The sequence below is a fragment of the Oncorhynchus mykiss genome, chromosome 10 (assembly GCF_013265735.2).
Source record: "Oncorhynchus mykiss isolate Arlee chromosome 10, USDA_OmykA_1.1, whole genome shotgun sequence".
NCBI classification, from domain to species: domain Eukaryota; kingdom Metazoa; phylum Chordata; class Actinopteri; order Salmoniformes; family Salmonidae; genus Oncorhynchus; species Oncorhynchus mykiss.
In genome coordinates this window covers 23,150,857-23,394,649 of record NC_048574.1, presented here as the reverse complement: position 1 = coordinate 23,394,649, position 243,793 = coordinate 23,150,857, and the positions used below count along the sequence as shown (strand labels likewise).

The 243,793-nt window shown below is 42.2% G+C and overlaps 6 protein-coding genes across 10 annotated transcripts; 3 read left to right on the top strand and 3 right to left on the bottom strand.

Annotated features, from left to right (window-relative positions):
* Positions 1-1,324: 1,324 nt before the first annotated feature.
* On the top strand, positions 1,325-46,300 carry LOC110533526 (junctional adhesion molecule 3B). Its single transcript, XM_021617819.2, has 9 exons — positions 1,325-1,472; positions 40,347-40,415; positions 40,565-40,678; positions 40,902-41,054; positions 41,786-41,988; positions 42,989-43,088; positions 43,620-43,749; positions 43,967-44,021; positions 44,100-46,300. The coding sequence occupies exons 1-9, from the start codon at positions 1,388-1,390 to the stop codon at positions 44,133-44,135; spliced, it is 945 nt and encodes a 314-aa protein (XP_021473494.1). The 5' UTR covers positions 1,325-1,387; the 3' UTR covers positions 44,136-46,300.
* ncapd3 (non-SMC condensin II complex, subunit D3) lies at positions 45,313-78,369 on the bottom strand. The gene is made up of 35 exons (XM_036989926.1): positions 78,217-78,369; positions 71,701-71,867; positions 70,834-70,996; positions 70,506-70,672; positions 70,209-70,373; positions 70,034-70,095; positions 69,845-69,932; positions 69,594-69,727; positions 65,727-65,799; positions 64,995-65,120; positions 64,666-64,918; positions 64,524-64,562; positions 64,348-64,440; positions 64,165-64,238; positions 61,823-61,957; positions 61,267-61,487; positions 60,816-61,007; positions 60,427-60,524; positions 59,517-59,626; positions 59,299-59,406; positions 59,026-59,140; positions 58,720-58,815; positions 58,219-58,457; positions 57,852-57,931; positions 57,601-57,738; positions 55,738-55,871; positions 55,389-55,594; positions 54,940-55,050; positions 52,869-53,030; positions 52,404-52,519; positions 48,563-48,651; positions 48,400-48,447; positions 46,716-46,778; positions 46,572-46,626; positions 45,313-46,485 (listed from the first exon to the last, which is right to left on the bottom strand). Exons 1-35 carry the CDS (start codon positions 78,266-78,268, stop codon positions 46,413-46,415), a joined length of 4,245 nt encoding a protein of 1,414 aa, XP_036845821.1. The 5' UTR covers positions 78,269-78,369; the 3' UTR covers positions 45,313-46,412.
* Positions 78,370-78,891: 522 nt separating this feature from the next.
* LOC110533524 (vacuolar protein sorting-associated protein 26B-like) lies at positions 78,892-86,219 on the top strand. The gene is made up of 6 exons (XM_021617817.2): positions 78,892-79,404; positions 80,139-80,295; positions 80,994-81,158; positions 82,487-82,662; positions 82,936-83,078; positions 84,226-86,219. Exons 1-6 carry the CDS (start codon positions 79,182-79,184, stop codon positions 84,364-84,366), a joined length of 1,005 nt encoding a protein of 334 aa, XP_021473492.1. The 5' UTR covers positions 78,892-79,181; the 3' UTR covers positions 84,367-86,219.
* Positions 86,220-101,769: 15,550 nt separating this feature from the next.
* Positions 101,770-124,727, top strand: LOC110533523 (fasciculation and elongation protein zeta-1). Of its 3 annotated transcripts, XM_036989925.1 has the most exons (11): positions 101,777-102,140; positions 105,329-105,435; positions 105,552-105,902; positions 108,170-108,269; positions 109,224-109,310; positions 110,005-110,173; positions 113,126-113,451; positions 121,320-121,400; positions 121,528-121,603; positions 122,002-122,067; positions 123,382-124,727. In XM_036989925.1, the coding sequence occupies exons 3-11, from the start codon at positions 105,595-105,597 to the stop codon at positions 123,396-123,398; spliced, it is 1,230 nt and encodes a 409-aa protein (XP_036845820.1). In that variant the 5' UTR covers positions 101,777-102,140; positions 105,329-105,435; positions 105,552-105,594; the 3' UTR covers positions 123,399-124,727. The 3 variants fall into 3 exon arrangements, with proteins under 3 accessions (XP_021473490.2, XP_021473491.2, XP_036845820.1); XM_021617815.2 differs by lacking the exon at positions 105,329-105,435 and having other exon boundaries at positions 101,770-102,140; XM_021617816.2 differs by lacking the exon at positions 105,329-105,435 and having other exon boundaries at positions 101,775-102,140; positions 108,218-108,269.
* Positions 124,728-126,381: 1,654 nt separating this feature from the next.
* On the bottom strand, positions 126,382-180,073 carry LOC110533522 (endothelial cell-selective adhesion molecule). Of its 2 annotated transcripts, XR_002474973.2 has the most exons (8): positions 179,569-180,073; positions 138,477-138,622; positions 136,806-137,007; positions 134,005-134,160; positions 130,463-130,585; positions 128,443-128,572; positions 127,565-128,231; positions 126,382-126,437 (listed from the first exon to the last, which is right to left on the bottom strand). XR_002474973.2 is itself a non-coding variant. In XM_021617814.2 (7 exons), exons 1-7 carry the CDS (start codon positions 179,633-179,635, stop codon positions 127,739-127,741), a joined length of 1,317 nt encoding a protein of 438 aa, XP_021473489.2. In that variant the 5' UTR covers positions 179,636-180,073; the 3' UTR covers positions 126,485-127,738. The 2 variants fall into 2 exon arrangements, 1 of the variants encoding a protein (XP_021473489.2); XM_021617814.2 differs by lacking the exon at positions 126,382-126,437 and having other exon boundaries at positions 126,485-128,231.
* Positions 180,074-206,970: 26,897 nt separating this feature from the next.
* Positions 206,971-221,003, bottom strand: LOC110533521 (myb/SANT-like DNA-binding domain-containing protein 2). 2 transcript variants are annotated; one of them, XM_021617812.2, is made up of 4 exons: positions 220,525-221,003; positions 210,639-210,894; positions 210,201-210,267; positions 206,971-209,963 (listed from the first exon to the last, which is right to left on the bottom strand). In XM_021617812.2, the coding sequence occupies exons 1-4, from the start codon at positions 220,978-220,980 to the stop codon at positions 209,018-209,020; spliced, it is 1,725 nt and encodes a 574-aa protein (XP_021473487.2). In that variant the 5' UTR covers positions 220,981-221,003; the 3' UTR covers positions 206,971-209,017. The 2 variants fall into 2 exon arrangements, with proteins under 2 accessions (XP_021473487.2, XP_021473488.2); XM_021617813.2 differs by having other exon boundaries at positions 220,540-221,003.
* Positions 221,004-243,793: the final 22,790 nt, after the last annotated feature.

The window sequence follows — 243,793 nt, the reverse complement described above, 5'->3', positions numbered from 1 at the left end:
CATTTTGAGATATCAGCTGATGTACGAAGGGCTATATAAATACATTTGATTTGATTTGATGGCCAAGGAGAAATTCTGTCGTCTTAAGTGCTGAAAGTAAATCTGAGAATTCAGGATGTCTCTAAAGCGCCTCAATCATTCAAAGGACAAGAGAAAAACAATGGAAACAAAAGAGGCTGTTACATATTGTTTGTGCATGTAAGGGGGAAGGGGCTATAAGGGTTACTTTCCTCCACTGTATGTCAAACTATATAGCCTGGTGCATCAGGTGCATATTGGGAATAAGTTTTATATTTGAGCTCTATTCACTGTCTGTGGACCTTGATAACATAGAACACATTTAAACTACTAGTAAAACGACCATTGTCCCCTTTTATGTATTAATACTTAGTACTTACATAGTTGTCTGATATTGAAAAACCATAAGAACTGTAAATTCATTAGGGAGAAGACACCATGACAACGCGAAAAGCGTAATGCAATGAATAGTCTTTTTTTCCCCTCCAGTTATCAATGCAAAGCACATTTAATAATATGTAATTGTCATAAAATTGCAAGCAACATATTTGGGCCACACACATTAGTGTGGACTTTCTAGTAGACACGATTCCAATGGTTGGCTTAGCTATATAAAAGCAATAACGATTGCGTGCATAATCAATTGAGATTGACTGAGATAAATAGCTGATTCTTTCAAGCCTGATCTGCCTGATGACACAGCTGTGGGGTTCTCTTTAAATGCAGTTACAACGGACAGGATTAGGCCAGTAAAAAAAGCCTCCAATCAATGCTAATTAATCCCCTGTTTACTCTACACAATTTGAATAGTCAACAAAACATTCCAAAGGCCATTTGTTTTAGGAAGGATGCTAATTGGGGCGGCAGGGTAGCCTAGTGGTTAGAGCGTTGGACTAGTAACCGGAAGGTTGTGAGTTCAAACCCCCGAGCTGACAAGGTCGTTCTGCCCCTGAACAGGCAGTTAACCCACTGTTCCCAGGCCGTCATTGAAAATAAGAATTTGTTCTTAACTGACTTGCCTGGTTAAATAAAGGTAAAATAAAATAAAAAATAAAAAATTGAGTGTTCTATTTTTAAGAATGGAATTTGTCTGGATCAAAGCCTACTCTGAAAATCAATTAAAAAAAAATAGATTTGTAAATGTTATCATAATTGCACAGCACAGAATGTTGTCTGATAGAATAGATCTCGAGCTGCCTGGTCCACGGTTGTAAAACGTCTGGTCCTCCCACATCTTGTCAAACATACGTTCTTGACTGTGTGAGTGATGCTTTCGGTAGCCATGGAAACCCGATACAATAGATTCATTCCCCCTGCCTCTCTCCCTGGCCAGTCCTCTCCATCCATTGAAAAGCTCTTGACTTTGCGCATGTACGGCCAAACTGAACATTGCATCGACTCCAAGATGGCGTTAACACGTCTGGCTTGCATTCTGGTCCTCCTCTCAACTCACTGTAAGTAAATACATGAGGACTGCGCTTTATTTCCCTAGCCTATTGCCGTTGCCGAGACATTCTGGACGAGACATTCTGGACGTGACACTCGCTTGTGTCATTTGAAATTAGCTACTTTGTTATTTGCGAGACGTGATCTGCGTAAGGATATAAGTGATCATTTCTGACCCAACTCTCTCAGTAAGCTAGCTATAGCCAGCCAGCTATTTTGTTATTAATAGATGATGTTCTGATTTAAATGGAGATATATTCAATTATAAAGTAGGCAATCGAAGATCAGAGTTAAGAAATGGTTTGGTAACACTAGAGCCTCAAGCCCTGTTGTGTTGGCTCGTTGGAATGTTTGATCTATCCGAAGCCGGACAGTGCAGTTTGGCATTTGGAAGTATGTCTAGTTTATCGAACTCTTCAGAGATAGAAACCTTTCGTAAACTGCTCTACATACAGTTAGCATGTTTTAATTGGCAACAAACTTTACATTATGAAATAACAAGAAGAGATACAATGTATCAGTTAATTTAGGGGCTTGTTTTTTAAAAGGGGATGAGTCGAGTCCCCCTTTAGTCTGTCTCCTTACTTTCAAAAGTGTTCGACTGTAAATACATCTATAAATGTGTTATTGTCTAAGAAATAAGTATTTGATCTAAATATACGTTTGCTTAAACGTTTTTAACGTGTTAGAATTGTGGTTGATAAAAGTTCAGACTCGCAGTATTCAGTGATGCGAGATAACGGTTTTTTCCATTGGGGAATAAAGACAGACAGTCCGCGGGAGGAGCCTATCTGAAAGCAGCAGGCAGCTCGCTTTGTCAGCGTTGAGAACTCTTTGAAGAGCGGTTCTAAAATGTAGATTTTGTAACTTTTTATTAGCCATTTCAGATTAAGCGATTTGTCTCGGCATGTAAACAGTTAGTGTTTTGGTTTGACCCTAATTAAAACATGAAATAACTATTAGAACTGTTTACAATTTGGCCAGATGCAGAGACAAATCATTAAGTTATGTTGCTGGAAGAGTATGATGCAATTTGTTCCCATGAAGCGCTCCCTCGTGTTTAACTCATGCATACTCAGATCCTTCTCAAAAATAATGTTTAATCATTATGTTGACATTTCAGAGATACATTTGTATCAACTTCCACAGTTGCTGATGTCATTGACATGCTAAATTAAACGAAATAGAACTCTGAATAAAAATAATTAAATAAAAACATTTTGAATTGTTCCCAAATGTTTCCTAATAGCCCATAGCAGGTGCTATAGCTTACCTCATATTAAAATTGTAATGAGAATTTGAATCACTAAAGTTATTGATAAATAAGTTAAGGCTACTGATATACACAACAAATAAGGCTAGATTATAGTAGGATCTTAAACAGTACCACACGATGGACTTGTGGTGGTCATTTGCTTTAGGGTTTAACTGTTTTTCCTGAAGTGCTAAGCATGTATTGAATCCTTCTTGTAGAGAGACACACAGAACAAAAGGAGGCACAGACCTGTGTGCCTTCAGCCCCTCTGGTCATCCAAGTGTGTGGACTGGCTTAATTATCTGTGTATTTAAATATGGATAGCAAGAAGGCTGCTTCCAAAGATGGTGCTGGTCTTTCAATGTCGCCCTGGATTTAGACCTACTGAGAATCTGATTTAGTGTGTTTGAAGCCATGTTGCCTATTATTTTACAGCTTACCCAGTTGTTATTGTCTGGAGGCTATATACTATAGTTAGAGCTGGTTAACGTTGATTGTTGTTGGAAAGATTGTTACCACTCAATTACAGTTCTGAAAGAAAAACATAATTCACAATTTGAGGAAAATAACTTGAATCAGCTTTGTACATTTAAACACCTGTTACTATGTAATTTGATTTTATTGCTTAAATGTACAAATCTATTTGACCTCTTTTGTTATGCACATTATTTTGTTGGTTTTAGGCTAATTCATCGTTGGCTTGTTTTTTGTCATAGTTTGAATGTATTTTGAATAGGTATGATAGAGACGTACAGGTCTTTTAATAAGACGTTGGGCCACCACGAGCCGCCAGAACAGCTTCAGTGCGCCTTGGCATAGATTCTACAAGTACACTATATATACAAAAGTATGTGGACACCCCTTCAAATTAGTGGATTCAGCTATTTCAGCCACACCGTTGCTGACATGTGTATAACACTGAGGACACAGCCATGCAATCTCCATAGACAAACATTGCAATAGAATGGCCTTACTGAAGAGTTCAGTGACTTTCAACTTGGCACCGTCATAGGATGCCACCTTTCCAACAAGTCAGTTCGGCCAAATTCTGCCCTGCTAGTGCTGCCCCAGTCAACTGTAAGTGCTGTTATTGTGAAGTGGAAACGTCTAGGAGCAACAATGGCTCAGCCGCAAAGTGGTAGGCCACACAAGCTCACAGAACGGGACCACCGAGTGCTGAAGCGCGTAGGGGGGACCAACTCCACATTAATGCCCATGAATTTGGAATGAGATGTTCAACGAGCAGGTGTCCACATACATTTGGTCATGTAGTGTATCTGGAGCTCTATTGGAGGGATGCGACGCCATTCTTCCACAATAATTTCCATCTTCTGGTGATTTGTCGATGGTGGCCGGAAACGCTGTCTCAGGCGCCGCTCCAGAATAAGTGTTCAATTGGGTTGAGATCCTGTCAAGACCTAGAAGTGCCAAGATATGTGGGAGTTTGACAGTGCTCAAAGTGGAACAGTACCAAGCCAATATAAACCAAGCCAATATTCTTTGATTTTTATTTGGACTCGCGTGTATTGTTTTGTATTGTTAGGTATTACTGCATTGTTGTAGCTAGGGACATCAGAATTTTGCTAAACCCACGACAACATCTGCAAAATATGTGTATGCAATCAATAAAATTTGATTGGATTAATATTAAGATATTTCCTTAATAGTCTTAGAAGAAGGACCTCCACAAATCTTAACCCTTCAGGTCCAGTCACCTCTATTTGAAGTTTGAGAATTATTGGCTTCTTTGACCTCAAGAAATGCACATTTATTCAGTGGCAGTAAAACTGGTTTCCAGTCTGAATAAAAGTGAAAGAAAGATCAATTACAATGGATGTGGCAAATGTAATTTCAGACTTGATAAATTACCCTTTAGCAAATGAGTGGGAAATTGATTAGGCTACTCACGGAGACATGACCAACTGAAATGTGAGAACTTGGTCTAGTTTTTTGCCCTATGGCAGCTCACAGTAAGTCTGCTTCAGACTCATACCTCTTTGGGTGAGAAGAGAAGTCCCTTATCTGAGGAGATATGGGAGAGAAAAGCAAGCTGCCTCCTTAAGCATGAAACACATCGAGTATCCCATTGCCGATAGACAGCCTAAAGGTACTTTTCACAGTGGGAGGCCGTTCCTTCTCTTACCAGAACAAAAGCGGTACCTGCTTCATACCGACCGGTTAGCAACGAACCTATCGATTCTACTTGTAGAATCACAATGCTCGTCAGCGGCCAACAACAACTTTGAGACAACCAGAGAGCATGACCCCCCCCCCCCCAAAAAAGGGGGGCATTTTCTCCATACATCCACGGATGAGCCAGTCACACTTCATATGCAATGTAGGCTATGGGATGGTAGCTAGCTAAGTGCACAGATGCAATGCACACAACACTAAATACTTATTCCAACTAGCTACCACTGTAGCTAATATTGACGTTATAATTAAATCACAATGGATTAGCTAGTTTCAATGAAACAGCTGCCTGTGTTAGCTGCCGAGTGTTGTGCAAGCCAGCGGATATGCTAACACCTTTGCTTAGCTAATGTTGGAGTATTTTCCCCTGATAAGTCTCTCCATCATGGCAAAATGTTTGGTCTCACACACGCGCACACACACACACACACACACACACACACACACACACACACACACACACACACACACACACACACACACACACACACACACACACACACACACACACACACACACACGATGGAGGATAAGACACCCGTCTTTGCTGACTTAATTTAAACAAGAGCCAGATGACAGGTGTTTTCTTCATTGTCTAAAATGTGTGGCATTGCTGGTGGGGACGACAGGAGTTGATGAGTCCCAGGGAAAGTGCTGATAGCGCTTCCCCCCAGGAGGTGCTTGTTGTCAGATGCTTCCCTTCCCATCCACAGCTTGTGAGCAAATGTTTGGAGCACTCCCTGAATGGCATGCTGGAACCCCTGGGCGAGTCACATACAGCTTGACATTTTAGTGTAGAGAGAGTAAATGGCAGGGAAAAAGAGAAAAACGAATAGCAAGCACAGAGAAGAGTGGCTGCCCAGCAAGCACAGAGAGTTAAGAGTTATTCCCAACAGACAAAGCAGTTGTGTGAGAATGGTAGACCCACTGTCTGTTTAAACTAGCACGGTAGCCCATGTCCTGTAATTAGGCTTGCAGCTCTAGCCTACATTTCCAGTTTGCTTGTAAAGCCGTCTGCAGTTAATCTATTCTGAGGTTAGGTTTTGACAACAGTTTGAATTGACATTTTGAATAATGTATTATGCACGATTAATGCAGATTCATCTTAGCATTTAGACGTTACACTGAAGTTAGAGCTAATCATTGGCCAACAACAAGCCCATAATACTAGTTATCTACAGTACCTTCTGAAAGTACTCAGACCCCTTGACCTTTTCCACATTTTGTTAGGTTGCAGGCTTATTCTAAAATTGATTAAATTGTTTTTCCCCCTCATCAATCTACACACACAATACACCATAATAACAAAGTAGAAACTGTTTTTTAGACATTTTTGCAAATTTATAAAAAATGACAAACGGAAATATCACATTTACATAAGTATTCATATCTATTACTAAGTACTTTGTTGAAGCACCTTTGGCAGAGATTACAGTCTTGAGTCTTCTTGGGTATGATGCTACAAGCTTGGCACACCTGTATTTGGGGAGTTTCTCTCATTCTTCTCTGCAGATCCTCTCAAGCTCTGTCAGGTTGGATGGGGAGCATTGCTGCACAGCTATTTTCAGGTCTCTCCAGAGATCGGGTTCAAATCCGGGCTCTGGCTGGGCCACTCAAGGAAATTAAGAGACTTGTCCTGAAGCCCCTCATGCGCTGTCTTGGTTGTGTGCTTAGGGTCGTTGTCCTATTGGGTCGTTGTCCTTCACCCCAGTCTGGAGCAGGTTTTCATCAAGGATCTCTTTGTACTTTGCTACGTTCATCTTTCCCTCGATCCTGACTAGTTTCCCAATCTCTGCCACTGAAAAACATCCCCACATTATGATGCTACCACCACCATGCTTCACCGTAGGGATGGTTCCAAGTTTACTCCAGACGTGACGATTGGCATTCAGGCCAATCTTGGTTTCATTAGACCAGAGAATCTTGTTTCTCATGGTCTGAGAGTCTTTAGGTGCCTTCTGGCAAACTCCAACCGGGCTGTCATGTGCCTTTTACTGAGGAGTGCCTTCCGCCTGGTCACTCTACCAAAACGGCGTAATTGGTGGAGTGCTTCAGAGATGGTTGTCTTTCTGGAAGGTTCTCCCATCTCCACAGAAGAACTGTAGAGCTCTGTTAGGACCATCAGGTTTTTGGTCACCTCCCTGACTAAGGCCCTTCTCCCACGATTGCTCAGTTTGGCCAGGCAGCCAGCTCTAGGAAGAGTCTTGGTGGTTCCAAACCTCTCCCATTTAAGAATGATGGAGGCCACTGTGTTCTTGGGGACCTTCAATGCTGCAGAAATGTTTTGGTATCCTTCCCCCAGATCTGTGTGTTGACACAATATTGTCTCTGAACTGTACAGACAATTCCTTTGACCTCATGGCTTGTTTTTTTCTCTGACATGCACTGTCAACGGTGGGACCTTATATAGACAGGTGTGTGCCTTTCCAAATCATGTCCAATCAATTGAATTTACCACAGGTCGACTCCAATCAAGTTGTAGAAACATCTCGAAGGTTGATCAATGGAAACAGGATGCACCTGAGCTCAATTTCGAGTCTCATAGCAAAGGGTCTGAATACTTATATAAATAAGCTATTTCTGTTTTGTATTTGTAATACATTTGCAAAAATGTCTAAAAATCAGTTTTTCCTTTGTCATTATGTGGTATTGTGTGTAAATTGATGAGGAAAAAAACATATTTAATAAATTTCAAGGCTGTAACGCAACATAATAAGACTGTAGCGTAACAACATATGGAAAAAGGGGTCTGAATACTTTCCAAATGCACTGTACCTTGGATAACCGCGCCACAAAGGACCATGCATGGGATAAAGGCAGTGAAGCACATGATTCCAACAATGGAATGGCCCGAAACAGCTGAGCAGAAGTGGGTGGATGGGTTTGGGGAGAAGGCACGAGTGACCAGAAATATCTATGGTGTCCCTCCCAAACCCCAGACACTGTTTGTTAGCAGCAAATGCGGCATTGTGAATAAAAAGCATACGGAGGAAAAAAACTTCTAATGTACTGTGAATTACTCCCACTCACCTGTTTTAAGTTGGTCTTAAAGAGAATGAAAGGGTAGTTGATTAAGAAATAAAGCATAACAGAAAAGCTGGATTTGAATGGTCTTTCATGAGATAGAAATCCACTTGAACTTCGCAGCAAGAACTTGAAAGGTTATTGAAGTAGGCACTACCCTGCTTTTATTTATTTTTTCTCCTTTTGGTAAGCAGTAGCAGATGCTGAGGGGAAAGTTGAAAATGGACATGCTTATGTTCCAGGAATGGCAAGCACGTGCATTCTTCAAATGGTAATAAGACTATTGTGTGGAAGAGGCATTGATAAAAAAATTAAAATAGGTTTAGAGCCTGGCTGCTAGGCTGAAGGTAGTTGGCCAAAACCCCCCATGAAAATATAACATCAGCTTTGGGTCGTCTCAGATTTGTTGTTGTTGTTGCATTAAGCCCATCTGTAGGCCTTGGTGGAATTTTGAGGAATTTTGATCGAGGACAACAATTATTTATATTTCTCACAGATCTCACTTTTTTCTGTTGTGAGATATGGCATAATAAGTCTGGAAGTGATATTTCACCTTGTCAGTAGCAGTTGAAATCTGCTGTTTGTAATGCCAAGACATTATCATAAGATGTTTTTTCTGTGTCTGCGGGATCATCTTTGAAATGCTCATCAGTTGGCTGTCTGAGTTTAGGGCAGTGTTTTGGTGATTTCCTGTTTGCCGATCTTTATCTGTAGTCACGTGATCCCTAGGGGAAGAACGCCGGAGTGGTTTTCCTCCCTGTGTTCATTCAATAGATTCAGACAGAGCCAGCATATCAATAGGTCAGGAGGAACCGCCATCAATCACACATTGGGATGCTGTCAATATAGGGTAATAATTACAGATTCATTAATGGCAGGGCACAGATAATAGAGTGAATGCTGCTGAAGCACTGCCTGTCTGAAAAAACAAGGGAAGTCTGGGCTACATTGCTAGGAGTCATAGCCAGATAATCGCTTTGGATTCTTCCTCTGTTTACCATACTGTCACAAAGGCAATTACTCTCTCTATAAATAGCCAGATGGCAGAATCATATGACAGCCTCAGGTGTTTGAACGCTGTTCATTCCAAAGCATTTGGCTTGTATTCAAGCAAATCTAAATATATGATTTGAGATTAAACATATTCATATCTAAAGCATAGTAAAATAGAAGCTATTGGCATTATCTGAAAATGCATTTGTTCATCTTAAATCAACTCTCCAATTTTTCAAAATCAAATACACATTGACGACAACTGGCTAGTTCCAGCACCATCATCGCCGCTTTTCTACCCTTCTAAAAAGGCAATTTGGCATTTTCAGCAAAAACACTTTTAGTTCCTAAAACAAGTCTATCACTAACAGCCCAACTGACAGTCAAAATACTCTCCTTCCTGTGATCTGCAGAACTGACAATGACTCCAATCCCTCATAGCAGCCAGCTGAGTTCTTAAGTGTCTTCTACAGTATGAAGGGCAGATGACACCAGCCTTGTGATAAAAAAAGACATCCCAATCATTTTGTTGACCATAACTAATCTCTTGATGTAGGGCCTTGCGAAAGAGACCGGTATGCAAGAGCCATGTATGTGGTTGTACGGCCTCCCGGTAGTGTTGTGCAATTCATGCGGTAAGACCTGACAAAAATGTTGGTGGTCATCCAAAGGAAGTTTTTATTTATTTATATTTTTTTATTTAACCTTTATTTAACTAGGCAAGTCAGTTAAGAACAAATTCTTATTTACAATGACGGCCTACCCCGGCAAAACCCTAACGCGAACAACGCTGGGCCAATTGTGCTCCACCCTATCCACCCTCCCAATCACGGTCGGTTGTGATACAGCCTGGAATCGAACCAGGGTCTATAGTGACGCCTGTAGCACCGAGATGCAGTGCCTTAGGCCGCTGCGCCACTCACAAGCCATTGAGTAGCATTGCGGTGTTAGGTTCTAAATGAACAGTGTAAAAACTCACGGACAATTTGTAAAGCTCAAACCAAGTTTATTCACCCAAAGGGTCAGACAGCTGAAGAGACAAAGACATGTTTCCACCAGCACAAGTATATATGCCCCAATTTGGATGAAGTCTCCTCCTTCCCTCTAAACATTACGTCTTTATTGCTAGGCAAGAAGTTAAGTGATGCAGGTAATTAACTGTTCCTTAATGTGACCTGACCTCGGCCCCCATTCCTCACTAATCCACAGCTCTCCACCCTTATCAGTGACTGCAACTATGTGATCGCCTTTCCTTTACTCAGTACATTCCAAGCTTAATTGACTCCACCATATACATTCCTCCTACAGATAACAATTATCTTTTGGTGTAGGAACCAGACTGTGGCATTCCTCATATTCATAGGATACCTGATGATTAACAATATTTGCAAGATGGCGCCAACAGAGATGGTCGCCTCGCTTCGAGTCCTTAGGAAACTATGCAGTATTTAGTTTTTTTTATGGATTATTTCTTACATTGTTACCCCAGGAAATCTTAAGTCTTATTACATACAGCCGGGAAGAACTATTAGATATAAGAGTGACGTCAATTTACCAACATTACGACCAGGAATACGACTTTCCCAAAGAGGATCCTCTGTTTGGACCACCACCCAGGACAATGGACCTAATCCCAGAAGCTGACCCAAAACAACGGCGCAGCAGAAGGGGCAGATGGAGCGGCCTCCTAGTCAGGCTTCGTAGACATGCACCTTGCCCACCGCTCCCGAGTATACTACTCGCCAATGTCCAGTCTCTTGACAACAAGGTAGATGAACTTTGAGCAAGGGTTGCCTTCCAGAGAGACATCAGAGATTGTAGCATCCTCTGTTTCACAGAAACATGGCTCTCTCGGGATATGTTGTCGGAATCGGTTCAGCCACCGGGCTTCTCCATGCATCGCGCCGACAGAGATAAACTCCTCTCTGGGAAAAGGAAGGGCGGGGGTGTATGCTTCATGATTAATGACTAATGGTGTAATCATAACAACATACAGGAACTTAAGTCCTTCTGCTCACCCAACCTAGAATTCCTTACAATCAAATGTCGGCCATATTATCTCCCAATTTTGGATAACTAGTCACTTTAACCTTTCTGATCTCCCCATCCCGGATCCGGGATCGTGAATACAGACTCAAGCTCATTACCATAACGCAACGTTAACTATTCATGAAAATCGCAAATGAAATGAAATAAATATGCTAGCTCTCAAGCTTAGCCTTTTGTTAACAACACTGTCATCTCAGATTTTCAAAATATGCTTCTCAACCATTGCAAAACAAGCATTTGTGTAACAGTATTGATGGCTAACGTAGCATTTAGCATTAGCATTCAGCTGGCAACATTTACACAAAAAAACAGAAAAGCATTCAAATAAAATCATTTACCTTTGAAGAACTTCAGATGTTTTCAATGAGGAGACTCTCAGATAGCAAATGTTCAGTTTTTCCTGAAAGATTATTTGTTTAGGACAAATCGCTCCGTTTTCTGCGTCACGTTTAGCTATGAAAAAACCCCTGTATCCAGGATTGTGTAAATCTATCAGCAAGCTCATTAGCATAACACAACGTTAACTATTTATGAAAATCGCAAATGAAATGAAATAAATATGCCATCTCTCAAGCTTAGCCTTTTGTAAACAACACTGTCATCTCAGATTTTCAAAATATGCTTCTCAACCATAGGAAAACAATCATTTGTGTAAAAGTAGCTAGCTAGCGTTAGCATTTCGCGTTAGCATTTAGCGTTAGCATTAGCGTTAGCATCCAGCACGCAACATTAACAAAAACATAAAAGCCTTCAAATAAAATCATTTACCTTTGAAGAACTTCTGATGTTTTCAATGAGGATACTCTCAGTTAGATAGCAGATGCTCAGTTTTTCCAAAAAGATTCCTTGTGTATTAGAAATAGCTCCGTTTTATACATCACATTTGGCTACCAAAAAAAATCTGAAAATTCAGTCCTCAAAACACGAACTTTTTTCCAAATTAACTCCATAATATCGACTGAAAACATGGCAAACGTTGTTTAGAATCAATCATCAAGGTGTTTTTCACATATCTCTTCATTGATACATCGTTCTTGGACACATGCTTTCTCCCCTGAATCAAATGGTAAAGTAGAAGCAGCTGGCAATTGCGCACCGAATTCGACGCAGGACACCAGGCGGACACTTGGAAAATGTAGTCTCTTATGGTCAATCTTCCAATGATATGCCTACAAATACGTCACAATGCTGCTAAGACCTTGGGCGAACGACAGAAAGTGTAGGCTCATTCGTTGCGCAATCACAGCCATATAAGGAGAGAATGGAAAACAGAGCTTCAGAAATTCTGCTAATTCCTGGGTGATGCATCATCTTGGTTTCGCCTGTAGAATGAGTTCTGGGGCACTTACAGACAAAATCTTTGCAGATTCTGAAACTTCAGAGTGTTTTCTTTCCAAAACTATAGTCGAGCATCTTCGTGACAAAATATCGCGCTTAAAACGGGAACGTTTTTTATCCAAAAATGAAATAGCGCCCCTAGAGCTCTAACAGGTTAAACAATGCCACTTTAAATAATGACTCTTTAATAATGTTTACATATCTTACATTACTCATACCATATGTATATACTGTATTTTATACCATCTATTGCACCTTGCCTATGCCGCTCGGCCATCGCTCATCCATATATTTATATGTACTTATTCTCATTCACTCCTTTAGATTTGTGTGTATTAGGTAGTTGTTGGGAAATTGTTAGATTACTTGTTAGATATTACTGCACTGTCAGAATTAAAAGCACAAGCATTTTGCTACACTCACATTAATCTACTCACCATGTGTGTGTGATCAATAAAATTTAATTTGATTTTGATTTGATTTATTTCTAGTTTAGATGTCAGCAGTGAGCAGTGAGTAAGGGGGGTGGAGTAGGGGTTTGGTGCACCCTAAAATTAACTATCTGACTATCTATGTGCCAAATAAATTATCACCAGCTCAGGGCTCCAGTTATGCATTTGGTTTGCTAACTTGCTAGTTAAGTGGCTAGCTTGCTCGATCAAGCTTCTTGGTTACAGCAGAGAATCAATCCCCTTCTGGATCAAGATCCCTGCTGACAACATTTTTTTCCATTCAGAAAGAAATAGTGGCCCTTGTGTGCACTGCCGGTAATACTGTATGGCACAGGAAAGATATGAAGGTATGAAAATCTGGAGTTCATCGTGACTTCTCAACTGTAGTGTTTCTCACATTTCTACCCAAGTTGATCGTCCCAGATGCTTTATCAGCCCAGTGTCCATATGCCAGAAATGATTCATCATCAGGCAGAATCTCAGCATCAAATCAAGCTAAATCATTCTTATAACTATCTCAAGCTCAGGAAATGTAGTTGGCCTCTGTGAAGGGATGTGCGAGTCTTGTGCTAAGGCCTGACAAAAATGTTGGCAGTCAGACAAAGGGAGTTTTTGTTGAGTAGCATTGCGGTGAGTAAGGGGGGTGGAGTAGGGGTGTTTGGGAGTTCTCTGTGACTTCTCACTGCAGTGTCTCTCACGTTTCTACCCGAGGTAATCGGCCCAGATGCTTTATCAGCCCAGTGACACAAATGCCACAAATGATTCATCATCATGCAGAAACTCGGCATCAAATCATGCTAAATCATTCTTATGACCATCTCAAGCTCAGGAAATGTAGTCCATTCAAGACTGCCATGCCATCCTAAATAATCCATCAAAGTATGACATGTTTGGTAATACAGTTTCAGTAATTTTGTCCAGAGGTTCTTATTTGGGTAGCTGATAGGTAGGCCTACAACCTACAACTACAGTTTCAAATTGAATGTATTTCACAATAAAGCCTCTCTCTTCAAACGAGGTATGTAGTCGTTAGCAAGTTCACTGAACGTCAGAATGATGGTGACTAGGCGATAGAGAACAGACAGAGCTACAATAAATTATTATTGATTTGTGTCAAACAAAGGAAGGCCTTAGTAGAATAAATATCCTGTTTACTTTTGAAAAGCCACCATTAGCATCCGACTTGCAATGTACATTTAGCTGACTGGTCAGATAGTGTTGGTAGATTGTAACCAGACCATCTGGTGACCTGGTGTTGGGGTTAACACTTGGGCTACAGTATTAGGCCTAACTGGTCAAAAGGATGATTTTATGCAGCAGAGATGCGACAGTGTAACATTAACTGAGCAAGTATAACCTCAGTAATTCCTTTGTCCCATTAATGCTCTTAATAAGGATACTCTTTATTTTACAGTATGCTATTTCCCTGGCACTTACTTAGAAATGACATGGTGAAATGGTAATCACTCAATAATTACTTAACTTAACTATTTGTTTAGTTTATTTGGGATTCATTGAAACAAGAAGCAGCATTAGTGTTGCTATATTTGAAGGACCAAAAAAGATCAATTGTTATCACATCATTTTACTAGTTCATACCAAGTAATTATAAGCAGAGACAAGACTAAGTATAGCTAGACATAAGAACATATCTTCATGATGGCTTTCAGCTGACCTAGTCTGGAGCACTTCCATTAAAACTTCATCATCAGTTAAGCCTGAGAAAGTGTCGGACCAAGCATGTATAAAATACTCAGTGAGCGCTGAAATGTTTGATATCGAGCGACATTAATGGCATTTCCTAATCCTGTCAGAATGTATCACAGGGACGTGGGCAACCCTAGGTTTTTGGTTTGCCATGAGTCGTGCCTGAGAACACGGTAGAAGCCCAGATACAGCATGTACACAGTACAGTTGCCACACGTGTGTGAGTGCATACCCTGGGTAAGTGCCTGAGATATTTGTCGGCATGCCAGACATTGGTGGCGAGTTTGTAACATGGTGGCCCTAGACTGAGCTTCGTAAGAGGGTGTACTGCCTGTAGTACTTGCTTGTCAACCATGTTACAGCAAGCTGTAGAAAAAGAAAAACAATTTGAGTCATTTTTCTTGTGACTCAGAGGTTTGGCGGGCATTTGTCATCACTGTAACCGGACGCTAGACAAGGCCGCAGCCTCAGAGCTGTAGAGAGAGTTTAGGCATCCGTGTGCTTAAGAGTCCATTTTAGTAGCAGAGTCTATCGGGGCTGATAAGGGTGCTTGCCTGAACTGGTGACGTTAGCAGGTAAAAAAGAAAAAGAAAAAGGCCAATGCGTGGAAGGTCACAGAAATTTGAATAGATTTTCAGTAACACTGCCGTGTCAGCCATTGGAAAGAAAAAGCGAATAGGACAGAAAAAAAGATGTGGAACAACTCATCAAATTTGTCACATCTATCTCATTTCTAAGGCAGGAAGGTTGTGATTAAACTAAATTGTCAGTTTCTCAACATTCTAGTCCTATTCTAATGTGAAATGCAGCAGAGACATCCCAAAATGACCGCACTATCTCATCTGCCATTTCCTCCTAGATAGTCCGACTTCCCGAGTTGAACATGTTTACACAATGGTCATTATCAGGTCTTACAAGATAACCTTAAAAGGAGCCAACAAGACCTTGGAGAGGTTTTACACAGGCAGAATAATCAGACATTATTATTGGGGATGATTGTGTGAGGCTTAAAAGAGATTATCACAATGTGGAAAGACACCACAACAAAGAGTAAAGTACATTCACCATAGCCATATATAAGAGGTTCATTGTAACGCTGGAATGAATTCAAGACCACTCTAGATGATATAGAGATATAGAAATTACGACTTGTGAACAAAGCAAATGTATCGTGGCAACATGGGAGATGAGAAAAAGACAGATTAAACTTGTCATTTTAAAACCTATTTAATCCCAATAGAAGCAACAATAATACGTTTGAAGTCAGGATTATAATAGATTGTGATAGAAAATGACATGTTTTCTTTGTTATTCATCCATTTTGTCATGGCAGAAGCTCAAAGGATGAATATGAAGCACTAGGCCTAGATGCAGAATTTGTGGCGTCTCCACTGGACTAACATTCCTTTCTAAAAACAGTGCTCTGTCATTGATTGATAGGACCCTCTATGCATATACATTTCACACACACACACACAGTCACAATTAACAGAAAGCTGTACAGCCTCATCCTTTCATATCCCCCCTCCCCCATTTACATTTTAAGGCCCTCACTGTAAAAACCCAGATCTTAAAACATAGGCTGCTTGCATACCCATGTAGAATGTTGAATACAAACCATGAAAATAAATTGTTTTGAGAGATATATCCAGACAGCCCTGCACATTTTAGATGAAAGTACAATGACCCTGGTGGAACAATCTGGTCAGGTGGCACCATAAGAAGATTTGCTACGCTTGACCTGTGTTCTTCATTTCCAGTATGCACTGCTGGTACGATGAAGACATGTCTTTATAGTCTTTCTGAAAGAACAATGAGAGCACAGATGTGCGGCTCTTGAAATATTGAACGCATAAAACAGCGGAGTAACAGAATAAAGCCAACAAATAATTTATTGAGAAAATAAATAAGAATGGTAGAAAACATAAGAACAAAAGCCTTTTAGTAGGCAGGACGAGTTATTTGACGGTGCTCACACAGGGTCTCGGAGTGTCCCCTTTGGGTGAGGAAAGGAAAAACACAAAAGTTTACCCCCAGCTTCCTCAGACCCATCCATTCCGGTTGTATCCGGTTTGAGCCAGAACAATGATCTTATGGGTTTGTGCATTTTCACCACACTTTCAGAGGGAATCTATATCTCTGGGCTGATGAGTCCCTCTAAATAGCCTCCGCCGATTCTCAGTGTAATTAATTCCCCGCTCTGAGGGTCATTCATGCGGAACTGGCCAACCATGCAGTTTTATTTCAGATCATCAACACTCAGGATCATCCTGCATTTGACTTTGGGCAGCATCCTGTGGTTTCAGGGCATAGGTTAGCCCAATGTTTCGAGACAGACCTGGGAATGACGGGGCTCGGAAGGTCTCGTGATCAAACAAACAGATCTACAAGTGGCCCCAGATGTGAGCAATGAAGGTAGCATAGAGTACTGTATGTAGGTTAAACCTACCGATGTCCACTCAATTTGACTGTTTCCCCCCAGAGTTTAGCTGGACGCTTGTTTAGACATCAGACAGCAGTTGGCCAATCGGTTGGAGACATCACTTATCAGGGGTGGGGTCACTATAATTGCTATGTGCAGCTGCAAAGATTCCATCGGAGTCTGGACATTCCATACTGGGAGCAATATGCAGACCAGTGACACTCCCCAGTAATTGACGGGATATTCTCCTTAGTGTGACTAATGAGTTTGGCCATAATTATTTCCCTTTTAAAGGGCCATTTAAAAAAAATCTTGGTTAGCTGAGTTATGCTAGAATTACTCAGCTAGGACTGTAATAATACTGTTAACCTGTATCATTAAAGTGCATCTTCCAATGAATTCTCCATTGCATGATATACAGAAGATGAGAACAAGCATAGCAAGAGACCATAAGACAGAGACTGGTGATCGTTCTCTTTGGTTTGGAGATGGGGTTATGAACACACCTCAGCGGTGCACTACACTTCTGTCTAGTGAAAAAAGAATAAGGATTACCCCCGGATCTGGAATTCTCTCTCTGGATCAAGATCCAGATGCGAACATGTTTATTTTTTGTGACTCCGTCTTGACATGTAAACAGTGTGTAATCTGCCATGTAAATCATTGTCTTTCAGAGCTTCAGAGAAAGGCAAACGGTATATTGAAAAAAGTCCTTGCCAATTTAATGTTTGTATGCAACTTTTTCCACCCTTAAATCTTTATGTGTCCCCCCGTTTTCCAATTTTAATTTTGAGGCAAAAAAATGGAGGGCAATCGAAGGTGGAGCACTTTTACTTTATCAAACAGAACACCACAGAGCACTTAGGTTTGACTTAAGGAAAAACAGGCAGGTGACAAAGGTCAACAGCTGTCCTCTATTTTTTGCCATGAACTCACTTCTGTGACTCACCATTGTGTCCAACCACCAGGTTGCGTTGTAACATTGAACAGTATGTCTTACTTCCTGTGATGGCATGAGTGTGACTACATTGCTAGCGTTAAATCCGGCCACGGAATGGGCTGCATGGAGCGCTCAGCAGTTTTGCTATGCGGCGCGTTTGTCCGGCATTTCCCATGGAAACCCGTGGGGGATTCCTCCCGAGCAGGTGATGGAAGCAGGGGTCCTTTGGGGTTGTCAGTGGTAGCATGAGGCTCAGATGGTTATCCCCTTTTCTCCCACCTGTTGCTCAGCAACATTCTTTGCCCTGCTCCTCAGACTGCCTATGCTAACTATTTGAGTCTGGAATATGCTTTTGTACACATGTTGTTCTAAAGGCCTGCTCACTGGGTCAGTCGCTGGGATTGCTCACCAGGGAACTGCACACTTTGATGTCGCAATCCTTCAAAGTACGTAATTTTTGATATAGGAGAGCAATCCTTTTCTGTATAGGAGAGCATTGTGTTAGTATCTAGTCTGGAAATGGTTATGAAATAGTCCTAATTTATTCCGTTATATATCCTAGGTTGTGGAATTTAGCAGTCTTTAGAGTTGGGATAGTGGGTGGTAAGAATGCGTCTTCCATCAGAAAAGTCAGAACACAGTCATTTTGTGATGCCAAACATTAAAATACAAACCATACTGTAGTAAACACTTTAATTGACATTTACTACATAGACTATATCTTAGCAGAACAATATAATTGCCTCTGAGCACGGCACTTTTTAAAATATAATTTGGACAAGGGTATTCACACTAACAAGCAAGGATTATCAAAATGGACAGTAAATAAATGAACAGGGAAAGTTATGACTGTTGTCGTTAGTTGACCTCAAATGTGGTTCCGCTTGGAAACGGACTCTTTTCCCTGTCCACGCTTATCAAACCTCTGCATCACCTGTGACCAGTTGTTAGTGCTGAGTGATTAACATAAATGTCAGTTATTTTTCATTTTTAAACAACTAATTGACCGATTATTTGAATTCCATTTAGTTCAGCTTTTTCTGGGCTGTGAGCTCAGTGCGCACATTGCACGTTTTCTCTAGAGATAAATCAGTTCAATCCCGAACTGTGCTATGTAGTAGCAATGGTAGTTTCCAACAGGCCAATATTCTACATAGTTTAGCGCAGAAAACGTGGTAATTAGCTACAATGACCATACATGCCTACAATCCATTGAGTGCCTACTTGTCCAGTCTGTGTTTCTTTTAGCATGCTCCTTAAAAGAGAGAAGACTGAAGAATGCGTTATCGAGAGGGATAGAGAGCAGTTGCTTCAGGTGGTATCTCTCTACCTGAAAATACATGATCTAAGTGATCGATAGTTGGTATTCAGCAGTCATAAAAGTATGTCTTATTTACTTAGAAGCTCTACTAAAATAATTGTCAGAGCATAGGCAGCAGCTCTATATAGATGAGATGTTGACTTAGAATGAAAATAAAGTAATCAAATAAAACTAATGTAATATACACAAAAACTGAAATATTTTATTAAAATAATGTGAATAAATGTTGGTTAATAAGTGAAGTATTGGGCAGTCACTACTATCATGGGACTTTTATCAATTGTTTCATTCGGATTATTAACAGAAACTGAACCAACCTCAAAAAGCACTAATCGCTCAGCACTACCGGTTGGTTGTCCCCACTATGTCAAAAGCTTTGGGTGACCTCACATTCTACACTCCCCCGCACTCACTCCACACTAACTGCTTACTAACTAACAATTAAACAGGCCAGAACTGCTGCCCACAGCATTTTTTATTTTTATTTTTATTTTTTTACCTTTATTTAACTAGGCAAGTCAGTTAAGAACAAATTCTTATTTTCAATGACGGCCTAGGAACAGTGGGTTAACTGCCTGTTCAGGGGCAGAACGACAGATTTGTACCTTGTCAGCTCGGGGATTTGAACTTGCGCTAGTCCAATGCTCTAACCACTAGGCTACCCTGCCGCCCCATTTAACAAAATATAGAGCCATATTTATTGAGTCTAGGTCTACTTCAAATCTGGTCAAAACTACTATTTTGTCAGTAAATAAGTACAAAATAAAACAAGTCTAGTTTGAATAGTCTGTATGAATGCCGCACACCATGTTTAGTTAGTCTACATGTTCAAACCTCACCCCATGTTATTTGTTTTCTGAATCCAGTCTTGCGTAACTGCCTATCATTTTCAAGAGTCTATTCATGGAGTAATGGCGGCCTTGATTTAAAGGCCCTACCCTGTTGACATTCATCATTGTTACCGAATCACAGTGAAAGAAAGTGGAGAGAGGACACGTTTTTCATTGGGTTGCCATAGTGCACTTCCTGCATGGCCAGTATATGCAAAATAATGACTTTTATGGAAAGAAAGACATAACTGAGGTTAATTTTACCTACAAATATATAGATGTCTAGAGGTGTGAACCTTCATCTTTGAGTCAGCAAAGATGCTAGTTAATTCTGCCTACAGTTTCTGTTAATGCCAGTAAGAATTACATTATTAAAGGAATACCTTGCAACAGAATCATGGGTGATAAAAAATGCATCACATCATATGCCTGTTAACAACCAGGAAGTCATGAAACCACAGTATGAAACCAGAGTATTTTATGTAAAAATAACCAGCTTCACAGAGCTTAAGTGTCCAGAATAGAGAGATGAATATGGGGATGTATAGGCTATTTATGCATTCAACTGGGCTAACTGTCCAGGCATTCGGAGTTGCTGCCCCACTGCACAAGATGCCTTTGTTCAGGAGTGCAAACAAAGGGCAATTAATGAGATCGGCTATGGGGGGCCACTGCTGGAGAGGAAAACAATGGGAGCACTGGGATTTGTGCTTGGCCTGCTGTTCTAGGGCCGATAGGATCTCAATGAGTGGTCTGAATGCTGCCGGGAGGCCCATGATGGAGACTTTATGAGCTCCCTGCTGCCTTCTCACACACTCTGCCCTGTGAACACCACAATTGTGTTGCTAAAGAGTAAGTGACCGTCTCTGGCTGTGCTACAATGTGTTTCAGCCATTATCACATTGCCCAATAGAAAATTGGCATGTTCCAATCAGTTCCAACAGGATCTAAGGCTATGTAGTAGATGACTCCCATAGGGAAACACAGACATGAAAAGATAAAGCCAAATCACTTTGTTAGATTTAGATATATAGGTTGTGAAAAGGCTCAGTTTTGTGAAACACTAGTGAAGGAAAGCTCAAGTGAGCCAATGAAGTCTGGCCAATGGCCTCGTCTCCAGAGGCAGTGTCACAGGGGACTCCCTTTCAACTCAGCTCTTTTCAGCACACAGCGAGCATCCTTTGGACCAGGAAGTGAGGCGGATTAAGGCTTTTGTCCTCATTAAGTCAACACGTCTCTGCTAGCAGTGTGACATTATTATTCAGCTGTCAGGCAAGCCTTAGCTCACCGGTATCTGCTACACACATTGGCCGGCACTAACAACAATGGCTGCTTATCAATGTAGCCCAGGCCAACGTGGCTGAGCCTAGTGTATCGGTTCAACGTGGCTGAGTCTAATCGAATCAAATTTCAAATAGAGTTGTATTTGTCACATGCGCCGAATACAACAGGTGAAATGCTTACTTATACAATCCCTTAACCAACAATGCAGTTCAAGAAAAAGAGTTAAGAAAATATTTACTAAATAAACTAAAGTATAGAATACAATAAAAAGTACCGAGGTTATACACAGGGGTTACTGATACCGAGTCAATGTACGGGGGTACAGGTTAGTCAAGGTAATTTGTACATGTAGGTAGGGGTAAAGTGACTATGCATAGATAATAAACAGCAAATAGCAGCAGTGTAAAAACAAAGGGGGGGGGGGTTCAATGTAAATAGTGTGGCTATTTGATTAATTGTTCAGCAGTCTTATGGCTTGGGGATAGAAGGTGTTAAGGAGCCTTTTGGACCTAGACTTGACGCTCCGGTACCGCTTGCTGTGTGGTAACAGAGAGAACAGTCTATGACTTGGGTGACTGGAGTCCTTGACAATGTTTTGGGCCTTCTTCTGACATCTATATAGGTCCTGGATGGCAGGAAACTTAACCCCAGTGATGTACTGGGCCGTATGCAGTACACTCTGTAGCGCCTTACATGCTGACCAAAAAAAATGTACACATACATGTTATTCAATCATTGCACCCACACTGCTCGCGCGCATCGAAGAGCGCCTAGAACTTGGTTCCCATCTCCTCATTGGTTTTTAGTAGCATATACCCACGTGCCATCTCCTCATTGGTTTTTAGGAGCATATACCCACGTGGGTGATTGAAAGATAAACTGAGGAACACACTCCAGTCCAGTTGATAGTGGTAATGCAAATTAATGTTGGTTGCCAACTGCCATATAAAGTCTTAAGAAGAAGAAGCCTGAAGGAGGAGAGATTACTAGAAACAAACTCGGTTTACCCTTTTATCTGTGGATAAATTGTTGGAGTTTACCTTGGGCATTTCAGGTAAAATAACAACCCAATGTTTTTTAGCTAGCAACAGCAAGCAAGCTAGCTAGCTAAATTGCCATAAATGTTTAATGCTTTCGACCTGTCACCAAATTAATATAGTTTGTTCAGAGTTCATTTTGATATTTCAACCTGCGTTTTCTGATTGTTCTGGTGTGGGTGTACAAAATCAACATGTGCACGATGGTGCACACGTACATACGGCTTTGGTCTGGTCAGCATGTTAAGGTCGGATGCCGAGCAGTTGCCATACCAGGCGGTGATGCAACCGGTCTGGATGCTCTCGATGGTGCAGCTTTAGAACTTTTTGAGGATCTAGGGACCAATGCCAAATCTTTTCAGTCTCCTGAGGGGGAAAAGGTATAGTCGTGCCCTCTTCACGACGGTCTTGGTGTATTTGGACCATAATGGTTGGTGATGTGGACACCAAGGAACTTGAAACTCTCTACCCACTCCACTACAGCTCCGTCGATGTGAATGGGGCCGTGTTCTGCCCTCCTTTGGACTGTAGTCCATGATCATCTCCTTTGTCTTGCTCACATTGAGGAAGAGGTTGTTGTCCTGTCACCATACTGACATCCTCCCTATAGGCTGTCTCATCGTTGCCGGTGATCAGGCCTACCACTGTTGTGTCGTCAGCAAACTTAATGATGGTCTTGGAGTTGTGCTTGGCCACCCAGTCGTGGGTGAACAGGGAGTACAGGAGGGGACTAAGCAACCACCCCTGAAGGGCCCCCGTGTTGAAGATCAGCGTGGCAGATGTGTTGTTGCCTACCCTTACCACCTGGGGGCGGCCCGTCAGGAAGTCCAGGATCCAGGTGCCAACAGAGGTGTTTAGTCCCAGTGTCCTTAGCTCAGTGATGAGCTTTGTTGGCACTATGGTGTTGAACACTGAGCTGTAGTTTAGTTTTTACTTGTAAGCAGGAATCCGGAGGATAGAAGTATGGTCAGATTTGCCAAATGGAGGGTGAGGGAGAGCTTTGTATGTGTCTCTGTGTGTGGATAAATGTGGTCTAGAGTTATGTTTTCCTCTGGTTGCACGTATGAGGATCTAGGTAGAAATAAGGTAAAACGGATGGATTTAAGTTTGCCTGCATTAAAGGCTCCGGCCACTAGGAGTGCCACTTCTGGATGAGCATTTACTTGTTTGCTTATGGCCTTATACAGCTCATTGAGTGCGGTTTTAGTGTCAGCATCGGTTTGTGGTGGTAAATAGACGGCTATGAAAAATATAGATGAAAACTCTCTTGGTAGATAGTGTGGTCTACAGTTTATCATGAGGTACTCTACCTCAGGCAAGCAATATCTCGAGACCTCTTTAATATTAGACATCGCGCACAAGCTGTTATTGACAAATAGACACACACCACCACCCCTAGTCTTACCAGACGTAGCTGTTCTGTCCTGCCGATGCATGGAAAACCCAGAAAACTGTATATTATCCGTGTCGTCATTCAGCCACGACTCGGTGAAACATAAGCTATTACAGTTATTAATGTCCCATTGGTAGGATAGTCTCGAGCAGAGATCATCCAGTTTATTTTCCAGTGATTGCACGTTGGCCAATAGAACGGATGGTAGAAGCGGGTTACCAACTCGCCGACAAATTCTCACAAGGAACCCTGATCTTTTTCTTCATGCGAATGACTGGGATTTGGGCCTGGTCTCGGGGAAGCAGTATATCCTTCACGTCGGACTCATTAAAGAAGAAATCTTTGTCCGGTTCGAGGTGAGTAATTGCTGTTCTGATATCCAGAAGCTCTTATCGGTCATAAGAGATGGTAGGAGCAAAATTATGTACAAAATAAGTTACAAACAATACATAGGAGCCCATAAAATGGCAGCCACCCCCTCCGGCGCCATTCTATGAATTCTAGCCTAGTGTATTGGGCCAACGTGGCTGAGTCTAGTCTAGTGTTTTGGGCCAACGTGGCCAAGCCTAGTGTATCGGGCCAAGATAAGGCATTACAAACTGAGGTAATCGCTGGGGTGCTGAAAAAAAAGGTCTGTGTTAAAGGCCCAGTGGTGTCAAAAAAGTGATTTACCTGTATATATACACCTTTCCACAGGTTGTAATAATACTTTGAAATTGTGAAAATAATGATAAAGCCCTTTAAGTGTAAATGGTGTTTGATGGGATAGAGCTCTGAGGTAAATCACCAGGCGGTAATTTAGTTAATAGACAAATAAAAAAACATGCGTTGCCAACTCTTTAAACTGTCCAGGGACTTAACCCCAATACCTCCATGTGTTATCGGAAGTTTACGTAAACCTTAGCCAAATACATTTAAACTCAGTTTTTCACTATTCCTGACATTTAATCCTAGTAAAAATTCCCTGTTTTAGGTCAGTTAGGATTACCACTTTGTTTTAAGAATGTGAAATGTCAGAATAATAGTAGATAGAATGACTTATTTCAGCTTTTATTTCTTTCATCACTGTCACGTTCTGACCATAGTGCTGTTATTTTATTCTTTATTTTAGTATGGTCAGGGCGTGAGTTGGGGTGGGCAGTCTATGTTTGTTTTTCTATGTTGGTTTTTGTGTTCGACCTAGTATGGTTCTCAATTAGAGACAGGTGTCATTAGTTGTCTCTGATTGAGAATCATACTTAGGTAGCCTGGGTTTCACTTTTGGTTGGTGGGTGTTTGTTTCCGTGTGAGTGTTTGGGCCACACGGTACTGTTTCGGTTTTGTAAATTCCCGTCATTGTTTTGATTCAGTGCTTTCTTTGATTAAAATCATCATGAACACTTACCACGCTGCGCTTTGGTCTGATCCTTACTCCTCAGACGAGGAGGAGGAAATCCGTTACATTCACATTCCCAGTGGGTCATTAGTTTACATACACTCAATTAGTATTTGGTAGCATTGCCTTTAAATTGTTTAACTTGGGTCAAACGTTTCAGGTAGCCTTCCACAAGCTTCCCACAATAAGTTGGGTGAATTTTGGCCCATTCCTCCTGACAGAGCTAGTGTAACTGAGTCAGGTTTGTAGACGACCTTGCTTGCACATGCTTTTTCAGTTCTGCCCACAGAGTTTCTATAGGATTGAGGTCAGGGCTTTGTAATGACCACTCCAATACCTTAAATCTGTTGTCCTTAAGGCATTTTGACAACTTTGGAAGTATGCTTGGGGTCATTGTCCATTTGGAAGACCCATTTGCGACCAAGCTTTAACTTCCTGACTGATGTCTTGAGATGTTGCTTCAATATATCCACGTAATTTTCTTCCCTCATGATGCCATCTATTTTGTGAAGTGCACCAGTCTCTGCTGCAGGAAAGCACACCCACAATGTTGATATAGGACATGTTTTACTGTGGATATAGATACTTTTGTACCTGTTCCCTCCAGCATCTTCACAAGGTCCTTTGCTGTTGTTCTGGGATTGATTTGAACTTTTCACACCAAAGTACGTTCAACTCTAGGAGACAGAATGTGTCTCCTTCCAGAGCGGTGTGACGGCTGCGTGGTCCCATGGTGTTTATACTTGCATACTATTGTTTGTACAGATGAACGTGGTACCTTCATGTGTTTGGAAATTGCTCCCAAGGATGAACCAGACTTGTGGAGGTCTACAATCTTTACTGATTGCTTTTGATTTTCCTATGATGTCAAGCAAAGAGGCACTGAGTTTGAAGGTAGGCCTTGAAATACATCCACAGGTACACCTCCAATTGACTCAAATGTGGTCAATTAGCCTATCAGAATCTTTTAAAGCCATGAAATTATTTTCTGGAATTTTCCAAGCTGTTCAAGGCAGTCATCTTACTGTATTTAAACTTCTGACCCACTGGAATTGTGATACATTGAATTATAAGTGAAATTATCTGTCTGTAAACAATTGTTGGGAAAATTACTTGTGTCATGCACAAAGTAAATGTCCTAACCGACTTGCCAAAACTATAGTTTGTCAACAAGAAATTTGTGGAGTGGTTGAAAAACAAGTTTCAATGATTCCAACCTAAGAGTATGTAAACTTCCGACCTCAACTGTATCTGTGTATTGTTATGAACACACTGGCAAGAGTTATGGAGTGCACAAGCAATGCCCATGTTTAAACCCCATTGCTTGAGTTTATACAGTGCCTTGCGAAAGTATTCGGCCCCCTTGAACTTTGCGACCTTTTGCCACATTTCAGGCTTCAAACATAAAGATATAAAACTGTATTTTTTTGTGAAGAATCAACAACAAGTGGGACACAATCATGAAGTGGAACGACATTTATTGGATATTTCAAACTTTTTTAACAAATCAAAAACTGAAAAATTGGGCGTGCAAAATTATTCAGCCCCCTAAAGTTAATACTTTGTAGCGCCACCTTTTGCTGCGATTTCAGCTGTAAGTCGCTTGGGGTATGTCTCTATCAGTTTTGCACATTGAGAGACTGACATTTTTTCCCATTCCTCCTTGCAAAACAGCTCGAGCTCAGTGAGGTTGGATGGAGAGCATTTGTGAACAGCAGTTTTCAGTTCTTTCCACAGATTCTCGATTGGATTCAGGTCTGGACTTTGACTTGGCCATTCTAACACCTGGATATGTTTATTTTGAACCATTCCATTGTATATTTTGCTTTATGTTTTGGATCATTGTCTTGTTGGAAGACAAATCTCCGTCCCAGTCTCAGGTCTTTTGCAGACTCCATCAGGTTTTCTTCCAGAATGGTCCTGTATTTGGCTCCATCCATCTTCCCATCAATTTTAACCATCTTCCCTGTCCCTGCTGAAGAAAAGCAGGCCCAAACCATGATGCTGCCACCACCATGTTTGACAGTGGGGATGGTGTGTTTAGGGTGTTGCTTTTACGCCAAACATAACGTTTTGCATTGTTGCCAAAAAGTTCAATTTTGGTTTCATCTGACCAGAGCACCTTCTTCCACATGTTTGGTGTGTCTCCCAGGTGGCTTGTGGAAAACTTTAAACAACACTTTTTATGGATATCTTTAAGAAATGGCTTTCTTCTTGCCACTCTTCCATAAAGGCCAGATGTGTGCAATATACGACTGATTGTTGTCCTATGGACAGAGTCTCCCACCTCAGCTGTAGATCTCTACAGTTCATCCAGAGTGATCATGGGCCTCTTGGCTGCATCTCTGATCAGTCTTCTCCTTGTATGAGCTGAAAGTTTAGAGGGACGGCCAGGTCTTGGTAGATTTGCAGTGGTCTGATACTCCTTCCATTTCAATATTATCGCTTGCACAGTGCTCCTTGGGATGTTTAAAGCTTGGGAAATCTATTTGTATCCAAATCCGGCTTTAAACTTCTTCACAACAGTATCTCGGACCTGCCTGGTGTGTTCCTTGTTCTTCATGATGCTCTCTGCGCTTTTAACGGACCTCTGAGACTATCACAGTGCAAGTGCATTTATACGGAGACTTGATTACACACAGGTGGATTGTATTTATCATCATTAGTCATTTAGTTCAACATTGGATCATTCAGAGATCCTCACTGAACTTCTGGAAAGAGTTTGCTGCACTGAAAGTAAAGGGGCTGAATAATTTTGCACGCCCAAGTTTTCAGTTTTTGATTTGTTAAAAAAGTTAATAAATGTCGTTCCACTTCATGATTGTGTCCCACTTGTTGTTGATTCTTCACAAAAAAATACAGTTTTATATCTTTATGTTTGAAGCCTGAAATGTGGCAAAAGGTCGCAAAGTTCAAGGGGGCCGAATACTTTCGCAAGGCACTGTATTTCAAAATGTCATCACAATCACAATTTCTTGCCCATCTCTTGACCATAATATTTCACACAGAAACCAATTAAAACCCACAAAAGGATATTTTCCCTTTCTCGACACAACACAAAGACATTTATTTTAATTGCACTTGGTAAGGCTGGGGTGGAAATTACATTCCTAATTAGGATTAAGGAAGAGGTCAGTCTGCTTGGACTAGAATGCGAGGTATTTGCAGCGAGAAGAGCCAATGCCATCTGTGCAGAGAGCAGCTAATTCTGGCACCCGATGTTACACAGATTTTCGTGGTAGGAGCTTCGCTACGAGCATAGGATTGACTCTGTCCCCTGCCCCAAAAACGCTGTGTTGGGCTGAATTAGGCCCCTGGATCTCTTAAGCCCCCACCACGGTCTCAGAGAGCTCCCCAATTTATTTTGTCGTCCCAAATGTGTGGCATGTCATATTGTTTGCACTGGAGTGCCATGTCAGGGGCACCATCCCCTCTGCTTTATGCCTCGATTTGCCTTGACAGGAGGCGTTTACAGCATCTCACTGGGGCCAGTCTGGGGTTGAAAAATGAGCCACCAATTGATGTTATAAAGGGATAATGGCCAAGGCTTCCCCAGCTGCCTATGAAATGGTAGGAGATGTAGTGCTGCTACACTTACCTGCAACCAATTAGAAAACTGTGGGGGCCCAGCCTGGCGTTGACAGCCACTATAAATAGCCGCAAGGCTTCTCAAACGCTAACCTATTCTTACTTACTGAGGAATAACTCACAGACCTGCTGCCTCCGATTATCCACTACATCATCACTAACATGCACTGACACTGGCTCATATTACAGAATTGACTCAAAAACTGGCTAAACACAACCCATAGCAGGGCAGCACCACTCCTCCCCACTCTCACTTTCATACCCCCTTATAATGCTTCCTGTGTAAATATTGTGCCTGGATATAAATATTTGTATTAGCAGCTCCAAGCTTAGATTATTTTACCTGTCGTCAGATCACGCTCTCATAGTTGTATTGATGTATAAATTACCTCGACTAACCTGTACCCCCGCATATTGATTTGGTACCGGTACCCCCTGTATATAGCCTCGTTATTGTTATTTTATTGTGTTACTTTTTAATAATTTTTTACTTGAGTTTATTTGGTAAATATTTTCTTAACTCTTTCTTGAACTGCACTGTTGGTTAAGGGCTTGTAAGTAATCATTTCACGGTAAGGTCTAAAAATTTTGTATTCAGCGCATGTGACAAATAAAGTTTGATTTGATGTTATCAGGATTCCCTGAATTTCACGTTGCCCTTGGCAATGATTAGGTAGGTGCTTACTTAGACTGAATACGGAGAGATTACCTAAGAGGCAGTTATATAAACAGTATGCTTGCCATTTAATACAAGACAGGCAATAGCCTACATACTGGAAATGTAGGCCTGTGTTTTTGAGTTTAGCTCAGCAGAATAGTTTATGGAGAAAAGTAACAATAAATGCTTGAAATTGTGAGGAGAGATGTCTAACTGTCAAGTCTATGTATACAGAGGGTCTGTTGAGTGAAGATACACTACCAAAAGTATGTGAACACCTGCTCGTCGAACATTTAATTCCAAAATCATGGGTATTAATATGGAGTTGGTCCCACCTTTGATGCTATAACAGCCACTCTCCTGGGAAGGCTTTCCACTAGATGTTGGAACATTGCTGCCGGGAATTGCTTCCATTCAGCCACAAGCATTAGTGAAGTTGGGCACTGATGTTGCACGATTAGGCGTTGCTATTCATCCCAAAGATGTTCAATGGGGTTGAAGTTAGGGGTCTGTACAGGCCAGTCAAGTTCTTCCACACCGATCTCGACAAACCATTTCTGTATGGAAATTGCTTTGTGCAAAGAGAGCATTGTCATACTGAAACAGGAAAGGGCGCATGACTCGAATGTGGGTGGCAATATTCTCCTCAAAGACCATTCAGAAAATGTTTGCACTCAATTGAATAGCACATTTTAGAGCACTTGACACATCTTATTCTAAAGTTAAGCAAGATTAGATCCCGTCCAAAGCTGGCAGAGCGAAAGTTCCATCCACCACTCCATGGACCAGTCTTGTGAGTTAGTAAATACTCCGCTGGAGGACAAAGTGAGAGCGGACCAGATGCAGACGTTAATGCTGAAACAAAGTGACAGCTTCCTAGGCATTCAGTGACACCGTCACCCCCACTACCCCCTTCACTCCCTCAGTGGTTCTAGTCAGGCCTAGTCTTTGACCTGTGTAGATCAAGAGGGCTCCATCCCTGCCATAAAGGGACAGGGGGCTGCCCTGGAATAGCAGGCATCACAGAGTGGGGCCTATTGCAGCCACACAAATTAAGAATAAATGAATACCCAAAGAGCCCTTCCCGGTAACACTGAACTGTGTCAGAGTCGACGGGGAAAAGATGGAATGCAAATGAGCTCACTCCAGATACACAGCCACAACTTCTAATCAGGTACCATTAGACACATACACAGTGCAGTTTCTCAGCAGTAGGTCTCTTACACAAGCATTTCACTACACTCGCATTAACATCTGCTAACCATGTGTATGTGACAAATACATTTGATTTGATATTGTTTGATTTCGCATGATATTTGACATACAATTGAAGTTTGTTGCTCTCTTGCACTGTCACTACACTCAGCCCTCCTCTCTAAGATCAAGCCTGGTGACATTTGCTCAGCAGCTGAAGTAGTATCTGAGACATTTTCTTTGAGGCTTGCGTTATCTTTGCTTGAACTGCACTATATTTAGTCACACTGGAATGAGGGAAGACTACAAAGCTCCTCCTGTACATTTGCAAACTTGAATTTGATTGCCTGTACGCATTTTCAGCAGACCTGTCAACAGTTGACAATCATCCAGAGACTGTTTCAATCATCATATAGATGCAGCCAATGTGACGGAATTCCAAGCTCTGGTATCCACTAGCAACACCAGCCTTCTGGATACAAAATGACTTTCTGCCGGTGCCATCTGTAGCCTGTTCAGCTATTATGCAATTATGATAAGAGAGAGAAAAACAGCAACGGCAAGGCAAGTCTAGCATCAAACTGTGATTCGGGATAATAAGGCACAAAGATATGAGAATCTTAGGGCACTATCAAAGCATATTGTGCTATCACAGCATAGCACTGCAATAGTCAAATTGTTTTAGTTGCCTAGGGTTACTTATTTGATTGCCGCCTCCTCAGATGCTGTTACTGCTCCTTGGGTTTCATATCTGTGACTGTCTGTGACAGCAGACAAACCTTTCATTTCAGAATATCTGGTCAGAGCTCAAGCTTGGTGGATGAACAGATGGATTCAGTGTTTTATTGAAACCAGAGGTTATTAGTGTCATTCAATAAGAACAGAAGTGGCACTTTTCGATAGGCCAAAGAAAAGAGATGAAAATTCAACGTAAGACTTCTGGTATGGTAATAGTGGGCCCACGGTGGTAATCTTCAGTGCTTATGTAAAGAGGCTTCAGTGTGCCCTCGCCACTATGTATCCCCCCATCCCATAATGTTAAACTGTGGGTGGAAGGGTAAAAATAGGGGTGAGGGGGGATAAGAAAGTTGACCAGACAAGTCAGCTGGCGAGAGTGACCGCCACTGCCGGATGACCACAGCTGTGACCACACAACCTGCGGTCACTTGGCCTGCGAGCTTAGCCCTAAAACCAGTCCCTCCTATTGTTGTTGTTAGAGGTTGTTATTTTCACAGAGGACTTGAGGTCAGTTCAGCCACTTTCTCCCCAGCTCACACAAACAGGTGGGTCACCACCAGAGCTTCTGGTTACTGGTGGGGTAAGGGAAGAAAGTCTAGGAATTTGGATGTTTAGATACAGAAACTGTGGAAACTGGAGCATGATTTGTTTGGAATCAGTGCAAAATCTTTTCTTAGCAAGGAGCTTATGCTGTATGGAATGTAAATGTCAATTTATTAATTCATTAGTCTGGCTTTGCATCCAGATAGAGATTAGCAACTAAGCTAAGTGACAATTGGCATCGCCCAGTTAAAAATGTTTAAAAAAAGTTTTTTTTGAAAACTATCCTGTCTGACAGTCTTGTGAAAGCATTTGGATTTTCTGGGATAAACGTAACTCAAACCACAATCTGGTTTAGCATGCACATTCATGAAGGGCCTGCCAGTTAATTTCTTGCAGCACCGACCAAAGAAAACTCTGTGTTCAAGTATGTGGTGACAAAAACTGTAACCTAGTTTTGCTTGCAAAGATAAATATTTACTCTCTTTGAAGGAATTCCAAGTGTTCACATAGACTCCCTCAGCTACAAGTAAAACACTCTCCAGGCCAAGATACTGTGGAGGTACAGGAGGGCAGTTACCCGGGTGGTTGAATTGGAGAATGTGTGACCCACTACACACCATGGACAACATGCAGCATTGCAGAGCCTTTTAGGGCAGCGGAGGGAGAAGAGTTCTTAAGTCTTGCGGAGTGTTATACTGGACTGAATATGTCTTAGCACTGGGATAGAGCCTAGTTTAACACAATCCACATACGGAGTGGAAGTTGCAGAGCACAAAAACACATCCCATCCAATTGCCATCGCTGACTGAGGAGGATAATGCATTGTTCCGTGGGCACCACTTGCTCAGCGAACAAACAGCCCTCCTCTTCTGGGAATTAAATCAATGCAGCAGTTAAAAAATAACAAGGAATATTATCTGCTTCATGCGCTGCAGAATGAACGGGATGTGTTCAATGTTCACTGACGAGACGTGTCAATGCAGATTCTGCCCATTTTCCAAGTCCCATGTGATTGCTAATCACGTGTGTGTTCCAAAGGGGTGTAACCTCACATGAACAAATCTTCGAAAAACAGCAACTAGCAGATAATTTGCAAAACGAGGTACTTTGATGTCTGGGTTTTTTAAAGGGACGTGGGTGTATCTCGCGGAGGTGCTAGGCAGAATTGTTACTTTGGGAATTTCACTGGGAAGCTTAATGAACCCCTCCATTTATGACATCACACTCCTCTATAACTTTCTTTTACTAGCAGAAGGGGAAATCTTGTTGATTTTTCCAATAGTAACACCACAGAAAGCTAGGAGCCAATTCACATGCAGGCATCCATTCTCTCGTCCTCAGTTCAATTACCATCGCTCCATGTCATCTGTGTATAATTCTAAACGAAGCCAAGGGATAGCTTTTGTCTCCAGTCCCTCATCTATTGTTTTATTCAGCATCGCAAAGCCTGGGGTTTTATCAGGGCATTACACTAAGATTACCAAGAAGAACCAGCCGTCCCTCTTGAGAAGGGCGAGGGAGATTAAAATACTTCCATGCAGATTGCCAGATCGCACACAGCTGTGCCCTGCCAGGAAGACGAGAAAGAGAGAAGGAAAGACAGGGTAATGTAGGTCATGGAGCACCTGCATGGTTTGAGGGCTTAAACTACACACACAGGCACACACACACCGCAAATACCTGGCCATCTACTGTATATGAAGACGGTGGGAAACACTACAGCAGCCTCTCAGACGCAGGTGTTAGGGGATGCATCATGGCACTGGGAAGCGGTCAAGACCTTAGAATCTTTCTCAGGGGAGGGCAGAGAGAGAGAGAGAGAGAACAGACAGGATGACAGAGGGGTCATAGGTCATAATGAGGCAGACAGGAGAAGGGAAAAGAGACAGGAGACATCTGTCCCACAGTGCACAGTCATCACTTCCTTATTGCCGCTTAGTCCTCGAACACTTTCCTCATCAGGAAAGCTCCATCTGTTGCCGTGCAAATGCTCAGGAGGATGTAATTGTTAAGAGGATGTATGTTCAACCAAGGTCCCGGCCTGCTGGATCTGCTCCATTTCTTGTTTTGTTCATCTAGCCTCACCTGCCAACCCTGGGAAATTATTAAGAATTCAGCCATCCTGCTTGCAGACAAGACTGTGTGTAAATTACCAAACATCGGGACTTGTCAGGGACAGTATATTTTCACAGTATTATTTAGTGTGTTGTTTAAAAAGCTGCCTTCTGCACTCACCAAGAGAGTTTTGACTTTAATATTGTGGTCTGGATGTAGGGACTTTAAAGTTATTCATTTTGACTAGGGTTTTTTTGTGCACCCTTTTTCCTGGACAGCTGCTTCTAAGGCAAACCTCACAACCTTTTATCGGAGTATCAAGCTCACTTAAGCACCAAACCTGCACCTAATACTGTCTTGAGTTATCAAGGAAGATGGAACAGGGGCTTGCCTAAGCTAGTCCATTAGCTGGTCAAAACAAAAAGAAAGCTGTTTGGTGAAATCAAAGACAAAATACTATTGTGCAAAGTGATATATTTAGGTAAGCTTTTGTGGCTTTGATTTAATGAGCACACAATCAACAGGTTTTTGTTTTATTTTATCATGCTGTACCATGAGATACTTGGCCTATATAATTATCTCATTAACATACACTCCTACATACATGCATAATTGAACTCTGAGGGGGGAAGAAATGTCTGCAGTTGTGCAAATAAGATTGAATATAGCTAGAAATATATAGGAAAGTGGTGATTGATATTCATCTTTATTCTGCACCAATTCTACTATAGAATTGATTTTCTCAGTTGAGAATCTCTCCCTCTGTGACTATTCCAATCAAGGAGTTGACATTTCAAAAATACATTTTGCCACATAACCATGGCTGCAAGGGCTTGTCAGAGGAATTAGTGAGTTACCAAACAAGCAAATGCGTTTTTTCTACGTGGAGCTATTCTATTATTTCTTCCTGAACACTTTCAACTTGTCCCTCAATATTGTGGAATATGTGAATGACATGCAGGCTTTGACAAAACTATTTGATGTTTCAGTTTACAAATACAGTAGCTAATTTGACAGCTAATTGTGCAATGCTGGTGCATACAATTTTTATATTTCTGTCTTTTAATCAGTGAATTTAATCAGTGAAGTATTGTTAGAGAATACTGTTTCATACTGCTTTTATGCCATGTCACTTTTAATGCTTTATATATATATATAAACTCAGCAAAAAAAGAAATTACCTCTCACTGTCAACTGCGTTTATTTTCAGCAAACTTAACATGTGTAAATATTTGTATGAACATAACAAGATTCAACAACTGAGACATAAACTGAACAAGTTCCACAGATATGTCACTAACAGAAATGAAATAATGTGTCCTTAAACAAAGGGGGGGGGGGGGGGGGGTCAAAATAACAGTCAGTATCTGGTGCGGCCACCAGCTGCATTAAGTACTGCAGTGCATTTCCTCCTCATGGACTACACCAGATTTGCCGGTTCTTGCTGTGAGATGTTACCCCACTCTTCCACCAAGGCACCTGCAAGTTCCTGGAAATTTCTGGGGGGGAATGACCCTATCCCTCACCCTCTGATCCAACAGGTCCCAGACGTGCTCAATGGAATTGAGATCCGGGCTCGTCACTGGCCATGGCAGAACACTGACATTCCTGTCTTGCAGGAAATCATGCACAGAACAAGCAGTATGGCTGGTGGCATTGTCATGCTGGAGGGTCATGTCAGGATTAGCCGGCAGGAAGGGTACCACATGAGGTAGGAGGATGTCTTCCCTGTAACGCACAGAGTTGAGATTGCCTGCAATGACAACAAGCTCAGTCTGATGATACTGTGACACACCGCCCCAGGCCATGACCGACCATCCACCTGCAAATTGATCTCGCTCCAGAGAACAGGCCTCGGTGTAACACTCATTCCTTCGATGATAAACGCGAATCCGACCATCACCCCTGGTGAGACAAAACCGCGACTCGTCAGTGAAGAGCACTTTTTGCCAGTCCTGTCTGGTCCAGCGACGGTGGTGGGTTTGTGCCCATAGGCGATGTTGTGATGTCTGGTGAGGACCTGCCTTACAACAGGCCTACAAGCCCTCAGTCCAGCCTCTCAGCCTATTGCGGACAGTCTGAGCACTGATTGAGGGATTGTGCATTCCTGGTGTAACTCAGGCAGTTGTTGTTGCCATCCTGTACCTATCCCTCAGGTGTGATGTTCGGATGTACCCGATCCTGTGCAGGTGTTGTTACACGTGGTCTGCCACTGCAAGGACGATCAGCTGTCCATCCTGTCTCCCTGTAGCGCTGCCTTAGGCATCTCACAGTATGGACATTGCAATTTATTGCCCTGGCCACATCTGCAGTCCTCATGCCTCCTTGCAGCATGCGTAAGGTATGTTCACGCAGATGAGCAGGGACCCTGGGCATCTTTCTTTTGGTGTTTTTCAGAGTCAGTAGAAATGCCTCTTTAGTGTCCTAAGTTTTCATAACTGTGACCTTAATTGCCTACCGTCTGTAAGCTGTTAGTGTCTTAATGACCATTCCACAGGTGCATGTTCATTGAACAAGCATGGGAAACAGTGTTTAAACCCTTTACAATGAAGATCTGTGAAGTTATTTGGATTTTTACTAATTATCGTTGAAAGACAGGGTCCTGAAAAAGGGACATTTTTTTTTTCCTGAGTTTGTATAGTGTCAAGAAAAAGTATGTGAACCATTTGGAAATACCTGGATTTCTGCATAAATTGGTCAAAAATGTGATTTGATCTTCATCTAGGTCACAACAACAGACAAACACAGTCTGCTTAAAGTAATAACACACAAACAATTATACGTTCACAATGCAGGGTGGAGAAAGTATGTGAACCCTTGGATTTAATAACTGGTTGACCCTCCTTTGGCAGCAATAACCTCAACCAAGCATTTTCTGTAGTTGCGGCTCAGACCTGCACAAATGTCAGGAGGAATTTTGGACCATTCCTCTTTACAAAACTGTTTCAGTTCAGCAATATTCTTGGGATGTCTGGTGTGAAGTTCTCTCTTGAGGTCATGCCACAGCATCTTAATCGGGTTCAGGTCAGGACTCTGACTGGGCCACTCCAGAAGGCGTATTTTCTTCTGTTGAAGCCATTCTGTTGTTGATTTACTTCTGTGTTTTGGGTCGTTCTCCTGTTGCGTCACCCAACTTCTGTTGAGCTTAAATTGGCGGTCAGATAGCCTAACATTCTCCCGCAAAAATTCTTGATAAACTTGGGAATTAATTTTTCCGTAGATGATAGCAAGCTGTTCAGGCCCTGAGGCAGCAAAGCAGCCCCAAACCATGATGCTCCCTCCACCATACTTTACAGTTGAGATGAGGTTTTGATGTTGGTGTGCTGTGCCTTTTTTCTCCACACAATGTTGTGTGTTCCTTCCAAACAACTAAACTGAAGTTTCATCTGCCCACAGAATATTTTGCCAGTAGCGCTGTGGAACATCCAGGTGCACTTTTGCGAACTTCAGACATGCATCAGTTTTCTTTTGGACAGCAGTGGCTTCTTCCGTTGTGTCCTCTCATGAACACCATTCTTGTTTAGTGTTTTACGTATCGTAGACTCGTCAACAGAGATGTTAGCATGTTCCAGAGATTTCTATAAGTCTTTAGCTGACACTAGGATTCTTATTAACCTCATTGAGCATTCTGAACCGTGCTCTTGCAGTCATCTTTGTTGGACAGCCACTCCTAGGGAGAGTAGCAACAATGCAGAACTTTCTACATTTATAGACAATTTGTCTTACAGTGGACTGATGAACATCAAGGCTTTTAGAGATACTTTTGTAACCCTTTCCAGCTTTATGCAAGTCAACAATTCTTAATCTTCTGAGATATCTTTTGATCGAGGCATGGTTCACATCAGGCAATGCTTCTTGTGAATAGCAAACTCCAATTTGTGTTTTTTATAGGGCAAGGCAGCCCTAACCAACATCTCCAGCCTCGTCTCATTGATTGGACTCCAGGTTAGCTGACTTCTGACTCCAATTAGCTTTTGGAGAAGTCATTAGACTAGGGGTTCACATGCTTTTTCCAACCTAGTGTGAATGTTTAAATGATGTATTCAATATAGACAAGAAAAATACAATAATTTGTGTGTTATTAAGTTTAAGCACACTATGTGTGTCTATTGTTGTGACTTAGATGAAGATCAGATCAAATTTGATGACCAATTTATGCAGAAACCCAGGTAATTCCAAAGGGTTCACATAGTTTTTCTTGCCACTGTATATACATATATAAATGTAGAACTTTTTACTCTCAGGGCCTAACTTGTGTTGTCTTTGTTTAACTAGAACTGTATGAAATGGATCACATCTCGAGAGACAAAACCCAAAATATTGCTATTAAAGATTCATAGCAATTAACATTAGCAATGGGGGAACATTAAAGCTTTGAAGGCCTACACTAAAGAGTTACTTATAGTCCTTCCTTTCCATCACTCCCACTCCTGAACTTTACATTTCATTAAATGTTTCATCTTATATTAAGTTAAGCGGGTGAATATTCGCCTTTTTCAGCCCGTGGGACAATGTATGCCTGTTGTTTAAACTGACGACATAAGGTAAACAAGCTGTGGTCTAGTAACGATCTCAGAGACCTTAGGATAAGCAGCTTACCCAGTCTGCTTTAGAGGGCGACCCCAAACAGCTCCCACACCCATGCGTGCTTTGGATAGTTAGCAGGGAACTGGTATGAGACTGACATTGACTTAGCAGGACCAAGGTGATGGGGACAGGAAATACACCTACTAATGCCTGGGTGTGAGGAGAGTTTCCTGGGGAAAGGTCTACCAAAGGATCTGTAACCTTATGCTTTCAGACAGACTTGTCTCTTCAGGTCGCAGACTCGCCTTATTGTGTGAAAGAACTGTGTGTTGTCTTGCTAATTAATTGTGTCAGCAGAGTCCCGGTGAACTCAGCCGGTAAAAGGCTCTAAATGTGCTCCTGTCTTTTTAATGGACAGGGGCACTTAGGCCTCTTTCTTTAGACAGGGATGGGGAGCTGGGACGCAATGGGGCGCCAAGCCGGGTTACTGGATCAGTAAGGTTCCTGGAGGTAACCACTTAATGAAAACGCCAACAGAGTTGGTTATTGGTTTCAGTCAGGTGAAGTAGCCACTGGCCTCAGTCAAAGTGTGTCACCAGGAGAAACAATCTAATATAGTGGAACAGTAAAGTTAGGGGTTGGCAGTGGGGAGTGGCACACAATGCAGGAAATAAAAAGGGATAGTTCACACAGATCACACATTGGTTTCCTTACCCTGTAAGCAGTCTATGTACAAGGTCTGACAGAAATCAATTATTTGGTTTAGTTTCTCTAGCACTGTTTTGTGGCACAAGTCACATTCAAGTCATGGTACCGATATTAGCATATTTGGTGCATCATGTCCAAATCATCCGAAAACATCTAAAATTGATAGTAAAGCTCCACAAAGTCACTTACAAATGATTTGAATACGATGTGTGAAAAATGCTAATATCGGTACCATGTCCTGAATGGAATTTGGAAACAGTGGCAGGGAAACTAAACTAAAGCATGGATTGCTGGCATACCTTGTCCATAGATTGCTTACTAGGGTCGGGACAATACCAGTATCGCGATACTCGTTAGTATCGTGGCAAGGAAACAAAACACGAAGCAGATTGAACTTTTTTGAAAAACAGCCCTAATGTTGAAAACAAGCATTATGTTGTCATCCAGAGTCACATGTATTTATTTTCCAAGCTATAGCACACAATATTATTCATATAGGAGGTTTTTAACAGACCAAAGAGTAAGGTCTGCTTCATGTTTGCATTTTTTTCCATGGAAAAAATATAGCGATACTGGTATCGGTTAAGGAAACCAATATGTCAATTTGTAATTTGGGTGAACTATCCCTAGTAGGACATTCATTCACACTGACATGCAGTTCACTCAAGCTAACTGACCAAGCCTCTGTGACCCTGACCAGCAGCTACTTGAGCCTAAGCATCATCTGAGTCTCAGGGAGACTATTCATGGTTGTGTGACTGGGTTGGTATGCATGTGTGGAGGAATGGCCTGTCGGGATGATTCAGCAGTGCCCACTCCCATGGCCCATTACTGCCACATGGGCACTCGCGTCAGGCCCAGAGAGGGAGAGAGAGAGATGGGCCGGGCAGGCTGCTAGGCTGCCACTGGCATGGGAGAGCTCGCGCCGAGAAGGGCATGCGCCTCCCTGCACAATTACTCACAGTGCGTAGAAACTGTGCCCCCCCTTAAGTCCACGTCGGTTCGCCCCGCCAGACTAAAAATGGAAGGTAACAGATCCAGGCCATGGTACACTGGGAAGAATGAAGAATGCGTTTCTGGAATTTTGGATGAGCTAACTGGTTAGAAACAACCTTAATGGGGGCGTAACAGCGAGCTCACCAACCATAGCCCGGCAAACAGGCACAGCTCGCACGTAGTTTGTGAGATCATCAGTGTGATGGCAAAGTTCGTGTGACTGTGAGACTTATGTTTCTTCCTCCTCTTTCCTGTTTTGCAGGTTACTTCAACGTGTTGGCAGTGATTCTGAAAACAACTAATGATGCGCCGTGGGCCAACGAGTTTGAATGTAAGAGCCAAAAGAGATGTCGTAATGAATACACCGATGTGCTTGACTTTGACTTGACACTAAAGAACCACAACCACCAAACAACATCAATCCTTTGGTTCTTCATTTTGAAAGCCTTGCATCTAATTTCCTCTCTTCTCGTCTGGTAGCTATCGAATTGTCCTGTTTGATAGAGTCCATCTCCACAAACGACCCCAGAATCGAATGGAAGAAAATTAAGGATGGGGAGCCCAGTTATGTCTACTTTGAGAAGAAGATCTCAGGTAACAGACTCAATTGAGTGCTTTGTCAATGTCATCTTCACTAATATCAATATCAAAGTGACACAAAGGGACAAAAAAAAGATCTGATCATCTTACAGAAACAAATAATTCCTGCTTTACAAACAGCAGTTCTGACTAATAAGGGAATGACATTCTGTTTTATACTCATCAATTATGTCTGTATTAAATCAGCGGGAACTTAGTGTTTTTTTTTCTCCTGCAGGAGATTTGGAGGGCAGAGCAAGGATCAGAGAGCCTGCAACATTAGTGATAACCAATGCCACAAGATCAGACTCAGCCAGTTATCGTTGCGAAGTCACCGCCCCAATTGACCAGAAAACCTTTGATGAGATTTTGATCAACCTTGTCATAAGAGGTAGGTATATCAGCCACTTCAACTCACATCTACTCAACACACCACTAGCTTTTTGCACCATAATCACAGTATTAGTTGTATTACCAAAGTAAACTGTGGTATAATATTGAAGCCAGAACAAATTTAAGACTTTACACCAACACAAAGATACATCACCCTGTGGCTATGACTGAAATGGCATGTTTGGGGAAGGAAGAATTGCCACTACCTAGCTGAAATTGCATGTTTGCCAAGTCATTTGCGATGCAGTTCTTTAATGCATCTCATAATTTCACTGCCAAAATATTTGCTCTTAGTCTTAAACCTTGTTGCTTTTGGAAGTTATGCTTCATAACATACAAAACACAATGAACATACTCATTGTCCCTACAAACAGCCTCAGAGGTTACTACTTTCAATGCTGTAAGCTGAAACTTGTTTGTAGGTCAGGCCAACTCTTTGGCACACGTATGAGGATGCGTTGTGACTGGCCTGTCCCTGCCGCAAAGGCGTGTTCTGGGCTATATAGGGAAACCTCTGAAACTGCATCCCCGCTAAATAGCATCGCTAAAGATGGAAAGTGCCGTGTGTTTAGTTGACAGGGTTTGGCACGGGGCAAAAGACGCGTACCCATTCTCAGAGGTCATTCATTGGCCTAGTAACTATAACCGAATGTGTATCATGGGTTGTGCTGATTTGACACGTTCAGATGCTGAATGTTGCCATTGCTGAATATGTGTTTGTGTCCACAGTGAAGCCAGTGGTGCCGAAATGTGCTGTCCCCAAATCGGTGCCTGTGGGGAAGGCGGCGGAGCTCCGCTGCGTGGAGGATGAAGGTTTCCCCAAGTCTCAATACCAGTGGTTCCGCAACAAGGAGGAGATCCCCGATGACCCCAAGACCAGCCCCAAGTTCTTCAACTCCTCCTACATGCTCAACGCCGAAACTGGAACCCTGGTAAGTGTGTGTTTTTGTGTGAGGACTGGGAGGGAAGGGGACTCTAGGGCAGGGTGAGGCTGTGGGGGTAGGTGTGGATATTTTGGGGAAACAGTTGATGGTGCACAGGGGATTGAGGCATGAGGGGAATTTGCAGTCCTCGTTGGCACATTCCTGAACTCCCTCTCCCCTGCTCAGCCAGACACAGTCAATGGCTCGCCCCCAGGCTCTCCACTCAACCTTCACACTAGCCTCTAAAGGTTGGCCTGGCTGTCACTGACATACTTCCAGGGAGTCACACCCTATTACATGCTACACCGGCCCCTTTTACTTGAAGACCACCAGTTTACGTTGCCATGAATCTGCGTTTCGTATCCAACTAACCAAAAGCCAACTAACTATCAACAGGACTAGAATTAGATGACAAGACATCATTAGCCTGGGTTCAAATGTGATGGGAGACAGCATACGAAAACTGAAGGGATATCTGTTGAACATCAAAGCTCATCACAACTAATTTTGGTGACAGTTCCACCTAATCCCAATTGGACCTCGTTATAAACTGGCACTTTACCACATGCAGTAAAATATATTGGCACACTTGCAGGATTTACTATTTCTTCGAAAATAAGTTGACATTTGAAAAACTGTATGTTTTTACATGTGCATTTGTTTGATTTACAACTGCATAGGACCAAAACAACGAATAATTTAAACTAAAATGTTTCACTACAAAGTCCAAAAATAGCATGGACAACAGTTTTCTAAATTCTAATTAATTTGGTTGGAGGCAATGATTTGCATTTACTGTGTAATTTCTCAACTGTGGTGAGTTTGCAGGTGCCTACAGGTTAAACATAGCCAGTCAACCAGTTTTTAAAAGAAAAAACTGAACATTCTGAACACTGCACTCCATTGTACCATTGTAAAGTGCCACGGGTGCCAATATATTTTACAGCATCTGTACATACACCAGAACAAAAGGACACCGGTTATACTGTTGTTGGGTTTTCCTCTTCAGAAATTCAGTGCTGTCAGAAAGGACGACTCAGGAGAGTACTTCTGCCGAGCAAAGAACGACGCGGGTCACTCAGAATGTGGACCGCAGACGATGGAAGTCTGTAAGTCTGTTTGACAGCTGACACAGTTGTATACAAGTTACACAACACACTAGGGTTGGGCGGTATCTAGATTTTCATACCGTTTCTGTACCATACTGGGGTATACGGTATTAATGAATTTTCACACACAGGGGGTGACATAAATAAAAACAAGCACAAAACAATTTAGTCAACAGGGATCTTGATCCAGGAGGGGATTGAATGTCTCTGCTGTAACCAAGAAGCTTGATCTTGACATCTAACCATTAGCAAGTTAGCAAACCAAATGCATAGCTGGAGCCCTGAGCTGGATATAATTTATTTGACACATCTTATATTTCATATAGTTTACTTAACTTAGTTATAAGCAATGGGTTAAAAACAGTATTGAAAATCACACTGTCGGTATTTCTAAATACCCCAGTATACAGTATATCGCCCAAACCTACATGTTGAAGCATGTTATTCCAGTAGTCCGGTATTTCCTTCATAAAGAGCCAGTTGAAGATACCTCAACATAAATTCTTCATTCTTCCTGTTGTTTCTCCCCAGATAACATCAATATTGCCGGGATCATCCTGGGAGTGCTGGTGGTGGTGGTGGTGCTATTGTGTATAACAGTGGGCATCTGCTGTGCGTACAAGCGAGGCTACTTCGTCAGCCAGAAACAGACAGGAAACAAGTGAGTGAGACTTCCTCTTGAGCGGCGCGGCAATGGGTCATGGCTCATTGAGGTTTAACATTTGCTGATTTAGACCTTATGAACAGCCTTGACTTCACAACTTGACCTGGTCAACTCACAGCATATGGTTTTATAACATGCATGGAACAATTCTTACTAGAAATGTGTTTTTGCAACAACAAATGTCTTCTGATCATGTCTCCATTGTGTCTGACAGTTACAAAGCCCCAGCGAAAGGAGACGGAGTGGACTACGTCAGGACAGAGGACGAGGTGCGTAAAGAAAAAAACGAAATATTTTAAAAAAGGCAGTCCAACTTTTTCTTACTTGCTCTTCCCTTTTTATTCTAGGGCGACTTCCGACACAAATCTTCATTTGTCATCTGAAGACGAAGGGCATGGAAGGGAAAGGTGTGATACTTTGGACTGAACTCACTAAGTGTGAGATGACCAGTGAGCTGCCACAGTATGTGCCTTGAGCTCTCTGCACGTCTGAAACAATTCAAGTTTGCCAAAGGTGACAAGTTTTCACAAATCTATATAGAACTATTAACCATCGTTACAGACACATAAGTATTGAAACCTGCTTGTTGACCTTTTTATCACCAAACAACTTATTTTTGCTAAATTATGGAGATTTTTATGTTAAAGTTATAGCATGTTTCAATAAGGTTAACACTATCTGCTGGGGAAAAGCATTTATGTAAGATGTTCTGCCAGGAGGGGAAAAACATCTAGTTAAGCTCTGAAGAAAATCTAACATGACATATTTCTACTTTAAACATGTGCTTCAAACCTTTGTCATTTATATAACTTTTTTTTTTTCTATCAGCAAAATTTGTCAGACTATTTTTGATGGAATATATTTTGAAATGCCTATAGATAAAGGTTTACTTTTTTAAATATTTGTAAAATACTAGCATACTTTTTTATTTGGTTGTGGGAAAAATAAGTTTCAACCACTCAGAATTCAGCTGTAAAATTTTCACCTTTCCTACCCTCCTCCCTCCCCCACCCACCAAATCACTAAATGACTTGTTTTACCATAAAGGTTTGGTTCTAGAACAGTCTTACATATTTTATTTAAGGTTGGGATTTCCATGTTAATATTGAAAGTGAAATGTTGTTTGTAGATAGTGTCTTGGACAGTAAAAGGCTTCAATGAGTACCAGCCAAAAGCTGGGAAATACTGTATACAATCAGTGCTGCATATCCTTGATTTAGGTGTCCTTCTTTAAGTGTCCTTCTATGCTTGAGTTTATCTTGTATATATTGAATATATTGTCCAGTTTTTTGTTGTTGCTGTATGTCGGGAATACATTGAGTATTTGTAATACAGGGTTTATGTTGGTTAAAAATTGTATATAGATAACTGTTTGTGTGTGTGCCCCCAAGGAGGCAATATGAAACTCTTCCCATGGTTTGAAAAATACATGGTCATGGTAGAGACGATCTGCCTAATGTTTGCACATAGGACATTTTACACTGAACAATCTTCTCTACACCAGGCAAAAAAACATAGAATTTCAAATTCAAGTAAATGACCTAAGATGTTGTATTTGTCATTTTCCCAAATGAATTTATATCCAAGAGTTACAAAACATTACAAGATAGAGTAATTGCTAGGTGAAACCAATTAATGCAGATGCAAAACATTTTTTACAAAACAGGTACTTAAGGTTTTCATTTGTACTTTGATAAAGCTCATTCCTCTTAAGTGCCTTCTGCCATTACAACAGTAGATCAGCTTTATGCCATCTAACACATTTTAACATTTTATTTTAAAGGTATTTCTCAATCACAATACTGCAAAATGCACAAAAACCTGAATTGCATGTTTAATACTCTACGAACGGCGTTTGAGAGGAATGATGACATTAAGAATAATGGAACATTTTCCCACCCAAATAATTTTTACATATCTGCTTCGTTCTGTAAATAGATTATTTTATTTTAGCATTGTTTTAAAGGATTACACTTTTTCCATTGGAGTAGAAATAGAGATGTATTATGCAATAGTGCCTAAATAGTGGGAATTCTTTTTGGTAGAGTAAAGACAAATAAGAAAATATACACAAAGTTTGTTAGCGGATTAAATAGATGGAGAAACACTAAAGCATGACGCCTACATTTACCATAAAGGCCAGAAAACACTGGCAACTTCCAAGGCATTGAAAATAAGATATTTTTATAATTAAACAGCCCTCTTCAAAACCGGCAATATGTAGTTTTAAATACACAGTGAAAGAAATTACAATACATGTTCTATGGTTGGGGCTAGCTAAGCCAAATACTGACTGCCAATCACGCTTTTCCTCCAATCCAAGGTTGATGAGGTTCCAGCTATCCAGTATTGATAATCTGCCTCTAATTTCTCCAATACTTGAGGTTGGCGTTGAAATCATGTGAAGGTTCAAGCGTTTACACGTTTATTTGATTGAGAACATGATTTTTCTGAACCAAACTAATGTAACGCCCATCTCGGGCCTGGTACAAATCCTCTGAGAATTCTTGAACCGTATGTTAATGATTAATAAAACTCACTTCTAATATTCTGACATGGGTGCTGGATTTTCATTTACAAAAATAAAGAAAATATCAATACAATTTTACATGGGACATCAAGTGTGTTCAGTATAGACAGAAGAGAACATGAAGAAATAGCTACTGATGTATTTGTCTCGTTCTTTTTTGATTGAGTGGGGACTGCACGTTCCATTGCCTTGGCACTGGAGTTCTGAAAACACAAGAAATGAATTAGGTGAAACATTCCGACCATTATATGGTTTAAAGCTTACTTTGATCAAAAAAATAAGTACTTACTGCTGATCAGGTGAGATCAATTGAAGGACACGTCCTTCTTCTCCAGTCTTTGACCCTATGAAGAAGAAAAAACTAGTCAGACCAAACATCAGTGTCATCTTGTGGTGAAATGGCATCTGTCTAAAAGGTCAAAATATTGCATACCTGTTCTCCGGTCACTGAAGATGGCGCTAACTCCTTCCCCGAATGTAACTTCATTTATGTTACCTGAGGAACATGTAATAGGGATATTATGTTGGGCAATTAAATTTTTGATATTTAATGTAAAGCATAAGGTTAGTAGTTTGGTTAAAGGGCAATTCCACCACTTTTCAACCCCATCTTCAGCACCAAACCAGTGTCTACATACTTTTGTATATGTAGTGTATGTGGATTCGGCTATTTCAGCCACACCCGTTGCTGACAGGTGTATAAAATAGAGCACACAGTCATGCAATCTACATAGACAAACATTGGCAGTGGAATGGCCTTACTGAAGAGCTCAATGACTTTCAACGCGGCACAGTCATAGGATGCCACCTTTCCAACAAGTCCGTTTGTCATATTTCTGCCCTGCTAGAGCTGCCCCAGTCAACTGTAAGTGCTGATATTGTGAAGTGGAAATGTCTAGGAGCAACAACGGCTCAGCCGCGAAATGGCAGGCCACACAAGCTCACAGAAGGAGACCGCCAAGTGCTGATTCACATAGCTTATAAAAATAGTCTGTTCTCGGTTGCAACGCTCACTACAGAGTTCCAATCTGCCCCTGAAAGCAAATTCAGCACAATAACTGTTTGTCGGGAGCTTCATGAAATGGGTTTCTATGGCCGAGCAGCCGCACATAAGCCTAATATCACCATGCGCAATGCCAAGCATCGGCTGAAGTGGTGTAAAGCTAGCTGCCATTGGACTCTAGAGCAGTGGAAATGCGTTCTCTGAAGTGAAGAATCACGCTTCACTATCTGGCATACTTTGGTCATATAGTGTGTGAAAACAGTACATTACAATGATCTGTGGTAAAAAAATTTAAAAAAGTTAAGGTTGTAAGAAAATTATCCTGTGACACAGGGTAGGATTAAAAGTTAAAAGAAACAATGATTTTCAAAGCCTGCAACGGGTTTCTAGCCCAAAGGAGGGTATTTTATTTTTCCCCACGTCACTGCCAATCTAATAGTGTATCAAAATCACATTTTACATAAGTTGACACTGGTATTTCATTGGATACAATGAAAATGAGGTTGAAAAGTGGTGTAGTTCCCTTTTGAGGTTAGGGTTAAGTGTAGGGTTTGGCATAAGGTTAGCAGTATGGTTAAGGTTAGTTTTAAAAACAGATTTTAAGAAGATGGTAGAACGTCCAGCTTTGCCAATTGATGAATGACTTCAGTGAGTGGGAAATGACCACCTCGGGACAACGGTTTTTTGTGTTGGGGTTTATCATGGGGCTGCCAGCCATCGACTTGTGGCCCAAAAGCAGGTATTTTTGCTCTACATGAAGAAGCTTTCATTGAGTCAGTAAATTATTGACAGTACCTGAAAACACTACCCACAGTGATATTCAGAAGGCTCCTTCCCCAACCACAAGGTTTCTTAAGACCCCAAGTACAAAGCTCTCCAATGAGGGAACTCTAGCAGGATCAGCATTATTGGGCACAATGGATGGTAACCACTGAATGATCAATGCATATAGAGATTGAATGTCTAGAGCAGTGTGATCCATGCAGTTCCACATGATACTCCTCATTCAATGTTAGCTGCTCTTGGGACATGCACACAGCCTATACACTTGGCATGCGGGAGGGTGTCTGACTCCTGAAGGAGGAGGATTCAGATCCGGGTTTGTCCAACTTACCCTGCGGGGTGCTTATAGCTCGATCGCAGACGCCTCCTTTCGGCTTCACTGTAATAGTGGAACACAAGAAAAAGGAAAGAAATCTATCAAAAATGGAATCACATCAAGTCGGAGTTGGCTATTTCCATCTAGTCAGCGGTGTGGTCATGAAAGGCGGCCATACCTGATCCATCCAGAGGTGTGAAGTTTCTGTCGCCGGTCACCATGACCCAGCTCCTGTGTGGCCCGCTCCTCTGCTTCGCTGGCTGACGCCTGGGGTTCGAGCACAACACCCAGAGATACAAGCTTAATTACACTCTCCCATTCCACATAGCAGCCAGGTGTGCCCATGGTGGTGGTTGTAATAGAATGTTGTTGTAGGTGTAGCTGAAGTGACAATGGGAGTAATGTGTCTAGTGCCAGATCAAAAGGCGCAGTGCAGTCAAAAACATGTGTTTTATATACAGTTTTACATACACATTTCCAGACTAGGAGTCTGGCATAATACTTTGAAAATTATGATTTTGAAATCACCTGAAGTTTCTGCCTGTTTTGGTGGGATGGAGTTTTGGCCTGCCTAGTGACATCATCAGGTAGTAAATTAGTTAATTAACAAATAAGAGTTCCAAACCTCTGCCAATAACAGCTAGTTCATGTTTCCCCTCCCCACTCTTGCTTAAGAAATTGCTCTTTGCTAAAAATCTATTTTGTTTTCAATTAAAATGGTTGAAAAACATCACAGTAATGTACTTAAATTGTTACCCAGAAATGATTGATCGATCGATCTATCTATCTATCTATATATATATATATATATATATATAAATAAATAAAAAGGCTGCATTGGACCGAAGATTATTAGGCATTTAATAGCGCCATTTGAGATTGCTCAATCTGGGACTGGAATGTGTCCACCCCACCTTGTAGTACAGAGGATTCAAGGTGACGTAAAATGGGTGTAATATTTTCACACCAAGTATAAGTAGACTTAAGGCGGTAGGTAGGTACAGTGCATTCGGAAAGTATTCAGAACTTCTCCTTTTCCACATTTTGTTACGTTACAGCCTTGTTCTAAAATTGATTAAATTGCCCCGCCCTCCCCCAGGAAATCTACACAACACACACCAAAAAAAAAAATAGGTTTAGAAATTATTAGCAAATGTATTAAAATTAAACTGAAATTACAGTTACATAAGTACTCAGTACTTTGTTTAAGCACCTTTGGCAGCGATTACAGCCTTGAGCTTTCTTGGGTATGACGTTACAAGCTTGGCACACCTGTATTTGGTGAGTTCCTCCCATTCTTCTCCGTAGATCCTCTCACGCGCTGTCAGGTTGGATAGGGAGCGTCGCTGCACAGCTATTTCAAAGTCTCTCTAGAGATGTTAGATTGGGTTCAAGTCCGGGCTCTGGCTAGGCCACTGAAGGACATTCAGAGACTTGTTCCGAAGCCACTCCTCCATTCCCGACTGTGTGCTTAGGGTCATTATCTTGTTGGAAGGTGAACCTTCGCCCAAGTCTGGGGTCCTGAGAGCTCTGGAACAGGTTTTCATCAAGGATTTCTGTACTTTGCTCCACTCATCTTTTCCTTGATCCTGACTAGTCTCCCAGTCCCAGTCCCTGACACTGAAAAACATACCCACAGCATGATGCTGCCACCATGCTTTTACCATGGGGATGGTGCCAGGTTTCCTCCAGACGTGATGCTTGGCATTCAGGCCAGAGTGTTCAATCTTGGTTTCATCAGACCAGAAAAATCGTTTCTCATGGTCTGAGGTGCCTTTTGGCAAACTCCAACTGGGCTGTCATGTGTCTTACTGAAGAGTGGCTTTCGTCTGGCCACTACCATAAAGGCCTGATTAAGGGAGTGCTTCAGAGATGGGAGAATCTTCCAGAAAAACGACCATCTCCACAAAAGGAACTCTGAAGCTCTGTCAAAGAGACCAACAGGTTCCTGGTCACCTTCTTGACCAAGGCCCTTATCCCTTGATTGCTCAGTTCGGCCGGGCGGCCAGCTCTGGGAAGTGACTCGGTGGTTCCAGACCACTTTTCGCTACCATTCCCCAGATCTGTGCCTCGCCACAATCCTGTCTTGGAGCTCTACGGAAAATTCCTTCGACCTCATGGCTTGGATTTGCGCTGACATGCACTGTCAACTGTTGGACCTTATATAGACAGGTGTGTGCCTTTCCAAATCATGTCCAATCTATTGAATTTACTCCAATCAAGTTGTAGAAACATCTCAAGGATGATCAATGGAAACAGGATGCACCTGAGCTCAATTTTGAGTCTCATAGCAAAGGGTCTGAATACTTACGTAAATAATTTAACACATTTGCAAAATAATTCTTAAAACCTGTTCTCGTTTTGTCATTATGGGGTATTATGTAGATTGATGAGGGAAAAATGGAATTTAATACAATGTAGAATAAGGCTACCGTTGCAAAACATGGAATAAGTCAAGGTCTGAATAGTTTCCAAATGCACTGAATGTACAGTATAGGTAGGTAGCAGGGTTTCCGTTAGCCGGTAATTGCTGGCTTTTGGCCAACAAAATAAATCATGCACCCCGACTGTTGCATGCTGCCTTACGTGCCTGCCCCTACTGGTGAGGAGAGAGCGTGCGAGAGAGGCGCGCTTTGGGCTACTGTTGATTGCAAAGATGGAGGCCTTTTTAATTTAAGTAAAATGAAAAAGTTAGAGTATGCCAGGGTTTGCGTTAGGCAGTAACAGCAGTCTTTCACAGATGGAGCCTTTGAGTGTAAAATCTGTCTGACAGTGCAAGAGTTTCAAGACAACTGTGAACTCTGAAAAATCGAGGTCAAATAATGACTTCAGTGATCTTCAGGTCGGAGATCTAGAAAGAGGCCCGAGTTGGATGTTTTTTGCTTGTTTTTCCCCGCCAGTTGTCTTGAACGCACTGAAGTTGGAAGTCAGTTCCCAACTGCGTTCCCAGTTGTTTTGAACACGGCATCAAAAGGCAACGGAAGGCAGGCTTTATCAGCGCGTCACACAGCACTTTGCAATGAGCCGAAGTCAGTATGCATTTTGAAAACATATACTTAATTGTTTGAAACCTGAACATTTTAGTACACATGACGCATGTCTTACCTTGCTTCAAGGTAGCCCATTAGATCACCTCCCTTTCTAAATTTTTAACAGATCATTTCATTGGTCACATGAAACCACTAGCATGTGCAGTGCCCTTTTGCATTATGGAATGAACATTCACGCGTAGCCTGCTGCGCTTATAATGTGAAGAAATAGTTAATCAACTAAACATTTTGAGCTGTTGCATCAGACTCATGTAGCCTAGGCCTACTCGTTGTATGAATTTGGGATCCATCGTCTCAGAGTCCAGAGTCTGTTTGGAATAGGCCATGTCTTTCTCATAAACTTAAACTTTTAAACTATAGTAGATTGACATAGGCTAGTGATTTTGCTGTTTGTTACTGGTCTTGTTGGCTGAGGAAAAGTAAATGTGGACAGTTATAACATGTTCAAAGCACACAACAGAATTCGGAAAGGACCGCACATCGTTGCATCCACAACTTGCATGTTCTAGTAATATCAATGACCATATTCTAAATGTGATTTAGAATAGAACACCCTAATCAGGTTACGCACCCAATGCATATGGATCAGGTACATTTATCAAATGTCCGGTAATTGAAAATGTTGCTGGTCAAAATGTCCAGCTCCACAATTTCCTAACGGAAACCCTGTAGTATGCCTATAGTAAAGAGAGATGTCATTCATATGGCAAAATATTTAGCTCGTCTATTCTCAGCGCGCCTCTCAAGGGTGCTGTTGGAGAGACGCATCTCTGCAGCACTCCCAACATTCCATCAAAAACATAATCAAATGCGCCTCCCGAGTGGCGCAGCGGTCTAAGGCACTGCATTGCAGTGTTGCGTCATCACTACAGCCTGGGGTTCGATCTTCGATAAATAACAATTTTCCTAACAGAAATCCTAGTAGGTAGGTATGAAAACATTGTGCTTATATGCAGCTAAGAGCTGTACCTGTCTGACTGGGAAAGTCTTTGGGTGAGCAGGTGGCTGGGGCCGACGGGCTGGGGCGTGGCAAAGCCCGTTTGGAGGAGCCTGTGGGCAGGGGCAGGGGCAGGGGAGCCCAGGATCTGAGAGACAGGGAGGGGGACAATTATGAGAGTATGTATGGGATGTAGCCTGTAGACATTTAGACAATTGACATTGAGTCAGACATTTCTTCATATTCTCTATTTTACAGCCAGATATAGTAACTTTTAGAATTAATTTCCACTTAAATAGAATTTTCACCTACTGACATCAATGCAAGTGAGATTGACTTAAGTGGAAGTTAGGCATCAAGGGGCAATTACTTCATTGCCAGCAGGGCTCCTGATGGATTGCTATTCAGGCTGTTCGCAGCAAAGAGTAATGGCTGTAAGAAAGTACACCTATCTAAAAAAGACAAGACCTCCCTCCATTACTAGGCCTAGTGCTCACCGGCGTGCCCCCAGAGGCAGCATCCCCTCCCAGGGAGCAGTGGGCCATCTGGGCTTCCATCTCCTTCTCATACATCTTCAGGTTGTACTCCATTTCTACCGCCAGCTGCTCGTCCGCTGCAAAGAACTCCTTCACCTCACTGCGGTAGTCCTGCATGGTCAGCTAGACAGCAGGGAGAAGTGTTATATCCCCTTAGGAGTTGGCCTTAGGAACAGATCTAGGATCAGACTAGCTTGAGACCCAAGAGCCATTGGGTTTCATTACAGCACAGCCAATGTGCCAACAGCCCCGACACCCTGTCTAACCCTTAATAATCAGTGTGCAATATGCTTTTGGAAACTTCAGAAACTTCATATCCACACCCAAAATAAATTTTACAAATACAGAAGATCCACTTACTGTGGGCTTCTTTAACACAGTTTTCCACGAGGTGTTTTGCGTTGCATATAAGGATGCACATTTTAGTAAATTTGGCTGAGGACTAACAGACCCTCATTAACCGGTCAACAAAATTGTTTCCAAACAGTAAAATGACGTGATCAACAGGAAATACTATGCATGCATACATACACGGGTGGGATGTTTTTCATCAAGATGGAACAATAGAAAGCCTATCATCTTAAAGTCGAAAAGCTATTATTGAACACGCAACTGCAATTAGCGGAAAAACACTGGTCAAAACAGCGCACTTAATGCGAGCGGTTCCATATGTGACAGATGAAAATCCGTTAGAAACAACTAGGATGGGTTGCTAATATAACTACGATTGTGCCTTTAGCTTCTGGACAATGAAAGAAACTTATGAAAGCCAATGTCTGTCTTCTCTAGTTTACAACAGCCCTGTGACCGGCCTCTGCTTCACCATGGCTTTATGGTAGGCGGGAGCAAATTGTTAGGTACTGCACCAGAGTCCCTCTCTGAAGTTGAAGAGCTACAGATGGTACTCTCCTCGGTGGCCTGTGTTTGCATGCTTGCTAACTGCTAGCACAGGCAGACTCCTGTGTCAGCTCCTTTCAATGTTTGCTGCAAACTTTTGGGGTTAGCGTCGCATTCAGAGGCAATAGTGGTTGGGCATGTTTTTCCTATACTGATTGTTTGAAGTAAAGTAAAATGTTCAGGTTTCAAACAATGATACTGCCTCAAATTCACATTGCAAAGTGATGGGTGATGCACTGATAGCATGCCTACCATTGACTATCGCCTATGCACTCGAATGGGAGGCGTGCTTTAACTTCGAGTTGAAAGAAGAAAATTGTAGCTCTTTAAAATCATGGCCATCAAAACAGTTAACAATTCTAAATGCAATTCCACGTTATTTGTTGCGTAATGACTGGGCTTATAAAAGAACATGTCGCTCCAGTACCAGCTTTTTGAGGAGCTGCTCTTGCCCTGTGACCAGCAGCAATAAGCTATTCCGCTCCTCAAACTAGGCTCTGTATGCGTGATAAATAAGATGCATGACGACTACCCAAAATACACGCATTTAATTCCACTCAATTATGCTAATTAACCTATAGATGAATAAGCATGACCAGTCATGTGTCTTTTCAGTAGCTTACCGATTAACATCCCTAGTTGCACATTTACCTGAACTATGACACTTCCTGAGCTAATGGAAACTCCACCGAGAACACAAAACATTGGCTCAAAGTGGTGTTTGACAAAAAAAAAAAACTCTGGAAATCTGTATTTGCAAAGTTATTTTTGGATAATTATTAAGTTGAGTGTTCAAGGTTTCCAAAACTGTTTTGAAAAACAAAGAAAATGTTTCCAAATAAGTGTTTCAAACTTGACCAAATCACCTCAGCTAATCAAAAGGAACATTGAATGACTCCAATGTAGCGTTGGAATCAGAAGAGCCCTACTCCACTGTATTCACTATCCTGGTGGATAGAAACATTGTTATGGGATACATTTTGAACTGCAAACCATGCTCAGTCCTAAGTTCTTGCTTTTAATGTATTTTCAAAATTTCTAGGTTGTTTTAATATATTTTACATTTTTCTAATTTCGCTATCATACATTATGCTTGACAATGGATGACGATGGCCGTGTTCCCTCTCTGCCTTACCTGGAGGTAGCCCATGAGGTCCTTCAGGACTGGCGAGCGCTTCTGTTCCAGCATGCTCTTAAGATTAATGATGATGGGAATCATGCTCTCGATGAACACTTTCTTCTGGACCTGTGGGTGGATGGATGAACAGAGGTTTGTTAGTTAGCCGTTGGCCCCCTCTAGTGGCTTGGAACACAACATTTGTTGGTTTAAGTAGTGCTGGACAAATACATGTTTATTGTAAGTCACTTTGGATATAAATGACTGCTAAATAGTAATACTTTCATTACTACTACTTGTTTTAGAATACAACATTGTGTGTCCTATTAAGACGTGTTGCATGTAAAATAATTAAAGAAAGCTTAAATTGCAACCAAATCCAAGTCCTGGCACCCCTTTTCATTATACTAAAATTGTCATAATTTATTATTACTACTACCGCCACCATTATTCAAAGCTCAACATACCTGTGAGACCACCTTCTTCTGAGCCACCTGCATGACGGCCTTGGCCATGGCCATCTGCTCATCCTCCTGCGGCTCGTCACCACCAGCCCCCGCCGCTTCGCTCAGTGCCGACAGCTTGATCTCCTTGAGGCTGAGGATACCAAATGTCTCAGCCAGCACTGCCGCCCCGTCACCGTCCAGAGGCAGCTCCCCGTCCACGAAGCACGCTGAAGGGAATGGGGTGGAGGCAGAGAGACAGCGAAAGAGCAGGTGTGAGAGACAAAAGGTGCATACATTCGAAAAGCACTCACCAATACATATTTGAAGAGTACATGTCATTTCAATGTAGACGTTTTCTTGGAGCGCTTACCGAGGATGTTCTGGCTGATCTTGATGGTGATGTTAAAGCGCTGGGCGTCTGTGAAGTGCACCAGCAGGAACCTATAAATCGTGAACCTCCTCTCTTTGTTCTGGGCTCCTTTAAGGGAGAACTTAGCCTTCTCACTGGGGGACAAACAGACATTTACTAGTGTTTCCCAACCTGTCATTGACTAGGGACTGGCAAACTACATAATTGCTATCGAATAGAATGACACCCTTAAGTCCATTGTAACACATGGCACACATTTCCAATTCGCACAATTGCTCAAATAGAATTGCCGGTTCAAAAGTCTAGCTAGTTCACAATTACACTACAACAGCAAAGAACAAATCCCATACTACTCATCCACGGATTAGAAATCATTTTTTACTGTGAAAATATATTGTGACCATCTCACCATCGGAATAGCTGATCAGCAATATCTCAGAGTGCAAGTTCAGAATCACCAAATTAGAATAGTCCTCATCATCCTTGTAAACTCAGCAAAAAAAAAGATCTTCATTGTAAAGGGTTTAAACAGTTTCCCATGCCTGTTCAGTGAACCATAAACAATTAAATGAACATGCACCTGTAGAACGGTCGTTAAGACACTAACAGCTTACAGACAGTAGGCAAGGACACTAAAGAGGCCTTTCTACTGACTGAAAAACACCAAAAGAAAGATGCCAAGGGCAATAAATTGCAATGTCCGTACAGAGATGCCTAAGACAGCGCTACAGGGAGACAGGATGGACAGCTGATCGTCCTCGCAGTGGCAGACCACGTGTAACACTGGCACAGGATCGGTACATCCGAACATCACACCTGCGGGACAGGAAAAGGATGGCAACAACTGCCCGAGTTACACCAGGAACGCACAATCTCTCCATCAGTGCTCAGATTCTCAGCCTATTGTGAACAGAGGCTGGACTGAGGGCTTGTAGGCCTGTTGTAAGGCAGGTCCTCACCAGACATCACCGGCAACAACGTCACCTATGGGCACAAACCCACCATCGCTGGACCAGACAGGACTGGCAAAAAGTGCTTTCACTGACGAGTCGTGGTTTTGTCTCACCAGGGGAGATGGTCGGATTCGCGTTTATCGCCGAAGGAATGAGCGTTACACCGAGGCCTGTTCTCTGGAACGGGATCAGTTCGGAGGTGGAGGGTCCGTCATGGTCTGGGGCGGTATGTCACAGAATCATCGGACTGAGCTTGATGTCATTGCAGGCAATCTCAACGCTGTGCTTTACAGGGAAGACATCCTCCTCCCTCATGTGGTATCCTTCCTGCCGGCTCATCCTTACATGACCCTCCAGCGTGACAATGCCACCAGCCATACTGCTCGTTCTATGCGTGATTTCCTGCAAGACAGGAATGTCAGTGTTCTGTCATGGCCAGCGAAGAGCACGGATTTCAATCCCATTAACACGTCTGGGACCTGTTGGATCAGAGGGTGAGGGCTAGGGCCATTCCTCCCAGAAATGTCCAGGAACTTGCAGGTGCCTTGGTGGAAGAGTTGGGTAACATCTCACAGCAAGAACTGGCAAATATGGTGCAGTCCATGAGGAGGAAATGCACTGCAGTACTTAAAGCAGCTGGCGGCCACACCAGATACTGACTGTTACTTTTGATTTTGACCAACTTTGTTGAGGGACACATTATTCCATTTCTGTTAGTCACTTCTGTGGAACTTGTTCAGTTTGTGTCTCAGTTGTTGAATCCTGTTATGTTCCTAAAAATATTTACACGTTAAGTTTGCTGAAAATAAACAGTTAATTGAGAGGACGTTTCTTTTTTTTGCTGAGTTCAGAAAGCAATTGGTAGCTAATATAAAACTACTTTTAGCCAAAAATAGGAGCATAATTGTACCTGGCCGCTTGAGGGAATTTGTTGTAGGTCTTGTGTTTCTCATAGGAGTTGAAGTGGAAGATGCACTCAATGAAGTGCTGTGAGAACATCACTGGGTTCTTCTTGAGCAGGAGGTGAACCAGGCAGTACTCACAAAGACTGGAATGGAAATAACTGATTAATTTACTAGTTCCCTCAGTTATGTTAATTTTTTGCCTTTTGTATTGAGTGCATTGGAACTGGTGACAGTGTACATAATGATCACCACTTACCTAGCAATGGTAGGGTCAGAATCCACCAGCACTGCAATGAAACGGAAGAACAGCGAGCCCTTCCATTTGACAAACTCTTCCTACAAACAGCAACAGAAACAATTCTTTATCCTCCTCCTGACAGTGACAGGTTTATTGGAAAAAACATTTACATTGTGGCTTTAGCAAGCTGAATTCAGGAAAAACAAGTATATATAATTCCAGGATTACAGCGACTGAGAATAACACTTAAGAGGGCATAGTCGTTTAAGAAGATTGATACATTTTAAATCAATCAAGCCATAGTAACACTTAATTTTCTGTCAGTTTATTGTCCTCTGGCCACAACCGGTACAGCAGAGGGCACTGTATTGTTTCTGAGTCCTACCTGCAGCAGGTTAGTGAGCATGGTGAGGGTCTGCTTGCGGATGAGCGGCTCCTTATCGCGGAGACAGGCCGACACGTTGGGAACGTAGCGGTCAACCATGTTGGTGTAGCGCACGCACAGGTCACACATAACCACAACCACGTTGCTACGCACCGCCAACTCGCTGCACAATTCCAGTTCGCGGGCGAACGCCGGCAGGTATTTGCGGGTCAGCTCCTCGTGCTGCAGGCACAGCTTACCTGGAGGGAGACAGGAGGGGTGGAGAGTTCGCGATCCAGTAATTTTTGGAGCAGAGTGCTTATGGTATGCTACTCTTCCTGGGGTCCAGCAAAATTAAGGCAGTTATACAATTCTAAAAACATTGTGTGTGTGCACTCAGGCCCCAACTCCACTACCATATATCTATAGCACAATGGTGTAGGGGCTAGGGGTTGTTTCTGGACAGTGTCTCAGCCAAAAATACATTCATTTCCAGGAAGGTGGTCTGAGGTGAGGTCATACCTAGAGTGATGACAGCATGAGCCCGGACACTGCTGGGCATGGAGGAAGCCTTAAACTGAGACAGAGGCTGGGAGCAGGCCAGTTCCTCTGACCCCTCTGTTAGAACACGAAACACACAAAACATGTATAGTAGAAAAAAAACATTTGACATAGCTGTGAATGGACCAGAAGAACAATGCATAAGACTGATGAATTGAATGTGACCAAAGATACTGAACAGCTGATTTTACAAAAAGGTTTTTCCTTCCTGTAGCACTTAAGGGCTCCATAACATTCTAATATTCTCTGAATAATGTATTAAAATACCTGACTGTTGTTCCACACTGGAGGTGAGGACAGACTGGACCAGGAGCACAATGCGCTTGCCCACTTTGGAGGGACAATGCAGCGACGCCACGCCTAGTGTGTACAGGTGCTTTACCTGGCCGGAGGAAAAAAAATTGAGTAGTTAGATGGATGGGCAAGATGACCTCAATGAAGCCCAATTAATTCACAAAAGATCCAGTTTACACTTGCTTTGCAATAGTATTCAAAGGACCGGTCAATGAGTGATTCTGTTAATATGTTCATTTCTCTCACCACCAAATCCTCATTCAAATTCTGTGCTCCGTTTTCATTCAGGATGACGCCGGAAAGATACGCCTCACAGACCGAGACTAGTTCTCCACAGTGTTGGTTAAGGAATGTCTGCAAAGCATAATTTAAATTCTGGTTAGCGAGCACAGTCCACATTAAAAAGTTGGGAAGTGAGTTACTGGGATTTATTTGAATATTTGTGGCTCGCACACAAAAACTACCTGTGTGTCACTGACTGCCTCTGCCTTGCCCAGTCGACACAGAGTCTCCACACTGGCACTGATCACCTCCAGAGGCATTTCAAAGCTCTTCAGCCAGGTAATAATGTCCTCTGCCATTAAAAAATATAAAATAAGTTAGATTCACAAACAAGAATTAAGGATAGCTAGGGTCAGGGCTATTTCCAGACCACATGATGCAACCAGGAATAAATCTGGACCCTAGTTATAGTCAAGGGCACAGAATTTCTGCCAATCAAAAAAAACTCCTACAATAGAGGGGAGGGAACCAGGGCCTACATTTTTTTATTTTAAATAAAATAAATCTACCAGTCACTCAGATTTCTTTACCAGCCAAAATGTAATAGTAAGAATTAATGTGGTATATTGCTAAATTTCATTCCATTTTAACCAAAATAACAGTGACAAAATATTCAGCTGCCCCTTTAAGAACAGGTTGTTACCATAGTAACATGGCCACTCCAGTCATATGAGAGATTTGGGTTCTGACTAGGGCATCTCTTCACTGAAGCAGCAGACTCAAACTAACATTGAAAAACAACCAAGCGTGTGAACAAAACAATGTAAATAGCCAAGAAACACGAGGACAAAGTCTCAATTTGTAAACTTGAGTAAATTAGACAAACTTTTATGCTTGTGCGCAGCACCTCCAAAACTAAATCATTCAGCACTCAGTATGCACGGCTCCTCTCCTCTGCTGCTTGAGGTCAGATATAGGATGCATATTTCTTTGTACGATTAGCAGATACGAAACCACGTGGCTGGTGAAATACACATTCTTAGCTATAGCTAACTCTAGAAACATTTGGTAGGTGTTAATTTTATGTCTTGGAAGGAGCCATCTTGACAGCTCATCCTGTGTCATCCAATTCAAAGCAACTTGGACACCCACCGACAATCCTGCTCTTGGTGTCTTCGTTCAGATGCTCGCCAATGTCCCCGATCACGCATAGGATATGGCAGGATGTTGCCACTGTGACGTTCTTTGACCTAGAAAATAAAACATTCAGTAAAATATTTGACAAGCACAGGAGATGGGCTGTTTGAAAATACGCAGCGTCCCTTTCTTGACGTAATGACCAGTCTGTATAGTGACTGGACTGGTGAAAGCCATGTGAAACCTCTGCTTTCACCAATCACGTTGTCTAAGGTAAGGAAACAAAAAAACGGAGGAAGAAAGGATGCATTGTCTTAGTATTAAGACAAGGCCAGAGAGCGGGCCGGATACAGTTATTTACAAAAATAAATACTGTAAGATATTTATCAATAGCCTGATCTGACCTGACCAGGTCGTCCCAGGCGTCCAAGATCTTTCCGTAGTCGAGTCGGGGGCAGGAGCTGGCCACTTTGGAGAGCAGCAGCCACGCCCCGGCCGCATGCTCTGCCTCCGTGTGAGAGATGAGGTTGTTGATGAAGGCTGCAGTGAACTTGTTCTGCTTGGACCACACCGTGAAGGCCCTGCTGAAGTACCGGCTGTAGAGGAGGAAAGCAAAGGTTTAATCATTTTTTTTTGGTCCCCACTTACACTATGGAAGTTAATTGTTTAGGTGAAATTTTTGTTTGAATACGATTCATACATATTTAGTATAATATTGGCTGTTGGGAGGTGTTCCTCACTTCTGTCCAATTAAATTATTTCTGGACATTTAGCGGACCACTTTTGGCTGAATAGCACCCCCAGACGCACTTAATTAACATGAAGTCTCTGAAAGCAGCATAAATGTGCACCTACCCAAGGTCTTGGCAGTGGTCACACAGCAGGCCCAGCAGGTTCCAGGTCAGTGTCTGCTGGGCATCCCTGTAGCTGTAGGAGCCATGGCTCTTCACCTGGCTGAGGATGGTCTGCTCTAGGCACTCCAGGGCTTTCTCCTGGACCGAGCTCTCTGCGTCCACCACGGCCGGCACCACGCCCCGCAGCCACGCCTTCTGTACCAGGTTGTTCTCTGGGTGGGCCTGAATAGAGGGTTAGCCCCAGGCACAGAGATATGAGAAACATATGGAGGAAAGAAAAGAGTGTGCTTGTGAATGACTGAAGTTGACTATACAGACCAGAGATCTACAAGGCTCCTAGACCTTATGAGCTGGTTTCCTGGACCATGGAAACTCCATAGGTGAATAGGATTGAAGTGTTGATCTGCTCATGAACAATATGGCAGAAGCTCAACTAGACTAGGGCAGTGTTTCCCAACTCCAGTCCTCAAGTACCCCCAACAGTACCCTGGACTAGAGGGTAGTAGAAGGAGAGGCAGTGAGCAGTGCCACCCAGACAGACAGAGCTAGCTACTCACAGTGAGGAGATCCATGAGGCACTGCAGGGCCTTCTTCTTGACAGACAGGGCGGGGTCACGGGTGCGTTCCGACAGCACAGTCAAATTCCCCTCACTGAGCATGATCACGTTGTGCTTCAGCAGGCCCATCATCGCCTGGACACAATGAGGGTTAGTGAGATTTTAAAGAGCGGGTTGGTCGTATTCGCACACCTTATATTGCCCCAGCAGGTAGAATGAGTAACAAGCAAGAAATGTGCATTCCACAATCTGTGTTTGAGGGGGGGGGGGTTCTACTAAGCTAACATATGGAATTATTTCAGGATGGTCATACAAAGAATCAATTAGATACTCTATTTTGAATGCTAGGACCCCTTTATTATTTGATTAAACATTGAATTTGGTCTTACTGCCAGTTGCCCATAGAAACACATTGAATAACAGGGTCACACATGGAAAAACTGTCCACCAAAAAATCTAGAAGGAAGTTTGTTTTGAGGTGCCTGTCCTATATCTGAGATAAGAAAGGTCAGAAAATGCATTTATTTTTGACATATTTAACCACTTTTCTTTTTAGGTACTAAGCTACTTCCATATACAGTACTGTGCAAAAGTTTTAGGCAGGTGTGAAAAAATGCTGTAAAGTAAGAATGATTATATTTATCAATTAAATAAATGCAAAGTGAGTGAACAGAAGAAAAATCTAATTCAAATCCATATTTGGTTTGATTACCCTTTGCCTTCAAAACAGCATCAATTATTGTAGGTACACTTGCAAAGTCAGGGATTTTGTAGGCATATAGTCAGGTGTATGATTAAACAATTACACCAAACAGGTATAAATTCAAATTCAATATGTAGGTTGAAACAGAAATCATTAACTGAAACAGCTGTGTAGGAGGAATAAAACTGGGTGAGGAACAGCCAAACTCAGCTAACAAGGTGAGGTTGCTGAAGGCAGTTTACTGTCAAAAGTCATACACCATGGCAAGACTGAGCACAGCAACAAGACAAGGTAGTTGTACTGTATCAGCAAGGTCTCTTCCAGATGCGCTGTCCAAACTCTTTTGAAGCAGCACAAAGAAACGGGCAACGTTGAGGATCGTAGACGCAGTGGTCGGCCAAGGAGCTTACTGCAGCAGATGAGACACATCATGCTTACCTCCTTTTGCAAACCGGAAGATGTCCAGCAGTGCCATCAGCTCAGAATTGTCAGAAAACAGCAGTGGGACCCTGGTACACCCATCTACTGTACGGAGAAGTCTGGTCAGATGTGGCCTTCATGGAAGACTTGCAGCCAAAAAGCCATACCTCCAACATGGAAAGTCCAAGCGACTCAACGATGCACAAAAACACAGGAACTGGGGTGCAGAAAAGGGGAAGCAGGTGCTCTGGACTTACAAGCCAAAATGTGAAATATTTGGCTGTAGCAGAGGCTGTTTCTTCTCCGAAGGGCTGGAGAGTGGTACACGAATGAGTGTCTGAAGGCAACATTGAAGCATGTTGGAGGCTTCATGCAAGTTTGGGGCTGCATTTCTGCAAATGGAGTTGGGGATTTTGTCAGAATTAATGGGCTCCTCAATGCTGAGAAATACAGGTAGATACTTATCACACAATACCATCAGGGAGGCATCTGATTTGCCCAAAATGTATTCTCCAGCTTGACAACGACCCCAAACATACAGCTAAAGTCATTAAGAACTATCTTCAGCGTAAAGAAGAACAAGGAGTCCTGGAAGTGATGGTATGGCCCCCACAGAGCCCTGATCGCAACATCATCGAGTCTGTCTGGGTTTGCATGAAGAGAGAGCACCCGAGGCTGCCTAAATCCACAGAAGAACTGTAGTTAGTTCTCCAAGACGTTTGGGCCAACCTACATGCCGAATTCCTTCAAAAAAAATGTGTGCAAGTGTACCTATAAGAATTGATGCTCTTTTGAAGGCAAAGGGTAGTCACACCAAATATTGATTTGATGTAGATTTTTCTTCAGCTCACTCACTTTGCATTTTGTTAATTGATAAATAAAATAATTCTTACTTTACAGCATTTTTTCACACCTGCCTAAAACTTTTGCACAGTACTGTATACATCCTTTCACCAAAACAATATTTAAAAACCTGGTACCAGGGTCCCTACAGGCGAGTCTTGTGAGCATCCTAGAGTGTGTTCGTGAGAGTCTCACCTTTCCATAAAAGGGCCTGAAAAGGTGGGCAGGCCAAACTGGCTGATGTTTATATTATGCTAATTGACTCAAGATGGTTAATGGCATACAACCATGCAAGAGAAGCCTACAACTCTTTAAGTCAAGTCAACTACTGACACACTGTACAGTACACACATTAAACAAAGACAGAAGTACGTACCTGCAGTGCACACTTCCTCACGTTGGTCTTTGGGTCACTCACACGGCGCTTCAGTAAAGCCATTGTGTCCTTTGCTAAAGAAAACACGAGCATCACATTACCATCAAATACTGAAATCATGTCCCACCAAACAATGTTTTAAATAAACACCTAAAAAGCCTGCAAAAAAATATATATACTTACACTCAAAACTTGCATGGTCATTGTTTGTGATCTCAATAGTCTTGAAAGGTAAAGTCTTGAAAGTTTTTTGGGTTGTCTGTGAATTTAAAGTGCCTAAAAAAGGAGCAGGGCACATTGAGTAAACAAACAAAAATATCCAACTATATTACTGAATTTAAAGCTGTTGTAGAGCTTACCATCAGAACCTTCACCATCCAAGACAGTCAGGGCAGATGCTAAAATTGATTGAAATGTCAAATTAGTTTAGTATGCAACTAGTATTTGGTGCTTTGTGCATGTGTACATGCATATGTAAATGTGTGTGTGTGAGAGACGCACTGGTGGAGAAGAGCTCTTTGATGCTGCGTGTGGCATTCATGGAGGGCAGCTCCAGGCACTGGGCCAGGCAGGTAAGGGCGTGGCCTCGGACTGTAGGCGAAGCGTCTGAGCGACGGCCAAACACTATGTTGTGGACCAGGAACCTGTGAGACAGGAAGGAGACTAGTTCTGCGTCCACATTTTCATTTGCTTCCCTCTCTGGCTGTTCCATCAGAGCCATGGACACGTCCAGTGCAAACATCCGGTACGCCACCTAGGGGCAGAAAGTTCAGATTCAGTTCAAAGCCAACAGCTCAAATCCCAACTAATTCATACGTGACAGCGCTTACCTTTGATTGTCTGGAGTAATCAAACAGCCACTTTATGAATGACGCGTAGTCTCCACAGGGCATTTTGGCCAGCAGCTTGGCAACGGCCTGGGCTCCACGCGTACGGTAGTCTGTCTTGTCCACCATCTGGAAAAAAATCATGCCAGGACAAAGCTATTATCTAATGTGATCCAATGTCTTTATTTTTTATTTTCTGTTCTAACATTTATCTCCCTTTTTGGGATTACGATCTCATCTCATCGCTGCAACTCCCCAATGGGCTAGGGAGAGGCGAAGGTCGAGTCATGCATCCTGTGAAACATGAACCGCCAATCCGCACTTCTTAACACCTGCTCGCTTAACCCGGAAGCCAGCTGCACCAATGTGTCGGAGGAAACACTGTTCAACTGACAACTGAAGTCAACCTGCAGGCGCCCAGCCCACCACAAGGAGTCGCTAGAGAGCGATGAGCCAAGTAAAGCCCCCCCGGACAAACTCTCCCCAACCCGGATGACGCTGGGCCAATTGTGCGACGCCCTATGGGACTCCTGGTCACGGCTGGTTGTGACAGTCTGGGATTAAACCCCAGGCTGTAGTGACGACACAAAACTGCAATGCAGTGCCTTAGACCACTGCGCCACTCAGGAGGCACCCAACATCTTTTCAAGGAGTAAATTATTTTAGACAGAGTTGGATTAGTTCTGAATTTACAAAAAATGTATGGATTGCATTTTAAAGTAAATGTAGTTTTACCCGGAAGGATATGTGCTGCAGGAGGATCCGTAGAAAGGGCAGTGCTGGCTCTTTCAGTTCATCAACAACGTGACTATGATGAGACACACAGGGTGAGATCCATTACAGCAACTAGTGACATGCATTTCAAACGGCAAACAAAATAATTCAAGGGTTCTTACAAGTCCATACAGTTAGTTTTTTTTAAACACTTTTGAGGGGGCTTTTTAAAGATTTGACATACAAACAGGTAAAACAAACTATCCCCTACTGCAGGTGTTCCCAAACAGCAGGGTACGGTTTCACCCCCCCTCAAAAAAATAAAAGTAAAATATTCTATACATTTTTTGGGGGGGGCTTTTTCCGGCTTTCAACTAATTCTTGAAAGTTGTAAAAGTAGAAAGCACAAGTGCGTCACAAGTTTTCCTTGGCATGACAGTCATTGCATACCTTAGAGGGCCATGTCTAGATCAACTAGCCCATGTCAGCTGAAATTTTTTAGCCCATAGATTGTTGTAATGCTTGAGTGACTCAAATATCACATGAATACAAAATGTATATCATTCCAAGAATTTGAACTTTAAAACTGCTAGATTTTCTCTGCACCTCATGGGGCATAGCGGTCAGAGCGTTGGGCAAGTAACCAAAAGGTTGCTGGATCGAATCCCCGAGCTGACAAGGTAAAAATCTGTCATTCTGCCCCTGAACAAGGCAGTTAACCCACTGTTCCCCAGTAGGCCATCATTGTAAATAATAATTTGTTATTAATTGACTTGCATAAAAAATGTAAATAATGAAGTGTAGAATTACAGGAAATAGGTTTTATGCTGGAAGGGGGGCCACGAGTGAAAAAGTTTAAGAACCCTTGCCTTACTGCATCAGATGAAATTTTTAAAAAAAATGATATATAAACATACACAGTTGAAGTCGGATGTTTACATACACCTTATCCAAATACATTTAAACTGTTTCACAATTCCTGACATTTAATCCTAGTAATAATTCCCTGTCTTAAGTCAGTTCGGATCACCACTTTATTTTAAGAATGTGAAATATCAGAATAATAGTAGAGAGAATTATTTATTTCAGCATTTATTTCTTTCATCACATTCCCAGTGGGTCAGAAGTTGACATGCACTCAATTAGTATTTCGTATCATTGCCTTAAAATTGTTTAACTTGGGTCAAATGTTTTGGGTAGCCTTCCACAACAAGTTGGGTGAATTTTGGCCCATTCCTCCTGACAAAGCTGGTGTAACCGAGTCAGGTTTGTAGGCCTCCTTGCTCGCGCACATGCTTTTTCAGTTCTGCCCACAAATTTTGTATAGGATTGAGGTCAGGGATTTGTGATGGCCACTCAATACCTTGACTTTGTTGTCGTTAAGCCGTTTCTCCACAACTTTGGAAGTATGCTTGGGGTCATTGTCCATTTGGAAGACCCATTTGCAACCAAGCATGAACTTCCTGACTGATGTCTTGATGTTGCTTCAATATATCCACATAATTTTCTTCCCTCATGATGCCATCTATTTTGTGAAATGCACCATTCCCTCCTGCAGCAAAGCACCCCCACAACATGATGCTGCCACCCTCGTGCTTCACGGTTGGGATGGTGTTCTTCGGCTTGCAAGCCTCCCCCTTCTTCCTCCAAACATAATGGTCATTACTGCCAAACATTTCCATTTTTTTTTCATCAGGCCAGACAACATTTCTCCATAAAGTAAGATCTTTGTCCCCATGTGCAGTTGCAAACCGTAGTCTGGCTTTATGGCAGTTTGGAGCAGTGGCTTCTTCCTTGCTGAGCAGCCTTTCAGGATATGTCAATATAGGACTTGTTATACTGTGGATATAGATACTTTTGTACCCGTTTCCTCCAGCATCTTCACATGGTCTTTTGTTGTTGTTCTGGGATTGATTTGAACTTTTCGCACCAAAGTACATTCATCTCTAGGAGACAGAACACGTCTCCTTCCTGAGCGGTATGACGGCTGCGTGGTCCCATGGTGTTTATACTTGCATACTATTGTTTGTACAGATGAACGTGGTACCTGCTCCCAAGGATGAACCAGACTTGGAGGTCTAAAACATTTTTTTTTGCTGAGGTTTTGATTGATTACTTTTGATTTTCCTATGATGTCAAGCAAAGAGGAACTGAGTTTGAAGGTAGGCCTTGAAATACATCAACAGGTACACCTCCAATTAACTCAAATTTTCTGGAATTTCCAAGCTGTTTAAGGCACAGTGAACTTAGTGTATGTAAACTTCTGACCCACTGGAATTGTTGATACAGTGAGTTAAGTGAAATAATCTGTCTGAAAACAATTGTTGGAAAAATTACTTGAGTCATGCAAAGTAGATGTCCTCACTGACTTGCCAAAACTATACTTTTTTAGTAATACATTTGTGGAGTGGTTGAAAAACGAGTTAATTGCTCGAACCAAAGTGTATTCAAACTTCAACTCTGTCACATACATACCTCTCTATCTATATACATACACATATGTACAGTGGGGCAAAAAAGTATTTAGTCACCAATTGTGCAAGTTCTCCCACTTAAAAAGAGGCCTGTAATTTTCATCATAGGTACACTTCAACTATGACAGAAATGAGGGAAAAAAAATCCAGAAAAATCACATTGTAGGATTTTTAATGAATTTATTTGCAAAATATGGTTACCGTGGCTTCTTACTGCATTTGCGTAACAGGCAGGCTCCTCGTGCAGTGCAATGTAATCAGGTGGTTAGAGCGTTGGACTAGTTAACTGTAAGGTTGCAAAATTGCATCCCCTGAGCTGACAAGGTAAAAATCTGTTGTTCTGCCCCTGAACAAGGCAGTTAACCCACCGTTCCTTGGCTGTCATTGAAAATAAGAATGTGTTCTTAACTGACTTGCCTAGTTAAATAAAGATTAAATATAAAAGGTGTGTAATTTAAAAAATATATATATATTTTTTTAATCTTCCAAAATCGGTGTCCAAAAATAGATTTCCGATTGTTATGAAAACTTGAAATCGGCCCTAATTAAAAATCGGTCATTCCGATTAAATCGGTCGACCTCTAGTATGTATATACACAGACACACGTGTGTATATATAAATGACTATTCCATGGTAGCACTCACACCGATAGCCATGAAATGCTTTGAAAGACAAAATAAATTGAATGTTCTATTATATAAAAAGGTTGTATAAAAAAAAAAATAAAAAAAAATAATAATAATAAAAAAAAAATGAACCATGCATGATAGCACCAGCTGTTCCGAACAATCTGTTCCATCAGCCTTATTAACCGATGTGAATAAGGCCTTTAAACAGGTTAACATTCGCAAGGCCAAACGGGAAAATGGGTCTGTACTACATTTAAAAAAACGTTTTGTACTTCTGTCAAATGTGTCTTACGCCATCGTCTACTGCTTGAGAGAGGATAAAGTCTCAGTGCAGCCGATGTCCCAATAATTATAGCGCGAGAACACAGCCTCCTCACAGCCTGCTCCACTTACTCATTGCTAGCTCTAGCCTGTCCTGATGATTACCATTATGTAGTACATTTTTTTTGATTGTATGTCAAATTGATTGTATGATTTTATAATGCATACATTAAAATATCAAATGTAATGATATTGAACTAAAAAGATCTGTCTGGATCAAGTGCCATTCTGTGACTACAGCTAATATGCCCCCCGATGTCATTTTGGTATTGTGATGGTTCCGAATTTGTGATACTAAACTTGGTATCAAAATCAAAACACTAGTCTACACGTGTTGTTTATGAAGCATGTGACAAATTGCTTTTTGGACATATCCTCCTGTTTCCTGATCATTCCAGATGGACATGGAGTGAAGGAGAGGAAGCATGTTTATTGATTCACGTTGTGAATTGCCATTCCTTACCTGACAAAGCCAATGGCCTGTTCCCGGGCAGCGAGGACAGCTTGGGTGGCCATCATGAGGGAGGGCTTGCCACTTTCCCCTTTGCTCATCATGAGGATCACATACAGGACTCTGTGGAAAACCCGGCGCAGAGACTGGAGAGACAAGTCAATTCAACAACAAAGAACCAGAGCTTAAACTCATTACGATAGTAAGTCTGTAGTAATGTTTTGACCAAGGAAGATGTGTTGTATATGTATTTTCCTCAATACCACTTTCTCATCCCCATGATTTGAAGAGCAGAGCAACCACAATCCGTAATAGGCCAACTCAGGCATTGTCCTCATGTCATCGATATCCCTGGGCACAGATCAATTCAATTTAAAAAAATATATATAAAAAAAATGAAAATATTGAAGTTCACAAAGGATAATGAAGTGTATGTATGTCTGTGTACTTACTGTCCAGCACCAAAGCTCAATTCTCCAATAACAGGCTCAAAGTTAGTCAGCTTGGCAAACATCTAAAGTTGACAAAGAAGATCCAGCTTTTAATGGTAACTGCTCAACATTTTAATGGACAACGAGGTCAAAATCACCTAGCCTATAGATAGATACTGGCACTATCCAGAATTACCTGTACACAGTTGTCTGCACTCTGTGGCTCATCCTTCAACGGAAATTTGAGGAGGAGCCGGAGGAGGCTTTTCACCAGGAGGACGACTCCCTCTCTGATTTTTAGGAGGTCCTGTGGAGACAAATGGACCTCCTCGTCTTGTTCCTCATCCTCATCTACGTCCATCTGTTGAGTGAGAGACAAGACAAAAACACTATTAGAATGAACAAGGTGAGTAGCCTTGGCAAAATTAAAAGATCATTGAGATTTGATCAGACATAAAGGCAATGTAGTATTTCCAGTATATCTGTGACAAACCTCATCATTGTCTTTCCTGTGTGGTTTGGACCTTTTGCCGTCAGCCTGAGAGCTCTTCAAAGTGTCTTTCTTGCGCTTCTTGACTAAGCTCTGGGGCCAACAGTTGCTCACGGTGTTCAAGCAAGTGTCGAAGAGGATTTGGTGGAACATTTTGTTGACCACACTACCTGTGGAAGACAGACAGAAAGGCAAGACCAAGAGACAAACCAGAGTAAACACACATTCACAGGGTAACATCCAGCCCAAAGGAAATTATTTTCACCCATCCACATTAGAAGTCCTAATCAAACTTGCTTCAGAATTTTACTTAGTACAGTACAGAAAATACCTGGGATTCCCAGTAGCAGTAAGTAGAGGGAGGATGCCTGTAGAGCGCTTATCCTTTGCTGAACGCTGGCTGTTTTGGACTTCCCTCCCAAGACAAAGTACGACAGCACCGCCACAAGTGACTTGACAGAGACCCCATTGTCACCGAACACTGTCCAGACACTCTAAAAATACAATCACGGAATCAAGGGAATGATAAATCAGAGTACATTCTATGGATTGCTTCTCTGTAACAGAAAGGTTCCCAACTTTCTAGTCAAACCGATCTGTAAATTATTCAGCGTTTCCCCTATATGCATGTAGCAGTGGCGCAACGCCGCTTCTAAATCATGGCCTCCACTGCACAATTTTTTATTATAATGTAGATGTATGCCCCAGGAAGACCCCAAACACCAAATTCACACGAGAGGAAACAGCTCTACTGTCCACTCCAGCACCTTTGTTATTTTTTTTGTGGATGAAACTGAGCATGGTCTTTTCTGTTTGGCTGTCCTTAACCTCAAGTACTTGTAGCATACCCTTTTTAAAGCTGGAATTGTAATGTTGAAACTGACAGGTCCGTTTAGGATATTACAATAACAAAGAAGTTAATGCAACCAACACATCATTGCACGTGCGAAAGAACATCAGAATATGTACCACATTTACCGACGCACGTCATATTCTGATGTTCTTTCGCACGTGCAATGTGTCAGTGTTTGTGGCATTAACTTCTTTGTTATTGTAATATCCTAAACGGACCTGTCAGTTTCAACATTACAATTCCAGCTTTAAAAAGGGTATGCTACAAGTACTTGAGGTTAAGGACAGCCAACCAGAAAAGACCATGCAATTTTCAAGCTAAATTCTTTACTAAAACAGTTCTTACTTGTGATGCGCCATCAGTTCCTAATGGGGACACCTCAGTGTCAGTCATATAGGGTAGCAGGTGACTGTACAACGTTTTGAATTCCTTGGATCCATTTTTTATGACAATGGCAGCATCCAGTGGTCCAGTTTCAGTGAATTCAAAATCCCACACAGCATCAACCCAACCTGCACAAAAAACACCAATGAATGTTAGTTTCAACTCCTTACTTGATCCCAAACTCTGAACAATGAATGCAAGACTGACTTGACATGATAATAAATCAGCTAGCTATCATAGGTCAATTCCTTGCCAGCTGGAGCGGAAAATATTTTTGGCATCTCAGATTGAAGTTCCTATGTGAGAATTGACAGAACAATGGTATTCAGTATTGTAGGAATACTCACATAGGAACTTCAGTATTGTTGTAATTGTCATTATTACAAATATAAAAAAAATACGTTTTGTAATTTTTATATAAAATCGGGCAATTAATCGTTATCGGCTTTTTTGGTCCTCCAATAATCAATATCGAAAAAAATATAATCGGTCGACCTCTAACAATGATGACACCAAGATGTCTGTATCATGTACAGTCCACAGATCATAGGATGCAGTGGTGGAAAAATTACCTAAATTGTCATACTTGAGTAAAAGTAAAGATGCCTTAATAGAAAATGTAAAAGTCAGACAGTAAAATACTACTTGAGCAAGTCATAAAATACTTGGTTTTAAATATACTTAAGTATAAAAAGTAAAAGTGTAAATAATTTCAAATTAATTATATTACGCAAACCCTAAAAAAATATGTATAGACACTGCTCAAAAAAATAAAGGGAACACTTAAACAACACAATGTAACTCACTGTTACACACTGTCACAGTCATACTCTGGACCTAGTTTTGTCCAATGGAATAAATGTTGTGGATCTTAATGTTTTTCCTCATAATCCTGGACTATCGGACCACCATTTTATTACGTTTGCAACTGCAACAAATAATCTGCTCAGACCCCAACCAAGGAACATCAAAAATCGTGCTATAAATTCACAGACAACACAAAGATTCCTTGATGTCCTTCCAGATTCCCTCTGTCTACCCAAGGACGCCAGAGGACAAAAATCAGTTAACCACCTAACTGAGGAACTCAATTTAACCTTGCGCAATACCCTAGATGCAGTTGCACCCCTAAAAATTAAAAACATTTCTCATAAGAAACTAGCTCCCTGGTACACAGAAAATACCCGAGCTCTGAAGCAAGCTTCCAGAAAATTGGAACGGAAATGGCGCCACACCAAACTGGAAGTCTTCCGACAAGCTTGGAAAGACAGTACTGTGTAATACCGAAGAACCCTTACTGCTGCTCGATCATCTTATTTTTCTAACTTATTTGTGGAAAATAAGAACAATCCGAAATTCCTTTTTGATACTGTCGCAAAGCTAACTAAAAAGCAGCATTCCCCAAGAGAGGATGACTTTCACTTTAGCAGTGATAAATTCATGAACTTCTTTGAGGAAAAGATTATGATTATTAGAAAGCAAATTACGGACTCCTCTTTAAATCTGCGTATTCCTTCAATGCTCAGTTGTCCTGAGTCTGCACAACTCTGCCAGGACCTAGGATCAAGAGAGACGCTCAAGTGTTTTAGTACTATATCTCTTGACACAATGATGAAAATAATCATGGCCTCTAAACCTTCAAGCTGCATACTGGACCCTATTCCAACTAAACTACTGAAATAGCTGCTTCCTGTGCTTCGCTCTCCTATGTTGAACATAATAAACGGCTCTCTATCCACCGGATGTGTACCAAACTCACTAAAAGTGGCAGTAATAAAACCTCTTGAAAAAGCCAAACCTTGACCCAGAAAATATAAAAAACTATCGGCCTATATCGAATCTTCCATTCCTGTCAAATTTTAGAAAAGGCTGTTGCGCAGCAACTCACTGCCTTCCTGAAGACAAACAATGTATACGAAATGCTTCAGTCTGGTTTTAGACCCCATCATAGCACTGAGACGGCACTTGTGAAGGTGGTAATGGCATCGGACCGAGGCTCTGCATCTGTCCTCATGCTCCTAGACCTTAGTGCTGCTTTTGATACCGTCGATCACCACATTCTTTTGGAGAGATTGGAAACCCAAATTGGTCTACACGGACAAGTTCTGGCCTGGTTTACATCTTATCTGTCGGAAAGATATCAGTTTGTCTCTATGAATGGTTTGTCCTCTGACAAATCAACTGTAAATTTTGGTGTTCCTCAAGGTTCCGTTTTAGGACCACTATATATATATATATATTACCTCTTGGGGATGTTATTCGAAAACATAATGTTAACTTTCACTGCTATGCGGATGACACACAGCTGTACATTTCAATGAAACATGGTGAAGCCCCAAAATTGCCCTTGCTAGAAGCATGTGTTTCAGACATAAGGAAGTGGATGGCTGCAAACTTTCTACTTTTAAACTCGAACAAAACAGAGATGCTTGTTCTAGGTCCCAAGAAACAAAGAGATCTTCTGTTGAATCTGACAATTAATCTTAATGGTTGTATAGTCGTCTCAAATAAAACTGTGAAGGACCTCGGAGTTACTCTGGACCCTGATCTCTCTTTTGAAGAACATATCAAGACCATTTCAAGGACAGCTTTTTTCCATCTACGTAACATTGCAAAAATCAGAAACTTTCTGTCCAAAAATGATGCAGAAAAATTAATCCATGCTTTTGTCACTTCTAGGTTAGACTACTGCAATGCTCTACTTTCCGGCTACCCGGATAAAGCACTAAATAAACTTCAGTTAGTGCTAAATACGGCTGCTAGAATCCTGACTAGAACCCAAAATGTTGATCATATTACTCCAGTGCTAGCCTCTCTACACTGGCTTCCTGTCAAAGCAAGGGCTGATTTCAAGGTTTTACGGCTAACCTACAAAGCATTACATGGGCTTGCTCCTACCTATCTCTCTGATTTGGTCCTGCCATACATACCTACACGTACGCTACGGTCACAAGACGCAGGCCTCCTAATTGTCCCTAGAATTTCTAAGCAAACAGCTGGAGGCAGGGCTTTCTCCTATAGAGCTCCATTTTTATGGAACGGTCTGCCTACCCATGTCAGAGACGCAAACTCGGTCTCAACCTTTAAGTCTTTACTGAAGACTCATCTCTTCAGTGGGTCATATGATTGAGTGTAGTCTGGCCCAGGAGTGGGAAGGTGAACGGAAAGGCTCTGGAGCAACGAACCGCCCTTGCTGTCTCTGCCTGGCCGGTTCCCCTCTTTCCACTGGGATTATCTGCCTCTAACCCTATTACAGGGGCTACTGAGTCACTGGCTTACTGGTGCTCTCTCATGCCGTCCCTGGAGGGGGTGCGTCACCTGAGTGGGTTGATTCACTGATGTGGTCATCCTGCCTGGGTTGACCTCTCCTGTCTCAGCCTCCAGTATTTATGCTGCAGTAGTTTATGTGTCGGGGGGGCTGGGGTCAGTTTGTTATATCTGGAGTACTTCTCCTGTCCTATTCGGTGTCCTGTGTGAATCTAAGTGTGCGTTCTCTAATTCTCTCCTTCTATCTCTCTCGGAGGATCTGAGCCCTAGGACCATGCCCCAGGACTACCTGACATGATGACTCCTTGCTGTCCCCAGTCCACCTGGCCGTGCTGCTGCTCCAGTTTCAACTGTTCTGCATTATTATTATTATTATTATTATTATTATTAGACCATGCTGGTCATTTATGAACATTTGAACATCTTGGCCATGTTCTGTTATAATCTCCACCCGGCACAGCCAGAAGAGGACTGGCCACCCCACATAGCCTGGTTCCTCTCTACGTTTCTTCCTAGGTTTTGGCCTTTCTAGGGAGTTTTTCCTAGCCACCGTGCTTCTACACCTGCATTGCTTGCTGTTTGAGGTTTTAGGCTGGGTTTCTGTACAGCACTTTGAGATATCAGCTGATGTACGAAGGGCTATATAAATAAATTTGATTTGATTTCCAAGTCAATCACACTTCTGTGAAATAAAACTGTCCACTTAGGAAGCAACACTGATTGACAAATTTCACATGCTGTTGTGCAAATGGAATAGACAACAGGTGGAAATTATAGGCAATTAGCAAGACACCTCCAATAAAGGAGTGGTTCTGCAGGTGGTGACCACAGACCACTTCTCAGTTCCTATGCTTCCTGGCTGATGTTTTGGTCACTTCTGAATGCTGGCGGTGCTTTCACTCTAGTGGTAGCATGAGACGGAGTCTACAACCCACACAAGTGGCTCAGGTAGTGCAGCTCATCCAGGATGGTACATAAATGCGAGCTGTGGCAAGAAGGTTTGCTGCGTCTGTCAGCGTAGTGTCCAGAGCATGGAGGCGCTACCAGGAGACAGGCCAGTACATCAGGAGACGTGGAGGAGGCCGTAGGAGGGCAACAACCCAGCAGCAGGACCGCTACCTCCGCCTTTGTGCAAGGAGGAGCAGGAGGAGCACTGCCAGAGCCCTGTAAAATGACCTCCAGCAGGCCACAAATGTGCATGTGTCTGCTCAAACGGTCAGAAACAGACTCCACGAGGGTGGTATGAGGGCCCGACGGGCTTGAAGTCAAACAGTGCAATGCTTGAAGCACAGCAAAGAGCTGCTGGCAAATGCAGGAAAGTGCTGTTTGAATGAATGCTTACGAGCCTGCTGCTGCCTTCCACCGCTCAGTGAGACTGCTCTATCAAATCATAGACTTAGTTAGAATATAATAACACACAAAGACAAGCCTTAGGTCATTAATATGGTCAAATCAGGACACTATCATTTTGAAAACAAAACGTTTATTCTCTCAGTGAAATACAGAACAGTTCCGTACTTTAACGGGTGGCATCCCTAAGTCTAAATATCGCAGTTACATTGAACAACCTTCAATGTTATGTCATAATTATGTATAATCCTGGCAAATTAATTTTGGTCTTTGTTAGGAAGAAATTGTCTTCAGTTCAGTTCGCAACGAGCCAGGCAGCCCAAACTGCTGCATATACCCGGACTCTGCTTGCACAGAACGCAAGAGAAGTGACAACTTCCCTAGTTAAAAGAAATTAACGTTAGCAGGCAATATTAACTAAATACGCAGGTTTAAAAATATATACTTGTGTATTGATTTTAAAGGCATTGATGTTTATGGTCAGGTACACATTGGTGCAACAGTGTTTTTTTCACAAATGCGCTTGTTAAATCATTACCTGTTTGGTGAAGTAGGCTGTGATTAAATTATAAATTAACAGGCACCGCATCAATTATATGCAACGCAGGACAAGCTAGATAAACTAGTAATATCGTCAACCATGTGTAGTTAACTAGTGATTATGTGAAGACTGTGTTTTATAAGATACGTTTAATCATAACTAGCAACTTACCATGGCTCCTTCCTGCACTCACGTAACAGGTAGTCAGCCTGCCACGCTGTCTCCTCGTGGAGTGCCATGTAATCGGCCATAATTGGTGTCCAGAAATGCTGATTACCAATTGTTATGAAAACCTGAAATCGGCCATTCCAATTAAATCGGTCGACCTCTACTTGCTAGCTAATTTGTCATATTTAGCTAGCTTGCGGTTGCTAGCTAATTTGTCCTGTGATGTAAAATAACAACTCAATATTTATATGAAATGCACAAGGTCCTCTACGCCGCCAATTAATCCACACATAAAACAGTCAACCGAATTGTTTCTAGTCATCTCTTCCTTCCAGGCTTTTTCCTTCTCTTGACATTATATTACGATTGGCAACTTTCTAAATTAGGTGCATTACCTGACCTTGTTTGTCTTTCAGTCACCCACGTGGGTATAACCAATGAGGAGATGGCAAGGGAATACCTGCTTCTATAAACCAATGAGGAGATGGGAAAGGCAGGACTTGCAGCACGATCTGCGTCAGAAATAGCACTTCTATTTTAGCCCTTAGCAACTCCGACGCTCGCAATAATGAATAACATAGATTTCCACATTTATTTTGCAACGCACGCGAGCGGTGTAGTCAGCCTGTAACGTTACTTTATTCCAAACATCGATTCTTACGCCTACGTCATGATGATACTTTGTCAAGTCATTATTGTTGTAGGTAAATGTGAGAATTATTAGCTAAACCCTGACTATTTCTTTGTTAAGTACAGCGAAATTTGACATTTGTTCCTACGTTCTGGAATGTTCAGGTGAAGTTGGCAACTTAAATTTAACAAGTGACAATTGAAACTTCACGAACACAGTTACATTTTATAACAATACAATGTCACGTTAGCTAGCTAAGTCGATAAAAACCTGCCACAATAGTATTGGTAAAGTTTTAGATAAGTTCACATCACTGAAGTTGGTGACACAACATATTAGTAGCTAGCTGGCTAGCAAAAAACAGGCATAACACGCCACGTCAGGCGTTCACGCTAACTAGATAGTATCGGTTCTCTTGCAACTTGGCACTGCAAATTCGTTAAAATATCAATAATATAAGCAGGCCAATCATTATTTCCGTACTACTTAAATACACATATCCTTTCAAATTAGGACTTACCTCCGGAGACGTCTTTCAATTTCAGAAAATCTAGTGCATGTATTAACTCCATCTTTCTTTGAATAAACCCGCCAACTCCTCTACAGTCTCGCCCTTGACCTACGTCATCGTCGGTTATATTTACGCCAGAAATGTGGCGTCGAAATTGCGCAGAATCTGACGCCGACAGCTTTGGTTGACAAATATGTTTTTATAAACCGGGTGGTTGGGAGCCCTGAATGCTGATTGGCTGACAGCAGTGATACGGATATAACAAAACAATATTTTTTTCTTCTCTAATTATGTTGGTAACCAGTTCATAATAGCAATAAGGCACCTCTGGGGTTAGTGGTATATGGGCAATATACCACAGCTAAGGGCTGTATACATGCACTCCGCATTGTGTCGTACGTAAGAACATCCCTTTGCCGTTGTATATTGGCCATATACCACAGCCCCTAGGGCCTTATTGCTTATATATTGTTTCATTTTGCCACATCTAGAATATAATTATTTTTCTTGATGTAGGTGGTTACTTTCTTCTAGCTATAATGGATAAGAAATACATTCATTGAGCAAGGGGGTCAGGAAAATCACAAGAATTTAAATGAAAAATTCAATATTTCTCTGTGATCTGATATGGTGTCAGTGTGAAGTTGGCTATAGCTATCCAAAATGATTTGGCCATTTCTATCTGTAGAATATCTGCATTCAATGCACATTACACTGATCCCGAGCCTGCAGTTACACGCATGCGCATTTAACAAGGAAACGCTACAGTGGGCATTGCAATACTGCTGTAATTGGAAACATTCAACAATCGCTCCAATTAGTTTTGTATCATAGGACAGACAGCACAATCTAAATTCCGGAGGAAATCACTCGTAAGAAGCATTTGGAATACAGTAACGTAGGAGTTTTGTTGTACATGCAAAATCTACAAAGGCTTGTTGTAAAAGGCATAGGCTCCGAAACAAGGTCCAGTGATGAGTTTCTTTAGTTTTGGTCAAAGTGCCGAAATCGATATCGTTTTGAAAGACGCTGAGACAAGAAAGAAAGTTGAACATAAGACTGAGGATGGGAAAAAGGACAAATATTTTCTGTTATATGATGGTGAGACAGTATCTGGAAACGTCAACGTAACACTTAAGAATCCAGGGAAAAGACTCGAGCATCAAGGCATCAAAATGGAGTTTATTGGGCAGATTGGTAAGTCTGTGACACAGCAGGGTTGTCACTGCCAAAAAAACTTAATAAGCTACACAGTTATCCATGGGGCAAAACATGGATTTTCTTCAATTAAGAAGTCTCTATTCGTGATGTTGTCATCCTAATGAATTGTCAAGCTGATTAAATTAACTATCTGTGTTGATTGATTGATCAATGTTGCAACTGTAGCTCGATGACCCAAGTTATATGACATACATGTATGTGCTACGTGTGTTGCCCGTTGAGAGAGAAATATATGTTATCACCAGCTGGTCTTTAGTTTGCTTTGAGTATGTTACAATTGATATGCAACGTTTTAGTCGATGAGTGAACGTATTAAGCCATGCCATGCTCATTAGTCTATTCACTGCACGCTGCATGGGCACGGGTTAAAACGTTGTGCCCTGTGGTTGGCTGTGATATAAGTGATAAACAGAAGCACTATTGTGCCACAGAAACTCTCCTACAGTAGATTAGTTATCTGCCTGGTCAGAAGTTTAGAGATGTGTGAGAATCATGATACTAACTTCACCTGTCAGTTACACTTGAACATAAATGTGGCCTATAGCATAGGTCCTTTATTGTAATAAACGTTATTACGCAGTTGTAAGATGCAGTAACCAGTTGTCATTTGTAGCACCTTTTAAAGGGATAGAAATTAATCTGTAAACTCTTCTATATTATTTTTCACCATTGAAAACTGGTGACTCTAACAACTATTTCTCTCTTGTCAGAGCTGTACTACGACAGGGGGAACCACCATGAGTTTGTGTCTCTGGTTAAAGACTTGGCCAGACCGGGAGAGCTAACGCAGTCCCAGACCTTTGACTTTGAGTTTACACACGTGGAGAAACCATACGAGTCCTACACAGGCCAGAATGTCAAATTACGGTAAGCAAGTATCTGGCAACAATCCATGCATGAACCATTTGTACAACATTATAGGTCAAAATCAATTACCCTCACACACAATTTGAGTTCCATCACTAAATGCGATTTCACTGTTATTTCATTCGCCTAATAATAGTGCATTCTAGTTGTTGTCTTTGGTAATGGGGAATTGTCAATGGATTGCATGTGATTCTAGGCCATTTAGTTAAATGTAATAATTTTAAGCATTGTAAAGCTGATTGTCTGTGATAAAAATGCCTTTGTCCAAAAGAATGGACCTCTAGAGTGCCATTTAAAGAGTTCTGCAGTCAACTAAACAGAATTGTTGCCTTGGCAAAACAAGGAAATAGAAACAGAAATAATAGAATCTGAAAATAGAGATAGACTGGAGCCCAGTCTAGAGAATTGCCATTTCTGATGTCTCCAGTACAGTGTATATCTACAGTAGCTTAACTTCTGTACATATGTCAAATATGTTAACATGAGAGTATCATTTGTCTGTAGAGTGAAATGCAAATACAGTTATATCAAAGCACAGACTTCACCTGATTTCTACTGTGTCTCACCAACTATTTGTGGCTTTTATGGGTAGAATGTGACTCCTATTGGAGACTTTCTGAATTGTTCTTTGTGCATCATGCATTTATACCCATTAAGTAGATTAGTTGATTTTCTGCCTCTTCTCTTTTATATTTTAGCTACTTTCTGAGGGCAACGGTAAGCCGGAGACTGAACGACATCAGTAAAGAGATGGACATTGTCGTGCACACGCTCAGCACATACCCAGAACTCAACTCGTCGATCAAGATGGAAGTGGGAATCGAAGACTGTCTACACATTGAGTTTGAGTACAACAAGTCCAAGTATGACTGTTACCATGGTTTATCCAATTTGGAAAAAAAATCATGTTTTTGAATGATGAGATAGCAGAGCATTAGTGAAGTCAAACTTAAGTCTCCCTGGTTCAACTTCCCTAAACTCCTATGCTAATAGCATGTTTATATTTGTATTTATTAAGGATCCCCATTAACTGCTACCAAGGCAGCAGCTACTCTTCCTGGGGTCCAGCAAAATGAAGGCAGTTATACAATTTTACAAACATTACTATACATTCACAGATTTCACAGCACACTGTGCCCTCAGGCCCCTACTCCACCACTACCACATATCTATAATACAAAATCCCAGTGTATGTGTGTGTATAGTGCATATGTTAACATGTGTGTGTATGCATGTGTCTGTGCCTATGTTTGTGTTGCTTCACAGTCCCGGCTGTTCCATAAGGTGTATTTTTTAATCTGTTTTTTTATATCTAATTTTACTGCTTGCATCAGTTACTTGATGTGGAATAGAGTTCCATGTAGTCATGGTTCTATGTAGTACTGTGTGCCTCCCATAGTCTGTTCTGGACTTGGGGACTGTGAAGAGACCTCTTGTGGCATGTCTTGTGGGGTATGCATGGGTGTTCGAGCTGTGCGCAAGTAGTTCAAACAGACAGCTCGGTGCATTCAACATAAACATTTTTGGGGGCTCGCAAGTGGTCTAAGGCACTGCATCTCAGTGCAAGAAGCGTCACTACAGTCCCTGGTTCGAATCCAGGCTGTATCACATCCGGCGGTGATTGGGAGTCCCATAGGGTGGTGCACAATTGTCCCAGCGTCGTCCTGGTTTGGCCGGGTAGGCTGTCATTGTAAATAAGAATTTGTTCTTAACTGACTTGCTTAGTTAAATAAAGGTTAAATAAAATATATCTAAAAATATATATATTTATGTTAGCTCTCTGTGTACATCCAAGGGCCAGCCGTGCTTCCCTGTTCTGAGCCAATTAAAATTTTCCTGAGTCCCTTTTTGTGGCACAAAATTATGGCCTGTAGGATCTGCCTTGTTGATAGTGCTGTATCGTATGATTTTTGAGGAAAAAACATCTGAATGTAATAGGACATTTGAAGTAGCTTTTGTCGCAAATTAAACACTGATCAGTTTGAGGCGAGTGAAACATTGTCAATTACTTGTTATGACAACTTCTGTCATTACTGTTTATTAGCATTGGATGGAAGTGGATAGTTAATCAAAACCAAAGTGTGGATTTCGGTCTCTCCTTGTCCATAGACTGCTTTCAAGGTAAGGAAACCATAACCTAAATATGCCATTTAAACAGTCCCTTTAACTGTGAACTGTCCCTTTAATGCAGATACCACCTAAAAGATGTAATCGTGGGAAAGATTTACTTCCTCTTGGTACGGCTCAAGATCAGACACATGGAGATTGACATCATCAAGCGAGAAACGACAGGCACGGGCCCAAATGTGTACCATGAGAATGACACCATAGCCAAGTATGAGATTATGGACGGAGCACCAGTGAGAGGTAAGTGGCACCGACAACCAGTGGAGGCTGGTGGAAGGAGAAACCAGAGGAAGGGCTCATTCTAATGGCTGGAATGGAACTGTATGTTTGATAGTTTTCCGTTGACTTTATTCCCGCCATTACAATGAGCACATCCTGCGGATTCTCCTTTTACCAGCCTCCATGCTGGATTTACACAAACAATGGGCATGGGACTTGGATTGAAAACGTCTGACAAAAAACATATATTTTACAGTGAACTATCACTTTAATAGTATGGCTTTTGTCTTTCAGGCGAGTCCATCCCTATCCGACTATTTCTGGCTGGCTATGAGATGACTCCTACAATGAGGGACATCAACAAGAAGTACTCTGTGCGGTACTACCTCAACCTAGTACTCATAGATGAGGAGGAGAGGCGTTACTTCAAACAGCAGGTACATGCAGATACATAGTAGAGACAGTATAAACAGTAAACACACAATAGAGATAGAATGGCAGGCAGGTAGCTGCTGTTGTTCTATTTGATCTGATTGGTGACAAATTTGTGGTTCATGTCAAGGTCAGCACATTGTTCATTTCAACTCTGTGTATGGGTGCTGTGAAACAGTAGGCTGTAACAAAAAATGTATTTGTATTGGGATGTAAAGAAAGGACATCAAATAGAGGTCCTATCATACCTGTATCACACCATAGCAAATTGTAACATGAGGTGTACACCAAATCAAATGTATTTATATAGCCCTTCTTACATCAGCTGATATATCAAAGTGCTGTACAGAAACCCAGCCTAAATCCCCAAACAATAAGCAATGCAGGTGTAGAAGCACGGTGGCTAGGAAAAACTCCCTAGAAAGGAAACCTAGAGAGGAACCAGGCTATGAGGGGTGGCCAGTCCTCTTCTGGCTGTGCCGGGTGGAGATTATAACAACATGGCTAAGATGTTCAAATGTTCATAAATGACCAGCATGGTCAAATAATAGTAATCACAGTGAACAGGTCAGGATTCCATAGCCACAGGCAGAACAGTTGAAACTGGAGCAGCAGCACGGCCAGGTGGACTGGGGACAACTAGGAGTCATCATGCCAGGTAGTCCTGAGGCATGGTCCTAGGGCTCCGGTCCTCAGAGAGAGAGAGAGAGAAAGAAAGAAAGAGAGAATTAGAGAGAGCATCCTAAAATGCACACAGGACACCGGATAAGACAGGATAAATTCTCCAGATATAACAGACTGACCCTAGCCCCCCGACACACACTACTGCAGCATAAATACTGGAGGCTGAGACAGGACGGGTCAGGAGACACTATGGCCCCATCCGATGATACCCCCGGACAGGGCCAAACAGGCAGGATATAACCCCACCCACTTTGCCAAAGCACAGCCCCCACACCACTAGAGGGATATCTTCAACCACCAACTTACCATCCTGAGACAAGGTTGAGTATAGTAGGCTGTGTGTTGGTGAGTTCAGTAGTTAAACTGGGATGTGTTCATTATCACAACGGGAAATAAAAATGGACGTTCTTATTGGACAAGTCCAGGTAGTCTCTCCCCGTTTCATTCTGTTTTATTGCCTTGTTCTAGGAGATCACTCTGTGGAGGAAGGGGGACATGGTGAAAAAGAGCATGTCCCACCAAGCGGCCATCGCCTCACAACGCTTCGAGGGCTCATCCAGTGCAGAGAAAGCCCTTGCTCAGGCCCAGGCTAAGGAACAGGAACAGTAAAACTCCAGAATAGCCTACACTCCATCGCTTTGTACAGGTGTGTGTGTCTGTGTGCATGTACAGTGTGTGTGCGTGTGCGATGTAGTGTACATTTCTGTGAATCTATGAATGTGAAAAAGAATGTATGTGTTTTTTCACTGCATCTATGAATGTGTGTGTGTTTGTCAGAGCATCTTTGAATGAGAGCATGTGTGAGTTGATGTTCAATATGTGAACATCAGCCATCTTAGGCATATATTTCTACCCTCACCCATTTCAACATCGCCATCTCACCACAAACACTGATGGCACTTTCTACAACAACTGCAGTTGAAAAGGGATGACAAATTTAATGTTTAAAGAAATAAGGCATCCTCGTGGTATATTTAATTAACTTTTAGCCAGGTTTTTCTGCCGTATTGATTAGCATAATATGCTTTTTTATTTTCTTTGAAATAGTGATTTCTTAACTCGAAACAATGGTGAAAACAGCTGTTGTTGACATAGCTTCCTTTAGGCATCTCTTAATGAATACTTGTCTTTGGCAGTTGGACTCAATGGACATGCAAGACCTCTTAAGTCCTGTTTACACCTTGCATTAACATGTGGTCGTCATCCGATCAAGATTATCAAATCACTATCTGATCAAGGTCTGTTCCGTCGACACAAAAATGTGTGTCTCATCCGTCCACTGTATGTGGACACTGGACACATGTTAGCGGCAGGTATAAACGTGGCTTTAGAATCAGAGAATATGCTAAATGTTTTTTTATCGTGCGAAATGTCATGCAAATAGGGAACATTTTGGGAAAATTACGTTTCAATTGTCAGACATCAACTATCAGCATTGCATTCCATTCCATCATAAAAAAAAAACATTCCATTTCAAGCTTTGTGTCAACATCAGTAGATGTAAACAGCAATGTTTTATACTTTAACATAATCTTTTTTTATGTATTTGATTTTTTAGTAGCATTATACATGTTCTGGGTTCATCTATCTGTTAGAAATGTAAGCCAGGTGGCTTATGTCCATTAACATTGGCCAAGTTCGTTTTGCATGGCCCAAGTGTGGTGACACTGATAGTTTTTTGGAACTAATGGCTTTCACGGTTGTGGCTTGAGGGAGAATTAATGTAGCAGGTTAGGAGAATTAACATGGCAGATAAGAAGAATTAACGTAGCAGGTTAGGAGAATTAAAGTAGCAGGTTAGGAGAATTAAAGTAGCAGGTTAGGAGAATTAAAGTAGCATGTTAGGATAATTAGGTTAAGGTTAGGAAAAGGGTTAGGCTGAGATAAAATGTACTCCACCTTACCGTAGAAGCCATCAGTTCCGAGAAACCATCAGTATACCATGCCGGTTCTTCTCATTTTAGACCATTCCATTGCTCCTACTGAAGTCTCCACCCACTCAAAACTAACTTACCCACTGCCACTGTTGCTAATTTGTGTGAACGGTTTTGGTGTAAACCTTCCAACCTATGAACCAGAAATAAGAAATTTAAACCATTCATTTTTATTTGCACTAGATCCAAATTATGTGAAATCAGTCTGTTTTCTGTCAGTAATTGGTTTGAAAAGTACCTAGAAGACATTGCCAGCATTGGATAACTTTCTGCCTAAGGGTTAATTGCTTAATGGCTCTAGTTAAATTCTAGGAACAACCTCACCGCTTGTTTTTCCTGTCATCTCCAACCATTTTACACCAGGCACATGACTTCCGGTCTGAATGCACTGAAGTCCTCGTAAATTGTGCCTTCACTGTAGGGCTCAGTGTAATTTTGATTGGAAATAATTTGAAGAAACAGAGAATGTGTCAAAAGTAAATACATTTGTGTCAGAGCAAATAAATTTGCAAACATTTCTAAAAAACAGTTTTTGCTTTGTCATTATGCGGTATTGTGTATAGATTGATGAGGGGAAAAAACTTTATTAAATTTTAGAATAAGGCTTTAACGTAACAAAATCTGGAAAAGTGAAGGGATCTGAATACTTTCCGAAGGCACTTTATTATGGCCTTTAACTAGACTTTGGGCTAGATTAATTCAGATTGAACTAGCCGACTCCCACATAGCTGTTGTTTTGACAGTGTTGGGGGTGGAACTGGGTTAGAGCTGTCAAATCCACAAAAGGTTCCTGGCATTATACCTGTCGCGGATATTGTTATTGGCTCCATAGAGTCGCATTAGTATAAAGCCCATGCAGCCATGTTATGCTTTATTAATGCTAAACAAAGGTTCTTAAACATATTAGAGAATGATGGATTTAATTCAAAATGACTCAAAAGAAAGGTACATAAATCAAACATAAATATCAACATAAAGATATCATACAAACCTTTAAAACTAGAGTCTGCAAATAAAAATAAATACAAAAAATGTCCATCCTGCCACTTATTTGAACATACAGCTGAGGGATGGGAAAATATTACACCACATAGACAGCGCTCCAGATGCAAGGACTGACCAGTTTGAAGCTATACAGTCATGGCTAAAAGTTTTGAGAATGACACAAATATTAATTTCCAAAGTTTGCTGCTTCAGTGTCTTTAGATATTTTTGTCAGATGTTACTATGGAATACTGAAGTATAATTACAAGCATTTCATAAGTGTCAAAGGCTTTTATTGACAATTACATGAAGTTGATACAAAGAGTCAATATTTGCAGAGTTGACCTTTCTTTTTCAAGACCTCTGCAATCCGCTCTGGCATGCTATCAATTAACTTCTGGGCCACATCCTGACGGATGGCAGCCCTTTCTTGCATAATCAATGCTTGGAGTTTGTCAGAATTTGTGGGGTTTTGTTTGTCTACCCACCTCTTGAGGATTGACCACAAGTTCTCAATGGGATTAAGGTCTGGGGAGTTTCCTGGCCATGGACCTAAAATATCGATGTTTTGTTCCCCAAGAGCACCTTATGGCAAGGTGCTCCATCATGCTGGAAAAGGCATTGTTCATCGCCAAACTTTTCCTGGATGGTTGGGAGAAGTTGCTCTCGGAGGATGTGTATGTACCATTCTTTATTCATGGCTGTGTTCTTAGGCAAAATTGTGAGTGAGCCCACTCCCTTGGCTGAGAAGCAACCCCACATATGAATGATCTCAGGATGTTTTACTGTTGGCATGGCACAGGACTGATGGTAGCGCTCATCTTGTCTTCCCCGGACAAGCTTTTTTCCGGATGCCCCAAACAATCGGAAAGGGGATTCATCAGAGAAAATTACTTTACCCCAGTCCTCAGCAGTCCAATCCCTGTACCTTTTGCAGAATATCAGTCTGTCCCTGATGTTTTTCGTGTTTTCCTTTTCTTGACTCCAGGCCATCCTCCAAAAGTGTTTGCCTCACTGTGCGTGCAGATGCACTCACCTGCCTGCAGCCATTCCTGAGCAAACGCTGTACTGGTGTTGCCCTGATCCCACAGCTGAATCAACTTTAGGAGACGGTCCTGGCACTTGCTGGACTTTCTTGGGCGCCCTGAAGCCTTCTTCGCAACAATTGAACCGCTCTCCTTGAAGTTCTTGATGATCTGATAAATGGTTGATTTAGGTGCAATCTTACTGGCAGCAATATCCTTGCCTGTGAAGCCTTTTTTTGTGTTAAACAATGATTCCAAGCACCACCCTCCTTTTGAAGCTTCCAGTCTGTTATTCGAACTCAATCAGTATGACAGAGTGCTCTCAAGCCCTGTCCTCGTCAACACTCACACCTGTGTTAACGAGAGAATCACTGACATGTCAGCTGGTCCTTTTGTGGCAGGGCTGAAATGCAGTGGAAATGTTTTTTGGAGATTCAGTTCATTTGTATGGCAAAGAAGGACTTTGCAATTAATTTGCTCACTCTTCATAACATTCTGAAGTATATGCAAATTGTCATCATACAAACTGAGGCAGCAGACTTTGTGAAAATTTATATTTGTCATTCTCAAAACTTTTGGCCACGACTGTATATTGTTTGCAATGGTATTGTTTACAATCAATTGAGTAAAACAAGCTCCTGATTTGTATTTTTCAAAAATGTATGACTATATATCCTTCATTTATGAGAGACAAATGGATGTCCCAATCCTACACTGTAGCCTTAAGTGTATTTACAGAAATGTGTATTTTGATCTAACATAAATGTAATTCATCTTTCATAGCAAGCTATAAGGTACTATCCCAGTTGTGAAAGGGAAAGTTAGTATACAGACAAAGCTCAGGAGAAGAACCAGATGCAGACAGTTTCGAAGTAGCAAAAGTTTATTACAGAAACAGGGGGGCAGGCAAATGACAGGTCAAGGGCAGGCAGAGGTGAGTTGTCCAGAGCAGGTTCAGAACGGCGGGCAGGCAGAATGGTCAAAAAACAGGAAAGCTAGAAAACAGGATCTAGAGCAAGACAGAAGCACGGGAAAACCACTTGTATGCTTGACGAAACAAAATGAACTGGCAACAGAGAACACAGGTACAAGTACACTACAGACCCGGAGCACTCAACGTCCGTAGCCATGAAGTCCTTTTAAATGTTGGTAATGGCTCACATCAGCACCATTATCCCAGAAACCCTAGAACCACTCCAATTTGCATACCACCCAAACAGATCCACAGATGATGCAATCTTTATTGCACTCCACACTGCCCTTTCCCACCTGGACATTAGGAACACTTATGTGGGAATGCTATTCATTGACTACAGCTCAGCGTTCAACACCATAGTATCCTCAAAGCTCATCACTAAGCTAAGGATTCTGGGACTAAACACCTCCCTCTGCAACTGGATCCTGGATTTCCTGACGGGCCGCCCCCAGGTGGTGAGGGTAGGTAGCAACACATCTGCCACGCTGATCCTCAACACTGGAGCTCCCCAGGGGTGTGTGCTCAGCCCCCTAATGTACTCCCTGTTCACCCACGACTGCATGGCCATGCACGACTCCAACACCATCAATACATTTGAAGAAGACACAACAGTGGTAGGCCTGATCACCGACAACGACGAGACAGCCTATAGGGAGGTCATAGACCTGCCCGGTTGGTGCCAGAATAACAACCTATCCCTCAACGTAACCAAGACTAAGGAGATGATTGTTGAGTACAGGAAAAGTAGGACTGAGCACGCCCCCATTCTCATTGACAGGGCTGTAGTGGAGCAGGTTGAGAGCTTCAAGTTCCTTAGCGTCCACATCAACAACAAACTAGAATGGTCCAAATACACCAAGACAGTCATGAAGAGGGCACGACAAAGCCTATTCCCCCTCAGGAAACTAAAAAGATTTGGCATGGGTCCTGAGCTCCTCAAAAGGTTCTACAGCTGCACCATCGAGAGCATCCTGACTGGTTGCATCATTGCTCGGCCTCTGACCACAAGGCACTATAGAGGGTAGTGCATACGGCCCAGTACATCACTGTGGCTAAGCTGCCTGCCATCCAGGACCTCTACACCAGGCGGTGTTAGAGGAAGACCACAGCCACCCCAGTCATAGACTGTTCTCTATACTACCGCATGGCAAGCGGTAACATAGTGCCAAGTCTAGGACAAAAAGGCTTCAACATTTTTACCCCCAAGCTATAAGACTCCTGAACAGGTAATCAAATGGCTACCCTGACTATTTGCATTGTGTCCCCCCCAACCCTCTTTTTACGCTGCTGCTACTCTCTTTCAACCATATATGCATAGTCACTTTAACTATACATTCATGTACATACTACCTCAATTGGACCGAGCAACCAGTGCTCCCGCACATTGGCTAACCGGGCTATCTGCATTGTGTCCCACCAACCGCCAACCCCTCTTTTACGCTACTGCTACTCTCTTGTCATCATATATGCATAGTCACTTTAACCATATCTACATGTACATTCTGCCTAACTAACCAGTGTCTGGGCAATGTAGCCTCGCTACTTTTATAGCCTCTCTACTGTATATAGCCTGTCTTTTTACTGTTGTTTTATTTCTTTACTTACCTATTGTTCACCTAATACCTTTTTTGCACTATTGGTTAGAGCCTGTAAGTAAACGATTCACTGTACGCACGTGACAAATAAACTTTGATTTGATTTGGTTAATAATGGGGAAATGGGCAACACCTGGAGGGGGGTGGAGACAAGCACAAATACAGGTGAAACAGATCAGGGTGTGACACTGTAGACTAAATGCTCATACAGGATACAAGTACACACGGTTAACTTTTACCTTTTAATTGTTGTATTTTGTGTTTTTGAAAATGGTTTTTAATCGTATTTCTCTGATTAAAAGAGAGCCTGCAATTATATGTTTTTATTCAATGCCTGGCTTGAACCTCTCATGATGTGACACACAAACATGATCACTAGGGGGCAGGCTTGCATGTACTCCTGGTTAGACCTTCAATGTCTTTGAAGACCTTATTCCCATCTCTCTGTGAGGGTCTGGGGTAATATATTTTCAACCATTCAAACACTGAGGGTGCAAGTGGCTCCCTTTCATTTCCTTCATCTGTAATGGTGAAAGATGTTAAAATGAAATTCAAGTGAAATGAAATTCCTGAAATATTTCTACCTATCCTGTGACTCCAAAGGAGTGTAAAGTAAGAAAAGGAGACAAGGAAAGGAAGTCACTGTAGACTATTAAGATGCACCCTAAAGTGCATGCACATTGTTTCATTGTGAGCGTCTTTAGTCCTGGCAGAGGCTGGCTGCCAGATGAGATGAACAGTTTAGTAGATGCGGTCTAAGAGGTTGCTGATGGAAGAGCAGTCAGTCAGTGGCAGCTGTCTACAGAACCTCATCCATGCTAAGGTTATTGGTATTGATTGAGCAGAAGCTGCTGACCAATGTTTTTTTTTCAGATTAGGAATGAAACCATCAGGAAAATGTGTGCTGTGTTCTTCAGTGTTGATTTTTTTCCGGAAAATTCCACTTATGGGCCTGAAGAGCTAAAGCCTTTTCACACAGTATTAGGCTCCAGCCCAGAAACTTGAACTGCAGCCATATTAACAAATTGTTAACCGTGAAAACCAACAGTGGCGGTGTATGGTCTTCTCCGGATCCGATTGCACGTTGGGGTTCTCCTTATTCAATCAAAACTGGTATCCAGGTGTTGCTGATAATGTAGAAAAAAAGAATTTGCTCTACTAGAAAAGAGAACCGTTTAAAGGCCCAAAGCTATTCCTATTTGTTTGAACATGATTTCCTTTACATATGTGACCTTGCATTACCTATTGTAGTCACATTAAGGGTAATGTATCCTTGAGTTTTATGGTTTGTTTGATTTTACGTTATGCAGAAGCAGTGGCGATTTTAGCATGTAAATTCTTGGTGTGGCAAACAAAAGCCACTACACAACACAGCACTAAACAATACATGAATTGCACTATAATGGTGACAAACAGTGCCCACAAAAATAAAGCTGTCCCAACAACAGAGCTTTCTTTTCAGCACCAGGGAGTGAATCCTTACCACCGCTACACCTGGCTATCAGCAGAGCCTTGTCTGTTCACTTGAACAGAAGGTGGCACGGCGATCCTTCTTGTGGGAAAATTTTGTCATCAAAGTCTGCCATTCTTATGGTGCTTTCAAGACAACTGGGAACTCGTAAAAAAAAAAAACAAGGTTGAATCATGACGACAGTGATCTTCAGGTCGGAGCTCTAGAAAGAGGCCAGAGTTCCCGACTTGGAATTCCGAGTTGGATGATTGTTCAAACGTATTTTCCCAGTCGGAGCTAGTTTTTTTCAGAGTTCCCAGTTGTCTTGAACTCACTGAAGTCTGAGTTTTCCCAGTTCCGAGTTTCCAGTTGTTTTGAATGCGGCAGAAGTCATACTGGATTGACAGAATGGCAAATGTATTCAACCTTTTCTGGCCTATTGTGTTACATGTGAATGTTTATCCTTTTAAGCTTAGAAAAGAGACCCTTAAACCCAGACTTGGACCACACACCCTCTCCAGTGAATAGCAGGCTAGTGATTGCAGTTAGGCACTGATTCCTTTCAAACCACTCATTGTTGAATTTGCGATTTCCAACTGGTTGTGTATTGTTTATGTCCAATGGCCGGTGAGCACCGATATGTTTTATCTATAATTTCTCTTCATATGACAAGGTTTGAAAAGGATTTGCCAGTAGATTGTCCACTTGATTCATGATGATGACTGCTTGTCTAGCTTGTTAGCTAAGATTTCGAAAGTATGATGTTGACATGATCAGTCCAATCAAAGCTATGGTAGATATAACGTGATTTGACGTAATTTTATCTGTGGCCAATGCCATAGATTTACTTCTAATGTAAATCTATGGCAGCACCCCCAGGGGGCTTGCATTTTTGGTGACGCGGTGTCCCCATGAGTGACAGAACACTGATCACGCCAATCACGGCGCAACTAGAGAACATTTCCAACCTCTACGCTCTGTATTTTCCACTGGCTGCCCCACCACAACTGAAAGCACTGAGCTAGGCTGAAACATCTGCCTTACTCAAGAAAGCAAAAAAGAGACCATGTTTGTATGCAGCTTTTTTTTAAACATTATTTGCAAGCTGATATGTGACATGTATTAATGCCAAAATAACATGCAAAACAGGCAACAACAATTTAAAAAAAAAACATTTAAGCTAAACAGGTGGGGCTCAAAACCTGCCCTGAATGACGGGTCGCCACTGTGCAGCTGTCACATTTGAGAGGAACTGTGAGGTGGGTGGGGGGTTGAGGGATTGGCTTGTCCTCTCACAATTCTAACCACCTCTAGTGCAACCCAGCTAACACATTTGGTTCTTTGGAAGTTGTGGGAATGTACATGTTTGGTTTCCCATTGATTCTGGGAACGAAGCCATAAGTATCCTGACCGGTAAACAGAGCTTTTTAAACGTTCTGGGAACGGAAGTGAAAATGTCTGTTCTGTGAACGTACATTTTTTTAGGCTGCAGGGAAGTTCTGAGAACTTTCTGAAAGTTTGCCTGGAAGGTGTTATAATTGTTCTGAGAACAGAAATTATATGTTAAGTTTTTTTAATAACTTCCTTAACATTCACTGAATGTTTCAATAAGACTTTTAATAACACTGATAGCTTAGTTTGGGTTACAGTGCATTCGGAAAGTATTCAGACCCCTTGACTTTTTCCACATTTTGTTACATTACAGCCTTATTCTAAAATCTATTAAATATGTTTTCCCTCATCAATCTACACACAATACTCATAATTACAAAGCAAAAACTTTTTTTTTTAGAAATGTTTGCACATTTATAAAAAAAACCTACAAAAATATCACATTTCCTTAAGTATTCAGACCCTTTACGCACCTTTGGAAGTGATTACAACCTTGAGTCTTGGGTATGACGCTACAAGCTTGGCACACCTGTATTTGTGGAGTTTCTCTCATTCTTCTCTGCAGATCCTCTCAAGCTCTGTCAGTTTGGATGGGGAGTGTTGCTGCAAAGCTATTTTCAGGTCTCTCCAGAGATGTTCGATCAGGTTCAAGTTCTGACTGGGCCACTCAAGGACATTCAGAGACTTGTTCCGAAGCCACTCCTGCGTTGTCTTGGCTGTGCTTAGGGTTGTTGTCCTGTTAGAAGGTGAACCTTCGCCCCAGTCTGAGGTCATGAGCGCACTGGAGCAGGTTTTCATCAAGGGTCTCTCTGTACTTTGCGCCGTTCATCTTTCCCTCTATCCGGACTAGTCTCCCAGTCCCTGCCACTGAAAAACATCCCCATAGCATGATGCTGCTACCACCATGCTTCACCGTAGGGATGGTGTCATGTTTCCGCCAGACATGACGCTTGGTATTCATGCCAAAGAGTTCAATCTTGGTTTCATAAGACCAGATAATCTTGTTTCTCATGGTCTGAGATTCTTTAGGTGCCTTTTGGCAAACTCCAAGTGGGCTGTCATGCCTTTTACTGATGAGTGGCTTCCGTCTGGCCACGCTACCATAAAGGCGTAATTGGTGGAGTGCTGCAGAGATGGTTGTCCTTCTGGGAGATTCTCCCATCTTCACAGAGGAACTCTGCAGCCATGTCAGAGTGACCATCAGGTTCCTGGTAACCTCCCTGATCAAGGCCCTTCTCCCCCAATTGCTCAGTTTGGCCGGGCGGCCAGTTATTTGGGACCTTCAATGCTGCAGAATTGTTTTGGTACCCTTCCCCAGATCTGTGCCTTGACACAATCCTGTCTCGGCGCTCTACGGACAATTCCTTCGACCTCATGGCTTGGTTTTTGCTCTGACATGCACTGTCAACTGTGGGACATTATATAGACAGGTGTGTGCCTTCCAATAAATTGAATTTACCACAGGTGGACTCCAATCAAGTTGTAGAAACATCTCAAGGATGAACAATGGAAACAGGATGCACCTGAGCTCAATTTCGAGTCTCATAGCAAAGGGTCTGAATAGTTATATAAATAAGGTAATTCTGTTTTGTATTTGTAATACATTTGTAAAACATTCTAAAAACCTGTTTTCGCTTTGTCATTATGGGGTGTTGTGTGTAGATTGATGAGGAAATATGTTCGGGGTTGTGTTAGAAATATTTTTGCTAATTTCACTATCACAATTATTGCCACACCTGCTGGCGCTGTGCTCCATGGCGAAATATGTGGTTGCTTCATGCTGTGTATTTATGGTCTATTATGTATTGCCTTGGAATCAACTCCAATTCCAATGTTAGTCAGTTATAGTTTGTTAAATGGCTTACAGAAATTAAATAACAAAATGTAGAGCTATCTTCACAAAATACGTAAACTTGAACCCATTTGCAGTCCACATTGTTCTAAGTAATTGCATGGCTAGTATTCACACTGATATAGGCGATAGGCCTACTGTAAATTGCATTATGGCTGTGCATGGACACGCCAAACATTGTCAATAAGCAAGATTAAGTTCAATATTGATAAGGCCTAAAAAGAGAATGAATCATTCTAATCAAATTCTAAACAAAATAGGATATGTCACACTTACAGTCACCATTATTTCTTCCCGTGGGCATATAATATTAAAACAATGCAGAATATGGAGTTTTACGCACATCCACACTTTTCACAGTAGCAAGACAAAGATCCAATATAAAGAGAAAGGGAGAATGTCCACTCACCGTTATACTGCTCCTAAATCCTAAATAGGCCTATGTTTTATTACCATAATCAGAACAATTTTACAGATCAGATCGTATTCACGCATTTCCAGAAGTTGCATTGCAAGCGGACGATGTCTCCATAAAACCAGGAAGGTGAAACATTCTAATAAGTTTGGTTGTAATAAAATTTAATGAAAAACAAGCAGTTTCAAATAAAAAAAATACATGTAAAATGCAATGATATCTTACAATCGCCAGGATAAAAAGACACACTTTGCTTTTGAACAAGCCTTCGTTATATAAGTACCTAGGTGTCTGGCTAGACTGTAAACTCTCCTTCCAGACTCATATCAAACATCTCCAATCTAAAATCAAATCTAGAATCGGCTTCCTATTTCGCAACAAAGCCTCCTTCACTCACGCTGCCAAACATACCCTAGTAAAACTGACTATCCTACTGATCCTCGACTTCGGTGATGTCATCTACAAAATAGCTTCCAATACTTTACTCAGCAAACTGGATGCAGTTTATCACAGTGCCATCCGTTTTGTTACTAAAGCACCTTATACCACCCACCACTGCGACCTGTATGCTCTAGTCGACTGGTCCTCGCTACATATTCGTCCCCAGACCCACTGGCTCCAGGTCATCTACAAGTCCATGCTAGGTAAAGCTCCGCCTTATCTCAGTTCACTGGTCACGATGGCAACACAAACCCGTAGCACGCACTCCAGCAGATCTCACTGATCATCCCTAAAGCCAACACCTCATTTGGCCGCCTTTCCTTCCAGTTCTCTGCTGCCTGTGACTGAAACGAATTGCAAAAATCGCTGAAGTTGGAGACTTTTATCTCCCTCACCAACTTCAAACATCTGCTATCTGAGCAGCTAACCGATCGCTGCAGCTGTACATAGTCTATCGGTAAATAGCCCACCCAATTTACCTACCTCATCCCCATACTGTTTATATTTATTTACTTTTCTGCTCTTTTGCACACCAGTATCTTTACCTGCACATGACCATCTGATCATTTATCACTCCAGTGTTAATCTGCTAAATTGTAATTATTTGCCTACCTCCTCATGCCTTTTGCACACAATGTATATAGACTATTTTTTTTCTTCTTTTTTCTACAGCTTTATTGACTTGTTTATTGTTTACTCCATGTGTAACTCTGTGTTGTCTGTTCACACTGCTATGCTTTATCTTGGCCAGGTTGCAGTTGTAAATGAGAACTTGTTCTCAACTAGCCTACCTGGTTAAATAAAGGTGAAATAAAAAATAATAGGCCTAAGGGAGGGCTTGGGTTTTGGATAATATATGAAACAGAAAATAAGCCATTTTTACAGGTTACAGATAACTTTTAAATACGAGGTTCACCGGTATTCACAGAGGTACGCATCTCTCGTTTCATGATGAGCATGGAGGGAGTTTTACGCAAATCCAAAACAGGACCTGCATGGCTAAAATAAATAATGTGGACCTGCCTACAAATGTAATATTTGAATAAAGCTTTGCAAAACCCTTCATCGTCCTGACTACTTTTGCGGTAGCATTGGGCAGACAAAAAAAAGCCATAATTGAGAGGAGGGGAGGCTATGCTTGGTCTTTAATCAAATAAAATGGGAAAAAACACACGTTTTTTATGTTTCTAAATATGAAGTATTCAGGCCCCAAAAGCACATTGGGCTACTCTTGTTTCATGTGCATATGGACAGTGTGCGTCACGGTTGGATAGGGGCGTTTCCGTAACCAACTGCATTACCACTAAAACCATCTTACTGTAAATCCCCATCAGCACTGCCTGAAATTAGCTGATATAAGACAGGTAAAAACACCAGTGCGGCAGTTTTTGTATAATGAAATTGCAAACTAACCTGTGTTTCACACTAGCGCCAGCTTAACACCAGTCGAAAATAGAGCCCTCTAGAAAGACAGTTGAAGTCGGAAGTTTACATACACTTAGGTTGGAGATATTAAAACTTGTTTTTCAACCAATCCACAAATTTCTTGTTAACAAACTATAGTTTTGGCAAGTCAGTTAGGACATCTACGTTGTGCATGACACAAGTCATTTTTCCAACAATTGTTTACAGACAGATATTTTCAATTATAATTCACTGTATCACAAATCCAGTGGGTCAGAAGTTTACAAACACTAAGTTGACTGTGCCTTTAAACAGCTTGGAAAATTTCAGAAAATTGGGTCATGGCTTTAGAAGCTACTGCTACTACTAATTGACATCATTTGAGTCAATTGCAGGTGTACCTGTGGATGTATTTCAAGGTCTACCTTCAAACTCAGTGCCTCTTTGCTTGACATCATGGTAAAATCTAAATAAATCAGCCAAGACCTCAGACAAATAATTGTAGACCTCTACAAGTCTGGTTCAACACCCACACCGGGGTGGGTGTTGTTATGGTGACCAGTGAGCTGAGATAAGACAGAGCTTTACCTAGCAAAGACTTATAGATGACCTGGAGCCAGTGGGTCTGGTGACAAATATGTAACGAGGGCCAGCCGACGAGAGCATACAGGTCGCAGTGGTGGGTGGTATATGGGGCTTTGGTGACAAAATGGAAGGCACTGTGATAGACTGCATCCAGTTTGCTGAGTAGAGTGTTGGAGGCTATATTGTAAATGACATCGCCAAAGTCGAGGATCGGTAGGATAGTCAGTTTTACGAGGGTATGTTTGGCAGCGTGAGTCAAGGAGGCTTTGTTGCGAAATAGGAAGCCGATTCGAGATTTAATTTTGGATTGGAGATGCTTAATATCAGTCTGGAAAGAGAGTTTACAGTCTAGCCAGAAACCTAGATATTTGCAGTTGTCCACATATTCTAAGAACCGTCCAGAGTAGTGATGCTAGTCGGGCGGGCAGGTGCGGGCAGCGATCGGTTGAAGAGCATGCATTTAGTTTTACTAGCGTTTAAGAGCAGTTGGAGGCCACGGAAGGAGTGTTGTATGGCATTGAAGCTCGTTTGGAGGTTTGTTAACAGTGTCCAAAGGGCCAGAAGTATATAGAATGGTGTCATCTTTACCTACGTCCGACAAAGGCCGGTTGAGGGCACATCGGACGGAATTACATCGGCAGACCAGTCGTGATGGTTCGTCGGGGCTCCGTGTCAACAAAGTGTCCAGGCCTATTGGCAAAAGAGATATTATAGCTGGAGTAATTTAGTTTGCCAGCCGGGAGATGCGCCTGGCTCGAGGCTAACTGGTGCTAGCTTCGGGACAAGGGTGTTAGCCACTATAGCCACTCGGTAGCAGCTAGCTAGCTGCGATGATCCAATGCAAAGGTCCAGAGCTTACGGCAGGAATCCGGTGATATCTGCTAACCGTGTGTATGTGACCAATAAAATGTTATTTGATTACAAAGGTTTGACTCAGGGGTGTAAATTAGATATTTCTGAATTTCATTTTCAATAAATGTATTAAAAACATTTTATTTTTGTCATTATGGGGTATTGTGTGTGAGATGTGTGAGAAAAAAATATTTAATTTATTTTGAATTCAGGCTTTAACACAGGAACATATGGAAAAAGTCAATTGCACTGCATTTGAGAACTGCTGTATATGTTTCCTAATGCTTGGTGAGAGAGTGGTTGTCCTATGGTTATTTTGCATACAACCTTCCCACAACGTTCTGGGAATGGTGCAGGATAGTTGCATGGGTTTCAAACATTCTCAGCACATTTAAAGAATTTGACAAAAAAACACATTTTCTTGGTATTTCATTACTTAGACAGAATGTTTCCGAACAGGTCAAACATGGTTACACTTAATACATTTTTGGTAATGTTCTAGGAACGTTCTCCAACTGATTTGAAATAGGGAATGTTCTCAAATAGTTCAGAGAACATTATGAAACAACGTTGTTCTGTGGAAATTTCAGTACTTCAGCATAACGTTTCCTACAGGTTTCCTCATGGTTCTATTTAATGTCATGTTCTCAGAACATTAAGATAACTTTTTTTTTTTAAACACAAGAAAACTACTAACATGGAATTATTTTAAGATGGCCATACCAGTAATCATTTAGATATTCGATTTTGAGTTTAGGACCCCTTATGGTATCAAAAAATATATACAAAATTATTTGATGAAACATTGAATTTGGCCTTATTGCTATTAGCCCATAGAAATGCATTGAATAACAGCTTCATACATGGATAAATAGATAGTCCCCCCCAAAATCTAAAGGAAGTTTGTTCTGTAGTGCCTGTCCTATATCTGAGAGATATAAGAAAGATCAGGAAACTATATATATATTTGATGTATTTAACCCCTTATTTTAGGCACTAAACTATCTCCATATATATACTTCCATTCATTTTTTAAAAATGGTACCCGGTTACCTTCAGACTAGTCTTGTTGGACTTGTGTTCATCCTAGTGCAAAACAACCAACATGTACGTGTTCGTGAGAAACTCATCTTTACACAGACGGGTATTAGTGTGTAGCCCAAACGGTTCAGATGCTGCATACAGAAGTTGGCAGATTGGATCTAACGACTTCAGAGTCTTATCTTTCCATAGAGTGGTCATAATAGTATATAAAGTGTTCGGATGCAATAGACGTTTTGTGAGAAGACCGGTTTTCAGGATGTCTCATGGTCTGACAAACACCGCTCTAGCTCTGCCACTTTTCACCGCAGATGCGGAAGGGCGACATCGGCGGATGCAGTTGGTTGCCCATGCAAAAAAACATATCTCTAGCTTAAAGGGGGGGGCCCCATGTTCAGGGTCAGCGTGGTGGAGGTGTTGTTGCCTGCCCTGATGTGTGTCATGACCAGCCTTTCAAAGCATTTCATGATCACATATGTGAGTGCTGTGGGACGATAGTCATTTAGGCAGGTTACCATGGAGCTCATGGGAACAGAGACAATGGTGATCAGCTTGAAACACGTTGAAATTACAGACTTGTGTCTGTATCAGTATCTGTGCTGCCATGGTGTTATAATAGTGCGTGAAGCCGTTACATGAGCACGTGTTTCTATTCCTATGTCGGCTATGAGCCTTCCAAAGGGGATTTCACCTCCACTACAGAATCAGATTAAACCCAGTCAGGGATTAGGGACAGGGAACAGGCCAGGGACTGACGAGGAGCTGAGTGGGTTTACGTTGTGTGGGTGTGTGAAAAGCCATCTGTAGCTCACAGGGTGACAAAAACCAAGTTGGCAGCAATCCCTCTACAACCGTCTTCTGACATGGTGGAATAGAGGTGTATTGCTGCCTGTTTGGCATTCTCTCAATCTGTCACTGCCTTTCAGTCTCTATCTCCCTCTGTCTCTCTCTGTCGCTCTCTGTCTCTCTCAATATTTCTATCACGGACCTATGATAAATACAGATATACACTAAGTGTACAAAATATTAAGAACACCGTCCTAATATTGAGTTGCACTCCCCCCGGGGCATGGACTCTTCAAGGTATCAAAAGCGTAACACAGGGATGCTGGCCCATGTTGATTCAATTGCTTCCCACAGTTGTGTCAATTTGGCTGGATATCCTTTGGGTGGTAGACCATTCTTGATACACACAGGAAACAGTTGAGCGTGAAAAACTCAGCAACGTTGCAGTTCTTGACACAAACCGGTGCGCCTGGCACCTACCACCATAGCAACTTAACCATTGGGGCGGCAGGTAGCCTAGTGGTTAGAGCGTTGGACTAGTAACCGAAAGGTTGCAAGATCGAATCCCCGAGCTGACAAGGTAAAAATCTGTCGTTCTTCCCCTGAACAAGGCAGTTAACCTTGGCAGTTAACCTAGGCCGTCATTGAAAATAAGAATTTGTTCTTAACTGACTTGCCTAGTTAAATAAAAATTAAATACCCTGTTCAAAGACACACATCTTTTGTCTTGCCCATTCACCCTCTGAATGGCACACATACAGTCCATGTCTCAATTGTCTCAAGGCTTAAAAAGCCTTCTTTAACCTGTCTCCTCCCCTTCATCTACACTGATTAAAAGGTGTATTTAACAAGTGACATCAATAAGGTTAAAAATAACCTTCTTCCTTCACAGGCTAGCAAGCAAGCTAACCACCACCACCAATCTCAGTGTCCCTCCTTTCTGCTCTGTTCCGTTCCAGCATCATTCTGACCCTGTCAAAATGCTAATCAACCAAGCTAACGTATTCACAGGCTCTGGTCAATGCAGCTAGTTTTCCTGCCATTCTACACATAGAATGATAAGTAGCAGGTTCTAGGACAACCTAATAATGTAGCCATTGCGGACACAGTTAGCCTGGTCTCTACAGTACACACATGGTGCAGCTGCTTCTCCCTTCACCTCCTCACCTTCCCCCTGTCCTTTTCCTCATTAATATTGATGGCTTTGAGCCTTGGAAGGAGGGAGGAAGGGAGGGGGAGGAGGGAGTTATGGACAAAGGGAGAGAAGGAGGAGGGGAGAGGGGGATGATGATTCCGTTAGGCAGGCAGGTGATGTAGCGAGCGAGCAATGCACAGGCGCTCTCTCTTTCTCTCTCTGAGGCTGCTTACTAATTCGAAAACAACACGCTGCTAGCAGCAGAAAGAGATAAGCGAGGGGGCTGTGTGTTAGTGGAGTAGAACGGACGGACAGAACAGCACCGGACATTGTCATGGTTCTGTCTTTCTTGTCCTCTTTTTCTCTCCAGTCTCTGGAATGACTGTAATTGCTGTTGGTTGGTCAGTGTTGGGATTTGCAGAGGAACGTGCCGTAGTGCAGATCTGCCTTGCCTAGGACAAGGAGGGGCCATCTCTCTGTTTCTAAGCCATATTACAGGAGGCACAGTTACTGCAGGTAATCTATCATTCTATCTATCCTTCTCTACCTCCACCTCTCCCTCCATCATTGTTTTCCATCATCTCCCTCCCTCTTATGTAACCATGGTCTTGTCTTCCATCTCTTCGTCCCCTCATCCTCTCTCTTCTCTTCCTACCCCAAATCAATTTTCTTCCATAATGGCTATGGGAACTGACAAGCATGTTCTCATGTAGCCAATGACAGTAATAGATGTAAACATATTCATATTCATGTTTACCACAGAGAGAGGCTACGGCAGGCAGCCACACAGCCATAAGAATATGAATAGCAGGAGACGTGTTTGTATTGTTCTGAGATAAATATGATCTACCCTTCGCTATATCGATTGAATTGTCCCAAATATGTCAAAAAATGATTATATATTTGTTATTTTATAAGATCTTATGGAATGAAATTATGGCAATGGATTTGGCAAAACAACAAATATTGATTTATTCTCCAGTCAGTGTGCTAGCGTTTGTTTTTGCCAGTGTAAAATGGGGACAACTATTTGGTTACATTGTATTAAAGGACATCTGATGAGATTCTGCGATTGTTTTTTTTTGGTCTTGGTGGTTTGTGGGTGTTTTGGCCCTAGGCAAGGAGCAAAACAGTGGTAGGTTAAAAAAGTATTTAGTCAGCCACCAATTGTGCAAGTTCTCCCACTTAAAAAGATGAGAGGCCTGTAATTTTCATCATAGGTACACTTCAACTATGACAGACAAAATGAGAAAAAAAATCCAGAAAATCACATTGTAGGATTTTTAATGAATTTATTTGCAAATTATGGTGGAAAATAAGTATTTGGTCAATAACAAAAGTTAATCTCAATACTTTGTTATATACCCTTTGTTGGCAATGACAGAGGTCAAACGTTTTCTGTAAGTCTTCACAAGGTTTTCACACACTGTTGCTGGTATTTTGGCCCATTCCTCCATGCAGAGCTCCTCTAGATCAGTGATGTTTTGGGGCTGTTGCTGGGCAACACGGACTTTCAACTCCCCCCAAAGATTTTCTATGGGGTTGAGATCTGGAGAGTGGCTAGGCTACTCCAGGACCTTGAAATGCTTCTTACGAAGCCACTCCTTCGTTGCCCGGAGCGGTGTGTTTGGGATCATTGTCATGCTGAAAGACCCAGCCACGTTTCATCTTCAATGCCCTTGCTGATGGAAGTAGGTTTTCACTCAAAATCTCACGATACATGGCCACATTCATTCTTTCCTTTACACGGATCAGTCATCCTGGTCCCTTTGCTGAAAAACAGCCCCAAAGCATGATGTTTCAACCACCATGCTTCACACTAGGTATGGTGTTCTTTGGATGCAACTCAGCATTCTTTGTCCTCCAAACACGACGAGTTGAGTTTTTACCAAAAAGTTATATTTTGGTTTCATCATCATGACCATATGACATTCTCCCAATCTTCTTCTGGATCATCCAAATGCTCTCTAGAAAACTTCAGACGGGCCTGGACATGTACTGGCTTAAGCTGGAGGACATGTCTGTCACTGCAGGATTTGAGTCCCTGGCGGCGTAGTGTGTTACTGATGGTAGGCTTTGTTACTTTGGTCCCAACTCTCTGCAGGTTATTCACTAGGTCCCCCCGTGTGGTTCTGGGATTTTTGCTCACCGTTCTTGTGATCATTTTGACCCCACAGGGTGAGATCTTGCGTGGAGCCCCAGATCGAGGGAGATTATCAGTGGTCTTGTATGTCTTCCATTTCCTAATAATTGCTCCCACAGTTGATTTCTTCAAACCAAGCTGCTTACCTATTGCAGATTCAGTCTTCCCAGCCTGGTGCAGGTCTACCATTTTGTTTCTGGTGTCCTTTGACCGCTCTTTGGTCTTGGCCATAGTGGAGTTTGGAGTGTGACTGTTTGAGGTTGTGGACAGGTGTCTTTTATACTGATAAGTTCAAACAGGTGCCATTAATACAGGTAACGAGGACAGAGGAGCCTCTTAAAGAAGAAGTTACAGGTCTGTGAGAACCAGAAATCTTGCTTGTTTGAAGGTGACCAAATACTTATTTTCCAACATAATTTGCAAATAAATTCATAAAAAATCCTACAATGTGATTTTCTGTATTTTTTTTCCTCATTTTGTCTGTCATAGTTGAAGTGTACCTATGATGAAAATTACAGGCCTCTCTCATCTTTTTAAGTGGGAGAACTTGCACAATTGGTGGCTGACTAAATACTTTTTTGCCCCACTGTACTCAGAGGCTTCTCTGCAGAAAATAAGGGTGGGTATGATGGGAGACAGAGAGACAAAGAGAGAGAGGAGGGGCTAAAGATTAATGTCTGTCTTTTGATGAAGTGGCACTTTGCTAAATAATGTGATGAGAGAAAGGAAGAGGCTTACACAATCTTGTTTTAAATGGATTCCTTTCCACGACACTCCCTGGCTATATGCAAAGATCCAGGAAAAACGTTAGTAAATTTAGCTCTCACTCCTGTAATTGCACTGCATCAGAACTTGGACTGACACACAACTTTCATCAAACAGTCTTCCACAATAATCAACTGTTGTTGTTAATTTTGTACAGATCACTCCATACTTACCAGGATAGTAATAACAAGAATTACATACAGAGTAATTTATCATTGAGGATGTCTGATAATTATAGCTATATGACCTCATATACTGTAGATTTAAGTGTTTAGGATTTGCACTTAAGTTGGTTAGTGTCCATCTTGAACAATGTTTCCCAAATTTCATGGTGCTTAGTACAATCTTGCTGTGAAACAGAATTTACCACAGCGATAAAATCTATAATTAGCACATTGTCTAAATTTAGGGCTAGCTATGCCCTTTCTTTTGTTGAGTATCGCTCTTAAGACAACATAACTGGTGGACACTGTAGTGTCTTTATAATGACTGTCAGTCCCTGAATCCCTTTCCTCATCAATGAAATCCCACCAGTATTGCTTAATTAACCATTTTGGTTCCCTCGGGGACTGGGTCTTTCCTGGTCCAGCTGAGTCCCTTCCTCTTTGTCTGGGAGGGACTTTGACATTCCAGACGTGCTACAACATTTCTATGTGTATTTTATTGGTAAATATCCAATTGAAATTACTCTAGATAACTGATGTGTGAATTTATCATGTAATCAGGTATTTTTACTCCAGCCCAGCACTAACACACCTGATTCAACTAACCACCAAGCCTTTGTTTGTTGAATCAGATGTGCTACTGCTGATGTAGCAGATGGACGAATTATCACTACTGTCTTCCTGAGACCTGAAGTACTGGTGCCGGTGCTGGGACCCAGAAATTCTTTGTCTTTTCTGGGTCAGTGGTATTGACAGTGTTTCTGGAGTATGATCTAATGACTCAAATTGAAAAAAGCAATCCCCTGTAAAGTCCATGTTGTTTTCACATTTTGGTCTCTTCCTTCCCTATGCTAGGGCTTCTTTCTCTGTCATTGACTTGCGACTGGGGACACCCACCATGGAGGCCCCGCTTGTGTGCCTGGATGAGGAATTCGAGGACCTCAGGCCCTGCCGGGTAGAGGACATGCCCCTCAGCCGACCCCCTTACAGCACCGTCTCCCTGACCCCCATCACCCGTGAGGACTTCTCTGAACTGGAGAACTTCTCTGAGATGATGAGTTTCAAGTCCATGGAGGACCTGGTCAACGAGTTTGACGAGAAGCTGAATGTCTGTTTCCATAACTACAACACCAAGACGGAGGGCCTGGCCCCCGTGCGCAACCAGTCTCACACCGAGGAGGACGAGGAGCGGCTGCAGGATGAAGAGTAAGTGTCGGCCACCACCTTTGTGGTTTTTAAGCTTAAGTCTGACCTCAGCATAAAGGGTCTGTGCTTTTGTGATAAGAGTTTAAGATACAAATGGTGTATCACGGGGGAAGTGATTTTTCACTTCATCTGCTTACCTTTTGAGTTGTACAATGCACCCCAGTAATCTTTTTGATAATATGGCACATTCTTTGCAGCAATCTTTTGAACAAAGCAATGGTCAATGCTTACTTGTTTAGGGAGTCCATCATGTCTGATGATGTCTTCCTCTTCTGTCTTCATACTGCATACTTTTGTGACTGTACAATCCTACTCATAAGGCACACTATTTACTGCAAACAGAGCATGTACAGTCTGGGTATGGTGTGAAAGGAGCAGCTATGAACACTACACCTATTCATTCATTACAGTTTAGATAGCTGTGATGACTTGTGGTATTCTATCAGCTAAACACAGCATTGGCTGATATACCACTACTGTTATAAAAATACCACTGGATAGCTCATGACCCAGCACTCAGATCCTGATACTCAGCCCACCTCACAGCGACCAAATCACCCACCAGCAGAAAAACAGAAAAACACAAACCACCCGTGTGACCCTGCCCACTCCAGCAGTCCACAGCCGGTATAGGCCTTGAATTATTAAATGTATTTTTGAACGCTCTTTTGGTCTGTCGCTGCCTCTACCAGCAGGCAGCTAGCACTCCCATTCGCCAACAGCCTCTGAAGCAGAAACACAGACATTCTCGCATTGGGTGGAAATAAACCCTCTTGCTAAAAATAGCTTGGTTGTAGGTGCCCTTGGGTATGCCTATTGAACCATATTCAGAGTACATAGGACCGAAGGACAAAGTATTGATGATATACAATGATATACAAATTTGTATGTTGGGGATGCTGTTGTTAGCATGTAGGGGTGCATTAATGACCTTGTTTTGCATTTGATGATCTACTGTATTCTACATTACACTGCAGAGTTAGAAACTGCATCATATGATGTTTCTGATTTGAATGTTTTGAAATTGGTTCCCCTATCCTTATCCTTGTAGTGATGCAATGAATATATACACACATTTATCCAAGCATTATTTTATCTAGCCAAATGTGATAGTTTATAGATTATTTATGTTATGCAACACAGTTGATGGAATGACCGGTTCAATCTAAAGGCCAGATTAGCTAAAGGTTTGCAAACATATGGGACAGTGCTGTACCAGCTAGTTCCTGTTTGGCAGATGGAGAGATGGCTGGTGTGTGGGTGTTTGTGTGTGTGTGGGACAACACAACAGGCATGACCTCTAAGGTCATGAGTCCTGACGAATGGCTGCTTGTTTCCTGCATGGTGAATGGCTGGGCAGTGCCACTAAGAGGATGGTATGGTGTGGATCCCATGCCAAGCTGGGTGAAAAACACGGAAAGGGAGAGTTCTACTCTGGTCATTTTCACAAGGCTAAAGCCTTGATTGGACCGAGGATCTTATAGTTCGAAGAGGACTTGCACAATGCTGTAAGGGGCTGTTTTTATCTATACTTATTCAAATTGGACACCTGTAAAAAATGTGTAAACTGTGAGTTTAGATTTTATTGTTAGTTGACTGTGTGCATTGCAGCCTGGACTGCAATGGGGAGGATTTTGATGTGCATTCCGATTTTGATTAATTATGTTGACAAGTTCAGGGACATCATTTTTGAGAGACCACCCAAAACAGAGTGAAATAAAAGAGCAAAAAAAGAGAATGAAGCACAATAATGTGATGTGAACATCTCTTCCTCTGCATTAACTGTCCGCAAATGTTCAACGGAACACTGATAGAAGAAAATGGCTGCAGATATACAATTGACCATTTCTATCAAATGTGATTTGGGTAGAGGAGGCTCATCTAGGGAGGAAGAGAAGGATGGTCCTCTTCGATGTAATCCATCCTCCTCCTCAATTTGTTTTAATCACAAACCACCACTGAATTTGGGATTTGGGATTATTATTGAATTACCATTCTATGCCCCCCCAAAAATAGCCTGTTTCCTGATAGTTACAGCCTTGAGGACTGATAGTGTTTTGTGCTGGGTTGTGTGTGGGATGTCCTGACTGTTTCAGCATTGGTGACTGAGTGTTTGTCTTGTGCCGGATTATATGAGATGTCCTGTTGCAATGTTGGTGGCTAAGTGTGTTTGCATCTCCTTTTTTTTGTGTGCATTTTTACAGTGTATTTTTGTTGTGTTGCAGTGTTGGTGACTGAATGTGTGTTTGTTTATGTCCATGTTTCAGTGTGTGGGATGCGCTGATGGATAACTACGTCCCTTCCTCTGTCTCCAGCTGGGACAACCCCAACTCAGAGGGATTCAACGGCAACCTTTCCGATCAGGAGGTAACGCCCTCCAATATACTCCAAAATACTTTAAGGTCATCGGAAGAATCATGTTTCTCCATTTTCCAACCCCCTTTCTTCTCAACTGGAAAGACAACATTCTGAGACAACATCTTGGAAGTAAATTTTTTCATTAGATCTTTAGACTTTTATTTGAATGGATATGTTTGACTGACTGCAGTGTGTTCTTTAGTGAGGCAATGTGGGAGAACATGCTGTAAGAGATCAATGTTTTAGCAAACGTGCAATCTAGAGTGTGTCGTGCTTGTGGTGCTAACGTCATCTGACCTGACACCAAAAATCAAGGCTGAGCTGCCTTGATTGCATGCTACTTAGTATCTGTCAGTCAACCCCCCTCCTCCTACACCTTCTCTCCCTCTCCTCCTATAGCCTGCTCTCACATGCAACTGCAGGCACTGGGCCAGGGCCAATTCGCAGACAGACAGTCCCCAGCAGGAAGCTACTGTATAAGCGACTCTCCAAACAGTGGAAAGCATTCCATCAGCATTTACCCTTCCATGCCCCCGGTTTAGTTTATTACTGATTGAGGGAAATGGCATAAAAACAATGCGCATCAAAAGCAATCAAGTAGAAAACAGACAGTCAATGGACAATAGATATATTTGGGGCAATTTGAGTCTGACTAAGCACAACCCAAACACTTTCAAATTGGCTTCTAAACTCGAGGGTAGTAAATTGTATTTTAGGATGAAGAGCAGAGAGCAGAGAGGGGGATAATGGGGTCATATTTGGGCCATGTTCACTAGATCCCTAAATGCCAATGCTAATAATCTAAAGATACATCCAATATAGGTGAATGGCTTTTCTGTACTCTTATTTATAAACCTTGTTTCCATGGTTTCTGTTTCCAATACTAACAAGTTAAGCTACTTTAGCACTAATGTGGCTGAATGGGTTTCCATGGTTTCATTCGTTCTCTCTTGTATTCTACAGATTCATGAAAAAGAGGAGGAGGAGATGAACGAGAAAAACGACAATGCCAACTGCCTGAGCGAGGAGCCTCTCCTCACTGCTGATCAGGTGACTACAGACACATATACTTCCTGTTATCCAAAGGACTTGGTAGGACTTCCAGTTAAGTACTGAATATTACTGGGTTTAGTTAAAGTAACTGTCCAGTGTTTCCAGATTTCTATGAAATATGACCTATAATTATTTACAACACAAGTTAAAAAGTTTTCCTTAAAAGAAAATGGTAATAAGTATGTTAAAAAGCAGCTTTTCTGTGCTGGAATGGTGTGGGCGTACCCAACAACAGAATGGTGTAGGAGTATACCGGTCATTCAAAATATTAATGCAAGTAGACCGCTTATTGACAATCATCCTCTATGAGGAAGTAGCAAACATTTTTTAAATGGTCTGTTTGAGATATAAGTTAGAGGTGGGTTTTTCTCCAATTTATGCTTTGGCCACAAATATGAATAAAAGATGAGTCAACAACATTATTTTGGTATGAGTTAACAGAATATTAACTTTTAAATGTGAGATTCTCTCTGGACAGTTACTTTAATCTAATGTAGACTAATTTAAAACATACAAAGTAGAATACATTAATTCCCCCATATACTATAATAATAGTGGTTAGAAAGGCCAAGTCAATTTAGGCCAAGGCTAAATGTATAGCAAGACTATTTATTTCAAGTAGCTCCCTTCTGCATTATAGCATAGGCTACTGTACATTAACCTACCTTACCTCCATCTCTCTCTCTCCAAGGTAATTGAGGAGATAGTTGAGATGATGGAGAACTCTCCGGACCCTGGTGAGACAGAGGAGGATGACGAGGAAGAGAGTGGACACTCCTCACCCAAGACCAACCCATCCCTTCTGGAAGAGATCAGAGAGCTGTCCCAGGCCGCCAATAACAACATGCCTTCTTATGAAGGTAAGTGTACAAAAACTAAGGTTGACTGAAGGGTTAAACACCAAGTCACATTTACCAAGGAGTTAAATGAACATTTTAGTAATTCAAGGTCCAATTTAGATTTTCATTGGAGTTGAGGACAGACACTTTTTCCAAAATCTATTTCCTGTTTATACAACAGTGTGTAAAAAGAAAGTGACCTTTGACCGATCTTGTAGTGGTTAAAGATGTGCTCTATGAGCTGTGACTGAATCACTGAGTAACCTTGTCTGAGACAAAAATATGTAAAGTTGTTTGAGTTAATGGCTAGGGTTTAGCTCAGTAGGCTAAAGCCCTGCTTATAGGACTTTGATTGGGTGAGGGTTCCTAGTTCAGACAATGTGGTTGTCTTATCAGTTTACCTGAGTAAACATCTGGAACTTTCATCAGTCTTCAGCCTCTATGGTGAATATAGGATGAATAACTGGACAAACCTGCAGCAGGCATTTTTCGTATGAGTCGATCATTTCAGAGGGCCATGTCACACACTCAATATGGTTCCCTGTGGAAAGACATTGTGTGACCATGTGGGTCTCCTGCATGAGACACATTTTTATTTGTCCTGCTTGGTGTGTGTTTGTGTGTGTTTACTTCCAAAAATAGTAGTAATATTGGACAGTATCACCCACAGTCACAGAAACAGTCAAAGGCCAGTTCCTCTTCTCAGAATTTAATGTCAAGACTAATGAAAAACGTCATAGGTGACATACGGGTGATATCATCCCATTTTCCTCCCATTTATGTAGTCAATTCATATACTGTATGCAGTAGCAGTGCGTGGGTAACATCACTGGGGAAGCCAAGCCCACCCCCCCAATAAAGACATTACAATCTATGTGTTGTGATAATTGCATTGTTTGCTCTATAACCTGTTAATTCATATGCCTTGCGACTGTGATATATAGGCCTTATGGCCGAGAAATAAGAAGACACAGTGGCCAGAATAAATACAACCACACCTTTATTTTATCACAAAACCAGATATCAATCTCTGTCTAGTGAAGTGGTTCCAATCCTGGTTCCAATCCAGGCTGTATCACAACCGGCCATGATTGGGAGTCCCATAGGGCGGCGCACCATAGGCCCAGCGTCGTCTGGGTTTGGCCGGTGTAGGCCGTCATTGTAAATAAGAATTTGTTCTTAACTGACTTGCCTACTTAAATAAAGGTTAAATTAAAAATAAAACAAAAGGCCACAAAGAATATTGCATGTACAGTAACAGACAGTTACATGACCTACAAGCAAGTTAATGTTTCCGACATTTGTTTCAGACCACTAAACAAGTATTGATTTAGAACCTCAGAGAGTTACTGCAAGTCGCAAAGAAAACAGCAGCTGCCTCCACTATTCCAGCACCATTTTAACTTCAACATCATCAAATCACATCTACTTAGTCTAATAGAGTGACAACTAAAAGATACCGAAAAATGTTTTGTTCAATCCACGTAAGCTAAATGTGATGTGGCTGTCCATGGTTCTGATTTATGTGTGTGCGTGTGTGTTCGTGAATGTAGAAAAACATTTTGACTCGTAGAGAAATTCCAATGTCATCCTCCTCTCTTTCATGTTGAGGAAACAGTCAATCACAGTCTGTCATACCTATACACGCTTTTATTGTTTATTGTCCTAGGCTACCTGGCTAAAATGCTAGCTCGCTACCCTAACTTCCATTCATGGGAAATGTTAGCTAGTTAACATTAGCCTTCTACATCGAGCTACATATTGAACTTCCATCCTCCCAGGTCAGGGGCACAACAATGTATGAATTAATGGTTGGATCAGAATCACTGTTAAAGTCATTGGCCAGTACGGAGAATGAAGTAAAACCACAAGTCCAAATCTCTATTTCCATCCATGGCTAATTTAAGAAAAGGCCGATTTTAGCTAGCTGGCTAGCTTGCCACTGAAGGACAACAACACAACGAGGTGCAACAGTTCAAGTATGCTCTCAATGGGATTTGATAGGAGTGACGCCAAATCCAAGCTGGCTTCCCTTGACACTTTTTCTGGTGCGCCAGGACCATTCACAGTTGAGCTCGCTCAGTTTAGCTCAATGCTGATTGGTACATTTTTTATACTTTTTTTTGTCAAGCGAGGCTAGATACTCACTGACTTCCCTTGCATTCAATGCTACGGGCGGCAACAATGTCATACTCGTTTGAACCAGACAGCATCAGTTTGATGGTCTACATGTAGAGAGACAGAGGGGCGCTGTTTCGCTCGCTTGGATGCTTTCTCCTTTAAGATACATTCAGCCTCTTGTGAATTGAAGTACAATTATGAAACACAAAATACAAAATAAATATTTGTATTATTATTATACATTTTTATTATTGGTCCAAAAGATTGTGAAGCCTGGCTTCCCATGGCATCCGTGAAACACATCAATTCACTCATATTCATAAAGTGTCTCAAAGTATGTGTCTCAAAGTATGCTGATCTAGAATCAGTATTGCCTTTTATATCACAATGAATATGATTATATTGACAGGGGGAACCTGATCCTAAATTGGCACTCTGAGATGTTTTATGAATACAGGCCCAGGTTTCCTTTTTCCCAAGCAGTTTATGTCATTGTGCTTTGTCCCTCAAGGAAAGCAATTTGATATCCCTTCTACAGTATATAACATTATGCATATTGAATCTCTGTTCACCTCTATGTACAGTTAGCCTGGTCCTAGATCTATTAGTAACAATGACTGTAAGAGTTGGCTATACAGCATTTGGAATCAACAGGCTAATGTAGCATAGCTCCATACCTGATTACAACCATTGTCTCCTCCCTTCTCCCTCCAGACCTATGTCAGTTTGCCTGGGTTCAGATCTGTCTGTTTGTGACAATGACCATAGGATTTGGCTATTCAGCTCATGCAGAGCGGGGCTCCAGGCTAATGTAGCTCTATACCTGACCTCCATGCCTCTCTCTCCCTCCAGGCTTGAGTGTGATGCCCAGCTCGGCTCTGGTGGAGCTGCTGTGCCGGGTGGAGGCAGCCATCAGAGAGTACTCGGAGGAGCTGGTCACCCAGCTGGCGCGTCGTGACGAGCTGGAGTTTGAGAAGGAGGTGAAGAACACGTTCATCACGGCCCTCATGGAGGTGCAAAACCGCCAGAAGGAACAGCGGGACACGGGCAAGCGCAGGCGCCGGGTCGACAAGGGCCTCAGTCTGCAGGGTAACGCGTTAACCACGACTGTGATTGGTGGAACACCTACTATGATCAACGCCTGCACAGACTCCAAGCCCGCCTCCATGCCTACGAAGGTTAGCACTGAGGGATTGACACATACCAATGTTGTATGATGATGATGGTGTTTGTATCAAAATCAAATCAAATTTTAGTCACATGCCCCTAACCAACAATGCAGTTAAAAAAAATACAAATAAGAATAAGAAATAAAAATAACAAGTAATTAAAGAGCAGCAATAAAATAACAATAGCAAGACTATATACAGGGGGTATCGGTACAGAGCCAATGTGTGGGTTAGTGGTTAGTGCCCTTAGACGAACCATCAAACAAGCAAAGCATCAATACAGGATTAAGATTAAATCTTACTACACTGGCTCTGACGCTCGTCAGATGTGGCAGAGCTTGAAAACTATTACGGACTACAAAGGGAAACCCAGACGCAAGCTGCCGAGTGACACGAGCCTACCAGACGAGCTAAATACCTTTTATGCTCGCTTCGAGGCAAGCAACACTGAAGCATGCACGAGAGCACCAGTTGTTCTGGATGACTGTGTGATAATGCTCTCGTTAGCCGATGTGAGCAAGACCTTTAAACATTAACAAAGCCCCGGTGCCAGATGGATTACCAGGACGTGTACTCAAAGCGTGCACGGACCAACTGGCAAGTGTCTTCACTGACATTTTCAACCTCCCTGACTGAGTCTAATAATTACATCTTTCAAGCAGACCACCATAGTCCCTGTGCACAAGGAAGCGAAGGTAACCTGCCTAAATGATTACCGCACTGTAGCACTCACAACTGTAGCCATGAAGTGCTTAGAAAGGCTGGTCATGGCTCACATCAACAGCATGCTCCCAGATACTCTAGACCCACTCCAATTCCAATTCACATACCGCCCCAACAGATCCACAGATGACGCACTGCACACTGCCCTTTCCCACCTGGACAAAAGGAACACCTATGTGAAAATGCTATTCATTGACTACAGCTCAGCGTTCAACACCAAAGTGCCCATGAAGCTCATCACTAAGCTTAGGATCCTAGGACTAAACACCTCCCTCTGCAACTGGATCCTGGACTTCCTGACGGGCCGCCCCCAGTTGGTAAGGGTATGTAGCAACATGTCTGCCATGCTGATCCTCAACACTGGGGCCCCTCAGGGGTGTCTGGGGCCCCTCAGGGGTGTGTACTTAGTCGCCTCCTGTACTCCCTGTTCACCCACGGCTGCATGGTCAAACACGTCTCCAACACCATCATTAAGTTCCGTAGAGGATCCTCGTCAGTAGAGGATGCCTGGTTGTTCTTTAAAAGTAATTTCCTCACCATCTTAGATAAGCTTGCCCCTTTCAAAAAAATTTAGAACTAAGAACAAATAATGTCCTTGGTTCACTTCAGACCTGAAGGCCCCCGACCAGCACAAAAACATCCTGTGGCGGACTGCACTAGCATCGAATAGTACTCGCAATATGCAACGTCTCAGGGAAGTCAGGAACCAATATACACAGTCAGTCAGGAAAGCAAAGGCTAGCTTTTTCAAACAGAAATTTGCATCTCGTAGCTCTAACTCCAAAAAGTTTTGGGACTCTGTAAAGTCCATGGGGAACAAGAGCATCTCCTCCCAGCTGTCCACTGCACTGAGGCTAGGAAACACAGTCACCACCAATAAATCCACGATAATTGAGAATTTCAATAAGCATTTCTCTACTGCTGGCCATGCTTTCCTCCTGGCTACCCCAAACCCAGCCAACAGCACCCTCTGCAGCTACTTGGCCAAGCCTCCCCAGCCTTCTCCTTCACCCAAATACAGATAGCAGATATTCTGAAAGAGCTGTAAAATCGGGTCCTGTACAAATCAGCTGGGCTAGACAATCTGGACCCTCTCTTTCTAAAATTATCCGCCGCCATTGTTGCAACCCCTATTACCAGTCTGTTCCATCTCTCTTTCGTATCGCCCAAGATCCCTAAAGATTGCAAAGCTGCTGCGGTCATCCCCCTCTTCAAAGGGGGTGACACTCTAGACCCAAACTGTTATAGACCTATATCCATCCTGCCCTGCCTTTCTAAAGTCTTCGAAAGCCAAGTTAACAAACAGATCACCGACCATTTCGAATTCCACCGTACCTTCTCGGCTGTGCAATCCAGTTTCCGAGCTGGTCACAGGTGCACCTCAGCCACGCTCAAGGTACTAAACGATATCATAACTGCCATTGATTAAAGACAGTACTGTGCAGCCGTCTTCATCGACCTGGCCAAGGCTTTCGACTCTGTCAATCAACGTATTCTTGTCGGCAGACTCAAGAGCCTTGGTTTCTCAAATGATTGCCTCGCCTGGTTTGCCAACTACTTCTCAGATAGAGTTCAGTGTGTCAAATCGGAAGGCCTGTTGTCCGGACCTCTGGCAGTCTCTATGGGGGTACCACAGGGTTCAATTCTCGGCCCGACTCTTTTCTCTGTGGAGCATTTATTTTAAATTAACAGCCTTCATAAATGCTGTTGGGTTCAAATGAAAGTTTATTTGTCACGTGCGCTGAATAAACAGGTGTAGATCTTAGTGAAATGCTTACTTACAGGCTCTAACCAATAGTGCAAAAAAGGTATTATGTGAACAATAGGTAGGTAAATAAATAAAACAACAGTAAAAAGACTATAAAAGTAGCGAGGTTACATACAAACACCGGTTAGTCAGGCTGATTGAGGTAGTATGTACATGTAGATATGGTTAAAGTGACTATGCATATATGATGAACAGAGAGTAGCAGTAGCGTGTAAAAAAAGGGGTTGGGGGGGCACAATGCAGATAGCCCGGTTAGCCAATGTGCGGGAGCACTGGTTGGTCGGCACAATTGAGGTAGTATGTACATGAATGTATAGTTAAAGTGACTATGCATATTTGATAAACAAAGAGGGGTTGGGGGGGGGAATAATGCAAATAGTCCGGGTAATCATTTAATTACCTGTTCAGGAGTTTCATGGCTTGGAGGTAAAAACTGATGAGAAGCCTTTTTGTCCTAGACTTGGCACTCTGGTACCGCTTGCCATGCGGTAGCAGAGAGAACAGTCTATGACTGGGGTGGCTGGGGCCTTTGACCATTTTTAGTGCCTTCCTCTGACACCGCCTGGTGTAGAGGTCCTGGATGGCAGGCAGCTTAGCTCCAGTGATGTACTGGGCCGTACGCACTACCCTCTGTAGTGCCTTGTGGTCAGAGGCCGAGCAATTGCCGTACCAGGCAGTGATGCAACCAGTCAGGATGCTCTCGATGTTGCAGCTGTAGAACCTTTTGAGGATCTCAGGACCCATGCCAATTTTTTTCAGTCTCCTGAGGGGGAGTAGGCTTTGTCATGCCCTCTTCGCGACTTTCTTGGTGTGTTTGGACCATTCTAGTTTGTTGTTGATGTGGACACCAAGGAACTTGAAGCTCTCAACCTGCTCCACTTCCCATTGATGGGAATGGGGGTGTGCTCGGTCCTCCTTTTCCTGTAGTCTACAGTAATCTCCCTAGTCTTGGTTACATTGAGGGATAAGTTGTTATTCTGGCACCACCCGGCCGGCCTCTGACTTCCTCCCTATAGGCTTTATCATCGTTGTCGGTGATCAGGCCTACCACTGTTTTGTCGTCTGCAAACTTAATGATGGTGTTGGAGTCATGCCTGGCCATGCAGTCGTGGGTGAACAGGGAGTACAGCAGGGGACTGAGAACACACCCCACACCCCAGTGTTAAGGATCAGCGTGGCAGATGTGTTGCTACCTACCCTCACCACATGGGGGCTGCCCATCAGAAAGTCCAGGATCCAGTTGCAGAGGGAGGTGTTTAGTCCCAGGATCCTTAGCTTAGTGATGAGCTTTGAGGGTACTATGGTGTTGAACGTTGAGCTGTAGTCAATGAATAGTATTTTCACATAAGTGTTCCTTTTGGTGTTGATGTGAGCCATTACCAACCTTTCAAAGCACTTCATGGCTACGGGTCTGTAGTCATTGAGGCAGGTTGCCTTTGTGTTCTTGGGCACAGGGACTATGGTGGTCTGCTTGAAACATGCTGGTATTATAGACTTAATCAGGGACATGTTGAAAATGTCAGTGAAGACACCTGCCAGTTGGTCAGCACATGCCCGGAGCACACGTCCTGGTAATCCCTCTGGCCCTGCAGCTTTGTGCATGTTTAAAGGTCTTACTCATGTCAGCTACGGAGAGCGTGATCCCACAGTCGTCCGGAACAGCTGATGCTCTCATGCATGCCTCAGTGTTTCTTGCCTCGAAGCAAGCATAGAAGTGATTTAGCTCATCTGGTAGGCTCGTGTCACTGGGCAGCTCTCAGCTGTGCTTCCCTTTGTAGGATGTAATAATTTGCAAGCCCTGCCACATCTGACGAGCGTCGGAGCCGGTGTAGTATGATTCAATCTTATCCCTGTATTGACGCTTTGCCTGTTTGATGGTTCGTCGCAGGGCATAGCAGGATTTCTTGCAAGCTTCCGGGTTAGAGTCCCGTACCTTGAAAGCGGCAGCTATACCCTTTAGCTCAGTGTAAATGTTGCTTGTAATCTATGGTTTCTGGTTGGGGTATGTACACTGTGGGGACGACGTCCCCGATGCACTTATTGATAAAGCCAGTGACTGATGCGGTGTACTCCTCAATGCCATCGCAAGAATCCCGGAACATGTTCCAGTCTGTGATAGCAAAACAGTCCTGTAGTTTAGCATCTGCTTCATCTGACCACTTTTTTTATAGACCGAGTCACTGGTGCTTCCTGCTTTAATTTTCACTTGTAAGCAGGAATCAGGAGGATAGAGTTGTGGTCGGATTTACCAAATGGAGGGCGAGGGAGAGCTTTGTACGCGTCTCTGTGTATGGAGTACAGGTGATCTAGAATTTTTTTCCCTCTGGTTGCGCATTTAACATGTTGATGGAAATTTGGTAGTACTGATTTAAGTTTCCCTGCATTAAAGTCTCCGGCCACTAGGAGCCCCGCCTCTGGGTGAGTGGTTTCCAGTTTGCTTATTTCCTTATACAGCTGACTGAGTGCAGTCTTAGTGCCAGCATCTGTCTGTGGTGGTAAATAAACAGACACGGAAAGTATAGCTGAAAACTGTGGCCTGCAATTTATCACAATTTACTCTAGAGACTTCCTTAGATTTCGTGCACCAGCTGTTGTTTACAAATATGCACAGACCGCCCCCCCTCATCTTACCGGAGTGTGCTGTTCTATCTTGCCATGCTATCTTGCCATATCCATGTTGTCATTCAGCCACGATTCCGTGAACTTAGGATATTACAGTTTTTGATGGGCACCGGCGCAGAGGAAGGTTCCGGCCTTGGAGCTTGACTGGACACCTTGCCTGGAAGCTCCGGACGTGGACCGTCGCGGGAGGTTCCGGACCGTGGACTGTCGCGGGAGATTCCGGACCGTGGAATGTCGCGGGAGGTTCCAGACCGTGGAGCGTCGCGGGAGGTTCCAGACCGTGGAACGTCGCGGGAGGTTCCGGACCGTGGACCGTCGCGGGTGGTACCGGACAGTGGACCGTCGCCGGAAGCTCCGGACAGTGAACCATCGCCGGAAGCTCTGGACTGTGAATGCGTACTGGAGGCCTAGTGCGTGGAGCTGGTACAGGTGGCACCGGAATGGTGACACGCACTTCAGGGCAAGTGCGAGGAGCAGGCAGAGGACGTACCGGACTGGGGAGACTCACTAGAGGCCTGATGCGTGGATCTGACACAGGTGGCACCGAACTGGTGACACGCACTTCAGGGTGAGTGCGGGAAGCTGACACAGGACGTACCGGACTGGGAAGGCGCACTGGAGGCCAGATGCGTGAAACCGGTGCAGATGGCACCGAACTGGTGTCACGCTCTTCAGCACGCCTGTATGGCAGCATTCTCATCGCTATCACCTCTCTCTGGAATTTTTCATCAAATTCCTCCTCCGACTCCCAAACAGGCTCTGGCACTCTCCGCTGCTCGACCGCCAGCACCATGTGCCCTCCCCCCCAAAAAATCTTGGGGTTTCTGTGGCCATGGTCGACGCTGTCCTTCCATGCTCCTTGGCGACTCCCGCCAAGGAAGGGTCTCGTGTCCTCCCAAGTCCAAAACTTCTTTACCTCATTTTCACGCTGCTTGGACCTTTGTGGGTGGGGTATCCTGTCACGATCTTGGAAATGAGCGGACCAAGGCGCAGCGTGAGTATCGTCCCACATATTTATTTAAGTGAAACTACCAAAAACAAAACAACAAAACTTACAAAGACCGTGAGGACGTAGTGCTCAAACACACTAACACAAACAATCAATTTATTTTTATCCCACAAAACACAGTCAGAGGCAACGATAAACAGCTGCCTCTAATTGGGAAACACATTAGCACCAACATAGAAATAATTATACTAAATCACCCCCTAGTCACACCCTGAGCTACTACACCATAGAGAACCAAGGGCTATGGCTCTATGGTCAGGGCGTGACACTAATCTACTACACTGCTCAAAAAAATTAAGGGAACACTTAAACAACACAATGTAACTCCAAGTCAATCACACTTCTGTGAAATCAAACTGTCCACTTAGGAAGCAACACTGATTGACAATAAATTTCACATGCTGTTGTGCAAATGGAATAGACAACAGGTGGAAATTATAGGCAATTAGCAAGACACCCCCAATAAAGGAGTGGTTCTGCAGGTGGTGACTACAGACCACTTCTCAGTTCCTATGCTTCCTGGCTGATGTTTTGGTCACTTTTGAATGCTGGCGGTGCTTTCACTCTAGTGGTAGCATGAGACGGAGTCTACAACCCACACAAGTGGCTCAGGTAGTGCAGCTCATCCAGGATGGCACATCAATGCAAGCTGTGGCAAGAAGGTTTGCTGTGTCTGTCAGCGTAGTGTGCAGAGCATGGAGACGCTACCAGGAGACAGGCCAGTACATCAGGAGACGTGGAGGAGGCCGTGGGAGGGCAACAACCCAGCAGCAGGACCGCTACCTCCGCCTTTGTGCAAAGAGGAGCAGGACGAGCACTGCCAGAGCAGTGTAGAACGTTCTGCTCCCTGCAACATCCTCCAGCATGACCGGTTTGGCGGTGGGTCAGCCATGGTGTGGGGTGGCATTTCTTTGGGTGGCCGCACAGCCCTCCATGTGCTCGCCAGAGGTAGCCTGACTGCCATTAGATACCGAGATGAGATCCTCAGACCCCTTGTGAGACCATATGCTGGTGTGGTTAGCCCTGGGTTCCTCCTAATACAAGACAATGCTAGACCTCATGTGGCTGGAGTGTGTCAGCAGTTCCAGCAAGAGGAAGGCATTGATGCTATGGACTGGCCCAGACCTGAATCCAATTGAGCACATCTGGGACATCATGTCTCGCTCCATCCACCAACGCCACGTTGCACCACAGACTGTCCAGGAGTTGGCGGATGCTTTAGTCCAGGTCTGGGAGGAGATCCCTCAGGAGACCATCCACCACCTCATCAGGAGCATGCCCAGGTGTTGTAGGGAGGTCATACAGGCGCGTGGAGCCCACACACACTACTGAGCCTCATTTTGACTTGTTTTAAGGACATTACATCAAAGTTGGATCAGCCTGTAGTGTGGTTTTCCACTTTAATTTTGAGTGTGACTCCAAATCCAGATCTCCATGGGTTGATAAATTTGATTTCCATTGATCATTTTTGTGTGATTTTGTTGTCATTACATTCAACTATGTAAAGAAAAAAGTATTTAATACAAATATTTCATTCATTCAGATCTAGGATGTGTTATTTTAGTGTTCCCTTTATTTTTTTGAGCAGTCTATATTCATAATAACTCCGTATAAGCTGTATGAATGCATAGAGAAATGTTATAATGTATTTAGAATGCATCACAAGAAAGCTGTCTCATAGAAAGTGTTACTAAATCCGTGTTGTGATGACAGAGGGTTGTTGTTACTCACTGCTAGTGATTGTCTGTGTTCCAGCGTTTCAGTATGGAGGGTCTCTCCAACATCCTGCAGACAGGCATCAGACAGACATTTGGCAGCACAGGGATGGACAAACTGGTCAGACACTTAAGCATTTACAGCTCTTAGCCACCAAGTATATCAGTGTGTTAAATCTACAATGAAGCATGTGGGTTCAACACTGCTACATTACTTCCTTAACTGTCTCTTTGTCTTCATTGTTCAGTATCTAAACACGGTAATTCCATATGAGAAGAAAGCAACTCCTCCAACTGTGGACGACCTTCAGATGATCACTAATAGTAAGTAGGCAGGGAAATAAAATGTAATGCTAAGCTAATGGGTCGTTTTCCTAGTTTGTTTTTTGCCCAAGCACTCCGCATCTGATTCAAATAATCAATGCTTGATGAAGAGTTCAATATTTGAATCAGCTGTGTAGTACTAGAGTAATAACCAAAACGTGCACTCGTTAGGGTCCCCAGGACCGAGTTTGGGAAACGCTGTCTGAAACACACAAATTTACCCTCAAAGTTAGTTTTGTTCAGATAGTCTGGTACAAACCTCATTTTCTATTTGGTTAGTTTGTGTCCCATCTGTTAGGCAACTTGTAAGTCAATGCCTACAATGTTCAAAGAACTCAATCCCCAGCAGTGCTATACTCAGTGCTAAGAGCCACCTTGCTTTGCTTTTCTCCCCACAGTTCTTTATGCCATGAAGGAGGACAGTGAGAAGGTGCCTACACTGCTAACTGACTACATATTAAAAGGTAACTAATGCTTTATTAGGTTTAGAAATACTTAACATTGCATAGGTATAACTCTAAGTGTAAGGGAATAACTAATTGAAAAGCATTTACAGTATATTGTCCAAGTAAGGGTCAACAAAAGTGGAAAGTACAACATAACCTGATACATGGTACCTAAAGGGGCTATACTGGTATAATAATTAAGTGAAGCCAGTTCAGATGGGGAACTCGAGTGTTTACATAGTGTGTTTGATAGCATCAGCTGAAATCGTACCAATCGGATTCAAACAACACTTCCTACCTGAATATGGAGGTCTATAGAGTACCACAGTATGAGTCATAATACCCATAAAACCTAGCAGCCAAACTCGGAAATTGTTTCAATCGCTTTTCCACTATTCATTTTTTCCCGTTGTTTTTTTTAGAAACATTTAAATTAACATTTAAATTTCATGTATGCTTACTCTGGCGTGACATTTTGATAACTGTGTAAATCTCTCTAGGACAAGGTGACTTTTATCCATATATATTTGCCTGAATTTACCCTCCAAAAATGAAATGCTAATTATCTGCTAATGTAGCTATCATAAAGAACTACAAATGCCATGATGATCTGGACGAGACTTCCGAATCGAGGCAAAGGTAAGAATCTCTGGATTAACGATCTAATGTTAGCTACATTTAGTCATTAATAAATTGGCCACATTTCTTAAAAAATTGACAATTCTGTGTCTTACACAGTTATCAAAATGTTATGCCATGGTAAGCCTACACGAAACAGAGCCCTTATTTTAAGTGTTTCGAAAATAACCTATGGGAAAAATTAATGGTGGAAAAACAATTGGAACAGTTTCCCTGTTTGACCACTAAGTGTTATGGGTATTATGACACCTCCACTGTGGGGCTAACCTATATGATTGGCTTCTCTTTGCTGCTTAATATGGCTGCTGCTGCAGCCATTGTTCCCTCCTGCTATTTATTGTCTGTTTTCTGCTAGCCTACTTACTACCACCCCAGCCTCCAGCTGTTTGGTTCTGCTTTTGTTCCCGTCAGGGGGATTGGTATATCTCGCTCACTGCCTGTATTCTAATGGCACTAAGCTCCCCTGAGGGAGCAGAGCCTAACGCCAAGACCACGTGTTGTCATCTATTTTCTAATAAATGGTTAAATTAATGTGAGTTTCCTGTCTGAACTTATGTCATGTGAAAGGGGGCTGTAAAACAAAAAGAAATAGGCTAATGATAACGTTTAGCTAATATGATAGTTGACAAAGCATATAATTATTATAACGATGATTGAAGTATCCCTAATTAACCACAAAAAAAAATTCTCCAGTGCTATGTCCTACTTAAAGAATTCAAGCCATGGGCTGCTGTCTGACGGAGACATCGGAGGAGACTCTCCAATCTGGCAACCCTCCACCCGTCCAAGCTGCATGAGCTCCCCCCGCTTTCATTGTCAGCCATGGACCGTTACCATCTAAAACACTGTACCTTACTCATCTAATAAAACTACTCCTTTTTGCTGAGCTCACCTTGTCCTTCCTGCACACTAAGATCCATCCGGAGCCAAAATGGCTGTCTCCTGAATACTACTGTATGGGGCCACTGTACCCCCACTGACAAACTGATCTCTATTCAGAGCATGACAAGCAAATACTGTCCAGTGACCACACAGTTATACAGGGATGAGTTTGTTTTGTTGAACAATTTGTACAGAGATTATTTGATGTTGTTATGAGATATTCACACGGCTAAGTTTTACTTCACTACACCTCAGGCCCAAAGGGGTTTGGTTCTGATGCCATTTTGTCTGTAGGCCCAAATGTCACATTGTAAAGATTATAGAGGAGTTCTGGGTTCAAGTCCAGGCTCTGTCGCAGCCGGCTGCGACCGGGAGAACCATGGGGCAGCGCACAATTGGCCCAGCGTCGCCCAGGTTAGGGGAGGGTTTGGCCGGCAGGGATGTCCTTGTCCCATCACGCACTAGTGACTCCTGTGGCGGGCCGGGCGCAGTACACACTGACATGGCCGCCAGGTGTACGGTGTTTCCTCCGACACATTGGTGCGGCTGGCTTCCCGAGTTAGCAGGGTCGTGTTTTGGAGGACGCACGGATCTCGACCTTCGCCTCTCCCGAGTCCGTACGGGAGTTGCAGCGATGAGACAAGACTGTAACTACCAATTGGATACCACGAAATTGGGGAGAAAAAGGGGTAAAGTTTAAAAAATGTTTTTTTAAAGATTATTGAGGAGTGATGGGTTTCACTTACATGAAGGAAAGTTGGACTGAACAGTTCTCATTATTCGACAAACTTAACTCATTTGAATAAAAAAGCCATTTAGCTTTTCTGCCATGGTAGCACTGTAGCTTATTACAGGTGCTGTATATTTGAATGTTTTTGTTATTTCAGCCAATGATGTTTGAATATCCAGTGCTCTTTTCACTTTTGATAATTTATTTTTACTGTGATCTTATATTTGATATAGGTCATCATGATACTGTTTTGTTCATTTTTTACTTGTATTTAATAAATAGAGTGTGTCACCCCCATTCTGCCACATGGAGTTATATCATGGAGTTTGTCAATGATGAGATGGGCTCATTTTATGAATTCCTTTGAGCCATGTAGGAGAATACTACATTGCTAATCACAAGTTCAAATAAACATGCTACCCTAAAACTGTGTGCCAGAAGTGCTTTTTTTGTCCCTCCCCTCTCTGCTGACTGAATCAAGGCAACACAATGCAATGAAGGTCTGTTTCCCCAGACACTGATTAGTTCTGGACTCAAAACCTCTGCAATGAACACAAACTGCAAAGTTATTTAGGCCACAGGGTGGTGACTCACTTTCGATTAATAAAATCATGCATCAATGTCAAGATTCCGGCCATAATTTTGTAAGCCTTCACACAACTGGGATCTGCATACAATATATTGTTAACTCTTCCTGTTTGAGATGTTTTTATTGGATCATACAATTGTAATGCTTCTCCAGGAGGTAAAATATATCAATTATACAAATGTTTTATTACACACAATCTATTGATACAATTATATTCCATATACATAAGTATAAGAAACTCATGCACATAGTGGTCTATGGTTGAGCATATATGCACCATCTTGGCCATCAGTGTCTGTTCCATTATCAGTTCAAACGAAGCTAGTATTTAAAAAATATTCTGTAACATTCAACGTTTATATAATTAATTTATTTTTGAATTCTATTCCTGTGTTACAATGCATATACATTACAATATCACAAAATAAAAAAGGCCAGGATTCATATTTTTCCTTTAATACAAAATAATTTGCCGTTGATGATTACTACTACATACACTTATTTTGAGTCTGAGCAAGTCTCCATACTCAAAGTTACAGCACACACACAATCACTCAATCCTTTTATGCATGTGTCTTTTTCTCCCTAAGCCTGACCTTCTGTGCTCATAAAAACAGACACAAGACAGTGTCTCTCTCTGCTCCAGTTTACTGACAATTATTACTCTCAAGTGACAGAGGTTGATGTTGAGGGTAGGGTTAGAAGCAAAAATGACATGCTTCATTGAAACTGCATTAATTTCAATCCAGCCATTAACATGAATCAGTCCACCAATTTAAAGTGACACAAACCTCCAACTTTTCATATTGGGGTAAGTTGATCCAATGGAAAGTTTAAGTGTCTCCTTCCGAGGCGCAAAGCAAGGCATTATCACTGGGATATGAGGTGACAGTACAAAGTTTGTTAGGTGTTAAGTCAGTGATAAAATATTAAAATAAAACAACGCTATTGTGATTGTGTTGAATTTAGTTTGGGTAATAAAGATAGACATGGTTTTAAAAAGGTTGTGGTAATATTTCATTAAGTACACAAATTTGTATGCGGATTAATGTACCCTGTCCCGCAGCTTAATTTGTCCCAGGGATACACAACATCCGGAAATATACAGTATCAGTCAAAAGTTTGGACACCTACTCATTCAATGGTTTTTCTTTATTTTTACTATTTTCTACATTGTAGAATAATAGTGAAGATATCAACACTATGAAATAACATATGGAATCCTTTAACCAAAAAAAAAGTGTTAAACATCTTGTATTTTCGATTCTTCAAAGTAGCCACCCTTTCCTTGACCACTTTGCACGCACTTGCCATTTTCTCAACCAGCTTCATGAGGAATGGTTTTCCAACAGTCTTGAAGGAGTTCCCACATATGCTGAGCACTTGTTGGCTGCATTTCCTTCACTCTGTGGTCTAACTCATCTAAACCATCTCAATTAGGTGGAGGTCGGGTGATTGTGGAAGCCAGGTCATCTGATGCAGCACTCATTCACTCTCCTTGGTCAAATAGTCCTTACACCGCCTGGAGGTGTGTTTTGGGTCATTGTCCTGTTGAAAAACAAATGATAGTGGGACTAAGCGCAAACCAGATGGGATGGTGTACCGCTGCAGAATGCTGTGGTAGCCATGCTGGTTAAGTGTGCCTTGAATTCTAAATAAAATCACAGACGGTGTCGCCAGCAAAGCACCCCCACACCATCACACCTCCTCCTCCATTTCAAACAAGTGCCTCATCTTACTCATTTGATATGATGACATTTGGGTCTATATCCATCAATTAACTTGTCGGCTTGGGATGTTGACAAGTAGAAACTGCTTTTGTATCCAGTCAGTCACAAGTGTTAATGAACAGCCTCAAATACAATTGAAAGCATATTTACAATTTCCTTGCAGAGAGCGACCCAAAATCATTACAGCTCGATGGTGTAACCATAATCTTAGTCTTAATTGTCTCAATCTTAATTGACAAAATGTGTCAAATTGTATTTTACATAATATGAAAAGCTATTCCTATGTGGTAAAAGACATACGTTTTAAGAGCTGTGTCTAAAGAGAATTGTCATGAAGTTTGAAACAAGATACATGAAAATGCAAAAAGTGTACTTTGCATTTAGAAAATCTATTAGCAAATGTTCAACCTAGTATGCTCAGTCAGTTTCTTCTCTTAACTGCATGATGCTACGCAGGTATTCAGCAGTAGTCCACCATATTTGTTTACACTCATTTGAGAAGTTAGAATAAAATGAATAATATGCTGTTCTTCAATCTATTTTAACTAACTTGGTCCTTCATAATCTAAATTGTCATATCCATCTGCAGGAATGCACAAAGAAGTAAAATCAGGGGATCTAGCACCAGTGTGCCATGACATCTTGTCAAGTCCCCGTTTTGAAAGTGACATCATACAATGGCCTTGATAGGACGTGATAGAGTGAATACAATCTTGTCAGAGAAAGACTGATGACTTAAATAGTTGCATTGGAAAACTTTGTAAAAAAAATACACTGATTGAATGTGCAATAGAAAAAATACGAAATACTTCCCAAATGTATGAAATCCAGATCTGTACATATTTTGTATACATATGGAGAATAAAAAACATTTTAATACAATGTACTTCTGTATACTTCATTAAATAAATTAGCCCTGTGTAGCAACATCTCTTAAGGTCTTACCAATGATCTCACTGCATTTTGAGCAGGTCAAACGCTCCATCTTCGATGGCCAATTCAAGCTTTAATCCTCGAGTTAGCTATATCTTTGTGGCATTTTAATCTTTTCCTTTTGAAAATCTATGTGAGTAAGTACAGTTGAAGGGTAAAGGGACACTGCACCACGACAGACTGGCACTACACCAGCGAGCCGGCCTGGTTCTGAGCTGGCACCATGATGGGAACCCCTCCCATGCGGGAAATGTTGGACGCGGTCACGACAGTGGGCAGAGGTGGCGGGCGCGGGGCTGGACGTGCTGTCTGGGGCTGGGTATAGCTCTGTGGGTGCTGGGTTCTGGGACTAACGTTGGCACTGGGTGCTGCAGAATTAGACAGTTGTCCGTGGGTCAGGGTTGTATCAGTGTTGTAGCCCGGCAGGGCGTGGCCATGGGTGGGTGTGGAGGCTCCATCGCGCGGCCCGAGGAGGTAGCCAGAGACGCTGCCTGTGGCAATGATGATGGAGGTGGTGTCAGAGGGAGGGCGGTGGGGATATAGCTGGGAAGAGGGCTCCCTCTGGTGGGGCCTGTTGGCGGTAGTGATGGAGGAGAGTGTGCCATTTTTGGAGACCACGTCCGAGCCAGAGCCGCCGCTCTTGGCCCACGAGACGCGCTTGGGCGCCTGAGCGTCCTCCCTGGGGATGGAGAGGAGGAAGAGAAGGGGTGAGAGACTGGCTGACATCCATTTGGCATACGCACACCTTCATGTCACAGGTATATAACAGTACACATACGGTATGTTCTTTGTATAGTATACTAATATGTGCACATTGATCACCACACACACACACACACACACACACACACACACACACACACACACACACAAGTGAAAGTGAATCTAACTTGATGTCATTGGCCAGGTCCTCCTCAGAGTCTCTCCTTCTCCTCAGGAGACCAACGAGGAAGAGGATGAGGAAGATTACGCCCAGCACCGAGCCCACCGTGGCCCCAGCAATCCTCCCTGCGTTGGTCGCTGGGGAAACACACAACATTAAAAACACACTTGCACTACAGATCTGTGGTATAGTACTTCACTCTCCAGGGGAAATGAAATAAATACAGATGCTGTAGTAATTTAGCCTTTGTGGTCCAAAAGATAATAAAGCTACGGCAGCATCATGTTATTTGTACATTAGTTTTGTTCTTACATTCACTCAATACCCAGCTCTCTTAACCCAACAGTACATGTACAGCAGCCTGTGACTGTTCAGTCTTTTTCAATGACTAGGCAGAGATCTGTCTTTGTGGCAATGTAAAGATAAGAACGTACAGACAGAAAAGACAATTAATCCTCTAAATGAAATGTCAATTTAATTAACAGAGTAGCACCAACCAATGTCCTTTCCTTTCCCACCAAATTGAGGTTTCCTTTAAAAGAAGCTTAATTGCATTTTTTGTCCTATTTTACTGTAGTCTCCCAGCAAACTAAGGAAAGAAATGTTAGGTGGTAATAGATAACCGAAAGATATAGCTACCAAGTGTAGGAATTGACACAGACACACCGTGTGTGTGTGTGGATATAGTACCAGTCAAAAGTTGACACACGTACTCATTCAGGGGTTTATATGTACTATTTTCTACATTGTAGAATAATACTGAAGACATCAAAACTATGTAATAACACATATGGAATCATGTAGTAACCAAAAAGTCTTAAATCAAAATGTATTTCATATTTTAGATTCTGCCAAGTACACCACCCTGCCTTGACAGCTTTGCACACACTTGTCATTCTCTCAATCAGCTTCATGAGGTAGTCACCCGGAAAGCATTTCAATTAACAGGTGTGCCTTGTTAAAAGTTAATTTGTGGAATTTCTTTACTTCTTAATGCGTTTGAGCCAATCAGTTGTGACAAGGTAGGGGTGGTATACAGAAGATAGCCCTATTTGGTAAAATAGCCCTATTTGGTAAAATAGCCCAATTTGGTAAAATAGCAAGTCCATATTATGGCAAGAACAGCTCAAATAAGCAAAGAGAAAAGACAGACCATCATTACTTTAAGACATGAAGGTCAGTCAATCCGTAAAATTTCAACATCTTTAAAAGTTTCAAGTGCAGTGTCAAAAAAACATCAAGCACTATGGTGAAACTGGCTCTCAGGACCACTACAGGAAAGGAAGACCCAGAATTCCTTCTGCTGCAGAGGATAAGTTCATTAGAGAGCTGCCAGCCTCAGAAATTGCAGCCCAAATAAATGCTTCACAGAGTTCAAGTAACAGACACATCATCAACTGTTCAAAAGAGACTGCGTGAATCAGACCTTCATGGTCGAATTATTGCAAAGAAGCCACTACTAAAAGGACACCAATAAGAAGAAGAGACTTGCTTTGGCCACAAAACACAAGCAATGGACATTAGACCAGTGAAAATCTGTCCTTTGGTCAGATGAGTCCAAATTTGAGATTTTCTTTCCAACCGCCATGTCTTTGTGAGACGCAGAGTAGGTGACCGGATCTCCGCATGTGTGGTTCCCACTGTGAAGCATGGAGGTGGTGGTGTGATGATGCTTTGCTGGTGACACTGATTTATTTAGAATTCAAGGCACACTTACCCAGCATGGCTACCACAGTGTTCTGCAGCGATTCGCCATCCCATCTGGTTTGCACTTAGTGTGACTATCATTTCTTTTTTTAAGTGCACATTAAATGAAGGAAAACTCCATTTAAGTGAGGGCAGTGAATCAGTCCCAATTAAAATGCATTCTTAATGACTTGCTCTGGATATCGGCATGCTCTGGTTTTCAAAGCGGTTTCACGTACCAGGTGCCAACTGTTTTAGGAAGCACATTTCTCTACATTCTGACTGGCCCACATAGTGTATAGTGAGTCGTGTGTCCAGTGTTGCACTATAAAAGTACGTACAGGTGATGACCTCCAGGTTGATGTAGCATCTCTTTGTGCCGGCCGTGTTGCTGGCCAAACACACGTACTTCCCCGACATGTTGCTGCTCAGGTTGCTCAGCTTCAGGGTGCCTGTCTTCTCATCTGTAACACACACATAACCCCATCAGTGGTGGTCGTGCCATTCAGGGAGGATGATTATTTGTATAAGCATGGCCTTATTTCTATTACAGCATATTGGATGACTGTCATTCATATTCCATTCACCCAGCTCAACGTAACATCGATAGGTTTAGGCTTCTACATGACACTCATTTTCCCTATACCTATCATGGGGTTGCTACAACCTAGCCTATGAATTAAAAAGTTTACAACATAGGTAGGTGCACAGGTCGAGGTACATTTGAGCAATCAAGGTGACAGACCATTGACTCATTCAACACCACTTTGCACTTTTCCCTGCTTCTAGCTGATCTAGGGTGTGCAAACTAGATTTTCTATTGGACAACTTCAGGTATGTTAATCCCCGTTTCGGTAGGTAAAAAAAAAAAAAACATTTTTCAACAGAATCGGCAGAATGAATACACCCCTGATCACATGTAAACACAGTTCACTTTCATAGCAGTCACATAACAGCATAATTCCCTTTGGTCGTTTTATTCCTTCTCTTACCTTTTCAATTCGCTTGTGGACTTCAGTGCACAACACATCAGCTTTCTGTGACCAGCCGGGAAAAAAACATTTCCAAGCCAAATCTTCATATTATAACCACTATAAACAGCCTATGTCGTTGTCACCATATTAACGTCAGTCAACATAGCTACTAAAACTAATGCTCTAGTAAACCACATACAATCATGCAGTACAGTGTACAGTCAGCAGTAAGCAGTTACACAGGTGGGTCTCGTGGCAATAAATTTATAAAACCAAACGCTTACGTTTACTTGGAAGAGTTCCAGTGTTGGCTAGCCATAGCCAGCTAGCTAACATAGCATCCCTCACTGTGGGAGCCGGGACTTTGAGTACGCGAAATTAGCTCGCTGAATTCGCTAGCTAAGTGAAAGTGTAAAAACAAATCTCTCGCTTCTCTTTCATTTTTGAATAAATTCAATTTGTTCAAAACTGTTAAATTGTCTTCTCTGAGTCAACTACTCACATTTTATGCACTGCAATGCAAGCTAGCTGTAGCTTATGCTTTCAGCACTACATTAATTCTCTGATCTTTAAAATTGGGTGGACAACATGTCAGTTCATGCTGCAAGAGCTCTGATAGGTTGAAGGATATCCTCCGGAAGTTGTCATAATTCATGTGTAAGTCTATGGAAGGGGGTGAGAACCATGAGCCTCCTAGGTTTTGTATTGAATTCAATGTACCCATAGGACAGAAAGGAGCTGTCCTCTGGCTACACCATGGTGCTACCCTACAGAGTCATGTTGAAGCTACTATAGACCTTCATTGCAAAACAGTGTGTTTTAATAAATTATTTGGTGACATGAATATTTGTAGTATAGTGTTAACTTAATGTTTCACTATTTTTATGAAATTCACTGAGGATGGTCCTCCCCTTACTCCTCTGAGGAGCCTCCACTGACACCCATACAGTGTCCATATTAGGACAGCATCGTCAGTCCTGCCACTTATGCGGCTGTCCTTATATGGAAACTGTGCATTGATTATGCACAATCCTTTTGATTGCCTGTTCCATTTCACATTAAGTGTCCTTAAATCCACATAGATACAGTTGAAGTATTCCTGACAATTCCTGACATTTAATCCTAGTAAAAATTCCCTGTCTTTTATCAGTTGGGATCACCAGTTTATTTTAAGAATGTGAAATGTCAGAATGTCAGAATAGTAGAGAGAAGGATTTATTTCAGATTTTATTGCTTTCATCACATTCCCAGTGGGTCAGAGGTTTACATACACTCAATTAGTATTTGGTAGCATTGCCTTTAAATTGTTTAACTAGGGTCAAACATTTTGGGTAGCCTTCCACAACCTTCCCACAATAAGTTGGGTGGATTTTGGTCCATTCCTCCTGACAGAGCTGGTGTTGGTCCATTCCTCCTGACAGAGCTGGTGTAACTGAGTCAGGTTTGTAGGCCTCCTTGCACACGCTTTTTCAGTTCTGCCCACAAATTGTCTACAGTACTGAGGTCAGGGCTTTGTGATGGCCACTCCAATACCTTGACTTTGTTGTTCCGAAGCCATTTTTTCACAACTTTGGAAGTATGCTTGGGGTCATTGTCCATTTGGAAGACCCATTTGCGACCAAGCTTTAACTTTCTGACTGATGTCTTGATGTTGCTTCAATATATCCACATAATTTTCCTCCTCATGATGCCATCTATTTTGTGAAGTGCACAATCCCTCCTGCAGCAAAGCACCCCCACAACAGGATGCTGCCACCCCCGTGCTTCATGGTTGGGATGGTGTTCTTCGGCTTGCAAGCCTCCCCCTTTTTCCTCCAAACATAACGATTGTCATTATGGCCAAACAGTTTTATTTTTGTTTCATCAGAGCAGAGGACATTTCCCCCCAAAATACAATCTTTGTCCCCATGTGAAGTTGCAAACCGTAGTCTGGCTTTTTATGGAGGTTTTGGAGCAGTGGCTTCTTTCTTGCTGAGCGTCCTTTCAGGTTATGTCGATATAGGACTTGTTTTACTGTGGATATAGATACTTTTGTAGCCAAAGGTCAAGGTCCTTTGCTGTTGTTCTGAGATTGATTTACACTTTTCTCACCAAAGTACATTCATCTCTAGGAGACGGAACGCGTCTCCTTCCTAAGCGGTATGACGGCTGCGTGGTCCCATGGTGTTTATACTTGGGTACTATTGTTTCAGGCGTTTGGAAATTGCTCCCAAGGATGAACCAGACTTGGAGGTCTAAAACAAATTCTGAGGGCTGATTTCTTTAGATTTTCTCATGAAGTCAAGCAAAGAGGCACTGAGTTTTAAGGTAGGCCCTGCAATACATCTCCAATTGACTCAAATTATGTCAATTAGCCTATCAGAAGCTTCTAAAGCGAATACATAATTTTCTGGAATTTTCCAAGCTGTTTAAAGGCACAGTCAACTTAGTGTATGTAAACTTCTGACCCACTGGAATTGTGATAGAGTGAGGTATAATGAAATAATCTGTCTGTAAAAAATTGTTGGAAAAATGTCCTAAGCAACTTGCCAAAACTATAGTTTGTTAACAAGAAATTTGTGGAGTGGTTGAAAAACAAGTTTTAATGACTCCAACCTAAGTGTATATAAACTTCCGACTTCAACTGTGTATGGCAGCCACACACACGTTTGTATAGTGTATTACAAAGTACAGATTGATACAACACACTCATAACCATTATACCCAGTTGGTTGTGTACAATACATAGTACCTGTAACTTTAGACTCAAAGTCTTATCAAACTGCAGAAAGAGAGCAACCTCTCCCTGAAATACAGTACATTTATAATAAATACACTATTTCTGGGGAAACAAAAGGTTTTGCTTATGATGTTGGTTAATAAAGTTAGAACTCCATGTTTCAGATGTCAGACTGCAGTTAGTTACTCACTGAGCATGGGAGAGAAGAAGACTTCAGATGTGGGGCTGGTCTTCTGCCACTTGTACATGGGGATGGGCTTGCCTGACTTGGACTTGCAGCTCAGCGTGACGTTGCCTTTCAGAACTGGCTTCCCCGACAGAGCGCACTCTGGTACAGCAGGAGGGACTGAGATATAGGAGAGAGGTTGAACATTTGTGATGAGATGCTAAGTTACAGTATTTGAATAATGATAGATAAAAGAATGCTAAGGATTTAGGGTAGTGGCAAACAGTGAAACTATTGTGTGAAGATACATACAGGAACGTATGTACAGGTATGCGGGTGCGCATGTACTGTATGCGGGTATATGTGCAAGTAGAGCACATGTGTGTGTCTTATCAGCATTTGATCATATACAGTGCTTTCAGAAAGTATTCATACCCCTCGACTTATTCCACATTTTGTTAGATTATAGCCAGAATTCAAAATTGATGCAATTTAGCAAATGTATTGAAAATTAAAGAGAGAAATCTCATTTTAGATAAGTATTCACACCCGAGTAAATACTTTGTAGAAGCACCTTTGGCGCCGATTACAACTTTGAATCATCTTGGCTATGTCTGTATCAGCTTTGCACATCTGTATTTTGCAATTTTCTCCCATTATTCCTTAGCAGAGCTTGAGAAAATCTGTAAATTATTTTTATTTTATTTATTTATTGCACCTTTATTTAACCAGGTAGGCTAGTTGAGAACAAGTTCTCATTTGCAACTGCGACCTGGCCAAGATAAAGCGTAGCAATTCGACACATACAACAGAGTGCAAATGAGGTAAATTAAGGATTAGATGGGGTGTGGCGGTGAACAGCAATCTTCCAGTGTTCCACAGATTTTCAATGGGATTCAAGACTGGGCATTGTCTGGGTCACTCAAGTACTTTCAAATTCGTGTTCTGAAGCCATTCCAGCATTGCTTTGGCTCCATGCTTGGGGTCATTGTCCTGTTGGAATGTAAATATTCACCCCAGTCTAAGGTAGTTTGCACTCTGAAGCAGGTTTTCATCAAGGATTTGCCTATATTTGTCTCCATTCATTGTTCCCTCTATCCAGTCTCCCAATTCCTGCCTCTGATGAAAAGCCTTTCCATGCTTCACGGAAGGGATTGTGTTTGACAGGTGATGAGCTGTGCCTTTTGAGCTGTGCCTTTTGCCCTTTGCATTCAGGCCAAATATTTACATTTTTGTCTCTTCAGACAAACTTTTGCCTTACGCTCAGTGTCTTTTACTTGTCTTTTTTGCAAACTCCAGGCGTGCTGCGATATGCCATTTTCTCAGGAGTGGCTTCAGTCTGGCCCCTCTCCCATAAAGCCCAGATTGGTGAAGTGCTGCAGATAACACCCCTACCCCCCCCTCATTAGAGTTACCAGTCTCAGAAATCGGCAATTAACTGCACCTCAGATTGCACCACAGTTCAGAGACTGCGTAAAATCAGGCCTTCATAGATGAATTGCTGCAAAGAAACCACTACTAAAAGGACACGTACTTATGCCAAGAAACACAAGCAATGAACATTAGACCGGTGGAAATCTGTCCTTTGGTCTGATGAGTCCACATTTCTGGTTCCAACCGCCGTGTCTTTGTGAGACGCAGAGTAGGTGAATGGATGATCTCCACGTGTGGTTCCCATCGTGATGCATGGAGGAGGTGTGATGGTGCTTTGCTGGTGACACAGTCTGTGATTTTATTTAGAATTCAAGGCACACTTAACCAGCATGTCTACCACAGCATTCTGCAGCGATACAGCATCCTATCTGGTTTGCGCTTAACTATCATTTGTTTTTCAACAGGACAATGACCTGAAACACCCCTCCAGGCTGTGTAAGGACTATTTGACCAAGTAGATTGATGCACTGCATCAGATGACCTGGCCTCCACAATCACCCGACCTCATCCCAAACCATCTCAATTAGGTTGAGTTGGACCTCGGAATAAAGGAAAAGCAGCCGACAAGTGCTCAGCATTTGTGGAAACTCCTTCAAAACTGTTGGAAAGCATTCCAGGTGAAGCAGGTTAAGATCATGCCAAAAGTGTAAAGCGGTCATCAAGGCTACTTTGAAGAAACTCAAATATAAAATATTTTGATTTGTGTAACACTTTTTTGCTTACTACATGATTCCATGTGTGTTATTTCATAGTTTGATGTCTTCACACTATTCTACAATGTAAAAAATAATTAAAAAACATTGAATTAGTTGGTGTCCAAACTTTGACAGAATTGTGATGAGGCAAACAGTACCAATCTTGGAGATCTGTGGACAGTTCCTTGGACTTCATGGTATAGTTTCTGCTCTGACATACACTGTCAACTGTGGGACCTTATATGCTGTAGAAAGGTATGTATTTTCTAAATCATGTCCAAACAATTGAATTGGCCACAGATGTACTCCAATCAAGTTCTAGTGATGTCAAGGATGATCAAAGGAAATAGGATGCAGCCGAGCTCAATATGGAGTGTCATAGCAAAGGTATGTGAATACTTATGGAAATTCAATTGCTGTATTTCACTTTCAATAAATTAGCAAACTTTCCTAAAAATATGTTTTCACTTTGCCATGATGGGGTATTGTGTGTAGATGGGTGAGCGAAAGCAGTCAGTCAATTTCATTCATTTTCAATTCAGGCTGTAACATTTTGAATAAGTCAAGGGGTATGAATACTTTGATGGCACTGATTACGTACATGCATGCCTCATTCTACATGTACAGCTCATAAGAATACACAGAAGGCGTACTGCATGACTACAAGAACTACATAAGGGGTCTCCTGGTCCTTACCAATGACGTTGAGGATAAGTTCCCCGGTCAAGCCCTGGGCCCCGGGGATGATGACCTGGCAGAAGTAGCGTCCCGAGTCTGACTCCTTCGTGTTGTTGATGTACAGAGACAGGTTGGCAGAGGGCATGGTGGCTGTGAAGCCCACTCGCTCCTCAAACTGCGGGCTGCCTAAACTAATTGAGTCTAGGGTGTAGGAGATTATCTGTGTGGGTTGGATGGAGGGGACAAGAGCCATGAAGATTGTTGAAAAGGTCCCTAGAATATCCTTTTGCTTTTCTTTATTTTACACCATGTAGTATACCATTAAGAAGAGGTTCTCTTAGCTAATGTTATCTTCTTAATAGAGCCATGACAAGGCAATATTGAGTACATTGGAGTATGAATAGAAGTAAAGTACGTTAAAATATCATATAGATCATTATGCAAACAAGCAAGACAGAATTATAATTTGGAGCTAAAGACGAACAGTTTGATTCAGAGTTGAGATAAAGGCGCACAACTCAGACATTCTGTAGTTAAATCCGAGTACCGCTCCATGACTGGGCCTTTAGCCAAAGCAGCTTGCTCTGTTCAAGCTAACAACTGCAACCTCCCAATCTGCTGTTGGTGAGTGCTACTGTAGTGGAATGGTAACTACTAGACTCAAACTGGATTTTTTAAACTTTGTTTTTCCCCTTTGGGACTTGGTCCATCTGTATACTACTGTAAAACAAATCTGTGATTAGCAAATATAAGCCCATGCACATCCCTGGATAGTACTGTCTGTGGATGCAAGTTTGAAAATCCAAGCCAGATGAGAGCCTTATGGCCAACTGCCCGCTTTCACCAGCTTGATTTGTTTTTGTCTTGTAAAGGGTTAAAGCTGCATCCACAACCACCGGGGGGAATTTGATTAATTATTCAGCAGTCTTATGGCTTGGGGGTAGAAGCTGTTGAGGAGCCTTTTGGTCCTAGACTTGGCGCTCTGGTAGTTGGGAGCTTTTGAGCAAAAATTACACAATAATCAATAATAATCAACAGACAAATGATAATTATAACTGAAGTCTGAGTTAAACATTAAAACAAACCCTAACAAAATTAAATACATCCATCATTTCAAATTAACTTACAAAAGTCATATTACAGATTTGATACATTTTTACAAAAAATAAACTTCCATGTATAAAGTACTTCTATGCTCCCGAGTGGAGCAGCGGTCTAAGACACTGCATCTCAGTGCAAGAGGCGTCACTATAGTGCCTGGTTCGAATCCAGGCTGTATCACATCCGGCCGTGATTCGGAGTCCCATAGGGTGGCGCACAATTGGCCAAGCGTCATCGGGGTTTGGCCGGAGTAGGACGTCATTGTAAATAAGAATTAGTTCTTAACGGACTTGCCTACTTAAATAAAGGTTAAATAAAAAGTATTTAACTGGTATGCAGAGCTAATGCAGGTGCCTCTGGGACATTCTATTGTAGCCTTAGGATGTCACAGACTAATCATGACCACTGCAGGATCAAAGGGATCTTCACACATCCCAATTTGAGACGCACAAATGCGCCATTGCCTTAATGTTTGGTGCGAAAGTTGAAGTTACTGTACACGTCTCAAGTAAGAATGGCCCTAAATTGTCAGACAGCACAGATGCTAAAGGCACCAAACACAGAACATAACAGAGCCCAAACACTCACCAGTTGAGAGTTATTGGCTACAAAGTTCCAGAGGACGGTGTTCTTGCCGATGCTGTAGCTGGTGCTGTACCAGGCCTGCAGCACCACCTTCTGACCTTCAATCACCTTCATGATACTCTGGGGCATCTGGATCTGGGCCAGCACACCTGGAGGACGGAGAGGGGGAGAGGAAAAACAGAGTACTTACTTAAAAAACCTGTCCGAGTGTGGTTGTGACTATCTGGCTTAATAGGTTGAAAAAAAGCCCCTGCGTTTTGCAATTGTTTCTGGCAGAATGGAAAAAACAATAAGACATGCTAGTTTCTCAAGATAATCACACACAACACCGCTTTATCCCCACAACTGCTTCCCCACCACTGCATCCCCCCCCCCCACACACACACACACACCACCGCATCCCCCCCCCCCCCCCCCCCCACACACAAAACCACCGCATCCCCCCCCCCACACACAGAAACGCATCCTCCCCACACAGACAGAAACGCACCCCCCCCACACACACAGAAACGCATCCCCCCCCACACACACAGAACCGCATCCCATACACACACACACACACAGAACCGCATCCCCCCACACACACACCACCGTCGCATCCACACACACACACAAAACCACATCCCCCCCACACACACAAAACCACATCCCCCCCACACACACACACACACACACACCACTGCATCCCCCCCACCCCCCCACACCCACCCACACAACCGCATCCCCCCCCACACACACACAGAACCGCATCCACACAACCACACCCCCCCCCCCTCACACACACAACCGCATCAGACCCACACACAACCGTATCCCCCCCGCACACACAACCGCATCCCCACACACCGCCGCATCCCCACACACACACACATCAGAAAACCAGTCAGTTTCTGGTGTGACCACCATTTCATGCAGCACAACATCTCCTTCACAAAGTTGATCAGGCTGTTGATTGTGGCCTGTGGAATGTTATCCCACTCCTCTTCAGAGGCTGTGAATGTCATGAATGTCAAGACAATGGGACTCAGGATCTCGTCACGGTATCTCTATGCCTTCAAATTGACATCAATAAAATGCAATTGTGTTCATTGTCTGTAGCTCATGCCTGCCCATACCTTAACCCCACCACCACGGGTCACTGTTCACAATGTTGACATCAGCAAACCTCTCACCCACACAAACGATGTTGGACGGCGGTTTATGGTAGCGAAAATTAAACATTAAATTCTCTGGCAACAGCTCTGGTGGACATTCATGCAGTCAGCATGCCAATTGCAAGCTCTCTCTCAACTTGAAACATCTGTGGCATGGTGTTGTGTGTCAAAACTGCAGATTTTAGTGTGGCCTTTTATTGTCCCCAGAAAATGGTGCGCCTGTGTAATGATCATGCTGTTTAAATCAGCTTATTGATATGCCACATCTGTCAGGTGGATGGATTATCTTGGCAAAAAGAGAAATGCTTACTAATTGCTGGTCATCTGTGAACGTTTGAACATCTTGGCTATGTACTGTTATAATCTCAACCCAGTACAGCCAGAAGAGGACTGGCCACCTCTCAGAGCCTGGTTCCTCTTTAGGTTTCTTTCTAGGTTCCTGTCTTTCTAGGGAGTTTTTCCTAGCCACCGTGCTGCTACATCTGCATTGCTTGCTGTTTGGGGTTTTAGGCTGGGTTTCTGTATAGCACTTTATAAGGGCTTTATAAATTGAGGTAAACAAATCAGTGTGTATGGTACATTTCTGGGATCTTTTATTTCAGCTCATGAATCATGTGTTAAAAAATGTTCAGTATAGCTATGGTAAAGACAATGATAATAAATACATTTTAAAATAACACCAACAACCCAAAACAGACAATCAAAGCCATATACAGGTGGTTGTCAGACCCAGAAGACATGAGAGCAGAACTAGCAGAGGTCCTTGAAAGCATTTCTGAACAGCATGGTCTTGAGCTGTGCCTTAAATGGAGGACAGTCTCTGCAGACCTAATAGTGTCTGGAGGTGCGTTTCACAGCAGCAGAGCCGCACAACTGAAAGCCCCGTCACCAATATTTTTTGTATGTGCTGCGGTGCTGCTGAAGGGAGATGGACATAGAGGAACAAAGGGTGCGTGTGGGACAGGATGACAGAATGAGGTCAGACAGGTACTTGGGCACAGAGTTGTGGATAGCTTGGTGTGAACCAGCAATTTGTAGTTGATGCGTGAGCATATGGGGAGCCAGTGGAGGTTGAACAGCACTGGAGTGATGTGCTCGTGGGGGGAGTTATGGGTGAGGACACGTGCAGCACAGTTGGACATATTTTAGCTTGTTTAGGGACTTGGCAGCTGCGCCAAACAAAAAGATTGTTACAATAGTCCAGACGGGATAAAGACATGGATGAGTCGCTGAGCTGCAGGTTGTGATAGCAAATGTCTTAACCTGGCAATGTTCCGCAGATGGAAACACTCGACTTCGGTAATACTCCTAATGTGGGCCTCAAATGAGAGCCGACTGAAATATCAGGTTGAGAACCTCACTGGAGGCGAGGCCCTTGACAACATCAGTATCTAGTCAGTAGGTAATGAGAGAGCACCTGCATTTGGAGTGACAGGTGTCGAGAGGCAGGTAAAGGGGATACCTAGTGAGTTGCACAACAATGCATTCAAACCAACCCCTCTGAATCAGAGGTGCAGGGGGCTGCCTGTCACACCCTGGTCAAAGTATTTTGTGTTTATCTTTATTTATTTGGTCAGGCCAGGGTGTGGCATGGGGTTTTTGTATGTGGTGTGTATGGGGATTGTAGCTAGTGGGGTGTTCTAGCTAAGTCTATGGCTGTCTGAAGTGGTTCTCAATCAGAGGCAGGTGTTTATCGTTGTCTCTGATTGGGAACCATATTTAGGCAGCCATATTCTTTGAGTTTGTCGTGGGTGATTGTCCTTAGTGTCATTGTTCTGTGTTAGGTTACACAAGTATAGGCTGTTTCGGTTTTCGTTAAGTTTATTGTTTTGGTAGTGTTTGTGTTTAGTGTGTTACTTCATTAAACATGGATTGCAATAGACACGCCGCATTTTGGTCCGACTCTCCTTCTCATATAGAAAACCGCTACACTGCCTTAATCAACGTCATCAGCACCCGGGAAGCAGTTGTCATTGAGGGCTAACTGCCTTGCTCAAGGGCAGAACAGCAGATTATTTTTTTTCTTCACCTTGCCAGCTCTGGGATTCGAACCAGCAACCTTCCGGTTACTGGCCCAATGCTCTTAGCCACTAGGCTTCCTGCTGCGATTAAGAGTGTCATGATAGATAAGTTATGATACAACATATAAATGTTCAATGAGCTTAGTTCCACTGATACCCAATCAGAAGCCAAAATATAAGCTACAGGTAGCTTAACTCCAATGTTTGTAAACAAAGAAAAAGTCAACCAAAATAATGTATAGCCTCAAAACTATACTTTGGACATCATGGATAGTCAGTCCTTGCATACATAGCGCTCACTTTGAATTTGGTTACATTTCTCCAGGCCCCTCCCTCAGCTTTTTACCAAAACACAGGAGGGTGACGTTTTGTTAGCTTCAATTAACTATTACAGCTTTAAAACTTATATTAAGTCAATTTTCTCCAACAAGGACTCATTGAGAAGCTATTGCCCCTGCCCCCCCCCAAGGGAAGAGCAGTGCGTGGCTCATGTAAGCAGGCCCAAAGTACAGGAAGGGCTGTAGCTAGGTCCTGTTTACTCCCTCCAGAATCCTACCAGTAGATACATCTGTAGCTAGCTCTTTGATGAAGGTGCTGGTTTATATAGCGTCCCATCGTGCTAAAAGCTAAGTGGAGGGAGGCACACATTTAACTTCCTCACCCGCCTTATGAACAGCACAAAGTTAAGAGGCAGTCACTTTGTAGGAATGTCTCGTCCCTGTATTATGATGGATGGATGGATGGTGATAACTGATTGGGTTTGATGAAGAAATATACTTTCAAAAGAACTTCTTACGTCATCGTGGTGATTATGAGTGTCCCCAATCTAGGGGAATATCGATAATAATCAAAGCAAAAGATGAATCCACGAGCACATCAGAGATAAATTGAGTCGATCTGATGATTACTATTCGGCGAAACAGTCCAAGTACTTCTTCTGAAGAGCATTGGACACGCTACAGAGAGAGAGAGGCACATCGAATAGGATGGGCGTAGTAGCACCATTCTCATGGAGATAAAGCACCAAACGGGCTCCAGGGAAAAGTCACCCACTAACACCAGGCACCAAACAGGGAGGGGCTTCCAATAAGAAATACTCATTCTTGTTTTCCATTGTATGCCCTAGATTGGGGATCAGGGTCTCCAAATCAAAGCAGTAGGCGCTAAGGGCTGAAACAGACTCACAACAAAATATTCCCTGTAAGTACATACTGTTTGAGCAATTTAATTATACTGTAGTACTAGGTCTAAGTATTGATCAGGAAATACAAGATTAACAGCACATACACCGAGTGTGACAGACTGGTGGAGTGATAGACATCTGTTTTTTAAACTGTGTGAGAGAGATCACTGGACTTTTAGGCGATAACCATGCAGAATTGAGGCCAGCAGGCAATCTACTGTAGTCTGTCCAAACACACTCCTCTCAGTGACAGACAGTGAAGACTTGCTCATAATCTGATAAGGCGCTCTCGTTCCCAGCCCAGTCTTCTAGTATAACTAAAAAAAACAGCAGACTTGAGTACGGACCCCATCTCCCAGAAACAGTTTCTCCTGCTCCCTTCTTGGCTTATCTGTACAGCTTTCCAGTCGAGAGAGACAAGAAAAACATTTTAGTCATTAGTTTAATTACAGGGGCGAGGACAAAGTGTATTGGCAGAGGGAAATCAGGTACAGACTTCCGAAGCTTAATGGTCTTCATATAGACAGATAGAGTAGAGTGCTGCTGATCTACTGCAAAGCTCAGAAGTCAGCATCCTCTACACAGGGGCAAAATTAAAGAACCCCTCCCTCAGACTCTTCCTTTACATTGTGCAGATCGAGGAAAGACCTGGGCCTTCTGATAGCGAGATCAGGATCGGGCCGTGCTCCAGAATTAGCAGTGTCTGTCAGAGAAGCACAGGTCAAGAAGGAAATGACAGACAGGAAGCCAGCTAGTCACACACAGCTGTGGACACCTGGTTTCAAAAACAGGCATTCTGCTGTTCATTCTACTACTTTTAGATTGGATCGTGTAAAAATACAATATAGATTAAAAAAATCTGCGTCTTACTCAAAATGTAAAGTAACGGAACACAATGCATACTTTAGTGTCGAACACTACAGTGCATAATCCATCCATTCATAACGCCATACAAGGTAGACAACCTCAACTCTTCGAAACCCATGTGCTTCATCTTGAAACAAGCCATTATGTCTCAGTCCATGGTGATGAAAATAAATGACATGGTGTTAGGTAATGGATTGGAACGTTACCCGGCATTCACAACGCCATCTGATCTCTTCAGGGATCTGATCAGACAGACTGACGGGAAGATCAATCTGCACAATACTGAAAAGGTGGCAATCCTCTAAGGACACATTGGATTATAGCCATGGCGAAGCCTGAGCTGTGACATATCAACACACTGGCTTCAATATCTGATTCTAGTGTGCAGTGTGAGAGCAAGTGGGTGTGTGGGTTAGAGAGAGAGATACTGTGTACGTTTCTGTGAGTGTGCACGTGTGTCTGCTAACTTTTCTACTCTAATCAAACTCTGGGATCATCTGGCAGATGTCATCAGGACTGTCATGGTTCTCCGTTGTAGTTCGGTGTCGGGTATGGGTGGTCGGTGTCAAAGTGGTCACTAGGGAATCTGATTGTGTCTTGACATGTGTATGACAGTAATAGAGGCCTAGAGGACAGGAGTGGGGTTAAGGTGGAGGGGGAAAAGGTTACATTAGGTAGGGATGCAGTAGAATGGAGTTTGAGGGAGAAAAAAAAAGTAGAAATTATCATTGCTGATTATCAAACAGTGTGGTTACCGAAAGCCTATCCATTTTCAATGCTGTTCCACCAACCTCAGCCAAAATCTCAACACAACCTCTGGTTAAGAGTTTCTAGTGGGAGTTCAGTAGTGGATATAGGCTCAGTGGAAAGCAAACAAACAGTCTTTAGAGTGCAGGGACTATCGTGATTAAAAAAATGGCCAGCAGCAGAAAGATGAGTCTTTGAGGAAGGAGTGAAAGGTTGGCGAAGGGCTAGGCTTTGGGGAGGCAGGTAGCCTAGTGGTTAGAGCGTTGGGCCAGTAACTGAAAGGTTGCTGGATCGAATCACCGAGTTGACAAGGTAAAAAAAAAAAGGTTCTTCTGCCCCTGAACAAGGCAGTTAACCCACTGTTCCCCGGTAGGCCATCATTGCAATTAAGAATTTGTTCTTAACCGACTTGCCTAGTTAGATTAAAATGTTTTGGGCAGGGAGGACCTCAGAGAGGGGACTCAGGTGAGTCCTGTGGCTGCCAGAACACAATTAAAAGCAGGGTGGCAAGTGTGAGGACTGCCCCACTGGCATGACATCAGCATAATCACCTTACCAAGGTGGCTAATGCTTAAGGGAATACCAGACCCCAAAACACCATACAGTGCCTTGCGAAAGTATTCGGCCCCCTTGAACTTTGTGACCTTTTGCCACATTTCAGGCTTCAAACATAAAGATATAAAACTGTATTTTTTTGTGAAGAATCAACAACAAGTGGGACACAATCATGAAGTGGAACGACATTTATTGGATATTTCAAACTTTAACAAATCAAAAACTGAAAAATTGGGCGTGCAAAATGATTCAGCCCCCTTAAGTTAATACTTTGTAGCGCCACCTTTTGCTGCGATTACAGCTGTAAGTCACTTGGGGTATGTCTCTATCAGTTTTGCACATCGAGAGACTGACATTTTTCCCATTCCTCCTTGCAAAACAGCTCGAGCTCAGTGAGGTTGGATGGAGAGCATTTGTGAACAGCAGTTTTCAGTTCTTTCCACAGATTCTCGATTGGATTCAGGTCTGGACTTTGACTTGGCCATTCTAACACCTGGATATGTTTATTTTTGAACCATTCCATTGTAGATTTTGGATGTTTTGGATCATTGTCTTGTTGGAAGACAAATCTCTGTCCCAGTCTCAGGTCTTTTGCAGACTCCATCAGGTTTTCTTCCAGAATTGTCCTGTAATTGGCTCCATCCATCTTCCCATCAATTTTAACCATCTTCCCTGTCCCTGCTGAAGAAAAGCAGGCCCAAACCATGATGCTGCCACCACCATGTTTGACAGTGGGGATGGTGTGTTCAGGGTGATGAGCTGTGTTGCTTTTACGCCAAACATAACGTTTTGCATTGTTGCCAAAAAGTTCAATTTTGGTTTCATCTGAACAGAGCACCTTCTTCCACATGTTTGGTGTGTCTCCCAGGTGGCTTCTGGCAAACTTTAAACAACACTTTTTATGGATATCTTTAAGAAATGGCTTTCTTCTTGCCACTCTTCCATAAAGGCCAGATTTGTGCAATATACGACGACTGATTGTTGTCCTATGGACAGAGTCTCCCACCTCAGCTGTAGATCTCTGCAGTTCATCCAGAGTGATCATGGGCCTCTTGGCTGCATCTCTGATCAGTCTTCTCCTTGTATGAGCTGAAAGTTTAGAGGGACGGCCAGGTCTTGGTAGATTTGCAGTGGTCTGATACTCCTTCCATTTCAATATTATCGCTTGCACAGTGCTCCTTGGGATGTTTAAAGCTTGGGAAATCTTTTTGTATCCAAATCCGGCTTTAAACTTCTTCACAACAGTATCTCGGACCTGCCTGGTGTGTTCCTTGTTCTTCATGATGCTCTCTGCGCTTTTAACGGACCTCTGAGACTATCACAGTGCAGGTGCATTTATACGGTGACTTGATTACACACAGGTGGATTGTATTTATCATCATTAGTCATTTAGGTCAACATTGGATCATTCAGAGATCCTCACTGAACTTCTGGAGAGAGTTTGCTGCACTGAAAGTAAAGGGGCTGAATAATTTTGCACGCCCAATTTTTCAGTTTTTGATTTGTTAAAAAAGTTTGAAATATCCAATAAATGTCGTTCCACTTCATGATTGTGTCCCACTTGTTGTTGATTCTTCACAAAAAAATACAGTTTTATATCTTTATGTTTGAAGCCTGAAATGTGGCAAAAGGTCGCAAAGTTCAAGGGGGCCGAATACTTTCGCAAGGCACTGTATGTTGTCTATGGCCTTGTCATGTCCATGTAGCCAAGTGCTTATTACTCCTAGCGCCCATCCCATCACGCTCCTAGGAAGACAAGACAGTACAGAACAGAACTAGGCTAACGAGGCTAGCACTGCACACGCCAAACTATTTCAGGCTGATTATGGTATACAGCTGCATCAGACCTTGATTCAATCTTACAGAAACAATAATTACATTGTGTTAAATATTTAAGATGCTGACTTACACGCCCTTGAGAAGTCGGCAGAGGAGGATTTAATATAAAGATAAGGCGGAGTGAGGCATTAATCTTGTTTTGACGTGGCCACAGATAACAGCTCACTCAAATGGCAGCGACAACACAGGCCAGGTGTAGCAATACTAATTGGGGCTGTTCAACATGCTAATAACACCCAATAGAAGCAATCTGTGATGTCACTTTCAGTAAACCTTTTTCACCTCCTCTCGAACAAAACAAGAAACATCCTGGTTGGCCAAGATTAGAAAGTCATAATGCCACTGGAACAGGTTCTCATATCCCTTACAAATAAGTGTACTGCAGTAACACTGCAAAATTACTGCAGTAAAAAAAAAAAATACTTATTTTGGATGCAGAATTTGCAGCATACTGCAGTGACAGCATTTTATTTTCGTAAGGGAGGAATCAGAGGGAAAGCCTCAAAATTGAGAAGCTAAATATAGACAGGTTATGGTGTTACGAGCGACTAAAACGAGAAATTCCACAATCTGCAACTGAGACAAGAGGCGAATCACTGGGGCTGGATTACATTACTCTGAGGACTTTCCCCCATACCCTGTCAGATCGGTTTACTGACGCTTTCTGTAAATATACTGGCCTGGATTTATAGCGGGATACGTGCTCTTAACCCGACACACACACACAGGAATGACTGCTCTTATAAAACTAACAATTTAATTTATTTTACCAGGTAGGCTAGTTGAGAACAAGTTCTCATTTGTAACTGTGACCTGGCCAAGATAAAGCAAAGCAGTTTGACACAGAGTTACACATGGAATAAACAAACAGTCAATAATATAGTAGAAAAACAGCATGTACAAATGAGGTAGGATAAGGGAGGCAAGGCAATAAATAGTCCATGGTGGAAAAGTAAATACAATATAGCAATTCAACACTGGAATGGTAGATGTGCAGAAGATGAATGTGCAAATAGAGATACTGGGGTGCAAAGGAGCAAGATAAATAAATAAATAAATAAATAAATAAATAAATAAATAAATAAATAAATAAATAACAGTATGGGGATGAGGTAGTTGAATGGGCTATTTACAGATGGGCTATGTACAGGTGCAGTGATCTGTGAGCTGCTCTGACAGCTGGTGCTTAAAGCTAGTGAGGGAGATATGAGTCTCCAGTTTTAGTGATTTTTGTGGTTCGTTCCAGTCAGGGTAGCCTAGTGGTTAGAGTGTTGGACTAGTAACCGGAAGGTTGAAAGTTCAAATCCCCGAGCTGACAAGGTACAAATCTGTTGTTCTGCCCCTGTTCCTAGGCTGTCATTGAAAATAAGAAATTGTTCTTAACTGACTTGCCTAGTTAAATTAAAAAGGTCAAATAAAATTGGCAGCAGAGAACTAGAAGGAGAGGCAGCCAAAGGAAGAATTGGCTTTGGGGGTGACCAGTGAGATATAGGGTAGGTGCTGCTACAATAATTGGCAGGGGAATTGGAAATGGTGAGTTTACAGTTGTAATGTGTTTACCAAGCCTATCGGAGGGAACACTTGAGTAATGATACCATATCTGGAAGTCATTGAGAAGATATGGTCTCTTCCGGTCATGAAGGCATGGTGTCTTAAGTTAAGGGCCTAATTAAAGAGATCATAAGAAACAAACAGAAGCCTGGAGGCTGCTAGTCCCATTGCATCTCTTGAGAGAGAACTGACTTCCCGGAAACTCTGGTCATCTTTCCTGCCTTAGAAGGTAATCTTCCACACCCTCTGCAACTGCTGCCCCTGAGGTTGGCTGAGTGGAAAATGTTCCCCTTTCGGTGTCACCACTGGTTTGTGGTGGCCCATTCCATGTGAGAAGCCCACAGTCAATAGGCAACCATGCGTTTGTCCATCTGACTATGCTTGAAAGTAGGCCTGTTCCTATGTCTTCGCCTGGATTCAAATAGCCACTTTTTGGCAGAATCTTTGGATTGCGATTCATTCTTTATGGAAAAATATCCAGTCGCTCAATGTCTCCAGTTTTTGGCTGACCAACAATGACAACGTGGCCACAGATAGAAATCTGAGGCCCATGGAGTAAATAAGCAAAGAGTATGAGGAGTATAATGCAGGAGTCTTTCTTATGCCGGGTCAGTTGAGTTGGACATTGTTGCATATTTTGATGGAATGTGTTATGAGGCTAGTTGATAGTAGTCATAGTAACCTGTGAAATGTATGGAAGGATCAATTTAGGAATGCTCAATGTTTACTCTACAATTGCTTTTCTAAACAAGTAGCACTTTCCTTTGTCATGACCTCATATCAGCACTGTTCTAGCAAATACTTTGAACACGTTCCACAACGAGTAGTAAAACAAAGACTTCAAAACGGACCTATTTTTACAAATCCTCAGTCGACAAGGTGTGCCGATTGTTACAGAGCCTATAAAAACAAACATGCTCCGGACATCACATTTCCAATTGGGAGTCACATCTGCCTGAGGTTTTTGGCATGGCAAGAATTGTTTTCCTTGCAGAAAAAAGTACATTTGCACAGTAATGTAGCTCTGAACTTGAGCCGCTTTACTGGGCTGAAATATGTAGTTGTCTGTTCACTGCCAAGACCACCAGTAGCATTTGCTTAACCCTACTTAGGACTCTTAACAGGGCTTGGCTTTCATACACAACTCCCCTGAACATTCAGAAAAAGATAAGCAAATTTGTATGAATCATGTTCAGCACAGCTAGGGTGGCCTTTCGATGTCTGTGGGGGATATGACCAAGTTTTTGCATATGAAGCGTTTGAGGCACATCGTGTAATACACAGACATATTAGCCCATTGTTATGGAGATTGTTCAAATGTTGTGTTTTTAGACAAGGTTTACAGGGGGGGGGGGGTTGAAATCTGCTCGGTACGTGCAGCTTATTACAGATTTACCACAAGGGAACTATGCTTGTGCCGAGTTGCTAGGAGACCTCGGTATGACTATGGGAGATATGACTGGTCATTGCCATGTTCGTATGCCTAGTCGGTCCGTTATCACGTCAGCCACCAGATGCTGGTGGGCAAAATGAGGTGCTACAATTGTTCACTATTCTATTGTACACTATAAGAGTGGGGTGCATTTGTATCGTTCACCATTCAAAGCTGACTATAGGACCCTTGAACCACATGCACATCTGTTTGACTAAACATACAATGACAGACTGATGCTTGTGAAATAATCTGGATCCAGCAGGGTGGATTATTACAGTTTGAGTAGCCGTCTGCACCAGCAGGAGTGTGAATGAGTGTTGACTCAATACGGTCCCGAGCTGCTGTGAGAAGCCACCTTCCACTGAGGGGTCAGTGGTACAGCAGGACGTGGCATAGCTAAGCATCAGGGGGAAAGAACTTACGTTATGTAACATCAACAATGACAAAATCCTCCACAAAGATTGTGTGATATGAGACAAAGAACAATCTCCATTACATCAAAACAAGACTTGTCTATACAGGCTATTCAACACGTCAGTGGATGATGCATTTGATTGTCAAGCGTGTAGTAATATGAAGACAGTGGAGAAGTCAGAAGAGTGAAACGAGACGTTGACGAAAGATCACTCTCAGACAACTGGGACTTGGGCTCACATAAAGAGGTAATATTTGTGCAAACATAGGCACCACCCACAAGATCCCACAGACATACAGTGCCTTCAGGAAGTATTCATACCCCTTAAATTTCTCCATATTTTGTTGTGAGCTTCCCAGATACGGTTTGACAGTTTGTACAGAAATTCTTCAGTTGTGCAAACCCACAGTCTCAGCTGTCCGGGTGGCTGTCTCAGACGATCCTGCAGGTGAAGAAGCTGGATGTGGATGTCCTGAATTGGCGTGGTTACACGTGTTGTGAGACCGGTTGGATGTACTGTCAAATTCTCCAAAACGACATTGGAGGCAGCTTATGGTAGAGAAATTAACATTAAATTATTTGGCAACAGCTCTGGTGGACATAAAATCATTCATGCAGTCAGCATGCCAATTGCACACTCCCTCAAACTTGACATCTGTGGCATTGTGCTGTGTGACAAAACTGCACATTTTAGAGTGGTCTACTGTCCCCAGCACAAGGTGCACCTGTGTAATGTTCAAGCTGTTTAATCAACATCTTAATATGCCACACGTCAGGTGGATGAATTATCTTGACAAAAGGAGTAAATTGCTCAATAACAGGGATGTTTATTTTTTTATTTAACTAGTCAGTTAAGAACAAATTATTATTTACAATGACAGCCTACCGGGGAACAGTGGGTTAACTGCCTTGTTCAGGGGCAGGATGACAGATTTTTACCTTGTCAGCTTGGGGATTCGATCCAGCAACCTTCCGGTTACTGGCCCAACGCTCTAACCACTAGGTTACCTGCCCCTTGGAGGGAACAAATTTGTGCAAAAAATAAATAAAAAAATAATAATAAAAAAAAGCTTTGTGCAAATGAAGATTTTCTGGGATCTTATTTTAGCTCATAAAACCAACACTTCACATGGTGTTTATATTTTTGTTCAGTATAATATATTTAAAAAAATATATATAAAAAAATCCACTGACATTATGGGGTATTGTGTGTAGGCTAGTGACACCAAATCTCAATTAAATCAGTTTTAAAATGTCAGGCTGTAATAACGAAATGTGAAAAAAGTCCAAAGGTGAGAATGCATTCTGAAGGCACCATTTCCACAGTGACAGTGTATGAGACCCAGAGAGATGGGGGGGGGGGGGGGGGGGGCACAGTGGACAATATTGCTTTGGTGAAAGAAGACTAGATGTACCAAGCTAGATAAGGGATGTGTGGGCACAGGGGTTGGTGACAGTTCCACCCTCCGCCGCCTCCCTCCTTGCACCCAGTCCTGTCGCACACTTGGAGATTGGGAGTGCTGGGCCCATGCTAAGCCTGCTCGTCACGCTCTAATCCTATCAGCTTTCAAAGCCATCTCTGAAGGTAAGGCCCCCAAAGACAGGCAGAACCTCAGGCCAGAGGGAAAATATGACTTAGGGATGACTCTCATGAAAATATAAAGTCTGACAAAAAATAAAAAATCTATACATGCATGCAGACATGAACACACATAAATACATCAGATGACTGACAGCCAATATGCCCATATGATATGATGTTTTGGCTGAAGGTCTGAGGTGTTTTTGAATTGATAAAAGGAATTACATGGAGAAGCCAAACAGTTAATGTTCATTGTGCATCATTTCAGTATAACCAGGTAGGCATATATGAAGCCAACAAATACATCAAAGTCATGGCAAACATGATATCTTCTTAAAAAGTAAGTCTGGGAGACAGAGCTGTTTGAGCCTTCCCTCTCTGGGTTCACTTACTGGATATCTGAAGGATTCCTGAAGGCTCAGTAGTCTAATGGGGAGCCAGATGGGGATCCAGATAGAAAGGGAAAAGTGCTCTACTCCTATCCAGGTAAGGATCCAGGCCCATCGCCTTAGAGCCTATGGGTGTGCCCAAAATGGCACCCTATTCAATATATAGTGCACTACTTTTGACCCTATGGGTCCTGGTCAACCGTAGTGCACTAATAGGAAATAAGGTGTCATTTGGGCCAGAATGTGTCACCGTGATGAATGACGAGCATTGCCAGTCTGTCTCTGGCGTCACCCAGCGCCCTTCCCACAAGACAATAGACATTGAAAGTAGGACTTGAGATGCCTCATCCAATCCCCCCCCACCCCATTCTCTCCACAAGCTTTTCTTTTCTACTACTCTCCACAGATGGGTACCCAGTTGTAGGAAGGATAGGGCGTGGTGCTGGGTTGCAGCATCAGGGTTCACGTTTCCTTTTCAAAGCATGTGTGATTGGACGTTCCCAGTTCTATACTAAAACAAAAACGCAACATGTAAAGTCTTGGTCCCATGTATAATGAGCTGAAATAAAAGATCCCAGAGATGTTCCATAAGCACAAAAAGCGTCGCTCTCAAAATTTGTGCACATCCCTGCTAGTGAGCATTTCTTGCTAGCCAAGATAATCCATCCACTTGACAGATGTGGTATATCAAGAAGCTGATTAAACAGCATGATCACTACACAGGTGCACCTTGTGCCACGGACAATAAAAAGGCCACTAAAACGTGCAGTTGCGTCACAACATCACATATCTCAAGTTGAGGGAGTGTGCAATTGGCAGGCTACTGCAGGAATGTCCACCAGAGCTGTTGCTAGATGTCGCCTCCAATGTTGTTTTAGAGAACTTGGCAGGACTCTACATCCGGCTTCTTCACTTGCGGGATTGTCTGAGACCAGTCACCCGGACAGCTGATGAAAATGGATTTAACTAATGGTTTGACAGTTTGTGCAAAAATTGTTTCAGGGAAGCTCATCTGTATGCTTGTCGTTCTCACCAGGGTCTAGACTGCAGTTGTAACTGACTTCAGTGGACATATGCTCACCTTCAAATGACACCTGGCACGCTGGAGAAGTGTGCTCTTTATGGATATATCCCGGTTTCAACTGTACCGGGCAAAGGGCAGACCGTGAGTGTGACGACATGTGGACGAGCAGTTTCTGATGTCAACGTTGTGAACAGAGTGCCCTATGGTGGTGGGGTTATGGTACAGGCAGGCATAAGTTAAGGACAAACAAACAATTGCTTTTTATCAATTGGCAATTTGAAGGCACACAGATACTGTGATGAGATTCTCAGGCCCCATTGTGTTGCCATTCATCTGCTGCCATCAACTCAAGTTTCATGATAATGCAAGGCCCCATGTCGCAAGGATCTGTACACAATTCCTGGAAGCTGAAAATGTTCGTCCTTCCATGGCCTGGGAAAACATTCCACAGGCCACAATCAACAGCCTGATCAACTCTATGCAAAGGAGAGGTGTCACACTCAAATCAAATCAAATGTATTTATATAGCCCTTCGTACATCAGCTGATATCTCAAAGTGCTGTACAGAAACCCAGCCTAAAACCCCAAACAGCAAGCAATGCAGGTGTAGAAGCACGGTGGCTAGGAAAAACTCCCCTAGAAAGGCCACAACCTAGGAAGAAACCTAGAGAGGAACCAGGCTATGTGGGGTGGCCAGTCCTCTTCTGGCTGTGCCGGGTGGAGATTATAACAGAACATGGTCAAGATGTTCAAATGTTCATAAATGACCAGCATGGTCGAATAATAATAAGGCAGAACAGTTGAAACTGGAGCAGCAGCACAGTCAGGTGGACTGGGGACAGCAAGGAGTCATCATGTCAGGTATTCCTGGGGCATGGTCCTAGGGCTCAGGTCAGTTGAAACTGGAGCAGCAGCACAGCCAGGTGGACTGGGGACAGCAAGGAGTCATCATGTCAGGTAGTCCTGGGACACTGCATGAGGCGTGTGGTCACACCAGATACTCACTTTTCTGATCCATGCCCCTACCTATTTTTTAAGGCATCGGTGACCAACAGTTGTATTCCCGGTCATGTGAAATCCATAGATTAAGGCCTAATTAATTTATTTCAATTGACTGATTTCCTTATATGAACTGTAACTCAGTAAACTATGAAATTTTTGCATATTGTGTTTATATTTTGTTCAGTGTATAACTGATCAAATGAAGACTGCCGTTTGGTTTTGCGGTGCAATCGCTGACAAAGTCATCCTCTGTGTATGGTTCTCATCCTTGAGTTTGCTGGTTTGTCATCCTTTCATAAACGATCGGCGGAATGTCATCTCTTCACGGGAATGACTAACCTACCAACAATGGTTTAGTGGTATTCTCTATACTAGGAATAGCCGCATCCTAGCTGCGTCCTTAGAGCATGCGCAGACCAGCTGGCGGGCGTGTTTATGGACATATTCAATCAATCCTTATCCCAGTCTGCTGTCCCCACATGCTTCAAGAGGGCCACTATTGTTCCTGTTCCCAAGAACGCTAAGGTAACTGAGCTAAACGACTACCGTCCCGTAGCACTTACTTCCGTAATCATGAAGTGCTTTGAGAGACTAGTCAATATCACCTCCAGCCTACCCAATAGGTCCACATACCATGCAATCGCAACCCCACTGCCCTAACCCATCTGGACAAGAGGAAGACCTATGTGAGAATGCTGTTCATCGACCACAGCTCAGCATTCAACACCATAGTACCCTCCAAACTCGTCATTAAGCTCGAGACTCAGGGTCTCAACCCCGCCTTGTACAACTGGGTACTGGACTTCCTGACAGGTGCGTTCTGAGCCCTCTCATGTACTCCCTGTTCACAAACAACTGCGTGGCTATGCACACCTCCAACTCAATCATCAAGTTTGCGGACGACGTTGTTTACCAACAACGACGAGATGCCCTACAGGGAGGAGGTGAGGGCCCTAGAGTGTGGTGTCAGAAAAATAACCACACTCAACGTCAACAAAACAAAAAGGAGATGATCGTGGACTTCAGGAAACAGCAGAGGGAGCACCCTCCTATCCACATCGATGGGACAGTAGTGGAGAGGGTAGTTTTAAGTTCCTTGGCGTACACATCACGGACAAACTAAATTGGTCCACCCACACAGACAGCGTGGTGAAGAAGGCGCAGCAGCACCTCTTCAACCTCAGGAGGCTGAAGAAATTTGGCTTGTCACCAAAAGCACAAACTCCCACAGATGCATGATTGAGAGCATCCTGTGTGGCTGTATCACCGCCTGGTACGGCAACTGCTCCGCCCACAACCGTAAGGCTCTCCAGAGGGTAGTGAGGTCTGCACAATGCATCACCGGGGGCAGCCTACCTGCCCTCCAGGACACCTACACCACCCGATGTCACAGGAAGAACATAAAGATCATCAAGGACAACAACCACCCAAGCAACTGCCTGTTCACCCCGCTATCATCCAGAAGGCGAGGTCAGTACAGGTGTATCAAAGCAGGGACCGAGAGACTGAAAAACAGCTTCTATCTCAAGGCCATCAGACTGTTAAACAGCCACCACTAACATTGAGTGGCTGCTGCCAACATACTGACGCAACACCAGCCACTTTAATAATCGAAAATGTATGTAAAAAATGTATCACTTTAAACTATGCCACTTAATAGAATCTTTACATACAGTGGGGCAAACAAGTATTTTGTCAGCCACCAATTGTGCAAGTTCTCCCACTTAAAAAGATGAGGCCTGTCATTTTCATCATAGGTACACTTCAACTATGACAAAAAATGAGAAAAAAATCCAGAAAAATCACATTGTATGATTTTTAATGAATTTATTTGCAAATTATGGTGGAAAATAAGTATTTGGTCAATAACAAAAGTTTCTCAATATTTAGTTATATACCCTTTGTTGGCAATGACAGAGGTCAAACGTTTTCTGTAAGTCTTCACAAGGTTCTCACACACTTTTGCTGGTATTTTGGCCCATTCCTCCATGCAGATCTCCTCTAGAGCAGTGATGTTTTGGGGCTGTTGCTGGGCAACACAGACTTTCAACTCCCTCCAAAGATTTTCTATGGGGTTGAGATCTGGAGACTGGCTAGGCCACTCCAGGACCATGAAATGCTTCTTACGAAGCCACTCCTTTGTGTGTTTGGGATCATTGTCATGCTGAAAGACCCAGCCACGTTTTATCTTGAGTTTTTACCAAAAAGTTATATTTTGGTTTCATCTGATCATATGACATTCTCCCAATCTTCTTCTGGATCATCCAAATGCTCTCTAGCAAACTTCAGATGGGCCTGGACATGTACTGGCTTAAGCAGGGGGACACGTCTGGCACTGCAGGATTTGAGTCCCTGGCGGCTTAGTGTGTTACTGATGGTAGGCTTTGTTACTTTGGTCCCAGCTCTCTGCAGGTCATTCACTAGGTCCCCCCGTGTGGTTCTGGGATTTTTGCTCACAGTTCTTGTGATCATTTTGACCCCACGGGGTGAGATCTTGCGTGGAGCCCCAGATCGAGGGAGATTATCAGTGGTCTTGTATGTCTTCCATTTCCTGATAATTGCTCCCACAGTTGATTTCTTCAAACCAAGCTGTTTACCTATTGCAGATTCAGTCTTCCCAGCCTGGTGCAGGTCTACAATTTTGTTTCTGGTGTCCTTTGACAGCTCTTTGGTCTTGGCCATAGTGGAGTTTGGAGTGTGACTGTTTGAGGTTGTGGACAGGTGTCTTTTATACTGATAACAAGTTCAAACAGGTGCCATTAATACAGGTAACGAGTGGAGGACAGATGAGCCTCTTAAAGAAGAAGTTACAGCTCTGTGAGAGCCAGATATCTTGCTTGTTTGTAGGTGACCAAATACTTATTTTCCACCATAATTTGCAAATAAATTCATTAAAAATCCTACAATGTGATTTTCTGGATTTTTTTTCTCATTTTGTCTGTCATAGTTGAAGTGTATCTATGATGAAAATTACAGGCCTCTCATCTTTTTAAGTGGGAGAACTTGGACAATTGGTGGCTGACAAAATACTTTTTTGCCCCACTGTTCATTACTCATCTTATATACTGTACTCTATACCATCTACTGCATCTTGCCATCTTTATGTAATACATGTATCACTAGCCACTTTAAAACAATGCCACTTTTATGTTTACATACCATACATTACTCATCTCATATGTCTATACTGTACTCGATACCATCTACTGCATCTTGCCTATGCCGTTCTGTACCATCACTCATTCATATATCTTTATGTACATATTCTTTATCCCTTTATACACACACAAGTGTAAGGTATTTGTTGTGGAATTGTTAGGTTAGATTACTCGTTGGTTATTAATGCATTGTCGGAACTAGAAGCACAAGCATTTCACATACACATGCTAACCATTCGTATGTGACAAATAAAATTTGATTTGGATATGCTGTAGGAAATGTAGTTCAGAGTGAATATTTAATTCCTGTGCAACCTATGATAAAGCTGGGACACAAACTGATGACTTTGAATTGGTAGCCTCTATCTGGGAAAATAATACTTTGTTGCTCTTCAGACCATACAATTACCCCTCAGATCCCAGCTTTTCAATATTACATCATAGAAACCCCCGGATGCTTTTCTCCAGCTACAATGAGGATTCACTGGTGCATACACTCTGGTCCAGACCAGCAGTCTCCTGTATTGAGCCTGCGTTAAATTGAGAATCCAGAGATGCCTTTTTCCCCAAATAAATACATTCTGTGTTGTTATCAGGGGTGGGATCAGTGCGGATGGAATTGTGCGTGGCCGCGGAATGTTCCCGGGAGTTTATCTGGGAATCCCAGGCTGCCGGGAGAGGAAGTGGAGTGTCAGGGAAGAGGAAAAGGCCAGGACGCAGAGCTTTCCTGCTGATAAACAGCACCAGGGGATCGGCTCTTCTCCAGAGCATTTCACTATTCCATTTACCCCCCCCCCTTCTGTATCTGAGGGTCCAAATTTAACTTAAAAAAAAGAAATTCTGCCAAAAAGTCAGTGTGATTTGTCCATTGGCTTGCATTCAGAATAACAAATGATGTGAAGAGATGTATTTCAATGTAGATGTAGTACCAAATGGGATCTGGTTTATGACATGTCTAATAGAATGCGAGTTTGTTTCCATCTCTTTAACTATTCATGGGTTGGGGTGAACAAGTGGGCAATGAATCCTCTGGTGAATGGATTGCACCTTAACCCTAATTAGAATTCACTTAGCCTTCTGAACTTTCCTCCTTACAAGGCAATGCACATTGCGCACACATGTGCCATGATCATGTGATATCTAGACCTACAAATGAAATGAATTTTCTGCAGTGGAAACAGCTGGCATAACATTTTTTTGGGACAAGTTAGAGCTTACAGGTGTAATAGAGCTGCAATGTACAGTAGCCTATACTCGATAGGTGCTAAACAAACACCACTCAGTGATTGTACACAACAGCATTGAGAGAGAAGGGCATGGGACGGGCAGTAGGTAAACTGATAGCTCAGCAAATCCCTAGGTATTGCTCAGCCTCACAGGTTCTCTTCATCTTAACTCGGTCACTCTGACCTGCAATGAACAAATATGTGAACATTTGGTCACTGTGTGGAGTGCAGAAGCTGGGAATTGTTATTACAATTATGTTCCAGGGTGAACATTTAAAACCTTTAAACTACCATTTTAAACCGCTGGACATGAATACAAGAAGAGTGAAGTGTCGGTCTGAAGGGCACCAAAAGCACTAGAAAATATCTAGGTGAAAACGTTTGGATGGGTAAACAATTTCCCCAAACTGCAGACAAAATGTACCTGCAGTAATAAGAATACAACACCCTGACCCAACTAAGTGCAGTTCTTAGAAACCAAGGGGAAAATTGAATCTTTGGGCACCAATAACCACCATCAGTCTTTTCTCTGCTGAATGCACACAGGGGGACTGTGGTTGCGTCAAAGGCATGAGAAGCTATCAGAGATGTTAGCTAGCTGAGAGGCTACGTGGCCAACCACAATTTCTGTATGGAAAGAGTAGCGAGTGGCTCAACAAGTCACTCCAGAGTGACTCCTCCCCACTTATGCTTTCTAAGCTTACAGGTATGAACATCGTATGCAACGTGCCAGGCTTCTAGATCACGTCAAACTCATTCCACTGAATTATATACTCAGTTCTGTATGACTGGAATCATATTGCCACAAGTACAGTGCCTTCAGAAAGTAGTCAGGCCCCTTGACTTTTTCCACAGTTACGTTACAGCCTTATTCTAAAATTGAATAAATTGCATTCCCTCCCCACATCTACACACAATACGCCATAATGAAAAAGCAAAAAGTTATTTTTAATAAATTATCACATTTTACATAAGTATTTAGACCCTTTACTAGGTACCTTGTTGAAGCATCTTTGACAATGACTACAGCATTGCGTCTACTTTGGTATGACGCTACAAGCTTAGTACACCTGTATTTGGAGAGTTTCTTCCATTCTTCTCTGCAGATCCTCTCAAGTTCTGTCAATTTGGATGGGGAACATTGCTGCACAGCTATTTGCTGGTCTTTCCTGAGATGTTCGATCAGGTTCAAGTTCGGGCTCTGGCTGGGCCCCTCAAGGACATTGAGACTCGTCTCGAAGCCACTCCTGTGTCATCTTGGCCGTGTGCTTAGGGTCATTGTCCTGGTGGTGAACCTTCACCCCAGTCTGAGGACATGAGCGCTCTGGAGCAGGTTTTCATCAAGGATCTCTATACTTTGCTCAATTTATCTTTCCCCTTGATCCTGACTAGTATCCCAGTCCCTGCCGCTGAAAAACATCCCCACAGCATGATGCTGCCACCATCATTCTTCACCATAGGGATGGTGCCAGGTTGACTACAGACATGGCATTCAGGCCAAAGAGTTCAAGCTTGGTTACATCAGACCAGAGAATCTTGTTTCTCATGGTCTGAGAGCTTTTAAGTGCCTTTTGGCAAACTGCAAGTGGGCAGTCATGTGCCTTTTACTGAAGAGTGGCTTTCGTCTGGCCACTACCGTAATGGCCTGAATTGGTGGAGTGCTGCAGAGATGGGAGAACCACCCAGAAGGACAACCATCTCCACAGAGGAACTCTGGAGCTCTGTCAGAGTGACCATCGAGTTCTTGGTCACCTCCCTGACCAAGGCCCTTAGCCCATGACTGCTCAGTTTGGCTGGGTGGCCAGTTCTACCAAGAGTCTTGGTGGTTCCAAACTTCTTCCATTTAAGAATGATGGGGGCCACTGTGTCCTTGTGGACCTTCAATGCTGCAGAAAGTTTTTTGGTACCCTTCCCCACATCTGTGCCGACAATACTGTCTTGGAGCGTTACGGACAATTCCTTCAACCTCATGGCTTGGTTTTTGCTCTGACATACACGGTCAACTGTGGGACCGCATATAGACAGGTGTGCCTTTCCAAATCAAGTCCAATCTATTGAAACATTTACCACAGGTGGACTCCAATCAAGTTTTAGAAACAGACGATCAATGGAAACAGGATGCACCGGAGCTCAATTTCGAGTCTTCTGGCAAAGGGTCTGAACACAAAAGGTATGTTTTTTTATTTTATTTTTTTATTTTATTTTACATTTGCAAACATTTCTAAAAACCTGGATTTCACTGTCAGTATAGAGTATTGTGTATAGATATATAAAAATATTTAAATCGATTTTAGAATAGGGCTGTAACGTAACAAAAATGTGGAAAAAGTCAAGGGATCTGAATACTTTCCGAGGGCACTGTAAAAGTCCTCTTCCCCCTGCACAAGGGAATCTAGGCTATTGGTTTACAGATGCACAGTCGAGAGCATCCTGTCGGGCTATATCACAGCCTGGTATGGCAACTGCACCGCCCGCAACCACAGGGCTCTCCAGAGGGTGGTGCGGCCTGCCCAACGCATCACCGGGGGCAAACTACCTGCCCTCCAGGACACCTACAGCACCCAATGTCAGAGGAAGGCCAAAAAATATCATCAAGGACAATCAGCCGAGCCAAGGCCTGTTCACACCGCTACCATCCAGAAGGCGAGGTGAGTACAGGTGCATCAAAGCTTCGATCTCAAGGCCATCACAATTAAAATAGCCATCACTAGCAGACTTCCACTGGGCTACTCAACCCTGCTTCCCTATATACAGACTTGGAATCACTAGCCATGTTAATAAATGGAACACTATAGTCACTTTAATAATGTTTACATACAGTATACATATGAGAGGAGTAAAGCAGTATTTTAGTCAATGCCACTCCGACATGTCTCAATCTAATATTTATATATTTCTTAATTCCATTCTTTAACTATTAGGTGTGTATTGGAAGATACTACTGCACCGTTGGAGCTAGGAACACAAGTATTTCCATACACCCACAATAACAGCTGATAAATATGTGCATGTGACCAATAAAGCGTGATTATTAGTCTCGCAGATCTCAACCGAGAGGGCTCAGGAAGGATTGCCTGTGCGTGTTGACTCCATATAATGGACACTCAGTGGGTCCTTCAGAAGCCATGTTCAAGTCCATATACATCTCCAGGATCTGGGCTAACTAAACTAGTAGACTGCCACAAGAACAAAGCAGACCACATAACATGTGCTCCAGCAACTAACTATATACTGAGTGTACAAACCATTAACACCTACTCTTTCCAAGACCAGGTGAAAGCTATTGTCCCTTATTAAATGCACTTCAAAAAAATCAGAGTAAATGAAGGGGAGGAGACAGAAATCCTTCTTTAACCTAAGCCTTGATACAATTGAGACATTGATTGTGTATGCGTCCTAGCCATGTCTGAATCCTAGCTTAGGAAGGCCACCAAAAATTCCCATCCCCAACTACAACATTTTCCAACAAGATAGAACTGCCAAAGGGGGCGGCATTGCAATCTACAGCAGAGATAACCTGCAGAGTTCTGTCATACAATCCAGGTCTGTGCCCAAACAATTCAAGCTTCTACTTTTAAAAATCCACCTTTCCAGAAACAAGTCTCTTATCGTTGCCGCTTGTTATAGACACCCCCCCCCCCCCCCCTCAGCCCCCAGCTGTGCCCTGGACACCATATGTGAATTGATTGCCCCCCCATCCATCTTCAGATTTCGTACTGTTATGTGAAACAAACTGGGACATGCTTAACACCCCGGCCATCATACAATCTAAGCTAGAGGCCCTCAACCTCACACAAAATTATCAAGGAACCTACCAGGTACAACCCTAAATCCGTAACCATGGGCACCCTCATAGACATCATCCTGACCAACTTGCCCTCTAAATACACCTCTGCTTTCTTCAAACAGGACCTCAGCAATCACTGTCTGCGTCCACGGTCAAACGACCACCCCTCAAATGGGGCAAAAAAGTATTTAGTCAGCCACCAATTGTGCAAGTTCTCCCACTTAAAAAGATGAGGCCTGTCATTTTCATCATAGGTACACTTCAACTATGACAGAATGAGAAGAAAAAAAAAATCCACAAAATCACATTGTAGGAGTTTTAATGAATTTATTTGCAAATTATGGTGGAAAATAAGTATTTAGTCAATAACAAAAAAGTTTCTCAATACTTTGTCATATACCCTTTGTTGCCAATGACAAGAGGTCAAATGTTTTCTGTAAGTCTTCACAAGGTTTTCAAACACTGTTGCTGGTATTTTGGCCCATTCCTCCATGCAGATCTACTCTAGAGCAGTGATGTTTTGAGGCTGTTGCTGGGCAACACAGACTTTCAACTCCCTCCAAAGATTTTCTATTGGGTTGAGATCTGGAGACTAGCTAGGCCACTCCAGGACCTTGAAATGCTTCTTACGAAGCCACTCCTTCGTTGCCCGGGCGGTGTGTTTGGGATCATTATCATGCTGAAAGACCCTGTCACGTTTCATCTTCAATGCCCTTGCTGATGGAAGGAGGTTTTCACTCAAAATCTCACAATACATGGCCCCATTCATTATTTCCTTTACACGCATGCTGTTGTGCAAATGGAATAGACAACAGGTGGAAATGGTAGGCAATTAGCAAGACACCCCCAATAAAGGAGTGGTTCTGCAGGTGGTGACCACAGACCACTTCTCAGTTCCTATGCTTCCTGGCTGATGTTTTGGTCACTTTTGAATGCTGGTGGTGCTTTCACTCTAGTGGTAGCATGAGACGGAGTCTACAACCCACACAAGTGGCTCAGGTAGTGCAGCTCATCCAGGATGCCACATCAATGCGAGCTGTGGCAAGAAGGTTTGCTGTGTCTGTCTGCGTAGTGTCCAGAGCATGGAGGCGCTACCAGGAGACAGGCCAGTACATCAGGAGACGTTGAGGAGGCCGTAGGAGGGCAACAACCCAGCAGCAGGACCGCTACCTCCGCCTGTGTGCAAGGAGGAGCAGGAGGAGCACTGCCAGAGCCCTGCAAATGACCTCAGGCAGGCCACAAATGTGCATGTGTCTGCTCAAACGGTCAGAAACAGACTCCATGAGGGTGGTATGAGAGCCCGATGTCCACAGGTGGGGATTGTGCTTACAGCCCAACACCATGCAGAACGTTTGGCATTTGCCAAAGAACACCAAGATTGGCAAATTCGCCACTGGCGCCCTGTGCTCTTCACAGATGAAAGCAGGTTCACACTGAGCACATGTGACAGACGTGACAGAGTCTGGAGACGCCGTGGAGAACGTTCTGCTGCCTGCAACATCCTCCAGCATGACCGGTTTGGCGGTGGGTCAGTCATGGTGTGGGGTGGCATTTCTTTGGGGGGCCGCACAGCCCTCCATGTGCTCGCCAGAGGTAGCCTGACTGCCATTAGGTACCGAGATGAGATCCTCAGACCCCTTGTGAGACCATATGCTGGTGCGGTTGGCCCTGGGTTCCTCCTAATGCAAGAAAATGCTAGACCTCATGTGGCTGGAGTGTGTCAGCAGTTCCTGCAAGAGGAAGGCATTGATGCTATGGACTGGCCCACCCGTTCCCCAGACCTGAATCCAATTGAGCACATCTGGGACATCATGTCTCGCTCCATCCACCAACGCCACGTTGCACCACAGACTGTCCAGGAGTTGGCGGAAGCTTTAGTCCAGGTCTGGGAGGAGATCCCTCAGGAGACCATCCGCCACCTCATCAGGAGCATGCCCAGGTGTTGTAGGGAGGTCATACAGGTCACACACACTACGGAGCCTCATTTGGACTTGTTTTAAGGACATTACATCAAAGTTGGATCAGCCTGTAGTGTGGTTTTCCACTTTAATTTAGAGTGTGACTCCAAATCCAGACCTCCATGGGTTGATACATTTGATTTCCATTGATAATTTTGTGTGAGTTTGTTGTCAGCACATTCAACTATGTAAAGAAAAAAGTATTTAATTAGAATATTTCATTCATTCAGATCTAGGGTGTTATTTTAGTGTTCCCTTTATTTTTTTGAGCAGTGTATTTCAAGGCCTACCTTCCAACTCAGTGCCTCTTTGCTTGACATCATTGGAAAATCAAAAGAAATCAGCCAAGACCTCCAAAAAAGAATTGTAGACCTCCACAGGTCTGGTTAATCCCTGGGAACAATTTAAAAGGCCTGAAGGTACCATGTTCATCTGTACCAACAAAAGTACGCAATTATAAACACGATGGGACCATGCAGCCACCATACCGTTCAGGAAGGAGACGCATTCTGTCTCCTAGAGATGAACGTAATTTGGTGCGAAAAGTGCAAATCAAGAACAACAGCAAAAGGACCTTCTGAAGATGCTGGAGGAAACCGGTACAAAATTAAAACGAGTCCTATATCGACATAACCTGAAAGGCCACTCGGCATGGAAAAAGCCACTGCTCCAAAACCTCCATAAAAAAGCCAGACTACTATTTGCACATGGGGACAAAGATCGTACTTTTTGGAGAAATGTCCTCTGGTCTGATGAAACAATAATGACCATCGTTATGTTTCGGAGGAAAAAGGGGGAAGGGGGCTTGCAAGCCAAACAACTACCATTCCAACCGTGAAGCACTGGGTTGGCAGCATCATGTTGTAGGGGTGCCTTGCTGCAGGAGGGACTGGTGCTATTCACAAAATAGATGGCATCATGAGGGAGGGAAATTATGTGGATATATTGAAGCAACATCTCAAGATGCAACATTGACATTTCACATTCTTAAAATAAAGTAGTGATCCTAACTGACCTAAGACAAGTTGGGGAAAACTGAGTTCAAATATATTTGGCTAAGGTGTATGTAAACTTTCGACTTCAACTTTATTCATCGCCAAACCCACTGGCTCCAGGTCATCTATAAGTCTTTGCTAGGTAAAGCCCCGCCTTATCTCAGCTCACCATCGCAACACCCACACGTAGCACTCACTCCAGCAGGTATATTTCACTGGTCATCCCCAAAGCCAACACCTAATTTGGCCGCCTTTCCTTACAATTCTCTGCTGCCAATGACTGGAACAAATTGGGGGGGAAAATAAATAAAACTGAAGCTGGAGACTCATATCTCCCTCTCTAACTTTAAGCATCAGCTGTCAGAGCAGCTTACCAATCACTGCACCTGTACACAGCCCATCTGTAAATAGCCCACCCAACTACCTCATCCCCATTTTGTTATTTATTTTTGCTCTTTTGCACCCCAGTATCTCTACTTGCACATTAATCACTCCAGTGTTAATGCTAAATTGTAATTATTTTGCATCTATGGCCTATTTATTGCCTTACCTCCCTAATCTTACTACATTTGCACACACTGTACAGACTTTTCTATTGTGTTATTGACTGTTCGTTTGTTTATCCCATGTCCAACTGTTGTTTTTGTTACACTGCTTTGCTTCATCTTGGCCAGGTCGCAGTGGTAAATGAGAACTTGTTCTCAACTGGCCTACCTGGTTAAATAAAGGTGAAATAAAAAAATAAGTGTGCCATTCAGAGGGTGAATAGGCAAGACAAAATATTTAAGTGCCTATGGTAGTAGGTGCCAGGCACACCGGCTTCGGTGTGTCAAGAACTGCAATGCTGCTGGGTTTTTCCACACGCAAAAATGTTACATCAAACTTGACAACTGTGGGAAGCATTGGAATCAACATGGGCCAGCATCCCTTAACGCTTTTGACACCTTGTAGAGTTCACAAATTGAGGCTGTTCTGAGGGCAAAAGTGGGTGCAACTCAATATTAGGAAGGTGTTCTAATGTTTTGTACACTCAGTGTATAACCAACCATACACTCAACTTTGAAGTTGTCAGGGAAAACAATCCCAATTTCCGATAATGATAAGACTCAACAATAACACTGGACTACCGGTTTGTCTATCGTCACGTGAAAGTAGCAACATTCCGTGTTGCTTTTAATCAGTATTCCCAAAGACAGACATAGTAGCCGTGTTCCCTATGATTGGCAGGTAATGGGCGAAACAGTTCATCTGAAGGAGTAGGGTCACTTGATCAAGTGGAGGGATAATTAGACTGAATTATTGATAGCTTGTCAAGGAAAAAAATATTGTGGGATGTCCTTGACACCCACATGACTATTTTTACACTGGCAGTAAAGACCGATGAGGCGATGAGCCTCCTAGCACTGTTAGGGGCCTGATCATTTCTTAGTCTCATTTCTCGATGTGTCTTCCTTAGGTCTTCTTTGATGACAGGTAATGTTAGGGGGTAATACCGTTGCGATCTCGGAATCCGAAAATGTGTGTTATTAACTGCAATAGGAGGTTTTTATTTTCGGTGACGAATTCAACCGCCGAGGTCGGGAGACCCAAAGTGATTAAGGAGGAGATTAAAAGGAAAAGTATGAGACAGCCAGTCGTGTCACCCGAGTGGACATGGGCAAAATGAATAGAGATAAATGGATGAATCTCTGAGTCGCTGGTGGTGAGCGGGTTGCACTGGAAGAGCAAATAGCGGTAGGGTATGCAAAGAGCGTTATGGGGACTGATTAGGAGTTGGTCGCTGAATGTAACTTGGATGATTGCTGCATTGCATTTCTACAGTGCTTTTTCAACACATGGCTCTGTGAGACTGTTAGAGCTTGTGTGCGTCTACTCCTGCCCAGTTCAGGATAACAGTCAAACCAAACAATCTTCTAGGGAGTCGAGCATTACTACTTTCTGTCAAGCCTCATCTCAAAATGAGTGCAATTATGCAGCATCACGGGTCACGATAAGTCTGTCCTGGGTACGGGCTGAGACCAGGTCAAATACTGTGTCATGGATATATTTCAGGGCAAAGAGTAGATGTGGAAACCCAAACAAGATCTAAACCGAGTGGCCCACTAACCTTCCTTACTGTGCTTAATGATTAGGTTAATGGACATGACTCCCATGGATCGTAACTCCCTGAGAAATCAATAGCTGTAATGAACAGTCACTAATGAAGTTTCAAAACATCAATGACCACGTGGACTAACAAATGGCCGACCATCACACTTCGTCTTTGCATAAACCGTTTGTCTCAGTACAAAGCATTTGTAATGTACACGTTAAGCACCATTTGTGGCTGTCTAAACCTACAGTAGCAAAGCACACCCATTTACCTACAGATCTTATGCCTATTTTTGAATCCCAACGCTCAAGGTGGATAGTTCCCCCTCAAGGAAATGTATTATTTGTACGGCAGTTGGTTAACAGTAGCATTTACATATTTTCCTTCCACTCGCCAGAAAAACATTGAAGTAACACTAATCTAGACTGACTTCAGACTTAATCCTAATATATCCTGTTTAGCATTCAGTTTAAAAACTTCTACCTCTTTAAAAGACATCCAGAGAGATTATGGAGGCACTGTGTGGTACGGTGCTGTGCCTTTGTAGGCTATTGTAGATGCATACAGAAAAAACAAGTAACCACCAAACATGAGGAAATTCCTCAATCGCTAGCAGAAGGGGACAAAACCAAAAGGCAGAGAAAGATCTAGGGGAGGAGGAAGCGTTCAAAGAGGTTTGGGAATCACTGCATTATGCTAATGCAACGTCTTACAAAAGGTATAGCATAGTATGCATTTAGTTTACATCAGTTCCTAATACAGTAAGGGAAGCTACTGAAGCCAACATGACCATTCAAAACTGAAAGGGGCCACAGCAACGTTGACTAAACAGTTGGCGACAATGACAGAAAAGTCAACCCCGGAGGCAAATAGTCCTCAAAAATCAATGCCTTTAGTGGCCATTTAATGCTGGTGGGGCATTGTCTACTACAAGTGATGACAGAAAGTGACTTCTGGGCCCAAAAACAGCTTATCAAGCACTTCCTTTGGCGAGGGTCATGGAAATTACATTTGTACAATACTATTTTAGTGAGAACACACTTGAGGTTCCTAATTCAATTAGCATCCCATGTTTTATCTCAAGGCTGCAGTCACTTCTGTGTAGAATTAAGAAGTATGATTTAATTATGACAATTCTCAGACAACAATGACAGGGTGGGAGATTGACAGAAATTGTGAAATTGGGATATCTTTCATACTTTTCTGCACAAGGAGCACATTATAAAATGTGTGTACAGCACACTAACACTCTGGGGATGCCTTACATAAACAACAATTACAGTTCAAAAGAGAGAAAGCTGCACCTCCGAACTCCAAACCACACACACACTATGGCTCCAGAGGACTGTTGTGTGACCAAAAAACAGAAATCCTGTAATTACACAGCACCATGGGAAGGCTGAGAGGACTGGAGGGAAGGTAAGAGCAAATAAAAAAAGTTAAAGCTACAAAGTAAAGGCTTGCCTATGGATCTATATAACACACACCCCCACACACTACATGCTTTCACCTCCTATCCCAGCTTGTTTTCAGTGTATTGAGGTGTACTTGTTCTAACCTCATGGCTGACCTGAGGTGCTGATGAGACGCTTGAGCTCCAGCCCTCTGGGGAGGGAGGAGGGAGGCTGACCTGTCCACCCTGGGGTAAAGTTCTGCTGAGCAGGCAGAGGGGCCAGCTGTGAAAGACATGCAAGATGCACTAATTTGTTTACATCCCTGCAAGTGAGCATTTCTTTTTTGCCAAGATAATCCATCCCTTTGACAGGTGTGGCATATCAAGAAGCTGATTAAACAGCATGATCATTACACAGGTGCACCTTGTGCTGGGGACAATAAAATGCCACTAAAATGTGAAGTTGTGTCAACATAATGCCACAGATGTCTTAAAATTGAGGCAGCGTGCAATTGTCCACCTGAGCTGTTGCCAGATAATTGGATGTTCACTTCTCTACCTTAAGCTGCCTCATTTTAGAGAATTTGGCAGTATGTCCAAGAGGCTCCACAACCGTAGACAATGAGGTTGTGTGGGTGAGCGGTGCCACAAGGTGGCAGTGGGGTTAAGGTATGGGCAGGCATAAGCTACGAACAAAATTGCATTTTAATGCAGAGATACCGTAACTAGATCCTGAGGCCCATGGTTCTTCCCATACACCGCTATCAATTAATGTTTCAGCATGATAATGCGTGGCCCCATGTCATAAGGATCTGTACACAATTCCTGGAAGCTGAAAATGCCCCAGTCCTTCCATGGCCTGCATACTCAGACATGTCGCCCATTCAGCATGTTTGGGGTGCTCTAGATCGATGTGTATGACAGCGTGTTCCAGTTCCCGCCAATATCCAGCAACTCAGCCAGAGGAGGAGTGGGACAACATTCCACAATCAACAGGCTGCTCAACTCTATGCGAAGGAGAGGTGTCGCGCTGCATGAGGCAAATGGTGGTCACACCAGACACTCACTGGTTTTCTGATCCACACCCCTACCTATTTTTTTATTTATTTGTAAAGGTATCTGTATTCCCAGTCATGTGAAATCCATAGATTAGGTCCTAATGAAAAACAATTTCCAAGATTTTTGCTGAATTTATATGTTTTGTTTAACTTCTTATGGCTGCAGGGGCAGTATTGAGTAGCTTGGATGAAAGGTGCCCAGAGTAAACGGCCTGCTCCTCAGTCCCAGTTGCTAATATATGCATATTAGTATAGGATACAAAACACTGAAGTTTCTAAAACTGTTTGAATGATGTCGGAGTATAACAGAACTCATATGGCAGGCAAAAACCTGAGAAGAAATCCAAACAGGAAGTGGGAAATCTGAGGTTGGTCGATTGTCAACCCAGCACCTATTGAATACACAGTGGGATATTGGTTATGTTGCACTTCCTAAGGCTTCCACTAGATGTCAACCGTCTTTAGAAACTTGAATGAGGCTTCTACTGTGAGGTGGGGCCGGATGAGAGCTCTTTGAGTCAGTGGTCTGGCAGAGAGCCAGGTCCTGGTCACACGCATTTCACATGATAGCGACCTGCGTTCGATTGCTTTTCTACAGACAATGGAATTCTCCGGTTGGAACGTTAGTTTGAAATGTTTCTACGACCTGTAATATAACTTTTTGAAGTTTTCGTCCGACGTTCGGCTGGACCTGCACGACCTTTTGGACTTGTGTACTAAACGCCCTAACAATAGTAGCTACTTGGACATAAATAATGGACATTATCGAAGAAAACAAACATTTGTGGAACTAGGATTCCTGGGAGTGCATTCTGATGAATATTTATAAATGTTATTTCTGAAATCTGTTGAGTCCAACACAGCGGCTGCATTAAGGAGAGGTATATCTATATTTCCATGTCTAACAATTGTATTTTCATCAACATTTATAATGAGTATTTCTGTAAAATGTGGCTCTGCAATATCACCGGATGTTTTTGGAACTAGAGAACGTAAAGCGCCAATGTATACAGAGATTTTGTTATATAACTATTAACTTTATACATACATGTATTGTGTAACATGAAGTCATATGAGTGTCATCTGATGAAGATCAAAGGTTAGTGATTAATTCTCTCTCTATTTGTACTTTTTGCGACTCATCTCTTTGGTTGGAAAAATGGCTGTGTTTCTCTGTGAGTTGGTGGTGACCGAACAATCGTTTATGGTGCTTTCGCTGTGAAGCCTATTTGAAATCGGACACTGTGGTGGGATTAACAACAAGATTACCTTAAAAACGGTATAAGATACATGCATGTTTGAGGAATTTTAATTATGAGATTTCTGTTTTGAATTTGGCGCCCTGCACTTTCACTGGCTGTTGTCATATCGATCCCGTTAAAGGGATTGCCATGCTATTCCCTCCTGTCTGCAAGGCTCTGGTCTAGCTAGCTGGGGCTTTCATAGAGGTCAAACATTTTTAAAACTAACCCAATATAGACAGCCTTTCGTTTCCAATAGGCGCAAATTAATCATGGTGGGCAGAACAAGCATGGATGTGGGCAGAGCCAAGCACCAGCTAGTGAGATCATATTGGCATGTTCTAGCATGTATTTGCATATTGTTCTCTGACATTACCGGTATGCTGCAGTAGGAGGATTGGCTGATGGCGCCTGGGCCTTGATTTGCCATATGGGATTGCAGTGGATTTCAGAGGACATTAGTCATTTTATAGCAGAGGGGAAACAGTGGGGTTTTGCCCATAAAGGAAATCCAGGCTTAAGGCACACTTATCCAATTGCTATTAAATCGACTCAGATTCCTAGCTATATCACCTGTCCCAACCAGAATGACAAATAGGGGACAAGGGATAAGATAAACACTGGTATCTGTCCTTCATTCATCAAAACAACATGTGTTTGTTTGTAGGGGGGGGGGAGAGACCTACACACAGGTCAAGATGACACTACAACTATTATTTTAAACACTAATGGCTTTTGTCATAGTAAAAAATAAAAATAAAAAAAATACAGTGCCTTGCGAAAGTATTCGGCCCCCTTGAACTTTGCGACCTTTTGCCACATTTCAGGCTTCAAACAAAGATATAAAACTGTATTTTTTTGTGAAGAATCAACAACAAGTGGGACACAATCATGAAGTGGAACGACATTTATGTGATATTTCAAACTTTCTTAACAAATCAAAAACTGAAAAATTGGGCGTGCAAAATTATTCAGCCCCCTTAAGTTAATACTTTGTAGCGCCACCTTTTGCTGCGATTACAGCTGTAAGTCGCTTGGGGTATGTCTCTATCAGTTTTGCACATCAATAGACTGACATTTTTTCCCATTCCTCCTTGCAAAACAGCTCGAGCTCAGTGAGGTTGGATGGAGAGCATTTGTGAACAGCAGTTTTCAGTTCTTTCCACAGATTCTCGATTGGATTCAGGTCTGGACTTTGACTTGGCCATTCTAACACCTGGATATGTTTATTTTTGAACCATTCCATTGTAGATTTTGCTTTATGTTTTGGATCATTGTCTTGTTGGAAGACAAATCTCCGTCCCAGTCTCAGGTCTTTTGCAGACTCCATCAGGTTCTTCCAGAATGGTCCTGTATTTGGCTCCATCCATCTTCCCATCAATTTTAACCGTCTTCCCTGTCCCTGCTGAAGAAATGCAGGCCCAAACCATGATGCTGCCACCACCATGTTTGACAGTGGGGATGGTGTGTTCAGCTGTGTTGCTTTTACGCCAAACATAACGTTTTGCATTGTTGCCAAAAAGTTCCATTTTGGTTTCATCTGACCAGAGCACCTTCTTCCACATGTTTGGTGTGTCTCCCAGGTGGCTTGTGGCAAACTTTAAACGACACTTTTTATGGATATCTTTAAGAAATGGCTTTCTTCTTGCCACTCTTCCATAAAGGCCAGATTTGTGCAATATACGACTGATTGTTGTCCTATGGACAGAGTCTCCCACCTCAGCTGTAGATCTCTGCAGTTCATCCAGAGTGATCATGGGCCTCTTGGCTGCATCTCTGATCAGTCTTCTCCTTGTATGAGCTGAAAGTTTAGAGGGACGGCCAGGTCTTGGTAGATTTGCAGTGGTCTGATACTCCTTCCATTTCAATATTATCGCTTGCACAGTGCTCCTTGGGATGTTTAAAGCTTGGGAAATCTTTTTGTATCCAAATCCGGCTTTAAACTTCTTCACAACAGTATCTCGGACCTGCCTGGTGTGTTCCTTGTTCTTCATGATGCTCTCTGCGCTTTTGACGGACCTCTGAGACTATCACAGTGCAGGTGCATTTATACGGAGACTTGATTACACACAGGTGGATTGGATTTATCATCATTAGTCATTTAGGTCAACATTGGATCATTCAGAGATCCTCACTGAACTTCTGGAGAGAGTTTGCTGCACTGAAAGTAAAGGGGCTGAATAATTTTGCACGCCCAATTTTTCAGTTTTTGATTTGTTAAAAAAGTTTGAAATATCTAATAAATGTCGTTCCACTTCATGATTGTGTCCCACTTGATGTTGATTCTTCTCAAAAAAATACAGTTTTATATCTTTATGTTTGAAGCCTGAAATGTGGCAAAAGGTTGCAAAGTTCAATGGGGCCGAATACTTTCGCAAGGCACTGTATCTGTGGTGGTAAATTAACAGCCACGAAAAGTTTAGCTGAGAACTCTCTAGGCAAGTAGTGTGGCCTGCAGTTTATCACAATATACTCTACTTCAGGCGAGCAAAATCCAGAGACTTCCTTAGATTTCATACACCAGCGGTTTACAAATATGCCGTCCATGTCGTCATTCAGCCACGATTCCGTGAAGCATAGGATATTACAGTTTTTTTATGTCCCATTTGTAGGATATTCGTGATCTTACCCCGTCTAGTTTATTGTCCAATGATTGCACGTTGGCGAGTAATATTGGCGGTAACGGCAGCTTTCCTAGTGGTCTTCTGCGGGTCCGGACGAGGCATCCGGCTCTTCGTCCTCTCCGTCGCTTCCTTTTGATTGGGATGTCTGCCTTGTGGGTTGTTTGGAGAATTTCGTGTGAGTCCTACTTGATGCTGCGGTTGTAGTTGTAGAATAAATAAATCTTTGTCTAATCCGAGGTGAGTGATCACTGTCCTGATATCCAGAAGCTCTTTCTGCCGTAAGATGGTTGCAGAAACATTATGTACAAAATAATTTACAAATATTGAGGAAAAAAACCACATCATAGCACAATTGGTTAGGAGATCGTAAAACGGCGGCCATCCCCTCCGGCGCCAACTTCATTGCACATAATGTCAATCAATGTCTCTAGAAACAGGGGAGTGATAAATCGTTCTGGCAGAACAATGAGGCTAGTCATTATCGTCGAGCTGGGTAATATTAACATTTGCTTGTGCACTGTCAGTTTATATGTTAGGACTGTATTGTGTCATCAACCAGCGTGTTGCTTGTTCCATCTACCTATCACATCGTCTAACAAGTATAGCCTTTTGAATATAAATTATTTGTTCAGAAAGTAAAAAAGGTAATTCAATTTAGGTCTAATTATTCAATAAGTGCAGTTGAAGTCAGAAGTTTACATACATTTTAATGCCGTTTCACAATTCCTGACATTTACTCCTAGTACAAATTCCCTGTCTTAGGTCAATTAGGATTACCACTATTTTAAGAATGTGAAATGTCAATAGTAGAGAGAAATTATATTTCAGCTTTTATTGCTTTCATGAAATTCCCAGTGGGTCAGAAGTTTACATACACTCAATTACCATTTGGGAGCATTGCCTTTAAAAATGTTTAACTTGGGTCAAAAGTTTCTGGTAGTCTTCCACAAGCTTCTCACAATAAATTGGGTGAATTTTGGCCCATTCCTCCTGACAGAGCTGGTGTAACTAAGTCAGGTTTGTAGGCCTCCTTGCTCACACATGCTTTTTCGGTTCTGCCCACAAACTGTCTATGGGATTGAGGTCAGGGCTTTGTGGTCAGGGCTTTGTCATCCTTAAGCCAATTTTTGACAACTTTGGAAGTATGCTTGGGATCGTTATCCATTTGGAAGACCCATTTGCAACCAAGCTTTAGCTTCCTGACTTGAGATGTTGCTTCAATATATCCACATAGTTTTAATCTATTTTATGAAGTGCACCAGTCCTTCCTACAGCAAAGCACCCCCACAACATGATGCTGCCACACCTGTGCTTCACGGTTGGGATGGTGTTCTTTGGCTTGCAAGCATCCCCCTTTTCCCTCCAAACAGTTATATTTTTGTGTCATCACACCAGAGGACATTTCTCCAAAAGTACGATCTTGTCCCCATGTGAAGTTGCAAACCGTAGTCTGGCTATTTTGGAGCAGAGGCTTCTTCCTTGCCGAGCGGCCTTTCAGGTTATGTCGATATAGGACTTGTTTTACTGTGGATAAAGATCATTTTGTATCGGTTTCCTCAAGCATCTTCACAAGGTCCTTTGCTGTTGTTCTGGGATTGACGTACAAAGTACGTTCATCTCTAGGAGCCAGAACACGTCTCCTTCCTGAGCGGTATGCACGGTCCCATGGTGTTTATACTTGCGTACTATTGTTTGTACAGATGAACGTGGTACCTTCAGGAATTTGGAAATTGCTCCAAAGGATGGACCAGACTTGTGGAGGTCTACAATCTTTCTTCTGAGGTCTTGGCTGATTTCTTTTGATTTTCCAATTATCTCAAGCACTGAGGCACTGAGTTTGAAGATGGGCCTTGAAATACATCCACAGGTACACCACCAATTGACTCAAATGATGTCAATTAGCCTATATCAGAAGCTTCTAAAGCCATGACATCATTTTCTGGAATTGTCCAAGCTGTTTGAAGGCACAGTCAACTTAGTGTATGTAAACTTCTGACTCACTGGAATTGTGATAGTGAATTAATCTGTCTAAACAATTTTTGGAAATATTACTTGTGTCATTCAAAGTAGATGTCCTAATTATAGTTAACTTCTTGATGCACCCATCCCGTTACCGGGATAATTTTCATCAACATCCGCTGAATTATAGAGAGCCAAATTCAAATTAAATTACTAAAAATATTGAATTTTCATGAAATCACAAGTGCAATATAGCAAAACACAGCTTAGCTTGTTGTTAATCCACCTGGCGTGTCAGATTTCAATAAAGCTTTTCGGCGAAACCATACCAAGCGTTTATGTAAGGACATCTCTCTCAGTAGACAAAATATTACAAACAGCTAGCTGCCGAGTAGATTGGTCACGAAAGTCAGAAAAGCAATATATTAAATCGCTTACCTTTGATGATCGTCGGATGTTTGCACTCACGAGACTCCCAGTTACACAATAAATGTTCCTTTAAGATAATTTTTATATCCAAAATACCTCCATTTGGTTGGCGCGTTATGTTCAGAAATCCACAGGCTCGAGCGGTCACGATGTCGCAGACAAAAATTCCAAATAGTATCCGTAAGGTTCGTAGAAACTTGTCAAACGTTTTTTATAATCAAGCAATCCTCAGGTTGTTTTTACAATATATGTTGATAATATATCAACCAGGACTGTAGCTTCTTCAATAGGAGAGAGAGAGAAAATGGCTGTTCCGCATGCAAAACTCTACTGGCACCCAGCCATCCACTGACGCAATGGGTTCTTTCTCACTAATTTTTTCAAAATAAAAGCCTGAAACTATGTCTAAAGACTGCTCACACCTTGAGGAAGCCATTGGAAAATGAATCTGGTTGATATCCCTTTAAATGGAGGCAAGGCATCCAATGGATGCAGGAAAAACAGCACTTCCTGGTTGGATTTTCCTCAGGATTTCGCCTGTAATATCAGTTCTGTAATACGCACAGACAGACAATATTTTGACAGTTTTGGAAACTTTAGTGTTTTCTATCCTAATCTGACAATTAAATGCATATTCTAGTTTCTGGGCCTGAGAAATAGGCAGTTTCAATTGGGTACGTTTTTCATCCAAACACAAAAATACTGCCCCCTACACTCAACAAGTTAACAAGACATTTGTGGAATGGTTGAAAAACAAGTTAAACTTATGTTGGAATTGTTATGTAAACTTCCAACTTCAACTGTATGTTCTCCATATACATTACTGATCCAAATTATCCAGATAACCCTGAACCAACTCTTGCGATCAGACTGAAAAAGCAAAAAGCTTTCAAGTGTAACAATACTGGTACAGCTTTCCTTTGACCCACCTTACCCACTTCAGTAATTAGCAAAAACAAGTCCAGGGACATCAACTTGTGGGGGGGAAAAAATGAAACTAATTTATTTTCAGAATGAGATTCTGTAAAGTACTGGAAACACCACAAGGTCATTTAAACAGTTACAACATAATTATGTAGTCAACCAATTGAACTTAGACTAATGGAATTCAAATGAGCTAAACCAAAACGACTAGGGTCTGACTTGAAAATCCTAATTGATTTAGGGATCTCGGGACAATGTAAATAACATCATGTGGTGGGCCTATGAAATATGATTACTGTATGTCTTATAGTGCCTGACATGGCAACATGTCCTGCTGTGTTGAAAGAACAGAGAGCATGCTAAAGTTACAAATTAAACAAACCTAGCTTCTAAATGACCAACTGCGCAAGAAGCTGCCATGAAAACAACAATGCCACACACACACGCTGTGCAGCAGTGTACTAACAATACTCATTAGTATAATGTCGCATACTTTAACTCAAGTTCCAAGACACTAGTTTTCCCAACTTCATACACAAAACTAATTTACATTATTCGTTAATCATTTGATTGAAAAGGCAAAAAAAACACCACAGGTTATCCTGTTTTCAAGAACACAAATTCCTTACATGACTAATTATGAAACATAGCCATAGGGATGAAGGCATGCCAGGAGATGGCTACAGATTGTTACACCAGATAATGTGATTTTACCACAGAGTTTTGGTATCCAGTACTGGGAGTTACAGTTTATGTACCGTTTAGTGTAGCACAGAATTTTAGACCAACCAAGTCACCCACACATCTTCTAAAATGTACGTGTCCAACAATTTTTGCGCCAGCATATTTTAAATAGAGAATCTCTCATTGATTGAGACACGTGGTGCTGCATGTCATGATGACACTCACCTGTCTCGGTCAACGAGAGAAGATTTGAAATAGACAAGATGGCGACGTACACATTGCTGGATTACTTCATGGAGAGTTCATTTTAGTAACGGAGCATTTTCTAGATTCAAAACGAACCACCTGCAACTGGACACAGACATTTTAGAAGATACATGTTTGCACAACAATGTAGTCATTGGAAACACTTTAGAACAAAACATACTCGCAATTTTCACATATGTTGATGTTGGGGTGGTGCTGGAGATGAGGAATATGACATTACCCTTCAAGGTTGGTTGAACATTATCTGTGCTACACCAAACAGTACCTAACCTGCAACTCCCAGTAATGGATACAAGAACCTGGTGAATCACATTACCCTGGTGTAACAATCTGTAGCTTGCCCAGAGAATGAGCAATCTTCCTGTTAGCAGGATGCTATTCACAACCATTTCCTCCCATGCTTTGGCCCTCAGGGGACACACCTGCTGTAGAGTCAAACAGCTGAAGTAAAGGCCGAAAACTCATGTTGAGAAATTTGTATTATAATAGCAATAAGTCCGACAGGTTATTGTTCAGCTACCTAGCAGTTTTTTTCTACACTTCATACTCAAGACAAGAGTGTGAGAATAGATTTCATTAACCATGTGTCAAGGAATGAGTCCTTGTAATACTCCTTACTATTTGAAATACTATTGGCAATGCCTCACCTGTTAAGGTGAAATAAGCTAAAGGGTGAGATTGCCTGCATCAGCACATGTGATTGTTTTGGAAACAAAAGGATATAAACTGAAGGATAAATTTGACAAAAACATTACCGATTTAAAATAGGTCAAGTGTACAATATTTTGAAAATTGTGTCCAATTCTAAAACCAGACAAATGGCAGACTTTTTTTTAACATGGTCAATAAACAAAATTAGTACCATAATTAGGGTTGCAAAATTCCAGTAAACTTTCTCAAAATTACAAGGATTTCTAGAAAACCTGATTAGAGGATTGCTGGATTTCCTGTTATTCCCTCTTTATTCCAGTTCTTTCAACCAGGATATCTGGAAAACCTGAGAATGTGGGTAAAATTCCTGGAATTTTGCAACCCTGTTGTATTTAAAACGTGGTTAAATTGTAAGAGTAATCTCACTAGTATGACCAAGACTGTTGACGTTAGAAAGCTTGACAGTGACGAAACGACACTTTGCTAAACAGTGTAAACCCACTGTTCAGGCAGTGTCTGTCCATCTAATAAATTAATTGTTCTTCCCTGCCTCAGGGCTCAGAATTATGCATAACACACTTGTTTCAAATCCCATGGAAAACAAACCGATGTTTCAGATTTAAATCAGAATGTTAAATTGAGGAATATTAAATCGTCCACTTCTCCATATTTCAATTATTCATTTTAGTATTACTGGCTATTCGGTCTTGTAGGTTCCTGTCATTCAGAGGCACCAATAAAAAAAATTATATGTTGTCGGTGTTAGCTCGACAATTTTTGGTTGGTTACAAACACCTTAAAATATCCACAATAAGCAATTGAAAAACAACACCACTTAAGAGAAGAAAATGCGTTAATTCAAACTCAAAATGACCATCGTCTTACCTGGAAAATACAAGAGAAATGCAAGTGACAGCAAGGTGCCAAATTTCCGCAAAGTATACATCTCCATAGTTCAGTATGCGCCTTCGGTCACCCCACAATCTCTGTTTCCAGTAGTAACGTATACGGTCTTCCCGTTATCAGTGCGCAATTTCACTTTGGGTAATGTGAAGTCTTTCAATTTGCTTCCTTCCGCCAGAGAAAAGACAAGGGGTAGCGCGTTTACAGTAGGCAATGTGACCTCAGCGGCAGTTGACGTGACAGACTCGCGTTTGGCGTTCAGCATCGGGCGCGAGGAATTGTTCCAGTGAACGACTTCGGCAAGTGCCCAAGCCTACAAAAATGTATTCGTCAACTTTCCCTTTTACGCTTTGGGACATTGAATATTTGGATAAAATGGTTGTCATCATGAGAAAGCTCTGCACTGCCACCTCAACGTGCGCCACCTGTGCTCATTAGCAACACCCTCTCGGAATTCCTCGCAGCGCACTACCGGTGCAGCAGTTCTATTTAAGCGTTAATGCCCGAGGAGATGAGGTATATGACCAATATACCAAGGCTAAGGGCTGTTCTTGCTCTCGACGCAATGTTGAGTGCCTGGATACAGCCATTAGCTATGGTATATTGGTCATATGTAGCCTATACCACAAACTCCATAGGTGCCCTATTGCTATTATCTGGTAACCAACTTAATTAAAACAGTAAAAAGTTAATTTTGTCATACCCATGGTATATGGTCTGAGAACCCATGGCTTTCAGCCAATCTGCATTCAGGGCTCAAACGACCCAGTTTATAATCCCAAATAGAACCGTGGTACATTGGTACACATGATTGCATATTGCACAGCCTAGGCCTACATATTATGTAAGAGATAAACTCCCATGTTCTGTACATTAACTAGGAAATACATGAAAGACAATGCAGCCAGGACTGGCTTAATGCAGTGGCTTACCGAGGCTAAAGCCCCTGTGCCCAGGCCTGTGGGGGGCCCAAGATGCAGCAAAAAATAAACATAAAAAGGAAATATATACAGTATATACAGTGTATTATACAGTATATATTATATAATCTATAATATATATCCTACTGTTCAAAAGTTTGGGGTTACTTAGAAATGTCCTTGTTTTTGAAAGAAAATCACTTTTTTTTGTCCATTAAAATAACATCAAATTGATCAGAAAGATTTTTCATGGAATATCTAAATGGGCATACAGAGGGCCATTATCAGCAACCATCACTCCTGTGTTCCAATATCACATTGTGTTTGCTAATCCAAGTGTATCATTTAAAAGGCTAATTGATCATTAAATAACCATTTTGCAATTATGTTAGCACAGCTGAAAATTGTTGTTCTGATTAAAGAAGCAAAACAACTGACCTTCTTTCGACTTGTTGAGTATCTGGAGCATCAGCATTTGTGGGTTTGATTACAGCCTCAAAATGGCCAGAAACAAAGACCTTTCTTCTGAAACTCATCAGTCTTTTCTTGTTCTGAGAAATGAAGGCTATTCCATGCAAGAAATTGCCAAGAAACTGAAGATCTCGTACAACACTGTGTACTACTCCTTTCACAGAACAGCGCAAATGGTCTCTAACCAGAATAGAAATAGTGGTGGGAGGCCCCAGTGCACAACTGAGCAAGAGGACAAGTACATTAGTGTCTAGTTTGAGAAACAGACGCCTCACAAGTCCTCAACTGGCAGCTTCATTAAATACTACCCACAAAACATCAGTCTCAACGTCAATAGTGAAGAGGCGACACCGGGATGCTGGCCTTCTAGGCAGAGTTGCAATGAAAAGCCATATCTCAGACTGGCCAATAAAAATAAAATATTAAGATGCGCAAAATAACACAGACACTGGACAGAGGAACTCTGCCTAGAAGGCCAGCATCCTGGAGTCGCCTCTTCACTGTTGACGTTGAGACTGGTGTTTTGTGGGTACCATTTAATGAAGCTGCCAATTGAGGACTTGTGAGGTGTCGGTTTCTCAAACTAGGTATACAGTGCATTTGGAAAATATTCAAACCCCCTCCCCTTTTCCACATTTTGTTATGTTACAGCCTTATTCTATAATTGATTTAATAATTTTTTCCCATTCATTAATCTACACACAATAAGAAAGGAGGACCAAGGCACTCTTCATATAATTCATTAAAATGCCTTTATTTATATGGCATGTTCAATGGAAACAAAGTTTAAAAACTCTGTTGGGTTTCAGCTGCATGGCCTTCGTCAGGGAGTACACAGATAAATACAATGTCTTCTTTTGAACAGCTTTTTCCAATCTACACTGATTTGAAGAGGGAGGGGTTACAGAATTCATTGGACAACGCCTAGTAAGCATTACTATACGTTAAAAAGCTAAATACTGTAGATATGTTATCAAAAATGCATCTCAATGCTAGATGCAACAGAACCCCTAGAAAGGACCCCTAGAAAGGTATTATGAAGTTTCCAGCTAATGGAGCACAAGGTGAAACTGAATTTAGAGATAAATGGGAGGCTATTCTCATCAAGTGTTCTTTTGACCTAATGCTACTTCTAATAGAGGAAGCTAAAAAGGACAGACAAGTAGTCCAAACAGAAAAAAGTAAAAAGGAACATTTCAGAACACAGTGACAATTCCAACAAAGCACAGTGCGATGGGATTATGAAAGAGAAAATAGACACATTCACTCTGACAATGAAGCAAGACAAGCTAAAGAAATGTAAAAGAGATGAAGTAGACTTCAGAGATGGTAAGGTCTTTGCCCGGAGAAAACCAACCCGCAAGAATTCAGAATCACAGATCTGTTTCTTTCAACTTTACGAGCGGCGACGATGAGGATCACCCCACACAGTCTGAGTCCGGCTCCTCCCAAGATTTTTTAGACCAGGAAGAAGAGCCACGCAGGTTCCCCAACAGAGAAGGAGACGACACAGAAGAGGCCAACACGCAAGGTAGGAAGAAATCAGGACTATCAAACCACACGGAGCAGGACCAGAACAAGGCTGTGATCAGTATTTCTGGAGAACCCCTTTCTAATGATTGTGTAAGGGTCTTGTCTAAAGGACTGTCCTTTCCCCCCACATACTCGACGAATGAATTCAATACAAAGATTGACCTATTTTAGTTTCTACAGGAATCTACATCTGAAGGCCTGGTACAAGCAAAGCATCTCTCCAACTACAGACACCAGTGTTTCAGGTCAGGCAGTTTCTGTGCCCTCAAAAACACATTTTAAGCTCAAGTCCACCTTTTGTCCCATTGTCCAGAATGCCACATTTGCATACATTTGCCAAGAATGTGAGTTTTGATGTGGAGAATCTGTTTAAGGGTAAAATTGACTCTAACCAAACACAATGTAACCCTTCTAAGTCAGAGAGGGCTGCAGTTGAATCCTTGTCCAAAAATGGACGGATTGTGGTTAAAAAGCAGACAAAGGTGGTGCTACAGTAGTGTGGAGTAAAGACAAATATGTGACCGAAGCCTACCGTCAGTTAGACAATGATGAGTTCTACCAATCTCCTCACAGAAGCTAAGGAGAGTGGCTACATTTCAGACAATGAGTTCAAATATCTTTTCCTTGGCAGTCTGCGTGTGGCTTCTTTTTTTTTATCTTCTTCCAAAAGTCCACAAGAATCTTGAAAACCCTCCAGGCAGACTAGTCATTAATGGTAACGAAAGTCTGACAGAACCAATCTCCAAGTACATTGATTACTTTAATAAGTCTTTTCTGCCTTCACTCCCAGCCTATCTTCAAGATACCACAGATCTGTTGAATGAAATGAAGGAATTGAACAATGTAGGTACAGCGTCCTTTTAAGTCACCATGGGTGTGGAGTCTCTATACACCACCAGTGAACATGAACAAGGATTGGCAGCTATGCACCATTTCTTGAGTACCCGGCCTGAGACTGAGATGCCTCCCACAGAATGAATTATCTCACTGACTGAATGGACTCTTAATAATAACATTTTCTCTTTCAGGACTGTATTTTTAAACAAGCCAAAGGGTGTGCCATGGGAACTTGCTACTGCCCTTCCTATGCTGGTTTGTACTTAGGTAAATTGGAAAAGTACTTCATTTTGGATCCTACAAAACAGTTATTTGACCGGATTATATGGTGGGGACGCTATATTGATGGTGTTTGCTGTTCTGGTCTGGATCAGAAGATTAACTTATTTCCTTCCACCAATACCTTAACAGCATTAACCCTAACATCAAACTAACTATGGAGTACAGCAAGCATAACATTCATTTTTGGACCTCGACATCAGTAAAAATGACAAAGGTTGTTTGTACACATCAATCTTTATGAACCCTACAGATGGGAATACAATTCTGAGGGCACATACTGTAGCTTCCATCCCAAAAGACTAAAATAGAACATTCCATATGGCCAAAGAGTCCGCAGAATTAGAGATCAGGAAACAGACAACTTTGTCAAATTTGCTGAATTAGATAATTGCTTCTTGAATTGGGGCTACAGCACTCAGGTCCTGAAAGATGCAGGTAGAAGGGCCGGACAACTTGACAGAGAGAACGTGTTGCGAAGGGGAGCACCTCGTGACGCACTAGAGACAGTGTACTTTGTTACAAAATACAGCACTGAAGCAGAGAACATTAAAATAATAATTTTAAAGAATTGGGGAATCATCCAAAGTGATACACTACTTGTTACGGTGCGTGAATGAGGACCCAAAAGCGAATTAACGTAAACAGAGCTTCTTTAATAACAAAACAAACGTAGGCTCAGATGGACCGGCAGATTCCGACAGGACAGGACAAGGTTGCAGCAAACATGACGATAGTCTGGTTCAGGCATGAATAACACAAACAAGAATCCGACAAAGACAGAAACAAAAACAGAGAGAGATATAGAGGACTAATCAGAGGGAAAAAGGGAACAGGTGGGAAAAGGGGTGACGAGGTAGTTAGGAGGAGACAAGGAACAGCTGGGGGAAAGAGGGGGAGAAAAGGTAACCTAATAACGACCAGCAGAGGGAGACAGGGTGAAGGGAAAGGACAGAAACAAGACACAACATGACAATACATGACACTACTATGCGAAGTCTTCCCAGAACCACCAGTCATAAGCTTTAAGAAATGTCCTTTTATTTTATTTATTTTTATTTCACCTTTATTTAACCAGGTAGGCTAGTTGAGAACAAGTTCTCATTTGCAACTGCGACCTGGCCAAGATAAAGCATGGCAATTCGACACATACAACAACAGAGTTACACATGGAATAAACAAAACATACAGTCAGTAATACAGTAGAACAAAATAAAACAAAAAGTCTATATACAGTGAGTGCAAATGCGGTAAGTTAAGGAAATAAATAGGCCATGGTGGCGAAATAAATTACAATATAGCAATTAATGGTAGATCGGCAGAAGATGGAATGGTAGATCGGAATGGTAGATCGGCTGAAGATGAATGTGCAGGTAGAGATACTGGGGTGCAAAGGAGCAAAATAAATAAATACCAGTATGGGGATGAGGTAGGTAGATAGATGAGCTGTTTACAGATGGGCTATGTACAGGTGTAGTGATCTGTAAGCTGCTCTTACAGCTGGTGCTTAAAGCTAGTGAGGGAGATGTGAGTCTCCAGCTTCAGAGATTTTTGCAATTCTTTCCTGCCCTGGTCAGCAGAGAACTGAAAGGAAAGACGACCAAAGGAGGAATTGGCTTTGGGGGTGACCAGTGAGATATACCTGCTGGAGCGCGTGCTACGAGTGGGTGCTGCTATGGTGACTAGTGAGCTGAGATAAGGCGGGGCTTTACCTAGCAGAGACTTGTAGATAACCTGTAGCCAGTGGGTTTGGCGACGAGTATGAAGCGAGGGCCAACCAACGAGAGCGTACAGGTCGCAATGGTGGGTAGTGTATGGGGCTTTGGTGACAAAACGGATGGCACTGTGATAGACTGCATCCAGTTTGTTGAGTAGAGTGCTGGTGGCTATTTTATAGATGACATCACCGAAGTCGAGGATCGGTAGGATGGTCAGTTTTACGAGGGTATGTTTGGCAGCATCAGTGAAGGATGCTTTGTTGCGATATAGGAAGCCGATTCTAGATTTAATTTTGGATTGGAGATGCTTAATGTGAGTCTGGAAGGAGAGTTTACAGTATCCAGACACCCAGGTATTTGTAGTTGTCCACGTATTCTAAGTCAGAGCCGTCCAGAGTAGTGATGCTGGATGGGCGAGCAGGTGCGGGCAGTGATCGATTGAAAAGCATGCATGTAGTTTTACTTGCATTTATGTGCAGTTGGAGGCCACGGAAGGAGAGTTGTATGTCATTGAAGCTTGTCTGGAGGTTAGTTAACACAGTGTCCAAGGAGGGGCCAGAAGTATACAGAATGGTGTCGTCTGCGTATAGGTGGATCAGAGAATCACCAGCAGCAAGAGCAACATCAATGATGTATACAGAAAAGAGAGTCGGCCCGAGAATTTAACCCTGTGGCACACCCATAGAGACTGTCAGAGGTCCGGACAACAGGCCCTCCGATTTGACACACTGAACTCTGTCAGAGAAGTAGTTGGTAAACCAGGCGGGGCAATCATTTGAGAAACCAAGGCTGTCGAGTCTGCCAATAAGAATGTTGTGATTGACAGAGTCGAAAGCCTTGGCCAGGTCGATGAATACGGCTGCACAGTAATGTCTCTTATCGATGGCGGTTATGATGTCGTTTAGAACCTTGAGCGTGGCTGAGGTGCACCCATGACCAGCTCTGAAACCAGATTGCATAGCGGAGAAGGTATGGTGGGATTCGAAATGGTCAGTAATCTGTTTGTTAACTTGGCTTTCGAAGACCTTAGAAAGACAGGGTAGGATAAATGACAAATTAGTTCACAGCTAACGTTACCTTCCTGGTGACTCTCAAAAAAACAGGGGCTCTTTTAAATGCAATCATTGCAGAAATATTGCACAGAAAAAGTATTTCTAAAATGGAGTATCAAGTCAAAGATTTAATTAACTGCAAAACCACCCATGTCATCTACAGAATAGAATGTTCACAGAACAAGGTGTTCTACATTGGATGGACAAAGAGACACCTTCAAGAAGGCTTAGCAGAACACAATGAAGACTACCCCATGGCAAGGCACTATAAGTACTTGCACCATTTTTTTTTAACCTTTATTTAATTAGGCAAGTCAGTTAAGAACAAATTCTTATTTTCAATGACGGCCTATGAACAGTGGGTTAACTGCCTTGTTCAGGGGCAGAACAACAGATTTTTACCTTGTCGGTTACTAGTCCAACGCTCTAACCACTAGGCTACCTGCCGCCCCAATGGTAACCCTGCCTCCCTACAAGCTATGGATATTGATCATGTGCCGGCTTCAATTAGAAAAAGGCACCATCTTAAAGAGCTAAACCAAAGGGAAAGTTTGGGGATTTACAAAGTACAGGCCACTAAGTACCCTGGTTTAAATGAAGATATGGATTTCTCACCTTTCCTGTAGGGTCGTTAGAGGTCCCATTGCTGTCATCTAGTGGATATCTTGTTCTATTGCCCTCAGCTATGTTTTAGACTGTTGTGGTCCATGTTTGCTGTGTACTAGTGCACTATAAAATAGATTGCTCTCCTATTCTTAACACTTTTCCCAGTCATATTCAAGGTTAGAACTACCTTTCTCGGGGTGCTGATGCTTCTAGCCTTGAGATGCATTTTTGATAACATATCTACAGTATTTCACCTTTAAATGTGTATAGTTTTGCTTACTCGGTGTTGTCCAATGAATTATGTTACCATTCCCTCTTCAAATCAGGGTTGATTGGAAAAAGCTGTTCAAAAGAGGACATTGTATTATAATCTATTTATTTATTTTTCCCTTTATTTAACTAGGCAAGTCAGTTAGGAACAAATTCCTTTTACAATGACGGCCTACCAAAATGAAAAAAGCCTTCTGCGGGGACAGGGGCTGGGAAAAAAAAAATATATATATAGGACAAAACACACATCACGTGCTAGAGAGCGTGCTATGGAGTAGACGTGCTTTGCTAGAACTCCGCTCTATTTTGAAACAAATTAGTATTTATCTTAACCTCTCACGGCTTCAAACAAATATGACAAAGGGAAAAGGCACCAAAAAAGGGGGCGCTAAACAAGATAGTTTGAATGAGATAGACAACGAACCAATTTCAACGTCGCCGACCCACGAGGAGTTAGCTGAAGAGGCTAGCTTCCAAGAGTTCCCCACAGATCCTACTCAAAGTGACATACTGGCTGCCATAAACTCACCAAGCAAGAAGGTGGACATGAGGTTGGCTGATATCTCAAAGAGTATTGGGACTTTGGCCGAAACTGTGAAGGCAACTAAGGGAAGGGTGCATGAGGTTGAGCAGACCACAGTTGATCACGAGGCCAGGCTACAGGACATAGAGAAACAGTGCGCAACGTTCAAAAATGACAACAAAACCCTGAAAGCCCGAATGGAAATGCTCGAGTTGCATTCAAGATGCCAGAACATCCGAATATGTGGGATCCAGGAGGACACTGAGAAAGGGACACCCACTGAATTTGTCTCGGAGCTGATACAGGCATTGCTGGGGAGTGAACACTTCAAAACGGCCATCCTGATCGACCGCGCACACAGATCTCAGGCAACGAAGCCAGCCAAGGGCGGGCCACCAAGGCCATTCATTGTACGGCTGCACTATCCCCAGACCAGGGATCTCATCCTCAAGCTGGCTAGTCAAAAGTTCCCCCTTAACTACAACAGAGCCAGGGTGTCTTTCTACCCAGATCTTACCTTGGATGTGAGAAACCAACGGAAAGTGTATGATGAGGTACGCAACAAATGCAGGGCGGCCAACATCCGATATGGATTCCTCTTCCCAGCCCGGTTTAAGGTGACAGTCGAAGGACCAAAAGAGGCCGATCTGTTCTTGACAAGCAAGCTCCCTGGCTGAGGATACAGAACGGCTGTGTCAGCCGGCTAAATGGCCAAATACAGTCCAGGAATGTGTTTGAATTTCCGGCCTATGTCTTTTCGATTAGAAGATCAGAAATTGGGACTTTTATGATAGATGAGATGTTGTGGCTAATATAGCATTGTTTAGCATATCATGTTTTAGCGCCACTCACCCCCTAACGTGAGAGTTAAGTGTTAAGTGTTATTTAATATTAGTTTATATGCTGAGCATCTGTAGACGAGTTAGTTCAAGCTGTATGTCTAGACACCCTAAAGTTTGTGTGTTAGCCAAGGAGTGCTTCGTTTGGGGAAGTCACTCAGTAAAGGGACATGAGGGGGATGGGGTCTGTGTTTTATGTTCACGTTTATTAATACAGGTGGCATGACAAGCTCCCGCATGGCGGGACAATTTTCTTCTGGGTTTTGTATGACCGGAACAATTTGCTCTAAAATAAGAAATGCCACATAGTGACAGAGCACAGAGTAGACCAGATGGAATAAAGATAGTCAGCTGGAACTGTAATGGCTTAAATCCCTGGGTGCTGACATAGTGCTTCTTCAAGAAACTCATATTAAACGCTCAGCTCAGGCCAAGCTACGAGTCTGCTGGATCGGTCAGATATACCAGTCTAATTTTGAAGCAAAAGCGAGAGGGGTAGCAATCCTGATAAGGAAAAACATTCATTTTGTTTACTCATCCTCGATTTCAGATCCTAATGGTCGGTATATTTTTGTGGCTGGTACACTGAATTCGATACCAGTAACCTTGGTCAATTTATATGGACCCAACTTCGATGATCAATTATTTTTTTCAAAGGGTATTTAAGGACATACCAAATATCTTCGATACAAGTGTTATTGTTGGAGGGGACTTTAACTGTACGTTATATCCTCTTTTAGATAAACAGCTATCAAGGTCACTTCAACAATCAAATGCCAGTGTCTGTCTAAATACAGTGCCTTGCGAAAGTATTCAGCCCCCTTGAACTTTGTGACCTTTTGCCACATTTCAGGCTTCAAACATAAAGATATAAAACTGTATTTTTTTGTGAAGAATCAACAACAAGTGGGACACAATCATGAAGTGGAACGACATTTATTGGATATTTCAAACTTTTTTAACAAATCAAAAACGGAAAAATTGGGCGTGCAAAATTATTCAGCCCCTTTACTTTCAGTGCAGCAAAATCTCTCCAGAAGTTCAGTGAGGATCTCTGAATGATCCAATGTTGAACTAAATGACTAATGATGATAAATACAATCCACCTGTGTGTAATCAAGTCTCCGTATAAATGCACCTGCACTGTGATAGTCTCAGAGGTCCGTTAAAAGAGGAAGAGTATCATGAAGAACAAGGAACACATCAGGCAGGTCCGAGATACTGTTGTGAAGAAGTTTAAAGCCGGATTTGGATACAAAAAGATTTCCCAAGCTTTAAACATCCCAAGGAGCACTGTGCAAGCGATAATATTGAAATGGAAGGAGTATCAGACCACTGCAAATCTACCAAGACCTGGCCGTCCCTCTAAACTTTCAGCTCATACAAGGAGAAGACTGATCAGAGATGCAGCCAAGAGGCCCATGATCACTCTGGATGAACTGCAGAGATCTACAGCTGAGGTGGGAGACTCTGTCCATAGGACAACAATCAGTCGTATATTGCACAAATCTGGCCTTTATGGAAGAGTGGCAAGAAGAAAGCCATTTCTTAAAGATATCCATAAAAAGTGTCGTTTAAAGTTTGCCACAAGCCACCTGGGAGACACACCAAACATGTGGAAGAAGGTGCTCTGGTCAGATGAAACCAAAATTGAACTTTTTGGCAACAATGCAAAACGTTATGTTTGGCGTAAAAGCAACACAGCTGAACACACCATCCCCACTGTCAAACATGGTGGTGGCAGCATTATGGTTTGGGCCTGATTTTCTTCAGCAGGGACAGGGAAGATGGTTCAAATTGATGGGAAGATGGATGGAGCCAAATACAGGACCATTCTGGAAGAAAACCTGATGGAGTCTGCAAAAGACCTGAGACTGGGACGGAGATTTGTCTTCCAACAAGACAATGATCCAAAACATAAAGCAAAATCTACAATGGAATGGTTCAAAAATAAACATATCCAGGTGTTAGAATGGTCAAAGTCCAGACATGAATCCAATCGAGAATCTGTGGAAAGAACTGAAAACTGCTGTTCACAAATGCTCTCCATCCAACCTCACTGAGCTCGAGCTGTTTTGCAAGGAGGAATGGGAAAACATTTCAGTCTCTCGATGTGCAAAACTGATAGAGACATACCCCAAGCGACTTACAGCTGTAATCGCAGCAAAAGGTGGCGCTACAAAGTATTAACTTAAGGGGGCTGAATAATTTTGCACGCCCAATTTTTCAGTTTTTGATTTGTTAAAAAAGTTTGAAATATCCAATAAATGTTGTTCCACTTCATGATTGTATCCCACTTGTTGTTGATTCTTCACAAAAAAATACAGTTTTATATCTTTATGTTTGAAGCCTGAAATGGGGCAAAAGGTCGCAAAGTTCAAGGGGGCCGAATACTTTCGCAAGGCACTGTACATTGATGACAAACCTTAACATTGTCGATATTTGGAGACTGACGCACCCAACAGACAGGGATTATTCTTTCTTTTCATCAGTTCATAAATCATATTCCAGAATTGACTATTTGTTGGACTCCAAACTAATTTCAGCAGCTGAGTCGGTTACCTATCACCCTATTCTAATTACAGACCACTCTCCTGTGTCCATGGTGCTGAAACTCGACAATATGTCGACAGGTCGGCGACCGTGGCGCTTAGACGCATACCTGCTGAAAGATGAGGCTTTTTGTCAGTATTTGAAGGAGCAGATTGCCTTTTCCTCGGAACTAACATGTTGACGACTCCACCCTTTGGGAATCTCTAAAAGGAATGTATTCATTGGATAAGAATTATTTATGCACACCCTATGGCGTCCGTGGTAACCAATCAGGAAATGTCGCAGTCATTCCGCTTGTTCAAAGGGTGCCGACAGGGGTGCCCTATTTCGCCTGCTCTCTTCGCTATAGCCATGGAACCCCTTGCTACTCGCATTCGGGCATGTGCCGATATAGCTTCTGTTAAGATAAAGGACACACAGCACAAAATGTCCCTATATGCAGTCGATGTTCTTTTGTTTTTGTCCAAGCCTAAAACGTCTATTCCACCCTTACTTAACTTGATAAACACATTTGGCTCCTTCTCTGGCTACAAGATAAACTGGCAAAAAAGTGAGTTGATGCCAATATCACGGCCAGTGGATATGCAATTTCTGCAATCTACCCCATTTAGAACAGTGATGGACAAGTTCACAAGCCTTGGCAATGTAGTGACAAGAGACCTTGATCAGCTATTGAAAGCGAATTGGGACATGAAAATATATCAGCTTAAACAATATATAGATTTTTGGAAAACTCTGCCTATCTCATTGGTTGGCCGTATAAACGCTATTAAAATGGTTGTCCTACCCAGGTTTTTTTACCTCTTCCAATGTCTACCCAATTTCATACCACAAAGCTATTTTAAGAAACTGGATTCAATAGTAATTCCATTTTTATGGGATAACAAGGCAGCCAGAATTTCAAAGAAGCATTTATGCAAGTACAAAATAGAGGGGGGCTTTGGCCTTCCTCACTTTAAACTGTATTATTGGGCTGCTAATCTGAACATTGTGTCTTTCTGGAGGGAAAGTTTACCTGCGATGAGACAGAAGGACATGCCTTCATGGCTTTTGATTGAGCAGGCCTCCTGTCAACGTCCCTCACTCCCTGCACTTGTTAATAGCCCATCATATGTGAAAAAATCCACTTATGACTCTAACCCAGTCATTTGTCATACGCTTAGAATCTGGAAACAGATTAGGTATTTTCTTAACATACCCACTGTTTACATAGACAGCCTAATTTGCCTGAATCATGCTTTCCAACCTGCATTGGATGATGTGGTGTTTTCACAGTGGAGGGAGAAGGGGCTCACAACAATTGATAATCTATACATAGATGGTCAGTTAGCTTCATTTCAACAATTACAGGGAAAGTTCAACATGCCAACAACACATTTTTTCAGATACCTCCAAATCAGGAATTTCGTAAAGACACATATCCCACAGTATGGCATGAAGCCAAATAGTCCTACATTAGATAGCTTGATCCTTGTCAAACCCCATTCAAAAGGGTCGGTCTCTAGACTGTATGATGTGCTACAGGCCCACATAGAGGTATCCACAGACACCATTAAAAGGGCTTGGGAACAAGAACTTGGTTCAGATATCTCAGATGATGACTGGGTAGAAGCTCTCAGGAATATAAACCACAGTTCAGTGAATGCCAGACACAACCTTGTACAGTTTAAGGTGATACACAGGTTACATTACTCAATAGTAAAACTGCATAAAATATTCCCGGACACCTCACCACTGTGTGAGAGGTGCAAGCAGGATGAGGGGACGTTGACCCACTTATTCTGGACATGTCCTAAATTACATGCTTACTGGGCTCTCATTTTTGATTACTTATCTAAAGCCTTTGATAGAGTTCTAGCCCCAGACCCATTGATCGCTCTGTTTGGTACAGTTGATGGGAATAACCAGGAGGGGAAGGATGTCTCTCTTTGTACTCTATTAGCCAAAAGGCTCATATTGCAATTTTGGAAATTGGAGACTGTACCTACCTTTTGAAATGTGGTTACGGGATTTAGGGAATGTAATACATATGGAAAAGATTCGATACAATACCTCCAATAGAAGTCCAATGTTTTACAAAATATGGCAGCCGATACTGGATAAATGGTCTAGTCCCGCTTCATAACTGGGTTGACGATGTGCTGCTACTCTGTACTGTACTCCACTCAATATTTATTTTTGGCTTAACTACACTGCTTGTAATGACTATATGCTGTCTTCTTATACATGTACCACCTAATAGGATTTTGTTTTATGTTGTGTATGTGTGAGTTAAGTCTTGTTTTGTCCTCTAAATTGGCCATCCCATTCAACAGTACAATGAATGTCGTTGTTTGTATTGCTGTCTTTTTTATTTGATTTTTTATTGGAAAATAATAAACATATTATATAAAAAAAAAAAGATTCTAGCAGCCATGTTTAGCACTAACTGAAGTTTATTTAGTGCTTTACCTGGGTAGCCGGAAAGTAGAGCATTGCAGTAGTCTAACAAAAGCATGGATACATTTTTCTGTGTCATTTTTGGACAGAAAGTTTCTGATTTTTGCAATGTTATGTAGATGGAAAAAAGCTGTACTTGAAACAGTCTTGATATGTTCATCAAAAGAGAGATCAGGGTCCAGAGTAACGCCGAGGTCCTTCACAGTTTTATTTGAGACGACTGTACAACCATCAAGATTAATTGTCAGATTCAACAGAAGATCTCTTTGTTTCTTGGGACCTAGAACAAGCACCTCTGTTTTGTCCGAGTTTAAAAGCAGAACATTTGCCGCCATCCACTTCCTTATGTCTGAAACACAAACTTCCAGAGAGGGCAATTTTGTGGCTTCACCATGTTTCATCGAAATGTCATCCGCATAGCAGTGAAAGTTAAGATTATGTTTCCGAGTGACATCACCAAGAGGTAAAATATATAGTGTAAACAATAGTGGTCCTTATACGGAGCCTTGAGGAACACCGAAATTTACAGTTGATTTGTCAGAGGACAAACTGATATATTTCCAACAGATAAGATCTTGGCCAAAAGAACATCTAGCCACTCGAGAGCACCCTTACCTGTCCATCTATAAATTACGTCTCCGTAATCTAGCATGGGTAGGATGGTCATCTGAATCAGGGTTAGCTTGGCAGCTGGGGTAAGAGGAGTGTTTACAATAGAGGAAACTAAGTCAAGATTTAACCTTAGCCTGCAACTTTGATATGTGCTGAGAGAATGACAGTGTACCGTCTAGCCATTCTCCCAAGTACTTGTATGAGATGACTACCTCAAGCTAGGTAGTAATCACACCTGTGGGGAGAGGGGCATTCTTCTTACCAAACCACATGACCTTTGTTTTGGAAATGTTCAGAACAAGTTTAAAGGCAGAGAAACTTGTTGGACATTAGAACGCTTTGTTGTAGAGCGTTTAACACAAAATCCAGGGTGGGGCCAGCTGACTATAAGACTGTATCATCTGCATATAAATGGATGAGAGAGCTTCCTAATGCCTGAGCTATGTTGTTGATGTAATTTGAGAAGAGCGTGGGGCCCAGGAACGAGCCTTGCGGTACTCCCTTGGTGACAGGCAGTGGCTGAGACAGCAGATGTTCTGATTTTATCCACTGCACTCTTCGAGTGAGGCCAAAGACACCAATACTCCTTAGCCGGCCCACAAGAATGGAATGCTCTACTGTACCAAAAAATTTGATATGATGAAAATATGACATTGCTTAGAATCAAGGCCAATGGTAACATCATTTAGGACCTTTAACCTCCATGGGACCGATGTCCCTATACCGGGATGATTGAGCTAACGTGTGCTAATGTGAATAGCATGATGTTGTAAGTAACAGCAAACTTTCCAGGAAATAGACATGCCTTATATGGGCAGAAAGCTTACATTCTTGTTAATCTAGCTGCACTGTACAATTTACAGCAGCAATTACAGTAAAAAAATACCATGCTATTGTTTGAGAAGAGTGCACAACAACAAACATTTTGCACGGCAACTGGTTTGATACATTCAGGTAAATAATGTACTTACATTCAGTAATCTTGCTCTTATTTGTCATCCTGAGGCTCCAAGAGATAAAATGTAGCATAGTTTTGTTTGATAAACATCCATTTTTATATTCAAACGTAGGAAGTGGGTTCTACAGTTTGAACCCCTACTGTCTCTGGCTCCACACCCACCATCCATCCCGGCCATCTAGATGTGTGCAAGTTAGTGCATAAGCTAATAATCAATCATGTATGATATCCCTGGGAGTGTGTAAATTTAAATTCTGGTATTACCATATAATTTTTGTATGTTCTCTATAGTTATGTACTTGAAAATGTATCAATTGACCAATTCGGGACATTTGGGCAGACTTGATACAAAATATTGTCCAATATTGCAATATAACACATTCGATCTGGTAAATCAGAAACTTTTCAGGCACTGCTGCCATCTGTTGGCCAAAATCTAAATTGTGCCTAAATTGCAATATCATATTATGGCCTTTCTAATGTGCTATATTCTCCACATTTCCACAAACTTCAAAGTGTTTGCTTTCAAATGGGAACATAGAATATTAATATCCTTGCTTCAGGTCCTGAGCTACAGGCAGTTAGATTTGGGCATGTCATTTTAGGCAAAAAAAGGGTCAGATCCTTAATTAAGGTTGCAATGACACATCCATAACCTGAGCGGAAACCAGATTGCATACCAGAGAGAATACTATAGACATTGAGAAAGCCAGTCAGTTGATTATTGACAAGTTTTTCCAACACTTTGATAAACAGGGCAAAATAGAAATAGGCTTATAACAGTTAGCTTGATCTCCCCTTTTAAATAAAGGACGCACCATGGCTGCCTTCCAAGCAATGGGAACCTTCCCAGAGAGGGAGGTTCCATCTAACCATCTGACCCAGATGGGGGTCAAGTTTAAGGACCTCCTTCAGCACCTCAGACTCAGTGATCGCCCGCAGAGAGAAACTTTGTAGTGGGGCAGGAGGAAAAAGAGGGAGGAACATCGGGGCTAGTCGCAATAGAAGGGGTGGGAGATGAGGAAATGTTGGACGGGCAAGGAGGCATGGCTGAGTCAAATAGGAATCCTGACTTAATTAAGTGGTGATTAAAGAGCTCCGCCATGTGCTCCTTGTCAGTAACAACCATATCATCAACATTAAGGGACATGGGCTGCTTGGAGGAGGAATGTTTATTATCCAGGTCTTTAACCATTTTCCAGAGCTTCTTTGGGTTAGACTGACATAGAAAGAACTGCTCCTTAAAGTAACTAACTTTGGCCTTCCGGATAGCCTGAGTGGACTTATTTTTCATTTGCCTGAACGAGAGCCAGTCAGCCTGAGTATGCGTGTGCTTAGCCTTTTGCCAAATGGAATTATTGAGGTGGAGTAACTCTGCTAGATCACGGTCGAACCAGGGGCTGAACCTGTTTCTAATTCTAATTTTCTTTATGGGGGCGTGTTTGTTAACAATACCACTGAAAATATCAAAAAAGAAGGTCCAAGCGTCTTCGATAGAGGGGATCAAGCTGATTCTATACCAATTAACAGAGTTTAGGTCCTGAAGGAAGGCTTGCTCATTGAAGTTTTTTAGCAAGCGTCTATGCGAAATCAGGACAGGTCGTTTCCCTGAGCAGCCATTAGGAACACAGGCTGAAAAATAGTGATCACTAAGGTCATTACAGAAAACACCAGACTGATACCTATCAGGATAACATGTGAGGATAACATGAAGGAGAGTAGCCTTTTATGGGTGTTTGGAGTCATACCTTGTCGGATTGGTATGCAGCCGAAAACGCGTCAACTTTGTTTCCATTGATCATGCCATACAAATAAAGGCATTCTAATTAATTATATGAAGAGTGCCTTGGTCCTCCTTTTTTTAATGACCAATTTACCCCTTTTACCAAAGAGCACCTTCCGTCTACCAAAATCTACTATTGTGTACCTTAGCAGTGCTTCTCTTCCTTCTTTTTTCTACAAATCTACACACAATACCCCATAATGACAAAGCAAAACATTTTTTTTTTCATTTTTGCAACGGTGTGTGCCTTTCTATATCATGTCAAATCAATTGAATTTACGACAGGTGGACTCCAATCAAGTTGTAGAAACATCTCAAGAATGATCAATGGAAACAGGATGCACCAGAGCTCAATTTCGAGTCTCGTAGGCAAAGGGTCTGAATACTTATGTAAATAAGGAATGCCAGTTTTTAAAATTTTTAATACATGAGCAAAAAGTTTTACATACCTGTTTTCGCTTGTCATTATGGGGTATTGTGTGTAGATTGACGAGGGAGAATTTAAAAAAAATCCATATTAGAATGTGTGTAACGCAACAAATTGTGGAAAAGGGGAAGGGGTCTGAATACTTCCTGAATGCACTGTGTATATTTTTTATATACTCGTCTTAAACGACAAACCAGGGAGAAACTGTGTAGAAATGATAATTAACTTATATTTCTTTACAATTTCATTTCAGTTTTTCTTCAATCACAGTATTTTCAATATAGAACTATTAGTAGCACTATTTTGGTTGATTTTGTGGTCTCAAGACAGTAAGTTTATTAAAATGTTTTGTGACAAATATGGGCAAAATATAATTATCGACAATGAAAGAGGTGATAATGTTGTTCCCTTGTCATATAAGTGCAACATTCACCATCAATATAGCATTAAAAATAGTTTTCCATATTGTATTTTGCTGATTTATTTTTCACAATGTGAATATTGGATTGCAACTGAGTCAACCTGGTTCAATTTGCGTCGAGGAAAACCCAGTTGAAAACCACTGCTTTACAGTGGTTAGGTCCGGTGCATGTTTTAGTTTCCCCCCTAGCACTACACAGCTGATTCAATTAACCAACTCATCATCAATATTTGATTATTTGATTTATCTTTATAACATCTTGTGTGATGGCTGAACGACGACATGAATAACATACAACTGGTGGGTCATACACTGTATCGGCAGGATAGAACAGCAGCCTCTGGTAAGACAAGGGGTGGCGGTCTATATATATATTTGTAAACAACAGCTGGTGCATGATATCTAAGGAAGTCTTGAGGTTTTGCTCACCTGAGGTAGAGTATCTCACGGTAAGCTATAGACCACACTATCTACCTATAGAGTTTTCATCTGTATTTTTCGTAGCTGTCTACATACCACCACAGACTGATGCTGGCACTAACACCGCACTCAATGAGCTGTATACCACCATAAGCAAACAGGAAAACATTAATCTAGAGGCGGCACTCCTAGTGGCCGGGGACTGTAATGCTGGGAAACTTAAATCCGTTTTACCAAATTTATACCAGCGTGTTAAATGTGCAACCAGAAAAAAACTCTAGACCACCTTTACTCCACACACAGAGACACATACAAAGCTCTCCCTCACCCTCCATTTGGCAAATTTGACCATAATACTATCCTCCTGATTCCTGCTGACAAGCACAAATTAAAGCAGGAAGCACCTGTGACTCGGTCAATAAAAAAAAGGGGTCAGATGAAGAAGATGCTAAGCTACAGGACTGTTTTGCTAGCACAGACTGGAATATGTTCCAGGATTCTTCCGATGGCATTGAGTACACCACATCAGTCACTGGCTTCATCAATAAGTGCATTGATGACGTCGTCCCCACAGTGACTGTACATACATACTCCAACCAGAAGCCATGGATTACAGGCAACATCCTCACTGAGCTAAAGGGTAGAGCTTCCGCTTTCAAGGAGCAGGACTCTAAACCGGAAGCTTATAAGAAATTCCTCTATGCCCTCCGACGAACCATCAAATAGGCAAAGCGTCAATACAGGACTAAGATCGAATCGTATTACACCGGCTCCGATGCTCGTCGAATGTGGCAGAGCTTGCAAACTATTACAGACTACAAAGGGAAGCACAGCCGAGAGCTGCCCAGTGACACGAGCCTACCAGACGAGTGAAATTACTTCTATGCTCGCTTCGAGTCAAGTAACACTGAAGCATGAATGAGAGCATCAGCTGTTCTGGACGACTGTGTGATCACGCTCTCCGCAGCCAATGTAAGATCTTTAAACAGGTCAACATTCACAAGGCCTCAGGGCCAGACGGATTACCAGGACGTGTACTGCGAGCATCCGCTGAACAACTGGCAAGTGTCTTCACTGACATTTTCAATCTCTTCCTTTCTGAGTCTTTAATACGAACATGTTTCAAGCAGACCACCATAGTCCCTGTACCCAAGAACACTAAGATAACATGACTCCCGACCAGTAGCACTCACATCTGTAGCCATGAAGTGCTTTGAAAGGCTGGTCATGGCTCACAACAACACCATTATCCCAGAAACCCTAGACCCACTCCAATTTGCATACAACCCAAACAGATCCACAGATGATGCAATCTCTATTGCACTCCACACGGCCCTTTCCCACTTGGACAAAAGGAACACCTATGTGAGAATGCTATTCATTGACTACAGCTCAGCGTTCAACACCATAGTGCCCTCAAAGCTCATCACTAAGCTAAGGACCCTGGGACTAAACACCTCCCTCTGCAACTGGATCTTGGACTTCATAATGAGCAGCCCCCAGGTGGTAAAGGTAGGTAGCAACACATCTGCCACGCTGATCCTCAACATGGGGGCCCCTCAGGGGTGCATGCTCAGTCCCTTGCTATACTCCCTGTTCACTCATGACTGCACGGCCAGGCACGACTCCAAAACCATCATTAAGTTTGCTGATGACACAACAGTGGTAGACCTGATCACCGACAATGACAAGACAGCCTATAGGGAGGAGGTCAGAGACCTGGCCATGTGGTGCCAGGACAACAACCTCTTCCTCAAACGTGATCAAGACAAAGGAGATGATTGTGGACTACAGGAAAAGGAGGACCGAGCACGCCCCCATTCTCATCGACAGGGCTGTAGTGTAGAAGGTTGAGAGTTTCAAGTACCTTGTCCACATCACCAACAAACTAACATGGTCCAAGCACACCAAGACAGTCGTGAAGAGGGCACGACAAAACCTATTCCCCCTCAGGAGACTGAAAAGATTTAGCATGGGCCCTCAGATCCTCAAAAGGTTCAACAGCCGCACCATCGAGAGGTATGGCAACTGCTCGGCCTCCGACCGCAAGGCACTACAGAGGGTAGTGCGTACGGCCCAGTACATCACTGGGGCCAAGCTTCCTTCCATCCAGGACCTCTATACCAGGCGGTGTCAGAGGAAGGCCCTAAAAATTCCAGACTCCAGTCACCCCAGTCGTAGACTGTTCTCTCTGCTACCGCATGGCAAGCGGTACCGGAGCGCCAAGTCTAGGTCCAAGAGGCTTCTCAACAGCTTCTACCCTCAAGCCATAAGACTCATGAACATCTAATCAAATGGCTACACAGACTATTTGCATTGCCCCCCACCCTTTTACGCTGCTGTTACTCTCTGTTACAGTCTATGCAAGTCACATTAATAACTCTACCTACATGTACATATTACCTCAATTACCTCGACTAGTACCGGTACCCCCTGTATATAGCCTCGCTATTGTTATTTTACTGCTGCTCTTTAATTATTTGTTACTTTTATTTCTGTCTTTTTTCTTAGGTATTGGTTAAGGGCTTGTAAGCATTTCACTGTAATTTCACTGTTGTATTCGGCGCAGGTGACAAATGTATATATATTTTTTGTTGATCTAAATGTTGTTAGCCAATCACAGACTGTGCTGTTACCAGTAGCCTACATCAGACAACTAGTAAGAGTTGTCTCCATAGCTTTCAGTCAAAGAGAAAAGTTAATGGGCTTTCCCAGAGGGTCCTTGCTTTTCGGGATCCTTGGGATGTCCCTACCTCAATTAAGTATAAATGTAAAATGGTTAAGTTTAGTGTTATAGTTTAGGGTTTAGGGTAGAGACTTCCCAATGAATCCAGATAGCAGTGACCGTTCATAGAGTGAGAGACGGGCACGGTATTTGAGAGCTCGGCGGCGACCCCGACATTCATTCGTTATTTTAGTTTTTTAAACGGCAGACGGATTTTCAAGAGATCATTTCATTGGAGAGGATGAAAAGAACTACCAAGACGTCCTTGATCTGATTAAGGAGTAAGTGGGCTATATTTAAGTTGTGATATCGTTAGGAAATGTTTGGCCTATTGTGTTGATAAGGCAAATTTGGTTTATTTGAAAATTATTTTTTGTTGATAACGTATTGTCGAAAGCAGTAGGCAATATTATTTACTGTGTCGATGGAGGAGTAGGCTTGTCTACAATAACCTAATTTGATGTGCTAGTATTATTTATTTCATGGATTAATTAAATTGTAAATGAAAATATACAGATGCGGTGCTATAGGATATATACTTACATATTTTACATTGTAATACACTAACCTTACATGCCATTGGGTGCTGGAGCTATGGGTTTATTTGTCCACTGTCACTAGACCTACACATTCACACTCAAACTGAATTGAAGTGGGATACATAACTACTTTTCACTGAAGAAGGGAATGAGGTACGGCATACAACTTTGATCGAAGACCTTAAAATCATGCCTGTCAAGAACAATGAAATCATAACGGTATACTAATATAGTGTGGATGCAGGAGTAGCCTATTCTACAATAATGTAACTGTATGTGCTAGTATTATTTATCTAATTGATAAATGAAATGGTAAATGTGGTTGGGTACGCAACTTTATTCAATGATTACGGTATTGTACAAGTAGATAAAGCAGTAGCCTATAGTCTACAATAATAATGTAATTGAATGTGCTTTCTGAAGGAAATTGTAAGTGGGGATGGGTAGTCTACTTCATTCAGTGAATACTGAATGTCTTGCTTTCTCTGGGAGTATGTTAATGAAGGCTTTTCAGCTGTTGAACTATGGCACGGTCAAACTAATTTATAAATTAATCTTTCTTTTAGTCAAGAAGTGATGAGCTAGAGCAACTAATCATCGTCACTGTATCTGTTCTACCTACCACCCACACTAATCTCCTTCCACAAGCAACCACATCCTCTTCTCCTGTTCAAATAATTTGCCGCCACACTGAAAACAGTGTACATACATTCCTCTGTGCCCATCTCATTGCAACATGATCCATCCAAGGCCAAAGCTGGACGCCTAAAATGTGAGAGATGTAAACAATATGATACTGTGTGTGTGTGTGAGTGTGTGTGTGTGTGTGTGTGGAGTTCCAAGAAAAACTTGAGAAGATGGCAAAGGAGATAGTGATAAGAGTGAAGGCATACAGTATGAAAATAAAGACCCCTTGGGATCTAAAATGAGTGTGTTTTTATTTATTTTTTAAATTTTATTTCACCTTTATTTAACCAGGTAGGCTAGTTGAGAACAGGTTCTCATTTGCAACTGCGACCTGGCCAAGATAAAGCATAGCAGTGTGAACAGACAACACAGTTACCCTTGGAGTAAACAATTAACAAGTCAATAACACAATAGAAAAAAAGAGAATCTATATACATTGTGTGCAAAAGGCATGAGGAGATAGGCGAATAATTACAATTTTGCAGAATAACACTGGAGTGATAAATGATCAGATGGTCATGTACAGGTAGAGATACTGGTGTGCAAAAGAGCAGAAAAGTAAATAAATATAAACAGTATGGGGATGAGGTAGGTAAATTGGGTGGGCTATTTACCGATAGACTATGTACAGCTGCAGCGATCGGTAGGGTGCTCAGATAGCAGATGTTTGAAGTTGGTGAGGGAGATAAAAGTCTCCAAATTCAGCGATTTTTGCAATTCGTTCCAGTCATAGGCAGCAGAGAACTGGAACGAAAGGCGGCCAAATGAGGTGTTGGCTTTGGGGATGATCAGTGAGATACACCTGCTGGAGCGCGTGCTACGGGTGGGTGTTGCCATCGTGACCAGTGAACTGAGATAAGGCGGAGCTTTACCTAGCATGGACTTGTAGATGACCTGGTGCCAGTGGGTCTGGGGACGAATATGTAGCGAGGGCCAGCCGACTAGAGCATACAGGTCGCAGTGGTGGGTGGTTTAAGGTGCTTTAGTAACAAAACGGATGGCACTGTGATAAACTGCATCCAGTTTGCTGAGTAGAGTATTGGAAGCTATTTTGTAGATGACATCGCCGAAGTCGAGGATCGGTAGGATAGTCAGTTTTACTAGGGTAAGTTTGGCGGCGTGAGTGAAGGAGGCTTTTTTGCAGAATAGAAAGCCGACTCTAGATTTGATTTTAGATTGGAGATGTTTGATATGAGTCTGGAAGGAGAGTTTACAGTCTAGCCAGACACCCAGGTACTTATAGATGTCCACATATTCTAGGTCGGAACCATCCAGGGTGGTGATGCTAGTCGGGCGTGCGGGTGCAGGCAGCGAACGGTTGAAAAGCATGCATTTGGTTTTACTAGCGTTTAAGAGCAGTTGGAGGCCACGGAAGGAGTGTTGTATGGCATTGAAGCTCGATTGGAGGTTAGATAGCACAGTGTCCAAGGACGGGCCGGAAGTATACAGAATGGTGTCGTCTGCGTAGAGGTGGATCATGGATCAGGGCCCGCAGCAAGAGCAACATCATTGATATATACAGAGAAAAGAGTCGGCCCGAGAATTGAACCCTGTGGCACCCCCATAGAGACTGCCAGAGGACCGGACAGAATGCCCTCCGATTTGACACACTGAACTCTGTCTGCAAAGTAGTTGGTGAACCAGGCAAGGCAGTCATCAGAAAAACCGAGGCTACTGAGTCTGCCGATAAGAATATGATGATTGACAGAGTCGAAAGCCTTGGCAAGGTCGATGAAGACAGCTGCACAGTACTGTCTTTTATCGATGGCGGTTATGATATCGTTTAGTACCTTGAGCGTGGCTGAGGTGCACAAATGACCGGCTCGGAAACCAGATTGCACAGCGGAGAAGGTACAGTGGGATTCGAGATGGTCAGTTCCCTCTTGTGACTCCTACAGTCACCCATGATGGGGGTTCTTGGAACACTGCTATTTAAGTCTGAGCAGGGAACGATGAAAACCTTCAAAGGTGGTGGTGCTATGTTGCGTGTGATCTTGAATACCAGGCAGATGTTTGAGTACAGAATTAAATGGTGTAAATTTAGCAGTCTAAACTTGTTGAGAACACTCTTTGAGAAGGGGGTTCTAACCGGGTTCTTTGGCTGTCACCAATGGAGAACACTTTTTGGTTCCAGGTAGAAGTATTTTCGTTTCCATGTAGAACCCTCTGTGGAATGGAGCCCAAAAGGGTTCTACCTAGACACAGAAGGGGTTCTACCTGGAACCAAAAAGGGTTCTACTATGGGGACAGCGGAATAATCATTTTAGTTTTTAGATGGCACCTTTTTATCTGAGTGTAAGCCTATTGCAGTGGTGGTTCTGTGGTTTTCTGTGAAACATTTTTTGCCATTGGTGGTGGGGAGTTAAGATAAGATAATCTATGAAACATCCCCACTTTTAACACACATTTGCAAGTAGGCACAGTAACCTATGTGTGCTGAGGCATGTGTAATCACTCAACATTGACAGGACCGACAAAAAAAGACATGCTCACATGCAAACAAAGATAACCGTTATGTAATTATTAGGAGACTAGATACAAATTGCTAATCCTGGCTACCAATGTTCTAGCATTCATTTATTGAGGCAAGCAGATCAGAGATGTCAAGGTGGTACCCAAGCATATGACATGTGTATATGTGACACATATGTATGGTCATATTTTTTATGTTTTATTTTGTTTGTTATTTTATGAAGCCATCCCTTGTATCATTTTTTAGGCCTCCCAGGTATTTACATTTAATGTATGTATATAATTACTGTCGGTAGGGGGAGCTGTGACATCAATGGAGTGCGTTAGTGAGGTCTTGGAGATTTCTTCTCCAATCTTGGAGAATGACTACTACTAAAAACTAACGTTTCTCTGTCTCATAGTTTTACCCTATTAATTGCATTTATTTCTATTATTAAACAGGGTGAGACTGAACATGGAAAATGCGCAGGAGAAAAGGAAAGAGTGCCACCGGAGGAGAATGAAGGGGACCAAGTGCTTCGACATCCGGGCGAATGACTTGGCTTGGAAGAAGGACGAAAGGAACGCGAGACCTGGGAAACCTTGCTGCTCTTTCGCTCCTAGCTGGGGTCCCCGTTCGTTAAGGTGAATATTAAAATCTCAGATAAGTATTTGCATTTGCCTCATCGTGGGCAGCATTGCCATGCTGTCAACAGTACCAAATAGTCAATCTCAAGACTAACCGCTGGGTCACGTTAAGGAACCTCCGCTTTCATGTAGGTACTGTTATTAAGGTATATGACTCCAGTGGTCATGACACCCACCTGGAGTTTCTCTCACAACTCATCTCACTATCTTTTCCAGGGATCATCCCTCCCTCATCAACCCCACTGACATAAAACATTTGACAAGTATCCTTTATTTTCTGTCTGCTATTAACATTATTGCATGTCTAATCAAACATTTAAATGAAATCATTCAATAACTGTATTTTCTACATGCCTTGTGGGGCGGCAGGTAGCCTAGTGGTTAGAGCGTCGGACTAGTAACCAAAAGGTTGCAAGATCGATTCCCAGAGCTGACAAGGTAAAAAGATCTGTCGTTCTGCCATCATTGAAAATAAGAATTTGTTCTTATCTGACTTGCCTAGTTAAATAAAGGAAAAATAAAAAATGACCCTGTTCACTTTACTCTGCCCCTGTTCTCTAGGACCTAGGGGTTCTGCCTAACACACAGACATGGATCCACCTGATGTCCTCCATTACTAACCACCCTCCAACTTTTCATTGCATCAGCTACTGTTGTTGTCATGTTGTCATTATCTGCTGAGAAAGAGCAAGAAAATGATCATACTGGGCACATAATGTGAGATGCACAGATTAGCTAAAAACACTAGCACTGTAAACACTCAGAGCAAAGTAAGCAGCAGCACCTGGACTTTGCAGAGCCCCTTCCGAGACGGACTGCCTGTTGAATACAAGTGACAGGCAGAACCTTCATCCACACAGCACCCACACATCTCTATTTTCCACACACCAGAATTCAGTATTTCAGTCTGATTACCATGTGAGTGTACAAAAAGTCTGTGAAAGTAAATTGACACACATGTACCAAAAAAATCAACGTTTATATATATTAAATCTAAAATATTGCCAGATTGGTTTTCACAGCTGTTTCATAAGGTGTTCATTATTGTAAATGGTAACACATCCCTTGATGGTATACAACATTAATCATTGTTATATCATAGGACATACTAATATATATATATATATATATATATATATATATATATATTAGTATGTCCTATGATATAACAATGCATATATATATTCAACCACATGGGTGTACCAATGAGCTATAATCTTTTTAAATCATAATAGAGGACTAATGAAATAATATTATTGGGAAAGGGGGATACCTAGTCAGTTGTACAACTGAATGCCTAATGCATTTTTTATTTATTTATCTTTTATTTAAGTAGGAAAGTCAGTTAAGAACAAATTCTTATTTACAATGACAGCCTAGGAACAGTGGGTTAACTGCCTTGTTCAGGGGCAGAACAACAGATTTTTACCTTGTCAGCTTGGGGATTCAATCTAGCAACCTTTCGGTTACTGGCACAACGCTTTAACCACTAGGCTACCTGCCGGCCCATTTAACCTAACCCCTCTGAATCAGAGAGGTGTGGGGGGCTGCCATAATCGACATCCACGTATTATTGTAGTGTAGATAAGGGAAGGCCTGTTTAAAATGAAAACATGCCAGCTAGACAAACCAATGTATGAATCAAATGTATTTGCATATGAATGGAGTGGAAATTAGCCAAAGTTTTTTATTTAAATTATTTTTTATATGGTAAGTAACAATGTGTATGGATCATCAAAATGATATTTTTTCCCCCCGATGCCAGTTTATTCATAAAACATAGAAGTTGATAAATAACATTACATCGCAATGGTATGTCTATGTAAAATAATATGAAAACAAAAGCGTATTAATAGGAATACATTTAGCCTAATTGGTAACAAATATGACATGGGAAAAAGTCAGGATCCTAGTCAGGCTATTGATTGTCAAATCCAGATTAAATACAGGTCTTCAGGTGTATCAAATCTGTAGGTGATTGTGGGCTAAATCAATGACAAACAGCTGAAATGTTCAGGCTTCATCATGATCTGTGATCAAAACAGGCTGGGGTGTTTTCGGTTACTTTTAGGCTAAGGTTATGTGTAAGAACGCAACTGCACTGAAATGAATAGCCTGATTCAATGGGATTCTCCAGAATATATTTTTTTTGATCTGTTAAGATCTTTGGTCTATGCATAGACCCCTACTGATTTTATCTTTTTTAGGTATTTTTGGTATAGCCTACCACTAATATTCTAAATTGCGGAGCATTTAATAAAACAAGTACATTTTCCTGTGATGTTGAGGCTGAGCAAGACCTTCGATAGGCTAGTAAACAATGCGGAAATAATCATGGAGTTAATCATTGTTATAGCCTAGATCGCTTTTTTCTAAGGCTAAGTAAACAAGGGGGAGCATGCTTTTTGCCCGTCTCTCTTACAAGGGTTAGGCCTATATCCTCACATATCCCCTCAATTCAAGCCCTGCTTTTAACCATAAGACATCTCCACAGAAATGTATAGCCTAAGGATGACTGTGATTGTGTCTGATTGTGTCTGTAACATCAGTGATTTTCAGGTCAGAGAAAGATGCCAGAGTTTCTGAATTGGAATTCCGAGTTGGATGACCGTTCAAAACAAAAAAGAATCCCAGTCTGAGCATGTGTCAGTGCCACGTTACACAACGTGAACACTACGTCTGCATGACGTGTACACATGAGGCTTAATTCTGGAACTTATCACCCCCCATAGTTTGGGATTCAGTAACCTAATGTAGCAGGCCAGGTATTCGCCTTCTGCCTGTAGCTTCTCAGCACCCTGTTATTTGCTGCCATCTAGTGACAAAGTGGTGCATGAAGCATGGGCTTTTCTGCAAGGGAGGATAGGACCTACAGGTCATCACTAGATAGCAAACACCCAACACCCACAAATGAGCACACCGGAACCTAAAACTAATCGGTGAGTGGCAAATGACGGTCAGCGCCCCGTTTTATTGTTTTTTCTAAACATGTAAACATACAAGACTGTGACCTGGAAACAATAATACGCAAAGACTGTTAACCAATAATAAAAAATATATATAATAAAACACCAAAACATTAACATACTTCTTTGAATGTCATATGTTTGCAAATACTGGAATGCTTGACAACATCAATATATATTCTTAAATATATATTTCTATATAGAGATCTTCAAATATTTTATATATTCATTCATATTTCCCCTTTAGGTCCTCTTTTCAATTGGTTCACATTCCTTACATGATCTTTACCCCTGGATCTTTTTGTGGCAATTTAGACCTGAAGATAGACATCCAAAGTCTAAGAAATGTAAAGGCAGTTTTTAAACAAGCGCACACACAATCTTTTAATATATATCCCCTGCTATATCCTCGAGGTAGGGAAATGCATCCAGCACTAGCCATTCCCTCTCACATTCCCTGATTAGATAGCGTGTATACAGATCAGGGTTCAAACACTATTTTAAATCTTTCAAATATTTTTTGGTGTTTGCTTCAGCCTGCCTGGAGTGTCAGATCGGTGGGGTTTGCAGTTTTGCGACTATTCTATTGTTTTTATTGTCCCAGGCAAGCTCAATCAAGCCCAGATTAAGTACTCAAAATTATTTCAAATAGTATTTGAACTCAGGTCTGCACTTAAATTGGGAGAAAGAGATACTGCATGTCCCTCTGGCCCTCTTTCAATCCTTCAGTCTATGGGAATTGAAACAACATGCGTTACAACGTCGCTTTGTTGTACTTTAAGGAGTAACCAACTGCAATTTCTAGACATTCCACCAGGGAGCCAGCGGAGAGGAAATCTAGCTCCACCTCGATAAATTTGATGTAAATGGCCGAGCGTTCAGGGCCCATGGAGAGGCCCTCTTCCCTGGCTTGCTGCCCGGTGCCCCTGCAGTTCCCCTGGAGGAAGCGTGTGACGGCCGAGGGCTGCCTGCGGCTGTAGTGCTTGCCTGAGCTCTGAAAGTGCTGGAACAGGCACTGCTGTAGGGTCCTCTCCTCTGCGATGCCCAGGTAGCAGTAGGTCACTTTGGCCACCGTCTTCTCCCCCACTCTCCCTCCCGGGCCCACCCCACTCTCGAACCCAGACCCGCCAGAGCCCGACGATCCAGAGAGAGGCAAGCTCTGGTCAGAGTCTTGGTGCTGCAGCGGAGAGTCTGGGGCCTCATCCTCCCCTGTGTAGTCTGACTCCGCTGACACCTCCTCGTAACCGATGGCATAAAGGCCATAAGTCTTAGGGATTCCCCCGGGTAGGAGGTACTGGGAGGCCCCGTTGCTGCAGCCCGTCACCCTTGACTGTGCTATTGGGATCCAGTCTACCTCCATGTGCAGCTCCAGGCAGCGGGCTTCGCTAATGGTGATGTCCAGGAACTTGTAATAAACGTTCTTCCAGTTCATCTTCTGCACTTTGGTCATGATGACACGGCCCTCTGCCTTCTCCGGATTGAAGTACTCGCGCAGCCGCTTACCCAGGGGCACCTGGGAGCTGATCTCGGCGTAGTGGTAGCAGACGTCCTCGTGCCAGCGTGTGTTGTAGCCCACACCAAAGATGGCCAGCTTGTTGGAGAGGTGCAATCTGGAGAAGTCGGTCCACGTCTGGAAGTGCTCCCACTTCACCTGTACCGACTCCAGGATGCGCACCACATTCTGCATCACTTCCTGTTTCCTGAGAGGGACAGAAATACATGAATGTTCAAGATGAGGTTGGAACCAGTGGAGGGTTGGTAATGAGAACAGATGATACATTTTTATGAAGACTGGACGTTGAATATTGCAGTGACAGTCTCTGTCAGTGATTTGTTTTTAATAACATCTTGGCAGTAAAAAGTTATTATTTTGACCTTGTATCCATGTTACATGTACTGTTATCAGGTGTCATTAATTATATGGCAAAAACACATACTGAACTTGCTCCGAGGGCTCAGGTCGAAGCTGCAGGACACTGGCATTCTTTGGCGGCTGTGTTTCCTCTGAAGAAATAAAGGAACAGTATTTTTTATCATTAAAATAACACATCAAACGCTACCCTGACAAGCATATATGCTCATTACTCCTACAGTATTCATTTTGACAGAGTGAAGGAAGAGCCTGCATACTAAATCCAATTTTATTTGTCACATGCGCCGAATACAACAGGTATTACAGTGAAATGCTTACTTACAAGCCCTTAACCAACAATGCAGGCAGTGCTTCCAAATGTTTCACACTCTGAAAGCTACCCCTAATAAGAACTACCAGTCCCCTGGATAGTCTACCTACAACTTTAACAAAAAAATAAGTCTGCTGACCCCTTCCCTATGTCATCACCAGAATCATCATCATCATCACCACCACCACTCACCAGTTTCCATCTCTCCCTCCTGGAAGGCGGAGGCCAGCACCTGGTTGCACCAGTCTTCTTGGGAGAAGTCCTCCATGGTGCTGCCGTCAGACTCCATCTCCTGGTACAGGCCACTACTGTTGATGAGGACAGGGGCACACGTCTGGGAGTCCCAGCCTCCCTGGCCAAACACCTTTTCCAGCTGCTCGATGGAGTAACTACTTTTCCTCTTGCCGACGCCATGCTCCTTCACTCTGCTATAGCACCGGCGCAGCGTCTGCGGGTCATAATGGGTGTGTGAACCTCAGAGGAAGATCTTGAAGTTAGTGTTAGCTATTAGACTAGCTATAGGCCTATCCAATGCCACAAATACACCAGAGACGGCATAGTCACCCACAAAAGGACTGGGATCAAGATGAATGAATGGCTACATACATTTACAGAAATTATTTGCTTTGAAATGCATATAGCTGAGGATATTTTACTCTCTAAAATTGCACTAGACGCAAAATTCAGCACCCTTATGCAAACTTCCAGTTGGCTTTCCTGATAGCGATCTGGGTGCATTTACATACACAAGTGTTGCTTTCAACTGTATTGGGTTGCACAAAAACAGCCCATGGTAAGCCAGAAGTTCCATTTCAACTTATTGTGCCGGTGGGCAGGACAGTTGCTCATTATGACGGGAAGAAACAGACAACAAATATCTAAAGGATGGTATTAAATATACAACAGGCGGGCCTAATCGTGGATGCTGATTGGATTAAACCGCGTTCTACCTGGTGTCTATTCCACAAGGCTATGATGTTGAAATGCCTATTTACTGTCCCATCTCACTACGCAATCCAACAACATTGACTGGTTATCATCTAGTTGTTCTCTCAAGAGGAGGCTTCTTACTGTGACTAACGCCTGTAACGTGACCCAGGTTATCACTCAGCCAACTAGAGTGTAAACCAATAGTGATGGATCTGTGACATCCACTTGTATTGATCATATCTTCACCAATGCTTGCAGAGCTTTGCTCCAAAGCAATATCAGTTCCCTTTGGCTGTCGTGACCATAAAATTATGGCAATAATAAGGAAAGCCAAAGTACCAAAGGCAGGGCCTAAAGTTATTTATAAGATCATAGAAAATGTTCTCTCAGGACTCTTTTTTTTTTTTTTTTTGAAGATGTAAAATATTTATTTTGGTCTGTTGTGTATATGGAGGAGAATCCAGATTAAGCACTTGGAGTATTTGTAAAATTATTATTGCCAACTGTTGACAAACATTCACCCGTTAAGAACTGTTAGAGCCCCCACAACTAAACAAAAAAAAAGAAATGATTTGACCAAAACAAGATAAATAACAGACTTTGGAGCACCTCTTATATGTAAGGGGACCTGCGTGGTTCTGGTACCGGTTCCGACCAACATTTTCGCTTATAAATCGGGCTGTGGACACTGTAGATCGAAATGGCTTACATTGAGCGATAGCCATGGTTCCAACGGACACAGTAGTATTTTGAGCCAGTGTGACATACAGTGCCTTGCGAAAGTATTCGGCCCCCTTGAACTTTGCGACCTTTTGCCACATTTCAGGCTTCAAACATAAAGATATAAAACTGTATTTTTTTGTGAAGAATCAACAACAAGTGGGACACAATCATGAAGTGGAACGACATTTATTGGATATTTCAAACTTTTTTAACAAATCAAAAACTGAAAAATTGGGCGTGCAAAATTATTCAGCCCCCTTAAGTTAATACTTTGTAGCGCCACCTTTTGCTGCGATTACAGCTGTAAGTCGCTTGGGGTATGTCTCTATCAGTTTTGCACATCGAGAGACTGACATTTTTTCCCATTCCTCCTTGCAAAACAGCTCGAGCTCAGTGAGGTTGGATGGAGAGCATTTGTGAACAGCAGTTTTCAGTTCTTTCCACAGATTCTCGATTGGATTCAGGTCTGGACTTTGACTTGGCCATTCTAACACCTGGATATGTTTATTTTTGAACCATTCCATTGTAGATTTTGCTTTATGTTTTGGATCATTGTCTTGTTGGAAGACAAATCTCCGTCCCAGTCTCAGGTCTTTTGCAGACTCCATCAGGTTTTCTTCCAGAATGGTCCTGTATTTGGCTCCATCCATCTTCCCATCAATTTTAACCATCTTCCCTGTCCCTGCAGAAGAAATGCAGGCCCAAACCATGATGCTGCCACCACCATGTTTGACAGTGGGGATGGTGTGTTCAGTTGTGTTGCTTTTACGCCAAACATAACGTTTTGCATTGTTGCCAAAAAGTTCAATTTTGGTTTCATCTGACCAGAGCACCTTCTTCCACATGTTTGGTGTGTCTCCCAGGTGGCTTGTGGCAAACTTTAAACAACACTTTTTATGGATATCTTTAAGAAATGGCTTTCTTCTTGCCACTCTTCCATAAAGGCCAGATTTGTGCAATATACGACTGATTGTTGTCCTATGGACAGAGTCTCCCACCTCAGCTGTAGATCTCTGCAGTTCATCCAGAGTGATCATGGGCCTCTTGGCTGCATCTCTGATCAGTCTTCTCCTTGTATGAGCTGAAAGTTTAGAGGGACGGCCAGGTCTTGGTAGATTTGCAGTGGTCTGATACTCCTTCCATTTCAATATTATCGCTTGCACAGTGCTCCTTGGGATGTTTAAAGCTTGGGAAATCTTTTTGTATCCAAATCCGGCTTTAAACTTCTTCACAACAGTATCTCGGACCTGCCTGGTGTGTTCCTTGTTCTTCATGATGCTCTCTGCGCTTTTAACGGACCTCTGAGACTATCACAGTGCAGGTGCATTTATACGGAGACTTGATTACACACAGGTGGATTGTATTTATCATCATTAGTCATTTAGGTCAACATTGGATCATTCAGAGATCCTCACTGAACTTCTGGAGAGAGTTTGCTGCACTGAAAGTAAAGGGGCTGAATAATTTTGCACGCCCAATTTTTCAGTTTTTGATTTGTTAAAAAAGTTTGAAATATGCAATAAATGTCGTTCCACTTCATGATTGTGTCCCACTTGTTGATTCTTCACAAAAAAATACAGTTTTATATCTTTATGTTTGAAGCCTGAAATGTGGCAAAAGGTCGCAAAGTTCAAGGGGGCCGAATACTTTCGCAAGGCACTGTAGGATCTGAAACCACTTGAAGATGGGATATCCCTCCTACCATTTAGTTCGCTCTTCCAACTATCCATCAACTCCTGGCTGAACACAGCCACTGACCAAGCAATGCAATTCAGAGATTGATTTATAGCCATCAATCAAAAATAATTAATAGTTTGTCATTGATGGACAAATTAATATGAGGTGAAAGGCAAGTTGCTAACGAGTTCAGGAAGTCAAGCTAAGGCTCAGACGTTCACAGCGATTGGGGAAGACGTTTTGATCAAGAGAGACCTTTAGAAAATAAGTACTTTTTCCTGTAATGTAACACTAAACATACAAATATGTATTTAACAGTGAAAGGTGAAATCTTCATTTTATAATTTCATTATGCTATATTTAGGATGCATGTAAGTAATGTCAAGCCTTAATTCAGTTCTGTTGAATAGTAATTACATCATGAAATCTATTTTTTTTACGATATTTGTACTGTGTACTTGAGCTTTGTCCTCAAGTGACTACCTCAGCAATTTACAGTGCATTTGGAAAGTATTCAGAACCCTTGACTTTTTCCACATTTTGTTACATTACAGCCTTATTCTAAAATTGACAAATGTTTTTTCCTCATCAATCTACACACAAAAAAGAAAGCTTGGCACACCTGTATTTAGAGAGTTTCTACCATTCTTCTCTGCAGATCCTCTCAAGCTCTCAAGTTGGATGGGGAGTGTCATTGCACAGCTATTTTCAGGTCTCTCCAATGATGTTCCATCGGGCTCAAGTCCGGGCTCTGGATGGGCCAGTCAAGGACATTCAGAGACTTGTCCTAAAGGACTCCTGTGTTGTCTTGGCTGTGTGCTTAGGGTCATTGTCCTGTTGGAAGGTGAACCTTCACCCCAGTCTGAGGTCCTGAGCGCTCTGGAGCAGGTTTTCATCAACGATCTGTCTTTGCTCTGTTCATCTTTCCCTCAATCCTGACAGGTCTCCCAGTCCCTGCTGCTGAAAAACATCCCCACAGTATGATGCTACCACCACCATGCTTCACCGTAGGGATTAGAGGTCGACCGATTAATCGGAATGGCCGATTAATTAGGGCCGATTTCAAGTTTTCATAACAGTCAGAAATCGGTATTTTTGGGCGCCGATTCAAAAAGGAAAAAAAAAAAGTATATATATATATATATATATATATATATATATATATATATATATATATATATATATATATATATATATATATTAATATCTTTATTAAACTAGGCAAGCCAGTTAAGAACACATTCTTATTTTCAATGACGGCCTATGAACAGTGGGTTAACTGCCTTGTTCAGGGGCAGAACGACAGATTTTCATCTTGTCAGCTTGGTGGATTCAATCTTGCAACCTTACAGTTAACTAGTCCAACGCAATAACGACCTGCCTCTCTCTCGTTGCGAATGCAGTAAGCCAAGGTAAGTTGCTAGCTAGCATTAAACTTATCTTACAAAAAACAATCAATCATAATCACTAGTTAACTACACATGATTGATGATATTATTAGATATTATCTAGCGTGTCCTGCATATAATCTGACTGAGCGGTGGTAGGCAGAAGCAGGCGCGTAAACATTCATTCAAACAGTACTTTCGTGTGTTTTGCCAGCAGCTCTTCGTTGTGCTTCAAGCATTGAGCTGTTTATGACTTCAAGCCTATCAACTCCCGATATGAGGCTGGTGTAACCGAAGTGAAATGGCTAGCTAGTTAGCGCGCGCTAACTTCGAGGGTGGCTGTTGTCGTTGTGTTCCTGGTTCGAGCCCAGGGAGGAGCGAGGAGAGGGACGGAAGCTATACTGTTACACTGGCAATACTAAAGTGCCTATAAGAACATCCAATAGTCAAAGGTTAATGAAATACAAATGGTATGAAAAATCATAATCGGTCGACATCTAGTAGGGATGGTGCTAGGTTTCCTCTAGACGTGAAACTTGGCATTCAGGCCAAATAGTTTAATCTTGGTTTCCTCAGACCAAAGAATCTTGTTTCTCATGGTCTGAGTCCTTTAGGTGCCTTTTGGCAAACTCCAAACTCCATGTGCCTTTTACTGAGGAGTGGCATCCGTCTAGCCACTCTACCATAAAGGCCAGATTGGTGGAGTGCTGCAGAGATGGTTGTCCACCTCAACAGAGGAACTGGAGCTCTGCCAGTGACCATCGAGTTCTTGGTCACCTCCCTGACCAAGGCCCTTCTCCTCCGATTGCTCAGTTTGGAAGGGCGGCCAACTTCAGGAAGAGTCTTGGTGGTTCCAAACTTCTTCCATTTAAGAATGATGGAGACCATTGTGTTCTTGGGTACCTTCAATGCTGCAGAAATGTTTTGGTACCCTTCCCCAGATCTGTACCTCGACACAATCCTGTCTCGGAGCACTATAGTCAATTACTTCGACCTCATGGCTTGATTTTTGCTCTGACATACACTGGCAACTGTGGGACATTTTATAGACAGTTGTGTGCCTTTCCAAAAAATGTTCAACAAATTGTATTTATCCACAAGCTGTAGAATCATCAAGGATTTTCAATGGAAACAGGATTCACCTCAGGTAAATTTTGAGTCTCATGTAAATAAGTTATGATGGATTATTGTAAGATGGCGCCGGAGAAGAAGGCAGACATTTTACATGACCCCCAGCCGATTGTGTTTTTTGTTCCGTTAAACTTATTTTGTACATAATGTTGCTGCTACTGTCGCTTATTACCGAAAATAACTTGTAGACATCAGGACTGTGATTACTCACCACGGACTAACATAATCCTTTTTTTCCTTTCACGACTCTGACGAGCCCAACGAAGGATATACTGCTAGTCAAATGGCTATTTACAATGCCCCCCCCCCCCGCCGTCTTTACACCACTGCTACTCTGTTGTCATCTATGCATAGTCACTTCAATAACTCTACCTACATGTACATACTACCTCAACTAACTGGTGCCCCCGCACATTGACTCTGTATCTGTACCCCCCCCGTAAATAGTCTCGCTATTGTTATTTTACTGCTGCTCTTTCATTTCTTGTATCTCTTATTCTTATCCATATTTTTTGGAAGCTGCATTGTTGGTTAGGGGCCCGTAAGTAAGCATTCCACTGTACACCTGTTGTATTCGGTGCATATGACTAATACAATTAGATTTGATATCAGTTGTTGTTTTGCAAAAATTGCTACAAACCTGTTTTCGCTTTGTCATTATGGGGTATTGTGTGTAGAGTGATGAAAACAATTAATTTAATACATTTTAGAATAAGGCTAATGTAATTATTATGATTTTTTTACGTGAAGAGGTCTGAATACTTTCCGAATGCACTGTACATCCACCACCAGACATGCCGCTATTGGTTTCTTCACTGTACCCAAACCAAAAATAGATTTAATGCATTGCTCATTTATTTTCATGACATCGTGGAATGCTCTGCCACCAGAGGTTACTGGTGGCAAAAATAAAGTTTAGCTTTAAAAACAGAATGTTTTATTTAATCATAGCGCCTCTCCTCTTTCTAAAGATGAATTTAACTGTACTGTATATATGAACATGTACCAGTCAAGTTTGGGTTTTTCTGTATTTGTACTATTTTCTACGTTGTAGAATAATAGTGAAGACATTGAAACTATGAAATAACACATATGGAATCATGTAGTAACCAAACAAATTGTTAAACAAATCAAAATAGATTTCATATTTTAGATTATTCAAAGTAGCCACCCTTTGCCTTGATGACACCTTTGCACACGCTTGGCATTCACTCAACCACCATCACCTGGAATGCTTTTCCAACAGTCTTGGAGGAGTTCCCACATATGCAGAGCACTTGTTCGCTGCTTTTCCTTCACTCTGCGGTCCAACTCATCCCAAACCATCTCAATTGGGTTGAGGTCGGGTGATTGTGGAGGTCAGGTCATCTGATGCAGCACTCCATCTCTCTCCTTATTGGTCAAATAGCCCTTACACAGCCTGGAGGTGTGTTGGGTCATTGTCATGTTGAAAAACAAAAGCGCAAACCAGATGGGATGGTGTATCATTGCAAAATGCTGTGGTAGCCATGTTGTTTTAGTGTGCCTTGAATTCTAAATAAATCACTGACAGTGTCACCAGCAAAGCACCCCCACACCTTCTCCTCTATGCTTCACATGGGAACCACACATGCAGAGATCCGTTCACCTACTCTGCGTCTAAGAAAGACACAGTGGTTGGAACCAGAAATCTCAAATTTGGACTCATCAGACCAAAGAACAGATTTCCACCGATCTAATGTCCATTGCTTGTGTTTCATTGGCTCAAACATGTCTCTTCTTCTTATTGGTGTCCTTTAGTAATGGTTTATTTGCAGCAATTTGATCATGAAAGCCTGATTCATGCAGTCTCCTCTGAACAGTTGATGTTGAGATGTGTCTGTTACTTGAACTCTGATGCATTTGTTTGGGCTGCAATTTCTGAGGCCGGTAACTCTAATGAATGTATCCTCTACCGCAGAGGTAACTCTGGGTCTTCCTTTCCTGTGGTGGTTCTAATGAGAGCTAGTTTCATCATAGCGCTTGATGGTTTTTGCATTTGCACTTGAAGAAACTTTCAAAGTTCTTAATTTTCTGGATTGACTGACCTTCATGTCTTAAAGTAATGACGGACTGTGTTTTCTCTTTGCTTATTTGAGCTGTTCTTACCATAATATGGAGTTTTACCAAATAGGGCTATCTTCTGTATACCACCCCTACCTTGTCACAACACAACTAATTGGCTCAAACATATTAAAGGAAAAAAATTCCACAAATTATCTTTTGACAAGGCAAACCTGGTAATTGAAATGCATTCCAGGTGACTACCTCATGAAGCTGGTTGAGAGAATGCCAAGAGTGTGCAAAGCTGTCGTCAAGGCAAAGGATGGCTACTTTGAAGAATTGTTTAACACTTTCGGTTACTACATGATTCCATGTGTTATTTCATTGTTTTGATGTCTTCACTAATATTCTACAATGTAGTAGAGTAGTAAAAATAAAGAAAAACCCTGGAAAGAGTAGGTGTGTCCAAACTTTTAACTGGTACTGTATATATGAAGTGTGTAAATAGTATTTTTGGTGTCTCTTGGTGTCTTTTCTATATATAACTCTTATTTTTATTACGCCGTGATCACGAGAAAATTATCTTACGATCTTGACAAAACAACTTTATGTAGTGATCATGAGATAAATAAGTTGTGATTGACCTAACAAGGGAATACTTTTTTAATTCATATGTCCTCTCTGGACCTCCGTAGGGTTGCGTCCATAGATATGAAACAAAAATACTAAAATGAATGACCAGCCAGCATCAATAGAAACCCTAGATTTGTGTCGGACTATATCTCGTGGAAGGATGAAATAGTATGTATAAATTCATTAAAATAAAAAGTTTATGAAAATATGTCAATCATTATTTGAACATGGGTATATATATATATGAAAGTGATAATGCCCTCGAAGCTGGTGTTTCGACTTTGTCTCAGGCCGAATAACACCCGTGCCAATATATCCTCCAAACACCGGCTTCGAGGGCATTATCACTTAAACAGACTTTCCAAATGTGGGTCTGTTGTAGAGGTCTTCACAGGTCCACCCAATCCTGAATACCCGAGGCTCAACCCGGGACCTGAGCGAGTCCGGGTCCAAAATTCTAACTTTTCCCTTGGGCCCAAGTCTGATAGATCCGAGTGGACCCGATCGTATCTCTGCATAGCCTATAGCATATTTATTTTACGCTAATAAGGTGAATTTATTGACTGATTTAAGGACTAGCCAACATATTCTTTAACCAGACGAGCAAGTTGCCACTTGGGTCGAACCCGTTAGGGTATGGGTGGAGTCTAGTTCTGGTTGTCGTAGGGTTCATTCGGGTTCAGGTCTGATTGTTCTTGGGTCTGTTTAGGTTGGTGTTTCCACTCACTACAAAGCGAAGAGAAGAAGCCCCGTGGCCAGCAGTGGGAGAAGATGGAGCAAGATTGACATTCTGCTAATTTTCTCATTGATGAACCATTTGATCTCCATAGTTTTCTGTGTCCAAAACTAAAATCTGTAACAAAAGGAGTGGACTGTGTTTTGTAGAATTTACCCTTTGCCAAAGTTTCTCCCAAAAATGTTGTTGTTTAGAAGTAGTGCATATTTCTGTTAGTTCCCTAAAGGAAATATGCAAATAAATAAATGCTAGAATGTGCCAATAGGACCTCCCTAGCTCGTGCTTGGCTCTGCCCACTATGATTCATTTTCTCCCCTTGGAAACGACAGGCTCTGGTCTATCTTGGGTTAGTTATAAAAATCGCTGCCTCTAGTCTGTTGCAGGCACACTTCCTGTCTGCTTACCTGATGTCAAAACAAAAGTGCTGCACTGTCTACAACAGACCCACGTTTGGAAAGTCTGTTTAATAATAAGATCTATTACATATTTGCCCGTCACAAGGAACAACCATCCTGCCCACAACACAGGCACAGTAAGGCTTCCCACGGACTGTTGTAGTGCAACCCAATACAACTGAAAGTGACGTACTAGCTTAACAATTTACTGAATGTTTTAAAACGTACCTACGGGTTGAATCGTTACATTAGCAAGCTACATATTACTAGCTAGCTTGCTAGCTAACGTTAGTTAGTCAATGGGCATAAGCTAGGAAGCTACTGTAACACTGACAACATCCCTGGTTAACATTACATGATTTAACATAGCACGCAGTTACTGCCTAAGAAGAGTGGCAAGCATCTGACAGATGACTACCTATGTGATAGATGAACATGCTTACTCTGTCCCCCATTACCTTCATCCTCTCCCTGCATTGGGATGGGGTCCTTTCGTAGCCGAGCTCTGCTAGAGCTCGTGAGACCCGCTCGTACATTGCGGGACCAGGGGCCTTTCCAGAAAAAACGGTGCCTGCAACCTCCAATTGCTGCATTCGTGCCTCCGTCAGTCTTTCATTGCCCCACACCGCAATAAGGGCGTTTGTTTCGGATGGGGTCCACGACATCCCTCGGCAAGCTGTGAAGCTATTTGAGGCAAAGGCCGATCCACTTCGGCCTGCGCTCCCAGAAATCGTCATACCTACGTTGAGAGGCGAGAATCGATTAGGTGTGGATGGATTGGAATGATATTGGTTGCTGTCACTCAAATCCTCTGATTCTGGTGATGGAACTTCTGTTTTCGGCATCTTTAACGGCGTCGATATCTCGGGAGAATGATTAGAGGTACAGGGCGCCGCCATCTTTCTTCTGTTGCTAAGGGGAGGGTAGCCTAACGTAGCAGGCGTCAAAAGGGAAGGGGATGTGATATACTTCTTCTGTATGTATGAGGGGTGATATGTGCCAGAATTAAGCTTAGGCAACCGTACCTCCTTGTGACTGTCACTTACCATTGAACGTCTGACTGACAGGACATGATACCAATGCCTTACTAATGTCTGCGTGATGCCAGTACAGTACATACATATGAGATGAGTATGTAAACAAAGTGGCATAGTTTAAAGTGGCTAGTGATACATGTATTACATAAAGATGCAGTAGATGATATAGAGTACAGTATATACGTATACATATGAGATAAATAATGTAGGGTATGTAAACATTATATTAAGTAGCATTGTTTAAAGTGGCTAGTGATATATTTTATATCAATTCCCATCAATTCCCATTATTAAAGTGGCTGGAGTTGAGTCAGTGTGTTGGCAGCAGCCACTCGATGTTAGTGGTGGCTGTTTAACAGTCTGATGGCCTTGAGATAGAAGCTGTTTTTCAGTCTCTCGGTCCCAGCTTTGATGCACCTGTACTGACCTCGCCTTCTGGATGATAGCGGGGTGAACAGACAGTGGCTCGGGTGGTTGTTGTCCTTGATGATCTTTATGGCCTTCCTGTGACATCGGGTGGTGTAGGTGTCCTGGAGGGCAGGTAGTTTGCCCCCGGTGATGCGTTGTGCAGACCTCACTACCCTCTGGAGAGCCTTGCGGTTGTGGGCAGAGCAGTTGCCGTACCAGGCGGTGATACAGCCCGACAGGATGCTCTCGATTGTGCATCTGTAGAAGTTTGTGAGTGCTTTTGGTGACAAGCCGAATTTCTTCAGCCTCCTGAGCTTGAATGAGGCATTCTCACATAGGTATTCCTCTTGTCCAGATGGGTTTGGGCAGTGTGCAGTGTGGTTGAGATTGCATCGTCTGTGGACCTATTTGGGCGGTAAGCAAATTGGAGTGGGTCTAGGGTGTCAGGTAGGGTGGAGGTGATATGGTCCTTGACTAGTCTCTCAAAGCACTTCATGATGACGGAAGTGAGTGCTACGGGGCGGTAGTCGTTTAGCTCAGTTACCTTAGCTTTCTTGGGAACAGGAACAATGGTGGCCCTCTTGAAGCATGTGGGAACAGCAGACTGGTATAGGGATTGATTGAATATGTCCGTAAACACACCAGCCAGCTGGTCTGCGCATGCTCTGAGGGCGCGGCTGGGGATGCCGTCTGGGCCTGCAGCCTTGCAAGGGTTGACACGTTTAAATGTTTTCCTCACGTCGGCTGCAGTGAAGGAGAGTCCGCATGTTTTAGTTGCGGGCCGTGTCAGTGGCACTGTATTGTCCTCAAAGCGGGCAAAAAAGTTATTTAGTCTGCCTGGGAGCAAGACATCCTGGTCCGTGACGGGGCTGGTTTTCTTTTTGTAATCCGTGATTGACTGTAGACCCTGCCACATACCTCTTGTGTCTGAGCCGTTGAATTGAGATTCTACTTTGTCTCCATACTGAAGCTTAGCTTGTTTGATTGCCTTGCGGAGGGAATAGTTACACAGTTTGTATTCGGTCATGTTTCCGGTCACCTTGCCCTGATTAAAAGCAGTGGTTTGGGCTTTCAGTTTCACGCGAATGCTGCCATCAATCCACGGTTTCTGGTTTGGGAATGTTTTAATTGTTGCTATGGGAACGACATCTTCAACGCACGTTCTAATGAACTCGCTCACCGAATCAGCGTATTCGTCAATGTTGTTGTCTGACGCAATACGAAACATATCCCAGTCCATGTGATGGAAGCAGTCTTGGAGTGTGGAATCAGATTGGTCGGACCAGCGTTGAACAGACCTCAGCGCGGGAGCTTCTTGTTTTAGTTTCTGTCTGTAGGCAGGGATCAACAAAATGGAGTCGTGGTCAGCTTTTCCGAAAGGAGAGCGGGGCAGGGCCTTATATGCGTCGCTGAAGTTAGAATAGCAATGATTCAAGGTTTTTCCAGCCCTGGTTGCGCAATCGATATGCTGATAAAATTTAGGGAGTCTTGTTTTCAGATTAGCCTTGTTAAAATCCCCAGCTACAATGAATGCAGCCTCCGGATAAATGGATTCCAGTTTGCAAAGAGTCAAATAAAGTTTGTTCAGAGCCATCGATGTGTCTGCTTGGGGGGGAATATATACGGCTGTGATTATAATCGAAGACAATTCCCTTGGTAGATAATGCGGTCGACATTTGATTGTGAGGAATTCTAAATCAGGTGAACAGAAGGACTTGAGTTCCTGTATGTTGTTATGATCACACCACGTCACGTTAACCATGAAGCATACGCCCCCGCCCCTCTTCTTACCAGAAAGATGTTTGTTTCTGTCTGCGCGATGAGTGGAGAAACCAGCTGGCTGCACCGACTCCGATAGCGTCTCTCCAGTGAGCCATGTTTCCGTGAAGCAAAGAACGTTACAGTTTCTGATGTCCCTTTGGAATGCTACCCTTGCTCGGATTTCATCAACCTTGTTGTCAAGAGACTGGACATTGGCGAGAAGAATGCTAGGGAGTGGTGCACGATGTGCCCGTCTCCGGAGTCTGACCAGAAGACCACTCCGTTTCCCCCTTTTACAAAGTCGTTTTTTTGGGTCGTCGGCTGGGATCCATTCCGTTGTCCTGGGTGAAAGGCAGAACACAGGATCCGCTTCGCGAAAGTCATATTCTTGGTCGTACTGATGGTGAGTTGACGCTGCTCTTATGTTCAGTAGTTCTTCTCGACTGTATGTAATGAAACCTAAGATGAACTGGGGTACCAATGTAAGAAATAACACGTAAAAAAAACAAAAAACTGCATAGTTTCCTAGGAACGCGAAGCGAGGCGGCCATCTCTGTTGGCGCCTGGAGGTGTCCTGGAGGGCAGGTAGTTTGCCCCCGGTGATGCGTTGTGCAGACCTCACTACCCTCTGGAGAGCCTTACGGTTGTGGGCGAAGCAGTTGCCGTACCAGGCGGTGATTGTGCACCTGTAGAAGTTTGTGAGTGCTTTTGGTGACAAGCTGAATTTCTTCAGCCTCCTGAGGTTGAAGAGGCTCTGCTGCACCTTCTTCACGATGCTGTCTGTGTGGGTGGACCAATTCAGTTTGTCTGTGATGTGTACGCCGAGGAACTTAAAACTTACTACCCTCTCCACTACTGTTCCATCGATGTGGATAGGGGGGTGTTCCCTCTGCTGTTTCCTGAAGTCCACAATCATCTCCTCAGAGTGTGAAAGTCATATGATGCATAGTTTATTTTTATATTAATTAAATCTCAGCCATAAATGTTAGAAACTTACTATTTTTTTTGTGGAAGCCGACATTCCAAAGTAGCCACCTTGAGCTATAGTGTAGCATACGGCTTGTGTATTTTCTGTTGTCGCTAATTGCCTAGAAAAGATTACCTTATCTTTCTGTATACAGATCTAAATGTTGTTAGCTAATCACAGACTCCGTTGTTACTAGTTCTCAGCAGCCTACATCAGACAACCAATAAGAGTTTTCTCCACGGCTTTCAGTCGAATAGAGGAGGTCATAGGCTTTTCCAGAGGACCCGTGCTATTCGGAGTCCTTGGGCTGTCCCTACCTCAATCAAGTATACATGTAAAATGGGTAAGTTTAGTGTTATAGTTTAGGGTTAAGGGTAGGGACATCCCAAGGAGTCCGGATAGCAGTGACCTTTCATAAAGTGAGAGGCGGCAGGGTTTTGAGAGCTCGGAGACTACACAGACATTCACTTTTTTTTTTTTACAAGCACGGAACTCGATTTTTGAGTGTCTAACCCAGATAGTTGCCTTAGAGACTATGAAAAAAATTACCAAGACGTCCTTGATCCGATTGAGGAGTAAGTAGGCTATATTTAAGTTGTGATATCGTTAGTAAATATTTAGGCCTACTGTGTTGATAAGGCAAATTTGTTTTATTTGAGTTTGTAACGCATTGTCGAAAGCACGTAGGCAATATTATTTACTGTGTTGATAGGGGAGTCGACTATTGCACAATAATAACGTAATTATTATTTATTTAATGGATGAATTAAATTGTAAATGAAAGTGTACACACATGGTGCTATAGGATATATACATATTTTACATTGTAATACACTAACCTTACATGCCATTGTGTGCTGGAGCTATGGGTTTATTTGTCCACTGTCACTAGACCTACACATTCACACTCAAACTGAATTGAAGTGGGATACATAACTACTTTTCACTGAAGAAGGGAATGAGGTACGACATACAACTTTGATCGAAGACCTTAAAATCATGCCTGTCAAGAACAATGAAATCATAACGGTATCCTAATATAGTGTGGATGCAGGAGTAGCCTATTCTACAATAATGTAACTGTATGTGCTAATATTATTCATCTAATTGATAAATGAAATGGTAAATGTGGTTGGGTATGCTACTTCATTCAATGATTACGGTATTTTACAAGGTAGATAAAGGAGTAGCCTATCATCTACAATAATAATGTAATTGAATGTGCTATATGAAGGAAATTGTAAGTGGAGATGGGAAGGCTACTTCATTCAGTGAATACTGAATTCTGAGTCTTGCTGAGTCTTGCTTTCTCTGGGAGTATGTTAATGAAGGCTTTTCAGCTGTTGAACTATGGCAACGTCAAACTAATTTATAAATCTATCTTTCTTTTAGTCAAGAAGTAATGAGCCAGAGCAACTAATCATTGTCACTGTAGCTGTTCTACCTACCACCCACACTAATCTCCTTCCACAAGCAACCACATCTTCTTCTCCTGTTCAAATAATTTGCCGCCACACTGAAAACAGTATACATACATACCTCTGTGCCCATCTCATTGCAACATGATCCATCCAAGGCCAAAGCTGGATGTCTAAAATGTGAGAAATGTAAACAATATGCTACAGTAGTGTGGGTGGGTGGATGGATGGAGTTCCAATAAAATACTTGAGAAGATGGCAAAGGATGAGAGTGAGAGCATACAGTATGAAAATAAAGACCCCTTGGGATCTAAAATTAGTGTGGGGTGCCCTCTTGTGTCTCCTTTCTGTTTGTCACCCCTGGTGGACGTTCTTGGAACACTGCTACAGTGGGGCAAAAACGTATTTAGTCAGCCACCAATTGTGCAAGTTCTCCCACTTAAAAAGATGAGAGAGGCCTGTAATGTTCATCATAGGTATACTTCAACAGACAGACAAAATGAGAAAAAAAATCCAGAAAATCACATTGTAGGATTTTTAATGAATTTATTTGCAAATTATGGTGGAAAATAAGTATTTGGTCAAAAACAAAAGTTCATCTCCAGCTAAACTAAGTTTTTATGGATATAAAGAAGGACATTTTCGAACAAAAGGACCATTTGTAATGTTACTGGGACCTTTTGGAGTGGCAACAGAAGAAGATCATCAAAGGTAAGGCATATAATAAATCACTATTTCTGACTTTTGTGTCGCAACTCCCTGGTTGAAAATGATTTGTTATGCATTTGTGTGCTGGGCGCTGTCCTCAGATAATCGCATGGTTTGCTTTTGGGGTAAAGCCATTTTGAAATCTGACATGGTGGCTGGGTGAACAACAAGTTAAGCTTCATTTTGATGTATTGCACTTGTGATTTCATGAAAGTTTAATATTTATAGTAATTTAATTTGAAATTGGCGCTCTGCAATTTCACCGGAAGTTGTGGAAATAGGACGCTAGCGTCCCACTGATCCGCAAGAGTTAAGGTGAATTTAAAAATATCAGATGATAACTATTTACATCTGCCTCCTTGTGGTGGGTGCCGCTTTCATGTAGGTACTGTTATTAAGGTGTATGACTCCAGCGGTCATGACATCACCCTGGAGTTTTTCTTTCAACTCATCTCGTTATCTTTTCCAGGGATCATCCCTTACCCCCCCTCATCAACCCCACTGACATAAAACATTACAGAGATGTATCCTTTATTTTCCATTTGCCATTAACATTATTGCATGTCTAATCAAACATTTAAATTAAATAATTCAATGACTGTATTTTTACATACCTGATAAACCTGTAACCTGTGTGTTTGCTTGTTACGTCTGTCTCCTACCCTGTTCCCTTTACTCTGCTCCTGTTCTCTAGGACCTAGGGGTTCTGCCTAACACACAGACATGGATCCACCTGATGTCCTCCATTAATAACCACCCTCCAACTTTTCATTGCTTCAGCTACTGTTATTGTCATGTTGTCATCATCTGCTAAGAAAGAGCAAGAAAATGATCATACTGGGCACATAATGTGAGATGCACAGATTAGCTAAAAACACTAGCACTGCAACACTTAGACCAAAGTAAGCAGCATCGCCTGGACTTTGCACTCTCCCTCTTCGAGTTCCCCTTCCGAGACTGACTGCCTGTTGAATACAAGTGACAGGCAGAAACTCCCATCCACATAGCACCCACCTCCTCTCTATTCCACACCAGAATTTAGTATTTCAGTGTATGATTGCCATGTGAGGGTACAAAAAATCTGTTAAAGTAAATTGACACACATGTACCAAAAAAATATCAATTTATATATTACATTTTTTGGGGGGGGGCCAGATTAGTTTTCACAGCTGTTTCATAAGGTGTTCGTTATTGTAAATGATAATGTATCCGTTGATGGTATTTGTTAGTTCAACATTATTCATTGTTATATCATAGAACATACAATAGATATATATTCAACCACAAGGGTGTACTAATGAGCTATGATTGAAAAAAAAATCATAATAGAGGATTACTGAAATAATATTATTTCAGTGTAGATAAGTGAAGGCCTGTTTAAAATGAAAACATGCCAGCCAGACAAGCCAGTGTATGAATCAAATGTATTTGCATATGAATGAAGTGGAAATGAGCTGACTTTGTGATCTGTAAGGTAAGTAACATTAATGTGTGGGGGGGGCATCAAAATGATATTATGTTTTACCCCGATGCTTGTTTATTCATAAAAAGCAGAAGATGGTAAATAACATTCATTGCAATGGTTAGCCTATGCAAATTAATAGGAAAACAAAAGCTTAATAATAGGAAAACATTTCACCTAATTGGTAAAAAATATGACATGAAAAGTCAGGATAATTGTCAGGCTATTTGTCAAATCCAGATTAAATACAGGTATTCATGTGTATGAAATCTGTAGACGATTGTGGGCAAAATCAATGACAAACAGCTGAAATGTTCAGGCTTCATCATGATCTGTGATCAAAACAGGCTGGGGTGTTTTCGGTTACTTTTAGGCTAAGGTTATGTGTAAGAACGCAACTGCACTGAAATGAATAGCCTGATTCAATGGGATTCTCCATAATAAAAACATTTTGATCTGTTAAGATCTTTGGTCTATGCATAGACCCATTTGGTCTTTTGTACCAATAATATTATAAATTGTGGAGCATTTAATAAACCAACTCAATTTTCCTGTGAGGTTGAGCAAGACCTTCGATAGGCTAGTAGACTATGTGGAAATAATCGTGGAGATAATCATTGTTATAGCCTAGATCACTTTATATAATCTGGAGCTTTGTTTTTTCTAAATCTAAGCAAACAAGGGGTAGCATATGCTTTTTCCCATCTCTAACAAGAGTTAGGCCTATATCCTCACATACCCCTTCAATTCGAGCTCTACTTTTAACCATAAGACATATCCACAGAATTGCATAGCCTCAGGTTTGCATGATGAAAGTGATTGTGTCTGTTAAACCGGTAAACTGGGAACTCTGGGGAAAAAACAAGGTCAAACCATGACATCAGTGATTTTCAGGTGCCAGAGTTTCTGAATTGGAATTCTGAGTTGACCTTTCAAAACAAAAACATTTCCCATTCTGAGCTCATTTTTTTCAGTTCCCAGTTGTCGACACCTGCACCGGTGGACAACACAAGTTGTTCTGCTTCCACAAGCATATCCAATGCTAGCATCAGTAATTCTACATTTGTTGCTAGCCCAGCTAGCATGGACACTGACAGTTGTGAATCTGATGCAGCCGAAGAGCTACTGCTCCCTTACCCGGGAAAGCACCGAATAACAGGCAGGGACTTTGGACCATCAAAGAGGCACAAATATGAGAACTACATTGATTTGGGGTTCACTTATTTTGGAAGTAGTGCCTTTCCTCAGCCACAGTGTGTTAAATGTGCAAAAGTACTATCTCACAACTTGATGAAACCTTCACTCTTGTGCAGACATTTAGAAACAAAACTAAAAAAATTAGAAAAATAGGCCACAGGAGTTTTTTGAGCAAGAATTAAGACAGTGTTAGAGTAGTATAAAAGCAACAGATACCATTAATAAGAAGGGTATAGAAGTGTCTTATATGGTGAGCCACCGAGTGGCTAGGACAGGCAAGTCCCATACTATTGTGGAGGACTTAATTCTTCCTGTTGCCGCGGATATGGCTGGGACAATTCTGGGGAAAAATGCCAAAAAACTATACAGACAATGTCTTCATCAAACATCACTGTTTCACGATGCATCAGTGACATGTCAGTAGATGTTTTGAAACAATTACTGTTTCGCATCTAAGCCAGTGAATTCTATGCTTTACTGCTCTATGAGTCAACAGACGTAGCGGGCCTGGCACAGCTCCTGGTATATGTCCATTATGTTTATGGGGGGTCAATTAAGGAAGACATCCTCTTCTGCAAACCACTGAAAACCAGGACAACAGGAGTAGATATTTTTAAAGTACAGATTTGTAAAGCTTTGTGATATCAAATGGACTGGTGGTCAAGATGTGTTCGTGTCTGTACTGATGGCGCCAAAGCAATGACAGTTAGACATAGTGGAGTGGTAACGCGCGTGCAAGCAGTTGCTCCCGCCAAGTGGGTACACTACAGCATCCAACGAGAGGCTCTTGCTGCCAAGTGAATGCCTGACAGCTTGCATTACGTTTTGGACACTATAGTGAAAATGGTTAACTTTGTTAAAGCAAGGCCCCTGAACTCTTATGTATTTCCTGCATTATGCAATGATATGGGCAGCGACCATGTAACTCTTTTACAACATACAGAAGTGCGCTGGTTATGAAGGGGCAAAGTATTGACACATTTTTTTGAATTGAGAGACGAGCTTAAAGTTTTCTTTACTGACCATAATTTTCACTTGTCTGACCGCTTGCATGATGACGAGTTTCTCACTCTACTGGCCTATCTGGGTGATGTTTTTTCTCGCCTGATTTATCTGAATCTAGGATTACAGGGACTCTCTGCAACTATATTCAATGTGCGGGACAAAATTGAGGCTATGATTAAGAAGTTGGAGCTCTTCTCTGTCTGCATTACCAAGAACAACACACAGGTCTTTTTGTCATTGTATGATTTTTTGTGTGCAAATTAACTGAAGCTTACGGACAATGTCAAATGTGATATAGCGAAACATCTGATTGAGCTGAGTGCACAATTACGCAGGTACTTTCACGAAACAGACGACACAAACAATTGGATTCGTTATCCCTTTCATGCCCTGCTTTCAGTCCACTTACCGATATCTGAACAAGAGAGCCTCATTGAAATTCTTTGAAAATTGAATTTAATCAGAAGCCACTGCCAGATTTTTGGATAGGGCTGTTCTCAGAAGCCTGTGCAGGCTTACAATGATGGCAAAAAACAACATTTGAGAGTGTGCTAACCCTGGTGCTAGAAGGGGTATGCAGAGTTTGAATGTTTGTACGGGACTATAAAAAGTTTGGGAACCACTGTTCTATAGGTTTCATAATTTTCTCCTTCTTTGGTATCATGGCATTAGCACGTTTTGTTTGTGCATGCTGCCACCGACTGTGCGGTAGTGTGTGTTAATCATGTTACATTTTGTGATAAAATATTTAAAAAGAAAGGGGAAAAGTAAAAGGAAAACATTGCACCACCAACTAACCCTACACCACTCCATTTATGCGGTACAGTGATAACCATGGCAATGAATGCTAAGAAGCCAACCTTACTGAAGCACAAACTTGTATTACTCTGTATTGGCCTAGGCATACTACTCACCCTTGACCCATAATCCTCTACTCTCTTCACTGCCTCAGCATATGACACCTTCTGTTCTGCCCTGGCAATCTCAACCGGTCTCTCTCGCACCGGATACTTCTTATCCCCAGCAACGTGGGTACCCCCACAATTGACACACACAGTTTATTTCCACCAATACAACACATTCCTTTGTCCCATGCCCTCCTACACACTTCTCACATCAAGCAATCACCTCCTACACACTGCTGCAACATTACCATAAGCTTGGCATCTGAAACAACTTAGTGGGTTCTGCACAAAAGCTCAAAATTTGGAGAGCTTCACAGATTTGCATGTTATCCATTCGCAGCCTCTTTAGGTTTCCTTCTAGGTTCCTGCCCTGTAGGGAGTTTTTGCTAGCCACTGTTCTTTGGTGTTTTAGGCTGTATCTGTAAAGCACTTTGTGACAACTGCTGAAGAAAAACGGCTTTATAAAATACATTTCATTGATTTAAAACGGTAATAATCACTGATAAGACTATAAATCATAGATATCAGTTGTCTGTGTGTTCTACAGATACTACTGTATACGGTAAAGAGGTCAATCGAACACACACCGTGGGGGGATAGGAGGAGGTTGCCGGATTGGTGCATATTCAACAAACAACAAATATTAGTCAATACATTATGATTGATGTTTTGTAACAGGCCCACAACGTGGTTACTAATGCCTGATTTTGATATATTTGGCTATTTTCATAATATGTAGAAGTTAACCCTTTTCAGGTTTAGAAGAAGTGACTGCTAAATTCTAACTCCAGTTCGTATAATATGGTAGCGTAGCTAGCATACAGAAATCGGTGGTGGTAGTCAAAGTTGTTTTTAACTGTAATGCAGTTGATTGGTGACAATAACCAGGTTTCCAACCTTTTTATGCAAGTAAAGTATTTATAAAACATTCCATGACAGGCCTGAAAGAAACATCACATTATTCTGTAAACAACATTCACTAGGTTGGATCTTTTTGTGTGTGTAAAATTAATAATGTGAGAAAAGGCAGTGGAAGCAACTTTATGTGCAAATTAATTTATATAATAACCGGCATCTCGAAGTAAACTTGGAGTCACGCAATTATATGGTGTATGGTCCTCCCACACACAAACCATGCAATTTATTAGGCTACAGATTAAACAACTTATGATGAACTTCACAGGGTGGTGACAGTGCACGGTGATGAGCTTCATGCACCTTTCCAATAAATATTGAGGGTCTTATTCTGGTGACATAGCTTACTAGGCATACTTCAGTTACACATATAACACATAACAAAAAAAGGACGACATTGTCATAGCCTAGGCCCTAGAGCAGGACACCCTCAGTAGATCAGTGATCGCAGGCTCCTAAACTGAGTTGATGGTGATGCCAGATGATGATGATTCAGTTGATGCCAGATAATGGTCCGGAATTTGACTTGCCAACTCTGATGTTGTCCTTGGCCCTTCGATCCATAGCCTAAAATGCCGGGGGGGGGGGGGGGGGGGGGGGGAGCCTTACATGCCAGGTGATGGTGATGGAGTTGGTGGCCCTAATGTCATGCTCAGCTCAGCCTCTCTGTAACCTGGACTTTGTACTCATCCTCAAATAACGTGTGGCACCCAGTTGGGTGATGCCTCTGCTGCTGTTACTGCACAAAAAAGGCCACCACACATTACTCTAGAGCAGTAGTCAAACTCACTACGAGATCTCTGCCATTTCCATAAAGCATTCAGATCTCATTGATGAAAAAGCAGCCGGTGCTGAGATGCATCTTTTAAATGCAAACATTTACAGTATCCAGTTAGCTAGCTACCCTTACAAAAATGAATTTGTTACTGCAAACTTCCTGCAAGTTTGTGGCAAATTTGCTGCAAACTAAATAGTGTGCCACAAATAGTTACCTGAAGTTTGCAAACATTTGCCTCTAGTGGTGAATCGGTGGCAAACCTTTGGCAACAATAACATCTATTGCCACTCGTGGTGAACACATAAGTTCCAAGACCAGTAACCATTGATGACCAATCAAGGGGATTAGAAACATCTGTTGGAAAATGGAAACCAAGCTAGCCACAGTACCCACCAAAGATGTCCGGTGAGTGTCTAACTTATTAATTAAATTTCCTTATAAATGTTAGCATTTATTAGCTAAATAATGCTTAGTTAGCAATGTCATGTTTTATGGGATAAAGTGAAACACATTTTGTTGATACCAGTTTACTTCTGTCAGCCCCCCTGACTGACTGGCTAGCGCTTAGTTACCTAACGTAAGCTATTGTATTTTTTTCACAATTCATGTGACAGGTAGCTAGCTAACTAATGATTTGCCTAAACACTTATAGTACCTGTCAAAAGTTTGGACACACCTACTCATTAAAGACATTTTCTTTATTTTGACTATTTTCTACATTGTAGAATAATAATGAAGACATCAAAACTATGAAAAAACACATATGGAGTCATGTAGTAACCAAAAAAGCATTAAACAAAATATTACATTGGATTATTCAAAGTAGCCACCCTTTGCCTCGATGACAGCTTTGCACACTCTTGACATTCCCTCGACCAGCTTCACCTGGAATGCTTTTCCAACAGTCTTGAAGGAGTTCCCACATATGCTGAGCACTTGTTGGCTGCTTTTCCTTCACTTTCTGGTCCAACTCATCCCAAACCATCTCAATTGGGTTGAGGTTGGGTGATTGTGGAGGTCCAGGTCATCTGGTGCAGCACTCCATCACACTCCTTATTGGTCAAATAGCCCTTACACAGCCTGGAGGTGTGTTGGGTCATTGTCCTGTTGAAAAACAAATGATAGTCCCACGAAGCGCAAATCAGTTGGGATGGCGTATCGCTGCAGAATGCTGTGGTAGCCATGCTGGTTAAGTGTGCCTTGAATTCTAAATAAATCACAGACAGTGTCAGAAGCAAAGCACCCCCACACCATCACACATCCTCCTCCATGCTTCACGGTGGGAACCATCTGTTCACCTACTCCGTGTCTCACAAAGACATGGCGGTAGGAACCAAAAATCTCAAATTTGGACTCATCAGACCAAAGGACAGATTTCCACCAGTCTAATGTCCATTGCTTGTGTTTCTTGGCCCAAGCAAGTCTCTTCTTATAATTGGTGTCCTTTAGTAGTGGTTTCTTCGCAGCAATTCGATCATGAAGGCCTGATTCACGCAGTCTCCTCTGAACAATTGATGTTGAGATGTGTCTGTTACTTGAACTCTTTGAAGCATTAGTAGAAAGAGGAGGAAGGGAAGCGCTACTAAGGTAAACAATAGTACATTTTAGTAGACAGTAGATGCTCTTTGGTAAAAGGGTTGAATTGGTCATCAAAAAGAAAGGAGGACCAAGGCACTCTTCATATAATTAATTAAAATGCCTTTATTAGTGTGGCATGTTCAATAGTGTCATGACTGTCCTGATCAGGTCAGGTTACAGGATACAGATTATCTCTCAATTGGATTTGACCTTTGACCTGGATTTGACCTCTAGACCTTGCCCATTACTTGGTACGCCCATAGTGGTTACGCCCACTATAAAACCTGTGAGTAAAGAATTTACAGATAAGATTATGTGACCCAAGCTGCAGCCGAGGTATAAAAAAGTAAACGAATCCAAAACGCAACACAAGTTTGAAGACAAAGAAATATTTTTCTACCCAAGCTAAGGATGAGTAGCTGTGTCTAAGCGGGTGAATTCAAGTCGAACCACCTAGCCTCCACTCCTCATCGAATCGGGGTATCTACACTGTTTCATTCCTATGCTGTGAGCTCTGAGCTACAGAGCTGTCTGTCCTCAGAAGAGCCCTTCCAGAGCAAGGGCGAGGGAACAGACTCCTAAGCCAAAAGGACATCTCTTTTAAATCCCCATTTTGGGTAACACGCGCCATGGTGTATTGGCCCATTATACTAAGTTCTAATCAATAGCCTAGAATGTGTTTTTGTGTATGTATATCTTTTATCATAATTTTAGCTTTCTAGTAAATAAATACTCAACTAAGATTGGTGTGGTACAAACTCATTGGTGAGACCCGGGTCCGTGCAGATTCCCGGATTATGCAACGTTCAGAAAGAGACTGTAGAGGTAACTGGTTAATTAGCGGCTGTTGTAAAATCGATAATCTGTTAATTTGGGAAATAGAAACTCAATAAAACTAATTTTCCCATAGTGTCCCAGGTTAATGGGTTAATAATTGCTTGATTAAACCTGTTGAATCTAGGGGTCATTTGTTTATTTTTGGAAAAATAACGTTCCCAAAGTAAACGGGCTATTTTTCAGGACCAGAAAATAGAATATGCATATAATTGACAGCTAGGATAGAAAACACTCTAACGTTTCCAAAACTGTAAATATATTGTCTGTGAGTATAACATAACTGATATTGCAGGCAAAAGAATGAGAAAAATCCAATCAGGAATGCAGCGGTTTCTAAATAAGAGTCCCTTCCTATGCTTCCCTATTGAGCAGTGAATGGGATATCAACGAGATTCCTTTTTCTATGGCTTCCTTAATGTGTTTAGTATCACAAGACACAGTTTCAGGCTTTTATTTTGAAAAATAACGTGTACAACAACATTGCGTCAGTGTCCACCTGATGGCTCTTTGTGTATTTCTAGCGCAAAAGACAGAGGTAGCCATTTTTCCACCCGGTCTTACTAAAAAAAGCTCTGTCCCGGTTGATATATTATCGAATAGACATTTGAAAAACACGTTGAGAATTGATTATAAACAACGTTTGCCATGTTTCTGTCGATATTATGGAGCTAATTTGGAATATTTTTCGGTGTTGTTGTGACCGCAATTTCCGGTAGTTTTCTCAGCCAAACGTGAAGAACTAAAGAACAAAAATAATTTTTCTGGAAAAAAGGAACATTTGCCATCTAACTGGGAGTCTCGTGAGTGAAAACATCCGAAGCTCATCAAAGGTAAACAATTTAATTTTATTGCTTTTCTGATTTTCGTGACCAGATTGCCTGCTGCTAGCGAGGCATAATGCTAGGCTATCAGTAAACTTACACAAATGGTTGTCTTGCTTTGGCTGTAAAGCATATTTTCAAAATCTGAGATGACAGGGTGATTAACAAAAGGCTAAGCTGTGTTTGAATATATTTCACTTGTGATTTCATGAATATGAATATTTTCTAGTAAGATTTTTTGTCCATTGCGTTATGCTACTTAGTGTCAGTTGATGACAATTCTCCCGGATCCGGGATGGGTAGTTCCAACAAGTTAACCTCTCTGGGATATTCGGGACGGTAGTGTCCCACCTCAACAACTGCCAGTGAAAGTGCAGGGCGCCAAATTCAAAACAGCAAAACTCTAATAATTAAAATTCCTCAAGCATACAAGTATTTAACACCATTTTAAAGATACAATTCTCATTAACCTCTTGAACCTCTGGGGGCAGTATTTCATTTTTGGATGAAAAATGTTCCCGTTTTAAACAAGATATTTTCTCACGAAAAGATGCTCGACTATGCATATAATTGACAGCTTTGGAAAGAAAACACTCTGACGTTTCCAAAACTGCAAAGATATTGTCTGTGAGTGCCACAGAACTAATGCTACAGGCGAAACCAAGATGAAAATTCATACAGGAAGTGAGCCAGATTTTGAATGCGCTGTGTTCCAATGTCTCCTTATATGGCTGTGATTGCGCAAGGAATGAGCCTACACTTTCTGTCATTTCCCCAAGGTGTCTGCAGCATTGTGACGTATTTGTAGGCATATCATTGGAAAATTGACCATAAGAGACTACATTTACCAGGTGTCCGCTCGCTGTCCTCCGTCGAAACTATTGCGTAATCTCCAGGTGCGTGCATTTTTCCATTTTGTTCAGAGGAGGAACCAAACTGCCACGAGTGATTTATTATCGAATAGATATGTGAAAAACACCTTGAGGATTGATTCTAAACAACGTTTGCCATGTTTCTGTCGATATTATGGAGTTAATTTGGAAAAAAGTTTGCCGTTGTAATGACTGAATTTTCGTTTTTTTTTCTTAGCCAAACGTGATGAACAAAACGGAGCGATTTCTCCTACACAAATAATATTTTTGGAAAAACTGAACATTTGCTATCTAACTGAGAGTCTCCTCATTGAAAACATCCGAAGTTCTTCAAAGGTAAATGATTTTATTTGAATGCTTTTCTTGTTTTTGTGAAAATGTTGCCTGCTGAATGCTAGGCTTAATGCTATGCTAGCTATCAATACTCTTACACAAATGCTTGTGTAGCTATGGTTGAAAAGCATTTAAAAAAAATCTGAGATGACAGTGTTGTTAACAAAAAGCTAAGCTTGTGAGCCAATATATTTATTTAATTTCATTTGCGATTTTCATGAATAGTTAACGTTGCGTTATGGTAATGAGCTTGAGGCTATAATTACGCTCCCGGATACGGGATTGCTCATCGCAACAGGTTAATCCAGCCACAGTGTCTGATTTCAAAAAGGCGTTACAGCGAAAGCACCACAAACGATTATGTTAGGTCACCACCAAGTCACAGAAAAACACAGCCATTTTTCCAGCCAAAGAGAGGAGTCACAAAAAGCAGAATATAGATAAAATTAATCACTAACCTTTGATGATCTTCATCAGATGACACTCATAGGACTTCATGTTACACAATACATGTATGTTTTGTTCGATAAAGTGCATATTTATATCCAAAAATCTCACTTTACATTGGTGTGTTATGTTCAGTAGTTCCAAAACATTTGTTGATTTTGCAGAGAGCCACATCAATTTACAGATAAACATTGATAAAAGATACAACTATGAGAAATGGAACTTTAGATAAACTTCTCCTTAATGCAATTTTAAAACACTTTACGGAAAAAGCATACCAGGCAATAATCTGAGTACGGCACTCAGAGATGAAACAAGCCAAAAAGATATCTGCCATATTATGCAGTCAACAGAAGTCAGTAATAACATTACAAATAATCACTTACCTTTGATGATCTTCATCAGAATGCACTCCCAGGAATCCCAGTTCCACAATAAATGTTTGATTTGTTCGATAAAGTTCATCATTTATATCCAAAAAGCTCCTTTTGTTAGGGCGTTTGGGAAACAAATCCCAACGCGCGTGCAAGTCCAGCCGAAAGGTCAGACGAAAAGTCCAAAAAGTTATATTACAGGTCATAGAAACATGTCAAACGAAGTGTAGAATCAATCTATAGGTTGTTTTTTCATAAATCTTCAATAATGTTCCAACCGGAGAATTCCTTTGTCTGTAGAAAAGCAATGGAATGCAAGCTATGAGTTGAAAACCTACAAACCTCAGATTTCCCACTTCCTGGTTGGATTTTTCTCAGGGTTTTGCCTGCCATATGAGTTCTGTTATACTCCCAGACATCATTTCAACAGTTTTGGAAACTTCAGAGTGTTTTCTATCCAAATATACTAATTATATGCATATTAGTAGCAGGTAGTTTACTCTGGGCACCTTATTCATCCAAGCTACACAATACTGCCCCCAGTCACCAAGAAGTTAATGGGGGCCTGTTCTGCCTTCAGTTTCCTATAATCCACGATCAGCTTCTTTGTCGTGCTCACATTGAGGGAGAGGTTCCTTTCCTGGCACCACACTGCCAGGTCTCTGACCTCCTCCCTATAGGCTGTCTCATTGTTGTCGGTGATCAGGCCTACCATTGTTGTGTTGTTAGCAAACTTAATGATGGTGTTGGAGTTGTGCTTGGCCACACAGTCGTAGGTGAACAGGGAGTACAGGAGGAGACTGAGCACGCAACCCTGAGTGTCCCCAACGTTGAGGATCAGCGTGGCAGATGTGTTGTTGCCTAGCCTTACCACCTGGGGGCGGCCCGTCAGGAAGTCCAGGATCCAGCTGCAGAGGGACTTAGCTTAGTGATTAACTTTGTGGGCACTACGGTGTTGAGCTGAGCTGTAGTCAATGAACAGCATTCTCACCTAGGTGTTCTTTTTATCCAGGTGGGAAAGGGCAGTGTGGAGTGCGATTCAGATTGCCTAATCTGTGGATCTGTTGGGCCGGTCTGCGAATTGGAGTGGGTCTAGGGTTTCTGGTATGATGGTGTTGATGTGCGCCATGACCAGCCTTTCAAAGCACTTCATGGCTACTGACGTGAGTGCTACGGGGTAGTAATCATTTAGGCAGGTTACCTTTGCTTTCTTGGGCACAGGGACTATTGTGGTCTGTTTGAAACATGTAGGTATTACAGACTCGGCCAGGGAGAGGTTGAAAATGTCAGTGATGACACTTGCAAGCTGGTCCGTGCATGCCTTGAGTATAGGTCCTGGTAATCCGTCTTGCCCCGCGGCTTTGTGAATGTTCACCTGTTTCAAGGTCTTGCTCACATCGGCTATGGAGAGCGTGAACAAACAGTTGTCCGGAACAGCTGGTGCTCTCATGCATGCTTCAGTGTTGCTTGCCTCAAAGCGAGCGTAAAAGGCATTTAGCTCATCTGGTAGGCTCGCATCACTGGGCAGCTCGTGGCTTGATTCCCCTTTGTAGTCTGTAATAGTTTTAAAGCCCTGTCACATCTGACTTGCGTCGGAGCCGTTGTCGTAGGATTCAAGCTTAGTCCTGTATTGACGCTTTGCCTGTTTGATGGTTCATCTGAGGGCATAGTGGGATTTCTTATGTGTCCGGATTATTGTCTTGCTCCTAGAAAGTGGCATCTCTAGCCTTTAGCTCGGTGTGGATGTTGCCTGTAATCCATGGCTTCTGGTTGGGAAATGTACGAACGGTCACTGTGGGGACGACATCGTCGATGCACTTATTGATGAAGCCTGTGACTGAGGTGGTATACTCTTCAATACCATTGAATGAATCCCGGAACATATTCCAGTCTGTCTAGGAAAACTGTCCTGTAGCATAGCATCTACGTCATCTGACCACTTCGGTATTGAGCCAGTCACTAGTACTTCCTGCTTTAGTTTTTACTTGTAAGCAGGAATCAGGAGGATATAATTATGGTCAGATTTGCCAAATGGTGGGCGAGGGAGAGTTTTGTATGCGTCTCTGTGTGTGGAGTAAAGATGGTCTAGAGTTTTTTTTCTCCACTGGAAGCACATGTGACAAGCTGATAGAAATGAGGTCAAATGGATTTAAGTTTTCCTGCATTAAAGTCCTCGGCCACTAGGAGTCCCGCTTCTAGATGAGCATTTTCTTGTTTGCTTATGGCCTTATCTCGTTGAGTGTGGTCTTAGTGCCATCATCGGTTTGTGGTGGTAAATAGACGGCTACGAAAAATATAGATGTGAACTCTCTTTGTAGATAGTGTGGTTTACAGCTTATCATGAGGTATTCTACCTTGTGCGAGTAATACTGTACCTCGAGACTTCTTTAATATTAGACATCGCACACCAGCAGTTGTTGACAAATAGATACAGCCCTGCCCCTCGTCTTACAAGACGTAGCTGCTCTGTCTTGCACGGAGAAGCCAGCCAGCTCTATTATTATTTGTGTCGTCGTTCAGCCAAGTCTTGGGGAAACATAAGATATTACAATTTTTAATGTCCTGTTGGTACAGTGGTTCTTCCTTTAAAAGTTTTGAGCTTATGCTGTGACCGTTGGTGGTAGATGGTGACATTCTGTCATTGCACCACACTATCACAAGGGGGAGTTAGACTAAACTGTGGCACAAATTGACTAACTTTTCATAAATTAATGGGGGTGTTTTCAGTCTGAGAGTCTCTCTTCTCTGGCACTAGAGTCCTGCATCAGGCAACAACAACAAAAAACTGTTCGTGGTCCATAAATTAAGAGAGAACTTGGGTAAATACAATGGGGGAATTACACTTGACATTTGGACTGATGATTTTCGAAAAATGGGCACGGTGGGCTTTCGGTTTCTCTCCAACTAAAAGCAGAAATAAATCATTCTGAATAACAAACTGTCTTTATTTTCCACAGTATGAAAGAGTGATTGCCCCTCATTATAAAATGAGTTTCTGAAACACGGAGTCCTTCTTTGCTAATGTGAAGAAGAAACTAAATGAAATAGTCCAGTGAGGATTTGTCAGCGTAAAGCTGAGTGACTCACTCATTCATGGGTTTTGATCAAAAATGTACGAACATTCTTTCTGATAGTCTTTAATAAATAAATGTTATTTATTTTCCTTTTATTTAACAGTTAAATTCGGACGTTTACATACACCTTAGCCAAATACATTTATTCTCAGTTTTTCACAATTCCTGACATTTAATCCTAGTAAAAATTCCTTTTTAGGTCAGTTAGGCTCACCACTGTATTTTAAGAATGTGAAATGTCAGAATAATAGTAGAGAGAATGATTTATTTCAGCTTTTATTTCTTTCATCACATTCCCAGTGGGTCAGAAGTTTACATACACTCAAATAGTATTTGGTAGCATTTCATTTAAATTGTTTAACTTGGGTCAAACGTTTCGGGTAGCCTTCCACAAGCTTCCCACAATAATTTGGGTGCATTTTGACCCAATCCTCCTGACAGAGCTGGTGGTACTGAGTTAGGTTTGTAGGCCTTCTTGCTCGCACACTCCTTTTCAGTTCTGGCTACAAATTTTCTATAGGATTGAGGTCATGGCTTTGTGATGGCCACTCCAATTCCTTGACTTTGTTGCCCTTAAGCCTTTTTGACACAAATTTGGAAGTATGCTTGGGGTCATTGTCTATTTGGAAGACCCATTTGCGACCAAGCTGTAACTTCCTAACTGATGTCTTGAGATGTTGTTTCAATATATCCACATAATTTTCCTCCTCATGATGCCATCTATTTTGTGAAGTGCACCAGTCCCTCCTGCAGCAAAGCACCCCCACAGATGCTGCCACCTCTGTGCTTCATGGTTGGTGTTCTTCGGCTTGCAAGCTTCCCCCTTTTTTCTCCAAACATAACGATGGTCATTATGGCCAAAAAGTTATATTTTTGTTTCATCAGACCAGAGGACATTTCTCCAAAAAGTACGATCTTTGTCCCCATCTGCAGTTGCAAACCGTAGTCTGTCTTTTTTTATAGAGGTTTTGGAGCAGTGGCTTCTTCCTTGCTGAGCGACCTTTCAGGCTATGTCGATATAGGACTCGTTTTACTGTGGATATAGATACTTTTGTACCTGTTTCCTCCAGCATCTTCATAAGGTCCTTTGCTGTTGTTCTGGGATTGATTTGCACCAAAGTACGTTCGTGTCTAGGAGACAGAACGCATCTCCTTCCTGAGCGTTATGCCGGCTGCGTGGTCCCATGGTGTTTATACTTGCGCACTATTGTTTGTACAGATGAACGTGGTACCTTCAGGTGTTTGGAAATTGCCTGAAGGTATCAAGGATGAACCAGACTTGTGGAGGTCTACAATTTTTCTTCTGAGGTCTTGGCTGATTTCTTTTGATTTTCCCATGATGTCAAGCAAAGAGGCACTGAGTTTGAAGATAGGCCTTGAAATACATCCACAGGTATACCTCTAATAGGCTAATTAATACAATTTGAGTCACTCAGAAGCTTCTAAAGCCATGACCTCATTTTCTGGAATTTTCCAAGCTGTTTAAAGGCACAGTCAACTTAGTGCATGTAATCTTCTGACCCACTGGAATTGTGATACAGTGAATTATAATTGAAATAATCTGTCTGTGAACAATTGTTGGAAATAATTCTTATCATGCACAAAGTATATGTCCTAACCGACTTGCCAAAACTATAGTTTGTTATCAAGAAATTAGTGAAGTGGTTGAAAAACAAGTTTTAATGACTGAAACCTAGGTGTATGTAAAGATGATTCACAGGGAATCATCTGCTGAATGAATATGCCATTGCCATTCCTTTTGTGTGTAGCCCCCTTCCCAGACAATATTTCTTCCCGAAAATCATTATTGTCTCAAACAAGAGTTGTTTGAACTTTCACTTGAATGTTTGGGTGGATGTAAATGTTACCTCTTTCTATTTGCAGCTCAGCTAGAGCTGTGCCATGCGTGTTTAAGTACCTGTGAGTGGGAGGAACACTACCCGAGACCATTCAATAAAGCTGAGCTGATCCTGTCATGTTTTTTCGAACAGCGATGGCTAATGAGGAATGCTTGGGCATGAGCCATATCCTTTTCATTATGAGGTTCATAACATCCTGGCAAGTTAATCTTAGTTCAGACTTTCTCCCTCTCACACATACTTTGTCAGGAGAATGGTCTGTTGTCATACCTGTTGTCCAGGCAATGACATTGAAAAGATCATTTCGGAATTTGAGGCAGCTTCAAGTGCCGTTGGTGTCCATGTGAGTTTAGGATTTGTTTTACACAGATTTTTTACTGAACAAACATATAAACGCAACATGCAACATGCAACAATTTCAAAGATTTTACTGAGTTACAGTTAATTTAAGGAAACCAGTCAATTGAAATAAATGTATTGGGCCCTAATCTATGGATTTCACATGACTGGGCAGGGGTGCAGCCATGGATGGGCCTTGGAGGGCATAGGCCCACCCACTTGGCAGCCAGCCCACCCACTAGACCCACTGCAGCCAGGCCCAGCCAATCAGAATTTAGACAGAAATACTCTTCAGCACCCCCCCCCCCCCCCCCCCCGTAATCGCATTCTTGACATGTCTTACACTTATTACTTCTCTACTCACACAATTTTCCCATTACCATATTATGTGAGGATCAGTGCATGATGCGTGCATTCAAATGAGTGTAATTGCTTGTGTCAAATAACATTTGACAAATTGCAATAGCTAACTATCTTTAATGACTATCTTCGATCTTATTCCTGTTGTACACAACACTTCCAGAGGTGAAGTATTTTGTCAAACAGAACCTGCTCTTCAAGACACTAATCACCCTTTCTATGAAACAACTAATTAACATGTCTCAGATCTCTACAAA

What these genes read in the sequence shown, in the direction of transcription:
- LOC110533521 (XM_021617812.2), bottom strand. Translation starts at nt 220,980, where the DNA reads ATGGCGGCGCCCTGTACCTCTAATCATTCTCCCGAGATATCGACGCCG. An exon ending in TGAAGGTAATGGGGGACAGA is followed by an intron (nt 210,895 to 220,524) that starts GTAAGCATGTTC and finishes TATGACCCGCAG; the next exon opens with ACGCTGCGCCGGTGCTATAG. An exon ending in GGAGGGAGAGATGGAAACTG is followed by an intron (nt 210,268 to 210,638) that starts GTGAGTGGTGGT and finishes TTATTTCTTCAG; the next exon opens with AGGAAACACAGCCGCCAAAG.
- LOC110533522 (XM_021617814.2), bottom strand. Translation starts at nt 179,635, where the DNA reads ATGGAGATGTATACTTTGCGGAAATTTGGCACCTTGCTGTCACTTGCA. An exon ending in TAGCCAATAACTCTCAACTG is followed by an intron (nt 137,008 to 138,476) that starts GTGAGTGTTTGG and finishes CAACCCACACAG; the next exon opens with ATAATCTCCTACACCCTAGA. An exon ending in GACCTGGCCAATGACATCAA is followed by an intron (nt 128,232 to 128,442) that starts GTTAGATTCACT and finishes CTCCATCCCCAG; the next exon opens with GGAGGACGCTCAGGCGCCCA.
- ncapd3 (XM_036989926.1), bottom strand. Translation starts at nt 78,268, where the DNA reads ATGGAGTTAATACATGCACTAGATTTTCTGAAATTGAAAGACGTCTCC. An exon ending in TTGAGCTTTGGTGCTGGACA is followed by an intron (nt 69,933 to 70,033) that starts GTAAGTACACAG and finishes ATCTGTGCCCAG; the next exon opens with GGATATCGATGACATGAGGA. An exon ending in CACACCTCTGGATGGATCAG is followed by an intron (nt 48,448 to 48,562) that starts GTATGGCCGCCT and finishes CCACTATTACAG; the next exon opens with TGAAGCCGAAAGGAGGCGTC.
- LOC110533526 (XM_021617819.2), top strand. Translation starts at nt 1,388, where the DNA reads ATGTACGGCCAAACTGAACATTGCATCGACTCCAAGATGGCGTTAACA. An exon ending in GGTCCTCCTCTCAACTCACT is followed by an intron (nt 1,473 to 40,346) that starts GTAAGTAAATAC and finishes CCTGTTTTGCAG; the next exon opens with GTTACTTCAACGTGTTGGCA. An exon ending in GTGGGCCAACGAGTTTGAAT is followed by an intron (nt 40,416 to 40,564) that starts GTAAGAGCCAAA and finishes CTCGTCTGGTAG; the next exon opens with CTATCGAATTGTCCTGTTTG.
- LOC110533524 (XM_021617817.2), top strand. Translation starts at nt 79,182, where the DNA reads ATGAGTTTCTTTAGTTTTGGTCAAAGTGCCGAAATCGATATCGTTTTG. An exon ending in GGAGTTTATTGGGCAGATTG is followed by an intron (nt 79,405 to 80,138) that starts GTAAGTCTGTGA and finishes CTCTCTTGTCAG; the next exon opens with AGCTGTACTACGACAGGGGG. An exon ending in GGCGTTACTTCAAACAGCAG is followed by an intron (nt 83,079 to 84,225) that starts GTACATGCAGAT and finishes GCCTTGTTCTAG; the next exon opens with GAGATCACTCTGTGGAGGAA.
- LOC110533523 (XM_021617815.2), top strand. Translation starts at nt 105,595, where the DNA reads ATGGAGGCCCCGCTTGTGTGCCTGGATGAGGAATTCGAGGACCTCAGG. An exon ending in GCAACCTTTCCGATCAGGAG is followed by an intron (nt 108,270 to 109,223) that starts GTAACGCCCTCC and finishes TGTATTCTACAG; the next exon opens with ATTCATGAAAAAGAGGAGGA. An exon ending in GCACAGGGATGGACAAACTG is followed by an intron (nt 121,401 to 121,527) that starts GTCAGACACTTA and finishes TTCATTGTTCAG; the next exon opens with TATCTAAACACGGTAATTCC.